The sequence below is a fragment of the Opisthocomus hoazin genome, chromosome 2 (assembly GCF_030867145.1).
Source record: "Opisthocomus hoazin isolate bOpiHoa1 chromosome 2, bOpiHoa1.hap1, whole genome shotgun sequence".
Taxonomy (NCBI): domain Eukaryota; kingdom Metazoa; phylum Chordata; class Aves; order Opisthocomiformes; family Opisthocomidae; genus Opisthocomus; species Opisthocomus hoazin.
In genome coordinates, this window is record NC_134415.1 from 48,855,475 (window position 1) to 49,143,832 (window position 288,358).

General features: G+C 41.1%; 3 protein-coding genes across 7 annotated transcripts; 1 reads left to right on the plus strand and 2 right to left on the minus strand.

The window, feature by feature from the left end:
* Positions 1-34,934: 34,934 nt before the first annotated feature.
* On the minus strand, positions 34,935-191,271 carry LOC104334297 (kinesin-like protein KIF16B). 5 transcript variants are annotated; one of them, XM_075413512.1, is made up of 28 exons: positions 191,137-191,271; positions 173,040-173,109; positions 171,906-172,019; positions 167,463-167,579; positions 161,370-161,467; positions 160,751-160,860; positions 159,972-160,114; positions 158,458-158,626; positions 158,143-158,274; positions 155,684-155,859; positions 154,070-154,135; positions 149,783-149,842; positions 125,443-125,562; positions 124,823-124,874; positions 123,459-123,596; positions 118,451-118,533; positions 118,162-118,250; positions 111,030-111,062; positions 110,611-110,664; positions 107,666-109,021; positions 104,095-104,253; positions 103,175-103,280; positions 102,603-102,653; positions 93,926-94,048; positions 86,806-86,895; positions 76,651-76,764; positions 67,215-67,298; positions 34,935-47,857 (listed from the first exon to the last, which is right to left on the minus strand). In XM_075413512.1, exons 1-28 carry the CDS (start codon positions 191,181-191,183, stop codon positions 47,699-47,701), a joined length of 4,113 nt encoding a protein of 1,370 aa, XP_075269627.1. In that variant the 5' UTR covers positions 191,184-191,271; the 3' UTR covers positions 34,935-47,698. The 5 variants fall into 5 exon arrangements, with proteins under 5 accessions (XP_075269627.1, XP_075269628.1, XP_075269629.1 ...); XM_075413513.1 differs by lacking the exon at positions 111,030-111,062; XM_075413514.1 differs by lacking the exon at positions 76,651-76,764.
* LOC142360665 (uncharacterized) lies at positions 99,093-101,347 on the minus strand. Its single transcript, XM_075415199.1, is given in 4 exon segments — positions 99,093-100,107; positions 100,109-100,332; positions 100,335-100,770; positions 101,342-101,347. Coding segments are annotated over 4 exon segments (1,635 nt in total). The 3' UTR covers positions 99,093-99,138.
* Positions 191,272-215,532: 24,261 nt separating the features above from the next.
* Positions 215,533-224,209, plus strand: SNRPB2 (small nuclear ribonucleoprotein polypeptide B2). The gene is made up of 7 exons (XM_075413517.1): positions 215,533-215,599; positions 215,932-216,019; positions 217,810-217,982; positions 219,723-219,863; positions 220,975-221,028; positions 222,567-222,655; positions 223,170-224,209. The coding sequence occupies exons 2-7, from the start codon at positions 215,956-215,958 to the stop codon at positions 223,327-223,329; spliced, it is 681 nt and encodes a 226-aa protein (XP_075269632.1). The 5' UTR covers positions 215,533-215,599; positions 215,932-215,955; the 3' UTR covers positions 223,330-224,209.
* The last annotated feature ends 64,149 nt before the right edge of the window (positions 224,210-288,358 follow it).

The window sequence follows — 288,358 nt, forward strand, 5'->3', positions numbered from 1 at the left end:
TCTTGCCACCTCAAACTTCCAACGTAGCTTTGGGGTCCATGACAGGAGCCTCCCGCAGCCCTGCTCCCAAAATACAAACATCTGCAGATAGCTCAAAGCCAGAAAGAGCTAGCCGGCAAAGCTGATGCTCAGCCTCATCTGCCCATGGCACTGCTCGCACAGAGGCAAGGAGACTGGGGCTGCTTGCTTATCTTGCCACCTCAAACTTCAAAGGTAGCTTTAGGGGCCCGCGCCGGGCACATCCGGCAGCCCTGCTCCCAAAATGCGAAAGTCTGCAGGTAGTTCGTAGCCAGAAGGGTTCGGATGGAAGGTTTTTGGTCAGCCTCATCTGCCCATGGCACTGCTCGCACAGAGGCACAGAGACTGGGGCTGATTGCTTGTCTTGCCACCTCAAACTGCAAACGTAGCTTTGGGGGGTCCGTGCCGAAGAACTCCGGCAGCCCTGCTCCCAAAGTGTGAACGTCTGCAGATAGCTGTCAGCCAGAATGAGCTAGCCTGGAAAGCTGCTGCTCAGCCTCATCTGTCCATGGCACTGCTCGCACAGAGGCACAGAGACTGGGGCTGCTTGCTTCTCTTGCCACATCTAAATTCCAACGTAGCACTGGGGGTCCGTGCTTGGGCGCCTCTGGCAGCCCTGCTCCAAAACTGGAAACATCTGCAGAAAGCTCGCAGCCAGAAAGAGATTGCCTGCAAAGCTGTTGCTCAGCCTCATCTGCCCATGGCACTGCTCGCACAGAGGGACAGAGACTGAGTTTGCCTGCGTCTCTTGCCACCTCAAACTTCAAACGTATCTTTGGGGGTCCGTGCCGATCGTCTCCGGCAGCCCTGCTCCCAAAATGCGAATGTTTGCAGATAGCTCGCAGCCAGAAAGGGATTGCCTGCAAAGCTGTTGCTCAGCCTCATCTACCCATGGCACTGCTCGCACACGCACAGAGACTGGGGTTGCCTGCTTGTCTTACCATTTCAAACTTCGAACGTAGCTTTGGGGGGTCCATGCCGGGCTCCTCCGGCTGCCCTGCTCCCAAAATGCGAACGTCTGCAGATAGCTTGCATCCATAAAAGCTAGCCTGCAAAGCTGTTGCTCAGCCTCATCTACCCATGGCACTGTGCGCGCAGAGGCACAGAGACTGAGACAGCTTGCTTGTCTTGCCATCTGAAACTTCCAAAGTAGCCTTGGGGTCCGTGCTTGGGCGCCTCTGGCAGCCCTGCTCCAAAACTGCAAACATCTGCAGATAGATCGCAGGCAGAAAGAGCTAGCCTGCAAAGCTGTTGCTCAGCCTCATTTGCCCATGGCACTGCTCGCACAGAGGCACAGAGACTGGGGCTGATTGCTTGTCTTGCCACCTCAAACTTCAAAAGTAACTTTAAGATTTCGTGCTGAACGTCTCCGGCAGCCCTGCTCCCAAAATGCGAAACTCTGCAAAGAGCTCGCATCCATAAACCTAGCCTGAAAAGCTGTTGCTCAGCCTCATCTGCCCATGGTACTGCTCGCACAGAGGCAAAGAGACTGGGGCTGCTTGCTTGTCTTGCCTCCTCAAACTTCCAACGTAGCTTTGGCGGTCCGTGCCGAAGATCTCCGGCAGCCCTGCTCCCAAAATGCGAACGTCTGCAGAGAGCTCGCAGCCAGAAAGAGATAGCCTGTAAAGCTGTTGCTTAGCCTCATCTACCCATGGCACTGCTCGCACAGAGGCAGAGAGACTGGGACTGCTTGCTTGTCTTGCCACCTCAAACTTCCAACGTATCTTTCGGAGTCAGTACCGGGAGTCTCCGGCACTCTTGCTCCCAAAATACGAACGTCTGCAGATAGCTCGCATCCATAAAAGCTAGCCTGCAAAGCTGTTCCTCAGCCTCACCTGCCCATGGCACTGCTCGCACAGAGGCAAAAGAGACTGGGGTTGCTTGCTTCTCTTGCCACCTCAAACTGCAAACGTAGCTTTGGGGGTCCGTGCCGAAGAACTCCGGCAGCCCTGCTCCCAAAGTGTGAACGTCTGCAGATAGATCGCAGCCAGAATGAGCTAGCCTGGAAAGCTGCTGCTCAGCCTCATCTGTCCATGGCACTGCTCGCACAGAGGCACAGAGACTGGGGCTGCTTGCTTCTCTTGCCACATCTAAATTCCAACGTAGCACTGGGGGTCCATGACGGGCACCTCCAGCAGCCCTGCTCCCAAAATGCGAATGTCTGAAGATAGCTTGCAGCCAGAAAGAGATTGCCTGCAAAGCTGTTGCTCAGCCTCATCTGCCCATGGCACTGCGCGCGCAGAGGCACAGAGACTGGGACTGCTTGCTTATCTTGCCATCTCAAACTTCAAACGTAGCTTTAGGGGCCCGTGCCGGGCACATCCGGCAGCCCTGCTCCCAAAATGCGAACGTTTGCAGATAGCTCGCAGCCAGAAAGAGCTAGCCTGCAAAGCTGTTGCTCAGCCTCATCTGCCCATGGCACTGCTCGCACAGAGGCACAGAGACTGGGGCTGATTGCTTGTCTTGCCACCTCAAACTTCAAAAGTAACTTTAAGAGTTCGTGCTGAACGTCTGCGGCAGCCCTGCTCCCAAAATGCGAAACTCTGCAAAGAGCTCGCATCCATAAACCTAGCCTGAAAAGCTGTTGCTCAGCCTCATCTGCCCATGGTACTGCTCGCACAGAGGCAAAGAGACTGGGGCTGCTTGATTGTCTTGCCACCTCAAACTTCCAACGTATCTTTCGGAGTCAGTACCGGGAGTCTCCGGCAGTCTTGCTCCCAAAATGCGAACGTCTGCAGATAGCTCGCATCCATAAAAGCTAGCCTGCAAAGCTGTTGCTCAGCCTCATCTGCCCATGGTACTGCTTGAACAGAGGCAAAGAGACTAGGGTTGCTTGCTTGTCTTGTTACCTCAAACTTCAAACGTAGCTTTGGTGTCCGTGCCGAACGTCTCCTGCAGCCCTGCTCCCAAAATGCGAACGTCTGCAGATAGCTCGCATTCATAAAAGCTAGCCTGCCAAGCTGTTGCTCAGCCTCATCTACCCATGGCACTGCTCGCACAGAGGCACAGAGACTGAGTTTGCCTGCTTCTCTTGCCACCTCAAACTTCCTACGTATCTTTGGGGGTCCGTGCCGCTCGTCTCCGGCAGCCCTCCTCCCAAAATGCGAATGTCTGCAGATAGCTCGCAGCCAGAAAGAGATTGCCTGCAATGCTATTGCTCAGCCTCATCTGCCCATGGTACTGCTCGCACAGAGGCACAGAGACTGGGGCTGCTTCCTTGTCTTGCCTCCTCAAGCTTCAAACGTAGCTTTGGCGGTCCGTGCCGAAGATCTCCAGCAGCCCTGCTCACAAAGTGCGAACGTCTGCAGAGAGCTCGCATCCATAAAAGCTAGCCTGCAAAGCTGTTGCTCAGCCTCATCTGCCGATGGCACTGCGCGCGCAGAGGCACAGAGACTGGGTCTGCTTGCTTGTCTTGCCATTTCAAACTTCAAACGTAGCTTTCGGTGTCCATGCCGGGCGCCTCCGCAGCCCTGCTCCGAAATTGAGAACGTCTGCAGATAGCTCACAGCCAGAAAGAGCTAGCTGGCAAAGCTGTTGCTCAGCCTCATCTGCCCATCGCACTGCTTGCACAGAGGCACAGAGACTGAGGCTGCTTGCTTGTCTTGTCATCTCAAACTTACAACGTATCTTTGGCGGTCCGTGCCGAAGATCTTCGGCAGCCCTGCTCCCAAAGTGCGAACGTCTGCAGATAGCTCGCAGCCAGAAAGAGCTAGCCTGGAAAGCTCCTGCTCAGCCTCATCTGCCCATGGCACTGCTCGTACAGAGGCACAGAGACTGGGGTTGCCTGCTTGTCTTGCCACCTCAAACTTCCAACGTAGCTTTGGGGTCCATGACAGGAGCCTCCCGCAGCCCTGCTCCCAAAATACAAACATCTGCAGATAGCTCAAAGCCAGAAAGAGCTAGCCGGCAAAGCTGATGCTCAGCCTCATCTGCCCATGGCACTGCTCGCACAGAGGCAAGGAGACTGGGGCTGCTTGCTTATCTTGCCACCTCAAACTTCAAAGGTAGCTTTAGGGGCCCGCGCCGGGCACATCCGGCAGCCCTGCTCCCAAAATGCGAAAGTCTGCAGGTAGTTCGTAGCCAGAAGGGTTCGGATGGAAGGTTTTTGGTCAGCCTCATCTGCCCATGGCACTGCTCGCACAGAGGCACAGAGACTGGGGCTGATTGCTTGTCTTGCCACCTCAAACTGCAAACGTAGCTTTGGGGGGTCCGTGCCGAAGAACTCCGGCAGCCCTGCTCCCAAAGTGTGAACGTCTGCAGATAGCTGTCAGCCAGAATGAGCTAGCCTGGAAAGCTGCTGCTCAGCCTCATCTGTCCATGGCACTGCTCGCACAGAGGCACAGAGACTGGGGCTGCTTGCTTCTCTTGCCACATCTAAATTCCAACGTAGCACTGGGGGTCCGTGCTTGGGCGCCTCTGGCAGCCCTGCTCCAAAACTGGAAACATCTGCAGAAAGCTCGCAGCCAGAAAGAGATTGCCTGCAAAGCTGTTGCTCAGCCTCATCTGCCCATGGCACTGCTCGCACAGAGGGACAGAGACTGAGTTTGCCTGCGTCTCTTGCCACCTCAAACTTCAAACGTATCTTTGGGGGTCCGTGCCGATCGTCTCCGGCAGCCCTGCTCCCAAAATGCGAATGTTTGCAGATAGCTCGCAGCCAGAAAGGGATTGCCTGCAAAGCTGTTGCTCAGCCTCATCTACCCATGGCACTGCTCGCACACGCACAGAGACTGGGGTTGCCTGCTTGTCTTACCATTTCAAACTTCGAACGTAGCTTTGGGGGGTCCATGCCGGGCTCCTCCGGCTGCCCTGCTCCCAAAATGCGAACGTCTGCAGATAGCTTGCATCCATAAAAGCTAGCCTGCAAAGCTGTTGCTCAGCCTCATCTACCCATGGCACTGTGCGCGCAGAGGCACAGAGACTGAGACAGCTTGCTTGTCTTGCCATCTGAAACTTCCAAAGTAGCCTTGGGGTCCGTGCTTGGGCGCCTCTGGCAGCCCTGCTCCAAAACTGCAAACATCTGCAGATAGATCGCAGGCAGAAAGAGCTAGCCTGCAAAGCTGTTGCTCAGCCTCATTTGCCCATGGCACTGCTCGCACAGAGGCACAGAGACTGGGGCTGATTGCTTGTCTTGCCACCTCAAACTTCAAAAGTAACTTTAAGATTTCGTGCTGAACGTCTCCGGCAGCCCTGCTCCCAAAATGCGAAACTCTGCAAAGAGCTCGCATCCATAAACCTAGCCTGAAAAGCTGTTGCTCAGCCTCATCTGCCCATGGTACTGCTCGCACAGAGGCAAAGAGACTGGGGCTGCTTGCTTGTCTTGCCTCCTCAAACTTCCAACGTAGCTTTGGCGGTCCGTGCCGAAGATCTCCGGCAGCCCTGCTCCCAAAATGCGAACGTCTGCAGAGAGCTCGCAGCCAGAAAGAGATAGCCTGTAAAGCTGTTGCTTAGCCTCATCTACCCATGGCACTGCTCGCACAGAGGCAGAGAGACTGGGACTGCTTGCTTGTCTTGCCACCTCAAACTTCCAACGTATCTTTCGGAGTCAGTACCGGGAGTCTCCGGCACTCTTGCTCCCAAAATACGAACGTCTGCAGATAGCTCGCATCCATAAAAGCTAGCCTGCAAAGCTGTTCCTCAGCCTCATCTGCCCATGGTACTGCTCGCACAGGCACAGAGACTGGGGCTGCTTGCTTGTCTTGCTATTTCAATGTTCAAATTTAGCTTTCGGGGTCCATGCCAGGCGCCTCCGGCAGCCCTGCTCCAAAAATGCGAACGTCTGCAGATAGCTCGCAGCCAGAAAGATCAAGCCTGCAAAGCTGCTGCTCAGCCTCACCTGCCCATGGCACTGCTCGCACAGAGGCAAAAGACACTGGGGCTGCTTGCTTGTCTTGCCACCTCAAACTTCCAACATAGCTTCGGGGTCCATGACAGGCGCCTCCGGCAGCCCTGCTCCCAAAATACAAACGTCTGTAGCTAGCTCACAGCCAGAAAGAGCTAGCTGGCAAAGCTGTTCCTCAGCCTCATCTGCCCATGGCACTGCTCGCACAGAGGCACAGAGACTGGGGCTGCTTGCTTGTCTTGCCACCTCAAACTTCCAACGTAGCTTTGGCGGTCCGTGCCAAAGACCTCTGTCAGCCCTGCTCCCAAAATGCAAACGTCTGCAGATAGGTCGCAGCCAGAAAGAGCTGGCCTGCAAAGCTGTTGCTCAGCCTCATCTGCCCATTGCACTGCTTGCACAGAGGCACAGAGACTGAGTTTGCCTACTTCTCTTGCCACCTCAAACTTCAAACGTATCTTTGGGGGTCCGTGCCGCTCGTCTGCGGCAGCCCTGCTCCCAAAATGCGAATGTCTGCAGATAGCTCGCAGCCAGAAAGGGATTGCCTGCAAAGCTGTTGCTCAGCCTCATCTACCCATGGCACTGCTCGCACAGGCACAGAGACTGGGGTTGCCTGCTTGTCTTGCCATTTCAAAGTTCAAACGTAGCTTTGGGGGGTCCATGCCGGGCTCCTCCGGCTGCCCTGCTCCCAAAATGCGAACGTCTGCAGATAAATCGCATCCATAAAAGCTAGCCTGCAAAGCTGTTGCTTAGCCTCATCTGCCCATGGCACTGCTCGCACAGAGGCACAGAGACTGGGGCTGATTGCTTGTCTTGCCACCTCAAACTTCCAGCGTAGCTTTGGGGTCCATGACAGGCGCCTCCAGCAGCCCTCCTGCCAAAATGCAATCGTCTGCAGATAGGTCGCAGCCAGAAAGAGCAAGCCTGCAAAGCTGTTGCTCAGCCTCATCTGCCCATGGTACTGCTCGCACAGAGGCAAAGAGACTGGGGCTGCTTGCTTGTCTTGCCTCCTCAAGCTTCAAAAGTAGCTTTGGCGGTCCGTGCCGAAGATCTCCGGCAGCCCTGCTCCCAAAATGCGAACGTCTGCAGATAGCTCGCATGCATAAAAGCTATCCTGAAAAGCTGTTGCTCAGCCTCATCTACCCATGGCACTGCTCGCACAGGCACAGAGACTGGGTTTGCCTGCTTGTCTTGCCATTTCAAACTTCAAACTTAGCTTTCGGGGTCCATGCCGGGCGCCTCCGGCAGCCCTGCTCCCAAAATGCGAACGTCTGCAGATAGATCGCAGCCAGAAAGGAAAGAGCTAGCCTGCAAAGCTGTTGCTCAGCCTCATCTGCCCATGGCACTGCTCGCACAGAGGCAAAAGAGAATGGGGCTGCTTGCTTGTCTTGCCACCTCAAACTTCATACGTATCTTGAGGGGTCCGTGCCGATCGTCTCCGGCAGCCCTGCTCCCAAAATGCGAATGTCTGCAGATAGCTCGCAGCCAGAAAGAGCTAGCCTGCAAAGCTGTTGCTCAGCCTCATCTACCCATGGCACTGCTCGCACAGGCACAGAGACTGGGGTTGCCTGCTTGTCTTGCCATTTCAAACGTCAAACGTAGCTTTGGGGGGTCCATGCTGGGCTCCTCCGGCTGCCCTGCTCCCAAAATGCGAACGTCTGCAGATAGCTCGCATCCATAAAAGCTAGCCTGCAAAGCTGTTGATCAGCCTCATCTGCCCATGGCACTGCTCGCACAGAGGCACAGAGACTGGGACTGCTTGCTTATCTTGCCATCTCAAACTTCAAACGTAGCTTTAGGGGCCCGTGCCGGGCACATCCGGCAGCCCTGCTCCCAAAATGCGAACGTTTGCAGATAGCTCGCAGCCAGAAAGAGCTAGCCTGCAAAGCTGTTGCTCAGCCTCATCTGCCCATGGCACTGCGCGCGCAGAGGCATAGAGACTGGGGCTGCTTGCTTGTCTTGCCATCTCAAACTTCCAACGTAGCCTTTGGGTCCGTGCTTGGGCGCCTCTGGCAGCCCTGCTCTAAAACTGCAAACATCTGCAGATAGATCGCAGGCAGAAAGAGCTAGCCTGCAAAGCTGTTGCTTAGCCTCATCTGCTCATGGCACTGCTCGCACAGAGGCACAGAGACTGGGGCTGCTTGCTTATCTTTACATCTCAAACTTCAAAAGTAACTCTAAGAGTTCGTGCCGAACGTCTCCGGCAGCCCTGCTCCCAAAATGCGAACGTCTGCAAAGAGCTCGCATCCATAAACCTAGCCTGAAAAGCTGTTGCTCAGCCTCATCTGCCCATGGTACTGCTCGCACAGAGGCAAAGAGACTGGGGCTGCTTGCTTGTCTTGCCACCTCAAACTTCCAACGTATCTTTCGGTGTCAGTACCGGGAGTCTCCGGCAGTCTTGCTCCCAAAATGCGAACGTCTGCAGATAGCTCGCATCCATAAAAGCTATCCTGCAAAGCTGTTGCTCAGCCTCATCTACCCATGGCACTGCTCGCACAGGCACAGAGACTGGGGTTGCCTGCTTGTCTTGCCATTTCAAACTTCAAACGAAGCTTTAAGGGGTCCATGCCGGGCGCCTCCGGCAGCCCTGCTCCCAAAATGCGAACGTCTGCAGATAGCTCGCATCCATAAAAGCTAGCCTGCAAAGCTGTTGCTCAGCCTCATCTGCCCATGGCACTGCTCGCACAGGCACAGAGACTGGGGTTGCCTGCTTGTCTTGCCATTTCAAACTTCAAACGTAGCTTTCGGGGTCCATGCCGGGCGCCTCCGGCAGCCCTGCTCCCAAAATGCGAACGTCTGCAGATAGCTCGCAGCCAGAAAGAGCTAGCCTGCAAAGCTGCTGCTCAGCCTCACCTGCCCATGGCACTGCTCGCACAGAGGCAAAAGAGACTGGGGCTGCTTGCTTGTCTTGCCACCTCAAACTTCCAACGTAGCTTCGGGGTCCATGACAGGCGCCTCCGGCAGCCCTGCTCCCAAAATACAAACGTCTGCAGATAGCTCACAGCCAGAAAGAGCTAGCTGGCAAAGCTATTGCTCAGCCTCATCTGCCCATGGCACTGCTCGCACAGAGGCACAGAGACTGGGGCTGCTTGCTTATCTTGCCACCTCAAACTTCCAAGGTATCTTTGGCCGTCCGTGCCGAAGATCTCCGGCAGCCCTGCTCCCAAAATGCGAACGTCTGCAGATAGCTCGCAGCCAGAAAGAGCTAGCCTGCAAAGCTGTTCCTCAGCCTCATCTGCCCATGGCACTGCTCGCACAGAGGCACAGAGACTGGGGCTGCTTGCTTGTCTTGCCACCTCAAACTTCAAACGTATTTTTGGGGCGTCCGTGCCGAACGTCTCCGGCAGCCCTGGTCCCAAAATGCGAATGTCTGCAGATAGCTCGCAGCCAGAAAGAGCTAGCCTGCAAAGCTGTTGCTCAGCCTCACCTGCCCATGGCACTGCTCGCACAGAGGCAAAAGACACTGGGGCTGCTTGCTTGTCTTGCCACCTCAAACTTCCAACATAGCTTCGGGGTCCATGACAGGCGCCTCCGGCAGCCCTGCTCCCAAAATACAAACGTCTGCAGATAGCTCACAGCCTGAAAAAGCTAGCCCGCAAAGCTGATGCTCAGCCTCATCTGCCCATGGCACTGCTCGCACAGAGGCACAGAGACTGGGGCTGATTGTGTTGCCACCTCAAACTTCAAAAGTAACTTTAAGAGTACGTGCTGAACGTCTGCGGCAGCCCTGCTCCCAAAATGCGAAACTCTGCAAAGAGCTCACATCCATAAAGCTAGCCTGAAAAGCTGTTGCTCAGCCTCATCTGCCCATGGCACTGCTCGCACAGAGTCAAAAGAGCCTGGGGCTGCTTGCTTGTCTTGCCACCTCAAAATTCCAACTTGTCTTTCGGAGTCAGTACCGGGAGTCTCCGGCAGTCTTGCTCCCAAAATGCGAACGTCTGCAGATAGCTCGCATCCATAAAAGCTACCCTGAAAAGCTGTTGCTCAGCCTCATCTGCCCATGGTACTGCTCGAACAGAGGCAAAGAGACTAGGGTTGCTTGCTTGTCTTGCCACCTCAAACTTCAAACGTAGCTTTGGTGTCCGTGCCGCTCGTCTCCGGCAGCACACCTCCCAAAATGCGAAAGTCTGCAGATAGCTCGCAGCCAGAAAAGCTATCCTGCAAAGCTGTTGCTCAGCCTCATCTACCCATGGCACTGCTCGCACACAGGCACAGAGACTGGGGTTGCCTGCTTGTCTTGCCACCTCAAACTTCAAAATTAACTTTAAGAGTTCATGCCGAACGTCTCCGGCAGCCCTGCTCCAAAACTGCAAACATCTGCAGATAGATCGCAGGCAGAAAGAGCTAGCCAGGAAAGCTGTTGCTCAGCCTCATCTGCCCATGGTACTGCTCGCACAGAGGCACAGAGACTGGGGCTGCTTGCTTGTCTTGCCACCTCAAACTTGCAACGTAGCTTTGGCGGTCCGTGCCGAAGATCTCCGGCAGCCCTGCTCCCAAAATGCGAATGTCTGCAGATAGCTCGCATCCAGAAAGAGCTAGCCTGCAAAGCTGTTGCTCAGCCTCATCTGCCCATGGCAGTGCTCGCAGAGAGGCACAGAGACTGGGGCTGCTTGCTTGTCTTGCCACCTCAAAATTCCAACGTAAGTTTGGGGGTCCGTGCCTGATGCATTACGCAGTCCTGCACCATTGCTGCCACAGCACGTAAACATCCCGACCATCCTTTATTCGTGTTGTCAAGTTGTTTAGAGAAGTATCTTACTGGTTGGTTCCAGGATCTCATCTTTCTCAAGTCCATATTTTAAACGCCTTATACCAATACTACAAGCAGAACAACACTTTTAAAAATCCTCTTCAGATTTCCCTTTCTTTAAAACCATCACCATAGCTTTTTGTGGATTTATCCCACGCTGCTTCTGCCACTCCGGATGATTTCTCATTGTGAAAAACAGAGCTGCATATATTATGTCATTTACCTTCCCAGTGTTTCAGAATACATCCCAAAGTTGTACCCCGTGGGATGGGCTTTTTACTCGGAAATGTGCCCATCTCCCAAATGACCAGTGGTTGTGATTGTGCACTATCACAGGCACTAGTCAGAGGGACCCCAGCCCTTGTTGGAGCTCCCTCTGGGATTCCAGCCCCCTGCCGGAGATCCAGACCTTGGAGACTTCAACCCCCTCCCCTCCCCCCCCCACGCTGAAGACTTCCCCCTTGGGCCCCGCTCCACTGGCTTTCACCGAGCAGAGACTTTCCAACTGAGATACCTTTTTAGCCCAACCCTGCGTGGCTTTTGCCACACCTTACGAGCAGGCTTCAGTGGGACTCTAACCCACCTCCTACCAGGAGCTCCATTACTTGCTAAAAGTATGCCTTAATTAAATTCCAGGGGACGGACTTGGAATCTTTTGGTCCAGGGATCAGCGGTTCTCCTCGAGAATCCCTCGATGCCGGCTGGAGCTCTCATGATCCCATGGATCCGTCCGTATTCACAAGCGGGGTCGCATCTGGGTCGCCAGAAACTGTCACCGAAAATCTGGGAATAAAACCTCGTAACACCAATGTAGTGTTAAAAGGCAGGCATTCCTTATTGCAGCGCTGGATGCACGGGCGATAATTCCACCAAACGTGCATACCTCATACCTTTTCCACGCAGTTTATACAGATCAAAAACATACATCTTTATTTTATTCATGCATAGTCAGTACTATTCTCTTTGGTGATTGGTGTTAACTTTTCTCGCTTCTTACGTACATTGTTGCACAGACTCAGTTACCCTCTTCCATTGCTCTTTTTTGAGTAGGTGGTATTACTTGAGTAGGGGGGGGTCTGTGGGTCGGTGGTCATGATCTCCCCTGCCGGAATTACCTTTTACCTACTAGGCTCGCAAGCTTGGCAAAACTGGTCGGTTTCTTCAGTCCGTTTCACAGAACCACACTCCATCATTTCTCTTGACAAAAACACAATTACCTACTATTGTTAGCATTAATGGTTACCTAGAGACTAGGCCCTCTGTTCCCAGACCTAATATCCAGGTGGGTCAGGCTGTACCAGGAACACAGCAGCACTGTTCATGTTTATGGTCAACTGATTCTATCACCCTGGTTACATTTCTCCCCCTTTGGAAGTTTTGACATAACCATTTTTTCTCTACTTCCATCCTAAATTACATTATATTTTAGTTACGCACTGATTCAATACTCTACTGTCAATAATAAGTCTATAACAATTCAATGATCCGCTATCCACTATATGGTGGTGGGAGCGTCGTGACCGAATCACTAAAATCTTGTCTATTGGTTACTGCCTGAATAATCATTCGATTGAAAGCTGTTTTGTTGGCGAGTTCCTTTTTTAAACAATAATAAATAATATCACTAAAAATACGATTAACAAATGTAGCCCAGTGCTAATTAAGGATTTTACCCAGGAACTTAGATTCCACCCAAATCCACTGAAAATTTGGTCAAGCCAATTGTCTTCCAGAGTTCTTGGGAAGTATATTAACTGTTCTGCTTGTACTGACAGCCGATCTTTACTTCTTGTTTTCACTTTTAATACTTTAAACAATGCTCCCATCATCATCAGTCTCCAGGTCAGAATTCATTTTTTTCGCTTTTTACAATGATAGCCCCCCCTTTCAGACATATTTTAAGATCAGTTTTGCAGTCTCTGGATCTCTATTGATCATTCTCCATGAAGGGGCTTTCTTCACGTGAGTATAGTGTATCCACAGTTCCACTCCTTCTACTTTGATAGCAGTGTAAGTTGTTAACGGTACCTGGAAAGTTCCCTTCCACTTCTCCTGCAGTGGCTCAGAGTTCCAAGTCTTTATAGACACGAAACCACCTGGTTGATATTGATGCACAGGTGTAGCCAAAGCAAGCGATCTGGGCAGCACGACGTATTTTCGGAGTGCTTCGAGGGTTTCCCCTAAAGAAATCAAATACATTTTAAAATCTGTTTCCCCTGCTACTCTTATGTCCCCTGGGACCAGAGGAGTTTGGTACGGTCTGCCATACAAGATTTTGTATGGACTTACACCATATTTAGATCTTGGTTGAATTCCGATTCTCAGAAGTGCTAAGGGTAAAGCCTGTGGTCATTTTAAAGATACTTCTTGACAAATCTTACTTATTTGTCTTTTCAATGTTTGGTTCATCCTTTCAATTTTCCCACTTGATTGCGGCCTCCAGGGGGTATGTAAATCCTAATTTATTCTTAAAATTTTACTTACTTGTTGAACTATTTCTGCTACAAAATGTGGTCCCCTATCAGAAGACACGCCTATTGGTACTCCAAACCTTGGTATTATTTTTTTTTAACAATATTTTAACCACTTCTCTTGCTTTGTTGGTGTGAAAAGGAAAGGCCTCCGGCCATCCAGAAAATGTACCAATTAATACTAATAAATACTTAAATTCATTTTGCCTGGGCAATTCAGAAAAATCAACCTGCCAATAGTCTCCTGGGGAATTGCTTTGTTTCTTAACTCCTAAGGGTGCCTTTTTCCGATTTAAGGGATTCTTTTTGAGACAAATTGGACGCTTGGCCACTATCGATTTAATTATTTCTGTCAGTCCTACACACATTACAGATGATTTTAAACTCGAGACTATAGCATCTACACCCCAATGTGTCTGAGCATGCTTTTCTTTTGTAAATTTTAACATAACTTGCAGGGTTACTATTGCCTGCTTTTCTGGTGTTACCCAACACCCTTCTGTATTTTGTGATGCTTTTAATTGTTCTGCCAATTGTTCATCCAATTTACTATATTTTGGTTTCAGATTCGGGACTTTTATCTGTTTTACTGGTACTAGTGCAAGGATACCTTGTTCCGCAGCCTCCTTTGCCGTTTTGTCCGCCAATTGGTTACCCATGTTTACAGCTGTCTGACCAAATTGATGAGCCTTACAATGCATTACCGCCACTTCTTTCGGCTTCTGCACCTCTTCTAGGAGCTGGAGGATTTCTTTATGTTTTATCGATGATCCTTGGGCTGAGAGCAGTCCTCTTTCTTTCCAGATGGCTCCATGAGCATGAATCACGCCAAATGCATATTTGGAATCAGTTCCTATATTTACCCTCTTTCCTTCTGCCATTCGCAAGGCTTGCTTCAACGCCACCAAGTTCTGCTTTCTGTGCCGAGGTATTTGCAGGCAGCGTTCCTGACTCCAGTACCTCGGTGGTGGTGACAACAGCATATCCGGCCGTTCGTCTTCCTTCTTTCACAAAGCTGCTCCCATCCGTAAATAACTCCAAATCAGGATTTTTTTTCCAGAGGTTCATCTTTCAGGTCCGATCTGCTGGAATAGACTTGTTCAACAGTTAGCAGGCAGTCATGTTTTAGACTTTCTGTCGGATTTGCCGTCGACAGAAACATTGCTGGATTTACAATAGTTGTGGTTTTGAATTCCACCTCGTCTTGCTCCAGCAAGACAACTTGATATTTCAGTATGCTGCTGGGGGATAACCAATGACCCTCCCTTTTGTTCTAAACCAGTTACCACCATGTGTGTGGTACATACACCACTATCTTTTGGACCATAGTCAAGTTTTTAGCTTCCTGAATCAGCAATACCATTGCTGCCACAGCACGTAAACATCCCGACCATCCTTTATTCGTGTTGTTTAGAGAAGTATCTTACTGGTTGCTTCCAGGATCTCAGATGTTGTGCCAGCATTCCAAGGGCCAGATGTTGTCTCTCATGTATAAACAGCTCAAAAGGTTTGGTTAGATCAGGTAGACCCAAGGCGGGGGGGTCATCATCAATGCCTTTTGAAGTTCAACAGTGTTCCCTTTTCCTGGCTCTGTTTTTTTTCATATTTCTAATTATTTTGCCAACTGATTCCCAAATATTGTGGGGTTATTTTTGAATCCTTGTGGAAGTACAGTCCATGTTAGTTGCATCTTTCGTCCTGTAGCAGGGCTCTCCCATTCAAAAGCAAATATGCTTTGATTTTGTATATCCAGAGGTATGCAAAAGAAAGCATCCTTTCAATCTAGAACAGTAAACCATTTATGTTTCTCTTATGTATCTCTTTCAAAGATGTCAGTAAAGTATAGGGATTGGCTACTACTGGGTGTATATCTTGAACTATCTGATTTATAGCTCTTAAACCCTGGACTAGTCGATATTCTTTTCCTCCAGATTTCCTTACCAGTAATATAGGAGTGTTATATATTGACTCGCATTCTACCAAAAGTCTATATTCCAAAAATTTCATGATTAACCCCTTCAATCCTTTTCAAGCCTCCCACTTCATAGGATATTGTTTTTGTTTTACGGGTTTGCTTTGTTTTACACGCTGTGCAAGGGACATAGCAACATTGTTCATGTTTATGGTCAACTGATTCTATTTCCCTGGTTACAGGTTGGTCTAAGTATTAAGTATTTATACGACCATACGTATAATCATAATCCAAAACAGAAGTCCCTTCCAACCTCATCCCTTCTGCAAGTCTGTCGCTATCACAGGATTTCTCCTACTGCTGTGTCCCCCAGCGCATCCTCACTATCCCTAAGGCTGGTACGCCATGAGCTCTTTTAGTGCAGACAGTAACTGTGTTCCGTGGAGGAGGAAGGCCACGATTGAAGGGCACACTGCATTTTTGCTTTTAAACTTAGGTAGGGACCTTGCCCTGTAGCTGTGTAAATCACAATCTCAAAAACAAAACCCAGGGAATTGCCAGGACAAATGAGGCCAGTGGCTCATTCCAGATTTTAAAGAAGGTGACCTTATGAACTCAATTAAGCAATTCCATTGGGCATGTTATGCTTTGACTTTGGAGGCAACATCAGAAGGTGTCTCTGGGATTGCAGGAAATCTCTCCTGGCAGCCAGGAGATCTGTGCAGCCCCACGATTTCCTTGTTTAAGAGCAGGTACAACTGGATGGAAAGGTGGTTGTAGCTCCACTGGGTCGCGGAGGATGTGCCTGCTCAAAAAGCATATTCTTGCTGCCTACCTAAGCCTGCCCTGGGATGGCACTGAGGTCCCTAATTAAGCCAATGCTGTGCTCAGCAAGCAGGCGCAGTGCCATGCCAGCAGATGAGCACAGTCAAGCCCCGCTGCAGCCCTGGGGGCTCCTGCCCACCAGCGGGTAGCATCAGCCTGGGGTTAGGAAGATTTTATGTCCCTGCTCCAGCTTGGAGCTCAATTGCACTGGGAAAAAAAGCAAGAAACCCAAACGCAGCCTGGGACAGTGATGGTCTGGCTGTAGGGCAAGAGACAGTTTGTTCTGTGCCAGTCCCCCTGGGGCTGGTTGCAAGTATGAGGATGCACTGCAGTCACCAAAGGACACGTCTGGACGTGAAGTCCTCCAGTCACAGAAGCATTTAAATAAAACTGAACCAACAGCTGAGGATTGCTGTCCAGAGGTGTATGTATCTTACCTTGGCTTGTGAGGAGGAGTACTGGGATGATGTTTTGTCCACTCCTTGCTCTTTGTCATACCCTGGACCTATGCTGGCACATGAATTCCCAGCAAATGCACTGAAGAAGTAGGAAACATTTGGTGCTGCAATTGAAAGGAGAAACTTCAAAACCTACATCTTGGTGAAGCCCATCTGATGATGCCTCCTTGCTCTCCGATTAACCCACAGCCTTGGAATGGCAGCTTCATCTCACCCATCTTTCACTTGCTTGTTTTTCTACTTGTTTTGCTTTTCCCCCACTCTCTTCCCTCCATTTAAACTGTTCACACTGTTTTAAAGCTAGCATCAGAGAACAGACTGTAATTTAATATTTAAGTAGAAAAAAGCCATTTTGAAACAAACAAAAAAATTTTACAGTGAAAAAATTCCACTTTTCCTCATCCCCACTACTTGCCAATTGCATAATGAACGTGAATATTTTCAGTGTTCCTGAAAATATTCCTGCTTCTCCTCATAAAGTCCCTCTGGGGAAAAAAAAGAAACACAAATCTGTCTGCTTGCATTGCTTATTTTAACATCATCTCTTTTGCATTTGTAGCATTACCGACCACAGTGCTTGACACACAGCAGCAGCGTTACACCACAGCTGGGGTCTGCCCCAGGCACACCTGGCGACAGCCCAGACAAGTACAGATCAAACCTAAAAGGCCAGATTGGTCCAGAACAGCTAAAACCCCAAAAGAAAACTGCAAAACAGCTAAATCTCCAAGGACACATTTATTTTCTCTTTGCCTGCCTCCTCCCAACACTTTTGCACATGCCTTGGGCCCCAGGGTGGGCTTTCGCGGGAGCTTGGGGCATGTTTCAGCACATGGATGCTCCTTCCTCATGCAGCTGAAACCTTCTTCCTATATTCATTTTCCCCACTGCTAGTAGCTTTTTTTTAATTTAAACAAATGCTCAGTTACACATTCCAATGACAAACAATGATTCATGAGCAACAGATGCCGGCTCTAACAGAGCAGCATTACTTGCTGCACACTTTCAGGTGCCAAAATAACCTTTATTAACCATCTCTACAGAGGCCTCAAGAGCTTAAAGGTAGGTTTAACTGCTGGCACAACAAGAAACAACAAAAAAAAGCCAGTGAAGGTGTCATTAATAAAACATTTACAAAATACTTGTCAAAGCTTAACTTCCCCCCAATGCAGAAAATATTAGAGGAGGGTCATGGATTTGTTTGGGGTTTTTTTTCATTTTGATTTGTTTGGATTTAAAGACTGTTATTATAATACTCAAGATACTTTTAAATCAATACAAAATGCTTTGGTGCTTTTTATTTATTTATTTTAAGGCAATTTCGAAGGTATAATGAAAGGTTTTAACCTTATTTCAGAGATGTAATTAAAAAAATCTCAGCTTCTAAGAAGGTCAATATGGCTTGCTAAGCAAAATTGATTTTTGGAATATTACTGATGCCCATAGAGATTTTTTTTTAAGACAACTTCCATCCCTTCAAGAACTGTGTCAGATTAATTTGATTGGTAAATACCCACTCTAAACTTGTACAGTATTTACAGGTGCCTCATCACAAGTTACTGGAAAATTATTCAAAATGTTGAAGCAAGTCCAAGGACAACATAACAAATTTTCTTTTACATCACATTTTGAACTAGACATTTGTTTGTGAGGGTTATATTAGGGGACAGGAAGTCCCTGAAGTGGAAACTCAGTCCTATTGAACTTCAAGGAACTCTGAACATTGATTTTCACAGGACAAGGATTTTAGCTCTACTTTTTAAATCGGGCTCTTTACCAAACTGGGGGTCTCTTGTCTGCAAATTGGAGCTGATATTATGTTGTCTTGTATAGCATTACTGCACTTAATGAATGCTTAGCAAGCATTTTGAAAGCTCTAAATGAAAGGGTCAGCGTGTTTTAATTAATCATCGTTGTATCGCCCACAGAGAATACCAGGCTTGGAGGGGGGAACCACTGTTATGGATATAGGTGTCTGGTAAGTCTACCCCACTGATTTCAGTTTTCCTCAGAGGGCAAAAAACTGGGGATTAGTTTTCTACGGGGTGCAGGGATGAGCTCACAGCTGGTGCGCAGGGCTCACTCAAAAGCACTGCTCGGATATAATTCAAACACATTTAAGTTAGGCCTAGTTCAGTCTGTGGGTGGGAACAGAGGGTCTGACTTGACTAAGCCCCGCTTTACAACCAGAAACTGCAGTTTTCCAGCGGTAAGGTGACCCTGCCAATAAAGGAGCCTGCCTATTGCGTCTCCCCGTCAGTCCTTTCATTTTAAGGCTCATTTAAACGATTCCACATAATTATTCCACAGAAAACACAGTCACTGCTGTACCTTTGAGGGAAAGGAGAGATGAAAGCTTTGTTCCCACCGAGGTGAGGGATTTCCAACAGCAGAGCAGCCCTCACGCAATGGGAACACCTTGTTCGCAGCTTTCATTAAAGAACAAAGCATGGCTTTCATCCCCTTCAGTGATCCCGTTCCAATGGATAACGGATCGGAAACGGTTGTATTTACTCGTGGTAAATAACACATACAGCTGCAATGACCCTAAAATAACCATCTGCCCCAAAGGACACAGCCTTCAAGAATGCTGCCTGAGAGATACAGCCCAGCTGCTGTACAGGAGCATCACCCCCCTGGTTTCTGGGGACAAATCTGCTTTCAGCTCTCTTTGCATGACCAAGGATTTCCAAGGATACTCTATTAGCTCAAGTAGACACAAAGGGATTCATTCCAGTGACACATCTAGGTAAATTTATGGCCATAACCCCCATTTCACAAAGGTGTTAAAGAGCACTGAATCAGGCTAAAAAGCTATTCTTGCAGCTATATACAGCAAATAAGGTGCCAATTGTTGCTCCAATTTTCCAGCTGAACATAGCCGCTTTGTTGGGTTTCAGTGAAGCTATGCTGATTTTTCTTTTTACATTATTTTTTTCAGTGCACAAGTGATAATTGCTCCAAAGACAACTCCCAGCATGCTTGAAAACATTTGGGTTTTGTCCTGCAAATATCTCCCGGTTGCTACGTCTGGTGCAGGAAACTGTTCTTTGCCTGAAAGAGGCTTGCAGGAGAGAAGTGAGCTCAGGCACAGATGTGCACATGGGTCCTCTCTTCTGGGCTCCACCGGGATGTCCCATGATGGGGACAACTAGAGTCCATGGAGGTGTGGACTTGAACAGAGTTTTCCCAAAGGAGCACCCGATGGGGGGGTTACTCCCAGGCTGTTGGGCATCTGCTTACACTCTCACCCTTCCAAACATGTTTGCTTTGGAAGCTCCCATGCCCAGGGGGCTGCCTGTCCTCCCTTTGCACTCTAAAGCTGCAGAGCACCCAGGGTCTCACTCACAGACCCTGAGGGATCCTGTGTCACGCTGAGCATGGTCACGAGCCACCTGTGATGGACCTACCTGCACACGAGCAGTGGGGAAGCAGCCATGTGGGATGGGTTTGCAAAAGATGCTATTCCTGCAAGAAACAAGTAACAGTATTTACTGCCAAGAAAGAAATGAAAACATTGCTTGAGCTGTAGAGATGAGACTGCGGGACTGCCCCAGGGTCAGTGAACCTTTGTGGCTGTGCAGCTGCATGCCATCCCTATCCTACATGCAGCCTTGACTCAAGGCCTGGGGCAGAGTTTGAGTGAGGCATTTCAGAATCAAAAAGCATCCCCTCTTTCCAGCCAAACTCTGGCAAATATTAGAGAAGCATCAGAGATGTTGCTTTGATGCAACTTGAAACCACTAATAGCTGTGTGCTCTTTGAGATTCATGAGGGGCAGATTAAGTGCATCAAAACCAAAAAAAAAACATAGTCCACACTGTGTAACTCCCTGTCATTCCCACAATAAATTGGAAATAATTTATATTCCACTTATACATGCATGAAGATGTAAACTGTAGCTTGTTATCTGGCATTTCAGCCTGCTGCACAAGCAGCTGTCAATTTGAATCAGAGAATCTCCACGAAGTGCCAGGCAGGAATTTTGGGCAAAAACCACCGATATCTGGTTTTAGATCATAGAGAGCAAAAAACATTGTCACAGTTTGTACGATGCTACTTTCTGTTCATAAAAGGTGAACATTTTTGACTGCCCTAAATATTAAGTCTCAACCAGAGGAATGCACAAAGGACTGTCATGGTTTAGCCCCAGCCAGTAACAAAGAACCGCGTGGTCGCTCTCTCACTCCTCCCCCCCCCCCCCCGATGGGATGTGGAGGAGAATCTATAGGAAAATGCAATATTTGTGGGCTGGGATAAAAACAGTTAAACAGAAGAGCAAATGGAGAAGAAAGTAACAAGAATACTGATAAAAAGGTACGTATATACAGAGCGCAATTGTTCTCACCGCCTGATGCACTGCTTACCACCCAATGCTCAGCTTGCTCCCGAGTAGCAAATCACCCTGCTCCAGCCAGCTCACCCACTTAAATATCAAGCATGACACCACATGGTATCAAATATCCCATTTGATCGGCTGGTTTGGCTCAGCCCAACCAACTTCTTGTGAAAATTAACCCTATCCCAGCCGAATCCAGGACATGGCTGTGAGAAGTAGCACTGCATCAGACAAATGTTTTGCATGTCACCCTAAGATATGTACAACTACCTTTCACTGCTGCATATGTTCCAGATCTTGTTTTCCCCAAAAAGTGCCCAGGTGCCATAAAATTATAATCTGAACCACTCCAGCTAACAGATAGCGGATAACAGAAAAGGGCTTTGGGAGCAAAGCCAAGTGCTGTGTGATGTGATGGGGGTAAAAATGGTGTCTGCAGCATTTGGGTTACCTGCACCTGTCCCCCTTTGAGACTGGATGGAGTAGCTCCGGGAAGAGAAGAAAATAGGACCAGCACACAGGACTGACAGCAGGGAAAGCAGGACTTCTATGGGGCAAGCCTGGTCCTAGGTTGATCTGGTAATTACGCTGGTCTTTTATTCTAGCTGTTCAGCCTTTCATTCCTATTAAGGAAAGAGTTTCCTGTCAAACAGTTTGCAGCACTTTTTTCTCCTCTCTTTTTGATAAATGACTTCAAAGAAAACTTAATCTTTCAAAAGACAGTTCATTCCCTAACCAAGCATTTGTCTCTCATCAGTAACACCAAAAACATATCAAGACAAATTACCCGTATGCAGATGCCTGGCAATAGCATCTGTTCTTCCTAAATCCCCAGGACAAATCCAGTTAACTGCAGCATGAAGTATGAGAGATGACATCTAAGCCCCTTCCTTACTTGCAGCAAGGAGCAGAGATATCTGTTCTCTTTCAACAATTTTCCATCTGCTCCCTTTGATCACAGACAGAAGACACAGAGAGAAATACATAGTGGAGATGAACTGTAAGTTACATCCTTGCATGAGGCTTCACTTACAAATGCGGAAAAAAAGGAGGAAAAAAAAAAAAGGGGTGGTTGCACACCAGAGGTAGAGTTCGGAGCGGCAAGCAGATGCCGTGGCAGAGTGCAGGGATGCGGACCAGCCCGGGTGCTCGATGGTTTGGTGCTGGAGGAGGGAAGAACTTGGGTGGTTTGAGTTTTCCCTTGCCTCAGTTTTGCTTTATAGTGGGCAGGGTCTGCTCTTGCCTTAGATACCAGATTGGGAGAATAAATGAAGCTCAATCCATGCATAAGGTATCAGAATTTTTGTAGGTCACAGGCTACGTAAGAAACCCCACCGTCACTTAATTTTGCTGCATAATTGATTTGAGTGAGACGTTTCATACAACCAGAAACTAGCCCTTTGTGTTTGAGACTTCAACAAACATCATGAAAAATATTCACCAGAACTGGGAGCCTGATGCTTTCATGCAAAGGCTCCCGTCCAGTGCCTCCCAGACGGCAATTTCCAGGCCATTACTCAACAAAGGCGAAGGGAGAAGCCGCTGCCCAGCCACAACCGGTGTTTGGCGTTTCTCCAGCAAGATAAGCGCTCAGCCGCACAGAGGCGCTTTCTGCAGCTCCTGACCCTCAGGTGGTCCCTCGCATACCTTGTACTGGCCAGAAGAGGCCACCCTCGGCATTACTAACATACCCCAAACAGCCAGCCCCGCTTGCTGCATCAGGACAACGTGTTTGCCTTGCTGTCACGAAGCTGAGTGCTATGCACGGGTAGCGGGTCCTGGATTGTCAAGGAAACATGCTGTCATCAGCCTGCAAATCCTTCCTAACAACACTTTTATATCCAAAGCCAAGTTTTCTTTTAGCACCAAGAACAAACCCCCCTCCCAGTCACCCTTCCCCACTGCAGAAACCAAAGTTCAGTGAAAATGGCCATGAGATACAACTATAAAACAGAGGAAACAACACAAAGGAGTATGTTTAAGCAACACAATAGTCGGTGAATACTCTCTAATTATGCCGACAAAGGAGACAAAAAGCACATACCAGCTGACACTTGGCTGCATCTCCACTGTGCTAACTGGCTGCAATTAATGAGACAGTGGCACTGAAGCTAGAAAGAAACCAAGCCAGAAAAAACCTCAGTGATTAATTAAAAATTAGGAGTGATCCAGAAGAAAATCTCCCCCCACTCCTTCCACTCTACAGCCAGCCTCGGAAAAGCTTGCCAGGAGAACTGCAGGAGAAATCTGAACAGATATCAAGCCCCAAAATTCTAAGTGATGCTTCAAAACTGGCCAAAGAACTTGCAGGCTGTCCATCAACCACATGTAAATCATAAAACCCAGTGGCAGGTGGTCAGTGATGGCCAAAAAATGAATAGCACATCTGCGTTGTTAACATCATCGAAGAAAACTTGCATAGATTTATGCTCTGCTAGTGTTCATAAGGTGTTGCAAAGCAGAAAGAGTAGATACTACCTTTGATGAGCCATGAGCTGGAGTAGGGTGGGACCTGCGCTGAGAGTAGGAAGGATCCATAAAGGAGAAGTGGCAAAAACCAGCACAGCTTCCTGGCTTCAGCAAAATCCTTGTCCTGCGAGAAGCAAACCCTTGGCCAGGGGCTAGGATACAGAGGGGAATGAGCAGCCTTAGCTCAGCTCTGGTCCCTATCTGGTCCTTTACTGAATCAAATCCAAGAAGAACCATAAACCAGAAAGGAAGGTAACAGAAACGGGATTGAACTGCCACACAAATTGTCTCAAAAAAAAATATCAGGGTATGATCCAAGGCTCAGCAGTCAGTGGTCATCTTTTCACTGTTTCTAATGGCCTCTGGATCTGATCAATGTGTACCATATCTTATCCATTACTTGACAACATCGACAGCTATAGAAAAGCCAAGAGAAATCCATTAGCTTTAGATGACAATAGGGCAATAATGCTCACTGACTTCACAGCTGTTGTGGAGACTAGTAGTATTTTCAGAGCACTAAAAGACATAAATCAGGTTTTAACTGCAAAGTACTGATAGTAAAAATACTCAGACATCAGAAATTATTTGCCCTTGCATTACTCTAACCTATTTCACCTCAAACATTAACATCGCAATCTCCCTAGTATGTCAGATTCATACAGGAGTCATATGTGTCAATGTATATGTATAAAAATATACATATTACAAAAAACCTAAAATCCTAGCCAACTAGTCAAAGCTTTTTTGTATTAAAAGACAATGGCTTGATTTCCTCCTCAATTTGCACTAGCACAAAAGCAGTTACTAATGTGGGTGCACTTACTGAGTGAGCCCTGACTGCATATTGAGCGTATCTCATTGCCTGTCCTAGGATACCCATGTCACACAAATTTAGGTGTGTGTGTGCGTGCCTGGGGGCAGAAAGGCTTCCATATGGGAGCAAAGCTAAACAATGGTTTTGTCTCCTGCCTCTCTTTTCTCTTTCACAGCCTTGGCACCACCAAGTCTTACAGCTCTGTGCTCTGCCCCGTATCAGGCTTGGGAAGATGCAGAAGAGCAGTTTGGGGTGCAGCAAGTACACAAGAAAGGTGACCCTTTTCTGGGTCACTTGAGCTCATGCAGCTGTTGCCATGCACAAAGAGGCTCTGCAAGGAGGATATACGCTGTATGCATTGGCTGATGTACACCTCAGATAGGTAAAACTAAAGGGTCACTAAGGCAAGCATTAAAGTGCCTGCCACCTGCAGTAAGATGCCCTGCGAACTTTTACCAATGGGAGATCTCCAGGCTGGTGGGGCAGCAGATCTGGATTATGACACTACTGACTCACTTGACCTGTCAGCCTGTGGTGCAAGAGCTCCAGTTGCCATGAAAATGATGGACCAGCATCTTTTTTCCACATACTTGGGATGGGAAAAAAGCAAATTCTGATGTTAGTGTTCATTTTCTTCATAAGTGAGTCAAAATTCATCCCCTGTATGGTTTGACTATGCAGTCCACTTTCACCCAGTACATGACATTTCAGCTTACCCCACCTATTTTATTAACAAAATTAGGATAAAGATTAATACAATCTTAAGAAGACTTTCTGCCATAAACTTAATTTGCTGTCTGTGTCACTCATGGGAAATCAAGGACTGAAATCATGAATGAAGTTCACAGGAGTTCCTGAATGAAAAAAAGTCTTGAGAGAACAGAGTTTCTGTGCTGGGGTGCATTTAGGTGTTAATTCAGTCAAATGCATAATTTGAACTGTGCTAACCCACTCACTTGGTGATAATCAACATCATGTTAGATTGCTTTGACCCATCACCGCTGCTCAGGATTTGGAGAATGATGGATTCCAGTCCTGGCATTTTGCCACATCAAATAAAATGAAAAAGCAATTTATACAGCCTCTTGGAAGAAAATGACAGCACTCAATGGAAATGTGCTCAAGAAATAATTTAATTTAGGTGTGAAGAGCTTCACACATCTCTCCTGGGTAAATCAGTCAATGAAGTTTCCATCCCATCCCTTAGATGGGTTAGACTATTTTAAACTTGCTTTTAAAAACCCTTACAGAGCAGGCCAGTAGATAAGGTCAAAGATATTAATAAAGATGGTTAAAACAACACAACACCTAAAAAAATGTGAGGTACCATCAGCCTGGGGTACATCCAGAGGGAACCTGTACCAGAGACCAACTGAGATTTCCAAAAAGCCAAAGAGGTGCTGTTGATGCACGGGATTTGGAGGTGTGCTCCTTCACTAGCCCCAGGATCTGCTCCCTTTTTGCTGACTCTCTACTGGACACCACTTCATGCTTTTGTAGCCTTCATCAGCTTGGTGCAGCACTGTCTCAATAACCATGGGATCTGGAAGCAAACACGCACAACAGGCATATGGGGAACAGGCCAGAGTTCCATAAGAAGGAACCTAAATCCAAGGTGAAGCAATGACTATAGATATTATATTCATACATGATGCAAAGATATTGCTATCAGCTGCAGGCTTTTATATACTGAAGCACTTCTGGTCAGCACATGAACAGTGGCCAACTCTGAACAGGAGAAAGGACAAAAACACATGGGGCAAAACAACAACAGACATCATTAACATCACTTTCTTCAGGGTCAGAGCAGTAGAATAAAAATAAAATATATTTTGTTTGTATTTAGGTCCCCATCCACCATTCCTACTTCCTTTTGCTGGCCCCTCCAATATGAATGCTGCCTTTCCTCAGTGTGAAGTTCAGTATAATACCTGTATCCTTACAAGGACCAGTGTCTTAACAGGGCAGAGGAAAAAAGCATCCCAGCAAAGCCCATTTGTGATTACTGTTGCCAGAGGAGGCCCATGTAAAATGCTTGCCCAGCTAATAAATCTTTCCCTGCAACAAAATGCTTCGAGAGTGCAGAAGCAAAACAGCAATTTGACCCTGTCAAGGTCTTCTGTAGCAGTAGGAGACAGTAAAACATGAGGTGCTACCTTGTTCTTCACCTCTCCCCGTCACCTCTGTCTGTGAATGCAGACTCTGCATCTTCCCTGGTTTGTCAGGATGTCAAGCCAAAGATACGGTGTGCCTGGGCAGGATGAATAATTAACGGTAAGTGCTTAGTGCAAACATTTCCATGCAGCTCTTGCATTTGCCATTAATCAGTCAGCTCCCTGATCTCTAATTGCCATGTTGGCTGGGGTTTTCCTTCTTTGTATAAATGCAAGCCTGACGTCCCTCTGGTCCCTGCTTGTTGTGTTTTTACAACTGGAATCAAAAGAATCCCAATCTGCTTAGTGCAGATGAACTTAAGACAAGACAAGGACGCAGCAAGGTTAGCTACTGTCAGCTTATGTGTGAAGGTGGGCAAGAAGAATGTTTTAGGGGAAAAAAAGAGGGATGTTATCCAAACAGATTCAGGAAAATACGAGAAACGGGAGGAGTAGACAAAATAAGAAAGCACTTGTTAAAGTGAGGGAACAGTGGTAATACCACCAAGGTACCATGAGTGCCTAGGAAAGCAGACTCCCCTAGCTAAAAATGCCCTTTGGAGAATGAGAAAACCAGGAAGGACATGTAAATCCTCTGCTGCAGAAGAATACTTGGGAAATTTGAGCATATACTACCCAGTGATAAACATCCCTCAGCATGGAGTGAATTAACTGAGGAGCTCGCTGCACCCAGTTGCTTAATTAACCAAACTCTGAAAAAGCTACTTAGGGTGGAAAACAGAGCAGAGCAGCCTAAACACAACAGTAACTGACAAAACATCTTGCTATGAGAGAGGGGACACCAAATGCTACAGGTCATTGCTGGGCCGCCTCCACCTTGTGCTGGAAGGCAGCAGGACTGGCAGGTGAAAAGGGGAAGGTGTTTGGGTGCTTTCCACCCAGCATGCTGCACTGCCAGAGCCTTGAAGCAGAAAAGCTTGCACATGGTTTTGAAAGCGAGCAAGTGATAAAAGGCTTTCCACAGCACTCTATGTGATCAGAGCCTGAACTAGAGCGAGGTAAGTCTAGAGACTGATGATTAACGTTGCCTTGGGATGAGACAGGTCAATAGGAAAAGGTCTGAAAGCACCTTCCCACACCTCTGCCAGCACAAATGGGCTCTTCTCCTCCTCTCACTCAGCCTCCAGCAACTTCCGGGTCTTCCAGTTGTATGTTGAAGACAGCCTTTGCTCTGTCGACCCTTGGCAAGGGCCAAAGGTTAAGCAGTTCCTCTGGCTGGTCCGTGCCACACTGGAAAACCCAAACATAGTAAAGAAATAGGACTTGAAGCCTCATAGCAAGCAGAAGTTCATGTCCCCTGTGTGAATTTCACAGCCATTTTCTGACTGAATCAAATTGCAGTGTAGTTTGGTTAAGTAATTAATTTCTTCACATACACACAAAATAAGAAAGAAAACGCTACTGATATCCTGGGTTTAAGGAGGCTCGAGGTATTTGCCTGTTCTCCACCCCGCTGGTTGGTGTTCAATGCTTCAGCCATGAGTTCGGCTACCCCCATGCACCAGGGAAGTGTTACTGTCTCACAAACACAATTTTCTCCTATTTATATTCTTAGGAACAACCTAGAATTCTAAAAAGACCATTTGCTAAGTGTCCAGAGGGACAACAGGCGCCTGCCTAGATGTCTGCAGCATTCCTCAAAGACTCTGGTAATTTCCCGAGAGAGAGTGACTAAACACATCCAGCCTTTCATCTGCAGCCTCCAGTTAAATTTCTTTCAACACGTAAACTTGGGAAAGCAGCCTGTAGTCTTATCTTCCTTGTTTTTCAACAGCAGGTTCAGCTAAGCAGTGGAGCAAGGCCATCTTTCAGAAGTACCTGTCCTAAATCAAGAACTTGGCTTCAAAACCTCCAAATTTCTGCAAGGCAGGAGATTTTGACCATCTTGGCTTCTGAATTGGGTCAACTTCTTGAAGATTCATCTTCAGCTTCCAGGCTACCTGCACTGAATGCTGCTGTCTCTCTAAGGGGTAACAAGGACAAGATTTGGGTCAAACCCTTAAGCTCCTAACTGAAAGTCATATAGGAGCCCACAATAAACTCCTGGAGATCATCTCCAATTTTTAAAGAAAAACCTTACAGGCTAATTAAGCCTCTCCTCCTGAGCTCTCTGATTTCTGATTTTTATCAGTCCCCATGTTGGATTCCTCACTGTACATGTTAATGGTCTTGTAGTGAAAGTGTGGTTAATTCTCAACACTAATTCCAGAGAATTATTTTTGAGTTAAACATACACCCTACAATAATGAGATGATCTAAAAATTTTTTTTTTTTAAGACAAAGCACTCCAAAGAAAGCCTAGCTGACGGGGGAAAATATAAATGTCTTATTGGTTCCCGACGCTGGCAGCCTGAATGCTGCTGTAGTGATTTACAGTCCTGCTGTACGGAGCAAGGACACAGTTACATCCCCGGAGGTGCGTAACGCCGACAGCACAGACATTAAAAAAGTCTGAGCATTTTATCAACTTCTGAACTTCATCTGTTCACTGATCTCATCCTTTCATCTCATCCCATTCATTCACCAGGGGGACAACTCCAGCCTTCAAGACTCTCCTGCTCCAAATTTTCCCACAGCCATGCTGCAATCTCTGCTGTTTTTCTAACCTGATTCGGTTAGTGATATTATTCACTTCAGATGTGTGGGCAAATCGTAGCTTAATCTCAGCAGATAAAAGGAGGTTTGCCCAGTTCCTGCCATCTCTGCCTTGTGCTTTTATCCAGGAGGAGTTTCAGAGAAGAGCAGAGAGGCAGTAACCGGAGTGCTCTCCCAAGTTGATTTTGCAGACTGCTGCAGTCTGCAATAAGACATTTATATTTTCCCCTGTCAGCTAGGCTTTCTTTGGAGTGCTTTTTCTTAAAAAAAAAATTCTTAGATCATGTCATTATTGTAGGATGTATGTTTAACTCAAAAATAATTCTCTGGAATTAGTGTTGAGAATTAACCACACTTTCACTAGAAGACCATTAACATGTACAGTGAGGAATCCAGCATGGAGACTGATAAAAATCAGAAATCAGAGAAATTTGCTTTACTTATGCTCAAACTTGCATTAAATATCACCCCTTCCCCCCAGGCCTATCCTGTGCTTGGTTTGGCAGGTGGGTTTGGGGAGCAAGTGCATCCAATTACAGCCGTGACTCACATTGAGTTGTGTAAGGAACCGCCTTGCACTCCTGCAAAACCTTGTATGCAACTCTCTTTGGATGCAGTTATGAATGAATTTACATTTACATGGTGGAGTACATGTACAGTCACACACACATGAACCAAGCCCTAGGAACATAAGTAATATATTCACACATGCACGTTTTGCTTTATTTTTCAAATGGATGTTCTCATAAATCAGTTTCATTTTTCCATATGCTCTGAGGTGGGTTGATTCTAAGCATAATGCTAAATCCTGACAAACATACTTCATACTTCTCAAACACATGCTCAAAGCATTGCTACATAAATCCCCTGGCAGCTCCCCCAGTGCCTTTATCTGGAACACTTGAAGGACACGTGGAGACAAGGGGGTTTGCTTAACAGACGTAGTATCAATAAGGAAGATAGATATGGACTGCAAATCAGAGGCTTTATCAATACAAAGGTGGATCATAGCATTAAATGGGAAGAACTAGAAAACCTTGAGGAGCTGGGAAAAAATGAAGTGGAACAAAGCTTAATATTGCAGAGAGAGGGTCATGCACTTGGGAATTACTGAAACATTTACTCTGTTGGGGGTGTACAAGGTGAGTGTGTGTTGGGAGGGTGGTAACGCAAAGCCAGAGAGCTCTGCTGAATCACCATCAGCTCATGGCTCTTCAGGAGGGAAACTCCCTCGTAAATGGCAGTAGGAAAAAACATTTACAGTGGAGCCAGAGATGCCAATATCAGTGTACAAGCAATTGGTGCTACATTTACCATACATCAGTGAGATTTCTGGGGTGTATTGCTTAGCTCTTACTGCTGCCGTGAGCCTGTCTGGCCTATAAATTATCTCTCAGTGGAAAATTATGCCTGTTATTTCTGAGCAAGTGGGGAAAGGAGAGCTACATGATGAGATGCTAAGAGAGTCTGGAGAGGGGATTAGCTGAGAGGTTGGGTTTGCTCACTTCCAAGCCTTCCTTGGCCAGCTAACTTATGATGACCACCCCACCCTCCCCTAATAAGTTTTTATCAAAATGCGAACATGGAAGCTCTCATTAGAGTTTACACAGAAGGAGACAGAGGGAAAAAAAAAAAAAAGAGGAGGGGGTTGTGCAATTTGATTTAGTTCAGCCTAATCAAGACAAGAGGTGAGCTCTGGGTGCTTCCAAACAAAATGTTGTGAGGTACAGGGAAGGTGCTGCCAATCCATACTTAACACGTAGGCTTTCATCAACACCAACTGCTTTTGCAGTCGCTGGTCCTTTAAGTGTCCTTTGACTGTGGAGCCCACCCCTCACCTCCACACAAAGTTCATGGCCAAGACACAGACAGCCCTGTGTCCTACACCACCATCTACCACCAGAATTTCCCCAAATTTCTCTTGTACATACATTTACCTCAAAGCAGCTTGGCATTACTCAAGCAAAGATAATTTTAAAAAGTTAGCAGAAGAAAGCTGGGCACTCTGGTTTGCTCCCGAGAAGGGTATATTCTCGAAGACCTGTGAGCTAATTCACCTGGAGAATACGTGGAGCTACTCTGCTTTGCTGCAGAAACATGGCTTCCTGGGGGATCTCCTTGCTAGGTTTTCTTAGTATCATCTCTTGGCTGTCTGTTCTTTTCTGTGCACATGTCCTTCTCCAGATCAACTTTCAGGCAGGTGAAGTCCCCAGCCAGATAATTTTGTGGTGAAATCACGGGATATTGCAGGCTTCTATAGATCCCAGTGAAAGCAATGTGTGTGTACAGCCCATCACTCATGGAAAAGTCAGACAGAATTAAGACAAATCACCACAGAAAAATGAGACCGAATTAGCCAAAATTCACACTGACAATCTTTTGTAAGTATATCACAAGAGACAGAGTTTCACATCTGAAGTTACATATCTGAAGGGTAGTATATAAATGCTACAGGTTTTTTAAGTCAGCCTTTCAAGCAGTATAAATTGGCAACTCAGCCCAAATATTAATCATGAGATAAACGTTAAGTCAACCTGAGTTCTTTTTGTTGGGTTTATGAGCCTGCAGGGTCATATTTGTGATGATTTTTCTTTAGTCATCAGGAGTAAACAAAAAAATAAAATGCTTTTTTTCATGAAACCTGATATTTGCACAGAACTGAGGAATTCCCAGTTCTAGGGTGTTCTGTAACCCCCAATACCATGAGAGATGCAGCAGGAGCTCACAACACTGAAACCGCGACAAGGCTGCGTCTCCACTCATGGGCAGAGCCCTCTCGCCTTGGACTGCTTCTTTCAGAAATGCTCTTCTGCATGATCTCACACTGTTCCCTTTGAACACTCACTAGTCAACCTTAGGTTTTTGTGGTATACTATGATAACCAAATACAGTGATTTTTTTGTTCTGCCCAGAAAGCAGCTTTTTAACAGGAGCATAATAAATTATTTATAATATATTACAAAGCAAATTCATTGTTAGAAACATGCTCAAACATACAGAAAAGGAACTCTTTGAGCATAGCCAATGTTGCTATGAATCATCCTTCTCTCCCACCATTTAATTACTCCAGGATTAGGAGTGCATAAGCAATATTCTACACTTCTATTAATAAAAACATCCATTATTATTCTTTAAGTGGAGGAGTGGAGCACCTGTAGGCCTTCTGCAGCTAAGCCCTTTATGCCTACACCCAGGCTTAAGAAAAATATGCCCTCAAACACCTTTCGATGGTGACAGATTTGACTGCTTTATGGTCTAACCATAAAGCAACTTTGAAACACTATACATTTTCAAAAAAATTAAGTCCTGCAGGAAACTGGCTTTGGGCATATTTGAGTAATAAGGGTGAACACGTCTTGCTGAGAAACAGCACTTTGAAGTTGCTCCCAACTGGATAATGAACACTTAAAAGAACAAACGAGTTAAGCCAAGTAAAATACATGGGTGTGCCCACAGCACCCTTCATCTCAGGAGCACGCTGGCTTAACAAGACTATTTCAAACAGGAGGACGCATCTCCATGCAAAGGAACGCTTACATACCAGATCTGCACAGCACCTGACTGTTGACAGTGCTCAAAAAAGCCCATGTCAGCTTGCAGTCAAAATGCTGCACTGCCTGACAAACTCAATGCCAGATGGATGACATGCATCAGATACGTAGACCCAGGTTAGTAGATGCATCGTGTTTGGGTAGGAAAAAGGCACCTAAAGACTCACGTCACCCTCGTGGGTGCTACATGGGAAGTATCATGACATCTGGTACCTAAGCACATTCCTAATGGAAGAAAGGTTTAGCCCAAGCCTTTTTCCTGTCCCTTAAAACCAAGACATGCTTTTCCAGGTGGTGCTGCAGAGCAGCAAACAGGCACATTCTCCAGTCCCTGCTTTAATCCCTCTGTTAATTCTCATCTCCCTTGCAATGCTGTCACCAATGTGATAACTGACGTTGCATCCTTGTTCCAGGTGCCTGAATGATGGCAGTGCTGGGGAGGCTTCTAGACTTCTCCTTCCACCACACAGATAGGACAAATCCCTAGCTCATTCACCTCAGGGCAATCAGGGAAGGGATTTCAACTTGGGAAAGTCTCCCTGAGTTACACAGCCCCTGATGGGGCAATTTATGTGGCACCCTGAATAGACAGTTAACTAATTACACTGGAGAAAAGACAGACAGTGCTTAGACATGGGGCTTTTCCTTTTTAAAATCAAGGGGATTGCACCAAAAAAAAAAAAAAAAAAAAGAAATGGTAAAAATGAGTAATGCCTGCTAAGTCTCTGTGAGCCGTGTGGAGTGTCAATCTGCTCAAAGGTAGGAAGGATCTGCAGAGGGATTTGGACAGGATGGATCAATGGGCTGAGGCCAGTTGTATGAGGTTCAACAAGGCCTTGCCTGTCTTGAACCTCAGGACATTCCTCTCTGCCCTGTTCTCCAGCCTCTCCAACTCCCTCTCAACAGTGACACAACCACTCGGCCATTCCTACACCTTCTGCATCATCTGCCTACTGGCTGAGGGGCCACTCTGACCCGCTGCCCACATCATCGATCAGGAAGATGAACAGTCATGGCCCCATGGATACGACTCCTGGCCTACATCACTTGACTCCAACTGGACTTTGCGCCACTCATCACAAGCCTCTGGGCCCAGACATTCAGCCATATTGCAGTCCACTTGCGCAGCCCACACTTTCTCAGCTTCTCTAGGACCATCCCATGGCAGACAGTGACAAAGGGTCCAAAAGCCACTGCTCTCCCGTTGTCCAACACCCAGTCACTTGACACAGATGAAATGGAGGGCACTGAAGCATCATATCTCCTTTGTAAATTCACCCCAAAAACTCCCCATGACTTTCTTGGCCTTCACTTGGCAGTGCTTTTGGGACCACTTCCTCCATCACCTCTCCAGGGGACAAGCTGAGGCTCACCAGCCTCTACTTTCCCACAGCTTCCTTCCTCATGTTCTTCAAGACAGGAGGGCTATGAGCTCTCTTCCAGACATCAGCAACCGGTCCCAGGAAACATGACCTTGACAAGAGAACGGACAGTGAGCTCCCAAGGACATCAGCCAGCTCCCTCAGCATTCGCAGCTACAAGCCATCAAGGCCCAATAGACTTGTGTACATCCAGATGCACAGCACTCCTTCCTGCCTCCCTTCGTCCTCCTCAACAATGGGGACAACTCACAAGCCAAACACCTTACAAAACACTCACCTTGCCTGAAGTGGGACAGGGCCTCTCATTCATCAACATTTCAGAATGCACCAACTGCCATCAGGACCGCGGCTCTGCAGCCACGTGCAGCATGATTGCCCCCAACTCTCCTTGGCATGCTCCAAATCCTCTTTCTTCCTGTCAGATGCTGTGCAGAGAAGTGGTCTGGCCACTCGGTACTCACCTCAAGCACAGGCCACCAAGGTCCCTGGCTCACCAGCCTCGTCTGCCTCCTGTTCACACTCCCACTCTGCCTCTCGCCACTCTCACGTACTCTCCAGAAACTCACCTGCCCTTGCCGGCTGCCCCTTATACAATCATAGAGTTATTTAGGTGGGAAAAGACTCTTCATATCATCGGCTCCAGTCGGTAAGCTAGCACTGACAAGTCCACCACGAAACCATGTGCCTGTAGCTCCATGGGATAGGACAAGGAGTATTGCTTTTAAACTAAAAGGGCATAGATTTAGACTGGATATAAGGAGGAAACTTTTTACAATGATGAACGGGAAACACTGGATCAGGTTGCCCAGAGAGGTGGTAGATGTCCCATCCCTGGAAACATTCAAGGTCAGGATGGATGGGGCTCAGAGCAACCTGCTATAGTGGTAGATGTCCCTGCCCATTGCAGGAAGGCTGGACTAGATGACCTTTCAAGGTCCCTTCCAACCCAAACTATACTAAGGCCAAGTGCTGGGTCCTGTACTTGGGTCACAACAACCCCACACAATGCTACTACTTGGGGAGGAGTGGCTGGAAAGCTGCCCAGCAGAAAAGGACCTGTTGTTCGACAGCCAGCTAAACATGAGCCAGTACTGTGCCTAGGTGGCCTAGAAGGCCAACGGCATCCTGGCTTGTATCAGGAATCGTGTGGCCACCAGGAGTAGGGAAGTGATTGTCCCCCGTGTCCCGTCCTGCTCGGCGGCAATAGAGGAAGGTCATCTTTTTAATTGTCTGCCTGGTACTGAGAGTCATAACAATGACCAAGAGGCTTGACTAAAAACCAAGCTTTACTTGCAATGGCAGTGGAATTACAAAAGATGACAACTCTGTAACTTTATAACATCACTTTTAGTGTAGGGGGGTTGGAAACGGTATTGACTTGGCAAAATGTTTCAACAACACAATGTCTGATTTCACAAAACCACAGAATATAGCAGGTTAACAAACTTATAACAACATTACCCTTATGTGCTGAGAAAGCCAAAGAAAGAGCAAGAGCAGAAATAAGAGAAAAGATATCACCACCCTTGGATCCAGCGGCAGTCTCTGAGCTGGTGATTGAGGTCCTCCAGCAGCGGGTGCACACCTGGTGGTCTGGGTCTTCTGGTGGTGGGCGTGCGCCTGCTGGTCAGGATGTTCTGGTGGTGGGTGCACACAGCAAGGGGCTGGCCCCCTCTCCTTTAATACCCTTAGAGTGCACATCTCATAGTTTCCCAAAAGTTCTCGAAAATGAGTCAGTGGGCATAGGAGGGGGGGTGCGGAGGGAAGGGTCTCAGTGATCTCACATTCCTCCCCCAAAGGCGAGTGCTCAACTTTCTTGCCTACATGACATAGGTGAGTTTCACAAGCTGGCACCCTGCCTCCACAGGGTTTCACTAGATCTTCCACACTCCCTTATGAAGACGAGGAAGTTCCCAAAGCAAAATGCCTGTTTTAGAAGTTTGATTAATTTGAGCATCTTTATCAGTTTCTCTCAAGGCGGATGTTTGAGACAACTGCCCACTCCAGCCCAGGGATGTTTGTAACAACTATCCACCCTAGCCTGGGGCTGTACATCCTGTACTCGGCAGTGGTACCTCAAGTACTGTGTTCAGTTTTGGGCTCCTCAACTACAAGAAGGACATGGAGTTGCTGGAGTGTGTCCAGAGAAGGACAATGAGGCTGGTGAAGGGTCTAGAGAACAAGTCTTACGAGGAGCAGCTGAGGGAACCGGGATTGTTTAGTCTGGAGAAGAGGAGGCTGAGGGGGGACCTTATTGCTCTCTACAACTACCTGAAAGGAGGTTGTAGTGAGGTGGGTGTTGGTTTCTTCTCCCAGGTAACTAGCAATAGGATGAGAGGCAATGGCCTCAAGTTGCGTCAGGGGAAGTTTAGATTGGGTATTAGGAAAAATTTCTTCACTGAAAGAGTGGTCAAGCATTGGAACCAGCTGCCCAGGGAAGTGGTGGAGTCACCATCCCTGGAGGTGTTCAATGTGTAGACATGGCACTTCAGGACAGGGTTTAGTAGGCAGGGTGGTGTTGGGTTGATGGTTGGACTTGGGGATCTTAAAGGTTTTTTCCAACCTTAATGATTCTATGATTCTATTTCTAAATTCCATGCGAGAGTGTGCCCAGAAAAGCACCACACTGAACTTGGAACAACGGAGAAGACGCAGAAGCCCATAACATCCATTTTTTAGCTCTGGACATTACTGTGAGACTGTGAGCAGCAGCAGGGGTGGTATAAGGAGATGGCATAATGCTTGTTTGCACAGCTTTTATTGCTAATTGACATTTCTGCAGAGGTCCCCAGACAGTCACAGGCAGTGCTGGTTGGCCAGGCCATTGAAAGCAGTGTAATACTGCATTCTGTGTGGTACCCAAATGGGGGCCATATTTCTGACAGAGACTCCAGCAAAGAAGTAATGGATGTAAGCATGCCTAAATGTGCTAAATCTGAGCAAAGGCACTTATAGCCAATCTTTGTTCAAACAATATGATTGTCTTACAAATTGCATACTTCCTTTAACTTCCACATTTATTGTGAGGTAAGCTAATTCCCTCACGGACCATCAAAGCATCTCATTTAAGACATATCAACACATACAAAGGAAATCTTTCCTTTCAACCAGCAAGCACAGCTTTAGAAGCTCACTAAAAGCTTTTTCTTGTTTTGTTATCCTCTGTATTTAGCTCATCCATTTAGAGAACTGACAAGGTGTGAAGACAAACTTTGCAATCACAGATGAATGTTGCTAATGATTTCCCTTTCAACTGCTTGCTCAGCTTTACCTGTTGCTGACAAAAGGTGTCATCTCCACTCAGATTAATTACACTGACATTAACTGCTGGCATAGACCAAGGCTGACTATGTGTAACGTTATTTCAACACATTACATCTAACAAGCTTTAAGTAGAGCTTGCTGTACCAGGATGGCACATGGTTCTTTCAGTTAGATACAGAATTGCTGACCCTGTTTATTCACAACCAAATAATCCTTTTAGTGTGACTCAAACCATGATGGTCTGGTTTTCAAAACTTCTCTCTCATTACTTCTTCTTCCTTTATGTCTGCTTTTCCTCCTCCCCATCATGTTACATCATAGCATGTTTTCCCCAGCTTTATTAGGTGACTTGTGGCAGTCTACTTCCCAGCTAAGCGCCCTGCAGGAGCAACACTCTGCTCTGCTGAAATTGTATCTCCTAAAATACACCACTTTCAGGATTGTATTTCCCCACAGCAAATACCTCAGACTCCACTAAACATCGTAGCGGTGCTGACTTCAACTGAGCCTCAGCAGCAGGCACAGGTAGAGGATCTGAGCCAGCCTCGACAGTCATGTTAAAGATTTTGCTGATGCAATGAGGACAACAACCACATCCAGCTTCCACAGGCTCCAAGCAAATTCGTGTACACTCTGCTGGCTGCAGCCTTCAGCTGACACACATAAGCCTTAGGGAGGATGAGCTGGCACCATGCCAATATGGAGGTGACCACAATCTGGTCTCCAATTTTTCCTAACACTGGAGTTGGGGTTAGCACTAGCTGCACCATCAGTAAATTTTTACTTGGTTCAGCACTTGCTTAATTAGCTATGAAAGAATACGACAAGTGGAGATCAGAAATCTAAGAGAACCTGTACCTCAAACATTTCACTCTATCCATAGCCAAATTCGACACTGCAGTGATGTTGCAAGAGTTCATTTGCCACCAGCCTGAGGGAGTGCACCAAGCCAAAGCCCTACAGGAGATACTCCCCTTTCCCAGCGAGGCTCAATCCAGAGGTCAGAGGAGCGGAGACAACCTGCTTTCCTCGCCTCCAGCTGCACTCTGCTTTGAGAGGCACAGCACCATGAAGCCTGGCCAACGCTCTTTACAGGCTAAACCAGCAGTCCTGAGCCTAACAGCAGTGCTCACGAAGGGATTTAAAAGGACTTTGTCCACTACAGCTGAGCTTGATTCTTGGTAAGACAAAACCAGGTTCATGGCAGGTACAATATCTTGCAAACACGGAGCTTGAAAACATAAATGATTTCTCAGGCAGACACAGGGCAAGACATGGGGATTAGACCAAATAACTTAGCATTTTTTCTTCTCATCTTTTGCTATCTTAATGAGTCACTTACTTGCAGTGTCAAAAATATGGCTGGCCTCTGTCAGACACACTGCAGTGACCTTGCCTCTGGCCACATACCAGCCAGCCTCACCAGCTGAGCAGGACGCAACCATACAGCTGCTCTGCAGAGCTCCAGACTCCAAACACAACCATGAGATGCTCTCACTTGTGGTTCTGAGCAAAACCCGTCCACACACATCTCCTCCAGGGACCAGTCCCAGAGACTAATAAACCAAAGAGCCAAGCCTACCATCTTTATGTAGGGCTTACTAAGGCAAAGGTCTCTTACATACTGTATGTGCTGAAAGGTCTGGGGTGTCTCTCAAGTACAACCCACTTCCAGCTCCCAGAAGAAGACATCCATGGGGCTGAAGGAAGCTGGCAGAATCTGCTCTGCACCGACCATGATCCCACGTGAGCTTCTCCCCTTGGGCTACCACCAGGAGCCCAAAAAACCCAAACCCCACAACACTGAACCCAGCATAACTCTACTGCTTCATGATGTCCACGAAGCCCCATTATGAAGAGTTTTGTCAATATGCTGGTAAGCAGCAAGAAGCTTAAATCAGTTCATTTCATACATATTTAAGTACCACGATCCACATTATCAAGCTCAGGCTCAAAATATTTGTAATGGCACAATTAGCCTCAGGCACATTATCTCACTAGAATCAGCAACTGTATGTATTTATTTACAAATGATGCAGAGGAGAATTAAATGTTGCTGTCACTGTTGCCAGGGGAACACTCTACTTCTAAATTTTTAATTTTTTAATTTAAAATGTTGTATTCTAAGCAGGGATATTCATTAAAATTGTATGAGGAAAAGGGGGAAAAAAATCCCTGGTGTAACTACCTATGGTGGAATTGATGTACACTGTGATTACAGAAGGTTACAGACAGAAAAGATGCAGCTTTCATGCGAGAACACTGTTATGAACGTTTCTGCACATTACTTATGACTACTGCTGCTTAAGAAGGAGAAAACAATTCATTCTGCATATGTAACTCCTTGGCAAAAATTGTAGGTTGGAATGTAACATTTAACTTGTGTACTGCAATTTTTATGTAAATACTAGGATCATCACCATAAAAATGGTTGCTCAGTAGAGACAGATTTATAATGATATAAATGGTAATTTGTGTAGTTGAATTTAATAACTAATATCCTAATTTAGTATTTTCATAGAATTGGTGGTACTGGGAACATGCTCTCCTTGAGCAAATATCATCTAAAGCCTCCGCAGTAGAGAGGGACTATCAGATCTGTTGGGACAATTGCTACAGTATCTTGTCAAGGCATTTCTGTAGAAGGAAAACCAGGAGACAGTAGGAGGAAAACAGAGTATTTTCAATAGCAAAAGGTGAGACTGCCAGTCTCCAGCCTTATGGACCTTAGAATTACTTGTAATCAGTATTTCACCAAGGAAGAAACCATGCATGTAAATCTTTTTTTGAGCCCACTCCAAAAACCTGAATGCCTGAAGATTTACAATCCTTTGCAAATTCAAACTTACTCCCCCAGTCTCTACCCTCCCTCGTCCATCTCCGTGTTACATCACAGTCACATTTTGATTTTTAAACTACTGTGTGATTTGTGTGGCCAGAAAGTGATGCTGCGTTCCCAGTCCATACCCAAGCGGCGTCGGGCATGAGCCAAATAACCATGTGCAGCTGGGAGCTGGGGATCCTGGGGATGCCCATACCGTTGGGGTCCTCCTCCTCTCACTCCCACCCCACACACCACGGGGAAGGAGCATTTGGTGACGAAGTCAGATGGAAAGATCATTTTATTGCTCCCTGGCCCATTTGTGCTACCTGAGCTAATGGCTGGCAAGGAGGGGCTCTCCAGTGTACCCCGTGCGTCTGCAGAAATCCTGGCTTTGATTTCTCAAACATGCAAGCCACCTGTCAACAGCTCCAGTGCTGGAAGCAGGGCAGCAGGATGCCTTGGAGCCCTTCTCCGCTCTCGTGTCCTGGTGTGGCCCTCTCAAGTGTCCACGTGTCCTTACCAAGAACAGCGCCTATGTTTGTCCCAGCAGTCCCACATAAATGCAGTCATGTGGCTGGAACTGGTTGTTGGGAGGGAAACATGCCTGGAGCTGGGAGATCTGCAGGACAGCTCAGCCAAAGCCAACAGCCCTCCCACAGGCAGCCACTTCTGACCAGTGTGCCCAGTCTGCTCCAGCCCCTATGGGTGCCACGGGTACCACACACCCCATCCCAACGCAGAGGCATTGAGATTGGAAACCTGGACAAATTTTTTATAATTAACAGTTGGTTTTGTCATGAGCCCATTAACATAGGATGCACCTCTCTAATTACTGCTGGTTTCCACTCCCAGGCCCTTTATTCATTTTTCAGCTGTGAAGTTACTTTGGTTTCTCCCAAGTCTATCCCTGAATAAAAGACCTAGTAACACCAGTTCCTGGACATTTTTGTGGCAAGGTTAGTAAGTCACAGCACTAGCTGCGATTCTGCAGATTAAAGCTGAGGACATTAAATAGTGGCTAACAGGTTAATCCCTTAGTGTCAATAGGTTCCCAGCTTCAACGACTTCCATTTCATAGAGTTGGAAAATCCTTGATGTTTTGCACCAAGGGGTTAATTTGAAAAGCGATGAGAGTTCAGTTTCAGTTACAAGCTTAGGTTTAATAATAAGGGAATGAAAAATTTAGGTTACCTGGAGACCAACCAGACTGTAAAATTGTCCCTGAAGGCGCATTTCTATGTGAAGGTGAAAGCCAGGGGGTTTAAACTTCATAAAGCTGGAGGAACAGAGAGGAAATGCGAAATGAAATGGGTACTTCAGCTTGCTTGTTTTCTGTCCTCCCACATCCCTGACAGTATCTAAGGGGACAGTAAACAAACCATACCAAGGGAGTGAAAAAGGATTAACAAAACATGTGCATTTAATCTTCAAAACAACTGCAACATGATTTACTTTAAAAAGGGCTTGGGCAAAGGAACTAGAGGAACTCAACGTCATTGGAAACCCACAGAGAAGCCACAGAACAGCTCCTGCGCCACGACTTGTGGGAAGTTGTAGGAAGTAATCAGTGAGTGCTGAGCTTCACCAGGATTATGCAGCTGGAAAGGGAAAGCAGCAGCTCAAATGAATACTGTTGAATCTGGGGATGTGGTATTAGATCTAGCTCTCGAGGTGCCCAAGTGGCATCAGCACCCTTTTTTTGTCCCTTTCTACCACCACTAGTTTCCTGCGTTTTGAATGGGCACCTACCACAGACGGGAAGTTTCCACCTGAACAGGGAATATTGGCCAAAGTGCAGTCAAATCACAGGCTCACAGAATAAATTAGTTATTGTAAGTTCAGCAGAGCACTCTGGGAAGCCTGAATAACAACAGCCCAACCACTCCTACCCGGATAATAAATTGCTCAACCCAAGGTCCTATTGTGACTGATTTTCCAGGATATCACCTAGGCAGTCTCACTCACCAGCCTTGTCAAATTCTTGCTGGAAAGATATTACAACAGCCTTCATAACAGTATAGTGAATATTATTATATGCCTTTTGTCCTGCAAGGTGCAGGATGCCAGATGGGTGTTAATAAAGTAGCCAAACTTGCCCTGTAAAATCTCATCCTGTATGCAAAGGCCAGACTACTCAGACTTTCAAATGCCACACTTAATTTAGTTCACAGAACAAAATACATCTTGCAAATACACCCTAACAGAGTCCCAGTTAAGACTGGGAAGCCCGCAGCATTTCTCACTGCCACACTAAAACCTTGCTCCATCACTACAAGAGAATGGGGGAAGTGAAATCCTCTTGCATATGAGATGAGCTGTGCTGAACGATGCTCTCATTCGCTGACGGGCTTGCTGAGTAGACAATGCTATGCAAGTGTTATTGTTACCACAGATTAAGAAAATTGTGATATATGTATTTTCAGAACAAGCACTTGGAGTTTTTTGTTTAATTTTCTTGCAATTTTTTTGGCATACTTGGATTCTCCAGTGCTTTGTCTAGTAACACCCAGCGCTATTCGCACAACAGATAAAGTGAAAGTCTGGCATATAATTAAGATATTAAGAGGTAACTTCATCTGGAGACATAAATCTGAGCACCTGTTTATGAAAGCAAGTGCCAGAATCAATATGTTTAGGCAGCTTGGAAGCTTGTCCAAGAGTCCCATTTCACACACTGCTGAGCAACCTTTTTGTGTTGGGAGTAAAGAGGGCATCTGCCATACCTCCTGGAAGTGCCTGCTTCCCAGAACTACCAATTTCTTTTATGCACATTGCACTAATGAACACTCCCAAGCTCAAAACTGGACAGATTTGAGTACAGGGCAAACTGAGATATGGATCTAATTGCTCACACAGTCTTATGCTAATTTATCAGAGGGCTGTATTGCCCCTACATTGTCCCAGCGCTCTTCCCCTGTTGCTCGGATACTACAATTATGAGAATTAGGTACTGTTATGGATGGAAGTATGTCACGGCTTGTTTTTTCAGTAGCAGTATGTTACTTTGTCTTGTGTTGAACTCTGTGAGATCAACAGGTGATTCGATACACAGATGGTTTCAATTTCCACAGAACAATTCTTGAAGCTGTCATTATTAGTATGCTCATCTGCACCATGATAAGAAATCATTTATAACCCATGCATCTCCTAGCATCCATGTTCGGGAATAAGAGACAACTGTGACGTAGAAGTCCTGAAAACACACTGAGATTTCCCAGATCACACAATAATAATAATCATCATCATAATCTTCCTCCTCCATTTTTGAGATTCTGATCTCTGATGTAATTCACAATACCAAAAAGCAAGAATGTTGATTTTTGCAGAATGTGACTAAAACCTAGTTTCAGTTGGTGATCTCCAGTCCATATTTTAAGGAAACAGAAAACCAGATGACTAGAAAGGCAACAACTGTCTCAATGTAACATTAAAACAGATTAATGTGGAGAAAATACACTGCTGGACAAGGATAGAGACAAAACGCAGTCTCCCGCAAAAATGTTCTGAGCTAAACAAGGAGGTACCATTCAGTAGAAGTCTCCCTCTCCTGAAACACATTGTTTGAAGAAAGGCTCATGTCAAATGTTAATTACAATGGAAAATCATATAGGAATGATCACAGAAAAGTACAATAATACCCCAAAAAGCTGTAGCACGCGAGACCTTTGAAGGCTCAGAAGTTCAAAATATGTAAAAAGATCAAAAACGTGTTCCACTTGGCTAGATCAGAAAATGATAACAACCTCTTTTCATATAATCAATGGTTTTCTTTTTCTTCAGCTCTTCTCAGCACATTCTTCTAAATCGTCCGTAAAACAAGAAAACAGAAAGGAAATAATTAAAAACTTACGAAGAACAAAAACAAGCTATTTGGACAAAAATTACGAGAAGACAGAAGAAGCTATGAAAAGAAACTGAGAAGGACTTCGAAAAAGTCTGCAGACTTTTTTCTTAGACCTCTTTCTTTTTCTAAAACCAATTTCCTAAAAACAACAAAAATGCTGCCAAAACTCTGTGTGAGGGCACAAGCTGTGCTATGGGGAGCTGATACTTCAGCTATCAGCATAACATTGGAGAAAACTGTCAGTGTTTATAAAGAAAATAAAATCATAAAGAAGAAAATAGAAACAGGGCTTCCCATGTTGCTGCTAGTATTTTTTTGCTGAGACACAAGGCTAAAGCCTGTAGTCCAAAATCTTGCCTCCATTTTATCAAACATTAATATGGACTCTTAATAAGCCTTCCCCACACATCCTCTCATTTAAAAATTGTTTTAAAACTCAATCTCAAGAAGACAAAAGAACAGTGTCTTTTGTGATTTGGTATTCCTGTCCAGTTGGACAAGCCCTTTTACTGATTTAACCGCTGCAGGCAGCATGGTATCATGGAAGTTTACAAACTTCCCACAAAGTGAGGTCACAGCTCACTTTCCCTACCTGGTTTGGTTTTGGGTTTCTTTTCTGATCAACATTGTTATTGTTTTGACAAAAGTGCATCCACAATAGCATTCTGGTCTGGAACCAAATATAACAAAACGCTGTCTTAAAATAATAAAACAATTAAAAAAAAGTGGCAGGATCCAGTATATCAAAATTCACTTCACAGGTCTGCCACAAAAATATATCCAGACTTCAACCCTTTAACTGGGCCTATAAAACTCCATAGACCTGAACTGCTCAGGGAGACTTTCCTGTGAAAGAACATCTTCTACTTCCCCGTGAGAAGGTTGGAAGCCAACAAATTTTTGCTCTTCAGCATATCAAACGTATTATTTTTTTCCCCCCAGGATATAATGAAATAGAGAAAACAAACCCAGGGGTGGACGTAAGAATTGTGTTGTTAAAAATAATTCATTTCTTCCAATTCTGAGGTTTCAGTGAAAAGATAAAGCAGCAAGCCAGCAGCATATAAAATGTCAAGCTTTATCACAGTCTAGTACAAATGCATTTCTTCTTCTCATATACAGGATGGGTTGCATGGACAGTAAATGGGAAATTCTACAGTAGCTTTTAAAGGACTACCGATTAAATTGGAAAGACTGGGTCTGATTGTCTGGAGCAACACATTTAGTGCCCCATGGTTTGGGGTTTTTTTGGTGGTTTTTTTTGTTTGTTTTGTTTTGGTTTTTTTTCAGTTTTACACATTTCAGATACTCGTTTTATCTGCAACAACTGCAAAAGCTTGAAGTAACTAGCTAAGCTCTACCCAGGTATTCTTCCCTCCCCCTCACATCTTCAGGGTAATTCTGAAGACTCTCATCTCTAACACCATCTCTAACAGCAGCAGCTGAGCATCAGGTTTAGGACTGACCCTGCAGGCAATCGGGGCTCCTCTACCTCCTTCCTACGAGAATCAGCATATTCAGAAGAAAAGCACATCCATTTAAAGGAGTGAAGGGTCAAGACCAATGAGAAGGTTTTACCCAAAGGTTTTTTGCATCTTGATCAAGTTGTCATGCCGATAAAACAGCCCAGTACCATCTCCAGTGTGCCTTTTGGCCATTTTTGTGCATCCCTACTGATGAGAACTTGCTGTAGGTTGAGCAAGGGTTTGAGCCAAGTGGTCTGGTCACTTAAATGGAGGCACAACTTCAGTTACATAAGTAAGAACTATAGCCCCAGTACAATAAAGCACTTAAATACACAATTCTCTTGAAATGTAAACAGTCCTGATACAGAAGTTAAGCTTTCACTTAAGAACTTCGATGATGCGAAGCCCACAAGACCAATTACAGAGGCACTTTGGAAAAAACTGTGCAAGCCCAGGAAATGACTTTCACAATGTTTTTGGAAGTACCAATATCTTGAAAATAAAATTCATGGAGAATTTTAGAGCCTGAGGATATATTTACAGAAATGCAGTTTCAACATCTTGAAAATGGCTAACAATTTCGACCTGCATCTCAGCTTCTACTGAAAACTTCTTACGAAGTCTGAGTTTAAAGACTGTAGGTTATAAAAAGTCCTCATATTTTTACTGATGAAATTATTAAAAGATGCCTCAGTCTAGCCTGAGCTTGTAGTCACTGATTAAACTCTGGGTACCACTGAAGGACAGAGAAGCTGGTAGCCTGAGTTTGTTGTCCTAATTGAAAGCTTACACTTGTATTTCTCTAGCTTTTAACTTGCTGACATTTTAAATGGAGTGATTAATCAGTCTTTACTTTGTTATTTGCAATGGACACATTTAATGCTGCAGGCCAGATAAACTAGCCAACATAAATTAGCCACCTTATTGGCAGGTTTATATCACTAGAGCACCTGGTCCTCCCTGAATTAATTTGCACTGCAGACAGGAACCAGTGCCTTGGAAACCAGTGGTATCTTTAAATTCATGTGAAAAATACAAATATTCATATTTTTTACTCAACTCTCTGTCTAGTTGTGTTTTTCTTAAACTGGTTCTCTTAATCCAAAGTAACACAAAGCATAGGACTTACCTCTAGCATTCCAGCACGCTCAACCCTTCTTGCAGACTAGCATTTGCCATGCAGCATGACCAAGTTTTGCTTATCAGGCTCTGTGTTGCTTACCATGGGAAAGCACTTGGTACCACTGGGTTTTTTTCAGGTAGGAAATCTGCAGAAACTGGGCTTGTGCTGCAGATAAGGCAGCTTGTCATTTCCTAGCTTGCCAGGTTCTTTCATAGGAGTGGCACACAGGAAATAGTCCTCTACAGTTATATAAAATTCATTTTTCAAAACTCTTAAGCATTAATTCTTTATCATATTACATTGCAATGAGGCAGGAGGTGGAGCAGGCCAAGAGAGGAGAGACAGAAAGGACTTCTGGTTTTGAAGTGAGATTGAGGGTCAAAGGTCCCAGGTCACTACGAAAACCAGCAATACCATGCCCATTTTCTCCCTCTGAAGCATTCATCATATGGGTTACAACAGTAAATACAGCCAAGTGAAGTTACCAATCTTCCATTAACGCGTGCAGCAACATCGAACTCCAGTTACTCTGCTCACTGTAGGAACCCAGCAAGCACTCAACCTCCACTTTCTAGGAAGCATGGGCAAAGCGAAAAGAGCAGGGTGAAGCAGGAAGAGAGGATACGGCCTCCTGGTCGGGGGATGACAACGCAAAGACAGGGCCCAGGAGAGATCGCGGAAGTACAATACAGGCACAGGGTATAGTAAGGATCATGAGGTCAGGTGTCTGTCAGTGATGAAGCACAGGTGAAGTTAGCATTCCAGTACAGATGTACACAAGGGAGACTGGGAACAGCTAGGACATGGTGCAAAACCAGTTTTGGAATCAACAGGTTGGATTGGAATGCTTAGCTTAAAAACCTGGCTCCCATTTTAAAGTATTGCTTCCTCTGTTTCTTAATTGAAAGTGAGTGATTCGTTCTGCTTCAAAACAACCAAGCATGGAAGACTTATACAGGTTTAAATTATATTCTTTCTGCTGCATATATTTTTGTAAACATTCAAGTCACTCAGGCTCTTTAATTCTTCTTCTGAAAACTGTACAATTATACAGTCAAATAGTTAAAATGTATGTCTGGGAGGGAAAAAAGAAACAACAGTGGAGTATGAGCATTACCTTAAATATCACAGTATGCTATAAGCAAACAAAGAAGGAAGTGTTCTTTAAGGATCAGCTTGGACAGGAACCAAAAGGCTGCTCAGAAACCCTCTGTCAGCATGACACACAGCCACAGTAAACACGCACCACCAGAACAAATTGTCTGAGCAAATGTGAAGGAAGAAGTCCCACTAGGAGCAGCTCCAAACACAGCGTAAGAGTCAGTATTGCACAGTATTAACAGAGCAACTTACACAAAAATGTCTGTATACCCCATGCCGGAAAATGCAGGCACTAATAAGAGAGCTGGTAAAGGACACAGGCTAGCATTGGGGTGTAGCTGTCTTTAACTGGAGTTGTTTTGATGCAACTTTCCAGGTATGGAGGAAGATACCTTTTTTCCTTCCCATCATTCCTCTCACTCTGCAAATGTGAAGGCACCACTATGTGCTCCTCCAGCAGAAGGGTCCTGGCCCAAAAGTTAGCTTGTCCCATGGCTGCTATAGTCAAAAACACCTTTCCTGAAGAAGGGTGAGAATTCGCAGATAGTGTGTTTTGACAGAGTTAGCCTCACTTTATCAACGTGCAGCGGAGATGACGGAGATTTCAGCATTGCAGAGAAAAAGCTCCTGAGGTATTTCTGTGGAACAAAATGCAAAATGTCATTAAGGTTTACTTGATCAAATTGATTACAACCACTTTGAAGAATTAAATGAACAGTGGTATTTAAAAAAAAAAAGAAACAAGATCTCCACAGACTTTGAAAAGTCATCAGCATTTAAATCCATCCATAAAACATGTCTACTGAAATGTCTGTATTAAGCTCAGGAAAAGCAGAAAATAAGTACTTTCCACTTTATTCTCCTGCCAAACTTAGTAACTGTTTTATTCTGTGCTTGTATGATGTTTTTTGTACACACATTCTGTTAATTCTGTAGTCACATAACGCTTTCTGCTAATCATGACCTGCTAACACTCCTGTCTAGCACTACCAAACACTATAGCAGGTGCAAACCTCAAATCCATTGCGCAGCAAGTTCACTACATATGGACACAAGAGGCCTTCAGATATCTTTCCCTCAAGCCTCCACAACTCTTGCACCGAAGAGGATTTGTTTTGATCAAGGCCATCTGCACAAAGATTGCATGACTTCCATATTATCTCAGAACCTACCAGCATCTTTACACTGAGCTGCCCTCTAAATTTCATGGTTTTTAGGTCTTACACATAAGAAATACTCCCCTTCCCAAAAGTTAATATTCACGAACTGCTGTGTGACTTGCATCCATTTGTACCTAGAGAAACTGTGACATGTGCATGAACACAAAGTTAGTTTTCACAAACCTGATGGGGTTTCCTTCACATATGGGTTGAATTATTACAATCATTTAGCATGATTTAATAAGTTATATTTGTAACTTTTAAATGAAACACAGTAGGTAAAACATTGATCAGACAGGTGCTAAAAAACATACCCATTGTCACCCACATAGTTATAAGGCAAATTTCATATAGAGCACAGGGATAAACTCATTTGCTCTACTCAAGAAACTATTCACTAATCTTGGATGCAGAAGGAAATATATCTGCAAGACAGAACAGTACAACCTCCTACGAAGACCACAAGTTATTTGAATGCAGCAGCTTTTCGGTCATGGAAGTGGTTCCATGTTCAGGAAACAATCCTAATTATTCACTCTCTTCTCAAGGTTAATTCCTCCATACTATAACAACCTGTTACCTATTTAAGTGCCTTGGAAACCAGTGGTATTAGTATCATAGAAAGCAGGATAACAATAAACAACAAAAAAAAGCAGCTGGTAGATAAACTATTCTCTTGGCAGGACTGGAGGATTTTCTTTTTTATTCAGAGGTTGTATTAATGCTCATGAAAAAAAATTTCATTAGAAAAATGCCTTTAATATTAATTCCAACAGCCTAAGAGGTAATTTAAAGTGAGTTTCATAGTAGAAAATCAAATGTAAAACACGGCATTCTGTTAGAGTTTTAGCACTGTGCTGAAAAGTAACTGCAATAATTCCAGTTTATGGTTACCGCAGGCTCAAAGGTACCCAAATACCTCACCAGAGACATCACAAGACCTATTGTGTTCACTTTGGTAGGTATGGCCAGATAATTGACTGTCATGCCTTTCCTGTACAGCCATTATTCATTGTTTTGGCATGATAGCTCTAATCGCAGAGCAAAAAAATCCCTCTGCTATAAGCGTATACTTCTCTGACAGGGAAACACTAAGAACAGCAGGTATACTTATTTTCCCAGATCTGCACACAGCAGTTGCTCAGTGAATATCAGACTCTTTGAACATGAAAAAGATCCTTGGGAAAAAGGCAACAAGAAGTCCCTACCAGATTATGATGGAATTCATTTTGTATGAAGGTTTCCAGCCATATGGCTTGGCATTATGTGCTCTTCAACAACCACCTCTGAGCAAATCGGCTCTCTTATAAACCCCATATCTGCATTTGCCCTTGTTTGCAATACTGGTACGTTAGCACAGCACAGAGCTGATGTGCCCTTGACACAAAGATGCTGTTGCTTCAATGAAATTAAGGCTGCTCTGCCCAGATATGCTGGCTAGGAGTTAAGTCTCTTAGTGAACGAAAAAGCAATTGATGTCTGAAATGTTTGCTCACACCACAAACATTTGTCTCAGTTAAAGAGCTGTAGCTGGGCAATAAGGGAGAAGGTTGCTCTGTCCTGTTGGCTGCAATGTGGACGATGAAGTGGAAGAAAGCAGTAGGAGAAAAGGAAGAATGCTCCTTAATGGTATGTGGAAAGATGCTTCCCAAATTCAGATGGGACAGAGAGAGGATGAAGGTTACAGCAAGCTGGGAGAGGGGCAGGAGAACATCAACACAAAGCACCAGAGATGACAAAAAGAAAACTTCCTTAGAGATCCAGAAGGGACTCAGCATGGAGTTTGTTGCAACCCAGGAAGCCACTGCAAGCTGCTGGAGCGGGAGCAAGACTAGATGAAAGGATCTCCTCTGTCAGGACTTGGTGGGCAGGAGGAGAGTTGTTTTCAAAGCTTTTGTATTAAATCCATTTCCAGCAGCAGATATTACTTTTCTCTACTTCCAGAATAATGCTATTTGTGCTGAGTTAAAACTTGGTGGGAAGCACTCTGGTATCTTTTGATGTGCTCCCTTAAAAAATTTCTTAGCAGACACTGGCAAGTTCAGGGTGCCTTCACAGAAACATGTCCAAATATTATACACATCAGTGCTGTGACTTCCTACCAGCATTTCACCAATAGCATCTAAATCATTGTCCTGAGCACACAAAGCACTACATTACAGCAATCCAACTTTTGCTAGGTTTGCGTTATTGGCTTAGAAAGAAAAAACCTAGGTAACCGCTACAAATATTCCAAAAGGCTTGTTTTTATTACTCATTTTCGTTTGTTAGCCTTTCAAAGCTCTAGCCATTTGTTCTGGATTATTTTATCTGGTAATCAGTGTTCTTCCAAATGCACTTCGTCTTCTTTCACTAATAGTGTTCAACCTGCTACGTTGCTGGTTTTCTGGAAAATATCCTGATTATAAATCTGTAAGTGTTTCAATGTGAGGGTACAGGACCCCGGCACTATAACACGGATGTAAAATGGGTAACTTACACACTGCTCGTGTTGGTCACTCAGTCTAAGCACACTTTCAGGAACACTAGCTTAAAGAATAGAAATACTCATCATGTACAAAACTCTTAAAGATTAAAAGCTATGTTAAAAAAAAAATCCAAAACAGCAAAAGCAGTGGTTTTGCCTTCTTGGCACACATTACAACCTTCATGGCCTTTAACTTAAAATTTATGACAGGTGTACCTGCAAGTTTTAACTTTGTATTCCAAGCATTTTCAAATGAAACAAGACTGGAGAAAGGGTTGTGAGGTCCAAAGATTTTGCTTTACTCACTAGTTTTCCCTCCCTTTAATTATGTGAATAGCATAATGGCAATCATTTTAAAAGCTTATTAAAAATAATTTTAATAGGGTTCACCTTTTTAGCAGTAGGCCAGTGTTCATCTTGTGTTCAATCCATCAGTACAACAAAGACATTCTAATGATTTTTGCACTACTTTGTGATGTGGGGACCTCACAATTTTATACATTTTAATATAAATCCATAACTTAGAGATATTAAAGTTATTACAATCAAATAGATTTATAGAATTTGAAAGTGTTCTTACCATCCTTTTAATTGTGGCATATTAAAGAGGAATTCAGTTCAATGACATTGTTCTCATAATCCACTACAAACAGCGACAGCCTCACAGACCAATAGCAGAGCTTAGCAAAAACTGGATTTTTCATTAAACTTTGGTGCATTTAAAAGCTCATAAACTGTGGTACTTCCAGAAAGCAAAGAAAAACTTTGAGCTTTCTCTCTCCTGCTTTTTCTAGCAACTTCCTCAAAAACGCCAGCATTTTATACTCTTTAAAAATACCACTTTACAATTAGCATTATAAATATCAAATTATAATATTTGACAGAGCTGAAAGCACCACAAACTTTAATAAGATAAACCTTACAAGGCTTTGGGGATTTTTGAAACAATACTCCCCTTTCAACACCTACACATCCATGTGACAGCCGAAAGCTTTACCACAAGGTCACAGAAGGTGATCGGTGGCAGAGGCAGGACTAATGCTCACCTAACTTCTAGCATTGGCTCCTTTCTCCCTTTAATATAGATGCTAGTTTCTCTTAGCACCAATCACACAGTTATTCTGTTGACTAGTATTGAATGCTGCAAACTTTAAATCAAATCTTGATTTGAATTATTCATAGAGCAAAACATATGCAGATTTCAACAGCTGTTTTCTATAGGATAGGATTACAAAAAAAAGACAGATTGAAGCATATTCCCTGACTCTGAAAAACCACATCATGCTGCAATTAGATATTTGCAAAGTAAGATCATCCCAAGGAAGACTCTAGCCCAAAACAAGCAGACAGAAATATGTTTCGTTTCCAATCTGTGATCACAAAAGTAAGGATCTGCTTAGAAGACAATGCATGCAAAGCCTCTGCTGTAATGCAGAAATGGGAGTGTCTCTCCTGCCTTTGTTTCCTAGAAATAAATTGTTGGGCAATGCAAAGGAAAATGAGCATTTAAGCATCCTTTCCCAAATTAACCAACTTTCTTGATTTTGAATCTTTCCATTGGTGTCTTGAAGAGGAAAAAAAAACACTTTCAGGGTGGTTTTTCAAGTACCAAACATTACAGAAACACCGGCTATTATCACTAACTAGAGTCTGTACTACAGAAAACACTTTGCTCAAATGGCACTGAGAGGACATGGTGTCCCACAAAGACTTCAGGCTGGCAAAGGGCCCTGTCTGGGGTGATGCTATATACAGAATCCAAGAAAAATAGGATTCAAACTTCTTATTGGATCTGCCTTTTCCTTCCATGGCTTGTTTTCTTTCTTACTGGCAAAAGTCAGAGGGAACTAACATGCTGTACAAGGAGGTAAGCTGGGGTTACAGCCTGTGATACCACTAGCAGAGCGCAGAATACAAGAACCCTTAGGAAAAGGGCTACAAGCTAAGCCAGCTGTGACTCATCTGGGGCATACACCACATCTCAAATGCCACACAGGACTGGATTATCTGAGTCAGGTGTGGAGGACAAGGAAAGCCACTAGCCAGAATATTTCTTTACGAACCAATTTCCAAGGCATCAGTTTCTCTCATGCCAAATACCTCAACATTACATAGCAATGGGCATTCAAGCTGTCCAAACCACAGTGCTTTATCCAAGCAGTGGTCGCAGCAGGCTCCTCCCGTGGTCTGCAAGGATAGCTTGACCCTCCAGGTCACGATCTGATTCACCACAGTTAAGCTTCTGCCCTGTGTCTGCCACTCAAACCATCTCGCCTTCTCTTAGGGACCACCTGAGGCTAACTGGCTAATGTGGAATGAGTAATTGCCAGCACAATGCTCTGATAGCTCTCTAAAAGCAGTTTCAGATCCATTTCTGGATCCGCTAAAATATGAGCAAGCAGGGAAAGAACTGGCAGATAGCAAGAAAATACAAGGCAGCATTGCATTGGAGTATGGCAGTTCAGAAGGATGAGGGACCATATACAGACTAATGTGTATGACTAACTACCATTAGTAATGACTAATATCTTCACCTCCAGACATGCAAGGTTCACATCAACTCTCCACTCATCAGACAGAATTAGCTCAGAAACATTTTGCTTCTTCTGTGAGGTTTTCATGTTCTTGGTGTTTTGGATTTTTTTTAATATAAATAAAACATTAGGCTTCAATTCTTTTCCCCAACACCTCAACATACATTGCAAGATATCATAAAGCAGTTCTGAGTAAAATATGTGAGCAGGACAGCATGTGACATTCAATATCTCAAGTGATATTTCAGGGCCTTGAGGAAGTACCTAATGTCACCTCTGGATCCATATACATTTATCTCCTGCACACACCCTTAGGTCATTATGTGCTGCTGTGATTTCACAGCAACAAGAAAAAGACTTACCGCCTGGGAGACTACCTGGTGCATGAAGGATCTTGTTTCTGTGAAAAATTTGGAGAGAAAGCTTCTAAACTATGACATTATCACCTGGGCTGATATCTTTTGCAGAAAGGCCAGGTTTTCCTTAACCAATGAGTGGTCCATCTGTCAAATCCATGTCCTTCCAATTTAGAGACACGGACATCATGCGGGACAGTGTCGAATGCCTTGCACAAGTCCAGGCAGATGATGTCATTTGCCCGCCCTTTGTCCACCAATGCTGTAACCCCATCATAGAAGGATACCAAGTTGGTCAGGTACGATTTGCCCTTGGTGAAGCCATGTTGGCTGTCCCCAATCACCTCTTTGTTATCCATGTGCCTTAGTATGGTTTCAACGAGGATCTGCTCCATCATCTTGCCAGGCACAGAGGTGAGGCTGACTGGCTTGTAGTTCCCCGGATCTTCCTTTTCTCCCTTTTTAAAAATGGGGTGATGCTGTCCCTTCTCCAGTCTGTGGGGACTTCCCTAGATCGCCATGACCTCTCAAACATGATGGAGAGTAGTTTGGCAATTTCGTCCGCCAGTTCCCTCAGGACCCACAGATGCATCTCATCAGGCCCCATGGACTTGTGCACCTTCAGATTCCTGAGGCAGTCTCAAACCTGGTCTTCTCCTACAGTGGGCAGTTCTTCATTCTCCCAGTCCCTGCCTTTGCCTTCTGGAACTTGGGTGGTGTGGTTAGAGCACTTGCTGTTGAAGACTGAGGTAAAAAAGTCGTTAAGCACCCCAGCTTCCTCCACATCCCAGGTAACCAGGTCTCCAGCTTCCTTCTGGAGAGGACCCACATTTTCCTTAGTCTGCCTTCTATCACTGACATACCTATAGAAGGCTTTCTTGTTCCCTTTGACATCCCTGGCCAGGTTTAATTCTCTGACGGCTTTAGCTTTCCTAACTTGCTCCCTGGCTACTCGGACGATTTCTCTGTATTCCTCCCGAGCTACCTGTCCTTGTTTCCATCCTCTGTAGGCCTCCTTTTTCTGCTTGAGCTTGGCCAGGAGCTCCTTGTTCATCCATGTAGGCCTCCTGGCATTTCTGCCTGACTTCCTCTTGGTCGGGATGCATCGCTCCTGAGCTTGGAGGAGGTGATCCTTGAATACTGACCAGCTTTCCTGGGCCCCTCCTCCCTCTAGGGGTTTATCCCATGGTACTCTACCAAGCAGATCCCTGAGGAGGCCAAAGTCTGCTCTCCTGAAGTCCAGGGTAGCGAGCTTGCTGCACACCCTCCTCGCTGCCCTAAGGATCTTAAACGCCACCATTTCGTGGTTACTGCAGCCAAGACTGCCCTTGACTTTCACATTCCCCACCAGCCGCTCCTTGTTGGTGAGAACAAGGTCCAGCATCGCACCTCTCCTCGTGGGCTCCTCTATCACTTGGAGGAGGAAGCTGTCCTCAACGGGAACCTCCTGGCTTGCCTGTGCCCTGCTGTGTTGTCCCTCCAACAGATGTTGGGGTGGTTGAAGTCCCCCATAGGGACCAGGGCTTTTGAACGTGAGGCTGCTCCTGTCTGCCTATAGATGGCCTCATCTGCTCGCTCGTCATGGTCTGGTGGCCTGTAGCAGACTCCCACTGTAATGTTGCCAAGTCCCTGCCCTGCCTTTAATCTTGATCCATAAGCTGTCTATGGGCTCCTCATCCATTCCCAGGCGGAGCTCCATGCACTCCAGCTGATCTTTGACATAGAGGGTGACACCTCCTCCTCGTCTCCCCTGCCTGTCTTTCCTAAAGAGTCTGTATCCTCCCATCCCAATACTCCAGTCACAGGAGCTGTCCCACCATGTCTCCATGATGCCGATGATATCAGAGCCCCACAGATGTGCGCACATCTCTAGCTCCTCTTGTTTATTCCTCATACTACGTGTATTTGCTTCAAGGCATTTGAGCTGAGCCCCCAGTGAAGCTGCATCGTTGCTGCCGCACAGCTCCCTGTTCCGTACCATTACTGACTCAGCAAAGTGAAGGTCCTCGCTAGCACACCATCCGCTAGCAGCTGAGTTGCCACCCCTAGGCTTTTCACTAGCTAGCCTGGTTTTATCCCCTTCCCCCTTCAAATCTAGTTTAAAGCCCTATCTATGAGCCCTGCTAACTCCTGAGATAGGAACCTCTTCCCCTTTTGCGACAGGACAGGCTGGAGAGGTGGGCCTGTGTGAACCACATGAAGTTCAACAAGGTCAAGTGCAAGGTCCTGCACGTGGGTCAGGGTAATCCCAAACACAAGTACAGGCTGAGCAGAGAGTGGTTCGAGAGCAGCCCTGAGGAGGAGGACTTGGGGGTACTGGTGGATGAGGAGCTCAACATGAGTCAGCAATGTGTACTTGCAGCCCAGAAAGCCAACCGTATCCTGGGCTGCATCAAGAGAAGCATGGCCAGCAGGTTGAGGGAGGTGATTCTGCTCCTTTACTCCTCTCTCGTGAGACCCCACCTAGAGTGCTGCATCCAGCTCTGGAGCCTCCAACATAAGAAGGACATGGATGTGTTGGAGCGGGTCTAGAGGAGCGCCACCAAGATGATCAGAGGGCTGGAGTACCTCTCCTATGAGGACAGGCTAAGAGAGTTGGGGCTGTTCAGCCTGGAGAACAGAAGGCTCCGGGGTGAGCTTACAGCAGCCTTCCAGTATCTGAAAGGGCCTACAGGAAGGATGGAGAGGGGCTTTTCACAAGAGTGTGTAGTGATAGGACAAGGGGGAATGGCTCTAAACTAAATGAGGACAGATTTAGATTAGATATCAGGAAGAAATTCTTCACCATGAGGGTGGTGAAACACTGGCACAGGTTGCCCAGAGAAGCTGTGGCTGCCCCCTCCCTGGAAGTGTTCAAGGCCAGGTTGGATGGAGCTCTGAGCAACGTGGTCTAGTGGAAGATGTCCCTGCTCATGGCAGGGGGGTTGGAACCAGATGATCTTTAAGGTCCCTTCCAACCCTTACCATTCTATGATTCTATGATCCTCATAAAGGATTGACTCGTTTTAATCAAAGCCTTCCGGTTCACTTTGATTAGGCCTAATAAGAAGCACGGTTGTTTACAGATAACACTTATTAGTCACTGGGAAAAAAAAAGTTAAATAAATCAATAAATAAATCAACAACTTCCCAATCAGCATCATTTCACCCTGTGTTTGTATGTCTTTTAACTCTACATTCAACTCCACCCCATACATCAATTTGTCCACCCAAACCAAATTCTACATACAGATTCTATATATAATTCTACAGCCATGCACATCACGAGCTCTCCTGAAGCACACCTCTGTTAAAGTTCCAGCTGTCTTAGTGACAGAATTTGCCTGCAGGAATGGAGGCAAGCAAATGGAGAAAAGCAAACCTGGCACTGCAGCAACCAGCACTGCTGGGGATGCAGCAGTTAGGCACGCCTTCAGGGAGAACTGTGCATTTGCTGCAGAGCCAGCTGCCTGTGCAGTGGACTGACAACATTTCCAAAGAAACCAGTAATTATGGGTTTCCCTTAGCACAAACAGTACAATTATGAAAAATTATGCTAGGGTTTGTTTTTTTTTAAATATACTAGCAAATACATTGTATATTTGACTGTGATACACATATGTAAACTCTTCAGTTATTAGACCAAACTTGTTTGCTAAGGAGCTAGATAGGAGGACATGAGATTGAAAGCTGCTACCAAAAATGTAACGTAGCTCCTTTGTTTGTGAACAGATTTACTCATATGGATCCCAAATGTTAATACGGCTATAAATGCTGGGTCTATAAAAATAGAAATTTACTGTGATAGCAAAGAACTTTGCTTTTGTTGGAGCTACAAAACTGAACTATAGAGACCTGTGTTCTTGCCACTGCAGTGGCACTAAGACTGCAACAGTCTGTGTTTGTGATGGACTTAAAGCAGAGAGAGAAGCAGCAATACCATACACACCACTCCTTTGGGCACGTTCAGAGGTACCTAAATCACTCTGGAACGAAGCTGGTAAGAATCAAGCTATTGAAGCAGCTAAATTCCATCAAAAAAACAGGACTTACATTTTTAGCCCCTTGGGAAACTCTTCCCTATGGTTTTTAGGCATAGCGTAATGCAGATTCCTTGAATCAGGGTTAGTTTCCTCCACAGCTATACAGGTGAAAGCAGATTTTACCACTACAGTCTCCAGAAGTGTTTGAGTACCACTAAAATATAATTTTACCTAGGGTGGTACTGAAATTTACTTGAATTTATACACCTTTTTTGAATTTTCGTAATGTAGAAGCTTTCTGAGAGATGCCAGTTATGATTCAAGGTGAAACTGCTCTCCTAGGTTTTAAAAATCCAAACTATTCATTATAGCTATTTAGAGCATTTTTCTGTGCAAGTCTAATGGTGTGAGCACATTATGTTGAATTACTATTACGCCATATCGATTGAATTAACTTCTGAAGTCCGTCTACATCCCAAATTACAATCTTATTCTGCCTGAAATTCATTTAAAATCTACAGGACTTCATATTTCTTACAATGCCTGCATGTTAAAAGCTTATATTCATTGGCTTTAAGTAGCTCCAATGAAAACTGAATTGTAGGCTGGCAGGAAGGAAAAAAAAAAAGGCAGCAAGGGCTATGATTTACAAGTGCTCTACCAGTGTGAGTTTTCTTTTGGAAGTGAACAAACATACTAAAAAAGATCAAATCAGACCTGACTAGTGAAAGAAACCAATATTTTCTCCAGAGCACAAGTCAAAACAAGTCCTGTCACAATCTATTCCAGAAAGAACAACAGCAGGATTGAAATTACCACGCATCCCTGGGCCAGCATGTCATCTGCTGGAGTGGCTTGGCAAACAGCTGCCAACGTATTTGACACGCATCACCCTCTACTTCCTTTCGTGAAATCAGATGCTGCAGAATGACTGATATGCTTGCTTTGAAAAGGGACAGCACTGAGTTCAACTCAGATTCCTTGGTTGACCGTTCCCTTTATTCATCTGCTCACATCTGAATGTGGAGAGCCATCACTGGAGACCAATAAAGGTACACAACTTCAAAACTTGATTTGTAGGAGGTTGTTGGGAAATTTATTCTGAACTGACAGCAAAACACATTAGGATGTGGAGCTAAACTGGCGTTCAAACTACATGCTCTCTCACATATTCTGAACTTACTAAATCATGATAAACATACGTCCTTATTTTCTGATACTCTGAAATCTCTAAAAAGGAAAGAAAAAAAAGGCCTCTGAATTGCACATTCTATGTAATTCTTCAGTTTTAATGGAGATAAACATTTTATCACAAAAGATCCAGTTTTTGAGGTAGGGATCTGAAGTTATACACTGTCATAGTTTAATCTTGCAGCTGGCAATTAGGCAGTAGACAGCCCCTTGCTCACCTCTCCCCTTCCCCCCCAGCAGGATGGGGAGCAGAAAAGCATAAAAGAGGAAACTCATGGGTCAAGATAAAGGCAGTTTGATAAGACAATAAAGGGAATACTAATACTACTACTAATAATGATAATAACAATGATAACAACATATATGCAAAACAAACTATATACAGTACTTTTTTTTACCACCAATAACTGATCCACAGCCAGTCTCTGAGCAGTGATCATGGGATGTGAAACTCACTAATTTTTGAGAATTTCACAAAACTTTGCAAAAAAAAAACAAACCCACCTCGAAAAGTTCGAACTCCCAGAAAAGAGAGGATTCAAATTCCCGGAAAACCGAAAAGCCAATAGCTGCCCCCCCCCCCCCCCCCCCCCCCCATCAATCCCCATTCATAAACTCTGCATGACATCTATGATATAGAATATATCTGTTGGCCAGCTTGGCTAGCTATCTGGCTATGCTCTCTCCCAGCTTCTGCACACTTGCTCATTAGCTGAATATCAGAAACTGGAAAAAGTCCTTGATTTCATAGCAACAACTAAAACCACCAGTGTTATCAACATTCTTCTCTTACTAAATACGAAACACAGCAAGTTCTGGGAAGAAAAATAACGTTGTTCCAGCTGAAACCAGGACAACACCTACAGAAACACCAAAATTATTCTAATGGGGTATATATATTATATAAAGTTACCTCTAGCAAACTCTGCAAAGAGGGTTTCAGACCTGATCTCGAATAAGGCACTGAGTTTGAACAAATGAGACCAAAAGGCTGCTTACGCGCACTGTTCCTTTTGCATTCTGTAGCCTCTTGGATCAGAGCTTAAAATTAAGTCATCCAGAAAACAACTCCGGTCTTTCACTCCTTCTAAATGCTCATGTTTATCTTCTATTACTATTACAAGACTAACATCTTGCATTTGCTCTGAGGCTGGTTGAGAGTCTATGGTACTTAATCAAAGTAACATTTTATCGGTATGGGATCAACCGCTGACGTAGGAAAAGACCTAATTTCCACTTATTTGTATCTAGTGACTGTAATCACTAAGTACAATTAATTTTATTTATTGACTTTTTGAAGCCAACAGGGCCTCACATGAGAAGCAGCACAACCCAAAAAAAGATTAAATGCTTCACTGCTGAGAGCTGCTACAACTCCTCTTTGAGGGCCTCCGTTTCAAAGAAGAAAAGCCAGGTGTCTTGGGCAGCACCATCCCACTGAAGGATGAGAACCTGACATGTGAAATTGCTCTCAGATGCATAACTGCTAACTGTCTTACTGTCTGCAGGCGAAGTGAGACTTTAGTGTTGTTGCTGAAAAGTAATTATTTTTGTTTTTAAATTTTTTAAACAGTTACTAGAGGTTATGAAAGGCACTTGGTGCAGACTGACTATACCTAATCTAGAAAATGATCTGTGACATGGACTTCACATAATTGATTTTCACAATATGGCCCAAGCACACACACTCTTATCTTGTCTTTGTGGATGTGTCTATGCTGTTTCTTTCTGTACTCCCTTTGCATTCCTATACCTCAAGTGGGAAATTAAAACCATCACTCCAAGATGCTACATTCTGTAGTTCAGACTATGAGTATGAAACAATCTTCTCCAGGATTATCACACACTGACATTTGTAGCGGTTTGCTTTTGCACTAGCAGTCATATCTGGCGTGCATTCATATCACAAAAGGCAAAGCTTCCTTCTATCTTTCAATGATTATCAAATGTATTCTGAATGCTTTCTGAAGTCCATCTCACTGAGATGCTTCTAAGAACAGTATTTACAACTGCACTGTCAGAGGCAAACATTCAGTCTGCAAGAGCCAGGCTGGTGAGCAGCTGGCTTTAAAGCTCTTAAAAAGCTTTGGTATTAGGGATGTTGTTGTAAGCTGATACTGGAGTCTAAATACTTTCCTTTTAACAATCACTTTGAACCAATACATCATCAGTAACTTTGAAAGGTCTTTGTGACTGGCATCAGAGTCAGAAAAAATCAAACAGAAACAGTAACTCTGACCCCACTTTACAAGGTTTTTTTGTTATAGAAACATCAATTCACCTGTAACTAGCATGAAGCAGGTTGTCTCAGTTAAACATATTAAAGGATGGGGCTGTGAAACAAAGGCTGGTGGGATGTATTAATGAAGTTCATACTGAATATTCAGATGATGAATCAGCTAAAATCTCATTAAAATGTTTCTGCCCTCATGTCTTCACGAAATGAGATCTCAGACTCAAACACTCTGTTTGCCCAGATTTGTCAATAAATATTTTGAGGGTTTTTTTTCAGATGTTTCTTTTGCTGGTTGCCATCAAGTGTTAATTCTGAAACTAATAATGCATTTAAATAATGAGAATGAATTCAAGTTCAAGGAAAGGTGTTATTTCCATTATTTCACTTTTTCCTTAAGAACCAGATTCTTGAATCCATGAAACACCAGTAGAATCTCACTTTTAAAGGGGAAAGTTGGAGTGCCTAGTTTCAGAGCCCTATACCAAAAAGAGCCCCTAGAAATTATCAACGCTAAAGGAACTCCAGTGAGAATACACACTAAAACCAAAACAAAGCATTTGGCTTCCAAGTTAAAGAACCTTGAAATAAGCTTAATTTTGACTGTAGGTAACAGCAATATTTCAGTCAGTTCAGTGCTTACAATGCTTTCCCCAGCCAGTTCTAGAGATTCGAGTGCATAACTGAATTATGCAGTTCATACAAGATATATTTCTGCCTCTTGCATTAACACCTGTCATTGAAAACCTCATCAGACAACATCAGGACGTGAGGAGGTTAAGCACAATTGCATTATTAATTTTAAATAAATTGAGCTTGTCTATCTTTTAAAGAGGTTCAAAGTACCATGAAAAAGAGAAGAGCAGAGACAAAGCCAGGAAGATGTATGTGCTCCTACACATCTTGACATAGGCAACTACCTGTTGGGATTTTGTCAGCCTAGCAGTTGTTTTTTTTCCTAAGCACGTTGGTGACAGCAGGAGCAGAAAGTAGCCTAGTGGGTCCGTGGCTGCCAGGCTTCTGACCAAGGAGTCAAGAAGCACAATTCAATCTGCTATGGCAGCCTAGAGAGTTACTCCTGCCACATTTTTCTGGCTGCACAATGGGAAAATGTGGCTAATAATAATCTTCATTATTGTAACAAAGCATAAGTCTAAGAGAAGAAGAAAAATAATAAGGGGAATGATACCATACAGTAATGCAGTATCCAAAGAAGCTGGGATTTCAGGAGAACTTTTTACTGTCATCTACAGATCTAGCAACTCACCAAGGAATACCAAAAGATATTCTGCAGTTAAAACAAGAATAGATACATTCACTGAATCATGTACCTCTTGGGACCTGCATTTCCCTTGCAAAGTTTTTGCTTAAAAAATAAAAAAAGGAATATACATCAATCTGATTTCATTTTAAAAAAAGGACTCCACACCCTTATCAACTGATTTCTAATTGCATGAAAGGATAGATACACACTAACTTCTATTCATTAACTTTAATCCAAAGAATTCTTGGCTGTTTCATTCAATGGGGATTTAATCAAGCAAGGTTGGCTCTGAAGTGAAATTACAGTCTTTAGAATGAGGAAGAATTAATTTAGAGTTTTGCCTTGCAACAGGTCCCTGATGAAATACTAAATTAATAGATTGCAATAGGGCATTTCAGATAGGTAATTTTAAATACGATTTAGATGTTTTCTCTTAAGATGTATACACAAAGCCTTTGTGTAAACTTGCTTGTTATTTTCCAGACCTCTATGGAAATGTAAGATATTGGTCAAAATACTTTATATCATACCAACAAACACCAAAGCAAAAGTGTTTACATTGCAATTGTGTATCACACTAGAGATCAAAGACTTTTCCTCAGGTTCATCTCACACAAAAATAGTACACATAACGTGCTTTCCTACCAACAAGGCATTGTTAAGCTTTTGATCATTAAGCATTTGTACCAGCTAGGATAAAAAGGATAAATAAAGGAACTTAATATTTACATAAACTTTGCATTTATTGTAACTTTCAATCACAGTCCTCAGAATTAGGGGCTCTGGAGTCTTTTACTCAAATAATTTCATCTCACTTATGACACCTTACAGCCAGCCTCCCAGATTCTACTTGCCTTGAAAGGCAATCACCTTTGAGGTGGATTGAGAACTGGCTGAATGGCAGAACTCAGAGGGGTGTCACCAGTGGCGCTGAGTCTAGTTGGAGGCTGGTAACTAGTGGTGTCCCCCAGGGGTCAGTACTGGGCCCAGTCTTGTTTAACTTCTTCATCAATGACCTGGATGAAGAGTTAGAATGTACCCTCAGAAAGTTTGCTGATGACACCAAACTGGGAGGAGTGGTAGATACACCAGAAGGCTGTGCTGCCATTCTGCATGACCTGGACAGGCTGGAAAGCTGGGCAGAGAGGAACCTGATGAGGTTCAACATGGGCAAGTGCAGGGTCCTGCACCTGGGCAGGAACAACTCCATGCATCAGTACAGGCTTGGGGCTGACCTGCTGGAGAGCAGTTCTGTGGAGAGGGACCTGGGTGTCCTGGGGGATGACAGGGTAACCTAGAGCCAGCAGCGTGCCCTGGCTGCCAAGAAGGCCAATGGGATCCTGGGGTGCATTAAGAAGAGTGTGGCCAGCAGGTCAAGGGAGGTAATCCTTCCCCTCTGCACTGCCCTAGTGAGGCCTCATCTGGAGTACTGTGTCCAGTTCTGGGCTCCCCAGTTCAAGAAAGATGAGGAGCTACTGGAGAGAGTCCAGCGGAGGGCTACGAAGATGATGAGGGGGCTGGAGCATCTCTCCTACGAGGAAAGGCTGAGGGAGCTGGGCTTGTTCAGCCTGAGGAAGAGAAGGCTGAGAGGGGACCTAATATATGCTTACAAATATCTGAAGGGTGGGTGTCAGGAGGATGGGGCCAAACTCTTTTCAATGCTGCCCAGCGACAGGACAAGGGGCAATGGGCACAAACTGAAGCAGAGGAAGTTCCATCTGAACATGAGGAAGAACTTCTTCCCTCTGAGGGTGATGGAGCACTGGAACAGGCTGCCCAGGGAGGTTGTGGAGAGGTTCCTTCCAACCCCTACCATTCTGTGATTCTGTGTGATTCTGTACCACAAACCCTGCTGCTGTCCTCAGCACTTCTGCTGTGGCAAGAATCTGAGAAGTGATGCATAGGAAAAACCAAACTCATCCTAAATTGTCCCGCGAAGCATGTTTTGGACAAATCTTTTTATAACTAGGCACAAGGAGAATTTCCCTGACTAAAGCCAAAGTGAGTCAATTAAAATAACAGTTTAGATATCTGCGCTAGAACCAGCCCTCTGATTGTTGTATGTTTAGTTAATTGGAAGCATAGTTTTGCTCCCACTATGACTCCCAGTCTATCTGCTTTATTTTCCCAGATCAGACTGTGAGCTTGCAACTTAGTTTTGATGTAAAGAAAAGAGTCTGCAAGGCCATTTCAGTACCCAGCTGCTAATTCCAGGAAATACTCTAATCAGGCTGTTTGACTGAAATGATGGCTTAAGTTGTCTTTTCCCTCACACAGGTATACACTGGAGTTTAAATGATAATTTCTTATGTACATACTTGAAAAAGAAAAAAAATGTAAATTAAAAAAAAAGAAACTGCTGTTGCTCAGAGATGACCTGTGAAAAGCACTGGACTAGCCAAAGCTGTACTACTCCAGTCCAAAAAGTTAAGGAAAAACAATGTGAAGTCACAGCCTATTCAGGAAATATAAATACCTAATGTAAAAACTGGAAGAGCAGAGTAATTTCTTTGTCATCTACCACCAAGACGACAGCTGTAACAATGATCTTACAATACAGAGTATTTGTTCAGAACACTTATAAGACTAAGATCTGTCAGGCTGTCATCTATTTTTAGTCAATAAAGTCAGCTCAGACACTGGATAAGAATACTTATTTTTGTTGGCCTAGAAGTTGTGCTTCGCTTTTTCTAAAAATGCTGTATTAGCTCATTAGCTTTTGACTAACCATGTGAAACAATCAAACAAGCTTTTATATCACACTGCAGCTATAACATCACCTAGGAGGCTTGAAAGAGCTCGCAAAGTGTTTTCAGCAAACCAAGGTGCAGGATCAGGTATGAGAACCAACAGAATAAAAGCCATGTTTCTGCTTGTTATCAAGGTCTAATGCCTTCACCTTTTACCTGATTAAATTTCCATGCAAGAAACGCTCTATGTTCAAAAGGCCAAGAAACCAAGTCCTTAACAGAGGCAATCCCTCCATTTACCACTTTCAGATTAGTCCACTGAAGTGGGCTCAAGGTTCATACCAGACTGAAAACCATGAGTCAGTAACATCCAATATTTTAAACAGAATTGGTGCCTGTGCCATCTTCCACTCTCGCACCTTCTCTGCCTGCCAAATACTTTCCCAGTATAATTCAGCACGTGCTTTCAGCCTTCAAAGCATTACATGACTTTGGAAACCATCACTACTCAGGTGGTTTCTCCCACTCTTCACTAAGTAGGCTGCAGCTATGTTAGCTGAAACTCTCCAGCCATTGGTAAAGCCAGAGCAAACTGCTGCAACACATATAATGAAAAGAAAATCTCATTATTAGAGATATAGAGATAAGGGGGTTCTGACCAGCCTGTTGCATCAAATTCCTCATGGCAAGGATGGTAACATTTGCTTCGCTCCTTGTCCTCTTTATCTAACTTTCCCTTAGCCATGGAGGATCTTCAGTTTCTCCAACACTGAGTGATTTGTCAGGATTACTGAGTGGCACAGCCAAGTGTACTATTTGGCACGGGGCAAAACCTATTAATGTGAACAGTGGTCATATACTATTATTAGGTTTCCAAAATATACAGGTAGTAAGTTTTAATGACTTAAATTTGCTAAAATAGATACAACTTAATTTTCAGCTAAAAACTGGCTATATAAAGAGCTGTAAGTACCATACGGCTATGATCAAAGCATCACTATACACAGCAGTTTTAACACGTAGAAACCTAACAGTAAAACCTGTTGGCAAATCAATGAAAGGTCAGAAAGTTTAAGGGATAAAATTTCTTACTGGAACAAAAACATGCAAATTGAGTACTACACTGGAATGTGGCCATACCTTTACGCCCTCTATAGAGGACATGAAACAAAAAAAAAGAGAATATATTTCATGCTACATGTAAGACAGCCTCACATCAAAAGTCAGTGGGAGGATGTTTTGTTTGTAGATCAAAGAAAAAGTGAAGTATGTAGAAAAAATTCAAAACATGCAAGAAAAATTCCAGTTGGAAGCAATCTACTTTTATATTAATTTCTCTAAAGCTCTACTTAATGCCACTTTAGCTCTACAAAGAACATAATTCTTAGTGACTTGCATGATCAAGTAATCTCCATGTGACCACAATATAGTTACAGGGTGTATAGTTTAATCTTTGTTCACACCTTTTCTTCTTTCCCAAAACCCCACCTCCTGCCCCTGGGCAGCAATAACACATGCATTAACACAGAAATATAAAGACCTAATGTGTCATAAGAGTCAAAATTATGCCATCCACACAGCACTGCAGAAAAAGCAAAAAACACCAAACACTTACAAACTCAGTAACCTTGTCCTCAATAAACTTCATTTTTAACAGTAATTCAAAGAAAAAAACACACTAAGAAAGGTGGGTTGCAAAATACAGCTCAAAAATGTCTAAACATTGCCTTCCTTCTGTCACGAGATATTTGGATATAATAACTACGATAAAACAGTAAATCTTCAGCTAACAAACTGCATTTAAAGTAGCAATTTTTTTTCAATCTTGTCCTGTACAGAGACCGCCTGTCTACAGTGAACACTCACCCACAACCCTGCCTCCTTTAACAAATGTACCTCCTAGGAATATCTTTAAAGAGATGCTTCTTTTCCTAGACTAGGATTAATTTTTTTTTTAAGGCATGTTTCATTACTTTGCAATCTATTGCTGCCATCTCCTGTGTTAAATGAGGCAGCAAGTAACCTCATAGTTACATGCAGGCTATTTAACTTTGACATATGGGAATGCTTTCTGTTGGTCAAGCAGAGAGTATTGCACCTAAATACACTGCAGAAGCATGTTCAAAAGTTGGCATTACCTCTAAGTGACTCCGTCGTTCTGCAATCACTCGTTCATCCTTGTTTCCAAAGAGTTTCTTTGGAGGGAATTCTAAAGTGGCAAGCTGGAAGACATTAAAGCATGAATCGGCATCAGAAGTGACAAGCTCAAACGAGAAATTCTTTTTAAACTACGAAGCAACTGGGAAGGAGAAAATGCCAAATATTCACGAGCTACACTATATGCTATTAGCAAATACCACATTACACATTTCTACTAACATTATTACGATCTGGTCTGTAGTACTGCTAAGATAACAATGCATTTTGTCATAAATGAGTGACAGAAAGCAAATTTAGGAATTAGCCACCATTTGCCCACACAAAGATTACAAATTTGCAAACTGAATTTGATGTCATAACACCTACTAAGAAGTAAGAAAGTTCTCTTCATGAATTCTGTGTATCTTAAAAGATTGCATCCACTCTCTAAGAACTGTGGTCTCCAACTGTACTGTCATGTAATTTTTTTGCCTTTTCTTATGTTGTGTCATAAATGTCAGATTATTGGATCTAAGAACTATCACTGAAGTTACGCTGTGGAAGATGGCACTGCTGGACTTCAGCTGACACCTGAGCAGAACCTGAGGGATCTTTCATTGTGCCTTTAACCACGACATCTTCCTTCACAGGATGTGCAGGCTAAGAGTATGCACCTTCACTGTGACTGCAGCTAAGACGGGAAGTAGGACTTCTGGAGCTGTAACTCAACTGTAGCTCAATCACATTCAAATGTGTGTCCACACTGGAAACTGATAGCTTTAATTTCTGAAGAGAATCCACATGAACAGGCATAATCCCATTTATCACACTGAAAATAAAAACAAGGCAGCAGCACAACTCCTAAAACCAACTATTCTGATCTGTCCTTCTAGAAGTTCTTCCACAGAGGCGCTCAAAGCTATCTTCTCATATCTTTTTCATCATGTAGGAACTGTAGCAAGCCACACTGGTAAGGGAGAGAGCGAGGGAACTGTCTCCCTTTCTTATAGGCCAACAAATGAAATGGTTGAATAAATTCCAGCCAGCTATATCTGGAAAACACACAAAAGACTCCAGAGCTGGTAACAAGTACCAATGAACTTGGGCTGCTAAGCCACTGCTGCTGGGAACCACGCACAAAAAAGCAAGTCCTCTCCACATAGTTTGTGCCTGCATTTGAAGTCACATCAAAAACAATTTTTTCCTCGCTCTCGCTGTACGAGACGGAAATATGCAACCTCACATGGCTATTGCTACAGCTGTTTTGCAGACGAAAGCCCTGTGTAAAAATGCCTCCTACATGAATCCCCCTGGCCATTTAATGATATTGAAATAATAAACAAGATGCATCATTTTCTAGTATATCAGCACATATAGGACTATAGAGAATTTATGGCTGGTACAAGGAGCAGAAATATACTGAATTAAATGAGGAACTTCATTATTAACATTGAATGTAAGCATCTTTAAAATACGGAGGAATTCTGTAATGCAAGTAATTTATTCCCATTCTCTGGTTCAATTCCAACTTGGATAATTTTAAAGAAATGCCTAGACATCTTCAAATGAGCGATATAAAGTGACATGGGGCACCAGAGGAGATGGAAGAGATGTCTCCTCTACATCAGTCTCACCAGCATGCCCTGTTTATATTCCTCAAATTTCTCCAACCATATTCTTCTCAGTGTGCCTGCTTCTTCATGTTGGCAGGACAAGCAATACACAACCAAACACCATCCTATAATTATGTCCTTGGGACTTACTATCACTGCATTACTCGCTCCTTAACCTATACAGGATTACACGTGCTAGTATTTTCAAGGACTTCAAAATCTCACCCCTGCATAAATTATGTTTTATTAAATAGTACTGCATCACGTAACTGCCAGAAACAAGCAAGGTAAAACAACTACCACCATAATCCCCTCCTGGCTCTAGCCAGATTGTTTTTATATCTATTTGCTAATAAATATTTTCATTACGGAATTCTAAAATAGTGTCTGTTAAGAAACAGTTTGCACAAAAAAAAGAAACACCCTACTGCTACACCCTCAGACATACTGTAGAGTCAAAGCAAAGTATTAAGTTAAAATCAGGCATGATTTCTTTATCTAATTAAGTTTGATTTTAACAGGCATTTGGTGACCGATTCTACAAAACTTTGGGATGGGCAAGTTGTTTTCCCAATATATTAGCTTTCTGGATACATTTTAGAAGAAAAACTGTTGCATTTTCTAAAGTTTTGCTAAACTCATTCAAATCAAAGTAGCTACTCACATAGTTTTAACATTTATTAACTCCCAACTCACTACGATACATAAATCTTTGAAACCAAGCCAATGAAAGTTCATTATTACAGTCATTAATTTGACATGCAAGAGAAAGGCTTCAGCCAGTAAACTTGGCTCTGAAATGTTTAGAATCACAACATATACATAAATCAATATCATAATTTCACTGCTGGTCAAGACCTGGATCTGAATATAACACTTTGGACTTAGAGAGCTATATGTAATAAAAACCTCCATCCAGATCAGAACGCAAACGTGCCAAGCTATACTTGGCGCATGTATATAACACTACTTAAGTCTGTAATACACATACATATGTACAGAATATACCTATACATACATATACAGAACTTGGAAGGATTTTGCATCCTGCACAGGGTAGATTACAAAGGACTGGTCATCTACTGCAGTCATCATCTCTATGGGGCTGTCAGCAGAAGGTGCACAACCTTGGGCCTGCTGGAACATTTATGTGTCCCACTCTTTCCCAAGGGTCCTCTGGCTCCTCTTTTAGTCAAATGACTGGCAGATGTTCACCTCACATAAAAAATGGACACCATTTCTGTCACACAACAGATGACCAACAGATGACAGAAAAACCTCCAGCCACAGATTTCATCATCACTTCAGCAGCTCTGGGAAACCCTGAATTACTCCAGTGCGTCCTACTCCACTACATGGCAAGTGTCCAATCTCCACCAAAATGAAAAAAACAGACATTCAAAACTCTCCAGGCTTGAGTTTCAGGCTGTCCAAACACTTAATGCAGACATGACAAGTTTTCACCCAGTTCGCAGCTTGAAAATTATCTTTGCAACACGACAACCATTCATGCAGCAATGTAAATTATGCAGTCCTCTACGTGACTGTGTAATTTCACTGTAATAGAAAGCTGGTCCCCTGTAGTATATTTATATAAAAATACAATATTAGTATATTTATCAGAGGTAATGTCCATATATATGTATACACCACTCATCTCCGTCACTGACTTACAAAGTTACACCGTTAGTGTGGAGAAAAGTATGGTGATGCAAGAGTTACACAAATACGCAGAGTGACGAGAAAATGTCCTCATCTCACCATAATTTTGTTTTATAAAAAAAGAAAAGAAAGAGCACAACACAAATATACTGAAGTAATGATAAATGTTACAATAATTGCCTACAAAGATCCTCTGTTCTGATGTACCATTTGACACACAGACTCTGAATGTAATTTTGTGCAATTCAGAAAACCAAGGATTCAAGGGAATTTTGGGTTTATTTACTTACTCATCTAAGCCAAATTGCAATAGCAAATATTTCAATGAATTCAAATTTTGTTATTAGTAGTGTTAGAATGTCTTTAAGAAACTGCACAGTAATTTCAGATGAGACTACCACTGCTATAGGTTAATGCATGCAGCACAACATGTGACTGAGCCGCATTTGTTCTGTGACTTAAACATGTAAGAGATCTGCAGGTGCAGATTTTGCATCAAGATGTTTGCCTTGGCTCAAACACTGTAAGAGAATTTCACAGTATCCAGATTCAGGTGTATAAACTACTCTTTTAGAATTAAATGGGCATGTACCCTCTAGCTCAAATGAATTCTTCAAGGGTCACACACTGTCTACAAGATGAACATTTTGCGGTAATGCAAGGCATAACAGCAGGACTCTACCGGTAGCAAGGTAAAATATTCTACTTTCCTGAAATTTCTAAAGTACATCCCTTCTCTCCCTGTCCCCCTTGCTGTGGTGGCAGTGAAAGCGTTTCACAGCTGGTCTTTTTCAGTGAGGATGCTTTGTCATTTTTAGGGTTACTGATGAGGTGATACGTTTTCTGTCAGGGGAAATTAGGAGGCACAGTCCCCCGCCTGAAAGGAAGAGTGAGATCAGATCGCATGATTTCCTGAGAAGCTTCTGCATGCAGTGTGCAAGATTTCTAATTTTTATTTTGGCTGCTAAAGTATTTCCCTACTATATGTAATTATAGCATTGCTGCAATACAAATTCCATTATATACATATAAGTGTGCACACGCATACATACACACACTACAGGCAAGGCTGGGACTACTCTTCGACCAAAAATGCAAAGCCAGATAATATTTTAAAATAGTACGGAGACACTTCAAGACTGCATATCTGTAATCCTAAAGTCTTTTAAGCATTAAACTTTTTACAGCCAATGATGTTTATCCTATCTGGCAATCGTTGCTAGGCAGTAGCAGTCTTAGGGAGAGGCAAACAGTCATTTGCAATTTACTCTCTAATTTCTTTATAATAAATGCTGTGTTTTATTTCTGGGTCTTGTATTACTTGGGGTTATTTGTCTGTGTCTCAGCAACCTTATCTGTAAGAAATGATACTTACCTACCATAACACAGTATTTGTGAGATTAGTATGATCAAGTTTAGACCATACTAGGTCCAGTCCTCAAGGGGAAGGTGCTTCATATCTAACAAGCATTATTCCAGTAAATTTTAAACAGCTTAATGGATTCCTATACTTCTCTCACATTTCAGCCAGTAGATTGGTTTTAACAAGGTTATCAGCAGGCGTTGAATGCTGGTTAGAGTAGATGGCAGAATAGTAAGTGACCCTTTTTTTAGTCGCCTGTTTTATCTTATACACAACTCTTTGACCTTAAGATTCACCTAATTCTGGAAACAGCATACACCTAACATCATCTATATGGAAGCACTCTCTTTTAAAGTGAAACTGTACAACTTCACAGGCTTCAGCTACTGAGCCCCAGAAAGAGATGCAAATTTGGATACTGGCCTTTTGGAAGCCACGAGAGTGCAAATGAAGGCTCCAATACCACAAAAGGTTCTGCCTGGGACAGGGTGCACTCTCATTTCAGGACCTTTAGAAAATGAAGCTGTCAACATTTGAAGGGTGTCCTTTAATTTCTATTATATTCAGCTGGAGACTCTTCACTGGTATTAATTGAAGTCTGCTAGGGACCTGCTGGATTTAATTAATTTCAGGGGTTTTATAGTACAGTGGAACATAACATGTTTGTAAAAAGTTTTGTACCGTACTTTGCAGATGATATTTCAATATATAGCGGACCAAAGTAAATACCACATAATACAGTCATGTAGGCTTGTCACTTCTGAAGCATGAAATTGTTCGAAGTGTTATGCACCCCAGACATTAAAAAAGTGCCGTTTTCCAACATGAAGCAAAAATCTACAGGACAAACATCTCATTATTTCTGGTGGGTAAAATCTGTTTTAGTGCCTACAATATGGTAAAGGTTTTGGTTTTTTTTAAGAAGAAAAACAGTGCAGACGATGGAGGCTGAGTCATCTTTAATATTTCATCCCAAATTCTCTTTGTACTTCAACGGTTTGATATATTTAAATGGGGGGAAAAGGGGAAAAAAGAAAATTAAGGAAATGCTAACTATTAAATTAAAAAGTCAGTCTTCTTTAACTCTAATGTTACTTCTACAACTCTGAAGTTTCTCATTTTTCAAAGTGCATGTCTGACTTTTGATCCTTTGTACCAGAAATCTGTCACAGATGAGAAAAATTAAAAACAAGGAAGTGGCACAGTTTTGCAGCCAGTGTGGCTTCACCTGACTTCATTTTGCAGAGCAATGAAAGAAAAAACTGTCCTACTTTTAGTTTTTGAAGTTCAAACGAAGTAACTTAAGCCTCAACTTCTCAAGATGTACTAAGACTCCCAGACTCTTAAGAAATTGGACAAAAGCTGTGTTCTTCACTAGGAACTTGCACTAAATATCTAAGGATTTGACAACAAAGTAAAAAAAAAAAAAAAAGGCTTAACTTCTGTATTTTCACAAGTATTGTGTCTGAAATAAACCACCTGTTCTACACATTTTCATAAGAGAGCCTTAGGCAAATGGGCAAAAGTTAACAGTTAATGAACAGATTAAAGGCTACTTTATAAATTCTGAAAAAAAAAGTCAGATATCAAAAACAAACCATTTGAACATATGCTATCCACTAAAAAAGAAAACAAAGAAGTAATTTAAAAACCACCTAAGTCATGTTTTCAGGTAATACAGCTTAAACTATTTAAAGTTCAAATGATGCTTTCCCAAATATGAGTGAATAATACTCTAAATTTAGTCTCCTTTAAAAAAAAAAAAAATTCTGTAGTCCTCCATCCTGTAAACCCTACAGTGCTTCCCTGATTTGTATGCTATAGGTAAGTGATGCCCCCAGAGGACAGGAAAATTAAAGACAATATTTTCCATTATCAACTAACTGAGAAGAGGGAATAGCCAGGGGATTATTTTCTGGATATTCAGTTTGTCACCTATTTTTCCTCTTCTGTTTCTAATATTGTCTCTCTACTTTTTCTCCATCTCTTCCAATATGTCCTTCCTCACTTTCCAGCTTGCCTCTCTTTTATTGCTATGCTGTCCCCTCACTGTGACCTACCTAGTTCTTTTTCTTACTCCACTGTCCATTTGCCATATCAAATTTCCTGTTCCCACACCATCTTCCCTATTATCTGTCAGAAGAGGAGAGGGATTTGATATTCTCAGAGGCAGGATATCTTAGCAACTAAGGATCAGCTGAAGCTCTGAGATGAACCCATGTCAACCTTCCAACGTAGTGAACTCCTTGGAGAAGACTGAACCGCATTCAAACAGCAACAAAAGCCACAATTTATTATAACCAACAAACAAGGATAATTAATCTCTAAACCAAAGAAAACTCAAGTGACCAGGAAACAGAACTGGAAAAAGGTGGTACGCACAGGGTCCCTGCAGAGGAGTCCTGAGTCCCCACAGAAGATGCCAGACACCAGCCTAACACAACCAGTCCTTCACTGGCTTAGAGGGAAACACACTCTGCTCCAGCCCCTCTGCTCCCCAGGTGTTTCTGAGACCCGAGGAGCTGTTCTAGGCTCATCACTGTGTCTCTCAGCTCCTCTATCAGAGCTGACGGCTTCCAGCTTTCTCTTCTTGGCCCTCCCTGCTGCCGCAGGCTGCAGCATCTGGATCTCACTCAAACACGAACAAAGAAACAAGCATCTCCCTCCTTCCTTGAGGGAGTCTACTCTGAAAAATTCCAAATACATCACTCAGCAAATATCTCCTTTCTGACAAATACAAGAGATGTCATATAGCAGAGTGATGTATGGGAGTTCATTTTTCAGGGGGGTTGGAGGGGGCTGGATTCTGGTCTCTCCACAACCTGTTTCCTATTCCTTTACAGCACAACCTTTTCTCAGAGAGGAAGATGTTTTGCCCCATGTACGTGAGAATACTCTTTTCTTCCTGCTCTCCATCCTTTTTGCTCTGTGCCAAAGGTTTAGCTACCCACAGAAGCGGGTTAACCTTTGCATTTCTGGCTGGCAGGAGCAACTCCCCGTTTGTGTGTTGCTTTTTGCCTGGTCCCTAGTGCAGGCAGCCTGGTGAGCCAGGTCTACTTTCTCTGCTCCAGAAAACACCCCATTGAGGCCAAAGTGTAGAAGAGACCCTGCTAGGGTCAACCTGCCAGGCAAACAATTCTGCAGCTTCCCCACTGTACTCAGACCAGCTACAATATATAACATATAAATAGGTACTTCCTCTACATCATACCCCAGCAATGCTGGCACTAAGCTATGCCAAGAAACATAAGCTCTTGCATCTCCTCCCACACATACATGCAGATCTGTTGTAAGTCCCCCTCCAAGTCCGAATGCTGTGACTAACCCCCAGAGATCATCTTCAGTTGGATTCACCAATACATCAGCATCTTCTCAGGATGCACAAGTTCTCACAGCTCTGCTGTTTCTAGTCCTGGTAACTCTCTTCCAGTTTTTAAGACTGTGGTGGGTTGACCCTGGCTGGACACCAGGTGCCCATCAAAGCCACTCTATAACTCCCCCTCCTAAACTGGACAGGGGAGAGAAAACTGAAGGCTCATGGGTCAAGATAAGGACAGGGAGATCACTCAGCAATTACCATCATGGGCAAAACCAAGGAAAGAGGGACAAAAATTTTCTCAAATGGCAAAGAAAATACATTAAATTCTCTGTGCAGGCTGTAGAAAGGCAGAATAAGATGGTGCAGAAATAGTATACACCAACCCAAAGGATATAATTATCTCACATGTAAACCAGTCAAAACCAAATAAAAAAATAAACATTATTTTCAGATGTATGTAATCTAAATGATATTTTCAAAAAGTTAAGCATGCAAATATTGTAACATACCATATCCTTGCAACCTTGATTTTTCTTCCTAGTTCATCTATCCCTTGCCCCAAGATAGAAGTCTTTGGGGGATAAATACCAGTACCATATGGCAGACCACGGTCTAACACAAGGGTACAAGTTTAACACATACTCAGTACCTTTTTAACCCATGATCTGCAAACTAAATATTAATTTTTTTCGTGTAGTCTGAGGTCATGGTGCTTGGCTATTTCTTTAAAGAAATGGCAGCAACTGCTGGGTTTGCAAGGTCATACCTTCAAAGCTCAATGCATTAATCAATCTTCATCAATGTGTGGCCCAAATCCCACTTCTTAAAAAAAAAAAAAAAAAAGAAAAAAGGAATTTTCTGATGCTCTATACAGGGTTTATTTTCCTTTCAAAAATGATTTGCGATTTGATTCATTATCCTCCTATTGGGATTTCTAGCAAGGTTAAGGAAGTGTCACTGTAATAGTACAGCGCAGGACACACAGCAGACCATCTTCATTGTGGCTGTGTACAGCCTTGCCCCACTCCGCATCGCATTCCTGCCAATGCCATGTTGGCTATCAGGACACATCGACTTTTCACCAAGAAATCACAATACCATTTGACTTAAGCAACAGAAATAAGTTCAGAGAGGAGAATTCGCCATAGCAGCTTTATCAGCTCTTCACAAAAAAAGATCTGCTTGTTGCATATGAGCTCATCTCAGTGACATCTGGCAGCATTTATGAAACATCCCCATCTTATGTGGCCAACTGACGCCACAAATTTGTCACCCTTGCCTTGCGTGTGAGGATCGTTCCCGTCCCTTCACGGATGTTGAGAGCCGGCACTTAGCGTTGGCTCGATCTGCCAATTCCAACAGGCCTTTCAGCGCCGTGTTTTCTGACACTGATACAGTGGAACCCATGCTGCAGATGTTCATGCCCCCCCCAGCGTGCCACAGATCCGCTCCTGCCTTTATCGGGCAGCCCGGCTTACCTCGCCAGCTGGCAGTCCCGTGCCCTTTTTTTCTGGCTGCGATAATAAATCCGTAGGGTCACCGCAATGCCGGGTCTCAACATCCGTGAAGGGACGGGAACGATCCTCACACGCCTTAGTAAGATACACAGTCAGATACTTTTATTCCCCCACTTCTGCGGTTATATACATTTTTCATATCTGTACACACGATTACGCTTACATCGGATAGGCTACAGACATAAATCACACACTGTTCACACGCCCCACATTCCCTTATGATTAGTAACTATGCACTAATGCCAATAGCAACAGACTGCCTCCACGTCCTTGAACACATCTTGTTTTTGCTAACCCACATCATGTACACTCTCAGAACTTTCTCAATTGCTATTCTTAGCTGTCCTTTCCAGGGCCCTGTTGAGTTATGCTGTTTTACTCAAACGGCCTAGTCGTGCTAATTCTCAAGCTACATCGACCCCAACAGGCTCTGCAGTGGGACAGACAATTCTCTTCTAAGATGGAGCCTTCTGTATGTTCTGTGTCGCAGAGTCAGATGGTAAAAGACCCTTCCAGATTTATTTTTTGAATGTATTTACATTACAGCAGTCAAGAATATATCCTGAGAGTCTTAAAAGGAAGATCTCATTCTTTGTACAGAAGGATCTTCATTCTTCTTACAGGAAGATTTCATTGTGAATACAAAACCGAAGGCTTTTAGAAACTCATTTAGAAATTATACTATCAGCTGCACAGGTCTAAGAAATTTGTTTTCTTACTTTCTTCTAAAGTCAACCCATTTTTAATTAAGAAACACAATATTATATGCACTACATTGAGTCTGAAAGTTCATTAGCAGGAACATGATAAACTAGTATTTCTAAAAGACCCGTAGACAAAAAGTGTCTGATGTAGATTGTAACAATGATAACCATAAGATTGGGGGGGAGGGGTTGGTTTTGGTTTTTTTAAAGCAAATTCCCCGTTTAACAACCTAACATATTAAAAAGGGGGATATTTACAACAGAACACTGCAGTTACAATTAGTGGCTCTTGAAATTTCACTAGTAATGGGCCTCTCTTGAATGAGAGACCTGACTGTCACCTCACCTTGTCAGCTGATCCACGACTGTCAACAGAAGTGGTTACTATCACCATTCTGGCCCTGCTCAGGTACTGCTGGACTGTGCCCTAGCCACCGAGATCCCCACTGCAACCTGTGCTGTAGCCACCCCTAGCTCCCAGCTTGTATTCTCTTGTTGAACAAGTCCAAACTTGCTGCTCCCTGGCAGCTGTGTAGGATCCTCAAGTAGGAAGTTCAGGGCAGGAAACTCACCTTGGATGCTTTGAAATGCTATGTGAAGGCATTGATCTCTCTGTAGTGAACACAAATGGGGCCTACAGAGACAAGGAACCATGCTTCAACTTCACCTTTACACCCCAACAACTGTTGTCAAACACAGAGGCAGAAAACTTTTTCGAGAGCTTTTCTTTCTTGCAGACTACACCAGTCTTCTCTGAATGGGGCCTCCATCAGTTAACAGTCATCTGTATCTCTGAGAATCATAGAATCATAGAATGGTAAGGGTTGTAAGGGACCTTAAAGATCATCTGGTTCCAATCCCCTGCCATGAGCAGGGACATCTTCCACTAGACATGTTGCTCAGAGCTCCATCCAACCTGGCTTTGAACACTTCCAGGGAGGAGGCATTCACAGCTTCTCTTGAAGGAAGGGGTTAAAAGGGATTTTAATACAAGTGACACTACCTAATAGTTGCTGTGCATTTAAAAAACTGATAGTGCTTATCTATTGTCTAAATTAACTGAAGCAGAGAGTCTTGCACCTCCATACAAAGGGGTTAGTTCCTGATAGGGGCTGGGGGTCGCCTAGAACCGGTCAAGACCGACCCTGCTGTATGGATGGGAGCCAGGAGAGAACTGAGTTTGCGCAGAAACAAAGGTCAATCAGCGGACACCGTGATGAAGAGGAGGGGCCTTCATCTTGGGACCCCCGACGACCACCACTAGGAGGCACTGCGCAAGTGCAACTGGGAGGAGTATATGGAAATTATTTCTCGGAACTGATTTTGATATGCAATGAGGATAGATGCATATGTATAGGTGTATTGGGAAATCTAATGCATATGTAATATTTGATTGTATAAATTGAAGAGTTGCTGCTCGGCATGCACGACTTTGGTGGGACTACCCCCCGTGCTGCCCGGCGCCGAATAAACATATCTACTTTACAGTCTTACAGATTGTGGAGTCTGCTGTCCGCACGTCACTCTGGGCAACCTGTGCCAGTGTTTCACCACCCTCATGGTGAAGAATTTCTTCCTAATGTCTAATCTAAATCTGCCCTCATTTAGTTTAGAGCCATTCCCCCTTGTCCTATCACTACACACCCTCGTGAAAAGCCCCTCTCCATCCTTCCTGTAGGCCCCTTCAGATACTGGAAGGCTGCTGTAAGCTCACCCCGGAGCCTACTCTTCTCCAGGCTGAACAGCCCCAACTCTCTTAGCCTGTCCTCATAGGAGAGGTACTCCAGCCCTCTGATCACCTTGGTGGTGCTCCTCTAGACCCGCTCCAACACATCCATGTCCTTCTTATGTTGGAGGCTCCAGAGCACTCTAGGTGGGGTCTCACGAGAGAGGAGTAAAGGGGAAGAATCACCTCCCTCAACCTGCTGGCCATGCTTCTCTTGATGCAGCCCAGGATACGGTTGGCTTTCTGGGCTGCAAGTACACATTGCCGACTCATGTTGAGCTCCTCATCCACCAGTACCCCCAAGTCCTTCTCCTCAGGGCTGCTCTCGAACCACTCTCTGCTCAGCCTGTATTTGTGTTTGGGGTTACCCCGACTACCCCGACCCACGTGCAGGACCTTGCACTTGACCTTGTTGAACTTCATGCGGTTCATGCAGGCCCACCTCTCCAGCCTGTCAAGGTCCCTCTGAATGGCATCCCTTCCCTCCAGCGTGTCAACCAGATCACACAGCTTGGTGTTGTCGGCAAACTTACTGAGGGTGCACTCAGTCCCACTGTCCATAGCAACACGGCACAGGCTGGTGCGGAGTAGATAAAATTCACTGCAATATCTGATGAAATTGGGCTCCGGGGTAGTTCTGATAATGAGAAACGAGATGGGCCGGCCCCGTCAGAGCAGAGCACCGTCTCGGGTGTGGTGGAGCGCTGTGGCCATGCCTCCCGCCATGAGCATGGATGTGCTGCTCGTCTCCTCGTGGCTGGTTAACAAAGCTGGTCAGCCCATGCTGCTAAACTGGATGCCACCATCAATCGAGGCACGGTTTGTCTTTCCCCGCTCCCCCCCCCCCCCCCCGCCCCCCTTTGCTAAGCAAAACCTTTTTCATCCATGTCTAGGGATCAGGCCTTACAAGAATCACGCTTTAGCCACAAGTCAGGTCAAACAAAGTGACTGTGGTATTATTAATTCGTTGTAGCAAGCCCTCTGCTTATTGCCGGTAAAGCACAGAAAAGTGGTCATTGCACTGTGGCTGGTGTAACTTCATGTCCTTGTCATTGGCTTTGAGAGAAGAGCAGTGAAGGATGGATCTCAACCCCATATAGAAAATAAGTGACTCATTCACTTAATATAGCAATGTCAAAACAAACAGCTGAATATTCATACTGTACTGCAACAAGCCAAATGCCAGGTCCTGCACTTGGGTCACAACAACCCCATGCAACGCTACAGGCTTGGGGAAAGAGTGGCTGGAAAGCTGCCCTGCAGAAAAGGACCTGGGGGTGCTGGTCAAGAACCAGCTGAACATGAGCCAACAGTGTGCCCAGGTGGCCAAGAAGGCCAACGGCATCCTGGCTTGTGTCAGGAATAGTGTGGCCAGCAGGAGTAGAGAAGTGATTGTGCCCCAGTACTCGGCACTGGTGAGGACGCACCTTGAATACTGTGTTCAGTTTTGGGCCCTTCAACTACAAGAAAGACATTGAGTTCCTGGAGTGTGTCCAGGGAAGAGTAACGAGGCTGGTGAGGGGTCTAGAGAACAAGTCCTGTGATGAATGGCTGAAGGAACTGGGGCTGTTTAGTCTGGACAAGAGGAGGCTGAGGGGGGACCTTATTGCTTTCTACAACTGTCTGAAAGGAGGTTGTAGTGAGGCAGGTGTTGGTCTCTTCTCCCAACTAACTAGCAATAGGACGAGAGACAATGGCCTCAAGTTGCATCAGGGGAGGTTTGGTTTGGATTGGATATGGGGAAAAATTTCTTTCCTGAAAGAGTGGTCAGATGTTGGAAACAGGCTGCCCAGGGAGGTGGTGGAGGCACCATCCCTGGAGGTGTTCAAAAAACATATAGATATGACATTTCGGGATATGGTTTAGTAGGCATGGTGGTGTTGGGTTGATGGTTGGACTTGATGATCTTAGAGGCCTTTTCCAACCTATGATTCTATGATCTGCAACCTGTATTTCCCTGTTCATTCTCCCAGTGGTTCCAAAGTGAGGACAACCCTGTAATATCCCGCTCAAAAACTGTCATGTGAAGATCAAAAGAAGCTTAGTATAATCCTCCAGATCAGGCAGTGCATGAAGTTTATCATAATAGTCTCACATCTGTAGATCTGTTAGTAATACCATCTATACGCATAAGCAAAAAACGCAACAGGCAACATAGTTGGAACCAGACAGTTTTTGGTACTATGCTATTTGTTCAAAATTAGCCTGCATATTTTCACAAAAACTAGAGTTACAGCTGCGTCATCACATCTTAAATCAACTGACACCGAAGGATTCTACTTGAAAAGTCTACTTAATCCAGCAGCATACGCTTCACCAACACAGTGAGAACAAGTTGCTCTTCACAAAATCCTTAGAAGACAATGAGACTGTCAACAACAGCTAATGATTAATGGAGCACAAGTGCTCCAAAGCAAGACAATTATTAAGAAAACAAGAGAAACAACAAAAACTCCAATCCTCCCCTCTACCTTTCACTAAGCAAGAGACACAGAGTTGCAGCCTAAGGTGTTCCCCAAGCCTACAGACACTCAGGAGCAGCTACGAAACAGCTGAATTTCAGTGAGCTCCTAAACCTCAAGTTACATTGTCCAGGAATCATTCTTCTCAGAGACATTCCTTTCTCACAGATAGCTGTTATCCATCTAAAACTATTTTACTGATCAAACAACATGAACTATTCAGCTCTCTGAAAATGCTTTTTTTTTTTCAAATTCTACACTACTAACATATAAGACTTATGCACAGAACAGTCAATGAAATGTGATATTTGATGTCTGCCTGTCAATTAATTTTGTCTCATACTGAATCTATCAGAACACCTATAAAGCTAATGGTATTTTCCCAGAGAACCATTTGGAAACTCACAGGTTTCATTAGCTACTCAGGACAGACCAAAAAAAAAAACATATCTCATCATTGACCAAAACACAAGAGGAAGGAAGTTAAAGGAGGAGAGACAGAAACTGCATTTTTGTGGAATTGCCTGAACCAAGCCAAGAAAATTTTCTGCACAAATCTAACCCACCAGACAACAATAACCAGTAATGAATCCCAAAACCAGGCTTTCACAAGGCTCTTGTGCATTCAGATTCAGTTTTACAATAATAAATTCACACACTGAACTCATTTTCCTACTAGAAATACCTTGGGAATTGCGTATTATGCTGGAAGCAAATACGCCAGGGAGTTTTCTGTATCTCAGGTGCTCTAGTCCTAGCTAGCAATTATGAAATCAGAGGGATCACATGGAATAAATATTTACCCTAATCAAACTTGCACTGAGCTACATGATACGGTTACAAGTGATGTTTTTCACACTTTACTTATGGGAACAAATTCTCCTATTTATTTGTAGACTGAGGTGCTGAATAAAGTCCTAAAATATCTCTTAAAAATATCAGCAGCCAAAAGTCTCGTGCTGCAGAACGAAAGGCCAGATGAAGCATTGAAGGATCTACCTCTTAAATCACTTATGTAGCTAGTGGCAAGCTAAAGCTGATATGGTAGTACTACGTATATAAACCTGCAGGCTTTCAGAATACTCTGAACATAATAAAATTAGAAATGTGAGCTGGAAACATGTATGTAGCAAAATGTCCTTCCTGTGTATATACTTCCTGGCTGTTATAGGTGACAAGAACATGAACTTTAAAATTATCTATACCATAATTTACTGTAATTTGTACTAAATAAAGGTGAAGGCTATAATCACATCTATGTAATACTATTGTAACATTTATACACAGAATGGCTGAATGGCAGGATTCAGAGGGATGTCATCAGTGGCAGAGTCTAGCTGGAGGCCTGTAGCTACCAGTGTTCCCCAAGGGGTCAGTACTCGGCCCAGTCTTGTTCAAATTCTTCATCAATGACCTGGATGAAGGGATGGAGTGTACCCACAGCAAGTTTGCTGATAACACAAAAGTGGGAGGAGTGGTGGATACACCAGAAGGCTGTGCTGCCATTCTGTGGCACCTGGACAGGCTGGAGAGCTGGGCACAGAGGAACCTGATGAAATTCAACAAGGGCAAGTGCAGGGTCCTGCACCTGGGGAGGAACAACCCCATACACTAGTACAGGCTCGGGACTGACCTGCTAGAGAGCAGTTCTGTGGAGAGGGACCTGGGTGTCCTGGGGGATGACAAGGTGACCATGAGCCAGCAGTGTGCCTTGGCTGCCAAGAAGGCCAATGGGATCCTGGGGTGCATTAAGAAGAGTGCGGCCAGCAGGTCAAGGGAGGTTCTCCTTTCCCCCCACTCTGCCCTGGTGGGGCCCCATCTGGAGTACTGCGTCCAGTACTGGGCTCCCCACTTCAAGAAAGATGAGGAGCTACTGGAGAGAGTCCAGAGGAGGGCTACGAGGATGATCAGGGGACTGGAGCATCACTCCTACGAGGAAAGGCTGAGGGAGCTGGGCTTGTTTAGCCTAGAGAAGGCTGAGAAGGCATCTTCTAAATGCCTATAAATACCTTAAGGGTGGGTGTCAAGAGGATGGGGCCAGACTCTTTTCAGTGGTGCCCAGCGACATGACAAGAGGGCAATGGGCATAGGAAGTTCCACATGAACATGAGGCAGACCTTCTTCACTCTGAGGGTGATGGAGCGCTGGAACAGGTTGCCCAGGGAGGCTGTGGATTCTCCTTCTCTAGAGATATTCAAAACCCGCCTGGACGAGGTTCTGTGCAGCCTGCTCTAGGTGACCATGCTGTGGCATAGGGGTTGGACTAGATCTGCAGAGGTCCCTTCCAACTCGTACCATTCTGTTATTCTGTGAAATATGTACCCTAAAAATTACTGCTTTATTTTTCTTTCAATATTTATGGAAAGATACATTACTAAGGCTAGCAAAGTTCTAGGCTAGAAAGCAAAAATTAAGGACTGCCATTACTTTAGGATTTGTATTTCAAAAACTATTTCTTAAATGCTTTTCTTATACTTAATATACTTTTTATACTTTTTTTATACTATTTTATAATATAATTCCCAGAGGTATTATTTTAATATATATCATGGCATTCAGTATCTACAAGCACATCAATGTTGCAAACAATTTTCATTTTAATCTGTGCCTAAATATACAGTTTCATAAAAAAAAAGCTGTTAGGCTGTTTATGCATTCTTGGTGTTTGTCTGAGGTGGTTCTATTAAATTTGTTACTCCTATTAGGTTTTTCCATTGTATAAAGCCAAAACTATAGTACATATTTGTGATTATTTGAAAAAAAAAAAAACCCACATCCAAACTTGCTAGTTAATATCCAGAAACATCCTTCTAGTCCAGGCAGAACACATCAACAAGTTCATTTCTTCCCGGGATCAAATCTTCAAATACAGAAATAAATCTTAAATATTGTCATAGACTATGGTCACTAAGGGTCATGGATTTCCTAGAGGCTGAAAGAACCTGAATTAAGAATCCATATACAGACAAACCTAAACTTTCTAAAATAATGAGATAGCATTTGTAGCAAGATTTGTACTATCATCTTCATTACTATATGCTACACCCTGCTCTCTAAAGTACACGTAACCTATGAGTTTAAATTGCTTCTGGTCATGACAGTTTCTGAACACCAATCTTAACAATCATTGGACTTGTGAACAGACTGGGACTTCAGTCACCACAGGACCAAGGCTTTGGCATGAGCATTGCAGATTTCGGAACTAGCTAATTTTAAACACAGTCTTAAAAGTTAGAAATAGAATCATAGGTTGTAGAAGACCTCTAAGATCACCAAGTCCAATTGTCAACCCAACAACACCATGCCTACTAAACTATGTCCCAAAGTGCCACATCTACACGTTTTTTGAACACCTCCAGGGATGGTGACTCCACCACCTCCCTGGGCAGCCTGTTCCAATGTCTGACCACTCTTTCAGGAAAGAAATTTTTGCTAATATCCAATATAAACTTCCCCTGACACAACTTGAGGCCATTGTCTCTTGTCCTATCGCTAGTTAGCTGGGAGAAGAGACGAACACCTGCCTCACTACAACCTCCTTTCAGGTAGTTGTAGAGAACAACTACTTTGTTACAGTTACTGACAGCTACAGTGCTGTGAAAATTAACCCTATCCCAGCCAAACACAGACTCCAAGATGAAGAAAACCATGTACCTTCTCTCTGGGCTGGGATTTTTTCCTCAGTTGTATGCTCTTGGATGGTGGACTTTATTTCGACCTTGTAACACCACTCCTATATTATAACAGTTCTTCAAAACAAACAAACGACAAAAAAAAACCCCACTCCCTCCTATAACACCAAAAAGCCTGAATTTGTGCTGTGAATCACAAATGCTTGATTCAGAAAGGTGACATTAACATGCTGCAGCACACGAGACATTTTACTAGTGGCTTGAACAACATCAGATTCCTCCTGAATCTGATTAGTACATACAAGAAAGAAGTTGATCTCCCTCTGACATAACTGTAAAAGCCAAATTGTTCCTCCATGTATTGCCAGGACCAATAACAGACTCTGAAAATGACTACTCAAACACATTTTCCTAAGTGGGGAAGAGCAGTCTGCAGAGGTATTCAGGTGGCCTTTTTCAACCGGATAACTGCCTAGATGTTTTTTTCAAGAATTAGATGCAATCAGGATATTGTTGACAGACTACAAGTCTAACATCCAAGAGGAAATAGCAATTCATTCAAATCAAAAATACGATACTTACATTCATTTGAAAGTAATTTTTTAAAAAGCATTTGTGGAAAGAGAAGATATCAACTTTTGAGTCAAAACTCATTTTTACCTTTAAAAATTTTCCTGACAATCAGAAAAGATGACTTAATTTTTTTTTGTTAGTTTTTTTCTGTTTTTTTTTTTAAACTTTCCTGAGATATTTGGTACATGGTAGTTTCAATTTCTGGGTTTCATACTGTTTTGGAACGGGAATGATCTTAAGTCCCAGAATCTCCACAAAACACAGATCTACGTACTTTACTCTTTAAAACTCAAGGTCATTCTATGCTCAATTCATTTTTAGCTTAAAGAATATGTCAATGAAGACCATATTTTTGCATCCCTTTCTTGAACATATTAAGGTTTTTTAATATATTGCCCAGGCTTCTTTACTTGTGCTAACTCTCAAAGCGGGAGCCGTTCTATTGCTTGAATGATTTATCTCTTCTAATATCCAAAGGGACACATAGAAAGGAAATAAAATGTTAACAATTAAAAGTTAGATGTAGAAACCAAGAACTCTAATTCTACAAACACTCACTCCAATGAACTAAAGCTCTGTCAAGCACAGCTCCTCATATCCTGAATGTCCAGAGTCTCCAAGCCGGTCAGAAAGATCAATTTTCCATTTTGCAGAAACCTGGAAGTCACTATTACAAAAGAGTATCTGTGGAACAATGCTGCTCTTTTAAATGAGGAGTTGTCAGGATGACATGATCCGACTTTAAGTATCTTGCAATGAACAAAACAGCAGCCTCCCGGGAACAACATCAGTCAGCAGTAAAGGGAATTAATGGTAACACACGGAGTCACAGTTTCACTACAACATCCATCCTGCATCTAGCAGTCTTGGAGCTTTAAACTGCTGCAGGGCTTGCCAATCTTACTAGAAGCATACGGCTGAGAGGAATATTAGTTTTGAGTAAAAATCTGTCAAAAAAAAAATATTTTCAAGTCTCTACCTCCACTCTTTTCTGCAAAAGAAATTTTACCAAAACTTACCTCTGGATACTTCAGTTTTAAAGTTTTATGCATTTCTCGAAAACGACTGTACCGCCTGAATACTGTCCATGTCTCATCCAGGACTGTTATCTACATCAGACAACACAAAAAGAAGAAACAGAAGTAAAACCACACAATTCACAACACTAAAAACCATGAAGTGTGCAAGGTTAGCAGATTAAAATGGGCAATTCTTAGTTCCCTTAAATGCATAAGCTTTTACAGGTTTGCATAACTTTTCTTTCAGTGACAGAACTGTATTTAATAAGGAGCACAGATTGCAAAGCAAAACAACCTGAACACATTTATTTCGTCTTCCAGAGTGGTTTAACAAGGCTGTAAACACATTAAAATACCCAAAATAATTCCTTGGTGCAGCTATGCAGCTCTCAGCATTACAATCAGTGGATGCTCTATTAATGAATGAATACCACCCAGCACAAGTGTATTGTAGCCTCTCTGTACACTCATAGAAACGTATATTCTCATATACACACACATATACGTAGATACACACAATTAATAAATACACATTTCTCAGATGCACAGAGTTCATTACCACATAGAATGAGATTCCATTTTGTAGGGTAAAAAATTATACATGCCAGCTTTCAGTAGAAGATATTATTTTAAAACACTCTTGGTCTGTGTCATCAATATGTTGATGAACATTCAATTTACACAGAAAGTTTCATTAAAATCAACAGAATTACTCCTGTGAATAAAGTGCATAGCAACAGGAGTGAAGGGGGAGGGCAAGTCAAACTTACCATCAGTTATTCACAAAATCCTCACTGGAACTGAGAAAACAACAAAAACTTCTGGGAAAGAAAATTTTTCACTGTCTGAAATTAGGTGAAAGAAATTTGTAAGTGGGTCATAAAAACGCTGTGACTGGTGCCTTTGACTCCACAACAAAGTCTTTCTGTAGCTCTGGTGATCCAAGGCTACCAAGAAGCAATGCTGCAGGGAGAGGTGAGCATTTTTCTACATTGACTGCCAGAGCTGGAGAAAGCCAACTGGCACTGCCTAAACCTGAAAAGACTGTTTCTTTTTCATGTAACAGGCCTAATATCTGATATTACCTCCACCTGGCTATGATTTTATACACGAAGATCAAAAAAAAGCATTTTCATAAAACACATTTCACAAAGACACAGGTTTTTTTAATCTTAAGCGACTCCTAAAATCAACAAGTAGTTCCTTTGCTACTGAGCAGATCTGAAAGTTACGGAGCTGAAGAAAGTTGCATGGAACAGGATAACTGAGTAGGAAAAAAAGAAACCAGAGCAACAAAGCCAGAAGAAATCAGCATCCAAGCACCGTTGCTGACAACTGCTACCTCATGCTCGCAACAAAATCACCTCTGGTCCACAGTTCCCGTTCCCTGCTGCCTTTGCTGCTATATAAGGAACAAGGAAATTGGGGAAGTGTCGTAGAAACCAAAAATTGTTGTGTGTCTTATGACATCAGGAACCAGGTTTTGGGTTTCAGGTTTATTTTTTTACTATTTTTACCTCTATTTTAAGTAAAAGATAAAACTAAACAAAAACAGCATTCTCAAAACATTTCACAGATATTAAAATATAGGTTCTTATAGCACATCTCCACAATGCAAATGCATTATTTCTGATAAAATTAATCTTTCATGTCATCAATAAGCTTGACTGCTACTAGGATGCCTGCATGATGGACTATATTTCCTGAACGTATTGTTAACAATGTCTCAAACTTTACAAATCAGATGAGTGGATTTAACATGCATAGGCACTTTTAACTAAAAAAAGTAACAATTCAGGAATATGCATGTTAAACTGATCTTGGTTAACCAATTATAAATTTTGTTCTGAATAATTGCTTTAAAGGCCTTTGTGATTTCAATGTTCAAGTAAACATTAGAGTGCAATGGATAATCATAAAACAAAGATGTTACTCATTACTGCTTTTCTTAAATTCTGTATTTTGATATTTCCAAGTTGTGAAATTTTGCCGTGATAATTTCATTTGTACATGATCTTTACTCAGAAATGCCCTCTTTTTCCCCTAGGGTTTTCACAGCAGCATGCCTTTAGGGGAGCAATCTACCACACAGCATCCAGGACACTTCCAGCTACACAGGCTGGGGAAGAGCATCTATGTCAGCTTGCCAATCGTGTTGTTAGCTGTACATCTGACAGCTGTCTAGGTGATACAAGGTGGTACCAAACTTACCCAAATCAAATTGCCCATAGCCAGTTATTTATTAGCTTTCTTCTACAAAGTTTCATAAACAACTTGTTAGAGACAGTCAGGAGGGAAAACAGAAAAACCATGTATCTCTGCTGCCTAAGAACTGAAGGGTTTTCTCTAGAGCGTGCCCTGGTGGTTTGGCTTGACCTGACTCAGTCCCTATCATCATCTCCATTTTCTTTCCTAATTCTTGTAACGAGACTAGCAGGTAAATACACTGTAAAATTTTATTGTTGTTACTGCTGATATAATTGGAAAATTAATTTCAAAGCTAAACAAAATCTTAACTGGTCCCTAAAACTCACTAATAATGTTATTAGAATCAACAGGAGAATTACAGCACACCTGGCATAGCAATAGCATTTCCACAATAGGGCCTTTTACTTCTACAGCTGATCCAACCAGTTTGGGCTGGGATTCTTTTCCCGCATTTGAAAAGGCTGTATGACACACCACAGAGGCTCTGTATGCAAAGGATGGACACATATGCAGATCTTTTGAACAGCAGCAAGTAAATTGGAACAGCCCTTTACTTATTACTTGTAATTTGCTAATATAGTAGTTAAACTATTTTCTTAACCAAAAAAAAAAAGGTTGAGTAAGTATGTAAGACAGATTTTTATAATATTCCTATCCGGGCACTTATGTGATCCTAGATTTGCCTCAAATTGTGACTTTTTTTTAATTCAAGCATACCATTTCCTACGTAAAACTTATAAAATTGAAAGCAGATATTACAGCCCTGTCTCCTTAACTCTTCTGTGTGATGATTGACAGAAAATAGCCTAACAGACATTGTCATCCTATTTCACTGTAAATCATGTCACAGAATTTTGTCACAGAATTTGTTCCCCTTCTGCCCCATAGAAACAGAAGTAAAACCAGGGGCGGGGCACAGGGGCAAGGTAAGAAATATTCCACCTGATTCTGAAGTAATCAAAAAGAACAGCACATGCCCACCTTACTTACCTGGGCTGGTTAAACTGCCTACAGTAATTGTGAAAAATCGTATTTCTCCAAACATACCTTGTTGAAACTATTGCTCACACTGTCAATGAATACAGCATCTGAAAAGCTAAAACTTGCAAGATATTAAGGGATTTATGCAGACGTACTTATTGAAACCTTTTTTTATTAATTATTGAGGGTATTAAACCAATAGAGTTGGGGGAAGATTGGGCTTTTCTTTTTCCTGATTTAGTTAGATATGGGGCATACATCATTTTGTTTAAGAACTATGTATCAATGAATGAGCACTGCTTCTGCTTTACTTCAATGCTGCAATAGTTCGCTGAACTCAGAAAGAAATGTTGACTAGAAACATGGATATTTTGAGCAGACCCATCACAGCATTTGGCTGAACAGAACTGTGACCAGACCTGCAGAAAAGCACTGCTTTGGAGTGCATCTGCCTGGATCTTCTCCTACAGAGAAGTCACCAAAGATGACTGTGAGGCTTTGAAACACAAGCAAAAGCCAGTTTTGAAAGAATATCAAACAGGATAAATAAAATGAGAGAATTCAGAACAACAAGGGAAAGTTCATTAAAAATGAGAAGGCTTATCGCAAACTTTCCCTCTTGTCAGAGGATCCCCTCGTGCAGGGCTGTGCCTGATTCCAGGCTTTGCTTCGATTACGTGCTCTTGGGAGACCCTGCGTGCCTTTATGAGAGCTGGAGTTCCCCCTTCCCTACTGTTTTGCTGCTCCTTCTGCCATCCATAGGTACTGTCTGCAACCACAGGCGCTGTCTGTAAAAGACACCAAGTCTCTTATGGATGCAAAAGCTCTTCCTAGACGCTTTTTCTAGTGCAGCCTTGTCTGAATATTCTGTGTATCACACATGAAAGGAAGAGGAGAATACAAGAATAGTTTCCTGGAATTCAGCACTAACACAAATATGTTTAGACCTGATTAAATTACTCCTGTTTCATCCTGTCTTTAAAGACAACACATAAAACTGTCACTCATATGGAAGGTTTTTTGGAAATGTATGTATTCATACTGAATACTTCGTAGCACACCAGCACAAACAGCTCTGTGACATCTCTTGCTGCAAAAGGAGAAGTCGATATTTAACTCTAATTAAAGTATGATTCTGTTTCTATTTTGAACTCTCTCCAATTGGTTCTCATGGGCATCACTCAACATCTTAAAGTAGGATCTCTACCCAGTGGAAGAACTTAAGTAGACAGATCTTAAGCTGGCCCATTCCCAAAGGTTATATATTTCTAGATGGACAAGATGCTGAAACTGCACTAAAAGAAAATATTTTTGGATGGTATGTTAGAGTTGAAAAACTTATGAACTGGCTGTGATGCTGCCAAGAAAAGTGGAATTCCCTCTCTCTCTTTTAGCATAAAAAGGAAATAACCTTTACTACTGTATGTCACAATAAGAATTCAGGTATTTGTCACACACAGAAATTAATCATATTTCTTCCTCTATACAGGAATATGCCAGGATTTAACTACAAACACAATGACTAGAAACATCTGCTGAAGAAAATACTTCTGAGATACATAGGATTCAAAGGTTTGGGGACTGTCTTGCAATTCAACTCAATCATCCCTTGTCCCTTTGTCAGATTTCAAAGTGCTACATGCAGATAGGTCAGCTACTCATTTTTCCAAGAGTAAGAGGAACCTTGGTGAAGAAAGCTTATCTGGGAACTAGCAAAAGAAATGAGATTAACGCCTCAGCCCTTCCCCAAGGCTGACACATATTCTAATACGAGATCATCTGAAAATAATCTTGAGCAAAGTAAGGTAAGACTGAAATACGGAATTATTTCAACATCATGACCCATCAAGAAGGGATGATATAAACAGATATACATTCTCTCCTTCCTGCCCTGTCTTCCTACTTTCCTGATTTTTAAGGCAAAAAAAATCACTACAGCATGTACTCTGATTTCCCATAGAATAAAAGTAACAGCAGCTGAAGATTAATACAGACCAAAGTAGAGCTGGGAGCTCTGCAGGGGAAAGGTTTAAAATAGAAAAGTTTGTGGAAGGTTGTGGATTGTAGCTTGGAGCCAAATCCTGACCACAGCAAAAGCAGCCCACTGTGACATACAGAGACATGGAAGCAAAGGAAAAAGCATAAACAGTTGATTGATTTGTGTAAGTGAATGACTGTAAGAAATATCCCAAGGACTACCAAACTAAGTTCCATAGGAGCTTCAATAGAAATATTTAGTGCTCTAAGGAAGACGACAGCAAGGAAATACAATTATTAAAGTGATAGCCCATTTCCTACTCCACATATCATCCATTTCTTTTCTTCGAACTTCATCAAAACAGCTATTTAAGCAGCATTTTCTTTCAGAGGCAGCCTAGAAATGGCACAGGAGAAACAGAGAAAAGATAGTGCTGGAAACTACGCCAGAAGAGAATAGCCATTCCACATACGCTGCTTTTCACCAGAGCACCCTGTTCTTTCCTGGTTACAAATCCCACCCCCTTCCAAGATTTTTCTTCCATTACATTTCTTCCCAGGTAAGTCCAAGCCTTCCCACACATACTCTAACTGTCCCTTCATCTCGCAGCTGCTTATATGGCTTTTAGCGAGAGAGGGAGAATACTTCGAAAAGAAATCCACCAACTTGCTAAAAAGAGAAAATACCTTTTTACTATATTTACCTTCACTAATCATTACCCAGCTGAGCAAATCCCGTGTGCTGATAATAGTTGGCAGCTAGAAAAGTCCTTGGGGAAGTTTTGTATGTGCTTCCTCTTCTCTCAGCATCTCTATGGCTCTGGGCTTTTGCTGGCCCTGGGACATTCGAAGTTTAAAAGGAAAAAGGAAGTATTCCATCCACAAATCTTGCAATATGTTTTAAGATAAAAATTTAATTAGCTGAAACAGAGCTAAGATTGCCCATCTTAATAAAAGCCTTTGTAAAAGAGAATGTGAGCATAGTTCAAAAATGGTCCTACATACTGTGAGGTCAGGTCACTCCTCCAACTTAACACCAGCTAACAAAGCATCTGGCTGTACATTCAGTGAAGAAGACTGCCAATTCTGTCTCTGATGCCACGTACATCAGCTATGCTACACATCCACATGCACTGAGAGCACTTTTCCAATCAGACTTCACATCTTCCTTTGAAAAAACACTGGCTTAGTACCACAAAACATAATGAATATGCATTTTTTCCCCAGCATTTCTGCACAGATCAACTGAGGAAGCCACTAGAATGGAAAGGAAGCAGATAACAGTCTGGAGAAGAGAGATCTTGGAAAAGCAGGGTGGGAAGAATCAGAACAAAGAGAGCCCACTAGAAATCAAGCCTTTGTTGTTGATAAGTGCAAAATACTTTAATTATGTTTTCATTAATACAGGTAAATATTTTTAATCTAATCATTTTCTACATTTGACACTCAACTCAATACAGAGCTTTCCTATAACCAATATGTGTTTAATCCTTATCACTGCAATGCTTTCAAACTGAATTACTTTATATTGTATCTGGAACTGCTCACCACAAGAGTTTGATCACCTTCATAAAACTGTTCCACTTGGAAAATACCTGTCTTTGTAGTGTCCTGTATTGTGCATGCCTTCAAGGCCACTTCAACAACAGAAATAAACAGAATCAAAAATTGCACTTAGTGGAACAAAATCTACATTTCACTGGGGTTAGTAAGGCGATTTCTGAAATCTGCAAATTCTCAGGTGCACTTCCAGATGCTCTTTCCATCTTTGCTAACTGTGTTGCAGTCACAGTGAACACCAACAGCTGGTTACAGCAAACTAGGAACTATTTGGTTTTAAGCAAAAGGCATTTTTCTATTATTATTGCTACCATGATGCTACTGCTGCACAGATGCAAGCAATGTATGTACAGAGACCCCAAACATTAAGGAGAAGCAACTCAAAAGCACTTACCTTTATTTCAAACTCATAGTGTTCATCCTTTCCCTGCCCACACAGGACATAGCGTGGAATACTAATTTTAATTGGGTCCTTTAGGTCATCTGGATTTGCTCCCAGAGAATGACAGACCATCCGCTTTCATGTGCATACCAAATAGGGAGAACAAAGGAAAACCAAAATCACTACATAAGGAAAAAAGAGAAGAACTTCACTAAAAATGAGAAAATGTTCTTGGCCAGGAAAGCAGGGAAAGAGAACATAGACAAAGCAGAAATTATTTTAAAAATGAAGGAATTATTGAAAACAAAGTGCACATCCTTTTATAAGCAAGCCGTATCATTTTGTCATGCATGAAAAAATTTATGTGAAATGTGTTAAAAAATACTGCTTATTCTTTGAAAAGGCATTTTCATCTCAGATAACAAAAACAGGAGAAAGCAGAAGAGCTTCTAAATAAATATAAGAATCAAGCCTTCACAGCCAGCCATATTTTTTGTATGTCTTTATATAAACAAACCTGGTTACAATATCACGCAAAGCTGCAGGGGATCAAGGCAATTCAGAAATTGCCTAGGTCTTAGACTTTTAAATACAAACTGATGTTATAATTAAGAAAGTATAGATAAATATATCTGACAGTAATCCACTGTCAGAACGGTTTCCCACTATTTTCTTTAAATCATATCTATTAACAGAAAACTGAACTATGATAAATTTTTATGGTCTTGACAAAAAAGTCTAAGAAGGTATTTTTAATCAGGGCACATTCCTCTGACTAACAGCCAGAGGGAATCTGTAACTCTGAAGTTATGTCAAAAATAAAACATTTTTGCAACTGAAAGGATTAATCATTTGCCATGAGTGTGTCCAAAACCAGCATATGTATTTACAATAAATAAGTACAGAAACTGCCTTTTAGAAATCCTCCACTTTTTAGTTCAATGTATTTGATCTGAAAAGCTTAAAGAACTTGTACTTTAAAAAAAAAAACACAGCACTATAACAAATATAAGTTAACCATAACAAAAAAGATTGAAAAACTATCACTTTAAAGTTATTACCATGTTATATATTTGTATTTAGTGATACTATCAATCACATATACAGATACTGTATTCTCAACATTCATTTTCAATCCCTTAGCAACTACCATGAGACATGTTGCCTGGTCAAAATTCTTCACTCTTGACCAACACTATCCCCACACGTGAATGTGTCTGGCACTTCCACTCACTGACACTTGGTCTCTTTGTAGCAGCTCTCAGTGACTCTCAGTACACATGATACCGTGTAGAAGCAGGAGAAGAGTTTGAAACTCATTCCTAAATGTCTCTCTGAATGCTATTTGTTACAAGACGGCTTTTTGGCATCCTCACCCAGCTATCAAGAAGGGGAGGCTGTTATTTTGTTACTAGTCAATCATAAATGCCAGTGTCATTTCCCTTAATGTTAGTGCTTACACTAGTGAAAAAGAAAATACAAAGAAAGTGAATTTTAGTTCCAATTAACTGACTTTATCTAGATGTTTTCCACAAACCTCTTTTTTTTTAGTGAAAATACAAAAAAAGTTTGCATTGGAATGAAAAAATACTTTTAGTGACTTTTGTTTACACAACAAGTATTTTCTCCTCTCCATTTTGCCCTTCTTTCATTTCTCCTCAAGTTACTGACTTTTCATCTAAAACTCCTTTCTGAAGTGTAGAAACGTGAGCAATTCTTTCCTTGGGGCAAAAAGGAGTTAATTGCCTTGACAACAATATCATCTATTTTAAAAAAACAATAAAACCATAAAGTCACTCAAAGTCACCTCTTCCAACACATAATTTATTGGCAGTCATTTTCAGGGAACTATTACAAACAGCTAATAGTCAGAGAGGAAAATAATCTCAAACACAAAGCACTGTGAAAAACACACCCTAATACATTAAATAACGCTTTGATAGTCATAAACATTGATCACTATGTTGTGTTTCATTTACAGTAAAAGAAAAGATACTGCTGTGAAGTCATTTTTTTCATGAAAGTTCAGAATATTCATTGAGTTAGATTTGAAAACAAACACACAAGACGAAAACCATGTTACATGGAATACAACACACAAACATTTAACACTTTGGGCTATATCATTTGCAGAAATTACTGTCATTTAACAGTGTTAATTAAGACAGTCCTCCCAGATAGTGCCACTTCATGTTAACTTTCGACAAGGTTCAGAACAAATACCTTACTGATGTCAGTGAGGGAGCCACTCTTGAAGTGGACTGACACAAACTTACACTCCAACTCATAACTACTGTCCACTTTATGTTCTGTGAGATATTTGTGTATACATTTTTTGTTAACAACGAAAACCATACCTCAAAATAATGTGACACATTCTGCTTATCTTCGGATTTCCTTAAAGTAGCAGAAGGTTTTGTTATGATAAAAACCCCCTTAATTCTCTGTCCAAACAAGCATTCATCCTTGCAGACACAACTTCCCCATCCAAGTTATTTCTTTAAAATCCCAGGTGAATTATGTTCTCCTGTCTTAACATATGGTAAGAACAAATGGGAAATGTTCTTATACTAGTAGAGAGACTGAAGTCTAACTCTGTCTAGTAGAAGACTGCACCTCTACTGGCAGTATACTTCCAGAATTTAGAATTTAGAATTTCAGATCAGATACCACTGGTTTTTCTGCCAAAGACCATCCTCCTCAAACAAGGCAGATGGCACATTCAAGCAACAGGATTCAGAGGTATTCAGCTCCCTTTCCAAGGGAAGAAACAAAAGATGGGAGACAACAGCTTATTTATTATTTGAACATCTGACAGGGTTAACAGCTAAAGAATAACCTTGTACTAAGCTACAGGGAAGAATCAAGTAATGAAAGAATACTAATGTCCAATAGTTTCATTCTTTCTTGGAATGTAACATTAAAGAGATTGTCAGAGATGCAATCTCACAGCATCAACAAACCCATCAGTAAGAAAGTAGAAGAGGAAAGTCAAGTCAGGCACATTACATGAAGAGAAGTCTAGAGTTAAACTTACTCCATCTTTCAGGCCGTATCCCCAGTTGCTAACTAACCATTTAACTGCATGAGAAGCACGTATGCAGATCACAAACCTCAAAACGTTTGTCTTGCCATAGGTACAGTAGTATGACCAACAGTTGAAATGCTGTTTACAGCACAACCAACATCTGTTTACACCCTTTAATCAGGTTCATTTTCACATCACATTTTCCTTAAACACTCACATCAAGGGAATTTAAAGACTTATTCTATTGTGGAGGAGCATAAGTTAACTATCTGGCCAAAATAAATAGGAATGACTTAAAGCCATTGTCCTGGTTTTGGTTAAAACAGAATTGATTCTCTTTTAGTGAATCTTCCTTACATCTAAGTTCTCCCAAGTCACTGCATTTGTCTGAAGCTGACTGCATATTTTACAGACAGTGTCCACTCCAAAGCGGGTAACACCTAATGTTTATAGTTTTAATGAGCTAATTGTAGGAATGGAATGCAGAAAAAGGCCCATGGTTATAATTATTACTATAGTGGGTCACTGACAGACCTTTTAGGTCCCACAAGTGAGGAGTCGTAACGGGTGGCACTTGCAGGGAGGGGTGGACAGAACAGGTGACCCGATGTTGACACAGAAGGTACTCCATGCCATGCACGTCATACTCAGTTTAAAGCTGGGGGATCACAAGGGTCTCGCTCTCTTCATCCATGGCCAGCTGCTGAAGAGGACCTTGTGCCTTGTCCTGCCTGCGATCCTGATCCAGATTCCGATCCATGCATTCCTGAATCCAATTCCCATCTACCACTGAGGCCAGTCTGGGACTTCCTAGTGCTGCCTAGCAGCCGCTGGCGGGATGCCAGCACCCAGCACCCAACTCCGGGGAAACTCCATACCGGTTTTGAATATTTTTTTTTCTTTCTCTTATTTATATTATTAGTATTACTACTATTGTTAGTAAAGCTGTTTTAATATTAAATTTGTAAGTCTCTCTCCCTTTTCCTCCTTTTTTCCCTTCTCCTGGTGGGAGGCAGGGGGGTTAACAGAGAGCATCTGCTGCTCTGTTTATTGCCACCCTGCTCTAAATGGCGACAGCCATGCATTGCTTTGCTGCAAGAAAAGGAGAGGAGGCAGAAATCTAAAAAAGCGTTGGATGTTCTCTGCATTTTTATTGTTCTGTTTCACTGCTTCCACGTAGCCTTGGCTCTAGGCAAAGTGGGCAAACTCAAGGCAAAAGAGATATGGCAAATTAAATTCCTGGTAATTCAATCAACAAGCCTAGAATAAGCCAAACACAACTCCTTTTGCACTTGTGACAAACTTTCATGCAAGACTCAACAATCCTCAAGGCAAAACTCCAAAGCCAATAGGAACTGTCAATCCTATTCTTCCCAAAATTTTAAGTATAAAAGCTATAAACATTCATACTATTAAGAGCATGCAGTGAATGTACCATAGCAACCTAAATGTATCTTACAGTTCAGACAAAACAAAAAAAAAAAAAATCCAGATATTTTGAAATGCTGAGATCGATTTGAAATATTGAGATCGATGGCATGAAACAGATGAGACGCATGAAACACAAAGACCCTCAGTAAGATTAAGAAAGAAGAAATCAAGGAGGAATGGAGAAGACATTAATGAAGACAGTTGGGAGATGGAAAGAGCCAGAAACAACAGCCAAAATGGAAATCAGAAGACACAGCTTTAATTACAGTCTTGATCCACCTACTACGTAAGGTATAAACATTTCATTTCCTTACTTTCCCAGGAAAATTTATGTATAGCATATTACAGACCCACAAAAAGCAAGCATTCAAGTAGTAATGATTTTTGCCAACATGCATATACACATTCGGCTCAAAGGACTCTCCTGCCTATTGATTTAAAAAAAAAAAAAGGATTTTCTCAATATTCATTAGCCTCTTATTTCAAATATATCTAAACGTATTTGGGTTTCAACACCTAGTCAGATGCATAATTAGCCAAATGGCTTCTTCACTTGAACTGAATGTTAATTTCCAGATTTCTGAATGGATATGCAAACTGCTTTGAAGAATTGATGGGATGACTGTCAGTTGAGTATTTATTTCTTTTTCACAGCATTTAGAAAAACCAGTTCCTGAATCAGATCCAGCCTTGCTCCTTCTAGAAAACACAAGCTCAATTTTTGTGAAATTCTCTTTGTCTGGCAAAACTACACATCGGATATCATTCAAACTGTACAACTGAAGGCTGTCAAATTGTGATCGCTGGCATGAAGCACCCACAAAGTTAGATGCAGGATAAAAGACATTATTTTCCCATCAGCTGTTTTAGAAATCAAAATATTCATTACAACATGGCAAATTCTTTGAGTGAAGTGTTTGTTATAGGTAAATATTGTGAGTAAACCATCTTCAGTAGAACACAGAAGACTAATGCTCTGTCCAGCAAAGCCAACTTGAATCTCCTTTATTGTGATGACGGGAACCTCATGAAACATTGCCAAGGAACTCTGGCAGATGTCTTGTTCGACTGATGAAACAACAACATACAGAACGGAGCTGAACAAAAGCAAGCAAGCAGGTTCTGGATCAGGTTTTTTGCAACTTCCAACAGCGAGCCAATATATACCTTTCAACTCCTCCATTCTAATACAAATTTGAGGTAAGGCACAGGTTAAAAATTCAAGGACTTTTTCCAGAGAACAGACCTGAAGTTTCAAAAAGACATCAGGAAAATGCACAAATTTCTGTTTTAACACAAGACTGTTTTCCATCTCTTCATTGTTACCACAGCAGGCAACTCCTTCAGAGGGCTTTCTTGCACAGGCATCGGAGATTTCTGTGCTTACGCACATCATGGTAGCCTCTTGCACAAGGCATTCAGGCTGAATGACATTTTCAGTATGAGCTTTAGGGTTATCAGTAGAGTGGGACATGTCTTGATTCATATCTGACTTGAACATACTTACTTGTAAGTTTTTTATAAATGACAGCTTTTTTATTAACAATACCGCTTGTGCGCATCTCTCGCTTCTGCCACACAGACTTCCCAACTCCTTCATTTCTTTAGAAACCACCATACTGTTGAGCAGCTGACTACTGGTATCTTTGCAAAGGCAGGAAAGTTTACCAAAAAGATATCCCAAACCATAGGCGTGCTCTGGGTTCACACCAAAACGAGAAGCTATTGACTTCAAAAGATATCAAATCAGAGGGTTTTTCTGTTGGAAGCTGAGAATTACCAGACTGGTCTTCAATTGCCAGGTGCACTGTCTTAAATGGCCTGTTTTCTGTACAAGTTATTATTTCAGAATGCACATGAGACTGAGAAAAGAGATGGCATGATATGCTGTTAAAGCCAGCCTCCTCATTAGCACCCATTAAGGATCCTGCAGGAGACAGCTGTTTCAAGTGGAAACAGATTCAGTTCTTGAGCTGTCACAATTTGGAGAAGTAATCACTTTACTGTCAAAATGACTGAAATTTTCAACCTGGCAGAGCGGATAAGCCACATTATTCAAGTCCTGGTTTTGTAAAGAAGTAGATAAAACATTCTGATAAGGAGCATTCTTAGTCTTTAAAGTATTAGTATTTTTAGAGTGAATTAAACTACTTCCAATGTCACAATGACAAGCACAGCTCTCCTGTTCTGAATTACTCCTTTCATTCTCAAATGCGTTCTCTGATGTAAAAGCGGAGGAGATTCTTTCAGAACTGGAAAATAAATTCCACATCTCCGTATATTCCTTTTGTCTTTTATGGTCTCTTATTCCTGCATTTTCTCCACACAAGTCAGAAGCAAAAGTGTCATCTTTAGACATAAATGGAAAGCCGTAACATGGCTGCCACTGCTGACTTTTCTGTTAAAAATTTCAAAAGAAGAAAATAGAAATGTCTTTTAAAAAAAATCTTCTGATTTTAACATTTATTAAATTGAGGATTGATTTTTATTAGCTTTGTACAATCATTCAAAATTGGTACAAACACTGTACAATCTCTCAAAATTAGAGAGAGAAAATCCAATAGAAGTGATTGAGGTCTGATTCGGGAATGGTTGATCTTCCCAGACCACCACTGCTTTTCCTTTGTACAGTACCCATCTCACTTGGTTTATATTTGCTTTACTCAAAAACCACAGGAAAGTCAAAGGGTGATGCAGAAATTTATAAGCCCTTTATTATTTTTCCACACATGCACAATAAGTAATCCTATACTATCCAAGATAGCGTAAAATGTCCAACCGTTTAAAAACAACAGTGTAAAAGTCCACAAAAGTCCAAATTAGAGGTGTTGCAGCCCTCCTACTATTAAGGTTTAAATCCATAAAGATATTCAGTATTTACTCACCAAGACAAGCAATTAACCATGGTTCAAGCAAAAGTTAAGCAACAAAATACAGGGGGAGGGGTCTACACCTCAGTTTAAAAATACTTGCATGAACCCTTCAGTACATAGGCAAATTTGCCTGATGCTACTTGCTAATATTATAGATACCCTCACAATAGTGAGTTCATTGTGAGTCAAAAAATTGGAAGTAGTATTCTGAACTTCATAGAATCATAGAAAGCTTTGGGTCGGAAGGGACCCCTAGAGGTCATCTAGTCCAACCCCCCTGCAGCGAGCAGGGACATCGCTAACTAGATCAGGTAGCTCAGAGCCCTGTCCAACCCGGTCTTGAATGTTTCCAGGGATGGGGCCTCCATTACCTCTCTGGGCAACCCGTTCCAGTGTTTCACAACCCTCACTGTAAAGAATTTCCTCCTTATATCTAGCCTAAACCTACCCTGTTTTAGTTTAAAACCATTGCCCCTCGTCCTGTCACTGTTGTTTCTACTAAAAAGATTGTCCCCATCTTTCCTATAGGCTCCCTTTAAGTACTGAAAGGCTGCAATCGGGTCTCCCCGCAGCCTTCTCTTCTCCAGGCTGAACAAGCCCAACTCTCTCAGCCTGTCCTCATAGGAGAGGTGCTCCAGCCCTCGGATCATTTTTATAGCCCTCCTTTGGACCCGCTCCAACAGTTCCATGTCCTTCTTGTGCTGAGGGCTCCAGAGCTGAACGCAGTACTCCAGGTGAGGTCTCACCAGAGCAGAGTAGAGGGGCAGAATCACCTCTCTCGACCTGCTGGCCACGCTTCTCTTGATGCAGCCCAGGACACGGTTGGCCCTCTGGGCTGCCAGCGCACATTGCCAGCTCATGTCCAGCCTTTCGTCTATCAGTACCCCCAAGTCCCTCTCAGCAGGGCTGCTCTCGATCCTTTCATCCCCCAGCCTGTATTGATACCGGGGATTACCCCGACCCAGGTGTAGGACCTTGCACTTGGCCTTGTTGAACCTCATGAGGTTCACACAGGCCCAACTCTCCATCTTGTCCAGGTAAATTAGACAATCTCTCCTCATTAAATGCTTTTATGCTCTAAAAATCAGGAAAAAGACAGTGTTCCAAATTAAGAACTATGACAGAACATTGAAGAAGCATCCACAAAAACACCACACCTTTCAAATAAGGAAAAAGCTATGTGCAATCTGAAAAAACCACTTCAATTCCAGCTGGCAAAATACATTGCTGTCTCAATTAGCCATTAATCTTGCTGTGAATACAAAATTCTAATTATGCAGCTAAACATTAAGAAATTTAGTTACAGGGCATGCCATAATTTGAGACAACCATTTCATTCTGAGAAATTATGACTTACCTCATACTTCAGCTTGCGTTGAACAGTGCCATTATTAAGCTTCCCATTATCCTAAGAACAAAAAAGGTACACGTGATTGTTACAAGGATGCCTTTCCTGTATAAGTTCATTTAAAAGTATTTATAGGAAGAGACGTTATTTTGATTATCCAAAAATAACTATTTTCTTATTGGTATTTCTTAAACCATTGGCTTAGAAGTCAACAAACCCAGCCTCTGGGTAAACTAGATCACCAGTTTTTAAATGACTATTTGTTTGCAAGTATAAACAACTACTGCTCTGGGTGGAATTTTATCAATGTCTTTTACAGACATAAAATGAAGATTTTTTTTATCTGCAAGCTTCCTATTGCCATTTACACACTCTTCCCTGAAAACAAATCGAGTACAATATAAAACAGCCACTGTGAAAAAAAGATAAGCAAAATCTAAAATGATATCCCTGATATACTGTTTACTTTTTTCGGAATTAAGAAAACATAGGAAAACATGAAAATTATTGAACAACAAAACTAAACCAGGGGTTATACATCATGCACTGAAGTTCAGCATTTCCTACGCATCTCTGCTCACCTTTAAACTTTCTGTAGACCAGGACAGGCTAACATCATTATCCTCAGCTTTATGATGAATATTCTGGAGCCTTCTCTGCACTTCTTGTTCAATAAAGGCACTTATCCTTCAAGATATGGAAAAGTTTTTAAAAAAATATACTCTTAGATAAAAATCAAGACGGGCTAAAGGGCTCTTTGAAACACTTATGGACACTAAGTACTGTACAACTCTTACTTAGCAGACTTCATGTTAGACCAGTTTTATCCTCTTTAAGGAACATGGACTTTTGAGCAAGTGTTCATTTAACAGGCAAAGGTGAACAATTTGTTATCACAACTAGACAACTTAATGGACCACAGGTTAAGCCACTGCTATGCATACAGCTCTACATACAAGTGGCACTGAGGATAAGAGATGAAGAAGAAACAGAAGGCTCGGGTTGCATCTTAAATTTACTTAATGGTTTTGCAATATCAGCAACTCGGGCTAACAAAGGTTTGGTTTTCAAACACAAGGAATATTCTTAAGAGTTGATACTAACAACTGCATGTATAAGTGTAAAAAGGACAGAGAGGAAACAGATTTTTAAAGGCTTAAAAAAGCCTTAAGACAATTTCATTTACTTCATTGCTTTAAGTGTATACAAAGTAATACCATATAGACAAGTAACTGGAACCACAAAAATAATTTAAGTATATTTACGCCTACAATTTCACAAAACTCCATTCTAAAACAAACTGCACAGGAGCAACAGATTACCCTGGTGGTTATTTACAGTAAAATACAGCAAATTGATCTTATTTCCAGACTAGTCTTTAAGTAAAATTACAGTATTTAATTAGAATCCAACTATGGCAGAATGAGCTTTCAAAATATTTCTGTTCTATAGCTATGGTTTGCATTCCTATCAAAGTACTGCAGAAATGCAGGTTACCTACCTATCATCAACTAGTGGAGCAGTGGGTGGCTGTGGCTTTGCTGGGCTGGTAGGGGAAGTGGTATGGGAGAGTCTCTCTTCTAATGTTCCATGATTTCCTTTCTGACCACCATCACCCTTGTATATTTTTTGCTTCAGCTGCTGAATTTCCTGATCCAGGCTATAAATAAAACGTAACTTGTTTTGTCTGTTTTAGAGTACCATTGATTCCCATCATTCTTATAAGTAGCACTGTACTTGCATACACATATGTAACATCATAGGTATTAAAATTTATGAAGATACAAAAATCCTAATTGTTCTTTAAGTATATTTAGATATGAAAATAGAGACAGCTCAAAACCACATTACAACAGCAGTATTAAGTTAAATAAAACAACTTCAGTAACTTCCAATGCCAAAGTTATCTAACTCAGCACATAAATATTAATTCATGAGACTTAGCCTATCTATTAGAGCACCTGAACAAACTTTTGTCATTACAGAACTCTATCAATGACCTCAGATATTAGCTTCAAATCTGAATTAAATGAATAAAAATGGGGTGGGAAAAATTAAAAACTCAAAATACAGCACCAATCCAAAAAGAACAAAGACAACCTAAAACAATGATGTGGCAAAACATACAAGAAAATCTTTAAATTATGTACTATACACAAAAATCTTATTTCTCAGTTATTCCTTCTGTCTGTATATGTATTTTTGAAAATTTGCTTACAAAATATCTAGCACACACCTAACAAATCATCTTTATAAATGGAAACCCCCCACTTTCTTTAACAAATAAATTTCATACCAACCAGATTTATGTACAGAATAGAACACATAAACTGAATACCGTATTTTTGACTGAAAATGCCTGAGGCACCTAGTATAAAATAAGAAGCACTTATTGCAATATTTATTACTTGGTCAAATTAAACTATAACAAAGTAATCTGCAGAACACATTTTTCACTTGTAATGTAGCTGAGATTAGATTAGTAACACAGTAATCATCTTTCTCATTTCCATTACAACTGTTGTCCCTAAAAGCAGTTGTTTTTCTGGAGGTTACTTGAAAATTAAAGAATAAAAGAAAAGAAGTTCCTGCAAAAGAAGGGGAAACTATACAAAGTTAGGATTCTACCACTTATTCTACAATTGCATATATCTAAATTGAAGTACAATGCTACAACTACTTTATTACATCCTGGAGGTTAAAAGAGAAAACTAAATAGATGACAAATGCTGAGGATTAGGCTGGAGTAAACCAGGCTGAATTATGACTGCATTTTTAGAGTACTTTTCACAGCACTGCCAGAAGCCATCTGTTTCTTTGATATTACCAGCAAAACAATCTTCCATCCTGAGGCAAAGCATGGGAGATGGCTGATGGACACCGGAAAGTGTTTGCATTTATGGAAAGCCAATTTAACCACAAAGATCAGAATTATATTAAAGGAACACAGCTTATATATTGATTTGTAAACGTCCTGCTATCAAAAGATATCACTTCCAATAGCTATAAGTTTATCCAGCTGTGTGATGCATCCACCAGTAAGTACACTAAACTGCACCTTGCCACTTGTGAGTGATACATCCCATTGTCTCAAAGACGACTGTAAAGATGCTTTGTGTTCATTCTATTGCCACAAACCTCTGCCAGTAAAGACAGAACATGTATGCATTATTCTAGGATAAGTTAAATTCAAATTATCATTTTTGGAGCCATCCCTGTGGGTGAAAGAATTTGAGCTAACATATTATTTAAACTGGAAAAATAATTTTATCCAGTTATGATGGACTTATGCTCATAGAGCATTTCAAACGAATACTGCATTTAAACATTTTTCAGATTGTTAACACTGATCTGAACCACAGCACATCATCGTGTAATGGTATCTAGCTAAACAATAAGAAACATGTACAATTCATATGCTTACTATAGCACCCAAGACATTGCGTATTGTGAAGCATAAACTCCAACACAAGAGCAATGAGTAGCCTGAAACATTTAACACACTATCACATATCTTCTTCTACTTCAACATTCATAAAAACACTCTGAATTGTTCAGGCCCCTGGGCAACTCACTGAAATTCAGACTTCAAAGTTTTATTTAGTTTGTGCAAGAGGAATTCTAAGTAAACAAGTAAAAAAATCAAGTAAAAAAAGGAGACCTTTCCATTTCCTTGGTATCTTTTCGAAACCTCAGTCTTTCAGCTGACAACACATTTTTTCACTTATCACATAACCCAGCAATCTCTTTAGGGCTAAGTAAGCTGTCTATTTTTGTGGAACCTCCAGTTGCCTTTAGTCAAGCGAGATGCTTAGTGTAGAAAATGAGATTTTATGTTCAAGACAATCATGGAAAATAATATCTATAACAAAATTATAAATCAGTATTGAAAATGTTTAATTAAAATCCACACAATGTGGCTCTAAATGTTGAAAAAGTGACCTCTAAATAAGGCATAGAAAAGAACTATTCTCTTCTGGTAATGGTTTAAAAGGAAAAAGATACAGAAGAGCTCTTCAATTTGGCTATAGGCATGTTTCTTTTTTTAGGTGGTTTTTCTAATGAAGCATCTGTTTGAAGGGCTTACGAAAGAAGAGTCAGATAGTGGAATACTAAAAACGAAATGACAAATGCTACCTCAGGAAAACACACGTTTCTCTAATAATGAAAAGTTTTAAAACTCTAGTATTAGGAAATCACACAATACATTTTCATATGGCAATTCTGCCATTTTCCATTCTGCACGGATTAAATGCATTAATCCCAGTGGATTTTTACTCAGGCCAAAACCAAAATATTTCTTCCTCTTCCTCCACAAAGGAAGACTGTTCCTTACCTGAACCATTTTTCTCTGAGCCTCCCATACTTAGCCTGAATGCTAGGCTACAGTACCAGGTATCATGTTTATAACTGATTACATTGCTTCTGTACCTAAAAGAGTTTGTCATCAGATATGGCTGTATTAAAGCCTCTGTATACTTTGAAACAAGCTTAAAAACCACTACGAAATTTTACATGGATATTTGGCTAATCTATTTTATTAAGCCCTGAAACCAATAATAAAAAATTAAACATTACACCTGTTTACTTTGAATACTTTTGAGTGTTCCACACATCATCAGTTGAGACACACAGTTGGCAGTGTACTGTAATTATCAGTCTCCAAATCTTGAACAAACATCTAGCTTGTTATTGATAAAGAAACAAAATGTTATACATTAACATTTTAAGAGAAAAAAAGTTGTTAGGTGGTACATGTTTTTGTAAGGGCAGAACATAAAGTTGGCTGAGCTTTCTAAATAGGTAAAACAATTTATTTAAGTACTGTGATGGCCACTACAAATACGATACTGCTGAGGATGGGATAAGTATTCGAACACAACAAGAATTAATGAGCAAGCAAGAATCCTTTAAAAAGCAATACAGAGTCTCAATTCCGGGTAAACTACTTGAAACTCATTAAGAAACTCCAACACTGGGACACAAAACAAGTCACTCTCAACATCTAAAGTATAAAATGATTCAACTTTTGTGGATAGGTTCTAACAAATAGAAGCTACCACAACACTTACCGTTCCCGGTCTTGTTCAAGGGCTTTCTGCTCAGCTTCTAGACTAGCCTGCAGACCTGCTTGCTCGCTGCAGCTGTTATTCAAGTTAGCAAGTTTCTGTTTCTGCTCTTCAATTTCAAAGTCTATCGTCGAACGACGCTGCAAAGCAGAGTGCCTCCTTTCTAACTTAGCAACAGCTTGCTCCAGTGCCTCTCTCTGCTGTTTTTCCCTTGATTCAAGGATTTCTTTTTCCTTTTTCCGAACCTTTTCTTCCTGACGAGCTACATTGGCTGTGAATTCAAAGGTTTCTTGAAGCTGCTGCAGCTGATTTGTGCTAGCTCTATACTGGGCAAGCTGCTCTTCTTTTTCTTCTATTTCTTTCTCTATTTGATAGAGAGTATTATCTAACCCTAACAAGCCCCTGTCAAGGACTTCAGAAGCTCTTTGTTTTTCTTCCAGCAGAGCTGGCAAATGATTACTTTTCAGGTACTCAAGCTGGCGTACTTTAGATTGGAGCCTGTACTCCACTGGCTTTATCTGGTCAACTTCTTCAGCCTTTAGTACAGCATCCACAAAGTTTTCATCATCTCTCTTGAGATTTAAATGTTCTTCACACGCAAATTTTAAGTGTTCCAAAGCTCTTTTTTCATCTGCTATTTCCTTTTCTAGGTGATCCATTTGTTGAACTAAATCTTTTTCCAAAATAGTCACCTGCTCCAGTTGTTTTCTTTTAAACTCTACAAAATCATGCTGTGCTTTTTCTAACTCTTCACAGTTTTCATCACCTTCAGATCGGGCTTCCTTGACTTTCAAAAGAGATTCTCTAATATCTTCAAGATCTCTTTTCTCTTCTTCAACTCTTTGTACATCCCCTCGCTTCAGGAGCTCTATCATGACCTGTTTCTCTCGAAGCTGTTCTTCTAGATGAGAAACCAGTATCACCTGCTCCCTTTCTTGTTCTTCAAGTCTCTTTTTTTCTGATTCCAACTTAATATACTGTTCATCTTTTTCCTTTTTAAGTTTTTCTAGTTCACGGAAAATCTGCATTTTCTCTGCTTTTTCATTATGATTAAGTTCTTGTAATCGCTGCAACTCCTCTTTGACTCGGGCAAAAATTTCTTCCTGCTGCTTTTTTTTTTGAAGCTCTATCTCCTGTTGTTCCCGTAGCCTCTCTTCTTCAAATTTTTCTTTTTCAGCCAGCAAATCTTTCAACCTGCTCTCAATGTGAACACTTCTCCGTTTCAGACTCTCTTCCTGTTTTCGAATTTGCAGCTGTACTATCTCTGTCTCTTTGCGCTGTGACTCTACTTCTCGCTGCATTCTAACAAGTTCTGCTTTGTCAGATCTTTGTTTTTCTTCCATCTCTTCTATTTGTTTCCTATAGTAAAACATTTACATGCAATATTTCAAACTTTTTTTTCCCCAAGAGACAACATCTCCCTTAAGAAATTAAAAAGGTTTGGACAAGGATTTTGCAGTATATGTAACAGTTTCTTTTTTAATAGTTTTGTTTTGCCACAGGTTAACATCTTACATTGCTTGGAAGTGACTCAATGTGACACAAATGGTAAAGAGATTCACATAGTCTACTTCAACACAAAAAGCTGTGGATACATGAAGTTATGGAAGCCATGTTATATAGTACTTATGTTAATAGAAAATCAGACTGTATTAATTCTGTCAAATCAAATAAATATACTGATAGAACACATCCATGCACACAGTGAAGTGTAAATATATATTTTTTTTTTACATATACGTACATTCTCATATACACTAACTTGTATAAAAGGACTTGATTAGAAATTTGCCTCACCAAATTCAAGCCAACAGATGAATTAAAAAAATGTCTTCTCTTACGTGAACCCAACTGAATTATTGACAAACAGGATTATAAGATTAGGCATAGATGTATTTGAGAGAGAAATTACTTTAAGACACATTGTTATGTCCTGTGCAATCTTTCTTTTAAAGGTTCTAGTGGATTCTAAATGAAGACAAAAGGTTACAAGTCAGACTTCAAGGTTACCATTATCCCCATAATACAATCACCTGAATACAGGTAGAGACCACCTGCAAGTCAGTTGGTTATTTTGTGAGAAGTTGAAGTCAGAGAAATTAAAGCGCAAGCAAAGCAACTTCAGCATAATCTGATTTCAAATCTTATCAACATATAAATATCAGTGATTCTGTTGCATCATTTTCTGAGTAACATCTTCTAATGCTTCAGAGGTTCAGGGTCTTCCTGAGTTTACTTAACTTAGTTCAACTATATAAACAGCTCTTTCAAAATGGAGCAAGCAGTCTAAAGCAAAGATGGCAGAAAGTGTCTTTCAGGTTATGAATCTAACCAACACTGGGACCTGCAACAAGGCAAAAGCTACTACTTCTAAAATCTTTGCAGGTATGATGAGCTAGAACAGTCAGCTCAGTTTGCCAGCTGACAACACCACTTTGTTTTGTACTTCAGACAGATTTCAAAATAATGTTTTGATAAGCAAGACTGATATCCCCATACCATCACTACAGTTTTATTTAAGAGAAAGAGTTTATAATGTGAGTTTCTCCAATCAAGATTCAATACAAAGGCAAGAAAACCATAAAAAAAGAACTGAATAAAGAATGTAATTTGCCATCTTTTAAAATAATACCATGAAAATTAAGAGCAAAAGTAATATATTACATTTGTATAATCTACCCTCCTCGTACCTTTCTGTTTAGTATTTTCTTTGCTAAAGATCCCAGTTAACTATAATTCAGCTTGTATATCTGTTACCAATCAATAAGAATGAACAGTTCAAGAAAAAACCCGAAATCTTCATAGCAGGCAAAACAAAGTAAAATTATTTATATCAGGATCCTCTGCTTGCTGAGCAACACCATGATTCCAAACTAACGATTTAAATGAGTCTACTACATGTATATGTATACACACACATACACATAAAGACCAGAGAATAATGTTACCTTTTACTTTCTAATTTTTCAAGTTCCTCTCGTTGTTGTCTCTCAAATTCTAGCCTGATGTAAACAAAAAAAAAAAAAAAAAAACACACAGTAAAAAGGTTATTATTTCCTGAATATCACAAAAAATAGGAAGACATAATGCAACTCAAGTGTCTTTTTAGAAGATTATAACAATGGTACAAATAAAAAGTTTTATAAAACTATTCTCTACAATAACAGAAATTATTTCCTTCATCAGAGTTACAAATTAGATATCAAACTGTCTGACATGAAGACGAACAGAAAGGTAAATGCATTGGGGGTGGGAGGAGCTATTTAAAAAGTAAAGTTAAACAAGACAGATAAATCATTAACACAGCCTCTTCAAGTCAACTACATGTGGACACAGAAATCAATACATAGAAACTGAATTTCTCTACCTTAGACAGATCGGTCCTTTTACAGGGAAAAGACTGCCATGCGAGGCAGGGGGAAACAGAGGATCAATTAAGAAAGGAATTGATAGAAAAAGATATATTAGCGGTACAGAACATTTTAAAGTCAACAACAGTTTGTTTTACTAGAGGTTAAATTGGTTAGATTCATAGAACATTCATATTACTATTCAAAAGTAAAATTTAAATAATTGTTCTTTCTAAACATGTTTTTCAAATGCCAATGATAGTTAACCAATGCTCATCATCGTACAGTTTATTCATTTGGCCACTTCTGAGAAGGGAAAGAGATATGAAACTATGCTATGGTATGCTTGTAATTGTTCTTCCTTTCTCTCCCAAGGAAACAAAAAAAAAAAACCAAAAAACCCAAAAAACCCACCCACACCCAACATTACTATGATGTAACAAATGCAACTGAAAAAAATCTCAAACTCCTGGAAACATTCAAGCACAGAACAAAACTCAAACTCGTTTTTCTAAAATATTTTGAGTATTTAGTTCAATAAGGTTCTGAATAATTATGGGCGAATATGTTATGTCGTTTTTAATATCAGCTCTTTAATTTACAGTTCTATGGGACTTCTTTTAATTCCCTTTGAAAGTCCTATGTTTTTTAAGGAAGTTCTTCAAAATAAAGTTTTTATAGGCTTTTTTAAAGCATAAAGAACCTATATATGGACTGAAATATTCAACCAAATACACAAACACACAGTTATTTCAGGCCTGCTACAGCTTAATGAGTTTGCAGGTTAGTGAGATAGCTCACAAACACTGAAAAAACGCAAGACTGCACAACCAGTTAACTTCAAGTATGTGAGGAACTGCAGTTTAATATGTCACAACCACAATTATATAAACAGTTTTTTTAAAAATACAGTACATTTAATATTTCTTTCTGAAATCATACAAATGCCTATGACAAAAAGGAATTGCCCTTGGAAATGTGCAAAAAAAAAAAACCTCAACAATAATCTAATGTTTTTCAAGTAGTTTAAATGAACTTTGATTCCTACAGGCTCAACAAGCATCTTCCTAACTGCTGCAATACTGGAGGAAGACAAGTTTAACAAATTCCACTTTTCCCCATTTCTCACAAATTCATTTTAAAAAATACCTTCTACAATGCCTAAGAGATTAGCAAATGTAGACTTTAATACAGAACTCCAGACATCTGGAGCATTCATGCTAATGTCTTACCAAGACCCCTTCACATTTCCATTAAGACTATGTCTATAATGGGCACTATCTCAACATTAAAGCACAACAAAAGATGACAATAATTTAGTATTTTTAATTTTATCATAATTTCTGTAGCAGCAATGCAAAATCCATTAAGCTATGAAAAGAGAACAAAAAGCATTTTCAAAGCATCTTCAGCAATCAAAAGATTAATTTAATGGTTACCATGTATTTCCCCCCATCACCACCTTTTTTTTAAGCTATACCTCAAAAGCCCTTGTTTTGGCTATGGTCTACCTCTGGAATTCACAGCTGTTAGTTATCACTTCTTACCTTATGGCTTGGCTGACAAATGCCACTACATTCATCATTACTACAGGCCAAAATAATATAGACCCTGAGGAATACAGCTTTGGTCCGTGGAAATGCAGATGTCCATTGGGCACTGTCAGATGTAGACCATCTTTGCTTGGACAGCTGGCAAAGACAACTTACAAGTATTCCCATGCTTGTTAAGCCATAAAGAAGTAAAACATTTCAGGATCAGCTAACAACATGCAAAATCCAGAGCAAAATCTTTGGATATTTTGACTGTCCTATAAAACACATAATTTGCCAAACATTTTATACACATAAAAATGGTAACTAGCTTTTGCTTGAGATCTGATACAAGGAAAATGAGCCATTATAGCAAATCAGTCTAATTAAAAAAAAAAAAAAACAGGTTAGTGGTAAAAACTCTGTGATTTTCTCTTTGATGAAGTGTCCCTAATACCTTTAACAGTGGTGTCACGTCAATCAGTTTTGCCTTACACTGAAATGAAGGTGGTGGTGCTCAAAAGGTTATTCAGGTAGGAGGAAGGAACTATGCAGAAGTGGTTCTTTTTTCAGTGAAAACAGCGATTGCCCAAAGACAAATATGGATCATCATCAACTCATCAATCATCAGCTTCCAAACACTACATCTAGCTGTTTTAAAAATGCAAATTTAATGCATTTTAGAAAAGTAAAGAATACTCCTGTGAACAGACAGGTTAACTCAGCCTGGTGTTTTGCTGCTACGTAGATTCAGTGGTGCCTACAAAGGTCTAAGCTCCACTGAAGGCTCTCCTACTATGGGGTTATTCACAGTGCCTCTACTCTCTATCAACACTACAGCCTTTATTTCTGCAGGAGAAATAACGATGCCTGTCTTCCTTAGCTGGCTGCCAATTTTCTCAATATATTTAGGAATTCACCACTTTTGAGACCATTACCTCAGCAGTATTTGCTTCAAACTAGCTATGAGTTCAAAGTTATTTCAGGACAGGAGAGAATCTTTTCCACATAACTTCTACTCCCCTTATTATTGTGAGCACTACTGTGAGTAGAAAAAAAACATTAGCTTGAAATTAAAAAGAAAGAAATAAGATATTAACAACTAGAATCCACTCATCCTTCTCTTGTAGATCTACCTCAAAGGAACTTCATCCAATCAGTGCTGCATTAAATAGTCACCATTTTCCTGGAAAACATGGCATATCTAGTGATAAGAGCAGTGTAGATAAGCTGCAGAGAAAGGAATTCAGTTCTGCTAGCACAGTACTACAACAGCTTCATTGACACAGCACAGAAGTGCTATCTGGTACTACATCTATTAGGAAGGACTGAGTAGTGGCAGGACTACAAAGATGTTACAATGCCACTCAGGAGCCCAATTTCTGAGGTTAATTTTACAAAAACAAAACAAAAACCCCCACCCTAAATCCATGACGACCAAGGTTTCTCATGAGTGGTTTTAGAGCTACAGTAAAATGTAACTTACAAAAGGCCCAACAATGAAATCTTCAGCACAAATCTGTGTGCAAAACTATTTTATCCAAAGCTTCTTATCTGAAGCAGTGCTGCATGGCACTAGGTTAAAGACAACGACTGGGAACATGCAGATCAAAGAATTCTGCATGTTAAGCCAAAATTTTATGCAACTATCTCCACATATGGGAAATCAACCACCAGACAAAATACACACACAAAGACCACCCATCTGAAAGCACAATTAAAGATAACAATGATTTTCACATGGGAAAGATACGGATATATTAAGCAAGTTCCATCATTTATCTGCTTTCACAGCAACTGAAGGTAATACCCCCACAGGCTCTTCTCCCGTTGATTGCTAAAGATGCTAAACCTTAGAAGCTATTTATGGCAACCTACAGAAGCTGCAAATTTAGCTGCCAGTCTTTAGTTTATCAGTGCTGAAACTAGAAGAAAAGGTGGTCCTGAAAGTGCTAAATTAACAATATACAGAATGTTCGTCAGCTACAAAAGTCACACCAAAAAAAAAAACCAAAATCACCACAACAAAAAAACAGAGGGCCAGCTACTGAATCTAGATCTACACTGCCGTTGGGCAGTACACCATTATGTCACAAGAAACAGACACTACAACCTATTGTAATAAAGGGTCATACCAAAGGACCATGTCCTACATTGTTCCTGGTGGGGGGCGGAAGTCCAAGCCAAATTTAGCATAGAATATTCTTTTCCATCTGTACTTTTCCAGGAAGCAAGATGCTCGCCCCCACCTAACATCTCGGGCACGATTACCCTGCGTTTGACACCCAGAAATCATAGAATCATTAAGGTTGGAGAAGACCTCTAAGATCATCAAGTCCAATTGTCAACCCAACACCACCATGTCCCAAAGTGTCTCATTGACACGTTTTTTGAACACCTCCAGAGATGGTGACTCCACCACCTCCCTGGGCAGCCTGTTCCAATGTCTGACCACTCTTTCAGGAAAGAAATTTTTCCTAATATCCAGTGTAAACCTCCCCTGACACAACTTGAGGCCATTGTCTCTCATCCTATCACTAGTTAGTTGGGAGAAGAGACCAACATCCGCCTCACTACACTGTCCTTTCAGGTAGCTTTAGAGAGCAATAAGCTCTTCCCTCAGCCTCCTCTTCTCCAGACTAAACAGCCCCAGCTTCCTCAGCCACTCCTCATAAGACTTGTTCTCTAGACCCCTCACCAGCCTCATTGCTCTTCTCTGGACATGCTCCAGCAACTCAATGTGCTTCTTGTAGTGAGGGGCCCAAAACTGAACACAGTACTTGAGGTGTGGCCTCACCAGTGCCAAGAACAGGGACACAATCACTTCTCTACTCTTGCTGACCACACTAATTCTGAAACAAGCCAGGATGCTGTTGGCCTTCCTGGCCACGTGGGCACACTGCTGGCTCATGTTCAGCCAGCTGTCAACCAGCACCCCAAGGTCCTTTTCCACCAGGCAGCTTTCCAGCCACTCCTCCCCAAGCCTGTGGCGTTGCATGGGGCTGTCTGTTGTGACCCAAGTGCAGGACCCGGCATTTGGCCTTGTTAAACCTCATACAATTGACCTCAGCCCATTGATCCATCCTGTCCAGATCCCTCTGCAGAGCCTTCCTACCCTCATGCAGATCGACACTCCCACCCAACTTGGTGTCATCTGCAAGCTTACTGAGGGAGCACTCAATCCCTTCATCCAGATCATTGATAAAGGTATTAAACAAGACTAGCCCCAAAACTGAACCCTGGGGAACACCACTCGTGACCAGCCACCTGCTGGATTTAACTTCATTCACCACCACTCTCTGTGCTTGATGCATCCATAAAGATGCATCAATTATGGAAGAAGTTTTCTTCTACTGATTTGTAAGACCAGGGCTCAGTTAAACTGCAGCTCAAACTTCAGAGCCTACCTTCTCTTTGCAGCAGTCATAAAAGCAGTGAAAACAGTCATATCTGAGGGGGTTTAAGGGTTTTTGTTTGGATTAGGGTTTTTTGGTTGGTTGATTTTTTTTTTTAAATCACTAATCTATTAGGACACACTGCATCCTCTGCACTGCATGTGCAATGTGTATTATTAGGTATGGCATCTATTGTTTTAAACATAGCTAAAGTATCTAACAATATGGCTTAGAGATTACATTATAAATATGCAAACATGAGCTTCCTTGCTTAGAAACACATATGTACATAACAGCGACTATGAACAACCTCAGATAGGTTTTATTGCTCACAAACAAGTGACGGTCGTGCAGACCTGCATTCCTCCTGTAATGTGAGCCATAAGCATAATCCTGTCTTGTGTTTACAAAGTAAGCAGAACCAAATATATATTCCTGCAAGCCAGTTCACAAAGATTATTTGAATGCAGACTAGCAGGAGAATATCAATAGTTAACCCTTGGCTCATAGTTTATAGTCTAATAAAAAACAGGCATGAAAGTGTTCAGGAATATGAAGATTATTGCATCTAATCTTATCCTCAATTTCAACAGCAACAGCACTTTCACAATCACATGCAAGAAAGGAAAATAAAAATTACAAGAAGAGTTACATGGTAGTGCTTCTACTAGTTGCTGCATATATCGGTAACTGTCCTATTCTATGCTGACTGCGAAGTCAAGGCCAGTACTGTGCAGTGTAATGCAATTATTCATAACAGTACCCTAATAGAGTAACGTTATTAGTCTGGGAAATGCCCATGGTAGCTGATCAATAACCAGAGGTAACAAAAAACAGCAAGGAACTTTCCCCAGCCCTCAGAAAATATAGTACCAGGAACTGTCAGTATAAGTTTTTAGGTCAAACTATCTGAAAAGCTAAAGAAATCGAAAACTATACCGACACGTCTTTGACCTTCTCTTTCACCTCTGAAAAAAGATGTAATTTATGAGCAACTTGCTCACTATCTTGCAAACTCTGTAGGTAGTTCAGCAGTAAAAGAGGGATGGCCACACCTGAAGCAGTGTTATTACACATATTCACCGTAAGACATGGTTTAAACTGAAGTTATTATTACCTGTCTTTATTATTATTATTACCTGTCTATTACCAAATCTTCCCAAGTTGAAAGGGATAAAGAGCAAGCCCACAGTAAAACTCAAGAATAAAGCTGCACTATCCAAGTCTGTAATTCAATTTATGGCAAATTTTTCAAAAGCACATAGGTGGTTAAAGTGCCTCATCTCACACCCAATTCAAAACACAGATACTAGCCATTAAAAAAAAAAAAAATATAACAAAACACCATCAATCCTCTGTATGTCACTTTAGAAAACACTGGTAAAAACATTTCAAAAAGCTTCTCTACAATAAGCGGTCTATGCCATTCTAACTGTATAATAAAACTGTTTTCCACATCCAAACTTGGCCACCTACTAGGAGGTACATAGGTGAGAGCAAAGCACATTCATCTCCCAGCCTTTATATGCTTGTATTAGTATTATACAAACTCAAGAAATCTTAGTTTTCAGTTTATAATGCATTTTTCTCAGGAAAAAGTCGTTAACTTGTAATTCTAAAGAAAGTATAAACAAATAATATGCCTTGGCATTATTGTCGTGAACTGCCTTGGTTAGAATGCAGATGCTGTCTCCTGTTGGTACTACAACTTTCTTTGTGTTAGATCTACCAGTGCGGCTGTTCACTGGTGCAGTTACACTTCTTGCATTTGAGTAGAGAAATCCTAGGTAAAAGCAAGTTTTCATAGAATCATAGGGTGGAAAAGACCTCTAAGACCATCAAGTCCAACCATCCACCCAACACCACCATTCCTACTAAACCATATCCTGAAGCGTCACATCTACACGTTTTTCAAACACCTCTAGGGATGGTGACTCAACCATCTCCCTGGGCAGCCTATTTCAATGTCTGACCACTACTTTTAAGTAGGATAGAAAGCTCCTCTGTGTCCCTTCACCCCATTTTCTAGCATGGACTAGTTCAAATAACATTTCTGAAAAGTTCTGGCTTCATTCAGAAGCCCATTATTTAACAAGCCTAACCCGTGAACAAAATATTTTCTGTTACTGCCATTTGGAACATTCAAACCACTAAAATGAAGAATGGTTGAAGACTGAAGAATGGTTGAACAATTTGAACAACTGCTCTTAGAATATACTCACCCTGGATTATAAAGCATAACTGCTGACAGGTTCTCACAAGATTTTGAAAGATCTGTCATAGACAAGCTGAAGGAAGACAGCAGTCCACTCTAACAACAGACCATAAATAAACGTATTAGACAAACACTGATATTCTTACAAATTCTTACTTCATTTCACTTGATGAAATGTTAACTAGAGCATGTGAAGCAAATCAAAAAAACAGTATTCTACAACAATCAAGGTATGTCTATACTAGCAAGAAAATTGTGAAAAGGTTTAAATTCACCAAACATTGATTTAATCTCACCTTTCTTTTCTCCCTTAACTTAGCAGCTTCTTTGGGGTGATTAAAGCGAAACATATTAGTTCTTCCAAGTAATATAACAGCACCTGATGAGAAAAACACACATCATTCACTGACAACATACTGTACCTGCAAATGCCAAGTAATTTTTCAAACACGCAATGTGTAAACAAAGACTTCCATTAAGCAAGAACAAAATGAAAATGCATTTTGACAATTCAAGTGTATAACAATGCATCATCACAGCTACGTTAACTGATGTATACAGTTTATTCCTTCCTCTTCCTACCTAAAAAAAAAAACAAAACAAAAAACCCACCACACACACATATTCATGTACAAGAAAGACAATCACGTTCATGTAGTTCAGTTAAACAATAAATATAGGTAGAGGAAGCAGTTGTCCTATACATCCTTCAACAGTACTACTTTAGATGCCACCAGTAGGTACTAGATACAAGGGGAATGTCCATAATTGTGACTAAGAAGGAACTCATCCATCCGCTACTGATTGCAGTCACGTTTGAATCCACCTACACTGAAAGTTCCAGATTCCCCTAACTTGTATTCTCACTTACCTTTTACTTCTCTGTGTGGATCAACACTGAAGTTTATCATCACTCAAAGTGGGATTATTACACTTTCATACCCAATACCTATTATCTGAGGGAAGAACCTAGAATAATTCATATGCTCAATGCACATCCATTATTGTATTTAATCAGTTAAGGTACAGGTCACAAATAATGACATTCTGGGCAATTCTTATATTTTAAATGGCATTAAGATTAATACTTTCCTACTAAGAAGTACATTGTCAGTGATGCCTCACTACTGTCGTAACATGGAAGTCAAGTTCCTGCACATGGGTTTGGGTAATCCCAAACACAAGTACAGGCTGAGCAGAGAGTGGTTCGAGAGCAGCCCTAAGGAGAAGGACTTGGGGGTACTGGTGGATGAGAAGCTCAACATGAGTCAGCAATGTGCACTTGCAGCCCAGAAAGCCAACCGTATCCTGGGCCGCATCAAGAGAAGCATGGCCAGCAGGTTGAGGGAGGTGATTCTGCCCCTTTACTCCACTCTCGTGAGACCCCACCTGGGGTACTGCATCCAGCTCTGGGGCCTCCAACATAAGAAGGACATGGATGTGTTGGAGCGGGTCTAGAGGAGCACCACAAAGGTGATCAGAGGGCTGGAGTACCTCTCCTATGAGGACAGGCTGAGAGAGTTGGGGCTGTTCAGCCTGGAGAACAGAAGGCTCCGGGGTGAGCTTACAGCAGCCTTCCAGTACCTGAAGGGGGCCTACAGGAAGGATGGAGAGGGACTTTTCATAAGCGTGTGTAGTGATAGGACAAGGGGGAATGGCTCTAAACTAAAAGAGGGCAGATTTAGATTAGATATCAGGAAGAAATTCTTCACCATGAGGGTGGTGAAACACTGGCACAGGTTGCCCAGAGAAGCTGTGGCCGCCCCCTCCCTGGAAGTGTTCAAGGCCAGGTTGGACGGAGCTCTGAGCAACGTGGTCTAGTGGAAGATGTCTCTGCTCATGGCAGGGGGGCTGGAACTAGATGATCTTTAAGGTCCCTTCCAACCCTTACCACTCTATGATTCCAAGTTCACCACCACAGAATTAAGCATTTATCTCTCAGTATGAGGTATTTTTAACAAGGACTCCATTACATCCACAGCATGAAAAAACTGCACTTAGACTGTTAACTACAAACAAATTTTTACCATCTGAAAATGAAATGCTGTCCTTAATAAGAATTGCTCCTCTTAAAAACTAGCTTATTTAGCAATATCTACCCAATTAAGGTCATCCAGTCCTGGCAAATGAAGAGCAAAAGCACTGTAGTCATGACATCACTTCGTGCTGTCTACACAACACCTCAATTTTGGACCACATGAACAGTTTATCTCAATTTAATCTGAAAATTATCTTTCATAAATCTGCACATAGGTTTGTACTGCGAAGTCATTTTGATACCACCTCTTATTCATATGACGACTTTTCCTTTGAGAAGTGTGCTGGGCACACTTTTTATGTCAGCATATTCGAAGGGATCCCTGATGGTCACGACTGCTGTAGTGAAAGGGCTAAACTGTTTTAGTCTACCACTGCTTCACAAGCTTACAGTTGTCCCAAAGATTTATCTGTTCCACTCTCACTGACTGCCTGGAAGGGGATTTTGTGACAATGAGGATTTCTATGAAATTCCTTCAGTTACTTTCAAATGAAGATAAAAATAATTAATTGTAAACATTTTGACCACTTTACTAGGTGGAAGCAACTTAAATAACTAAAATTTCATAATGAATACAGCTAGAGATATGTGTTCCCAGCTTCATTAATTTAAAAGAAATCAGGAGAGGCTTAACAGCAAGCACATGACAGTCAGACCCAGATGACAGATCATATGAACAACTCCTAGGTTTCTCTTTTCATACTTCTCTGAATCCTATGACCATTTTTGTATTATTCTATTTTTAAAGAAAAACTTGATAACCTTAATTCCCACTTGACAGAACCTAGATGAGCACCAACATCAAAGCCTCTTTAGGAAAAAACGCCTGGACAAAACCGTACAGTCAAATAATTCCTAAGCACTAGGTTCAATTCTCCATTGTTGTACAATGCAGCTCTCCATCAGAATGTAGGTATGCAAAGTGCAGCGTAAATGTCATCATGGAAACATAAATGGATTTACTATGGAATTTGCTTTCCATTTCCATAAGCAACAATTCTAATTCTCCGTGAATGTTAGATGGCAAAGAAAAAATGGTTTGTCAAATACTTTCATAGTACTAAGAACAACAACAACAGCAGCTAAGTAAAAATGTCATAATAATTTGGCGAGCTCTGATCTTGCAATTTAACTGGTTGACTCCAACACATAAATGGCCAGAGAACATAGTGGGGCCGGGGAGGGGAGGGGAATGTATAGATATGCCCAAGAATGCCCGTTGAATGTCATCAAGCATCTCTGACCCACAGAGCAATATTTTGGAACTATGCAGACAAATGTATCTATAATTAAGATCTTGCCAACTTTTAAAAAGTCACTTTGTTATTTTTAAGGGCTTTTTTTATTAATGAACTATAAAAAACAAGCAGTAGGAGCTTAGGTTAAGTACAGAACAGTTGACAGTTTGGCCTAAAAAACTGGTTTAAATTGAGGATAAATTTAAAGTAAAGGACAAACTTTAATTGTGAATATTAATTCAGTTACCTCTAGAAATCCTAACCATATGTTCTTAAGAATAAAAAATAATGTAGCAAGTTACATTTACACAAAAAGGCCACATTAGCCAGAATTCACAAATGCTGGAAGTAATCTGTAGAAGGGAGAGGTAATTAATTACTATGCCTCGTTTCAAAAAAAAAAAAAACAAACAACTTCATGACAGTCTAAAAACTTCACACATTTTCAAATTAACAGTTATTAATGGTGAACGGAAACATGCGTTACCTAAAGTGGATATTTAAGGAGGCTGGCACTTCATGCTGTGAGACTAAATGCTAACACAGCTGGGATACATGGATTGTGCACAAGTCGCTAAACTAGTTCTTTCATCCGTTTTGCCCATCTGATGTCATAGCTGCCACCTTTCTCAGACTCAGTCTGGTTACACAGTCTACAGGTCAGCTTATGCAGCTTTTTCACAACTTAGTAACTAAAAGCAACCCTTGACCTCTTCTTCTGAGTTGCAAATATCTTTAGACAGAAATCTGGGAGGAAAGAAGTCATGTTTCCACTCTTCACAGTACAAAAATCAAGTTGTTACACATGTCTGGCACAGGAAAACAGCATTCAAACTCCTCCTTTCTTCTGAGGCACATCAATCCTTTTTATGGCTTTGAAATGCAATAGGATAAAGTTAATATGAGTCATTGCAACTCAGTTCTTATTGTTTATGGTGTTATTTGCCATTAATGTCAATGTTTCTGTTGCTAACAATTTATCGATGGGATTTACTCAAACCTAAGACAACGGGGGCTGGGCTTTCTTTTTTTCCCCCCAGTATCTGTAACAGAAACCAGTACATACGCCTCTCATTTTGCATGAAGAAATAGACACTACAAAATCAGCATCCCCTCCCTATATCAAAACTCTTTACTTTCTGAAAGCAGACTTCTGAGGCACTTGTTTGAGTTCAGAAAAGACACAAGACTTTCCTTGTTCAACACCGCATTCTTCTCTGTTAGAATAAGCTTACTCTGAAAACTTCTTTCCAGGAATGTAAAGTGATATTGGTTTTCAGCAGCTGAGTCACAACCTCACTGCTAAACAGCTCTTCAGCTCATTGCTAACTGGAAAGATACTCTGGGTGCTCCTGGAAGGTAAAATATCCCAAACCTCTGTTGCAGCACTCACCTTCAAACTTACTCTTTCGCCAGGCCTTTCCAGGCCAAGACAATACACCTTTCTTGCCAGCTGCCCTGGTTGGTTTTTCATTTTCAGATTTTAAAGCTCTTATATTAAAATTGTAATTCTCTAATCTTCATAGGGGTCATCCTCTCCATTTTTGTCATTTCCCTATAGCTGTAGTGAAGAAATACTCCAGCTGAATCTCCCTCCTATACAAGAGGATTTGGCAACAGTGTGCTAAATAGGACTGGCCTGAAGTTCAGGGAGGGGAGCATCTCTGACATTATTTTCATCCTATGAAGACTAACATTCTTTTTCTCAATATTACAGCAACCTAAGCAACCTGGCATGGAGTTCACTTTACGTATAACATTGAATGAAATCAAAGGGTTACTATCAATTCATACTCAATATTATGAAGTGGCTTAAATTAGTAAAGAATTCTGTTTTCAACACATGGCAATTCTTTGACAGAACACAAACTCAGTGGCTCTCCTGATGGTTCTGGGCTGTAGTTGAGAAGACATGGAATTAAAATTAACTGAACAATAACCCCTTTATACAGACACAGATTTTTCCAGTGCTGTCACCAGAAAGAAACAAAGACATTGTCTCAAAAATGACATAACACTAGGTAATACCTTGGTTTAGGTGTGTGGCCTCTGTAATTTGAATACCATTCACAGAACACTGTGCTCCATTCAGTGGTATTAGATTCACAGTACCATTAAGATTTTCAAAGATGCAATGCTCACTTTCCAAATCCAGGCCATGAAGAACTAAATACAAAGAAATAAAATAAAATAATGCAATTAATCTCCTAACAACTAATAAGATTAGCATGCTGATTTTAATTTCTTAAGGACATATTGCACTAAATATTTTCTCTTTATTCTGGACAATTTTTTTTCCTTCTTTGATCACATCCTGCATGCCTTAAATGTCGACATTGTTATTTTTTTTTTTTTTGTAGTGGAAAGAGAAGTGTGTCGGGTTGCTTTGGTTTTTGGTGTAATGTTGTTTCCCTCCCATGTTTTAGCACAAGACTAGTAAATGCTTCTTTCCTTCTGACAGCAAACAGGAAAGTAAAATTTGCATATTTGTAGAGACTGTGTTTTTGACTGGTTTCTGGGAAATAATGAAGGCTTCCCTACCTTAAAGCAACCATGCTTTAATCTGAAAAGACAGGATATTATCTGTGATTGTAGATTAACAAGGATGGCTGAAATAAGGTTCTTGTGTTCTACTGTATTCAGGCTTTTTATCAATCAGTTATGCTGTTTTCTATCTCTTCTTCAACTAATGTATGATTATCTCTACCGGTATTGTTTAATATCGCAAAGCAACACAAGTTCACTAGTTTCACAAAGTTCATACAGAAATTTTAATCCAGGCATCTTTTGACCCACAAAAAATATGCCAAACCAAATTATTTGATTTTCAGTCTCTCACCTGAGAATTAGAGGATGCAGTTTATTTAACGAAACTGCACCTTCAAGCAACATATGTGACAGGGTGGTCCAAGACTAGCAGTCAGTTGCTTTGATAAGAAGTAAGAAAATCAGTAGAAGAAGCCTATCTACTTTCTACCAACTTCCAGAATTTTCTTCAACTCAAATTTAAAGTCCAAAGACTGCTTTAGGTATAACAATATAACAATACTGTCATTACAGCAAGGTTAAGAGAATGACTGCTTAGTAATTGTGACAGGTGCTGCATGAAAAAGGATGGTATTTTTACACAGCACTATTTCAAGAGAAGCAAGAAATAAATTAGTAACAAGTACATGAATAAATTTTAAGCCCACAAGATATTCTAGAATGAGTCATGCTCCTCAAAGCAAATCCCACGTAATTCAGCTCTCAAATTTTCTAAAAATTAAAATATGCAAGAACATACCGACAAGTACCTGAAAAAGGGAATTAAGCTTTGTTCACATATTGAGATATCAGAAGCAGGAAAAACAACTGAAGAAAGAACGTAAAAAAATTGCCAAATTCCATACCAATATCCTGTTCTGTCACAGCATCTTCTCTGCCAACATATGTTTGGCCCTCCTAATTAAGAGAGAAACATGCATTATTTTCATTTGAAATCTCCCTTCCTCCCCCATGAAGATACAATTTATCCTTCTACTTTCACAGAGTAACCTGAACAAAATATATGTTTAAACATACATGAAAAATTGAGGTAGCATTTTTAGAATGCTTTCACAGTAATTGTTGTATAATATTATTAGCAAATTCAAGTTTCGACTGTCCTGTGTAGAATCATCTTTGTAGTTCTGAGGCAATTAATCCAGAATTGTTTTTTTAAGTCAAACTTTACAGTGAGATGAATGATAAACCAATATACATGGGTAGGAATATTAAACACCTATCTCTGGTTAAACCAGCTGACCCTCAGAATAAACCTAAACAGTAAATTAACAGATATTTGAATTGAACCAGTTGCAAACTCTTAAGAGCTTTTCTTACTATAGCAGAGAAACTTACTGAGCTTTTCTTACTATAGTGGAGAAACGTAATGAGTGCTATATTTAGACAGCAAATTAATACCACAATCTATCTACTGAAAAAAATCATGAGGCATATAAAAGCTATAGAAACACAGATGTGTATTTACCTTCAAGTGGTACAAGATGATGCCAGTGCTGAGAAGATCATCATCAATGCCAATCAGATGAGGCAGTTCAGAATCTAACACAACACCTATCCCTTCTTTCCTCAGAGCCAAGGTTTGTTCCTGTAAAGGACAAAAGTCTGTTTATTAGGATATGCAAGAAATACCACTCTTCCTTCTCTAAAACACATGTAATATAACTTACTCTCTGTAATATGACCAAAACAGCGCGGGTTGGGTTTTTTTGTTTTGTTGGGGGATTTTTAGGGTTTTTTGGGGGAGAGACGTTGGTTGATTTGTGGCTTTTTGGGGGCTTTGTTGAGGTTTTTTTGGTTGGTTGGTTTGGTTTTGTTTTTTTTGTTGTTGTCAATGTTGTTTTGTTTTACACATTTTAAATGTGACTTCTATATTTTCATTAAGCGTTCCAAGCATGCCATTCGGAAAATGTGTGAAGGTGTTACTTGAAAGAAACCAGACAAACAGGTGAATCATACCAGATAAGGAAGATTGATCAAGATCATAACAAAACAAAGTTGTCTAAAAGCAAGCTTCATACCGCCTTGCATAATGGCAAGAATTTAAAACTCCTCAGAATTCAGTACGGCTAAGGAATAGAAAACCGAAAACTCTTTGGCTTTCTTCCAAATAAAGTGAAAATTTGATAAGCCTAAGCAGTTAAAACATCATCCAATGTAAGGTAAGCATTGACAATAATAAATAAATGTAAGAAATATTTGCAGCACATAATTTCTATTCTTCCAAATTCCTTTGGGCAACATTGTCTAGCCACCTATAGGATGAAGCATCATTCAGCAGGACTACAAGTGGGGACTTCAACTTTGGATAAAATATCATGTGATCTAGTATGGATCAGGCAGTCTATGCAATAAATAAGAAATTAATTATGGCTTTGAAGTAAGTTTTAGTATTTATAAAGTTTATTTTTCAAGTTGCAACAAAATCCTATTAGCTTCTAGGCCTGGAATATAACAGCAACAGAGACTGTCAATGTGTATACTCATTACTTTACAAAATGAACATGTTTTTCTACCTAAAACAGCTAAGCCCTCACAAGCCAAGGAGGACTGACAGCCCAGGAAGGAGAGGCAATATCAACAAGCATCACTTCTGTGTATTGTAAGGCATACACTTATCTCCTGGTGCTAGTACATATGGAAAACAAATTTTCTGACAGCAGCGTGACTACTCCTTTTCCAAGTCATCAGCATGCCTCCTCCAGAGCCAGCCAACACACTACACTGTTTGTAAGAAGAAAACAGATAGATTCCTACATGTATTTTGCCACATACAGCAACTTGACAAATCTGAAAGAAGAACATAGATGCAATATCTCGTTTCCCTGCACAGTACAAAACGTCATCAATATTGATATTGTTTAAAAAATTCTAAAGTATGGATACAACTGGGAAAGATGAGATGACACAATGTACAAAAGACACTCCAAAACAAAACCAGGAAATCCCACTCCTCTCATGCATGAATTAAGAAGTTCTCCAGCATTCAGAAAAAAAGAAAAGAGCTGTGATTCATGTTGCCCTGTAGCTCTCTGACATTCACACTGCACCCAGCTATTGCTTGATATTATAAAAGTCACCTCATCAAACCAAAAAATACAGCTTAAATCATTCTTTGAGTGAAAAAGTAATTTCATTCAAAAATACCTACCACATGTTAAATATTTATTGACTAGCATCTGATGCTATACATAATTTATAATGTTCCCATATGATGAGGTTGAAGACTTAAATCACTGAGGACTGGTGGCCAACTACATAACTGCTGGCACCTTCGGCCCAATGGAACTGATAAAATATTAAGAGCTGACCATTTTTTCGCCAGCATAACAAAGCATTTGCCAACATCCCTGATTGAGGAAAAAACAGATAGCCTAGAAGGCAAAGAAATTACCACTGGGTGAGAAAACTCTCTCAAAAATAATTAAGAATAAAGAAAAAAAAATTATTCATTTTCCAGTCTTTTAATATTTAACACATTTTTACTCTATTCAGAAAGAAAGCATGTATAATTGTGATTTAAAGTAGATGTGTTGCTTATTTATTCAGATCTAAAATTAAAGAACACAAATTAATTGAGTTGCTACACCCTTATTTTGTAAATGGTTACCATTCTCACACAGAATGCATCCTGTTGATGGAAGCATTATAATAAATGCAGCAGACAGAAGCTGAGATTAACTACAAATATTTCTTTTCTTTAATACTTGTTGTAAATTAGCTTTCATTTTCAGACACAATTTACTAAAAATCCTGAATCTTAATCAGGTATCTGGAGTAACTGCAAAACTTCAGTCATTTGGCTTAAAATTGAATTCCAGATTCAAACACTTCTGCAAGGAATCCTCCAAAAGTCAAACTGCCCTAAATGGAAATCACAGAAACCCCATCGACACTAGATCTTTATTACTCTGTTCTCCCACAGTTTGAAAAAGAGAAGAAAAAGGCCAGAAAGAAGTAGCCAAATCGCTCCTCTTTCATCCTCGACAGCATAGGAAGGCCGTTTCTAAAGGAGTACAGACCTCTTTTGAAATAAATTTAAGGTCTGCAAGCTATTATAAGGCAGGGAAGTGATTAGGTTTAATCCATTAGTTGATTCACTTTCATTTCTGCAACACAGTTTTAAAAAGCAGTGAATACAGAAGTCAAATGACAAAAGCAGGAAAGGTCACTGTGCCCATCAAAAAAATACTAACTCAAAAATTTTATGAAAACCTCAAGGTACAGTTTAAGAAAGCTGAATGTACCACAGGCGTCTTAGCTTGAATTATTCTTGAACAGAAAATTGTACGCATATTTAAGATGTGTTCATAAACTGTGGAAAATAAAGTAAGCCAAGTATTATCCACAAAGGAGCACTTCAGTTAACATAAATGGCTACTGTGTGTGGAAAAAAATAAAAAAAGGGTTACCTCTCTAGGAGCTGCCAGATCAAATGGACTCATCTGAAGAGTAGAAACTCTGAACTGAGTCAGTACATAAGAAAACACTTATTTGAGTCAAAATTAAAGTAAGGGTATCATATGATATATTTAAATGATGGTCTCTTTGAATTCAGCTCTGACTCAGCAGTCAGAAATACCATTATATAGTAAATTCATTAACTCTTCTGTGAGAGAGACAAGAGCTATTGTGAAATCTCATCCCTTCTGCACTTATGTACCACTTTTGCTATATTAACTGATACAGAGCCATTTCCAAGTTTGCAGTTAAGATATGTTCTGGTAGTTTAGGAACAAAATCTTTGCGTACTTACTTGAGCCATAGACATAACCCTCATCATATACAACTGCCCTTGACAAAGAACACCTCTAAGACACATAGGATTTCTTTAAATGTTATTTCTTTAAATGCATACACAAAAAAAGGAATCGCACAAGTTCGCTTTCTTAACCAACAGCATATTGCATTAAATTAAAAAAGAAAATAAGCCCAAAAGACATTTCTAACATTCCTTGATCAACCTACCAGTAAAGTGAAGCATATGCTGCTACTGGCTTAGCACATATTAAAAGAGCACACATAATTAGAACATTGCTCTTTCAATGAACAAAACCTCTTGGGGGAGTTTAATTTCTGTTACCCTTTCCAGTGCAAAAACTCATTTCTTTTATTTAAATATTGAACAGCTAGCTGTTGGCACACAGTCCTGAGAATACACTGTGCAGACTCTTTCAGTAAAACACAACATTATGCTGGCTAAGTAAATTGTCCAGATGTCTATACTTAAATTATGCAAAAATGTGTAACACCAAATTAAAGAAATTATGGGTAAAAATGTGCAACAGCAAAAATCTTTGCATTAATATTTAACCAGACTACACTAGACCAGATTCTTACGCTAACAGGTACTTCGGGTGCATTTGACTTCATTGAAAATATGCTATTTTATTCTGAGTTCACAAAAATGTCTGAAGATACTCAGTGGCCCAACACTAACATTAAGCTGTCTAGAAAATAAACAGATGTAAACTGTACACAAGGGAAGTCCTTAACTCTTAATTGATTCTCCTCCAGTTGCGCATTCAGTACGCTTTGCACTCCCTTTAAATCACTGGAAACAAATGTTTCGTACCTACCAAAAAAAACAAAACAAAACACCAAACACAACAAACTCCGTATCGCTCAGAATTCAAAGGCATCTGAAAACAGAGAGAGTAAGAAATATAGATGAAGTAGCCTCAGCTGGTCATGCCATAATCCAGGTGGGTGAAGAACCCAGGACTTCATACATTGAAGTCAGAAATTTATACATTATCAATCCCAGAATGGCAAAAGACTAGGTGAGGTGACTTAAAATTATAGTTCCATCGCAGAGGTTTTGGACAAATCCAGGAAGCTGAGGGCTGTACTACTGAATTAAAATTAAAAAGAGATACGGCTATACCAGGTCAACCCAGTTCATGTATGTGTGCTTTAAGAGGGCTACACTGTTTGTGTTTTCAGTTAACCCTTTCAAAGAAAGAGAAAATGAGACATAACTGTAGGGCAGGACCGTGACGAATGTGGGGGGAATTCCCAAACACACAGTACTCGTTATTTCTTATATGAGGGAGTAGAAAAGAAATTTTTCCAGCTGGAGTTTAAAACTAAAAGGCAACTCCTTTTTGAATTGAAGGGCACTGCGGACATCAATAATTTACATAGATCTAAGAAATGAACTGGAGACACAGTAAGAAAATGAAAGTACCTGTGGACAAATGCACAGGGTACCCATCTGTGGTTCCACAACACCAAGAACTGCAGACACAGAAAGCAAGGGAAGTTTTTTGGGGAACAATTGCTATCTGCTTGCCCTGTTTTATATTCCAAAAAACAAGTACTGTTGAACAAACCCTACATCACCTACAGAGGTATTTAATCTGAGTCAGTATAATCTTTAACAAACAGTACAAAGGACGAGAATATTTGAAGTATTAAATAAAACTAGAATTCCTAGTGTCTCAATATAAATTACCAGTTAAACATACCTTGGAGAGGTGTGTTGTCAATAAAAAATCTCAGCCTCTTCTGACTCCTGCTAATTTTTGACTTGAAAGGAATTCTTACAGCAATGAATTCTTGGGTTACTATGCATACAAATCAACATAAGAAAAAACTTCTCATTCTCATTTATACCTTATTCTGATACAACAAAGTCTTTTTATTTCATGTTCTGAGGCAGCAAGAAAGTTCTTGCTACTTTAAACTCAAATATACAGTATGAAAAAGTTACCTAACGATTCACTATGCAGATTTTTCTGCTTTTGGTGAATCACCCTTCAAGAGATCTGTGCAAAGAAGCAGCAAACATGGAAACAGCACTTCTGACTCAAGAGAAACATCTCCTTTCCTGGACACCTCGCTAACTTCTCAATTTGCAAAGCCTTTCATAATTCTTGACATTTTCAAGAAAACAAGAGGACAAATTCTTTGGGGGACTGTTTTTGTTGCCTGTCTTTATCTAGTTCTTCCTTTTTCTTCTTAGTTTCTACAAGGTCTAGCACAACTCTACAGCCACTGTGTTTTCATTCAGACCATATCTGATGGTCTAGATGACTGGAGGTGGATTGAGAACGGGCTGAATGGCAGAGCTCAGAGGGTTGTCATCAGTGGCACAGAGTCTAGCTGGAGGCCTGTAAATAGTGGTGTTCCCCAAGGGGTCAGTACTCGGCCCAGTCTTGTTCAACTAATTCATCAACGATCTGGATGAAAGGACATCAGGGGGGGTTGGACTAGACGACCCGCAGAGGTCCCTTCCAACCCCTACCATTCTGTGATTCTGTGATATCCGCTTTAATAACATGAAACTTTCTGATTTTTTGCATAAACAAAGTGCAGCAATGTTACCAGTGTTATGTACATTCATTCCTTTGTATTTTAATAACAACGTGCACTGCATGCCTTAACTGAAAAGAAGTAATGACATTTAATTTGCATTAGATAATAAAAACCTGTGTAGATCCACTCACAGTCCTGCCAACTATAGAATCTAAACTATGACTTCGCGGCATAAATAATTTTTCATTTAGAATTTGTCAAACTGAAAATCCTTTCTGCATTTAGCTGCAGGTTGTCATCACACTATAGAGCCAAACAAATTAAATTATAGATCAGTAAGGTTTTATAGAATAAAATCCAGGAATATTTCCCAGATCTTCTTTACTCTGAGGGTGACGGAGCACTGGAACAGGTTTGCCCAGGGAGGCTGTGGATTTTCCTTCTCTGGAGATATTCAAGACCCACCTGGACAAGGTCTTATGCAGCCTGCTGTAGGCGACCCTGCTTCGGCAGGGGGGTTGGACTAGATGACCCACAGAGATACCTTCCAACTCCTAACATTCTGTGATTCTATAATAGTTTAGCTGAATTAATTACTAGAGCTTCCATCACACAACTGAAGTACACAAGCTTAATGATTCTGCAAGCTTCTATATTAATAAATTGCTTTGAGACCCAAACTAAACTATCCAATAATCAGGAACTCATTATCAGGAACTCAACAAAATGTTATCTTCTTATAGCATGCATCATCCATGCTTTCCACAGAAGTCTAATTTATCTTTAGAGTTGCAAAATTTTTCAGATATGTCACTGGGATATACGATGCTTTTATTATTCCCATATCACTCTCCATACAGTGGTACATTTACACATTTATCTACATTAATCAAATACTCTCAATGAAATATGAAAGCTTCTAGGTTAAATGAAAAAATACTGTTTATTATCATGTTTCCTCCCCTTCTTTTTGAACAGGGAATACTTTGCCTACTTACCTAAGACAGACGATCCTCCAGCATGCAATCCCCTTCTTATGTAAGCTTTAAAAATGTTGTTAGCAACTACACTAAATTCCATGTGGTGTTGGTGAACAATAACTGTCCTTCATGGAAATGCTTCTCTAACTTTGGTCTTGGACTTCAACTTGCATGCAACTCTGCATGACTCATGTAATTGCTAAAGCCTCAAATCTGATGCACAACCAGCAAAGCATTTCTATTGCGTGTTTTCTGATGTTCAAGCAAATGCTTGCAAAACAGCAACCTGTTACTAAGTCAAAAGCCTACTAAAGAGCTCTGACAAAAGCCAGTCTTGGCAGCCAGCTATGCAACAAGACCACCACCCTTGCACAGAACAGCTGCAGACCATGGCCCAGTTCCATCTCTACATTATTTCTTTTTCTCCTTCTAAAGACAAACTTTCTAACTGTTATCTTTCACTCAGAGCTTATTGCCATTATTTGGGTGGTATAGTCCTAATGTTTGGAGAGGTTTTTAATGGATTAAAAATAGCAGAATTTAAGAATAATACACTGCAGACAGGCTTCTGTTTCTGTTTACAGAAATTATCTGAATAATTCTAGATATTATTCTTCTCAAAGAAAACTACTACATATACACATGGACGACTACTCTGAATTTTCAACTGCACTGCATGCTAATAATTACAAAGACGACACAGCCAACTATTACTGTTGCACTCACAATATTAAGAGGCAAGCATACTAAAAATTTAGTCAAGTTGTCAGTAAACCCTACAAAACACAAGAAAGCTTACTTGATTAGCTCTGTTATTCCAGCAAAATTTCAGGAATTTTACCTCTGCTAAAAACGTTTCTCCTACCTGAGGGGAAAGAACTCAAAGTGACCTCCTATGTTACCAAGTGCATTTTCCAAATACCATAATAAGTCATACCATAATACAGATTACATATATATATAGATTACACTAAGGCTCTCATCCATTATATAATGTAAAGTGTTTTCAAGTATTTGGTCTATACTTACTAACAGTCAATTCATACTTCTGTATTTATCATCACTATTGACATTCAGCTGAAATAATTATTTTCCTTTCCCAGCATTTATTCATTGATATTGTTACTGACAGCAACTGTATTCACTCTCCTTACTGTAGTTATATCAGGCCAAACTCCAAGCATCTCCTTTCACATGACCAGGCTTGACATACTGTGGTGTTTAACACATCCTCTCTCAAGGTCATCTTCCTTGATTGTGATGACTTACATGCCATGTTCCCAGTGCATATGCAATTTTGCCAGCACCATGTGCAACAGCACCCTTATTTTCCAGGCACTGCACAAAACACCAATCTGATCCTTCCAAGATTTCATTTTTTTCATGTGGGTGTACTATCTCATGACAGTAAGGTCTCATGCTATCCTCCTCCCCTTCCATAGTGTATTAAGTTCTTCTTAGTCTCGATGCTTTTGCACTGCAAACTATTTACCATCAATCACCCTTCTATTATTCTAATCCTTAGCGTCATCCTGTCCCCTGTGAGATGTTCTGCTAGACAAATTATGTCTCCCAGCTTTAACATCACCAAACTTCACCAGTTAACACACCTGAAGAAACTGATAAACATGATCAAGCCCTAAAACGAGCTGCAACACCACCTCCAAAAAAAACTCACTACTATCAACTTCCCTCCCTTCCCAGTACCACTGCTTCCATCACATCCTCTGTATAACCATTTTTATTTTATTTACATTCTAACCTCAACACTGTCTAATTAAGGAAAAAGTTTCTTATGTGTCCCATGGTCAAATGCTTTACCGACACCCACAGAGACAAGAACCAGTCCTACAGCTATCTCTAGCAGTCATCACTGACAGAACCAAATCCAGAACATATTGAGCAGACAAACCAGGAACAGCTAGCTCTAGAAATGACCATTATGAATATTAATTAAATAGGAAATGACTATTTCAAACCCAACAGTTTTACAGGGAAGCATATAAACAAATATAAGCCATTTAGGAGACAATATTAGTCAAGGTTTTGAGTCCCTTCACAAATTACTTCAGCATAATGAACATACATCAGAGTAGCAGTTCTGAATCTAACATTTGCATTTAACTTTAAATGTTTAGTTCCACTAGGTAGTACTTCAGCTGACGGTTTTTCTTTCATTTTGTGTTGAGAATGGAGTTTTTAATGACTTTTCTAGTAATTCACAAAGGTATAATCACCTTAATTTTTTTCCCCAGAAATAATGTGCTAGTTCTTACTAGGTCAGTGACAGCAAATAAGAGTTGTCACTCAGGTGAAGTTCTTAATGCAAATTAAAGGACTATTAAAAGGTCAGAAATCACAAGAAATATATTCCCTTTGATCTCAAGACAAACATTTCAAGATGCTACAAAAAGACAGAATAAAGTGCCCTTTAAAAACTATCAGTTTGATTTTTTGTACCCAATGCATAAAATAATGACAATAGCAACTGGTTCTACATCATGAAGTGACAATGATTGTTGATCCTCTTTTGTAAAGCTGGTGAGCTCAGCTGGGAAAACAAGACGACTCTTAGCAACTACACATATTATTCCTTAATTCAAATTCCAATGAAGTAAATCCTATCTAAACACAAATTCTATCATTATCAGTATACAAGATATACATATGTATGTATAAATATAAATAAAAATGGTACATATATACAGTATACTGACAATTGACTTGAATTCTGTAAACAGCAGCATTTACAGTACAACTCGTGAAAGCCGGGAGAAGAAACACAGGAAATGCCCATGCTCTTTAATCACATTTAATGAAACTACAGTTGATTTCACAATTTTAACAATGAAATAAAAATGAACAAGTCATTGTAATTTGCAATAGCCCAATATAATCATTATATGCTTTAAAGAACAGCATTAGGGGATGCTACATGCTTGAACTGTAACTGTAATAGAAGGATCTCAATATTAAATAAAGACAACAATGAATCACATCTGTAGATTCCAAATAAGATGAAAGCATCCTTAAACAAACCAAAGTGCAGTTCAAAGAGGATAAGCACACATAAAATAGGGAGAAAGGGCAAGATGACAGAGGTATCATTCCCAAAATATACTAATAGTACCTATTTCTCATGAGTATCAAAGGGATGTGTCCTTTAAAAATTAGTTCAATAACAACCTATACTGTAAAACCTATAATATGGCATCAGTCCCTGACACCAAGGCCAAAAGAAATATATCTAATGAAAAAAAAACGTAAATTATACTTCACAGCCAAAACATACATTCCAAATACTGACTGAAGGGTAAAGTTCCCATCACATTTTTGATAAGTTTAAGTAAAATTGAATGGCAAAAATCAGAAGGGAGGGAATCTCTCGCTATCTATATAAGACAGACTACAGTACATTATGGCATTCTTGGTAGACAGTAGTTTTGCCAGATTTGAATATTTTTAAAATTTAGAGTCAATTTAGCCAGTGAAAGTAAACTAGCACAGCTCTGCCAACTACTACCAGTAGTACACTAGCACAGCTTTGCCAACTACAGAAAATAATGCTTCCTATAAAGATAAAAAACCTGTTGTATATTTAGGGAGAAAATGCAAAGCAATCTAGCCGAACCTCAAGAAGCTATCACTGACCTTCGCAATTTGCTGACTGATATGAATCCTAATTTGGAAAACTGTCATCATTTTTGCATTCTCAGACAAACCTCCAGGGGACTCCTTTTTGCCAGCTAATACAAAATAATAAAAAAGTCATGCTCACCAAAGGAGGTATGACATTTGATATATTCACATATGGTAAAAAAATCAGGCAAGTTTTTCTTCTTCAGTGGCAAAGCTTGAAATTATTTTTATAACTCTACTGATATTTAAAAACAGTAGTGCACAAATGCTGCGTACCATAGTAGCCCTGCCTCTCACCTGAATTCTCAGTGACTCCTGGCAGCTACTACTGCACGTCAGAACTATAGATCTAGTGGAGGCAATTCATCCCACTGGGTAAATGAACTAAAAATCCCTCTCTGCAGATATTTACTTGTCAGTTATTAGAAGCCGTTGAAAACTGAATCGCAGAACGGTAGGGGTTGGAATGGACCTCTGTGGGTCATCTAGCCCAACCCCCCTGCCGAAGCAGGGTCACCTACAGCAGGCTGCACAGGACCTCATCCAGGCAGGTCTTGAATATCTCCAGAGAAGGAGACTCCACAACCTACCTGGGCAGCCTGTTCCAGTGCTCTGTCACCCTCAGAGTGAAGAAGTTCTTCCTCATGTTCAGATGGAACTTCCTCTGCTTCAGTTTGTGCCCATTGCCCCTTGTCCTGTCGCTGGGCACCACTGAAAAGAGTCTAGCCCCATCCTCCTGACACCCACCCTTGAGGTATTTGTAAGCATATATTAGGTCCCCTCTCAGCCTTCTCTTCTTCAGGCTAAACAAGCCCAGCTCCCTCAGCCTCTCCTCGTAGGAGAGATGCTCCAGTCCCCTCATCATCCTCGTAGCCCTCCGCTGGACTCTCTCCAGTAGCTCCTCATCTTTCTTGAAGTGGGGAGCCCAGAACTGGATGCAGTACTCCAGATGGGGCCTCACCAGGGCAGAGTAGAGGGGGTGGATAACCTCCCTCGACCTGCTGGCCATACACCTCTTGATGCACCCCAGGATCCCATTGGCCTTCTTGGCAATCAGGGCACACTGCTGGCTCGTGGTTAGCCTGTCGTCCACCAGGACACCCAGGTCTCTCTCTGCAGGCTGAGTATCACCAACCACAACAGATGTAGGGCAACTCCACTCTTGCAATGCTAAGCGTTTGAGGCAGACCAGACACAGAAAGCTTCATATTTTCAGAAGTTAAACAAGACCTTATAATTGGTCAAATTTTAGCTATTTCAATAAAAAGCAGACTTCATGTTTGAAATATTCATTTAAATGTTTCATTAACATAAACTGTCAGGAGTACCTTAAAACATCTTTTAAACCAGGAGTATGTGACATTGAAGTCAGCTTGAATTTAACATGTACAATGTCCTTTCTTAATGAAAACCAGCTGACAGGTGGATTAAGACCAAAAAGATTACTGGAAAACAGAGCATATGACCTATGAATACTACTTGTTGAGTTCAGAACAAACTTCAATACTGCTTTACCAAAAGCAATCTATGGCATTAAACATTCAAATATGTTCTTTTAAAAAAGAGAAAACGTTCAGATTTCCTACCTAGAGCAGCTTATACTTGGACAAAATTACAGAGATTTAAACAAAAAAACAAATATAACCAAATTCTTGCCCAGGCATATTCCAATTAAGTGTTTTAATGAGTGTCTTAAATTCAGCTAATCAATTTCAGTCTTAAGAGACTGGCAACTTTAAAGGAAAATGGCCAAAAGAATATTCCTCATGTGCAAACCCTCTCAGAATTCCCTGGGTAAGGGATACAATAAGTTACTATTTCCCTGGATTAAAGGAATCTTTAACCTTTAATGAAACCTCCTGCCTTCTTCCATGCTCCCTGTGTATGACCTTAACTCTGAAACCAATCACGGTCCATCAGACCACTGCCTCCTTCCCTCCACATCTCAGATCTCCACGTTGGAGTTTGCAGCTACCTCTCCACTGACTGAAATCAAAGAAAGAAATAAAGACCATGACGTGATCACATAATCAAAGACTGTGTAAACAGATGTAAAATGGCAGTGGGATTACCATAATTCAGCTGAGCATTTTAAGCATATACATTTCAGCTGCCCCAAAGTGTGACTTTGTATTTGTCACATTACCAGTTGCATTTCTCAATGGAAAAAGCTTTCCTTGCAAACATTAAATAACTTGATATATGCAACCAAAAAGATAATGGATCTGTGCATTCCTATAGGGGACAACTAACAACTCAAATGAACACCAGAGAAACGAAACTATAAGCTCCTCTTCTCTAACACAGGTAATTCCTGGTTATGTGATAGTCATTCTTGCCCGAGTATAAGATTTCTTGTTTTCCCCAAAATTCAGAGTGTCCCTGCAGCACGTAATCAGTAACTAAATGTATACTCCAGAGCAACTGCCATATCAATATTCCAAACTCTGGTTTTCTCTGAGTTTCCATTAAAGAGCTGTCACCACAGAAGCTGCAGAAGCACAAATGACAGGTGGATCCCACGGGAGGGAAGAAAAAAAAAGAAAGAAAAATAAACACAAACACACACCACACAACAACAGAGGACAAGTCATTCCTTCATGCAAAACATAATCCTGAATTCATTACCCTGATTTTTTAAAAAAGCTTCTGGACAGCTTATCTTGTTCCTCAGAACAATCAAGGTTCCCATGATGACTAGGATATGGAATTCTGAGCCATTTCTCTTGACCAGAAATTCTTCTCCAAAACAAACATCTCCACATTCAACTAAAAAAACAGGAAAGACCAGTCATTGCTTTTTCTGAAGATTCAAATACAGTACTTTCTTGAGTCATGTCAGCACTGTTCTTGGCCTACCAGCACCTTGTCAAACCCTCATGCTGACCATGCCACTATCCAATCGCAATCATCAGTCTGATACTATAGCCTGAGCTGAGGAATGGAAATGAAACAGGACGGTTAGAAGCTTCTAAACAGAGGTAATAAACCAATTTCACTCCTTATGGCATGAGACTGCTTCTTCACATAATTAAGGTCTGAACACCTTTGGACTGCTACAAAATATAGTAAGTTGAAACACTGTTCTTTATGTTTTGAAATGTAGCCCATCTCCAAGTTTGTTTCCTTATGCTGTGTGAACACAGCCACAAAACGAGAACACAAGGGTAAATGAAAAACAGTTGAAACCAAAAATAAACTTGCAACCTCTGACCAGCAAAGACTGGGAGAAGCACTCATGCAGGAAGATAATTTTAACAGAAATTTGCCATATAGAAAATCCAAGAATTGAATCAAATACATTCAGAAAAATCCTTCAGCAACAGTTTGTCCAGATGCTGCAAACCAGACTTCTAAAGAGATTACACATAAATATTTAACAAAAAACTCTACAGAAGTCGACATTTTGAAGATGAGTAAGTCCTTAACTAGTCTGTTGTGCATTAGTTGGTCGTAATTATGTGTTCTGGATTTACCTAAGGGTAAAAACTCCAGACACAGAAGCAGTGATATTCATGGATGAACTATTACTAGGTCAGAAGCTGCCCGAAATCACAAATCTTTTGCTGAAAAAACTCCTGCAAAACAATAACACTTCTGTCACACAGAAAGAAGTTGTGCTGGGGAGTAGAAAAAACTAACTACTCCAAAGCATTGTCTAAACCCTCTGTTTTTAAGGTATTCATACAGCCAAATACAACCAAAAACAAATGGGAATTAGGCACCTAAAATACTTTCAAGTGCTAACTGATGTTTCAGTACTGTCCTGGGTTTGGCCAGGACAGGGTTAATTTTCACCAGGAGCCAGGAGGGGACACAGCCGGGCGGGCTGACCCAACCTGGCCAAACAGAGCAGGGTATTCCATACCATGTGCTGTCATGTCGAGTTTTGGCTGGGGAGAGCTGGGCGGCGGGAAGGCAGTCGCGGCTCAGGAGCGTGCGGCAGCGGGTGGTTAGAGTTGCTCTCTGCGTTCTGCTATTTTGTTTTTTGTATTCTCCTTATCTGTATCGTTGTTGTTACTGTTCCCTTTGTTTGCTGTTCTGTTAAACTGCCCTTATCCTGACCCACCAGTTTTTGCCTGTTTTCTTTCTATTCTCCTCCTCATGCCAGCGGGGGGGAGGGGCGGCAGAGCAGCCGCGTGGCCCTTCTGTTGTCAGCCGCAGCCAAACTATAACAAGTACCTAAAATAGGGACAACCTGAAACACTAGCACATTACCCTCCAACTAATAAAACTGAACCTGTACACTCTTTATCAAGACTATTGGACAAGTCAATCACTGCTGACAAGATTTTTTTATTTCCTTCCAGGAAGACTGGAGTGGAAAGAGAAGGACATTAAGTTATACTAGACTGTCAGGGCTGAGTATTCTCTACACTATATGTCCCAACAACATCCTCGTATTCAGAGGGGAAAAATATCTAAGTGTACCAGCAGAAAAATATTCTGCATAATAAAGCAATCTTGCTATGGACCAACTGAAAAAACCTGCAACAGTGTCAGAAAAACTACTTGGAAACAACACAGATACATTTATGGATCTTTTAGTGTTTGCATTGATGGGTTAAACTATCCAGACTATACACTGAAGAGATGGAACAGACACACTCCCTACTTTTAAATGCTGTCTGCCTGCCTTCCAGGAGGCAATGCATTTCATCAACAGTTTTCCAGACAACTAGCATATACACAGCCATCCTGCCAATATTAGTAAACACTGGAAATGTATGCCAGGAAATATTAGTAATGCCAGCATTACGAAAGTTCTTGATACAATGGTTTAGAATGTAAAAAGATTTCTCAAAGCATAATATTACTCACAGAACTAAAAGAGGAACAAAGAAATTCCACTGCAAAGCAAGAGAAAATATTTACTGTCAACATGACTGCATGAGTAAGAACAACAAAAGGTAGGAGAGGAGAAAAAAGGTTTCAAAAGATTGTAACATGTGGTTTGGGCTTACTAGCAACAATTCCTTAAAAGATGAAGGGAGAAGCATAGCTGAGTATTTAGCTTGTTATGTTTTGGTTGGGATCTAGTTACATACACACCCTTCTTGCTCTGCAGGCTGGTTCCCTTACATACTTATCACAAAGAGATCTGCCCAGACACAATACTGAGCAGCAGTTGAAAGAAATTCAGTTGTGTCTAATTGTGATTGACAAGACAATTCCAGGGTTTAAAAAAAAAAAAAAAAAATCTGTTCCAAGAAAATAACTTTGAAATATTTGAGATTCCCATTAAAATGACAGCCTACCATAAACTAGGAGAAGCTGTTTTGTTCCAATTGTACCAGTGAAGCTGCTCCTCTCCTTAGTGGGTGCCCGTTAAACAAGCTTTTTTGTATTCTGTAAAGCTGCATATACAATATCAAATTTCCGTCCTATGTTATATTATGTTCAGCTTGACGCAGATATGGTTTCTGGAAAAACAACATAAATTTTCAGTCACCTGCCACAAAAGTAGTAGGTGCTCTTTGGGAGACAAGGGGAAGAGAGAAGGAAATACTGAACACACCATCAGTGAGGAAGTGTATGCTTTATAATCTGTGGACATGCCAAAGCTATGTTTCATACTATCCTATGGCTTCAATGAAATGCTTCTGAAAATTAAAAATATGCTTCTCCTTTATAATCAACAAATTAGTTATTTACATAATCATTTATGAAAGGGGATATTGATTCCCTCATGCATACGTTAGATAAGGCACAAATTCCTACTATGTCTTCTCCTTCTAGTTGATGATCCTGCTGACCATCCTGCTGGCTGCCACAGCCAGTTTCAGTACAAACAAAAAGTTTAGTACAATTAAGACACTTTCGTCCTCCGAGAGGAAGAAACTTCTACTATCAGATTTTTCCCTGTCTCCTAAAGCATTAGATCACACCACCCTCATCAATCAAGAAAAGCCATTAAAGAGTCTGCAACAACCAAGATCAGAAAACCCTAGCTTCATTGTGAATAGCTTGCTGTAAAAGTGCAGGTGCTCCGACAGCAGCCCACACATACCTCTCTGAAATGAACGTCAATTAAAAAGGAGATGCAGAATGCCGAGCTGCTCAAACGAGGAACTGCTAAGATAGTTAAGCTAAAATGATGGAAAATTAATGATGCTATTCCCTTAAAGAATGAGGGAATTACAGGAGCAGTTCTTCATCTCCTAAGATCAGCTTACCTTTTCCATTTTATATTGTCCCTCTTTTCCCCTCAAAACTAATTGCCACGTGCTCACTAGTGACACACAGCTGTCTATTAGTACACTAAAACCCTATTCTTGTAGTGGCACCCCAAAGCACCACTATAATTAACATGCTGGAAGCACTTCCATTGGAAGTGTTGGCAGATTTTTCTGGGTAATTTTTCTGTAAATTTGACCTTTGTTCCTGGAATTACAAGGACAAACTGAACAGGTTGCAGTGGCTTCTCCTTGACATTTTAGACCTTGAATAGACAGAACTACTACTGAGATCTGAGAAAAATTCCCTGAAAAGAACTGTAGAATTTGGCTAATTGTAAGTAGAGATGCCTGTTTGGCTGCTGAAGCTTTCTGGACAATAGCTGCAAAATCCTGTTTTCCAGTGGCTTATAACTTAAACCATCAAAACTGCCTTTTTCCATGATTAAGCATCTGCTGCAGGGTGGTTTCTGCCCCCATCAGCTTGGGTTTAAGGGAAAACCACGCTTCTGTTTCAAGAAGAGGCACACAGAGCGTTTTGCTATGTCTGAAATGGGGCAGGCTTCACCTCTTCACAGCTTCCTACATGTGACCACACTAAGTGTACATTAGTCTCAAAGGAAAAATAAGTCTACGCATTTCAGCACTGACATTCAGGGCAGAGAACAAGACTTGTCGCCATTAGTGATCCTTCCTAGCAGGAGGTACTATACCTTCCGGCTAAGAGACAGCAACTCTGCCCTCAATTCATGCTGCTATCTAAAAAGGGAAAGGGCCTGGCTGGAACAGAGAGAAATAGGCTATCTTCATTCATCCTCTTCTCCCATATGCATCACAATAGAGTCTTTAATTACATGATCATATATTTTCTACAGGACTTGTGAATAATTCATTCCATAGACTGTGCTCTGGGAATGAATCAAGAGAATGCAGTGAACTACACTATTATCCACAGGACTCCTACCTCATTTGTTGCTAAAGCTGGATGATGAATGAGTCATGGAACTGTAGAGGAAAAAAAAAAAAAACAACTAGTTTTATAGCCAATACATTTATTAATTCTAAAAGCTGTTTCATTTTTTGTGTGTTTCTTGGGGGATGGGAGAATTAAAAAGTGTTCCACTCATCTGGAGTTCTGTTTCATTTATTATTTACCTAGAAATTCATCTCCACTTCTGTGGAGATGAATCTAAAGTAATAGATTCCTTTAAATCTATTAGTCCCTTCCTTGGGGCCAAAATGTAACCCTCGCTACTGAAACAAATTGTAGAAAGGAGTAGGACTATGCTTACTAGTAAGCAACAACTACCAAGGAGAATAAACAGACTTCAGGACTAGCAATGCAACAGCGAAGTCTTTTGCAGAGAAAAATGCATCATGCTCTTGTCCGTCACAGCCCAGCTACTGAGGTACAGAGTGAATGAACCTGAAGAGACACTTGGCAGTCAGAAACAGGACCTCCCCCTTCTTTTTTTCAGGAATACAGCCTGATTGCAACAGCAGCAGATTTGTGCTGCTGACTGTGTTTGAGACCTCTCTCAGTGGATTTCATTAAAATTCATTATCATCTCTGTAGCTGGGAAGAACAACAAGCACATCACTCCAGCAGCACTGCTACCGCAGTACGGCTGTATGAATCAAGGCAACTCTCAGTTGCCAATTAAGACATTAAATCAGGTATACAACAGTACCATGTACGCAAAGCTATCAGAATCATGCAATAATAAACTCCTAAATACACTAAAACCACCAGCAGAATAAAATGCTTCTAGTATTTCATATCCAACACACATTGCCATCAGAAACAGTTCCTTTGTGAGGGACTCAAGATAAATTTATGTTTTTCATCTAAAATGTTGATGTTGGAATGCTTCTTCACCCTCCCATAGCAAAGTCCAACATGGAATTTACATTCTGTCTTTTCTCCTTCTCACTACTTCTCTGCTTCTCTGCTGATCCTTTAGAAGAAACAGCTTTCAGGGTATAGTTGTTGTTCCTTTTTTTTTTTTCCTACAGGCTAAATCAGGAGCTTCCACTGCTTTCAATTCAGCTCCCCTTCCTGCCACAAGAAAATTAATAGAAAAACAGACCAAATGCCCAGGAGGAACTGCTGAACAAGTGGCATCTGAGCTGTAGAAAGGATTTCAAAAGCAACTCGCTCTCTCTGACTCCCTCTCATTTGAAAACCGCCTACAAGCCCTAGGGATGGATTAAAGCTAAGTGTGGCCTGGATAATCTACAAACACAGGGCCCCAGTTTTAAGTGGGACAGCAGCGAAATACTTGGGAGTATGGTTATTCTAGAAACTGGAGGGCCTCTTCTGGAATGCATAGCCTGGATGAACCAAACTGTTCAACCCTGCCTTAATCCGTGGCTGGTGAGCTCAGAAACAGCGGCCCCCGACCATACTTCTCTGATGGTCCAGGTGGTTTCAAGTGGGAAAAACTGATTAAAACTGAAATAAAAAACAATATGTAGCATTAGGCATTTGATTGCGACCTTCTAGCACAAACTGAAAGTTAGAAGTGGTCAGACCACCACAGAGGCATCATAAGCAGCTAAAGAGGCTGCAAGAGAGAAGGGAGGTTTCTTAATAAGATGAACACAGCTGGTAGAGACAGACTTGAAATCAGACAACTATTTCTTTTGAAATCCACTTCTGACTGCTGCACTCAGCATTCCCCAGGTGGCTGAGACCCTTTCAATAGTGCTTCTATTAGGAAACAAGCTACAGTAGATCAGTAGCACCAGTTCCAAATTTAGTATTTTTAATTCCTCTGACAACAGCAAACCAATGCTGAGAGTGCATAAAGCACTGAAAAAAATCACTGGTGAGTGAAGAGCAATGAGAGCTGCTCTCCTGAATAAAAAGTAATGTGTATCTCAGGACAACTACACAACCCCTTTAAAAGTTTCTGTTTGTTTCCTTGAATAGAAAATTCTCTCTGCTGTGTTTTCTCTCTTCTCAGTCTGCATTGACCTAGGCATACTTACCAGACTGAAGCAAGGGGGATGATCAGTTAAGGTAATAATCATAATTTAATAATGGCATCTGTTCAGTAATACAGTATGAAAAAACAATGTCTATTTAAGGTAAAACAAGTCACATTTGGATGACCTCTGTCCAAACTCAAATTCCAAAGCAGAAATCTGTGTGCTGGCCAACAGTATAAAGATCCTGGGATGTAAACACATTCATTTTATTTTCATGACCAAAACAAAAAAACGGAGGCAGCGAGAGATATAATGCTATGCTTTCACATCCCAGCTGCTGAACCAACCCCCAAAGAACAAAAATTCCATCTGTAGAGGCTTTGGAGGAGGGAAGCTATGTAACACTTAGTAATGACAATTTATCCCAACTTTAAATCTCACAACCAGAATAGATGATTTTATAGACTACAACCACTGCGAGTAACTGCTACGCTTGCAAAATAAATAAACAATGCACAAGGCCAGGTATAAAGAAACAAACCCTAACAAAACCAAGAGCTAAACTAGGTATTAATTGTCATCACTCAGGAGGCCAGTTGTGGGTAAATACTGTACCAGGATTGAGAACAGTAAACATTCCCTTGTTGCCAGACAACTTTCTCAAAAGAAGATGGAAAAAATAACTTATTAAAATATGATGTACTGAAGTTCAATTATAAATCTACAGAAGTGATTAATGAGGAGAAAAATGTTAAAAGAAACAGTTGTAAATGGAAACTGCATATCATTGCTACTGGCTTTTCAACTGCAAGATCCATTAAAAGAGAAAGCAAATAGCAGAAGTAGCCTGGTGAAAGATCTATACATCCAAGAGCCTGTTTGCTTTCTCAGTGATATCACCTAGTCAAATAAAAGATACTATCTCTCCCAGAAACTGTTCTTTTACATCCCTAAAATATCAGAGATATAACGAAGTTAAGAAAATAAATACTGTTTAAAGGCTTAGGTAATTTGTTAAACATTCTAGATATACAGTAACCTGAAAAAGAGAGTTGAAAAATGTACTGACAAATAACTGCAATAATTTTACTGTAAATAATGACTTTACATTGCATCCCACCTGTGAACTGTTGTTCAGAAGCACTTCTGTCAAAACAATGACTCAGGTTCTTTGGGACTTGCTCCTAAACCAATGGTTTGGCATTCTCACAAACTTATTTTAGTAGATTAAACAGCAATGACAGTCAAGATACGGCACATCATTTTGCCTTAAAATATCTGAATTAAATATGAATTAAGCATGCAGAAAAATCTGATTTTTGCATCTGCAGTGACATCTAGTGCAAGAAAACAAAACCACATTTAAACAGGTTTCTAGAGAAGCTATTATCATTTATTGTGTGATTTCTGACTGAGACAGATGAGAACAATTCACATCAGCACTTTTAAAACTTTCTTAGTATCTTGTCTTCTGCACAACATTCACAAGCCAGCTGAAGGGAATCCTATTAAGCATAATATGTTAATAAGAGACTATTTAATTCAAATGTGCATTTTTGCTCTCCATATGAATTCAGTTTGATAAATATACGTATATTACGTAATTGTTGGAGGGCAAACAATTGTTGAAAAAGCAAACGTCCCTAGGAACAGAGCTGTGATTCTATTTATTCTACCAAATTTTCTAAAAGAAAACAAATTCAGCAGTAGCATCTGACCTAAATTACTTCTGCCAGCTCCACGGATATGCTATCCTATTTTAATTTTGCAGTCATTTTTAAGCCTCTTCCTTAAAAAGTCAAGATGACACAGTTTGTAGAAAGGAAACAGAAACTGGAAGCACACAATGAGTGTTGTCTAATACAGATGACAAATACAAGTCACTAAATATCAAATGAACTTTGTTCCAATGAAAAAGTACAGATTTAAGTCTCCCATTAAAAGTACAGTTATGCTTCTAACACAGCCAACAACAGACATTCTAACCAAAATGCAACACCAACACGTCTAACTAGCAACACTTTAACAAAAATGACTCACTGAAATGTGAAAAATCTTTAGAAACAAGTGTTATTCCTGCCAAACACACAAATAAACACATCTGCCAAAGCTGAAAATGTACAGTTTAAATACAGTATCATGCATATATCGTTCTATATATAAATGCACACCATTCCTGTAACTCTCTTTTTTCATTCAACCTGTAAGCACAACCATTTTAGGACCTGTGTTTCAAAGGCGTGTGTCCAGAAGTCTGAAGAAGTCACAGGTACTTTTTAAAGGCAGGATCAAAGCCTACATTGGTGTCTCTTGTAAAAACTTTGTAACATGCAACTTTCCAATACCCAACTTAACCAATGGTAAAATAACGAACATGATACAAATATCAACCTATGGTTTATTGTTCATCACAAATTTATATATATAAAACATATACATATATAAACACAAAACCCAAGCTATTCATTAGTAATCTAGGACAACTACATTACACATCAGGTTCCTAATGTTCTAGCAATCTTACTATGGAATAGGCACAAAACCCGCACGATTTTATTGGTTGCCGAAGGCACTGAACAGGGAAGTGTCACAACTACAGATTTTTGGACAAGAAGTGCATGCCATGACTAATGAACTACTACCATTACTTGTGATGTGGTAAGTGCTTTTAAGAAGTTCTGTAGTTTGTCCTTCAGGAACCCAAGAGCTTGCACAGCTGCACAGCTTCTGTACTCTGCAGCCATCAAAGGTGGATTTAGTAGACACAAGAATTTTATGTGAAAGTAGCAGGTGTTAACTGTGTGCAGTTTTCACCGGAGGACTGAGTATGTTAAAACAACGACATGACAGAATGAAGAAAACAAATGTTCTTTGGAGGGTAAAGTACTGAGGTAGAACACAAAGCAAGTGAGAAGAGAGAAAGCAGTCAAGCAAGTCAAGGTTAATAGGAAGTAATAAAATAGTATAAAACAGGAAAATGGTGATGTATGCCCAGCCTTACAGGCAGAAGAACCGAAATAAAAGTGTATAAATACTATTCAGCAACTATGGTTTAAAAATTATCTGGAAATGCAAATAAATGTAGACCAATGAAGTGTTTTTAAGTCTTTTATATTTAGCTATTTATCAAATGCAGCTTTCCCTTGTTAATACGAATTGTTCAGTTCACTCCTCGTCCAATTCTGTAATTTCTGTGGAAGAATCCATGCATTTCCAATACTAAACTTTAAAGACTTCCCATATGCTACATCATGTTCACATTCACAATTGACCAAAATTCACAAATTCTCCACATGACAAAGAACTCCCCAATCCAGACCTGAGTAAACAGAGGATTAATAAAGTTCTATGTACATCTAGATGCTTCAAAGTAACAAAATAATACAGAAATAATGTAAAATTGGACACAAAACATCTCTGAAGAACATGCAAATAGCAATTTTCAGTTCAGCATCTGGACAAACGTTAAACAGTCCATTCTGTCATGCCATCTGCTAGGCAGTTACCAACCCTGCTCTATTCTCTATGCTATTTCTGCTTTTTTTATAAGCATGAAACCATCCAAATTATTTGGAAGTCAGATAAAAGACACAGTGATGAACTTAAAAAAAAAAATGGAAACAAAAAGTGATACATAGCAAAAATCAACTACAAAAATCAAGTTTCAGATCAGTGATACAGAGAATTAAAAAATTACTTCTAAATGCTCGCTTGAATTGCTCTCTAAACAAGTTTATGTTCAGCATATACAGCAAGTCACGAAAGCTTAAGCATTGTTTTCAAAATTTTTATTTAACAGAATATTTAAAAAAATTGGCAAAAAAATGTTAATCTATGTTATGGAAAAGAAATTGCAGAAATTACTACCCCACGTGTGTGCATGCACACAGGTGTGCTTGTATGTGTATATGGAATCATAAAGTAGCCTTCAAAATATCATCTTAATCATGAGCCAAATGCCAGCATGAAATGTTACCAGTACAACTGAACAGCAGGAAAGCACAGACACATGCAGAGAACACAAAAGCCTCAGTCTACATCATGCAAAAAACACAGCATGGAAAATCACCAAGCTGCCCCCTTCTATCTGTACTAAATCTACAAAACACAAGAGCGCACTGCGTGGATTTAACTGCTCCTGAAGTAGCGTGAAGTCATACAAAGTGCACAATGCAAGCCAGCTTATATGAACCAGCTGCAAAAATCCCTGTGCTTGGGAATCCAGAGCATACTTGGGTCAGAAGCATTTGTTTGGTGTGATGAAGATCTACTGGAGGAGATTTAACTGCAGAAATCGCACTGAATGTCATTTTTCAAGTTCACAAGCAATTTCTGACCAAAACGTGAATCTGCAGGCCAATGCAAGATCTATCCACTATGCACCACATTCATTGAGATACCTAATGTAACAAAGAATGTGATTATTCATAGGTCATCTTGATACAACACAAACACCAAGGGCATGAGGGATCCACTTGTGCTTGTCCCAGTTTTTTTTCACTTGCAACTCAGAAAAACATGCAGTATTTGAAAGATTTGCAAGACATAAGCTGTTTTGCACTGATGACACTATGGTGAAAAAAAGAAAGAGTTGTAGTCATTTTTAATTATTTAACATCCTATTAAAAAAAACCCAACTTTGCCTGAATATTTACTATTAAAACCTCTCAAAAACCAATTCTTTGGAATAAGCCAAAATAAGACGTAGAAAATTTTGTGTTATTAAAAAAAGGTGACTCAGAACAGGAATTTTTTTTGAAAAAAAAAAAAAAATCTTAAGGCTAGTTCAAATGCCAAGTTGAAAATTTGTTTTCCTTACTTTCAGAATATCCTGAGTTTCATTCCACTTGTTTGTCCACTCTTTGGTTAGTTCTTGTACCTACAAAACAAAACAAATATTGGAAATAATCATATCTCTTCTGAAGTCCTTGATAAGGCATTCCCAGAGAAGTACTAAGCATTTGTGCAATTCTTTGTGAAGTTTAATACTTAAACATCTAGAAGACCGCTGTTGCTCCCACAGTAAATGGTCATACCTACAATTTCTCTCTCTCGAAAAGGAAAATCACAAAATTCTTATTTATAGTACAAAATGAAACGAAGGACAGGGATAGTCACTTAAAATAATGGCAGGGATTTTCAAAGAAATGGAATAATCCCATTAAGTGCTTCATCAGTTCTACAAAGTCTGCTGCCACAGGTTGATCCCTCAGCTGTAACAAGACGACAGCTCCTTTCCTACAGCGCAGGTAGGCATGTCTACCTAGACTTCAGCAAGGCTTTCAACACAGCTTCCCATAACATCCTCCCAGGGAAGCTCAGGAAGTGTGGGCTGGATGAGCGGTCAGTGTGGTGGATTGAGAACTGGTTGAATGGCAGAACTCAGAGGGGTGTTATCAGCGGCGCTGAGTCTAGTTGGAGGCCGGTAACTAGTGGTGTTCCCCAGGGGTCAGTACTTGGCCCAGTCTTGTTTAACTTCTTCATCAATGACCTGGATGAAGAGTTAGAATGTACCCTCAGAAAGCTTGCTGATGACACCAAACTGGGAGGTGTGGCAGATACACCAGAAGGCTGTGCTGCCATTCTGCATGACCTGGACAGGCTGGAGAGTTGGGTGCAGAGGAACCTGATGAAGTTCAATAAGGGCAAGTGCAGGTTCCTGCTCCTGTGGAGGAATAACCCAATGCACCAGTACAGGCTTGGGGTGGACCTGCTGGAGAGCAGCTCTGTGGAGAGGGACCTGGGTGTCCTGGTGGACGACAGGTTCACTGTGAGCCAGCAGTGTGCCCTGGCTGCCAAGAAGGCCAATGGCATTCTGGGATGCATTAGGAGGAGTGTGGCCAGTAGGTCAAGGGAGTTTCTCCTTCCCCCGACTCTGACCTGGTGAGGCCCCATCTGGAGTACTGCATCCAGTTCTGGGCTCCCCACTTCAAGAAAGATGAGGAGCTACTGGAGAGAGTCCAGTGGAGGGCTACGAGGATGACCAGGGGGCTGGAGCATCTCTCCTACGAGGAAAGGCTGAGGGAGCTGGGCTTGTTTAGCCTGAGGAAGAGAAGGCTGAGAGGGGACCTTAGAAATGCCTATAAATATCTCAAGGGTGGGTGTCAAGAGGATGGGGCCAAACTCTTTTCAGTGGTGCCCAGTGACAGGACAAGGGGCAATGGGCACAAACCGAAGCAGAGGAAGTTCCGTCTGAACATGAGGAAGAACTTCTTCACTCTGAGGGTGATGGAGCACTGGAACAGGCTGCCCAGGGAGGTTGTGGAGTCTCCTTCTCTGGAGATATTCAAGACCCACCTGGACAAGGTCCTGTGCAACCTGCTGTAGGCGACCCTGCTTCGGCAGGGGGGTTGGACTAGATGACACACATAGGTCCCTTCCAACCCCTACCATTCTGTGATTCTGTGATGTTGAGGCTAAAATACCCTCCAGAGAATGGCATGCAGAGGAAGAAGCAGACAGGCAGTCTTCAGGAGAGAATCAGAGCAAAGTTTGCTGCACCTTAGAAATCACACACTTGGTTGAAATCCGCAAATTAGTAAGAAGCTACTTGCAAAGGCATTACAGACAACGAGAGCACTGGGTATGAACACTTAGGTTTTGTCCCACTTGTCCTACTCATCTAGTTGTCCATATCATAAGTTAACTTTCATAGCCTCCACATCAGAAAAGGCTCTTTTCATTTCAGAGTCTTTCAGACTCTTTAGACGGCACTGCACAGAGGGTGCTTCAGGCAGATCCACCTCAAAGCTCTGGATGACTTGCAATCATAACCACATTAAATAGAATATATATACACACACACACTTTCATTTTTTAAATCATCAGATTTTTGTGCAGGAATTAAATACACATTTTTTAAAAACATACACAATCTTCTATTATTTGAATTCACTTCAACTGCAGAAAGCTGAAAAAAGAAACATCACAAAAAAACCCAGCTGCATCCCTGTATTACTTTACATATAAAATCACTGTACAAAAAAAATAAAAGGTCAGCAGTGCAGTTCCTCCAAACATCTTCATGTTTGCTACCTGCAGCCTACTGTCCCAGCAGACCAGCTGCAAATTAATCAATGGGAACCAAAGAAGCTTCTCTCAGCTCTACCTGTACCTCAAGCTTTCAACAGAGAAAAGTAAATACATCTTCCAATGCGTCATATCAGTCCTAGTGCTGCTAATCAGAATGTTAAAACAAGAAATCACTGAAAAGATTAAAGAAAAACACAGAGAAGGTCCATAAGAAGTCTATTCACCATACCAGAATAATTTCTATTCTTCAGAAATCATTTAAACATTGTTCTCATACAAGGACAAATCAACCCATTACAGAAAGCTACCATATATTTGTCCAATGATTTAAATACAGTGATAAAGTCTTTAGATCTGTATAAACAAATTAATCACTGCACTCGCTCAATTCTTAAAAAAAACTATAACCACTGCAATATCTACTCAGAATTTTCAGTAATTATGTCTCTTGTAATTACCATGAATAGTAATCACATAACCTTCTAATGAGGCTAATAAAAGATAGTCAAATATGCTCAATATACTCCCCATAAGAGAGGCCAATGCTTCTGAGCAGGACAAGCAGTGATTACTGTCAGAGCATAAGATACTCTAATTGGCATGTAGTCAGCAGTTTGTATTACTCAGCTACTCTTAGATAAAAACTTTACGTTTGTGCACAAAAATAACAGCATACTACACATACTAACAATATTATCATTCATCTCTGATTCAGCTAAAAAAAATTTTAAAATCTAATGAATACGAAAAAAAATAATTTGCAACTGAAGACTCATACTAACGTTATGCAGGTCCTACTTTAATTATTGAATACAACACAGTAAGGATTCTTGCATATATTATAGAGTTACAAAATGTGTTCCTAGCAGAAATTTGGCTTACGGAGAAGCCTGGAGTCTACTTTGCAGATATGGTCTACATAATACACATATTTCATCCATTTTTGATGTGAAGTTTATTTTTAAAGTATCATTTAATTGAAAAGTATTTCAAAATGTTTTTAAACTGGTATTACCAATGGGAATCCTGAAAAGTTCAGACAGATGCTGTACCAATTACTTAGGTCAAAACAGGATTCTCAAAGCAATGCATTCATTCTCTAACTGTAAAGGTCTAAGCAGCACCAGTGTAAACCTTACAATTTAAACCAGCTAAGAAGCCCCTATTTTTTAACAGCATCGTATCTACATTTGATTGGCATCTTGTTGACAATGTTCAGAACTAAAAATCTATTGCCATGTAGCTGAATGATTCCAAATACTTTCCTTTTCCAAAGTCTGAGTAATACTATTTTTTTAAAACAGTTTGCAGTAGCTTTAAAAACAGGCAAGTATATAGAAAAGAATTAATATAGAATGATAGAATAAAGAGTGAAAGATTGCAAATTAGAGAAATGAGAGTATCATTACAACTATATTCTTTCAGACCCTACAAGTATACCTAAATGGTCTGCAAGCATTTCCCAGCCTCCACACTGGGCTGGATTATTAAAACAACTTGGTGTGAGGCACACTATGAAGTACATCTAGATCTTAGACCCTCCCCAAAAAGGACAGCTAATTAGGTACTGAACATATTTGTACATACCAGATTTAAAGACTGAAATTTTCTTAAAATCTACCCCACAACATGTTATTAATTACGTGAAAACATAGAGAGCTGACGATTTTCCCCATAAATCTTTTACTGTATTCTCTACACACCAAATGCTTTGTTACTGTGATTACTGGTTACTAATTAGTCTGATTTAGTGGGTTTTCCATCTTTATTTACAAACATACTTTTTTAGTAAGGCAAGCTGGCCTGGGAACAAATACTTTCATTAAATAGAACTGCTATATAAACACTTAAGATACACTTTGCTCTTCGTTATAATGTTATCTCGCATAACACAAATTCACGCATAGGGTTTTTTTTTAAAAAAAAAAGGCACCAAGCTTTTTTTTCCAAGGTGGGAGAAAATTTAGTTGTGTATCAAAAAAAAAATCCTGAAAATTAACAACACTCTTGCATCCAGATCCCCCCTCCTTTCCTTTTTTTGGTTTAAAAAACGTTTTATGAAATTATAACTCACCCTTGCTTCATTCTGCTGAAGCTTTTCTTCCATACTTAAAGCTGTTGGAGAATCCAAAAGCGCGATCTAAAATCATAAAAAGTAACCTCATCAATTTTAAAAAAGGAAGAAAAAATAGTAACAATTTCCAGTGGATTCAAATGGAAGAAGTGAAATTGTTCAACTTTTATGATTATTTAGCAAGAGGCATTTTAAACTCCAATATACATCATTTTAGTTTGAAATACTGTAAACAGAGTAACCAAAATCTTGTCAAAGCAGATATTTCAAATACAGACCATTGGTTTGAGAGTACTATTTTCATTCACTAAGTATACACATGGTCACACTCATGCAGACATTGAAACAAGACATAAGTTTGTAACAGGTAATTCCTGATACATCTATTTTTATACTTCTGTTAAACATGAAAATTTATCATGCATCAATATTTAACCATTTTGCTATAATACATATGTATACCGCTTACCTTTAACAAATATATACTAAAGTAAGTGGCCTTCGAAAAGGAAAACTACTACACAACACGCACAAGTAATACTTGTTATGTGACCTACACTGAATCCAGCACTATATTTTGCTAACCAGTATCTTCAGTGATCTACAGTATTCTGGGAATATAAAGGGAAACCACAAAAGAAATTACACAGGGATTCATATTCTGTAGCATAAACGTAACACCACCTGCTGTCTTAGCAACCATCACAAATTCAATTAAGTTAGGCAAGTTCTCTATTGTCTCCCACACATCCTACAACTAAACGAGCTTTATTTTGTGATATCTCCACTCTTTTACAGCTTGGAACTGGCATTTCACACTGCACAGCCCATCTAAAATACAAACAGATAGTTCTAGAAATAAATCAGAATTTCAGATACTTCCAAATTCTATTTGGTCAAATACGAAATATAGCAGTCCCAAGTGATATCATTTAGAAGAGACAACTGGCCTGAGCCAATTGCCTATTCTTTATTGTTAGCTTGGTTTCACCATCCTGGAAATAGAAGAGAAATTAAGCCTAACTGCAAATCTTCATAGTGGCCAATACTGATAGGAGAACAAGAAAGAATTGTGCAAAACGGAAGTATAACATGACACATGTTTTCTTACACCACTACTGAAGATACTTGTACATATTTAGCATGTTACATGCTTTCTAATGAACTGTGCAGCCAAACACAAATAAAATGTATTTTTCAAACTCATCCATACCCCTACATTTTTATATTTATGCATCTTAAACACTTTATACCTTCTACTTCTTTTAAGATACTAAAGTACCTCTTCAGTCTATCAGGCTAGACCCAGGAAACATGTTGCTTCTCACTCTCCTGATGCTGTGGTGACTACCTGTTCCACAGCACACTGCAATCAAGCTTTGATTATATTAAGAGAAAGCAAAAAGCTTTAGGATGACAAATTTTCCCCCCTTCTGTTAAAAGAGGTACTCCACTGTCCGTATGGAAACTGATTCAACCAGAAAATATTCATTCATAGCCTTGTAGAACTTGTTTACTCAAATCAATATAATGAAAGATAATTATCTCATTACATTCTAGAAATAGATGTTATAACTCAAGGAAAATTACACACAAATTTCAGGTAAAGCTAACCTGGTTCCCTTGAGCAAGCAGGGCTTTTAATCGGGCTATTTCAGCTCTCAGCTCACGGATCAGTTTGACATTAGGATCCTCATTAATAGTAGGCTTGTTGATGATGTTTTTGGCTCTATTTGCATAGCGAAGTGTACTTAAAGTTTCTCCATAATTTACATCAGCAGGTGAAATAGCTAAGGAGATGAAATCAGAAACTGTTTATCTAGCACCATATGTTTCATTTGGTAAAGTTAATTTATATTTTAAAAGTCAGATGAACTTAACGTGGATGAGGAGACAGAAACATGCGATTAACCAGTATGGCTATAATTTGTTTCAATTCTTCACCCAGCTCCACTGCTTTCACGTCACTATAACTTTGCTTAAGTAAACACTGTATTAGAATAATGTTAGAATAATCAGGTCCAACAATCAAGCATTGTAAAGAAATCTTGTTATCAAATCTATTTAACATTTACATTTCTCTGGTAAGCATAAATGTCCTGTATGAACACTTTACAGGCTTTCTTGCAAATTTTTTATATGAACAGCAGGTAAAAATGGCGAGTATTCTGTAAGTATCAACGAGATCATTGAACAGAAAAGTCACTTTAAGTAAAAACACAGTAGGTTCAGTCCAAGATTTGAAGATAAATTAAACACCACTCAAGCAAAAGCAGACATGAAAACCAAGAGAAGAGCTTCTATGATTTACAAACTTAGCTGTTCTGCTGAGCTGCAGACATCTGGCAGCATGCAGAACTGTTACTTATCTGATGCATGAAGAGAAACCAGTATTATATTTACAGGCAACTTTACCAGGAAAAACATTGGAGTTTCAATGAAAGTTTTAATGCTATCCTTCATATAATTTTCCTAACAACATACAAGATGTTCTGAATTAAAAAGACAATTACTGCTTCCAAATAAATGAGCAAAAACACAGAAGAAAACACCATGCAGAAATTATGAGGGGCCAGAAATCTTAATAATCAAACTGAACAAGGGACCCAGAGAATAAGACAGTGAAAACACCTGTAAAAATAATTAAGTAAACAAAATAGTCTGCCCTTCTTCATTCTCTCCACAATAATAAAAATTCCTTTTGTGGTAAAGACTCCTTGAATTAGAGGAGATGCACTTGGCAATGGACTATACTTCCCCTACCTCCCACTAACACTTCCCTAATTTATCTGCTGTTTCCTCTCCACTGTTCAATTATCCTCTTTCTGGAACTGTTACAATATGTTTTGACAAATCAGAATTGGATGTATTTTTGTAAGAGACCTTCCCTACAGTTTGAGATGATCTTCCTGTTTTTTTTGTGTTTAGTTACAGAAAAGGCAGGCCCAACATATCTGAACAGCTCGTCAGGTTCTGTTACGCAATTCAGCCACATTACCAGCAGAGTTACTGCTGGAGAAAAGATCAGCCATCAGGGCTTTACCAAGTAGAAGCATCATTAACAGATGAGGAAATAGCTGAAAAAGCAGCTGTGCACTGTAATCATTAGTATAGGCAGTGAAAGCTCGATGTGTTTCTAAAACTTTTCTTCCCAATTCCTCTGTCAAAAAACCCCCAAGTTACTCAACCATGTAACTGAAAGAAAGCATCAAGAAGATGCCAGCACAGTGTCACTTAAACAGCCAGAAAAACAAAGCAAAGTCCGGTCCAAGATCCTCTTTTAGTACTAGTATGAGGAAAGAAAGTGGCATGGATTCCAAAAACATCCCCTAAAGCATGCAAGTGAGGAACTGCTGTCCAGAGAAATTGATTATAGCAAAGTGACTGAAGAACCAGAATTTCATCCAATACATTTTATTCCTTCAATTCTGCTCTCCTACCATTCCCAACAGAGGACTGCATTGGTTAGACTCTATTTCATTTAAGCAAGAAAGAGCAAGAAAAATTTCAGAGCTGCTCTTCTCTTCACATCTTACTTCTCAAACATCCAAAATCCTTCCCTCCCCTTAAACATGCTCCCAGCTTCACTTGGGGTTTTTTGGGAACGGAACTCCCGTTCCAATTTGTTGAAAAACCTGCAATACATATGCCATATGTAGGTTTTTAAACCAACCAATCCTTACAGAGCTTCCTACGAGTAAAAAGGAAACTGTAAGAAAAGTTTGCAAAATGACTGATCATAAATAAATTTAGACAAAAAGTTAAAATGCTGTGTGCATTCAAAAAGTAGGTTAAATAAAAATGACAGTCTTACCCACTGAATCTCAAAAATAGACCAGGTTATTTCTGCTACTAATGCAACAAAAACAACACATAGTTCTGCAGCTGGAAGAGATGTTCAGCAGAGTGTAGGTAAAGGCAGAGCATTACTAGAAAACTCAGAAAGAAAGAAATCATCAGTACATGTAAACAATGTTCTGCCTTAACAAAGCATCTGGAATCTCATTATTTACAGCCACTTCTATTAAGCATGAACGGTTCTGGACGCAAAAAAGTAATTTTAGAACACTTACTGGCAATCATTATAGTTTTAGAGTTTCCTCCTAGGCTATCTTTTAACAGCCAAGTCAATACGGAGTCCCTGTAAGGCACAAATACTTGTTTCTTCTTTGAAAGAGGATTTGTTGCATCCTGAGATAAATCAGCTGTGATGTGGAGGTAGAAAAAAAAAATAGCAATTACATATTTTTATTCATTTTCAAAAATGGTATGTGTTAGGCCACTATTTGTGTAAGCAAAAATGAACAGAAGTGTAAGCAAATAAGCAGAAAGGTATTTAATGATTTTTAAAAACCCAAAACAGACAAGCACAGAAAACAGAGACTTACCTAAGGCAGAAATGACATTTCCCAGGGTAACTAGAGATTTGTTAATATTCCCTCCTTCCTTCAATCTAACTCCTGTGGCACCAGTAGCATCTGCTCTCTCACTTCCAGCAAGATCTACCAAGTGTATCTTGCTAACAGTCTCACAAGGCATTTCAGAATCAAATTTGGCCTACAGAAAAAAATACAAATAAAAGTGTGTTAAGTTACCAAATTCTGAAATTTTACTGAATCCAACTTAGCGGTCTTTTTGATGTCATGACTGAATTTAACTTGTTTACAATAGTAGAGCTTCAGAAACAGGTGTATTAGAGATGCCACAAAAAGGCATTTGATCATTAATTGCTGCATAACTCCCATGCAAGTATTTACTTCTTTAAATTACAGTGCTTTCAGCTTTCTAGCCATTTATGCACATGCACTGACTAATGCAAATTGGTATTTACATTATGCACAGTGAATATGTGCTGCATTAATTTTATTAGGCTCTCAACATTTAAAGCTATAGCATACATAGACACATTTACACTCAATTTCTTCCCCTGCCTGCAAGTTCAAGTAGCAATTGCAATTTTATTCTATGATTTTAACTGATGTTTTCTCCCAATTTTTACCTTAATTCACATGTCAACTCAGATTGCCCTGTTTCAAACTTCCTTCTACTTTTGCAGTACAACAGTAGAGCAAAAACCTTTTGCTACCTGTCTCTCATCCTCTTCTGAAAGTTTTGTGATGAGCAATTCATCATTGGTGAACAGCTGCAAGGGATTCTGTGTGTGTGTGTGTGTGTTTGGGGAGAGACACGCAAAGTTCTGTCAGTATAGTGAACCATCTCTATGCTACCTTCTGTTCATCTAGCAGGTTATCTGTGGACTGTTTAAAAAGCCCCCAAAAAACAATGATGAAGAGCAGGGATCATTACAAAAGGAGTTTACCACATACAAACAAAAAAATCACTATGCTCTGAGAAAACATGTTACACCTCTCCGTTATTCCATCAGTAAATCAAGGAATATATACAGGTTTCCAACAGTAACAGATGAAGAGTCAGCAAGAAAAAACTGAGAAAACACTTCTACACTCTACGATTTGGGCCATGGAGACAGGTTTTTCTGTAAACTTTGGATAACATCAGAGCATAAAAGTTAGCCCATCTTCAGCTCTGGCTGAAGTGTCACACAACATGCTCCTTATCCACTCCTGTCGCAGCGGCATCATGAAACACACCAGCACTGATCACTGTTATTCAGCCTGAACTCCCAACAATTATCTCCTCAAAAATCCGTTAAATATGATTTTAAGTAATCGCATTACACTGTAAATTTTCAAGATTATAATCACTGATAAACATGTTTGTAATTCTCAAAACAGTATTTTCACGCTTCTAACTTTCCCTATCACAAGACAACAACATAGTCATTATCTACCCATACATACTTATTTCATAACCTTATTTTTTAATTATCATATGATTTATAGAATATAAACACATACTAAGATGGCGGGGGGGGTGTTACCTGAGTGAAGTTGATCGTGAAAATGGCATGCGACCTGCTACTGACATCATTCATTCCAGTTGCAGCCGTCGTTCTGTTTATATTTCCTGCGTCCATAAGTTCCTCTACATCAGTATAATTCTGCACTAAATGTTTAGACAAATCTAAAGAAAAGCAGTATTACAGTATGCTCACACATGCACTTGATTTTCTTCTTACAAAAAGATTCAAATTACCCTCACTACTGCAAAGTATTGCTACAATCAGTGTTTATTGTCATACTTGTTTAGCACTTGTTTAGCATTTACAGAAAGGAACGAGGCCTCCTGTGAACAACAGAGAATTTTAGACATTTACAGTAAAATAAGAATAAAAAATGCAATCTTACTAAAGTATTTAGTACAATAACAGAAGCATAATCCCTCAAGAGACATGAAACTTCCCTGCCAGAGGGCAGATTAAGACAATTAGATCCTAATAGGTTCTTTCCGACTAAACATTAAAGATTCATAAATTACAGTCAACAAATTCTTAAAACCAACTGCATCTCTCAACATAATTTAAAAATGTGTTATAAATTTACAGATAAAAACTGTATAATAATCTTAGAATTGGGAAAGCAAGTGGGGATACAAAATGAGAGGCTCTTCTCCTTTAATGCTTTTATACCAAAAGGAAAGCACTGTATCCATCATCATTTATATTTTAAAATATAAAAATGCCCTGTGCAATTAGACATGACATTTTAGAATATATAACGGTAATAAAATATCAGCGCAAAACACTGAAAGTGTTTTTACCCTCAACATACGGCCCTTCTTTTGGATGTTCTCGTATTCGTAAATTATTAGTTTTTGATGACTTCCGTCTGAGAAGATCTCTCACACGTTCATTATAGATTTCCAGATAACTGAAAGAAAAAGATTAGAAAACCACTGACTGATTCAAGAGTTTTTAAAAAAAGGAAAGCCACTTTAACACTGTATTTGAAAGCAAGATGCCTCAAGAAGCAAATGGATCCAATGCTGGCTTCAGATAGTAATGACTACAGCATACTTATATCGTAAAGATAAATAGCCAAAATAGAGAGAAGTAAGTAGAAAGGAAGCAGACATTAGCAAGGATCAAGATCTGCTAATGTCAGCCTGAAATAAAAGGTAAAAATAAGGAAGATGATGTCCAGCAGCAAGGCCATTTTCATTACCATTTAAATAAAGCAAAATGCACAGCTGTTGGACTGATGTCAGAAGTATTGTGCATTTTGACTACAACTGCCAAGAAAAATCAATTATAGGACTGAGGCCAAGAATGCTAAGTTGTTTGAAAAACACAAGCTTTTCTCAGAAATAAAGTGAAATGGGGTGGTTGTAACTGAAATAAGTTTGATAACCAGCAAACTATTAACACGCCAAGACCTACCTGACTTCTGTTCGAAAGGATGCCTCATTCCGCTTTGTTTTTTCACTTATTTTGCTGAACAATCCTTCACAAATTCTAGGTATTAAACCTGCATCACCCTGCAATAAAAACAATTCTTATTTCCAAGGCTAAATATACATGCACAATATATTTTGAAAATTAAAACCCAGGATCACTACTTGAGAGTTCCAACATCCAGAGAAAGGGGAAAAAAAAAATTCAAAGCTTCTCAGCAAATACTCTCTCGTCCTTTATTTAACTGCAGTCACCTAGCCACTTTGACCCTCACGGGTGTGTTGGAACATATATACGAGCTCAAAATCTTTGCTATTGGGACACATTTTGCCTCTCTCTTTTAGCTAGAACAATCTCCACTGTTTAAGGAATAAACTTGCTCCTCAGAGCAACACAGAATCATACAATCATAGAATCATAGAAAGCTTTGGGTCGGAAGGGACCCCTAGAGGTCATCTAGTCCAACCCCCCTGCAGCGAGCAGGGACACTGCTAACTAGATCAGGTTGCTCAGAGCCCTGTCCAACCTGGTCTTGAATGTTTCCAGGGATGGGGCCTCCACTGCCTCTCTGGGCAACCCGTTCCAGTGTTTCACAACCCTCACTGTAAAGAATTTCTTCCTTATATCCAGCCTAAACCTACCCTGTTTTAGTTTAAAACCATTACCCCTCGTCCTGTCACTGTTGTTTCTACTAAAAAGATTGTCCCCATCTTTCCTATAGGCTCCCTTTAAGTACTGAAAGGCTGCAATCGGGTCTCCCCGCAGCCTTCTCTTCTCCAGGCTGAACAAGCCCAACTCTCTCAGCCTGTCCTCATAGGAGAGGTGCTCCAGCCCTCGGATCATTTTTATAGCCCTCCTTTGGACCCGCTCCAACAGTTCCATGTCCTTCTTGTGCTGAGGGCTCCAGAGCCGAATGCAGTACTCCAGGTGAGGTCTCACCAGAGCAGAGTAGAGGGGCAGAATCACCTCTCTCGACCTGCTGGCCACGCTTCTCTTGATGCAGCCCAGGACACGGTTGGCCCTCTGGGCTGCCAGCGCACATTGCCAGCTCATGTCCAGCCTTTCGTCTATCAGTACCCCCAAGTCCCTCTCAGCAGGGCTGCTCTCGATCCTTTCACGCCCCAGCCTGTATTGATACCGGGGATTACCCCGACCCAGGTGTAGGACCTTGCACTTGGCCTTGCTGAACCTCATGAGGTTCACACAGGCCCACCTCTCCAGCTTGTCCAGGTCCCTCTGGATGGCATCCCGTCCTTCTGGTGTATCAACCATACCACTCAGCTTGGTGTCATCTGCAAACTTGCTGAGGGTACACTCGATGTCGCGGTTCATGTCATTGATAAATATATTGAACAGCACCAGTCCCAGTACGGACCCCTGAGGGACTCCACTTTAGTGGACCTACTTTATCTCGATACTGTCTTTCCTCAACTACTTCTATCTCATTTCACTATGGACTTGACAACATCTGCAGAGAATGGGACAAAAGCCATATATATGCATCCATGAGCCATTCTCATTCAAACCCCCAAAACGCAGCTCACAGTCCTTCCTGTCATGAAAGATGCAGCAGGTCCTCTGGATAAATTAGCATGCAATAACAAAATTAAAACTACATTCACTGTATCCCACAATGCAGCCAAATTAAATTTGGTACTTAACTTCTGAATGCTCGACTCTGCAGTTAAAGAGCTTTTATGCATAAAGTGCTTGGTTGGTTTAATAAAGCAAACTGAAAAAACACATTCCGTCTCATAGATCCCTACACACTACTTGGTTTACTAGCAGGACTACAACTACCCATTACATGGTCCTTGACACTTCAGCTAACACAGCAGCCAGCAGCAGTAGGATGTCATCTTCCCGGTTAAGCAGGCACTTGAGAATTGAGCCCCATCCTAGTAACGCTGCTGCTCCACCACCGATGTCAAACACGCATCAGACTGAGGCAGCAGCTAACGCTGCTGAGATATCCAGAGACTTAGCATGCAGCTCTCCTCTTCCCTTTGCTCCAGGAAGATCCCTTTCTAGCCAAGCAGCAAGGAAGTAAGTCAAAGCCAGGGATTTCCCCAGCAGCAGTGAGGAGCAGGAGCATACCATGCAGCTCCAGCCTCAGCTGACAAGGGGATGCTTGCTCGCAGCTGCCCCATTCCCACAGAGTCTGATTAGGCAGATAATCAACTACCTGCTGACTACACCTCCTCTTCACCGCTTCAGGAAGACAGCAGTTCTCAGAGCTGAAACGAGCGAACGTGGCTCCAGGGAACAAAGGGAGAGGACATATACATACAGACGAGTTTTGGGCTCAGAGCTCCAAACTCATAAGTAGCTTACAAAACAGTCTGTCAGCTACAATTTGCCTCCAGTCCAAAAACGCATAGGAGATTTGATGCGATAAACTAGTTCTAATTCTATGCACCACTGATGCAAGAAATGTAGTTGCTTAGAGCTAGCAGCCTTGTAATTAAGCAGGAGGCAACTCAGGACAAACCAGACTAAACATCCAACATGAGCATAGCCCAGGCACTCAAGCAAGTTTGCCTGGTGCGATTCTACAGATACCTGGCAGCAGGAAAACACTAAGACAGTGGACTACTCTGCACCAGACTCCAGCAGGGCAAGTGCTCCACAGGCAAAGATTTCTCTTCTACTCGGACCTCCACATAAAATCTGATCCTTTTTGCTCAAGCCCAGAATCACAGAATGGTAGGGGTTGGAAGGGACCTGTGTGGGTCATCTAGTCCAACCCTCCTGCTGAAGCAGGGTCACCTACAGCAGGCTGCACAGGACCTTGTCCAGGCGGGTCTTGAATATCTCCAGAGAAGGAGACTCCACAACCTCCCTGGGCAGCCTGTTCCAGTGCTCTGTCACCCTCAGAGGGAAGAAATTCTTCCTCACGTTCAGATGGAACTTCCTATGCTTCAGTTTGTGCCCATTGCCCCTTGTCCTGTCACTGGGCACCACTGAAAAGAGTCTGGCCCCATCCACCTGACACCCACCCTTAAGATATTTATAGGCATTTCTAAGGTCCCCTCTCAGCCTTCTCTTCCTCAGGCTAAACAAGCCCAGCTCCCTCAGCCATTCCTCACAGGAGAGATGCTCCAGTCCCCTCATCACCCTTGTATCCTTCCGCTGGACTCTCTCCAGTAGCTCCTCATCTTTCTTGAAGTGGGGAGCCCAGAACTGGATGCAGTTCTCCAGATGGGGCCTCACCAGGGCAGAGTAGAGGGGAAGGAGAACCTCCCTCGACCTACTCGCCACACTCCTCTTAATGCACCCCAGGATACCATTGGCCTTCTTGGCAACCAGGGCACACTGCTGGCTCATGGTTAACCTGTCATCCACTAGGACACCCAGGTCCCTCTCCGCAGAGCTGCTCTCCAGCAGGTCCACCCCAAGCCTGTACTGGTGCATGGGGTTGTTCCTTCCCAGGTGCACTCCAGTCTGCTCCTGTACTGGCCTCTTCTGTTCTCATTCTTCAGCTTCTCACTGCATTTTTCCCAGCAGTTCCAGGTGCCATCTCGGAGGTCCTCATCTTCTTTTCTTTGCCCAGATATAATTCTTAATTCACCACCCAGTCTCTTTTTTTCTTTTCTAATCATAGTCTGTCCTTCCATTTTGCCCTTTTTTAGCTTCTTCATACTCTTAATCACAGCCTCTCTGTCCTTCTTAAACCAGGTTTCGTTCTTTGAAATAATAATCTATTCTCTTCTTCTACCATACCTGGCCCTTCACCTGACTGCACCTTGGTTCAAAAAAACCAAAAAAATCCCAAAACCCTGGATAAAGGGACAAACTTGCAATTTAATCAGGCTTTTTTTGAGACAGTTGCCTTTGGTAACAGAGGAGCAACCTTTCTCTATATGTATCAATCTCCACTCCAGATAGAGTTTCCAGGTTGAATATTGGAATTTCCCGTACACTTTTTCCTTTGTTACTCTTTTTTTTTTTTTATTTAACACAGGAAGAGGAAAAAGGAGCACTCTTCTTTCGCCTCATGCTTGGAAACATCTGAACAATTTTAATTAAAGCTTAAGGAAAAAAAACCATGAAAGATCCCTCACAAAGTTTTAGGCCAGTCATTAGTATCTTACATAATTTAGCATTTGCAAGGAAATTCTTAAAATAGGAAATATTAGCTCTAATTGAGTAACTTCAACCACAGCAATATAGTGATGAGGAAGGAAGAACACACAGATCCCAGCATTTTCCATCAATATAATATACATCTTACAGAATGCACTGTCTTTATCAGAAACTGCATTTAAAAATTTCCTCCCTTTTCACTCCCTACAGCTCCAGGGCAGAATCAACTATAAACTTGGCAGGTTTTTTTCTGGGTTACAGAGTTTCCAGTCATGGAAATCTGTAGAACCAAACCAGGTACTTCACTCCAGAGCTGAATTTTCTCATTAACAGCCTGTTTTCCTTCTTGATACCTAACCTGAGAACACCTTACTGCAATTTAAATGTACTGTTTCTTACCCATCTATCTTGGACACAGGGAACAAATTATTCTCTTCCTTTCTGCAGCAGCCATTCCTGCCTTGGAAGACTTTTGTTCCTTCACAGTCTTCCTTTCTCTGCCTACAGAAGTCTGACTTCCCTGTTAGATCATATTTTATAGATCCCTGATCATTTCAGTATCTCTGCTCTAACTGGTCTGCATATTTCTTTAAATGATTGCTGCACACAATATTGCAGAAGCAGCCTTCAACAGCCAAGAACAGCCGATACTGAAAGCAAAACAAGAATAGAATTCATACTTTTTAAGGAGAAGTAAGGAAAAAAGAAAATTTAATTCCAATTCAGGTTTTCTTATAGCACTGTAGTCTGACAGGGCCATCAATTTTCAAGCATTTAACTTGGCGGCTGAGTATATTTTATACTCACTCTGTGAGTATAAAAGCCAGATTGAAGTATTTATGCATCATGGCAAGAAGATTAGACCTTTATTATTGAATAGTGTCAAACAAACTTCAGCACCTATTCATTTGCAAAATATCTTGATGATTACGGTCACTATATATAGTGAGGCAATCTCATAAAAATGTCACTTTCATAAATTTCTGAAATACAAATCCACATCTAGGTCGCAAGATCTTTTCTGGTTACAAAAGTCTACGCTGCGCACCATATTGAAGTTAAATACAAAGCTACTTATTCCCTGACAACTGAAAGCAAAAGATTTACAGCTAATTTACTGTCCTAAGCTAAAGGAAGTCCAAAGTGGCCAATCTTACTACATTTCAAAAGAGTGATCTAAGGAAAGACAAGTGGCAATATTCCCCTTTTCAATTCTGCGGGGAGAAGACATGCTGTATTTTTTTTCCCCAAGGATTATAGGACAATGAAACCTGTAGAGGCTGCCTTGCAAACAGGCATTGTCAGTTGGCCCTTTCCCAACAGTTTAGTGGGTTCTTTCTGTCCTTGGGCAGTGACAGAAACAATTGCAGGAAACTACTTCTGTCCTCCACTCATGAACAGCCAAATGCCCCTCCTACCAGGCTTCCCTCTTCCAGGGTCTTCACTGTAGTGCTCAACAGGACTTAATCCTTAATTTATTCTATCATTTCATAATGGTTTGCTGAAATTTACATTTAGTGACTCTCATCCTCAGTTTCTACTCCTCACTTGATAGCCTTCGCTAAACAGGGGTGAAGGAGCTATTATAATCTTCTGACCCTTCAAAAGGGGTCTAAAAAACAGACAGCTCTTCAGACAGAGCTCATCATTCGTGTTATCAAAATCAGTATCTTCTTTTTTGTCTCAAGATGGACATAGAAAATCACTGGTAACATTTGAAGTTTTTGGTTTTGTTACTGAAGAAAAACTTTTGCTTTTTATCCAACGTAACAGAGTATCACTTAAAGACACTTCTTCCCACTGTAAATATCTACCTATAAAAGAAACAGCTTCTAAAACCTCCGATTACTGCTAGAAGATATGATACATGAAGAGTCAGTGGCATACAGACAGGATCAGCAATAATAATTCCATAAAAACATGCTCTTGCAATAACATAATTTCAATGCATTGCTACAGAATAAAAATGCACATTTGCAAAATACAACATACCGCATTTCCCATCATGGTGTAGGACTTCCCAGATCCAGTCTGTCCATATGCAAACACACAAGCATTATATCCTTCAAAAGCAGATTTAAGCACATCTGTACCAAGATTTTTGAAAACCTAAATACAAAGAAAGTTTTCTCAGACAACTGAAGCTTCGGGGAAAAAAAGCTGTAATCAGTTATCAGTCCAGCATGGCAAATATTAAACAATAAACTACCACAATATAAGCTACTGGTATCAACCAATGATATTTACTATAGGACAGGAAATTAGTACTTCAAATAAAATACTAAAGTGTACTGCTGTATTTAGTTTATAGCACTGAATAGTATATTTTCCACTTCCTTTTCTGTCAGAGATCTACTTGATGTGCAGAAGTACAAAAAAATGCTCCCTTCTTTCTATGGCTCCAATTTCTTTTAGCTAATCTCAAATACTTCCTTCACTACTTCTCATCATTAATACCTCCTCACTTTTGCATCTCTGTCAACACTGTATGTTCTGCAAACCCCCAGCCTCTTCTCAAAAGGAAATGTTTCAGTGGTCCTGTCAGTTTCTTGGTTTGTGTTTTTGGAGGGTTTTGTTTGTTTGGTTTGGTTTTTTTGCTTTAACCAAGTGTAAGAAAATGGCCCATTATTTTCTCCATATTTCCTCTCTAACGGGCTTTCACATACCATTACTTTTTAGGCTGGCAAACCTGGAAACATGTTTTCTATATGGTAAACTACCCTCTTTCAGCTAGCCCCTTCTCTCTTGCCCTCAACATTTAGAAACTAGTAACAATCCCTCCTCCACGCGCATAATATGGGAGTCTGTTCTCACCCAGCTCTCACCAGATGCCTGCACCATCTTCGTCTGCAATACCGGCTCCAGTATCCCTCTCAGATTCCTGACCTTTCATTATCATTACCCCCCCATTTCCATCCACACACCCACTGGGCAAGTAACACTTCATGCAGAATTTATCTAAATTAAAACATTAATCTGGGTCTCTCAATTCAGACATGATTTTAAAAAATTTCATAGATGCTTCACATAATTTGGCTACTAGTCTGCAGTATATGTTAGTCCGTAGTGTATGTGATTTAAATTAACCAAGGTGTACAAGTTATTATTAACAGCAAATGGCACACACACAGTGTAATCACGCTACTCCTCTCTGGAGGAGTGTTGGGTCATTTCTTTAATCATTAATGCTCAGCTGCAAGTATACCTTTGGAATACTTAACCTGACCTTCTCTTGAGCAAAAGATTTACAATGCTGTAATCAGTTACACTTATCAAAGAGGAAGAGTATAAAGATCAGCAAAAAGACAATTTCCCTTTCATATATCATTTGAAAAGAAGCATCTCAGTTGAATTCTCCCTTCTGAGTAACTGTTCCTTTACTTTCTTTCCCTCTCTTTTCCCTTTCCCTGTGTGCAAGTTTTCCTCACCATCTGGACCAAGTCTTTACACACTACTGTTTTGACTGCACTTTTCCTTTTAAAAATTCATATATATCTTGCAAAGTGATTTGAGGTAGTACACAGGGCAGTTACAGTCGGTGTCTGAACACAGAGGCTTAACACACACGTTAGAAGTCATCGTTAGGATGGGACTTTGTCAGAACCAAATGACTGGGACACTGCTTTACCACAAAAGGGCAGTAAACTCATCAAAATTCTACTTGTTTCTCTTCCATGAATATAAACTAAGTAGCTTGATGGTAAGTTGCCACTCCTGCTCTAATTTTTGAATACTAAAGCATATTTTGCATCTACAAGGCATATTAATGGGGCACGCAGTATTAGACAGACTTCCATTTATTATTTTTCGGCCTTTCAAAAGGAAAAATATAACAATCATGAACAAAGTGCACTAGGCAACTGCATTCCCAACAATCAAGATCAGTTTTGTTCCATGGCAAGATGAATGTGAAAGACATCCTTCTTCTATGCCACTGGTGCAGTGAACTGGAAGTTCTGCAGCAACTTGATAAAAGCTTAACTACAAAGTCTTCCAAGTAAATATGAAATGAATAACACAAGTGAAACAATAGCTTGTGCAGCATTTGTTTAGAAATCGCACTCCCATAGTTTGAAAACTCCTTTTCTTTTCAATGTGCTGTGCACACTGTAATTAAAACAACACTTGACACAAATATTTTTGTGTTTGAGCAAGAGAAGTTAGCTTTCTTGCCAGTAAGGATGAAGGAAGCAGTCTGCGGTTGTGGGGCATACTGTAATAGCAGAATATTGAAGATGGACATCTAAGCCATGTTTCAGATTTATTGTTAGCATCCTATTACTATGAACCATAAAGCTCACACCTCAAGGCTGCTGCAGAAAATTCCTATATGGGCATTTTTGTTGATTTTTTTTTTTCTCCCCACCCGTAAGCTCCTGACACAGGTAAGTTATACTGATCTTACCTCAACCTGAGTTTTAAGTAAGGAAAAACTTAAAATAAGAAAAACTTAATTTATCATTTATATGTGGAAATTGGACATCAACACAGGATACAACTTGGATATCCGTTTACATTCATTCATGTTTCCTTTGCAAGTGTCTGTTTTAACAAGAATTAACTTTGTTATTTCACAGCACATGCTGATTCTGGAAAAAAAAAACTGCACTGTAACAGCAACAGCCTAACACCACAATGGACTGTCTTCCTGGTATTCTTCTAATGAGTTCTTGTCTACCGTAGCTTTCCAGAAGTATCTGAAGTCAGGTAAGAAAACAGCTACATAAAGGATCCAAGAATTAAATATCCATAAACCTAAGCCACAATTAGTGCTTATGAAGAATTTCTGTAACTACTTTTGTAGTAGATTTTGAAGACTTTTACAAAAACACATTGATACATCATTAATACTGTTTTATGGAGATGTTCTTATCTGTATCAGGAAGAACTGAGAACAATGTACTCAGTCATCACTGAGAATTATATGTATTTTCATGAAACTAAGTAATATTAAACTGAGACTCTAATAGATTTATATGAGCAAACTTAAGACAATCATTTGCCACGTCTGCAGAACCACAACCAAAAATCTCAAGCTTCGGTTAGAATTGGAGCAGAACAATACATGATCAAAGTTGCTTCAAACAAAATAAATAAATAATCATCTGCATACTCAACTTCAACAATTTGCTAAAGTTTTAGTAAAGCCATATGGCCTGAACCACCTGCTTAAAAACATCCACTAGAAACTAAGGTTCAAATTATTGCCCTCAAATACACTACCTCTTGAATTTGCAACAGTGCTAAAGTAATTACGGTGTTTCTACAGCAACGCCCAAATAAACATATAATTCTTGCTATTTCAGAGAATATAGCAAAAAATGTGTTACTTCAAAGAACATCACCAAAAAAAGCAATCCAGAAAGTTTAAGGACATACATGATCAAAAGTTTGGACTAAACACTAGCTAACTCAGTGAAATAAAGAAAAAAGCTTTCAGAAAAAAAAGAGGACCTACTGCTTACACAGATGGCTAAACAGAAATTTCAAGTATAAATTCCCTATCAAATAATTACAGTCATTATATATAATGGCAAAGCTTGTCCTTGTCATAAATACTTCAAATTGGCTTCAACTTACTGTTTCTTATTATTAGTTTTAATTCTGAGGCTTTTTAGAATTAGCCATATCAGTATCCCTGATTATGAGGGTTACAGAATAGATGAGGTACATACCAAAAAGATACTTCTCCAACTGGATTACAGGGTATTTGGCAAACCCTTGCATTATTTGAAGGGGAAAAACATACTCTCACTCTGAGCTTATGGCATCCCAAGTCCCACAAAACCAAAAGAGAAGACAGCAATCACAAAACACCTGAATTTTACTTAAGAAATTTATTTGGGAATGTGGAATAGCAAAAAGGTTCAATGTTCACATGAAATGTGAGGTCAGGGAGGGTCTGTCTGTGCATCTAAATAATGCCTGTAGCTCTGAGTCTGATTTCCTGTTCTGAGCATGCAGGAAGAAAGGCAGTTTTGTCCTTTCCTAAGCTGAATACTCCAGGGAGGGGAAGGAATAATCTTCTTCAATGTGTACCAAGACTTTTGGAGAGAAAACCCCCACTTCAACCACATAAGAAGAATGTTTCTGTGTAAGTGAATTAAAGATATATGCTTGCTTCTCAAAAGTGATTTTTTTTTCAAAAAAGCTTTTCAAAAAGAAATTTAGTGCTCAGAATAGTTTGCTAACTTGATCTTACAAGACAAATCAGATAAGAGAACTAGAAAGAAAGCATTTAGCCACCTGCATTAGAAAACACAGCACATAATATTAGATATTTAAAAAAAAAAAAAAAAATCACATTCTCAGGTACCTAGGGAATTTCTAAATTACACAAGAAGCACTTTCACTGGAAAGTGGTTTCAAAGAATGCTTTCAAGCCAAATAAAAGGGAAAGGAAAAAAATCAATTATTAACATCCAGAAATCCTACCATTTCTTGGCAAACAAAGTTGGGACTTTTACTGTCTGCTGAGAAATAGGAAAAATCATAGGTAAATGTCTTAGTTCTTTCTCGCCCTGTGTCTCCAGTACCACCCTCTGGTACCTATTAAAAAAAAAAAAAAAAAAAGACACACAGCTGGTACAATACATACTGATGAAGTAATTAAAAACATTTTACCATTTTACAACAAATAATCAGAATGCAAGATTAACATAAGGCTATTCACTTTTAGAAATTTATAACAACAGGTTGGCCTATTGTTCCAACAACAATGAAGAAAACAGCAACAGATATACCCTTCAGCAAGGATTGTCAGGTTACAAGACAGCACAGCAGCAATTATTTGGATTTTAGCTTATTGCTCCTAACACTGCACCACATTTTTGTCACAATACTTACACTCACTTAAATCAGTCCTGTATATGAAATTCAGATTATAATAAGGGATTATCCTACACATATAATTAATAGGAGGCAAAGAGACTTCTGCACTGCGAACAGCATTTCAATGTGGAGTCGTAAATAAAACGGTGTTACCTACCTGGTACCTAAGGCTATCATCAGGCTCAAGACATGACAGTTAGCACTATACTTCAGCAATACTCACCGCTATCTGAATCCATCTAAACAAACTACATACTGAAATTCCTTTTCATGTATTTTTCATTGGAAACCATCCTGCAAAAACCTATTTGCTGTGCAAGATTTCTCTTGCTGAGATAAATGTTAAAAAACATCATGAAAATACTATAGCAAGTGATGGGTACTTTGAGTTTCGCTCATTTTCATGGGAATGCCTGAACACTTCTACAGATGAAGCAAAGGTTTAATAGCTACCAGACATTTACCTCTCTTCTATTGTTGGCCTTCATCTTCCAGCTAAGTAATGACCAGAGAGATAAACCTTAGAAAAACCTATGAGATACAGTCTGTAGTGGCTTTCAGAAAACCACAGTGCAGCAAGTTAACACTTTAACCTGTTTCCCCTAAGGACTAATTCAACACTGTATTTTAAAAAACTAAGGGCTGTTCTCCACAGTGCAGTGAGCACCACTGTTTTGTCCAATCATATGCTGGAAGCTGTTCAGTTAGGACTTCCTCTTTTAAACTGTGTTTACTCACCTTTAAGTTTGTGATTGTCGTTTTGTTTTCCTCCATTGAAATAATAAACTTTGCATTAAGGTCTTTCTCCCTGAAAGAAAAATGAGACCAGAGTATACTAAATAAAACATATCATAATAATCCACAGTCATGTTTCCACTCACTAGGTTGCTTGCCAAGTCAATTATCAAGTGAATTAATTTTTATTTCATTTTTTAATTGTTGGGAACAATATTTGTTTATTGCTATGGGATATATTTGCAGTACTTGGGCTTGCCTCCAAATCCCTTCATCCAGAAACAGAGCAGCAGCTTGGGGAAACCTGCTTCAGAAGTTTGACTCTGCAAGTCAGCTAAGTGGTTTGTTCTTAATTTGAAGTACTCTGATTCAAAGCCCAGTAAAGTCAATTACATGGCTCTCAGGAACTGCAAAACAGAATGTTACAAGATAAGCCCCAGCCTCTTACCACCATCCTAGTAGCAGCAATTCCCATTTACCCATATAGCCTAGCTAACAGGGACTAAATATTTAAACCATAAAACCTCAGTATTTCAAAACTCTCTTACAAATGAGGTACACAACGTAATTTTTGAGCTGTGATGCATGGCAGTGCAGGATAGACTCTTGCTACCAAGGGAGTGTTACAAAGGTTTGTTCCTTCTCAGAGCACGATTCCAGGAAGAAAAAAAGTCCAGTTCTGCAGCAATGTTTTCATGCACCCACATCTATTTCACATCAGTTGTTTCTGACTGTTTTCAAAGCTATCATAAAAAATTGTTAGCTTAGTATCTAAAACCAGCATGTATCAATCTGCTTGCTAGAGATGGGATGTCATTGTAGTTAGTTGCAAGGATAATACAGGCTGCTCTTGAATGACAACCTTGACTGCAACATCTCCTGTGTTATTAAAAACACGCACATGAAAAGAGCAGCCAGAAGACGATGACTGCTATATACACCATACAAAACCTCGGTCTTCAAATGCTAACAGACACGCCTGTTCCAAAACCATCTGCTAAGTCACCTGAAAAACTGGTGTGCTCGACTGGTGTAAAGAAGGCTTTAAAGCAATGAAGTTCTGCATTATCATATTGCACGGTATCTCAGTAATTACTGCATATCCTCTTGCACCAACCAAAAATGAAAGAAAGAAACTTCTTCCTACTAACAGGAGACCCATGTTCAGATTTCAGTGCAACATTTTCTTCTCCATGGTGCACTGGATCACCCAGCTCTGTTCCTCAGCTGACCACGCAGCTATCCTCTATTCAGATTCAGTTTTCCAGCAGAATCATAGAACGTTAAGGTTGGAAAAAACCTCTAAGATCATCAGATTAAACTGTCAACTCAACAACACCACGCCTGCTAAACCATGTCACAAAGTGCCACATTTACACGTTTTTTGAACGCCAGGGATGGTGACTCAGCCAACTCTCTGGGCAGCCTATTCCAATGTCTGACCACTCATGCAGTAAAGAAATTTTTCAGACAGAAAAGTTTTTCAGAGTGCTCCCTCAGTAAGCTTGCAGATGACACCAAGTTGGGTGGGAGTGTCATTCTGCTCGAGGGTAGGAAGGCTCTGCAGAGGGATCTGGACAGGATGGATCGATGGGCCGAGGCCAGCTGTATGAGCTTCAACAAGGCCAAATGCCAGGTCCTGCACTTGGGTCACAACCACCCCATGCAATGCTACAGGCTTGGGGAGGAGCGGCTGGAAAGCTGCCTGGTGGAAAAGGACCCCTGGGTGTTGGTCAACAGCCGGCTGGACAGGAGCTAGCAGTGTTGCCCAGGTGGCCAGGAAGGCCAACAGCATCCTGGCTTGTATCAGGAATAGTGTGGCCAGCAGGAGCAGGGAGGTGATTGCGCCCCTGTCCTTGGCACTGGTGAGGCCACACCTCAAGTACTGTGTTCAGTTTTGGGCTCCTCACTACAAGAAAGACATTGAGTTGCTGGAGCGTCTCCAGAGAAGAGCAACGATGCTGGTGAGGGGTCTAGAGAACAAGTCCTATGAGGAATGGCTGAGGGAGCTAGGGCTGTTTAGTCTGGAGAAGAGGAGGCTGAGGGCGGACCTTACTGCTCTCTACAACTACCTGAAAGGTGGTTGTAGTGAGGCAGGTGTCGGTCTCTTCTCCCAACTAACTTGCGATAGGACAAGAGGCAATGGCCTCAAGTTGTGTCAGGGGTTGTTGGGCGGATGAGTGGACTTGATGATCTTAGAGGTCTTTTCCAACCTATGATTCTATGATTCTCCTGGATTATGGGAGGTTTATTCTGCTCTCTTTCGCTATCTTCCAACACTGGGGGCTGACTACCCTGGGAATAACCTATCTCACTACTAAAGATTGAGGCAAAGAAGGCATTAAGTACCTCAGCCTTTTCCTCATCCTTGGTGGCAATACTGCCCCCCACATCCAGTAATGAATGGAGAGTCTCCTTTGCCCTCTTTTTGTTGTTCATGTATTTGTAAAAACATATTTTGTCCCTTACAACAGTGGCCAACCTGAGTTCTACTTGGGCTTTTGCCTTTCTAATTTCCTCTCTGCACGACCTAACGAGACCCCTGTACTCCTCTTGAGTTGCCAAATTCTAAACTTTGAAATTCTAAAGAAAAGCAAAACCCATTTTTAAAACTGCATTAATAAATAAAGACTAGACAAATAAAAGTGCTTATTTAAATATCAACACATTAAGTTATTTTCCAAGCTAATAAAATATATAATTGAAATAATTACAGCATTAATTATACAACTGAATTAGATGTGCCATAGAAAAACGTTAGAGGCATGCCCTAAGAGATGCCTCTTAGTCATTTCCATGTCATGCGTAGTAGCTTTTACTCGGTCTACACTTCAGAGGCTGAAATACTAAAATACAGCTATGGGTAACAAACAGGGAAACGTAGAAAAAGTTTCCAGTGGTATTTTTTAGTAGGAAATAGATTTTTGACATCACAGTAATGCAGCCTGGATGGCTACCATTTATCCTGCTTCCTCAACAGTCTCTACCTGTCTGTAACTATTTGCTCAGCGAAGGTGTAATAAGTAGTGTGGCCCAATTAAATGGCCTATCTTACTATGAAAATTTGTTTCAAATAGAATTTCTAGCCTGTCTCCTCTAGGAAGTCTGGAAGGACTCTAGGCAGAAGTTTGTGCCACAATTATTGCTTTTTTTGTCTGGATTTCTTCATGCTTGAGGCATATGAGGGTAAATAACAAAATATGTTGGTGCTTTCTTTCTCAGACCTAGCCAGATCTCCATGTTACAAAACCTAAAATTACTCAATAATGGAAAACTGATACAAAATGTTCAAAGTCTAACACGCATATATGAACTACACAAAAATCTGAAAAGCCTACAGTCATTAATTTTTGTGATAGCACTGATAATAGTAGTACTAAACATTATTAAAGAATGCAGATTTCAAAGTAAAAAAAGGCCTTGTAAAGCACTAGTTAATAAAAAAACCTCATAAATAGAATTTTGCATTTTTGTAGGGAAAGGGACAGGACAATTGGAAACAGGAATACTATGATCAGAATCAATAAGCCAACCCAAGAGCAGTGAAAAGAATTAACTGGAATCAAATGCTAAAGCTTCATTTTGATATGAGTCAGCCAAGTATAATTTATTGTACACATAAAGCGTTTGAGAAGATCCCATAACAACAACTACTTGCATGACACCAGTTACTTCCAGGCACTCATTTAATGCAGTTCAGCAGGGGCTTAGTCCCTTTCTAAAAGTTTTGATTGCAAGTTCCACCTTAATAAAAGGTTCAGGCTGTAAATGGCTGCATTGCGTACCCTTCCGAGAACCTTTCGGGCTAGGAGAACCCTACTGCAACCAGCTGCTCCTCCAGCATCCATAGGAACCATCAGCCCTACCTAAGCACAGAGACAAGTCCCAGCCACTACCCAAAGACGCTGCCCCTGCAAACTCCATCCCCTTCACTGCAAAGCAACATAAAGGGGCTAGCTGCCAAAACTAGTTCACAATTAATGCTTTAATGATTTAAGAAAGCTGGCTTCCCTCCAAGCCCAATCTGCTCACACAGTAGCTTTTAGCTGCTGTTTCACACACCACATGGAGTTCCAGCATCACCAGGGAAAGAAACTTACAACCCATGATCCCGTGGCCCCTAACCAAACCACAAAGCAAGCAAGCAAGTTTCTTGGCACAGACACCAGGAAATACATCAGCCTAGTGCTGTTATTAACCCTCTGCTATTGCTAAATTCAGCTAGTCATCTAGCAATTAATGGCAAGGACAACAGGTGAAAGAAAAAAAAAAAGGAAAATAATCAGAATTGTCACTTTATTTTAAATGTAAACAATAGCAATATTAGTACTGAGATACACTTAAAAACTAGTACACTTGCCTTGTAATGGGATAACTTGATAAAAGGCTTACTTGGGAAAAGTTTTACTAATTTCTCTTCATCACAAGGGGCACATGGATTATGAAGACTCGCCCCAAAGTGAAGATTATTCAGCAGCCATATTAAAACACAGCAGCTTCACGGAAGAAGCTCCAACGTAAATATCTCTATGCCAAGCTTCCTTCTTTCCTTCCCTTATACCCTGTTGCTTATTTTCAGGGCAAAGACCAGAGCAGTTTTTGCACCTCCATGGGCGTCTAGTCAAAATCATACTACAGGCAGCCAAATGTTAGCAGTATCTACAGATTTCACGGCAACTTTCAGTGACCCCTGTTCATTATCTCACTTCCTGTGTCCTCCACAAGACTTTCTGAAGAACCTCCCATAGAGAGCAGGCAGAACAGCATGGAAGAGCACTGTTACCTCAAATATAAATCAACGAGGGAAGCTTTAGAAAAATTCCTATTACAGACTTGCAAAATGTGTTTGGTCTTTTTCCAAGTTCATCTTTAAGTTCCTTCCTTTAAGGTCCTTCAATGGAAAGTTCAGTTATTTAAACAGTGGCTTTTACTAATCCATTCTGTATTATTCATACGCTACAGCATTTATTATAGGTTAATGCATTAGAAAACCATGATATTATGCTTTCCATTAAATTGATACTATGGGAATCAGTTGTGATTACCATAATACCTGTCAGACATGACTCTGAGAAGAGAACAGAAAGAACAAGACTCTTTTCATCTGGAGGTTAGGAAGGGAAAACCAAAAAGGACAGGACAGAGAGCACAATTAGTTTTCCCAATTAGTGTTTCAAAAGACTACTTCAGCAAACCTCCAAAGCGGCATAGACAAGGACACAGGCACTACCTGAACTGCCTGTGGAGCACCTCTGTTTCAAACTAGAAAGAGGGTCTCTAAAATATACTCTTGGAAATTCACTTAACTGGAGACATCTAATGGAACATCTATTGGAAATGGATTATGCTGAATAGCAGATGGGTGATTTCATTTTTCAACTACGCAAAAACATAGTCTGAGTACTGACAAAAGCAACTCAACCATGCTCAACAGCTTTGCTCTTCAGCAAAGTGCCTGTCACTTCTTACGTTCACTTTTTAGGCACAACATCACAGGTTGCTTGTTTTATCACTCTGCTTGTTCACTACCCAGGTGTATTTCTGGGATCACAGAGTGAAAACATGAGGGTTGCTGGATGACGAGGAGAATTCAAGGTAGTTTTAACTGAAAAAAAAAAGCACAAAGTGTGTCACAGAAAGAACCTGGCTTTTTCTTGTAGCTTGGTAACATGCCAACTGTACATTTGCCCTGATGTCACATTGAATTACACAGACCAAGAGCGCTCTCCTTTGTTCGAGTAACTCTTAAAAGGGGAACATGCAATTCAATGTATGTTTTAAAAAGTCAAACAAAAACCCACCTACACAAGAAATTCTTTGCTATTTTCTGTAACTACAGGAAAAGGAAAATTGGTGCAATTTGAAATACCACACAATTTCTCTTTCCTATCCATGGGTTTTTGTTTGGGTTTGTGTTTTTCTTTTTTTAACTTTTTCAATACTCATCGAATCATCTTGTAGAAAATATGTTTTTTTAAAATGTGATTCCTTACCTAGGTGCAGTTAAAAACATAAATCTCATGGTCTGTATATAAAACATCTTCATCACCCTTTGGGTTAAAGTAATTTTTTCCATAAACACCAGTAACAAGTAGTTTCAATCTATTGTTGGCTGAGACTTAGAGAACAAGTCAAGCAATCTGATTTAATCACAAAATTCTGGGAATCCACTGTGGCTTGAGTGACTGGTACTACATGATTACACTGTATAAAAATCACAGTTGTCTCCATAGCAGGCCAATAACCCAGCATATCCTGAGCTCAAAGTGACCTCATGCTGTTGACTGATACGGCTACAAGCCCATAATTAAATGACTGATGCCATGTTTACATTAATATAGTCTAAAAGTTAACAACTACAGTAGTATAGCAAGCAGCACAACTGCCATCGTATGCCCTTCAGACTCAATTTGAGAGGAGGTTCCTAGGTGGATCCTGATAGCTGGTAAGGGCTGCAGCCTCCCCCTCATTTAGGAGAGCTCTGCAGACCCTTTTACAGCTGCCCATTTTCTCTGAACAACACATCTTCATCATCTTTGAGACCTCTACCAAGCTGTAAAATCTGGCTGACATTGGCAAACAGATTCAAAAGCTGCTAGATGAGACCAGACTGGCTGACAGACAAGCTGTGCCATCTCTCAAGTTTCACCTCAAAAAGCCAGGCAAGAAAACAGCAGAAAAAATTCCCAGTGACTGAAGTTAAAAGAAACAGCTTCCTATAGATCTGACTGCGATTATGTCTCAGTAAGAGAAAGTAACTGTGCACCTACTTAGTACTTTAAAAGACAGTTTTGTCATAAAGCACATTTTGTGTGGGCATAAGATTTTCTGTGATCAATGTAATCTTAACAATTAACTAGTGCAGACTTACAACGATATCCACGTTCCCTTTTGTGATACTGGTTTTATAAGCAGCATTCGCAAAATTTGCGAATGGTTAAATGAGAGGGTTCTGCTCCAAATGCAGGGTCCTGCACCTGGGGAGGAACAACCCCATGCACCAGTACAGGCTTGGGGTGGACCTGCTGGAGAGCAGCTCTGTGGAGAGGGACCTGGGTGTCCTGGTGGACGACAGGTTAACCATGAGCCAGCAGCGTGCCCTGGCTGCCAAAAAGGCCAATGGGATCCTGGGGTGCATTAAGAAGAGTGTGGCCAGCAGGTCGAGGGAGGTTCTCCTTCCCCCCACTCTGCCCTGGTGAGGTCCCATCTGGAGTACTGCATCCAGTTCTGGGCTCCCCAGTTCAAGAAAGATGAGGAGCTACTGGAGAGAGTCCAGTGGAGGGCTACGAGGATGATGAGGGGACTGGAGCATCTCTCCTACGAGGAGAGGCTGAGGGAGCTGGGCTTGTTTAGCCTGAGGAAGAGAAGGCTGAGAGGGGACCTAATATATGCTTATAAATATCTCAAGGGCGGGTGTCAGGAGGATGGGGTCAAGCTCTTTTCAGTGGTGCCCAGTGACAGGACAAGGGGCAATGGGCACAAACTGAAGCATAGGAAGTTCCATCTGAACGTGAGGAAGAATTTCTTCCCTCTGAGGGTGATGGAGCACTGGAACAGGCTGCCCAGGGAGGTTGTGGAGTCTCCTTCTCTGGAGATATTCAAGACCTGCCCGGACAAGGTCCTCTACAGCCTACTGTAGGTGACCCTGCTTCGGCAGGAGGGTTGGACTAGATGACCCACACAGGTCCCTTCCAACCCCTACCATTCTGTGATACTCCTAGAACTTTCTTCACAGTGCAGCTGAATCCAGAATAATAAACCCAGTTTCACAGAATGCAGAACCAGGGGAAATCTTGTACATCTCATGAAACAGAAATATTCCCTAAGTTTATCTACCAGTACACACACATCAGTTCTTGTATGATGGACAACCTAGACTAAATGCTTTTAGCCGTAAGAATAAATTTTACCAACAATACTGAAAGGCAGTAGCTTAATCTAAAGCAGTAAGGCTCTCCCAGAAAATGTGTTCCAGGTGTCCTTGTGTTGCTTTCTGTCAAATGATATCTAGCTTTTTTGGGGAAACTATGCACGTTTATGGTAACGTCTACAGACTGGCAACTACGTTAAATCAAGTACCTGACCTGCTTTTTAGATTTGTGGTTTTAATGGCATTATAGGCAGACTTCACCTCCCCAAAACTCCGATCAGGCCTAGCAGCTAGCCATATATGCAAATTTTTAAACCATCAGCAACAGCTAGCATTCAAAAAAAGAAAAAACTAACTGTATCCACGTATGCCATGGTCAACAATCACATTTCTCCTTTGCCTGCATAGATGGAGTGTCAAACCAGGCTCAGTAATGGTGTTACCAGTAGGAACTAGTCCTGCATACCTAGGTTATAAGATATCCACGCGCGAAAACCTTCTTACACGTTTCTGATGTCAGCCTTTAAGAAAACATAGCAAATGCCCATCTTTGGACAAAGCAACGTAAAATATAACCTCAGACACAACCAAGTTGATCTGAATGACATTCAGGAATTTTCTTGTAACTATGATGACACTACGAAGTTTCTCTAGGACTCTTGGATTTTAGTCTGCACGATATTTTGCTTTCAATATTTTGTTTCTCCTGATCTGTTCTTTTACTCTTGCTATCTTAAGTCATAAAGACTGTATTGACTTAAACTCTTGTATACAGCAAAACGCAATTCAAAGAAATCACATTGTTTCCCTGCAGTGCCCTTGTTTTTTGGGGCAGGAGGTCCTCAAATTAGAAATTCAGAAAATTCAAAAAAAAAATTGTGCCTGACCTCACAGATCTACTAGCCTCTTCATGTAATCCATAAGGCTGTTCTTCTGTCGTTCTTTTCCTCTTCTGAGACACATACAAGCAACATGGACTGAACAACAAATTACTTCAGTCATCTACATACAAATATCTTTCACTTGTGAAAGCATACAAAAAGCCAATGGGTGTACTCCGGGTTTCTGTATCTCGCTATTGCTTTGTATTCACAAGATAAACTCTTTGGAGAAGAGTCTTCATAAAGCCAATAATTGAAGTGTCTGAGTCTTCAACAACTAGAACTTCAGCATGCCAGCAATTAAGATGCCAAGTGCCACATACACCCTCTCTCTGCCAGATAACTATGAAAATCCCTCTCTCAGTAAATAACCCTGGCTTTGTATTTATAGCTACTGCAAAATAGAGGACTTTGCTCTTCAATTCAGTCAGCTGTTCTTACCAACAATACCTGCCTTTCAGATACTCAGACTTCTGAAAGCCTTCAGGTCCAAGAGCTCAGCTATGTTAAAACTGCTGAGTGCTAATCCCATTTATTTCAAAACTGGTCCTAATTTCAAATCAATAAAGCCTGAGAAACCAACGGACTCACCTTTCTCTCACATCGTTTCATCCGAAAAGCTGCAATACAGAGACTCATTAACTTGTTCTCTGCTGGTCTCGGGGAACTATCAACAAAAAGCAGTTTAGATGTATTTTACTGTTCATCAATTTAGGGCTATTACATGTGTAGGTAACCTGCTAATGTGTTCAATAATGCTGAAATACATGAATTAGGAAACACTATTCTAAAAGTAGATTTTTAAATTCAAAATGCTTAAGATTGTACAGTTTGGGGGATTAGAAATTGTACATGAGGTCAGTTTAATTAGGTTGCCCCACACATGCTCACGCTGCTGCTGTGCTCTGGCCCTGCTGGCACTGGAAGGTCTTTGTTCGTCGGTGCTAGAGAGGGGGACAGAGGAAACAAGGTAGTGACAAATCCCACAGGCTTGAGAAACTTTTGAAGCATTTGCATTAAAGCACTAAAAAGGGCAGAAAAATAAGCACATGTAAACAGAGGCTAAATGTGGGTTTCCCAATCTTTGATGGTTTACACAAGATTAACTGTGCCATTAACTTTTCCGTTAATGAGAACCCAGTATTTTGCTGAAACTCCTCAGAGCTCGTTTTGCAGCAGTCAAATCTGCTCCAGTTTTGCTGCTCACCGACACAAAGATAAAGTTCTACACTTGGGACTCTCCCTCCCTGCTACATCTTGCTTGATACATGAAAATGGCAAGATCCTGTTTTAAAGACTGCATATACCATTTATTCCCTCTTCTATGTATAAAGCTGCAAACACCACTGCAGAGGAAGCTGGTGGTACAACAGCAAGCACAGGAGCTACTTAGAAGTCACCCAGATCTAGTCTCACCTTCCCATTCAAGCACAAATGTTTCCTGTCATGACCTTTTTCAAAGGAATTAGCTCTTCCCAACTGCCTGGGCTTTCATTCCCCTCGGCAGACTCTTCCACAACCTGCACCATCTCATTAGCAGTAATTCCTTAGATGCTGTTCAAGCTGACCCATTATTAGCTTCATTCCATTACTACCAAGATATTACGAAGGAGCCATAACTAAATATTTAATTCCCCTTTTTAACAGTTAAGCCCTGCAAATATCTCTAGATTTGCATATCCTAATCTATTCTGGTAGTCATGACACACAGAGTAGACATGTAGCTCAGTATTTTTTTAATTGATGATTCCCACCATTTTCATTTATCTTTTCCAACATAATTCATATAATGAAGTTCCAGAAACAGGACCTTATGAGATATTGACCCAGGGGCTTGCTGGGGCAAGCACCAGTCACGGCTTCAGTGTTTGGCTCTGCAATATATTTGCAAACAAGAAGCGTACAGTGATTGTAGCACACTCCTAAGTTCAAATTCATCACTTCCAAGAGGAAAAACTTCAAAGATTAACCACAGTGGAAAAGGGCATAGAAATCAGAAGAAAACAAGCCACTGCTGTTCAAAGACTGCATACTTCAGCACAGGTGAGAAACTCTAGAGAAACAAACCACCAGAGAGTGTTGGCATTCTCTACTGCTCACACCCCTAAGCCTCAGCTTGTTTCAGCACCGCTGACATTTGCTATTGTGGCAAAGCCTAAGGAGAGTCCAGCAAGTTTTTCTAGAATATCCTGACCTGTGGCATCCAAATTCCTAGCCAACTATCATCCTTGGCGTTGGCTTCTCTATTTGGCTTTAAACTCAAATTTTAGCAAAGTCCATGCTCTCATTTAGACCCCACCCCTTAACACAGACATCCAATACTGCGTTTTACCACCCCTTCGGAAAACACAGCCACACCATTCAAGATTTAAACTCTTCAGGAGAGCAACTATTCTGCTTTACATTTGCAAAGTTCTCTTTATAATACTGAGTAAAATAACTTTGGCATGTCTTCCCCCACCTCATGGCTGCTGCTTCTTCCATTCCTACATAACCATGTCTGAACGCTTTATCTACTATTTACTACCCTTATGCAAAAAAAAAAAAAATTAAGACTTGAAAAATCAACCATCTCCCATGCTACTATCCTACTTATAAGACTTCTGTCACCTCTTTCTTATTCTTGCCACTGACAATCAAGACTTTTCTGTAAGCCCACTACGCTCTTCTCTATTTTTTTTTCCAGTTCTTATAAGTTTGAGTCACCACTCTGCTGTAAGCAAGCTGTCATTTCTACTTCATTTGTTTCAACAGCAAGTTCTCCAGCCTTTCCTCAATTTTCAAGCAAACTGCTTGCAGTTTGTAACACAACTTACAACATCCCTTTCCCAAATATATGATCCATGTAGATACCATTCAAAGAAGCCTCACTATACATAGCACCTATGTTTCCTAGCAAACACTGGTAGGTTAGTTGCACCTTCATTCCAGAACTACAGATGGTAATAACAGCCATAAACTACCATCACTGAGACTTTTACCATCTTTAAGGGCATTTTCACAAAATTAAAAATGTTAATGTCTCAATTTATTGTTGGTGCTCAAAGAACACACGTTCTCGCCACACTTACCAGGCAGGGCCCTCCCTAGCACTGATCAGATACCATCAAAACCAGGGACCAACAGCCCCTTCAGTGCAGGCACACCTGTGTGTCCTACCCACCCCTCCCTTTTCCTCTCTCTCAAAGTCCTACACCTTAAACACACAGCCATACAACGATTTCTCAGTTTCACCTATTGGGAAATACAGATCAGATTCTATACTTCTTTCTCACAGTTGAACAAATACTAGATTTTTGTGCTCTCTCATGTCTGGCAGCCCCACTATGCAGAGCTGCCAAGGCCAAATGAATGAAGTAACCCACTGGTCTTAACACTACTCGAGAGCCTGGCCATACTCACTGGGCATTGTCAAGCCATTGGCAACCATAACCCATCTGTTAAGCACAGCTTCACTCAGGTCAGGTAAAAGGTAGTGATTATTAAGGAAAGATGACGTGTACGTTGGCATGCTGATGCTCGCTCCTTTGGCCCTCTCTGTAGTAGAGGACCTGTCCTGAGAAGGTGTGCATAACTGCATTGTAAAATAAAACTCTTCCTACTGGTTCACTCCTTTTCAAGAGGTGTGAGATAATAAATAGAAAATAAAGCCATTTCTTAATGTACCTTACAAAAATAAAATCACTGAATTTCAGACTTCCAAGTTCTCTCAGTATCAACTTTACATGATCCAACGGCTCAAATCAGAGCCTACACCTTTATGCACTGGTTCAAAGCTGACAACAGAAGCAGCACGCCGATAAAGGTCCTTTATACATATATATATGCATAGCTTACTTCCAGGGAGAGAGTTTACCTACTCTGAACACTTTGCCAAAGGGAAAAATTTGCTGGAGGTCATTAAACGGGTTCAAGGTTTTGGACACAAAATATGGCAAGCTTAAAGATTCACATTCAGAACAGTTACTTTATCTTGCCAACTCAGCATCAAAGTAGATTTTCATTGGATTTAGACTCACCCACAGATAGAAGCAAGCGGGAGGTGCACGGACGCCAGGCACTCCAGAGCCTCACCTATCCTGACAGATCTTTCAATTCCTTTTTCTAATAGAGAAACCATACATGATTTGTATGGTTTCAAATCACAAGCGCAAGTATTAAAATGGAAGTTCAAAGAGTTAACATAAGAAATAGCAAACTCGGATTGCCGATACATGACTTATCCTCATCAGTACTGTAGTTTAGAAAGTGACAGTAACACAACACCTGGCCATATTTAAGCTTCGAGTTATGTTTCTGCTATCACTCTGGAGCCTCTTCAGAACAATGACCAACAATCAGAGCTCAGAAGCAGATGTAGTAAAAATTTCACCATGCATTTCAGAGACAAATAGAGTATTTAACTATGCGTGTGCTTGCTTGTAATCACTCCATCTTTTCTCACTCTGATTGTGTTACACTGATGTTATACACATTTTGTCAAAACATTATCATGAAATTGAAAAACACTATCATGAAAATTAAAATTATACTCTGTAACCTTTATTTTAGACACGGTAATTCATCACAAGGCATCAATTCATTCCCCGCTTCCCTGCATTGGAAATTCTGTAATATATTCTCCATATATTTCTTTTGCTTCTCTTCTCAATCCTAAAAAGCATGGATAGATAATTATAACTTTCATGCTTCCAGTAAGCTCCTACCTAAATCACTTCTAAACACTCAGAATCGAAATTAAGATTTCAGCTGGCTCTTCGCTGTTTACTTGTTTGTCTCTTTTTGCTAGTACAAAAACACTCTAGTCACATGTTCCATATAAAATAAGTAGTTTCATTTTACATCTCTGCCCTTTGCATTGCTATACAAATTTGAGCTGTTGAAAACTCTGTTATTGCTACTAAGGCTTGGATTGTACAAGCAGTTATTTTTAAAGATAACATAACGTTGGTCCTAAACTTGCCCAAGGTCCTCTGACTCCAGTTCTGCACACAGAGGAGTTACTTAGACTTAGAAGTGTAACTGAGAGGTATGATAATGTAAAATCAAGAGGGCCAGCCTTATGTCTAATGAATAATCATGTAGAATGTATTTGTGGATTAAAGTATGGACACTGGCTTGGCTTTTAATCTAAACAAATCCCAGAGTCACACAAAAGCCTTCTCTGAGCAGTAAGACATATTTTCTCTGTCTCCCCACTACCAAACACAAAAGCTGTTAATCCCCACGCGGTAATTGTGAACGACCATACAATCACATAAAGCACTACAGCCAGTGACGTGCATTTCTGCCATCCCCATCAGTCACTTCTGTTTGAACAGCCAATCTAAGGAGTGTGTGCATGCAGGGTTAAAAATTTATCATTTAAGAACTAAACCAAACTGGAATTTCTACTAGATTATATTGGAAATAAAAACAGAGCTGTGGGAAAACCTATATAGCTTATTCAAATAAACATTTAAAAGCACCGAGAGCACTGGACAAGCACAGGGAACTGCAATGTAAACCCACATTCTGCTGTCAGCTGTATCTTCTGCGGGTAAGGACAGAATATGACCCTCGTTTAATTTTTTCAACCAGTTCAATACAATAATTAGCTTACGCAAATGCAAGCAACAGATGAAAAAGGTTAAAAATCAGAAAAAAGCTTGTTTTCCTTTATTACTTCATAAATTAAAAGCCAAACAGAGCTCTCCGGTGTCAGAAATTGAGTGGCATAAGAATTGGTGATAGTATCTGAAAGAATCAAGTTGATATTTCCTTTATTAAATATCAAAACATTTTTTTCTTATTTAGCATACTTTATATGGTTTTATTTATCTGACAAAAAAAAAAGTATAAAAGTGGTTTTCCTGAACACTAACTGAATTCTAGTTTTCATGCAGACAAAACATGACGTAAAATGGAAGTAAGAAAAGATTACCCCCTCATTCTTCTTAAAAGACTCTGAACAGACAAACATAAAGCGATGTATTTATTTGAACTGTGCAGATGCAGTGCATAATACAAAAGAGAGAGCCAGAATTAGGTTAGGCTTAACAGGATCCCAAATATCTCACACTATGCAGAAGACAGTGACTAGTAACCAGTAACCCAAAAAGTCATCTGTTTAGTAAATAAACAGAAAAGCCGACAAGCTTCTCTATAACCCAATTATTTTGCCCAGGAAACGGCCATTCTGATGAACAATGGGAACTTGATGAGAAACTGCATTTTGTGGGACCTGACAGGGGATTCTCCAGTCAAGTCCTCCAAATTATAAGACAATAAATTAATGCTTCTAGTTACTGTTTTGGAAAATTAACCTTAGAAATAACGGTGACCAAAACCACTAACTTGCCAGAGCAATATACATCTACCACCCAACCTCATCTCCCTGCAGATTTCTATTTGATGAGAAAACCTAGTCTTCTGCCAGCTGGCAGGCTGTTAGCAACTTTATAGAAACATTAAAATATAAGTACAGACTGAAAGGCTATCATTGCAATTCAGTATTGAATGAGGGAAATCAAAGGACAGATGAAGACTCATCAGGTAACTGAACTTTCTAAGCTCATGCTCACAACTGTTTTCAAACTAGTAACTGTAAAGCCATTAGAGGTAATTTCTATTATGTTATCCAGAGATATAGTTAAAAACATCTAAAGTAACCTCTCTGTAACACAATTTGGGATGTTAACTGCTTTAAGAAGAATGGTGTCAAGGACTTTGACAGCAACACTGAAATGAACAAATTTCTTCCAGGTCAAGTCAGAGAACAAGAAAACTTAAAAAAAAAAAGTCACATCAGAAGAGGCAAAAAAAAAAAGAAAGACACTAATGTTTGTCACCTATGCAATGGAACAGCAAGTAATCCTTAGGCAATAACCCCCTCCCTGTCACATGATTCATTCCAAGATCCACGTTCATGACTTATTACACGATTAGCAGTGCTATGACACCACACAGTGCAACTGCTCCTTAATGCAGGAGTCTTACCAACAACCATTCATTAACTCTGCCTTCTCTAGTTAAAAATGACTCATGCCATAAGCTGCATTATATGATTAAGCTTTGAACAAACCAAAGCAAAAATCCAGAGAGACGCACAGAATTAAGTTTAACTCTATACAGTATTATGTTACAGATTTTGAAAGTAAGTGCCACAGAATGAATACCCAATTGGAAAGTTCCTTTGAACAGGCAGAAAGGCCCCTGCTTTGTAAAACACTGCACGACCCATAAAGGGGAAGGGATGACAGCCAAGAGAAGACACATACAGGGAAAACCAATATAAGCAAAATATGATTACTGCTGCCGGCTTATGGGTCACAATATCATCACTATTGCAACAGGAAAAGCTATGGGATCCTCTGAGGTTTAGGATCTCAGTTTTAGAACATATATAGCACATGAACCCAGCACTGACTGAAGGACCGGAGCACCACCGACGTCAGCACTGTTCCTGGGCTGCAGTACTGGGTGCCACGGCGAACACTAACGCTGCCTATGGAAAAATCAAGACTTAGAAGCAACATCCCATGACACTGAATCTGGAGCTTCCTGATAATGTTTTATAAACATCAAGCACCATCCCAGAAACAGCAAGGTTTTAACAGCTTGAACTGGAAAGCTCCTCACAGTTCGTGTCTTTCCATAGTCAGACACTTAGTAGTTTTCAGAATAAGTTTATTCACAGCCTATTCGTTGCCACTCAGAACACAGTGTCAAAGATGATATTCATCACACCTTGCCTCTGCCTGTCCTGCTCTTAGGGTCTTTCTTTTCTATCATACCACAATCTTCATCATCTTCTTTCACACCATCATCTTCATCATGCTCTGATATAGCCACATCCAAGTTATTCTCCTATGCATATCCTAGACACGAGGTCCAGAGTCATTGCCTGTAATACTCTTTTGCCACAATACTGGCAAACTTCTACTCACACTTTATCAGTTGGTGTTTGCACTGTCTAGCACAATTACCAGCCCTTTTTCCCTTCTGCCATATGCTTTGCATTTCCCTCTCTCTTCTGTCTCTTAGCAGATCATGGTTCTAGTCTGCAAACAAAATTTCTCCATGCTACCAAAAAACTACAAATAACAAGTTTTATCAACACTTTAAAGATCTATGCTACCTGTTGTCAGAGATTATGGAAGGAAGTGTATATATAGAATACTTTTAAAAATTTGTAAGAACCATATGTTAAACTCAGGGGAAAGGGAGGGGAAGCAGGAGAATCTAACAAGATTATTTATCAACCCTGACTTCTAAACACTCAGCTCCACCAAACTACCTAAACTTCTTGAAACCAATCTGCAATATTTTCCCCTTCCAACCTTTGTCAACGTTATTTTCATAAGGTTTGTTTTTACCCCACTGAAAATGGCAAGATAGAATGACTTTCAGAATTTGGCAGATTATTTTTTTTAAATACCTGAATCAGATCGTGAAAGGAAGGTTGGGAGCCTGACTGGCTGCCTATGCTTTTAAAACACTTTTCTTTTTAACCAACTACATTGTTCCAGAATAAGGAAATCAGTAAGAGCACTGCCAGTAGAATCTGATCATTTTCTACATGTGGTTCTTTAACTGTATCATTAAAAATTAGCTCTATCATGCATATAATGCACTTCTTTCACCAAAGAAAACAGTGTTTATTTCTTTGATACATCTGAGGAAGTGGGTGATAAACTCTTGTCAATACAGTAAACAGGGCAGACTGCCTCTTCTCTACTTCGATCTTAAGCAGCCAACTAGTAACTTTTACCATAGGAGCTGCTCCACAAAGGCTGGTGTTACAAATAAACTAGATAACGACCTCTCCCTTTTCAAGGAGGTAGCAGGGCTTGCAGTTTCTAGATGAAGTAACTTTCACGTTTTAAAAGCCTGGATGTAAACCCCTCGCAGGCCCTTGCCTCTCAGTGGTTTCCTATCTTCACCAGAGTAAACTTCTCCTCACCATAACACGATTAGACAAACCCACGCTTAAGACCACGACATACCGAACTTTCTCCACCGTAGGCCCCGCGCCTCCCAGCACAACGGGGGAGCACCTTCCCAGCCCGCCGGGGAGCCCAGGCCAGGCGCGGCGCGGCGCACCCAGCAGCTCCTCCTGCCGCGCAGAGCCGCTCAGCCGAGCACCGAGAAAGCCCTGACCTCCGCGACCGAGCCACCCCCCAGCCTCTCCCGCGGCAATGGCTGTTACTGCCTCCGCAGGTGGGACGCGGAGCTTCGTGCACCCCCTGCGTGGGCTCCGCGACTGGCGGCGGCTCTGGAGCTGCACCCTTGCACCCAGGGCTGCGCAGACCCTCAGGAGCGTGGCGCGGGAAAGGCCGGGGCGGCCCTGCCAACGGGCCGTACTCACCTGCGGTTCATGGGCCGCAGTCGCACGGCCACCTTCACCGAAGCCATAGCTTATCCCCACCGAGCCGCTCCGGCCTGCACCTGATCCAGCCGCGGGCCCGCCCCGGCCTCGCCTCGCCTCGCCTCGCCCCGCCCGGGCCGGGCCGGGCCGGCCTGGCCCTCGCCGCCGGCCCGCCTCCCGCTCGCCCGTCCGCTCGCCCGCCGGGGCCAGAGGAGGCCGCCCCCCGGCCTAGGCCATGTCGCTATGGCAACCCCCGCCCGCCCCCACGTAGCGGCCTTCCCCAGCGGCCGGCTATGGGGGCAGCGCAGGGACAAACAATGTTGCAAAGCGTTGCTCCTCCCGGCCGCGGCGGTGCGGGGGAGGAGGAAGAAGAAGAAGAAGAAGGAGAAGAAGAAGAAGAAGAGGAGGAGGAGGAGGAAGGAGGATGGCGGGGGGCCTTGTAGAGGAGGGTACAGGGTAGTGACAGGCATGAGTGGGTGGGGGCTTCTCCACAGCGCCGTCCCCCCGAGGTATGTATTGACAGATCTATAGCTATTTGGGGGTGTATATACCTATACATACATATATATGCATATGTAAACCTACACACCCCTATAAATACATATTCCCCATTATATATAGGGAGATAGCGAGTTGTAGATAGGGGTGTCTATATGTACACACACGTCTATATTTACCCCTGTATGCAACCCATATATATCTCTCTCTATGTATATACACACACCAGTTTATATATACACCTATATATACACCTATATATGGGGGATAGATAAGTCTATAGAGATATATGGAGATATATATATATGTCCATAGATACCGATATAGCTACATATCTTTTTTGTCCTTGGTTATCTATATGTACATATGTACATACGTGTTTAAAAGAAGGTATTAAAACAAAGCTGCGTGTGCAATCGCTGTTGCATTTGGCCAGACAGCCACTGGTGAGGTACCACAGGGCTGGGGACAGGGCCTGAACACACACCCCACCACATCGCACTGCCCAGAAGGCTGGGCTTAGCAAAGCACAGACGCAGATAACACCGTCTCAGTGAAGGAAGGAAAAGCGTTTCCAGGAGATGGAAATGGTTAAGCAGTAGGCATCACAGACAAATAATAATATGTATGTATGTAACATGATAAATCTGGAGGGTTTTTTTACTGCTTATAATAGGGCCACAGCAGCTCTCCCAATAGGTATCTGCATGGACTCTGTCCTTCACGTTTAAGATGATGATGATTGTGGTCACCTTGGAGAAAAGCAGAAGAAAAGAAGAGTAAATTGAAATATACATTAAGGTGTGGTGTATGGTGGAGAGCCCCACACCCTTATCTGCATCTGCAGAAACGCAGCCTGGGCATCTGGAGGTTGCAAGGCCAGGCAGCGGGGATGAGACCCCATCCCAGGGCATGCATCCTGCACAAGAAGCTGGAGACCTCATGCCGTGTTTAGGTAATGAAAAACCCTAATGAGGCCTCAGAAATGGCTGCAGTGCCTGTGGCATGGGAGGGGATAACCGCTCTACCGGCACAGGCCAGGCACGTTCTGGGGAGCAGCTGGCCACAGGAGGACATCTGAATTGTAAGGAGTAACTGTGAGGAAGGCAACATAGAAAAGCAGGACAAGTAATATTATCATAAATAATAAATATTTTTGTTTGTTTGGAGTTGTCAGTGCCTGGAAACTACACCCAGGATGGAGACACCATTTAAAATCCTGTACAAACATAGTTGCATTCAAGTCATTAGGTGTTACTAGCTTAACAATCCAAAAAAAAACAGTTGCCGGGACACAGAAGAGGATCACAGACCCAAATACCTCGTCTTTAGCAGTGACTCCTACTGACAACTTGTCATCTCCAAAAAGGGAAAGGAAGGAGGAAGGGGAGGTGGCAGTAAAAACATCAGCTGATGACCAATTAGCATTGGTGGCAACTGGGATCACATAGATGAATGAGATGACCTAGGAAAATGAGGAGAGCAGAGGAGGGAAAGTGAGACACAGAAGGACCCTGTGTTTACACCCCAGAGGTGCAGAGAAAGCACTAGGAGGGTTAGAGAAATACAGATAGGACAGAAGAGATTTGGACTATGACTGACTGCTGGAGGTGGTCAAAGGGGATGGGGTGGAAGCCCACCAGACATGGAAACACAACTGAAAACCAGAGCAAAAAAGAGATGCCACAGGGTGGAAAAAGGAGAGGATGAAGAAAGAAGCCAGAAAAGTGATGTCCCCAGCACTGCATCAGATCAACTGAAAGATGAGGTGACATTTGAAGGGAGAGGTCAGGTCCAAGGGGTGGTTTTATAGCAAAAGAGAAACTATTACATGTTCAATCTGCTCGAGAAAGAGAAGAGGAGGGATCAGAACAAGAGGGGTCTGGGGCAAAGGGTTAGAAAGTCACTGGTACAGCAACTTGGAAGAAGGGAGCAAGAAATATAGGGCTGGTAATAGAAAAGAAGGAAGAAGGAACAATATACACAGAGAGACAGAGAAGAGCTCATGGTTAGAGAGCCGGGAGGCTTTCAAGAGCCAGACAGGACCTCTGGCCTGAGAGTCAGAGATTAAAAACAGTTTTGAAGGTTTGGAGGTAGAAAAGAAAGTAATGGATTGATAACATGGATTTTTCCTGAGGTTTTCAGCAATGTGAGAGGACTAGCATGGGATAAAGATGCAAGGAAGGAGCTGGAGTTTGTGGTGGTGAGACAAGCTCCAAGGGTAAGAGAAAAGAGTCTGGAGAAATTTCGGCACCAGTGTCAGAGTATCGCGGACCGGAGGTCACAGGAGCACTAAAAAAGGGAAAGGGATCAACTGTGCTATGCCAGAGAGGTGTTACAGTGGGAGAGAAAGAACTGGGGCATTGGGAAATCACAGAAGGAGCAATATTTGCTTAAAGATCAGCCAAGGACCAGGTGACCCTGGTGAGTGCAGGAGCTGACACACTGCAGCAGCCAAACGTGCCGAACCCCCACCAAGGCATCAGGCAAATCAATTAAAGCATATTCAAAGCTTTAAAGAGGATCTGGGAGATGTGCGCCAAGCTGACAGGGAATAGCACAAACACATGAGAAAGATAAGAGTAAGCTAAAAAGTATGTAAGAAAAAAACCAGACATGTACACGCATGCATAATGGGATGAAAGAATAAACAGCAGTGGTAAAAAATACAATAAAATATAACAATTTTCAGCACCAGTTAGGGGTCCTAGAAAAGCCAAGCAATATGTAGCCTGATTTGTAGAGCATCTACTAATTCCTCTCAGAAAGTCATGCTTCCCCTCTCTCTGATGAGCAAAGCTATTGAAGAAACACATCTGGTTCAGTAAGTACGTCTCTGCATGCTGTGTTTTGAGACATCCAGCCATTGGGGTGATGAGCTTTTTCACCCGCACAGATCCTCCCATGAAATGGAAAACACTTTTCCACTTCTGTAGCAAGTGCCCATTGCAGATGGGAGCTAGACCAGCTAACGCACCCACAGCAGGCCCAGGATGAAGCAGCAAAACATCCCCAGGCTCTCCCATCCTCGTGCAATTCTCGGTGTCTTGCTGTTTCAGAAATCTCTTTCCTTCACTGGGTCAGGACATGAATGCTGCAGGCCATGGAGAGTCAAGCCAGACCTGGTTTTGTCCAGGAAAACGGATGAACCCTTGTCCGTGGGCTGTAATCGGCATCGAGTGCCTGGGTGGTTACGGCATGATGCAGCAGCAGGGTCAGAAGGGCTGGCTCCACTTGCGTTATAATTCAATACAACACTGTCCTGGGTTTGGCCAGGACAGGGTTAATTTTCACCGGACTCCAGGAAGGGGCACAGCCGGGGGGTGGGGGCTGACCCCACCTGGCCAAACAGAGCCCGGTATTCCATACCATGTGCCGTCATGCTGGGTTCCGGTGGGGGGGGGCGGCGCGGCGGGAACGCACTCGCGGCTTGGGGGGGGCGCAGCGTCGGTCCTGTTTCGGGAGAGCGGCTGTCTGGGTCGTTACGGTTCGTTGTTGTGTTTTCTCCTTATTTGTATCGTTGTTGTTCCTGTTTCCCTCTGTTTGCTGTTCTGTTAAACTGCCCTTATCCCGACCCACCAGTTTCTGCCTCTTTCTTTTCATTCTCCTCCGCACGCCGGCGGGGGGAGGGGCGGCCGCGTGGCGCTTTTGTTGCTGGCGGCAGCCGAAACCTAAACAAACACAAATTATAGCCAAGGAAGTGGGATAAATTAGTCGGCTCAGTAAAACTAAGCAGGACTTAGTTAACTATTGCTCAAGTTAGACACACTCAGCATCAGCACTATTTGCTCGGCTTTAACAAACATCCATAGGCAGCACAGTTTTCCTGCTGTGACCCAATTCTATCTCAGTGTACCTCTGTCTTCTTCCTCTTGGTTCAGCAATGAGTTAATATCAGCAACAAGTTAATATTTTACTTGTTAATATTTATCGGTTCAGTCTGCCACATTAAATTATTACACACCACGTGTAACATCTCCTGCAATTTCAGTAAGGAACAAGTATGTTTTACAAGGGAAGGACCCAGGAGGAAGGCTGCTTTCTTAGGGCTGCGTCCCGTACTTAAGCTGCTCAGTGGATATTTCAAGGATTGAGGCTATAGGACAGTCACTCTGTTCTTAGCCTGGCTTCTACAAAACTCAACAGAAAGGGATATTACTGAGACTTCTATACATAGGTCACAGTTTGTAGACATCAATCCAAAAAAGGCAAATACAAAGGTATGTAAATATACATATCCACTAAGCACCTCTATCTCCTTTCCTTAAAAATCTGGTGGAAAATACAGCTGTCAGTTTCTAAATACTAAATATTTGAACTCAGAAACACCTGGCAAAACTTGCAAACCCAAATCCAAACCAAACCCAAATAACATGCATTCCCAAATACTCCTTTACTCCTGTAGTATAAGTGTCTTTCATAAATGCATGGTTCAGATACAGTTAATGAAGCATTTCTAAGGTTCTTCCTTGCATTATCACAAAGAGCCTTTCTGCTACCCTTCACTCAGAGTTGGGAAAGCCAGTTCCACCTGTGGTAGAAGTGATCCTCAAATTTAGAAGTAGGATCTCTGGAGCTTCTGCAAGTCTCCAGCCTGCTGGCAAGGAGACAAGCAGCACTCCACATGACTGACTCCCAACCACCATCTTCTGCACTTCCTTCTTGCTCCTAACTGACCTCTTGCAATGGACCTGCTCGTTCAGAAATGCCTTCAGGCACATACTGTTTTTTCCTGGGGTTGCAAAACAGATCCCAAGCCCAGGAGATGACAGGCTGGACCTTCCTAATAACGAGCAGTGCAAAGTCTTTCATGGAGGCCCTTATGATGCCCACTTCCCCATGACCATGAACGTTGCCTTTCCTTGCGTTCATATGCAAATAGCCTGGAAGGGCAGGAATTAACGACTCCGCCAATGGTTACATCTTACCTGCTATCATCTTCTTTTCCCATCACAGTCTGAAACATGTTCCTGAGAAGCAGACAGCAACCAGGACTTCTACCTCAGCGCGCTGAGATACTCTTCCAGTTGGCAGATGATGGAGGGGATAGATGGACAGGCATTTCCTCATGCTGCAGGACTCGCCATTGGGCTGGAGCTCCTCATCAGCCTCAGTTCAATTTGCCAATTAGCAAATCGCTGATAAAGAGATTAAGAGGGTCCTCTGTGCCCAATATTTGGGAGAAGGTATTATCTTGTCACGGATCGATCCATCAAGAAAGTTTTCCTTCTCTCCATACCTGGAAATCCTTTGGGGAAAACTCTTGCTCAGCATTGTCCTCCAGCCTGCTTCTGTGAGGCTTTTCACACCTGACATGCCATGCAGAGTCAGATGTCACTTCTGCTGTCCCTGCCGAGACATGGTGTGAACTCCTTTCTCTCAGCTAGGGGAATTGTCCTCCTCAGGCTGCTCTGATTCTCCAATCTGTCAAAATCATGACGAATAAACAGCATTGCCCATTCCCAGTAGCACACAAACATGGTCCTTTAAATCCATCCACACAGCTGGCTTTCCTGAGCTCATTCCCAGGCCAACATTCAGGTCTACCCACTTTGCACAAAACACGTCTATACATCTCCGGTTTGAACTCACACTTGTATTCAGATGGAGGAGCTTGCTGTGGATGACTTGTCAAGGGGACGAGTGCCCCTCTGCTAGCCCCAGCGAGTGCCAGGCCTTCACTACAGCTTCCCAGTGGAAGGTCCAAAGGAGCCACCTGATGGCTGAAAAAGAAAGGATTTCACTTCATTGAACAAGGAGAATTATCCCATTTCCAGCAGGTCTCAGCATGCAGTTTCAAGTAAATAAGCATCAAGTTGTCAGCTTAAAATTCTGCTTGGGAGCTGTGTGGTTTTAATGAGCTACCACTGGTGCTGGGTTTTTGTATTTCCTCCTTTGCTCTTTCCTGCAGTTGCCTTTTTCTTTTTAATGAAATGCCATGGACATGGAGCCAGTCCACCTCCCAGGGTGCTGCCGGAAGCTCAGGGTGGGAGTAAGGAATTTGGAGCAGCCCGGGAGGGTCACCTGGAGCTGGCACTTACAGAAGAAATGGCAGCACTTTGTAATGGTGACAATATAAACCAGAATGTGACCATTCCTCCCTTGCTTAGCAGAGGGACCATCAGCAGCTCATCTGGCAGCTGGATGTCATGGTCTGTGAGCACTGCCCATCTTTCCAGGTGCATCCTTTCCTGGCAAGCCCTGTGCTCATCACAAACATTTGGAGGCTGTATCATGAGAGGTTGGTACAGGAGAAGGTGGAAGCAGAGCCTGTTTCCAGTGCAGACAGCACAAATGCAGGGATCCTCCAAATTCCTGGCCAGAGGATATAGGGACGTGGCTTGTTGGGTTGAAGGGTGTCCTCACACAGACCTTCGTTTGAGCCATGAGGGAGGGTGCAAAGAGTTTACAGCCATACTGGCTCTCACATTGGGATGGGGAAGCAGACATAGCTCCTTGCCCCACCATGAAGGGACTTGAGAAGCCAATGCAGTGGCAGGATGGGGAAACACTGAAGTCCACACTGAAAGTTTCCTGTGGTCTGCTGGACCACACAAAACAAACAGTTTACAAACAGCCTTTGAGTTTGATCATCTAGGGGAATTAATCAAGCAAAGAGTCAAACCACTGGGTGGACATCATAATTTTCAAATAGTTGTATTACGCTTGATCCAGAACTGAACCAGAACAGCTTCAGCCAAAGCTTAGTTAGAACTGAACCACAAAGTCACTGGCCTGACTCTTTGCTGCTTTGATCTACTGCTAATTGCTTAATTAATTCTTCTGTGAGCTGATTTTCCTTTTGCTGTGCTTTCCACCTCCATTTAGTTTCAAAGCATTTTAAACATACTTCATGTGGGAATAAGCAAATAAGGCATACAACAATAGAGAAACAAATGTACTGCTTATATTTGTAAATATATTCTGTAAAGAGATTACTTTCTCCTTTAACACAAAATTGTCACCTCAAACTCTAACTGTGAAAACACAGCCACTTAACTTCTATTTTAAAATATTAAATGGGAGATGGCTTTTGCCCAGTAGAAGTTTGCCCTACACAGAAATTTTTCACATTACGAAGAGCACTCATAAATTTCCTAGAGTATGCTCCAGAATTTTAAACATGTTGTTGGCTTCTTTGAAATTAGTTTGGATTTGTCCCCTCTCCTGCTTCACTTTCAGTTAAGGAGCCTAACAAGGAAAAGTATGGTACAGAGAAGTGGAAATGAAGAATAAGTAGTTGTAGTTGACTTTTAATTTCTGCACAGTTGGAAGGAGAAATTAGGTTGTTTATTGTTCAACTCATCATTTTTCCCAACCATCCAAGAACGTAACAATTTGTTGTTTCTTTATTAAATACAATAATTAGATGTTCTGATCATTTTTTCTTACTGAGTTCTTATTATTTACAATCCATGGATGGTGGCGGCCTCTGAGTTCTCTCATTTGCTCTGTTTTCTGGTGTATCATTCAATTAACACAGAGGCAATCTGTTATGTCCAAAAGGTAATATGGCAAGACTCGATAAGAAAGCAAGCCATGGAAAGATCTAACTTTTAATGAATTATCACCATGCCACGTCTGGAGATGTTCTCTCAGCAGCACCATGGGATTTATACAACACATCAACATGTCACTGCTTGGGATCAGGAACACCCATATATTTTGAGGCTATGTCAGGGCCAAGTTTTTGGGTATGCCAGTGTAGTTTTATCCATGAGGCCAAGGAAATTCCTTGCATATAACACTGCCATTTACTCCTGGCTTTTTAAAACACAGGCTGTGCATCCCCCCTTGGTCCTCATTCTGGGACCCATTTTATCCCCTTTACTGGCATTAAAGATGGAGGAAGTTTGGGGCTGTAAAGTCTCTTCCAGCAAAGTCTCTTCCAGACTTTCCAGTCAGATATGAGCAACTCCCTGTTGCCATCTCACATCTCCAGCCACGCCACACCTCAATAAGCCATAGTGCTGGAGAGACCAAAGAGTTTGGCAGCGAGAAACACTTCTTTACTCTGCATCCACAAAAAAAAAACAGATGTTGCTGATTCCGACATCCTCGTCCTTACCAAGCAAGAGATAAAGGCTGTGAAGAGCATCTGTCTGGCATGTTAAACCCAGAAGCTCAGCTATGGTTGCTGTCAGGCTATCTAGGTTTTAAGGCAGGAACATGTCCTTCAGGTATCCACCTTGGAGGACAACAGGCTGCAGAGCAAGGCCATGAGTTGCATGAAAGAAATTAAAAAGCATGAGAAGCTTTCCCAGAGGCCATAGAAGGTTTGGTTGATGGCATATGGGAAAGGAATAATAATCAAGTTTACTTTTTGTATTTCCAATGTTATTTCTGTTTCTTCTTGTGGCAGAAAGTCCCTTTTCCTTTGCCTAGAGAGATTCATGGTGGGAATTAATGAGCGATTTATACTGTGAGTTTAGGATACCTGATAATGAATGACCACTTGGGGCCGGACACTGGAAGGTCGTGGGCACAAAAAAGTATCGCTGCATGTGTTTTACACTCAGCTTGTTCCCTGATCTTTAGCAGTTAGTGGATTTCCAATGGAAATGAAGGTTAATGTTATGGCCAAGCTCAGAATAAAATAAGAACAACCTGGGAAAATATAAATTGATGCAAAGCCAAAGGTAAAACACTGAATATCATTGAGAAATCTTGTGCAGACTTCAGTGCAATTTGATCAACATCTACAAGGAAAAGCAGACAATTATATTATTTGAATAATGTTCCCTAAGAAAACGCTTAGTAATTTGGATAAGCCAAATTCAGAGAGAAAAAAAGCGATTACTCTGAGTTAGTACAGAGCACGTTTATGTCCTAATACACTGCTTCTACATGAAGTCTTGTTGTATTGAATGGTAAGACTAGTACTAGTGGAAAAATAGACTGGAGTACAGGTCAGCCTTCTCAATAAGATAAAGTTTTATCTGTAATTCCCAGGGAAAGAGACTGTGTAAGTCTGCGCTGCTGAATATGATAATATACATAAAAAAACTATTTTAGGAGGTACCTGAAAGGCTGCACACACATCTTCAAAGGATCTACAGATTCCCCTTGACTGGAATGAAATATTTAGGCAGTCTGGAAAGCCATTTTCCTGATACCTGCTCATGAAGATAAACATAACCTTCTTTCTAACTAGGCTAGTAAGCCAAGTCTACCACCCAGCCTGCCAGCACGTCCCGCTGAGAATTTCAAGGGGCAAAAGAGATGGCAAAAAAAGAAACAGCAAACAGAAGTAAGGTTGCAATGAGAAATTGCTGCCTGGGGCTGCGGAGGGTGAGCGGGCTCCTGCTGAAGAAAGGAGCCCGTAGGAAGCATTGGTTCCAGGAGAAGAACTGACTGAAGAATACAAGCTGTGTTTCTGCATGGGGTGGACAAGGGAGGATTCAGCCCATCAGGGAAACATCATGAGAAGCCCACTGCTAACATCCATCCCTACAGTTCCTGCCCATTACCTGGACTGATTCCACTTTTATTGGCCACAAGATAAGCTTCATTGTTGGCTTCAAATGCCGGTTTTGCCTGAATAAGAAGTAAGAACTACAGGACTCGGCCTCTTTTAAAAGGCGGCTGGATGGGTAGAGTTGGTGTGCTCTCCAAGATCACCATCAGTGTTGCTCCAGCTGCAGAGCAGCCTCGACAAAGAGGGCATCCCTGTATAGCGTGCTAGGGTACCAAGCCCATGAAACACACTCTCAAACATGGCCCTTAGCAGGCTGCTTTAGATGCCTCTCTTCATTCACTGATGCAAAACATATTGTCCATGAGCAGAAAAGGAGATGTTCAGAGAAGGTCACTGAACTGATGACCCAGAAAAAACAAATTTGGGCAGTGGTGTATATTTAAAGAAGCATTTTTGGGAGAATTAACAAGAAACTAAACACCATCCAAAAGACTTTTTAATAGAAGTTACTAGTGTTACCTGGTCCTAATTCCTTTTAGAAATAACACTTACTAATAAGAAAGTACTCTTTTATTATTAAGTAATCTTGCAACTTGCAACATTATTTCTTTTCTAATAATATCTGCAAAGGGCATTAGGCAATGCTCAGCTGCAATTTACGCTCAAATCAAGCCAAGCAAAGTCTTTTAATAAAACTAGAGCTTGTCATCTTACTTCATTGTATTTCTTCAATGAGATAAAATTGGATTAGGTTCACACAAACCAGAACAAGAAAAACAGGTTTTATGTGTCAGTAACTGCATACAGAGGATGAATTTAACACGAATAAAAAGTATGCATGTCCAAAACAAACGTATAAGCTATTCTCCCTCTAGTGGCCACTGCTTCTCCTTAAAAAAAAAAAAAACAAAACAAAACAAAAAAAAAAACCCAAACAACCAAATCCTCCTGCCATGGAGACAAATCATACCATGCTGGAAAAGAAGGAAGCGTGAGGAAGACCTGAAACTGCTTTTCATTTCAAGTGCCTACTTTTCTGCTTAGCAATGTCTCACTAGAAGATCTAATGTTACTGGTTAAAGGCAGCACACTGAGATCTTGCACATCCTCCTGCAAGAGCTACAGTGAGAATCATCTGTTTTAAAACCACAGTTTAAATTATTTAATTGGAGAGGGGCCAGCTGCCTTTCAGTTGCTGAATTACTTGATCCAGCAAAAAAGCACAAAACCCATTCTAATCTGCAATATGGTTACATGAAAAAGTTGCTTCTCTTTGCTAGAATTCAAAATAGAAGGAAAACTAAGATGCAAGTGCATTTGTGCTAAGTATTTCAATTGATATGGTCTCCTATATTTGATATGAGGTATAACCAGTATTACAATTATTTAGAGTAATATCACTTTCTTACTGGCAAAAAGTTGTGCATATAAACACATAGAACACTAATACAGTATTTCACCAATACTTGACTGGATTAAAAAAACTGACAGCATTTATGTTGGCTATGAGAAGCATCGTTGCTGCTATAATGATGTGGGCATATTTAGAAAATTTACATGGGATATTGTTGGACACGTACTTTCAGATGGTAAGCATTGCTGGAAAGAATCTATGTTGCCCCCCTTGCCTTGGGATAAATACAGTAATACTATTATTGGCAATAAAAATTTATATTACTATATAAAATGTCTGGAGTATCCACTCAGTCAAGCCAAAAAGCCCATGTTAGCAGATATGCTGCGGTGTAGCTCCTTCCATGCCAGGAACTTGCAGCCTTAATAGGGAAGACAGATGAAAGAGGATAGGGAAAAGAAGGGAAAGGAGATGAACGGCGTCACACAAGAAGCCAATGAGCACATAAGAACAGAGGTTTTATGAACCCCATTATTTTATTATGCTTATAGCCCAACACCTGCGTCACACGGACCTGATCAAAAGGCACAGCCAGAGCTCAGTGTATGTTGTGTTAGTAAAGCAAGGTATAGCCCCCTGAATCTCCCCATCTAATCCTTCCACTGCTTAAAAAGAAGCAAAATACTAAAATATAATGTTGTGCATGCGTTTTATCTCGTATACCTGTGATGCCGTGAAAAGCCGGAATTGAAGACTCAATAGTCGGCAGACTATTAAGCAGGTATTCTTTATTGCGGCGCCGGGCACACAGGGGATCTCTCCTCCAAACGTGTGCACCGAAGAGACACAGTTACTAGGTATTTATGCTATGTTAACATACATATGAATTACATTTCCAAGAAATGTTTATCATAGTAATGGCTTTTCCGAGAATTCATTAATATATGGTAATGTCCGTCACACATGTTTGTTTGGCGTCTCTCGGCGGGGGTCTTCAGATTATCCTGCAGCCTCCTTATCTCTGTAGTTTGCATACCTGTTCTCCCAAGGCCCAGGCGCCTAAAGGGATTATTCAGGAGTCCCTTGTTTTGCAACCGTCCGAATTATTCACAAAGATCCAAGACTTGTTTCTGACCACCTGAAGTGATAACATCCCCCCACATGTTACATTTGTTACATTTACAGTTATCACCTGCCCAGTGTGGCATGCTACAGAGAAATAGGCCCTCCCTCTAAATAAAACCCAACCTGCTCATGTATGAAATTGCATCTAGTAAATCAGTGAAGTACTGAAATTCAAGTCAGTGCAATTTTAAGGTGTATTTACCATTCAAAGGCTGAAATGAAACACCTCATAACAGTGTTTAGTTAGAAGATATGTTGCTAATCCCATATGGAAAAGCAGCGGTAATCAGTGTATTCCTGCATGCTGATAGCAAAGGAGAAGAAGCCTTGGACAGTGAAGGTTCTTGCAGGCTAAATACAGATCACAGTTTTCAGCCGTTATGTTTGTAATGTAGCCCTAAATCATCTGTCAACTAGCAGAGTCCCAAAAGATGTCCCTTTGACTAAGGATAGATTGCTTGGTCACCCCATCATGGACATCTTCCAGGTGTCCACCTAAGACCAAGCCAGGGCAAGGTCAGCGTTCACCTCACTGAGGAAAGGCATCTTCCGAAACACAGGGCAGTAGGCACTTGCTGTTAGAGAGAAGCAGCGATATCTGTTAGAGTTGTTTCAGAGGGCTGTAGGTCTTCCAGGGAACCACCTCACTTCTCACTTTCTCCCCAAATCTGCTTAGATGATGCCTCCAACACAAAGGCAAACACAGTGCTCTTCTGTGCTGCTTTGTCCTCCCTCAGAAGCTCCCCTCCGATGAATGAGCTCTGCCTCTTTAATCTCCTCATTTTCATGTTCCATTTAAACAATGTTCCATTTAAATGCATTTAAACAAACTATTCTGAAGGAGTGGTAAAAACCAAAGAAGCAGAATCATAAAGCTTTACAAGATTTAATTACTGTTACTAGGAACTGATGCTAATCACTTGAAAGGCAGCAGGACAACATAAAGGGCCCTGTACAGGACAAACCTTTAAAAAGCTCTTTAAAAAGCTCTACCATTTTATGAATGCACAAATACGAACCTTATGTCTTTCCCACTGAGCAAACACTAGAAAATATTGCATGCAAGAAACAAAAAAAACCCATTCTCAAATTTATGTAAAATACTGACCACTACCTCCCCACCCCTGGGACTTACCAAAGGTTTTGTCTTAATTCTGTTCACAGGGAAGCCTATCTAGAAAAGCCCCATCTTGATTTATCAGGTTCTTTCTTTGCGTTTTGCAGTAAAAGTATTAGCGTCTTAACTAACAACAACACTCAGCGGTCCCTGATTCTTGCAGATGCAAGTCCTCTTAGTTATATTCGCTTTACCCAAAAATCAAACAGCACAAACACTTCAAATGAGTATAATATCCCATAAAACGATATTCTGTGGGGTAGAGGAGGTTTTTCAGAGCTCTAACATGATGCTGTTCTTGGCTTAAGCTTTTCTAACATTCCAAATTTCTACAAAACCATTAGCCAAATGACACTCCAAAATTTCTGCCAGCCTGTGCAGGCATTCATGTTTGCAAATGACAGAGATCTCATGTCTGCAAAGCATGGGATTAACGCCACCACTCTGTATCCCTATCATCAAGCTGGCATCCTTATACTTTTGTTACTGTTTCCTGGCAACAAAGTGCCAAGGTGCTTTCAAGAACGCTAACAATCCATATTCATCCTGCCGGCAGACCTTTCTTGAGAGCCCTGGTGAAATGAATGAGTGGATGAGTGGTATCTGCTCCTGCAGTATCAGACTCAAACACAAAATCAGTTATTTCTTCTGCACAGGGGAAGCATTATTAATGTGATCTTATCTAAAAATGACTTCTATTTTTCTTTCTAGGCATTTATTTTTGAAGTCAGACCATATTATGTCACCTCAAAATATAACAATCCCATTTCTGTTAATTTTGCGTAGAAAAAACCTGATTTTATCAGGAGGTTTGGTTTTGTCAGTTGGGCAGTTTGACGGTTGTTTGTTTTTCTTTCCCCACTTTACAGGATCAATATGTGGTAATGTGACAAATCTAATACTGGGCATATATATTTATATTTTTAAAAGGAAAATAATTAGCATTCTGATTTTAAGCAGAGAGATTGTTTCATTAATACCAAGACTAAAAGACAAAGAGCCACATCATGAGAATGTGAGTCTTTCTCCTATGATAACTGTAAATGTAACAAATGTAACATGTGGGGGATGTTATCACTTCAGGTGGTCAGAAACAAGTCTTGGTTCTTTGTGAATAATTCCTACGGTTGCAAGACAAGGGACTCCTGAATAAACCCTTTAGGCGCCTGGGCCTTGGGAGAACAGGTATGCAAACTACAGAGATAAGGAGGCTGCAGGATAATCTGAAGACCCCCGCCGAGAGACGCCAAACAAACATGTGTGACGGACATTACCATATATTAATGAATTCTCGGAAAAGCCATTACTATGATAAACATTTCTTGGAAATGTAATTAATATGTATGTTAACATAGCATAAATACCTAGTAACTGTGTCTCTTCGGTGCACACGTTTGGAGGAGAGATCCCCCGTGTGCCCGGCACCGCAATAAAGAATACCTGCTTAATAGTCTGCCGACTATTGAGTCTTCAATTCCGGCTTTTCACGGCATCACCTGTTTGAGTGATATTACTCTTGAGCCTTCTCAGCACAAAACTAAGGCAGAAGTAACTAAGGGCAGAAAAGCAGCTGGAGATGCTTTTTGTATCTTATATCACTGTGAATGCACAAGGAGAGAGGATTGTTCCCTCCAAGAGGAAGTTCTCCTCAAAGTCCGAGCAAGCAAGAGGTGAGAAAGGTAATGCAGAAAGAGCAAGTCTCACAAGTGTTTTTAAATAAAAAAATATTTAAACTTCTTTTCCCGGGCTCCCTATAGTTAGCCACTGTTTTGGAGGCTCTGAACTGAACCAAAATCTATACAGCCAGTATGGGAAGAAAGGGAAGGGGCAGGATCCTCCTATACCAGTGCAATGTTACTCCAGGGGGCTGCACACCATGCTCCTGCCTCTCTACTGTTCTAGGAACTTTGCTGTCCACCAGAAGCTTTTCTGAGCTGCACTTGTCATATGAAATGGTACCCACTAGCAAGCATCTTTTTCGGTCTAGAGGAAACCTGGACTGGTTAAAACAACTCAAACAAATAACCGAAAATACTTCTGTTGAATTAAGATTAGGATAGGTTTTGAAGTATATGGAAAGAGAAAGGAAAAAACTATTATTCCTTGTTCTTGTTACTGAGATCTTCCACCACTATTGTGAGACCAGGAGGCTTCTCTCTTTCATTTCCATTATGTTGGTTACATTAGATTATGCAGGGTATCTGCAGTCCTCTGGCCCCAGACGAACAGCTTATTTGGCCATCACTCCTTGCAACCTCCCTCCCCAGCCCTGGGGAGGCTTTAGTTAATGTTGCAGTGCTCATTTAACAAACGAATGGACACTTAGGCACTGTGCCATCCTTCTCCAAGGGCTTGCTCATGCTGAAATGCTATCAGCTTCACAGCATACAGAAAATATATATTGCATGGTCTTAGCATCAAGAAAAAAAAAACTTTATTGACAAATAATCAATCAACAGGTTGGTACTGATGCTGCCAATATTATTAATACTTTAATGTCCTACGGAAAAATTTGACTTGAAAAGATCTGAGCATATCCTGGAACAGTTAATTTTCTGCGCTTTTCCTTCTGACAGCTGGCTCTGGCTTGAAGTTAGGGCAAAGAAACCTTTTGGATCATTAACATTGCTCTATGACCATCTGCATAGCAAGTTTTTTTCCCCCCAGTGATTGTTTTCTTCGATAAAACTGTCCAGGTAGTGAGGAAGTGAGTAATGTCTTTCAATCACACTTTGCAGTTCTAAAGGGTTAGCTGCCCGTTTCTGTAATATACAACTCTGGCTGTGTTAGCCTAAAATGAGTTTAAGACGGATTCCCTGAAGAAACTGTTCATGACATATAATCTGGCTGCTGAACAGTATTTCTTAGACAGCATCCCCAGCTGACTCACTCAAAGGCTGTGGCTGTTGAATAAAGTCAGCACAGGAACATTCCCTGTGTATAAGCAGATGTCCCACAAAAAAACCCAACCAACCAACCAAACATTTTTGATAGATTCACTGAAGAAAGGAAAGACAATCCCTGACATATGAGCTGTGACACAATCCACGGCTGCAGTCATTTATACATGCGTGTAGTCTCAGTATGCAGAGGCAAGACGTGACACCATTATGGCCACGATGGACTGGGGAAAGTCACACAGAGTGCAGACGTGAGTGCTGAGCACTGAGGAGCAATATTCATCCTCTCCTAGTTGATAGATCCACTTAGGCTAAAGGACAGGCTACTCCCTCCCCAGGGTGCGGATTTCTCACTTCAAGTATTGCTTGAAATTGAGAGTTCACAGTTTGCTGAAGTCCAAAGGGGCAATGACAGTCTCAAGCATTCTTTGCCGCTTAGCTAGAAAGAACAGGTATGGATGCAGCACAATAAAGTCCAAATGCAACCAATTAGCTGACTCTCCCTCAGACATGTTTTGGATGCCAGTTCCTACTCACAGTCCCCTTCTTTTCAGAAGACTAGAGGCCGATTTGCCAGAGCTGAGAAGCTGAAGGCTGTCCCTCGCAGGGCTGCTTGCAGATCAGCAGCTGGTGCTTGGATGGAGACTGAGGCAGAGGGAGTCTTCACTGGGAACACCCAAATCCAGTATAGGAGAACAGGATCAGAAATAGGTTTGGGCCTTTGTTTGATACAAATAATATTGCATAGGACAGAATACAGAAATTTTGTCTCTCTCATAGAAAATGCATTTTTAACAATCAAATTTCAATTTGTCATTACTTGTGAATGGTTAACATTGCTTTATTCCTAATGCAGTGTTAGGAAGGACTAAATATTCACAGTGACTGATGGATTAGTTAAAACCTAGACAAAAAAACCCCAAACTCCAAAATATTTTGAAATCAGCAAACAGAAAGAGACTACACCTACTCTACATTGTTTAGCTGAGATTTTATATAATGCGGGAAAGTTAGTATTATATTTCCAACACTTTATTGCAGGTTTGGGAGAGTGGAATCTGGAAGGCAGCACTGTATTTGAAGGCAACGCTACCCAACAGGTGCATCTTCACTGACAAACTCGTATAAATTGGCTCTGCTCTGCTGGTCCTGGCCCAAGCTCTCAGATGGAGGAGAGGCAAGATCCCTTTCCTCATGTGCTTTACAGCTGTACTTCTCCATGCATTCTTAGATGGTTTCAATACCTACCTGAAACAAGCAGGGGAGGGAAGAGCAGTGAAATGCTGCCATCCAAGTACCTGACATCACCAGTCATTTTGTAGACATCATCCTTCTGTGCTTTTGTCACCTTGATGTAGTTGCTACAAGAGCTCGCATAATTACCATCAGAGACAAGTGTCTTCCTGTGCTGGAAATCACACTTTCAGCAGTGATGTAGACTTACCTTCCGATAGCAACTGCAAGACCACATTTTCACATTTATCTGAAAAAGACTGACCTCAAAGTAATGAAGTTGTATCAGTTGGATGGGATTCTCCAGGACAAACTATCACTTCACACAGTATTGAGGAGGCAGAGACTTCATAGTTCTTCTGTCTTGCAAGAAAAGAACAAAACACCTCTTTCAATAAACATTTCAGTGCTTGAAAACATTGAAGTATTATATCCATTTTGTGAAGAACAAAAACCTTTTATAAAAATTTAATATCATTTATAAAATATTCTTAAATGAAAGGTTTTTTGTCACTATAGTTTTGTCTTGAAAAAATATGACAAATTGTATGTGAAATAATTGTCTTTCAGGCTGCAAACAGGAAATATTTGATTTAGGATGTTGACTGCTTAACATTGTATAGCCTTACTTTGTAACCAAAAGTGTGGTGGAAAGGATTGTCTTAATCCACCTATGCATTTAATTTTAAGCCAGCAGATTCATATGTTCATATATTCAAGCACCTGTTCTCATTTCACTTTTTGGAGGTGGGAAATTTATTCATTCAGAGGTAAGATCTCATCTCATGGAGCTGAGATTTACTTTTACATTACTGAATGCAAGATGGTGTAAACCATAGTCAGAACAGTCTTTTAGAAAGCAAATGCATGCAGAGCTGCTCCACGGTGGAATTCTGACAGAGGAGATAGAAGCCGCGTTTGATACTGCGCTTGACCAACGCTATTTGTTGATATAGAGAGTTTTTTAAGGGGATGGCACAGGAGAACTCTAACACTTAGAAGTGGCTCTACCACACTGAGGCTAAATGAGAAATAAGCACCAAAAGGCTGACTGCCAGCACAACTGCAAACATGAGGCAGCACAAGACATGCAGTCTATTCCACAGCCAGCCAAGATTTAGGAGCACTAAAAGAATTTACAGCCAACTCAAGTCTACCAGATATAGTAAATTTACAGCCAACTCAAGTACCAGAGATTGTATGATTTACCATCAGTTCCCCAGTGTCTGCTGTGACTGAGAACTAAACGATTTAAACCAATAAATGTTTGAAGGAATGAGACAATCAAAATAACTCACAAGCTTGATTAGTATGCATAGGGGGATCTGGCAGAGGTTCGACAGAAGCCCAGGCAGAACTTGTCAGAGGGGCTTACTGCTGCTGTTTGCCCAAACTGCAGTAATTATTAACCATATGACTAGTAATAAGCTTATTTATGGCTTCATAGCCTGATGCTAGCATGGGTCTTAGCAATTTCAAGGCTGAGCTGGCTTGAGAAAGAAGCATTTGGAAACCTAAGAGCTTCTTTATAGGATCTTGTTGTTCATGGAGACCCACACTTGATGCTGAGCTGTCATTAAGCACTGTGGAAACCCTCAGCTGGGCAGACCTGTCTCCTCAGGCAGGACTGGTGTAACCAGCTCTCTGCTTTCAAGGTCCTCCTCCTGAACAAACCTGTCTCTGTTTCCCCTGTGAATCTATGTTTTCAAGGGCAGGTTTGCCCTTACATCCAGGACATACTTTATTCCCTCCCCATCTGGGGAGGGGGTTCCTCAGCTCCACAGTGGTGCCACCAGCTATTTGAGACCACCACGCCCACCCACTGCTCTGACTTCCAGCCCAGCAATGCTGCTTAAAGCAGGCTGAGCTTCCCACCCACATCTTTGCCATTGTTTATCTGGGCTGTTACACACATTACCTCCAGCCTCTTATTTCCTACCTGCTTCGAGTTCAGAGATTCAGCTAATGTTGCCAGCACACATCTCCACCTTCAGCAGTCCCTCAGGTGTCTGCAGTTTGCATCAGGGCCTCTAGCCCACCCTGGGCTAGAGGGAGGTGGTCTGTTATTGGCTTCAAAAAGCCCTGATATTAATTGAAAGTTTTAGGTATTAATAGAGCAGTGATAGTTGTCATCATCTGGTGAGCCCTAAAATTGAAGAAACCCAGCTGAGATGAGTTCAGTAGTGAACTCAGATGGTTTCTGTTCAACAAGTTTGTTGTGTGACCTGTGGTGTTCTCCTCCAAGTTCTATTGATTTTTTAATTTACATTTTTTTCCTAGCATGCTTGATAAAACATAAAGATGAAATATACTAATTTCACAGTTTATGCTGGATAAAACTAATGAACTATGAGTGTCAAGTACCTAAAATTTAATTCTGGTTCATTTAACAATAGTATTTTTTTTTTAAAGAATGCAACTGTTTTCCGTTGCCATAAACTAGAAGCATGGCCAAAGAAATAAAGTGTTGTGCTGTTTTTTCCTGTGGACTTGGTAAGGGAGAAAGGTGAATTGGTCAAGAGAACAAGCAAACAGTTGTATTCATCACAATGGAATAACTGTCTTCTGAAACAGTAGTAACAAATAATTGGCTGTGATGCTGTACCCTTCCCTTGGTTGGTGAAGCTCCCTTGACTAAATTACATCGTCCACCTGAAAGGTGTCAGGCAGTGTATTTAATAAGCATAAACTGACAATAATAAATGCCAGACAAATGTATGGAGGTTCTTTTCTTTTAGATCAAGTAGTCATACACTCAAGCATCTTTTTAGTGATTATGAAACAGCCTTATTACAGCAACTGCAGTACATTTTTTCCCTTCTCTAGGGTGTTTTTGTTTGCCTCGCACTACCACTGGGTGTTTCATTGTCCGCCAAAGAGGGTCAGCTGGGTCCTCTTCCTGAGCGGTTAGTTAATTCAGGTGGTTCAAATGATGTTTTTCAAAGTGCTTTGCCACCCATTTGTCAATACTCAGTTTCTCCTGGCATTACTTTGCCCATTCACTTTGCTTTGTTAGTTTGCAGAGATCATGTATCCTGAGCCTGCAAACAATGATCTGTAAATCACTGCAGCCTCCTCAGCTCCTCCTGGCATTTTACGCTGGTGGATGACAAACCATCAGTACAACCACCCAGCAACCACGGGTTTATAGGATGCAATTCCTTCTCTTTTGCACCTTCCAATTGTTCACCCTTCAAAGAACCTTTTCTTTCTTAAATGTGAGGTTTCATGTATATTGACTTTGCAAGTGCTCCCAGCACCAGTTTGTACTTACTAGGGAATTTCCATATTTCCTGTCATTTTGTTCATTGTCTTTGTCCATGCTCTAATGTTTAGTGATATGGTATATTATTGTAGTCCTTGACACAGCAGAGCACATCAGTCAAAGGGTAGAACCAAAACACTGAAGACCAATCCAGCCGTATCACAAAGCAGTGACACTCATGTTTCTTTCTAGCATGTGATTTTGATTACACACACACAGAGATTACATGAAAATATTTCCATACTGATAAATTACAGTAAATTTACTTACCCCACAGTCTTCATACAGGAGGATAACAACTGTGAAAAGTGTGAAGCACCATTATGTTCGTGTGGACCAAATCAAAGCTGTAAGGACTGCACAATGTTGTGAAGCTTCTGATGCCGTGAAAAGCCGGAATTGAAGACTCAATAGTCGGCAGACTATTAAGCAGGTATTCTTTATTGCGGCGCCGGGCACACGGGGGATCTCTCCTCCAAACGTGTGCACCGAAGAGACACAGTTACTAGGTATTTATGCTATGTTAACATACATATTAATTACATTTCCAAGAAATGTTTATCATAGTAATGGCTTTTCCGAGAATTCATTAATATATGGTAATGTCCGTCACACATGTTTGTTTGGCGTCTCTCGGCGGGGGTCTTCAGATTATCCTGCAGCCTCCTTATCTCTGTAGTTTGCATACCTGTTCTCCCAAGGCCCAGGCGCCTAAAGGGATTATTCAGGAGTCCCTTGTTTTGCAACCGTTCGAATTATTCACAAAGAACCAAGACTTGTTTCTGACCACCTGAAGTGATAACATCCCCCACATGTTACATTTGTTACATTTACAGTTATCACTTCCATTACGTGCAGCTCTTGGTTATCATCCTGTTTTAGTTCAGAGAATTGGACTGAATTTAGAAGAAGACAAAGGAAAAAAATGACTTGAAGCAATAATAACGAAATGCTAGGCTTCCTTGGCCTTGAGCGAAAGCCAGGAAAGGGGAACAGCAGTGGCTACAAAGATATTTCCAAGAACCCTGTGGTCTCTGCTTTGCTTCTTCAATACTGTTAAACAATCTCTGACAAAGCAGCTACCTGTTCAAGCTTAAAGGCTATATTGGTGATGAATTATAATTGCTAACTAAGTTGCTATGGTCATTCTTGCTAAGAAACTTGAAATAATTTTTACAATACTTTAAGCTTTCAGGGACTCTTAAATTATCGTTTTAGTGAATATGACAGCACTGTATCTCTCTGGGGATTAAGAAAACAAAAGTAATCCAAATAAACCTTGTGGAGGACTGGGGGTGGGGTGGATCGTGTGGAGGGAGGGGGTGTGTGTGCTGGAAGCCAACCTGAGTAATGAATGCCACTTCTATTGAACTGGTGGGCAGACTGTGAAATCCCACCTGAGGAGCAGGGAAGACATAGCTTTTCTGCTTTGTGAATTAAAATTCTGCAAGAATACATCAGCTGTGATTAACGTGACTGTGAGCAAGTATGAGTGTGGCATGCTGTACTTAAGTATTATAGAAGCCATGAATTCTTCTTTACTTCCTGTCAGGTTGAGCTTTTGTGTGTGTGTGTTTTCTTTAGAGTGTTTTATCTATGAACAGTTTAAGGACTTTATTTTAAAAATCGCTTATAATATGTCAATATTTTTGATTCTGTGACACAAATTCCCTTAGCTAGGTTGATTCAGTAACATATAAGCAGTCTGGAACATTGTTACTGAACTATGGAGTCACATGGACTGTACTGCTGACCACCACATAAAATAGTAGTCAGCCTTTTTGAAAAATAGTGGTTTAATGTATTGTTCATGCTTGCATTTCAAAGTTATGTTTTATCTTAACAACCACTTCTAAGACAATAAACAAAAAAATAGAAAGGACCCTAAAATTTGACCAGAAATGCTGCCCATTATTTGAATTCGTGGCATATATGTATCGCATATGGCATTGTACTGGCACAGCACTTCCCATAGCATGCAATGCTAGAAACAACTGAAGAACGCACGGTTCTCTTCCACTTTTTTGAGTAAAAAACATCTCAAAAAACAGCTTGTTTTTTTTTAATATTCAACTCACTTCAATCTATGTTGTTCCTTATAGGATTCCTAAATAACAGTTTGACTCAAGCAAACTCTAGAAATCTAGAAGTAATGTTGGTTTTTTTTTCTGAAAATGTAACTGAACTAACAATCTTCTCCCTCATACTCCCATCCCTTTACAAAGAGATGACCTATCCAAAGACAATTTACAGTTTAAGCAAGAACTATCATTTTTTTTCCCCAGTAACTTTTTTGATACGCAACCAGGTTAAACCTTTGCAACTTTATGAGGAAAGGCTGAGGGAGCTGGGCTTGTTCAGCCTGGAGAAGGCTCAGAGGGGATCTTAGAAATACTTCTAAATATCTCAAGAGTGGGTGTCAGGAGGATGGGGCCAGACTCTTTTCAGTGGTGCCCAGCGACAGGACAAGGGGCAACGGGCACAAACTGAAGCAGAGGATGACTGGAACAGGCTGCCCAGGGAGGTTGTAGAGTCTCTCACTCTGGAGATATTCAGAACCTGCCTGGACAAGGTCCTCTGCAGCCTACTGTAGGTGACCCTGCTTCGGCAGGAGGGTTGGACTAGATGACCCACAGAGGTCCCTTCCAACCCCTACCATTCTGTGAACTTAAAACTGTTTCTGAGTAAGTATGCATAATTATTCCAAGAACTCAAAGGCTGAAACCTCAATCTCTTCTGTTTATTTATCCTGAGCTACCACTATCACAGAGGTTTTTACAGTACCTTGAAGAAATAACATGCTCAGATACTTTGCCTTTTCAATATTGAAACTAAAACGATGTTAGCTAATGAATGTCTATAGGCATTTTTATGTTGCTGCTTCTCTCCATTCTCCATAAGTTGCTATTATCAGGTGTTAACTGTGAAGACACAAAAAAATCATAGCTAACTTTAAGGCTCTATTGGCACAGTGCAGAGCTAAAGCCTGGGGCAGGAAATCCCCATTATCGGTCGGTTTCAAGCCTCTCCGTTTTCCGCGGAGCTCCAGCGACGACCCTCTCTCAGGCCCAGCGCTGATCCAAGCACAGACCAAGACCCCCAAGGCGGTTCTGAGGGCTGCACCAGACCGCGGGGCGGGCATCCCTTTCCACCCTCTGTAGAGAAGTGGGGAGAAGCACCCGACAGGACCCATTAGGGCGCCGGGCGGGCCTGCAACCTCTGCAGTGAGGACCGAGAACAAGTAACAGACACAGCTTGCTAACCCGCGTTATTTAAATCGAGCTGCTTGTCGAACGGCTTTATGAGTCCCTTCCCCTCTGAGCTCGCTACCCTTAGAGGATGAGCACCAGCCGACTGCATAGCCAGACCTTGACGAGCCCAACCAACATGACGCCAGCAGACCAATACGTGCGCCTGCCATTGCGCGGGCACCGCTCGGCATCGACGCGCCGGCGCTCGGCACATCGATTGCTGCGGGAGCGGTTGTGCCGCCTGCGCTGCGACATCGCGCGAACGGGGTGGGAGGGGCTAGTCGCTGTCTCGGTGGAGAGTGGTGAGCTGGGTTGCAGCATGGGGCTCGGGCCCGGCCGGGCCGAGGGAGGAGGGATGGCGGGCGGCCTCGGGGCCGCCTCCCGGGATTGCCCGTCCCGCTATGCTTGGGTCTCGCCCGCGCAGGGAGGACAGGAGCGGGGCCGGCCGGCCGGCCAGTCGGCGGGCGTATGGCCCCCAGGCGCCCGCCCCAGGTGCCGCCCCCAGGTCCTGTGGCGGGGGGAGCGGCGCCGGCCGGCGGGCCGGAGTGTGCCGGTGCTGGCAGCTCCCTCTCTGGGGGGTCGGAGCGCACCTGGGCCGCCGCTAACGGGGCTCCCGCGTGTGCTCTGCCCATAGGCAAGTCCGCAGCCGCCTTGGAGGATGGACATCAGGCCAAACCACACCATCTACATCAACAACATCAATGACAAGATTAAGAAAGAAGGTATTGGCGCTTGTCACTTGCCTGTAGGAAGCTGATGCTTTTGCGTCGAGCTGGCTTCCACACCTGGTCGTGCACTCACACACCGTGCTTGGTGTCTTGGCTGTGACATGGGCTCGGTGCTCTCGGGGCTCTGCAGTGCTCAGCAAGAGGCTGCTTGTGATGAAGCAGCAGCGAAAGTCAACAAATGCAGCACAATGTTAAAGTCTTTTCGTAAACCAGGAACCGTACTTCTAAGGAAGCTGCTGTGTTTCTGTAACTAACTACAAAAGTTAGGTTTGCTCGTCAGTGAGTAGCTGTAATGGTAGGAGTAATGAGAATATCCAATGGATGCCGAGAGGCACGTTGGCATACATACCGGTGGTCAGCAGTCCCCTCTCACTGAAATGTGGGATCATCTGTGCACTCATTTCTTTTAGTGCCATGCGAAAGCAGTGAGCGTGGCATGAGCTTGGCTGCGTTGCGCTGCCTTGTTAGACACACTGCCTTGCAGGCACTGCAGCCCTCTCTAGAGGATTTCTAGCTCCTCGCAGTGTACTGAAAAAAAAAAGTCACTTGCCTTTATCTGGCTGCACATTCAGTGTCTGCATAGAACAATTCAGTTAGTACTTGTGCTCAGCTTGTAATCTAAAGTAACAAAGGTAATTTATTTGTTGTTTGTGAACTGAATGGCTGGATCAGACTAGCACTGCTTAAATGTTCTGTCAGGTTGCTTCAGAGAGAGATCTGAAAATGGAAACAGCTTTGCTGGGAAATGATTTATTAACATGTCAAGATAGTTTTACGGAGTAAATTTAACTTGGGGCTTTGTTTAGAGCATGTTAAGTGTCTTGTAAACTAGTAAGTCACCATTATGAAATTGCATGGTTATGATTTTTAAATGTAGGATTTCAAATTACCTGTAAAGCTTACAAATGTGATTTATTTTTTTAAATACAGTTTCTGAAGTTATATTTAAGGGAAGTGTTTTGATAAGAACACTTTTTAAAAAGATGTAGTGCTGCAGCTGCTCAAGAGCGGCTGGAGAAAGTGAAAGTGGGTTGGTATTACCAAGTCTCAGCAGCAATAAACAAGAGGCAGTGCTCTTATGTAGCAGAAATATTACGAATGTAAGATTTGCGAGTTAGACTAATTACACAATATAGAGGATTTATTTAGCTTGATTAGATAAGATTAAGGTTTAATTTGGCATGTAGTCAGGTGATTTTAAATAATGAAAATAAATCCATTGCAGTTGTAAGGTACAGTGTGATTATACAAAAACATATTCGGATCGAGAATATGAAAAAATATTTCATGTGCATGAGAGAATTGATTAAACAGTTACAAACAAAATTTGCAAATTTAATTAGCCTTTAAGCAGTTACTACTTTGCTGTATTGTTTTAAGTCATACCACTTTACTATTGCATATTACAGTATGGATTTTCTGATCAGTGTTTGATGGCTGTTGTACATCATACTTGACAGGGTATGTGTATATATATGTATATGAAAAAAAGGTATATACATACCCTTGTGTAATTTTTACTCTTTTAGAATGGTAGGATGGATGGCGGTACAGCTTTTTCACTAGCTGAATACTTGAGATGTGAAATCAAGCGGTACACACCAACTTCTAAAAACTGGACAAATAAACTTGTACTCATGCAACAGTTTTGACTAAACTCATGTAATATATCACTGTGTGAGCTAAAGCTGGCAAAAAACATTGTCCCTGCAGGACAGCAAACTCTATAAAAGTGATTGTTTGCATGTAGCATGTTATAATCTACATTTTTGTATTGTCAACAGAACTGAAGAGGTCCCTGTATGCATTATTCTCACAATTTGGTCATGTTGTCGACATTGTGGCTTTAAAGACTATGAAGATGAGAGGACAGGCTTTTGTGATATTTAAAGAACTTGGATCGTCTACCAATGCTTTAAGACAGCTGCAAGGCTTTCCATTTTATGGGAAACCAATGGTAAGTTACTTTGTTCACGCTTTTTTTTTTTTTTAAAAAAAAGAAGAAATGCCATGGTACAATACAGAGTTTTGGTACTTGGACCTTGTGAATTAACTGTCATGTATGCTTGTAAGTGTACTGTTACTCAGCCGTGTCACGTCTTAATGAATATATGTTTTTATGCAAGCTAGAGGGATGCCAGAGAGACTGTAGTTAAAAGACACACAGAGGTCGAACTTAGCATTTAGGTTTCCTAAGTGATGGCTGTATGTTTTTTCTGTGCTGGATTAAAGATTTTAGGATCCTGAATACTTCCATCTTACTCATCATGTCTTCTGTTGAACTGATTAAATTAATTCTGTAACTTTATTAAAATCAGGGGCTTTCAGTTAATTTATCTAGAGTTACCTCAATTACTATTATATGATGCTTCCTTTTTGAAGTGACAGTGAGTAGAGTGAAGATCTCCGCAGTTTTACTTTGCAGAAATCAACAGATGTGACTAGCGATTTATTTTTTTTTAGTTGATGTCTGGTTCTGCTTGTGCATGCACCAAACCAAATAACTAAATTTCAGGGTAACTTCAGTGAAGCAAATACACTGCTGGTTGATAGAAGGTGATTTAATACTGTACTTGATAATGTGCAGAATAGCACAACAATTGATGCGTTGTTGCCTGCTTGGATAATTAGGCATCTCTCAATTCTGCAACAATTTGTGAGGTGTAACAATACATGCAAATAACACACTTGACTTCAGTAATGGATGGATATATTAATACTGGCTTTGAGCATTAAGGAGAGCACAAGCAGTTCTTGTGTTGCTGAGCCACGAGCTTTTTTTGTTAACGCTTTCAGATTCTCTAATGAAATTCTTAGGAATTGTGCAAGCTCAGTTCAGTCGTTTACCCTTAAAGGGTTTTGTGCTCAGTAAAACTCAGTAGGAAATAAAAAGATCAAGGCTTCATAAGCTTTGAAGTGTTCTTCCCTTTTTGAATATTGCCTGCAGCATGCATACTCTTAACTAAGCACTAAAGAAAAGCGTGAAAAAAACTTCAACTGCTGTGTAATTTTGTATTTAAGTGGTCTCTGACAGTAAAAGCAATAGGATTGTGTGCATATATGATGTTGCACACTTGTATGCTCTTAGCTGAATCTGCCTTCCTGCCTGACTCGTGTATGGGGCAGACTTTGTCAGAAAAACAGCACCATTGTCCTGCTGACATGATTTATGCAGTCTGGTTTGGATTAAAGCTGGTACTTGCGTTTCTATTTCAGATGTCCGAGTTTTGCTGAGCTCAGTTTTCTGCAGAGATCTGAGAAATCCCTGTAAAATTTTAACTGTCCTTAGAATGGGGTTAAGAAAAACCTTCTCATTTTTTTTAATAAGAGCTAGTGCCAGTTTTTCAAATGTTGTTATGTAGCTTTGTACATCTTTTACCTTGACAGATGTTAAAAAGATGCTGTTAGGTATCTATTCCAGTTTCAATTTCCAGTGAGTTAAAAATTCCAATTTCAGTGAGTTAAAATTAGTAATTTCTATCTTAGTTTTTTTTAGAGTTCCATAGTTGTGTTCAGAATCAATTACGAGGATTAGATACTTTGTAAGCATACCTACAGTTCATAACAATATTTTCAATATAAGAAGTTCCTGTGAAAAATGCGTAAATACGCAGTAGAACACAGTTAATGAAAGTGGTGCAAAATGTTCAGTATTATTAACTCCAAAATCCACTCCTTTTTTTTTCCTTTTAAAAAGCGTATTCAGTATGCAAAAACAGACTCTGATATAATCTCTAAAATGCGTGGTACTTTTGCTGATAAGGAAAAAAGGAAGGAAAAGAAGAAGGCCAAGTCTCTGGAGCAGTCAGCAAATGCAGCAAATAAAAAGGTTATCCAGGTAAGTTGCTTCTGTGTTGAAAAAAGGAAAAACAATCACAAAAGCTATTTTAATTTTTTATTTTTTTTTTAGGAATAAGTACTGTCTTTTGATACTTCTCTGTTCCCTAAACTGTGGTCTATTGATATCTAGTGCTCTTGAGCACTCACTAGAAGGTGAAGGAGAGGGAGCTGATTACATAGTCCTTGCTGTTCCTTTCCCTCCCCACCCCCCCTTTCCTATTACCAGATGAAAACGAACATTTTGGGCAAAGGTACAATAAACGAAAGTACAAACTAAACTCTTCCTGAAAAAAAGGAGAGGTGTGTGCTTATCTTTAATGCCAGCTTCAAGTGCTCAACCAGCTTTTCAGTGTTTTAGTGCCCTATTTGCTCTGTAAGCACTGAAGAATGGTAAATGGGAACAAGATAATTCATTGATAGGTAGGTGAAAAGGGGGTGGCTTGAAACATATCTCCACTAAGGGATGGCCTGCCCTAAACTAACAACATTTAGTAATTTATGTACTGAACTATAGCAGAAAACATCAAGGCACAGGGTTTCAATATTGTGTTACTTAATTACACTTACTGCTGAGGCACACACTGGTATCAAGGAGAGGTAAGAGTGTTCATAGAAAGCAATGTTTTCTAGGTAGAATATTTATATTTCTCAGGATTTATTAAAAAAATCAATCATTACATACAAATCTCTTGGGAATAAATAATTGTTACTAGCTATAATGATTATAGCTTTAGTTATCCTTGCGAAACCGTAGTCTTCAGCAGAAACATCTATTTTTCTCCTATTAGGTAAGTCCTGTCTAGGGCTTTATTTTCAAAACTACTTCCTTCCTGTCTATTCAACTAAATTTTCTAAAGTGGAGAAATAGTGATTTGGCCATTAGTCACATCAGATACTACTGATGTTTTTTCCTTGATTGCCTGGTTTTGCAGTTCAGTGAAATTCATGTGGTTTGTGTTCCCCTTTGGGAGAACAACAAAGGTCCCTTGGATTATATCTTAAAAAAAAACCCTTAAGATACTTCTTGAGTTGTACAGAAACATGGTGATGTGTGCTTATATATTTCTAACAGAAAACCTCTGTGAAACTATTTTGTACTTACTTACTAGGGAGCAACACAAAATTCAGCCAGTGCCCCAGGGACTGCAGCACAGAATCAGCAGGTAATGTTTTTCTGCCTTTGTGACTAGAAGCGCTAATGTTTAAAATTATTCTGTATGAATAATAGTTTGTTACGCATGGAAACTTGAGGATCTGTTTTACAGCTTTCTTTTTGTTTTGTGAGACATTTGTCTAACAGCTGAATCACAGTAAACAGACAAAAGAAATCACACATTTACTTTATCTGGTTGATATGAAATGAAAATCTACAGTTGCTTAATATTATACAGAAAACTGCACTATTAACAAATCCCACTTGATTCTTAAATTTGGACTGTGCTTAGTATCAGTTGAAGGATTCTTAAAAGTTTTTTACATAGTTAATAAATTCACTTCAACTTGTCTTCCTTCTCCTTTTCTATTACTAGAACAAAACTACACAGGGTGCCAGAATATCTGCCTAAAAGCTTCCCTTCAGGAGTTTGGGGGTCCTCTGCTCGCTTCTTCTTTTTTATCATAAGTGTCTTATTTTCCAAAGGATTGTGTGGGGATGTAGCAACAACTCCCTACACTTCATGTGTTTTAGAAGTGGAGGTAGTAAAGAGCCAGGATTTGCAGGAGGGCAAATACTATAGAAGACTATCTTTGCCTGCCCTGCATTTCTTAAGTGGTATCGTTGAGAATCACATACACCATGCATGGGGGAAAATTTCTTGCTTCGAGTCTGGGTTTTCTTTCAGGTATCATTTGTAGCAAGGCACAATGTGTGTATGTCATTTTGCATCAAAGCACAACACTGAGTATTTAGGTATTTGTTTGAACTTTAGAAGTTTATTTTCTAATGGCACTGCCTGGAATATTTCCATCAGCTGAAGGAAATTGTTCTGCTGAGACATGAACTTGCTTGGCACCATTATTAGGACGTTTGAAGTTGTGATGTCCGATTTATTTTTACAATTTCCTTGATGACTTAGGAACGTTCTAGCCTTTCAGTCAAGTGTCATCAAAGTGACTACTCAGCCTTGTGGGTTGCTACAAATTCATATTGGCAGGCAAATCCATTAGATAAAAGACTCTGAAGTTTAAAATCTAATGGGTTTCTAATTAATAAATTTGAGTAGAACACTGTAGTAAAATGACAAGTGTTTTGTAGCATTTAGTTGCCCAAAGATACTCAGTATTTCAGTACTACTGCAGATGAACAGGGTTTTTATCTTGGCGTCCAACTGCTCTTCCAGAAGTATGTGAGTCTTTTGTAGGTTCTTCCACACAGGTGTCTGGCACAGCCGGTGCACAGGCACCTGGATCCCACCCCTGGCAGTGCTGAGAGTACTGCAGTATCAGCTGATGAGTTGTCCAGTTTAAATATGACATCTAAGGCCATATGTTACTGTGATTTTTGTGGAAATAAGAGCCTCTCCAAATTAATATATCAGTGTCAGAGGGGACGGTAAAAGAACCAAGGGGCTTTGTCTGCATATTGAATGAAGCAGTGCTATGAGCAAAACTAGATATGGGAGTCTTGGTTCAAATCATCATGAAGACAGAGGAACAGGTAGCTGTATATACTCTTCTAAGCTTGGATCTTCTGTTGTTGCAGGTGCCTGATAACCCACCAAACTATATCCTTTTCCTTAATAACTTGCCTGAGGAAACAAATGAGATGATGCTCTCCATGTTATTCAATCAGTAAGTTTTGAACAGAAAGGACTTCTTCTTTGAACTCTTTTGTTACCTGTATGCTTTTTCTCAGTTGGCAACCTGACTTTTTAAAAATAAGAGATTCTTCTGAAGGTATTTCAGTTCTTTGTCTTACTGCAAGATTACAGATGTCGGTTCTGATAACTTTGTGCAGAAAGCAAATCTGATTTTTTTTTTGTAGCTAGTTTTGATTGTCTGAGTTATCTACTATGAATATGCACTGGATTTAAGCTGGTGACTGTAATATTGAAGATTTTACAACAGCAAGAGCAGTTTTAAAACTACCTTCAGTTGCTTCCATATGTGCGCAAGAGTGATTAATTGATTCCACATAATGATCCTTAATTGAGGCTTGGTTCTAAGGACTGGACATGTAAATCCCTTCAATTTAAGTCTTTCATTGTAGTAACTATTATACTAGTAGATGCTTATGATAATGTCTTATGGCTACTGTATGATCAAACTAGGAAAGATTACCTGACCCTTTCACCTTACTTTAAAGGTTTCCTGGATTCAAAGAAGTACGCTTAGTGCCTGGGCGCCATGACATTGCATTTGTGGAGTTTGAAAATGAGAATCAAGCAGGAACTGCTCGAGATGCTCTCCAGGGATTCAAGATTACTCCATCTCATGCCATGAAAATCACTTACGCAAAGAAATAATCAGATGCTCCTGTAAAGGACTTCTGTGGGTTTGGTTTTTTTAATATTATGATACTTTGATCAGCTAGCATGTTTGCTGTTCTATGCAGAAAACTTGAGACTTGTGTAAAATTGCCACAATGGCCAGGACAGATGTAGGATTTCCGTGGGTCTACTGAATGGTAATTTTTTGTGTTGAGATACTAATTTTTATAAAAATAAATCCAGTTTATGCTGTTTTCAAGCCGTGTTTTCCTTGAATCTGTCTTATTATTGATCTGTTAGACTTGCAGGGCTTCTTCAGTATATTGGTTTAACTACTTTTAAGGTGACGCTCATTTCTCAGAATTGAGTGCTGGAAAAATAGCTTTCCAGAGCAAAAAGCATGAGCAGGAGTGCTAAATGTCAGCATATTCAGAATAAATGCAACACCCAATCTTCAGCCTCATTATAAAGGGGACAGTTGCTTTTCAGCAAGAATAATTTTGTCACCTGAGGAAAACAAATTATCATTAGTGGAGGTTTTTTCCCAGGTATGGGTAGAAATTAATTACAGTTTGACAGCATTGATATTCAGCTTGATTTTGTCTTTATAGTGATGGCTGCTAGTAGAAGCAGGTCCACAGAAGAAACATGAAAGTTTATCTGTTGTCTTCTCTTCTGTTCTTTCCAGCCCTATTAGCAGTGATTTTAATAAATGGTTTAGGAAGAGCTTTCTAGCTCTTTACAAATACAGTGCAGATGAGCCTGATGGTCTGCTTTTAGGCAGGTTTTTCCAAAATACAGGTCCTAATGCTTCTGGGTTTATTGGGTTGTTTGGGTTTTTGTTTTGTGTTTTTCCCATTTGTCAAAAACCTTTATGGGTCTTGTGTGATATTAAATACACAGTGAAGTAATCGGATGTCGGTTGTGACTTGTAACTGTTCTAAATATTTGCGTGCAAAAATCACTTCAGAGGCTAAAGTGTTTTGTTCAGGTGAGGGAGGACCTAGAAAGATATTTTAGGTTAAGAGACTAATGAAATTTACTTAAAATATTATTATATTTTTGGTGAATCTTGCAGTAGGTGTTGCATAGTGTTGGCTAGGAGGATTGCAACCAGACCCTTGAAGATTGATGTTTGAGAGGAAGTGGTCACACAGCGCTTGTCATGTTGCACTGTTCCTTGCTTCTTGAACACTTTGTGAGGCCTGTAGCTGCCTTTTCAGACAAAGAAGTAATGGGGTAGAGTTAGCATAATTTCCTTTAGGTGTTGGAAACTACAAGGAAGAATGTTTTGCACTGTAGCTACATTGCAAGTGCTGAAGTGTTGCTTTGGAAACCGGCAATTTTGTCAATGAGGGCAGGAGAGAAGGCCATAGCCTTTGCTCTATGACCATGGCTCTATGCAGTGGCTTCCTGTGTGGTGTGGGGTTGGCTGTAGCTGCAGAGCAACTTTTTCCCCCAGTTTGTTCTGAAACAATTGAGATATGACTTTAAACTGTTCTTTGGACAAAGTGCTGCACCTTCAGGGAAGCATGATTGCTTTTTATAAAGTCTTGGGATACTCTCGTTCTGGCATGTCCACTCAATTTCTGACAAAATGCTATGTTTCAGTGCATCTATAAGCATAAAAACTAGCTACGTAAACCACCTTTTTTGCACAAGACCTGAAAAATCTGTCACTTTTTGCTCCCAGAGTACATTGCAAGATAATGACCCTTCCAGTGTCATCTCAATTACTGTCGTATTTCCACTCATGTATTTCTTCATTCTTTTCAGTGATTTTTTTTTTTGTGATTTCACAAGTATTCTAATACTTGCAAGTGAAAATTGTTTCAATGTGCTTGTAAGAGAGCAAAAGTGACTGTTGTTCCATCATGAACGTTATGTTCCTGCATGCAGTCATAATTTTATAGGTATTAATTATGCTGTCCTTGCATCCCACTAGTCTGTACATAAGACTATCATTGCATAGCACTGCTCTTCACCTGTGTTCACTTAGAAGTGTTCATGTGGAGCTGTTTGCAAAAGAGGTTAGACACTCCGTATGGGAGGTTGGAGGATGGAGTAATGGGCTGGAAGATTAGAGGAGAATGTGGTGAAGTCAGCTGTAATATGACAGTGATGCTAGAAATTGCAAGATGCTCTTTCTTTTAAAGAGTGTGGGATTTTTGATGACGGGTGACAGCTTCCTCTGTTCTGCTTGTGGTCTGTAAGCTAGTACAGCCAGCAGCTATTCAGGCCTCCTCGTGAATCCAGAAGCACTGGTTCTCTGGAGTGTCATTTTGGGAACTTCCAGATTTGCTCTTGGTCACTTTTAAGGATTGATCCAGACCAGCTTTCTGTAGCCCGATAACTGTGATGTGAATCGCTTACAGTGCAGTAACTCCGGTGCTTTTTCCTTTTGTGCATTTGTGCGCATCTATTTTAATTAAAATACTCGCTACAAGTCCTGCCTCATGTATGCTATGACAAGATTTGGGTAATTTAGATGAATTCTAGATGTCCTCTGCAAGGCGTAGAGAGGACCTTTTAAGTCAGCCTGTGGTACTGTATCACCATCAAGCTTGCTGATGACACAAAACTGGGAGGAGTGGCTGGTACACCACAAGGCTGTGCTGCCATTCAGCAAGACCTGGACAGGCTGGAGAGTTGGGCGCAGAGGAACCTGATGAAATTCAACAAGGGCAAGTGCAAGGTCCTGCACCTGGGAAGGAACAACCCCATGCACTAGTACAGGCTCGGGACTGACCTGCTGGAGAGCAGCTCTGTGGAGAGGGACCTGGGTGTCCTGGGGGATGACAAGGTGACCATGAGCCAGCAGTGTGCCCTGGTTGCCCAGAAGGCTAATGGGATCCTGGGGTGCATGAAGAAGAGTGTGGCCAGCAGGTCGAGGGAGGTTCTCCTCCCCCTCTACTCTGCCCTGGTGAGGCCCCATCTGGAGTACTGCGTCCAGTACTGGCTCCCCCCAGCAAAGGGCAGGCAGCCAGCCTTCCTCCGCCGCCTCCTCCTCACCCGGCCCCCCCAGCCCCGCCCCCGGCGTGTCCGCCCGGCCCGGCCCAGGAGCGGCACGGCGAGAACCGTTTTCCTTACATTCAAGCCCGTGGTTGGAAAAAGCGTGTACAGTTCAGATACTGCAGTAGAATTCCTTGTGGACAAACAGCTGGATTTTATTATCCTTCTATGTTTCAGATGACCTTTCTAGATGACGTTGTTCACTCTTTGCTGAAAGGTGAAAATACTGGCATCACGACTGAAGAGTTGTGCCCTCTATTTAACTTGGTGAAAGGGGACTCAGATTTGTAATCTTCCTGGAGATTGACGCCAGCATCAAAAACTGTCTTGCAGAAAGTTTCGGATAAAATTGTAACTGCCTTTGCCTCCAGAATCAATGTCAAGTTACCAATAGATTTGTATATAATTTATGCTTTTTTCCAGCCCTATGCTCTTTTAGTTCAGTGGTGTGTCAGCGTGCAGGAGTTGAAGACTCTGGAATGGATCTTTTTGTCTCATATGCCCATGAAAACATTAACAAATGTAGACATGATAGTGTCCTTGATCGCACAAGGTTGGAATCGTTGTCAGCAATTGACAGGACGTGATACTGATGCTATTTACCTGCCGCTGGCTAAAGGTGACTTTGTGGTGTTAAATAGGGAATCCTTACCACTACAAGCTGCTCTAGCTGGTTATTTAAATGAGATACGTTATACCCTTCCACAACATAAGCTGTTACATTCCCTCTCTCAAATTCCGTTGCAGCCAAAGAACCAATGTGTTCCTGCTCCTATTAAAGGAGCATGAACAGTGTTTCTGGATGCATCAGGGAAAACACAAAGCTCTGGTTGTGTGGAAGCAAACAGATTCATCAGACTGGCAATCATCTATTTTAATCGTTGAAGGATCCACACAAATTGCTGAACTATCAGCGGCCTTGCACGGCTTTGAATTGTTTTTGACTGAACCACTCAATGTTGTCGCAGATTCTGCATATGTTGTGGGTATTGTTCAACGCATTGAAGATGCAATGATAAAAGAGGTCAGTAACAAACAACTTTTTTCTTTGCTATTGAAATTAGCCACACTACTTAAAAACCGTGTACATTTATATTTTATAATGCATATATGGTCACATACTACTCTACCAGGACCAATAACTGAAGAAAACGCTGTAGCAGACAAATTGACAATGGCAGCAGTACTGCTACGCAGTTTTGAGCAAGCCCGATTATCTCACGACTTCTTTCATCAAAATGCCTCTTCCTTGAGTAAACAATTTGCTTTGTCCCGAGGGCAAGCTGCAGAAATTGTCCATGCATGCCCTGATTGTCAACGTATTACACCCGTATCATCGTATACAGGAGTGAACCCTCGTGGTTTACAAGCTAATGAGTTGTGGCAAAGTGATGTTACACACATATCAACATTTGGTCGACTGCGTTATGTACATGTTAGTGAGGATACTTTCTCAGGGTTTCTGGTAGCCACTGCACATACGGGAGAAAAGGCACATGATGTGAAACGCCACTGGCTAAGATGTTTTGCCATTATGGATGTTCCAAAAACAATTAAAACTGATAATGGATAATGGTCCTGCTTATGTTTCGCGGATAATTTCTATCTTCCTATAAGACTGGGGTATACAACATGTTACAGGTATACCGCATTCTCCTACTGGACAAGCCATTGTTGAATGTGTCCATGGGACCCTCAAAGCTATGTTACATAAACAAAAAAAAAGGGGAATCCTATGGGCAGTGTTACCCCACAGGAACAGTTAGACAAAGCATTATATGTACTTAATTTTTTAAATCGTTCTGATTATCAGTGATTTACAACAGCAGCTGACTGCCAATTCGTAATGGTACCTCCATTTGTGGCTCGACCAAGAGTATGGTGTAAAGAATTTGGGGAATCGCAATGGATAGGTCCCATAGAACTAATAACATGGGGAAGGGGGTATGTGTGTGTTCTTCTCTCAGCCGGCCCTCGATGGTTACCAGCAAAATAAGTGAAACCATATCATGAGCTGAAAGAATGCAACACAGAATCCAATGCCAAAGATGACCACGCTCGCACTCAAGGAGCAACCTCCGACGTGGACGCGGAAGAGATCCACTCCGGATGATCCTATTACATGGGGAAAACTGAAAAAAATTACAGCAAAACACAAGTACTATGATGGCTGCAGTTGGGTGCACTACCCACACCAATTAATACATTTTTAGCATATTTGGCAATTATCTCCTGCAACAGCTCTTTCTATAACAAAGCAACCTTGAAGGACATGGTATACGTGATCTTAGAACTGAGTTTGTGCAGAAGCAAAGGTCAACCAGCAGACACCATGAGGAAAAGTACAAACCTTCATCTGAGGGCCCCCGACAACCGCTCAGAGATGTCAACAGACATGTGTGAAGGATATTAATATATGCTAATCAGTTCTAAGAAAAAACACGAAAAAAAGGAAAAAAAAGAAAATGAAAAAAAAAAAAAGAATGATGAGCATTTCTCGGAAATGTAATAAATATGTATGTTAATGTAGTATAAATACCTGGTAATTATGTCTTTTCGGCATGCACATTTGGGCGTAGCTATCCCCTGTGCATCCAGCACTGCAATAAAGAATGCCTGCTTTCTAAAACTCCAAAATTAAGTTTTAGAGAGTGTATTATTTTGCCGCTTTCCGGTAACAGATTTTGGCACCCCAGATGGGACCCTGCTCTTGAACATCAACGGATCCGAGTGATCGCAGGACCTCCAGCTGGCACCGAGGGATTGTCAGGGAGAACTTCCGATCCTCAGACCGAACAGTTCTGAGCAAGGACCATTAATAAGGTAAAGGCATTCTTCCAGTATTATTTCCTGTTGCCTGCCCGTCAGTCACAGCAAAAGCTTCACAGCATTGGGCTACATCCCCAGGGAAAAGGGCAAGTACGCTCCCTGAAACAGAACTGAAAAGAAAGTACCCTTCCTGAAAGAGAATTGAAGAATAAGTCTCCTTCCTGAAACCAAGGCTTGGGAGTTTGTTTGTTAAATGTTGTATACAGTTGTGATTATAATTATGCATTGTTAGTAAGAGTGATAATTATTGTAAGTCCCTGTCTGTTTGTAAGTCTCTATGTATTTGTAATATTCGGATGTATGTTGAAAATTCAGTGTGCCTGTGCATGTGCAGTTGAGACTATAACTGTGTGGTTTTGTGTGTTTGTTGTCATAGTGTTTGTATTTCTGTGATGTGATGGATTTATTTGGTTTCTGTGACCTAACGGATTTGTCTGGATTAAGTAACTGCTTTAGCGCCTTCCGGTTTGGTAAGTTCTGCAGGTATTGATTATTTATGATTTTTGACTTTAGACTGCTGTATTTGTATTTATCGGGGCTGGATTTTATAATCTAATGATTCAAGATCTAAAGAAGATTGAAGCCAAGGTACTTGCTGCTCTGGCGGTGAACCCATTGTTCCAAAACAAAAAAGGGGGAGTTGTGAGAAACAGTATAGCTTGAGACAGAACAGCACTGTCTCATGACCCTGAATGATCACCGCATCCTGTTCCTCTCTTTGCTGTTCCCAGGTGATAAGCTGTTTTCGCACATCCAGATGCAAAACATCCTGGAAAACAGCAACCGTGAACTGGCATCCACAAAGCCACAAATCCAAAGCTGATTGGTTTTAGTAACTATTGTATTAGTATATAAGGTATTCACTTGAGCAATAAAAGGATTCTGATCGAGCACAGACTGGGGTCCGTGCGATCATTCACCACAATGGACAACTGCAGGAAGGCTTAAAACATTTAAATAATACAGTTGCTGACTGAAATGTTAATACAGAATAACTTTGGGAAAGGATTCGGTTTTGTGAGTGGATCCTGAGGTCTTCCTTCCATCTGTGGCTCCTCTCGTGGGGTGGAATGTCGCCCTGACACCTCCCCATTGGCCTGGCATGTTTGTCCAGGTATGTGCCTCTTCCGTAAAAGATGGGTATCACTGGATCTGGCATGTATTCGGCAAGTGCTGCAGCACAGAAAAAAGACACTTTTGTGTCGTGGATTAATGTGTCCTCTTGTAACTGGATTTTTTATGGACAAGGTTTCCAGCAAGAAGCTGTGTGCTGATGACAACTGTGTAAGTAATTTTGTTGTAATTTGAGAACATAGTCTCAAAAATGACTGCAGAGTTTGGATGCTGCAGTGTGAGGGATAACTACTCTGCTTATTTAGCTCTGTTATATTTGTGTTGGTTTGTCAACTTTAAAAGCAGAGTGGGAGAGTTTATTTGGAATGTCATATGCAATTTTACTGCAAAAAAGGTTTTGTAAAAGACATTTTTCACTCAAGTGAAAGTGTAGAGAGAAGGATTGTAACTTCCACTATGATGAAATGGTACATTCTTAAGCCGTTACTTTTCTTACTGGAGAACAGAAAAATGAGCAATTGTTTCAGGCTTTATTGATTTCAGGATAACCTACTTTTGTCTGTGGAAATAGTTTTACAGGTGTGCATACACACACGCATATTTATATTTCTCTCTATAATAAAGTACATATGTATTTAAATTTGTCCGTCTCGTTCTTTTTTTTTTCTTGGCACCATTTCCCTTGCCACAGCAGAAGAGGATTATAATGCTCCAGACTGCAGATTAATTAATATAAAAAAAGGACAGTTGATTTATGTTCACTCAAAACTTGTGAAAGAAAAAGAGTCAGAATTCTGGCCTGGAAGTGTAAGAGGAGATTCTTGTGTATATGAGCAAACCAGAAGTAGATTAACACACATTTCTGACCAGAAATGGATGCTAATGGTGAGCTATTGTGGGTTTTAAAGCAGAAACTTAGCTTTTGAAGTGAATGTTTAAACTTAAACTGATTGAGGAGTCTTGAGGGTTTTAAACTTTTTTTTGTAGTGAAATAACTATATGGTAATTATGAACTGAAGCTTAACGGGAGGGCTCAACAGTTCTTTTCTGTGGCTGCTTGCTGAAACTATGGAGGAGGAAGCTTTTATCACAATTGGTCATAAACCCCTTAAATTTAAGGGAAGCGAAGATAAATATTAGCTGCATTTATAAAAAATTTCCAGATGAACTATAGGCAGTACTGATTTACTCCAAAAAAGTATGCCTGTATCAGAACTTGTGTTAATGGTTTGTTTCGTGTGCCAGCTAATTTGAAACGAGGAAATCTACAACCAGAATCAGAAACACTATTAGAACTGCTTTTGATGAAATTATGAACTAGATCAAACAAGATGAGGACTGTTTTAAGGTCCCTAATTGTATATCTCCTTGCTTGAAGTTTTATCAAGAACAGTATGAAGATCATATGGAGACAGCTGGTTATTTCCATAGCAGCTTAGTCTCAGAACGACATGTCTGTCAAGAAGCAAATAAGACTGTTCCTGCAACGGTAAGGAATTTGCAAAAGCCCAGATGGCTACGTAATTATACTTGGCTGTGTAATGCTAATTTGCTGTAAAAACAAATCATAATTGTGACAGTTGATTGTAGCATATCACAGATGCTTAGTGATCCAATCTTTGGGCCTTTATTTAGGTAAATAGCCTTAATGAAATCCTAACATACGCTCTGATATTGCAGACATTAGAAACACTGCACGAAGGGCTTGATCCTATTAGAGTTCTATTGATTTGAGTAGTAGTCCTTCAAGGCCACGTAAGTTTTACCCAAACCAGTTGCAGTACATGGCAAGAAGCTTTCTTTTTCAGAGTCTGGATGTTGTGCTGTGTACTTTAGTAACACGTGCAAGCACACTTTCTGTTAATTGTATATATAGATGGACATTGTCATAGAGAACTTCTGATTTACTCTCTTCTTTTTATGAGAAAGCAAGCATGCTTTCAAAGTTTTATTGATACGTTTATCAAAAAGCTGAATTAAAACACTATTGGAAATACGTTAGTGTTCTGTAAGTAGGCTGTATTTCTGAAAGGGTGATTGTCCCTGATTATATACAGTAGTGTCTCATACACCAGACAACTCACAATTTTACTGAAGAGCTGAAGCACTTTACAGAAGCATGGAAGAGGAGGGTCCTTTCTCAGAGGATGGTATGGTTTGGCTTACAACTAAGCTTACTGCTAGCTTATTTCTAGCCTTGAAACAAATGGAGTGGTAGGTTTCCAGTAATTATCAATATTGTATATTTACCTATATGCTGTTTTGAAGTGTATGGCAAAATACAACTAGTGTGTCAATCTTGAAATCATATATAGACACTTTAATCCTAGGTCCAGATTATTAGATGGTTTTCATTCACACAGAGGAAATAAGTGAAAAGAAGAATTTTGTTTCATGTTAATAGTCGCTAGGATTTGCATTATAATGTGTCAGACAAGCTTTATTTCAGGAAATGTAAAACTCGGATAAGTGATTGCTTTACTTGACATCACATTATGTTATTCTGAATTTGGCCTAGATGCCTTGCAGCAATTAATTAGTTACACAACATGAAAGAACAACTAAAATACATTTCTAAGCTCTATTCTCAACAATATGCCTGCCAGTCTGCTGCATGGCAAGCTGAATTGGAAGCAGAGGTAGATTAAAGCAGTGGTTTAGCCTGCAGGCTGATTCGGGGTCCAGAATGGGCTGTTGTCAGGCTGCAATGCAGAACTTTAATTGTAAAGTAATGTTCTTTCACAAAACTAGTGACACAGACTTTCACAGTCATTTCACCCTCACTTCACATTCTCACTATGCAGGAACTTTACAACAAAGAAGAAGGGCGGTACAAATAGTGCTTTTCCTTATTCTGCTGCTCTCAATCATATGTTGCAAATGTGTCCTTAAGGATCTGACTCTTTCTAAATTAACATTTAAAACAGTCTACAGCCCATCTTGACCCAATATGTCCTGGGTTCAGCTGACATAGGGTTAATTTTTCAGAAGAAGTCAGGAGGGTACACAGTCGGGATGGCTGACTCAAACTGGCTAAACAAACCAGGCATTTGATACCGTGTGAGGTCATGCTGTGTTCTGAGTGGGGGAGCTGGCCGGGGGAGGTTGATCATTGCTGGGGAGCGCACTGACCATCAGGCAGTGAGAGACCTGCTCTGCATATTTCCTTTTTTTTTAATATTCTTCTTATCAGTATTATTGTTGCTACTGTTCGCTTCCTTTGCTGTCCTGTTAAACTGCCCTTATCCGGAGGGATTTTTTTTTATCCTGACCCACAAGTTTTGCCTTTTTCTTCCGATTCTTCTCCCCACCCCACCGGGGGGGAGGGGCAATAGAATGGCTGCATGGTCCTTTGTTGCTGGCCGGGGCCAAACCATGACAATGGGCATGCTGCTTGCTCCAGAAATATCCCTTAAAGGCGCTGTTTTATACAGAGCTAGCGTTGCACACCGCCATAGATACTTCTAATGCCACAGCCTTCCATCTGCAAGTCAGTAGCTGGTATTTGCTCGCAGCTCTGTAACCTTCCGCCCAAGCCACTCACAATGTTTTTGGCTCGGTCTCCTGGCTTTGCAGCTGTAAAGCTGAATACTGGTGTTATAATTTCTCTTGGGAAGGGGTTGCCATTAGTGTGGAAACCATCTTCTCCACCCACTCATTCTCCTGCCCCTCAGCTCCAGGGGGAGTTTCATCTCTATGAGCAGACCTGATGATGCCCAAAGCTTAATGGTTAGCCAGTGTGTGGCACCTGCCACTGATCAGAGCACTGGGTGCCACGCAAAAATGGCATTTCATGGAGGAAAAACTGATGGGGAACTTGACAGGGAAAAGTATTGGGGGAGCGCACCTGCTGCACTGGAGAGAAGCCTGAAAGAGGACATTAGCCTTGGGGCTTCTGTGTCTCATGACTCTCCTTTTATTTTTTATTTTTTTTTCCCCACTGTTGAAGTCAATGTATGCCATCAGGTAATGGCAAAGTAAACGTTTCTGCCTGTGAACTTCTCTCAGCATCCTTTTGTGCAGCGCTGGGTAATCCATGCCTGTTAGTTGCTGTTTGCACAATAAATCTCAGGAGAACCTTTTTTTCCCCAGTGCTGCTACTTCTGAACCATTGAATCACACTGAATACAATAGACTTAACACAATAGACTGTGTACTACAAAGCAGTGTTGGACTGCCTGCCTTCCCTTGATCACTTAAAATTGGCCTTTTGCTGGCTAAGATGAGAGCACTTTCATTACCGGTAAGCATCTGCTCTGAAACAACTCCTTGTCTGCTGCTTCCAGTGGATAGCTGTAATGTGGTACACTGGTCTGATGTAAATGTTGTACAGTTTGAGCACCACAGTGTGATAATTCCTCGCAGCAGAATCAAGATCAACATAGCCATATAAGATAAAAGCAGAAAGTTAGATAAAAGCAATACGCTGTGGAAGTCTATCCCATGCTGGAAGTTTTCAAGCAAAATACTGGCATTTATTTTCTAGTCATGTTTTTCTGTAGCAAGTGTATCGCATAGCCTCAGTCTGTTTAAGGCATCCTTTTCGTGTGTGATTAGAAACTGTTTCAGGATCAAGGGTTACTTGGATTTATTAGTCATATGTATGGAGGTAGGAAGACAAAACGAAAAAGGGAGATACAGGAATAATTTGAAATGAGGAGAGAAGGTGGTATTGCCTAATTCACTTTAAAATTTATGGCAGGAATAACTCCCAGCTATGCAAAAGGAGTCAAAACACAAAGGACCTTTTTCTTTTCCAGAATTCTGTGAAGTTAGTTTATTCATAGAGAACTTACTCTGAGTATGTTACAGTGTATTCAGTGTTTGCATCTACTTATGCTTTTGGGGGGTGATAAAAGGAATGTTAATCCTTCAGTAATCTCAAAACAACTTTCCTTTTAACTCTCTGTTTCAGGACGTAGATTTCTTCTGTGAATAGTGCTGAAAGCAGTCAGGTAATCTCTTGGCTGCTAACGTGGAAAGCTGACAGAAAGAAACCTGGACACGCTCCCTGAACACACAGCCCTTCCTGTAATAGATGTTTGTGAAACAAGTAATCTTTCTTCAAAACAAGAAAGTTTTCATTTAAAGGGGGTGATTTGGGATGGTGAAGTAGTCCCACACAGGATTAGTTCTTTAGAAATTTTTTACCTGCGTATATTTTGTTACTTGTTAATAAAGCTAACAGCCTTTGAACTGCTGTAAATCTGTGGGGTATAAATATGCTCATGTATGGGATTAGATGTGCAATCCTGACCTGCATTTTTGTGACATAATCTTATACCATGTATTAGATATTAAAAAAAAACTTCCTTGGGTGAGCCATCTGTGACTCACGGGAATAAATAATTTTTGTTGCAAGAGATATCCAACAACTGAGAAATCATGAGTAAGTAAATACATGCTTTAGCAGTGTGTGGAAAAGAGTATCCCACCCATCGTGTGTGCTGGTATGGGGCATGTTCAAGCTAAAACCGTGGCTCAGAGCCACAGGCTGAGATGGGAGGATGAGGTCAGGCTGGGGATGGTGCCTGCCCAGGGCCTCCCCCAGCCTGGTGGGAGGGCCGTGTCCTGTTGCTCCCCTGAGCGCTGGTACAGAGGATGTCTAGCCTCTGCTAACTATTCCAACGATAAGAATTGGAGGAGGTATCCAGCTGATCCCTCTCTGCCTCTTAACAGTTGTACTGCGAGCGCTGGGATGTCTGCTATGTCGTGGAGAGCCTCGTGCAGAACTGGGTGAAGCAGCAGAAAATCCGTTTAATTTTTTAAGAACTAGCACGTTTCTGAAGCCACAGCGTAGAGGCGAGTACTCATCTCAGAAACGAAGGCCTAAAGGCGGCTCCGAGTGCCCTCTTGAGTCAGCCTGACAGCGCGTGAAGCTGTGTCTCCCCCCCGGAGAGCGCCCCGCGCCTCAGCTCGCGGCGAACCTTCCAGAAGGGCGGGACGGACCGCCCGCCAGCGCGGCAGCCAATCGGAATCGTGCAGTCTCTGCCCCCTTGAGCCCCCAGTCCCCGGGATCGGGAAGGGGCGAGGTCCGCATGAGGCGTAATGGCGGCGAAGGAACCAGTCCTGGGGCGGCCGCCCGTGGCCAGCTCAGCCCTCCGCTGCCTCCACGCGGGAGCGGGGGGGGGGGGGGGGGGGGGGGCATATGCGTGGGGAGCCGTTGGACTGAGCCTCCTGCGCCCCTCACAGGGGGAGGTTGTGTCACGCGATGTTAAACATGCCAATGGCTGAAAGTGGTGGTGGTGTTTAGCCTCCGTGCTGTCAGTTTGGCCTCAGAAAGTGAATTCTTTAGGTAAAATTTCATGATACTGGGAAGGGTGAATAACACAACAGTTTTGGACTAGAAGCACTTGCATTTGTCAAAAACCTCTGGTAGGGTTACCTGTGAGAAAATGGTTACTTTTTAACCAACAAGGTGTAAATTTTGGCTGAATTGTTCCCACTCAGCACAGCTTTCCAAGAGGAGGTGTTTGCAATTGTACCTGTCCATTTTGGATAGGCCTGTTGCTCAATGGAAATGCCTCCTAGACCTAATGGGCATATGTCAAAAACAGCAAGTACCAGAAGAGTACGTGTAGCACTAGGTGTTTGCAAACAACACAAAAACTTTGTTAAATTGCGCTGTGGATAGCATGAATGAAAATTGTGAGGTGAGGTTTAGTGCTTCCTATTGGAAAACATGAGTTTTTCCTCAAATCATCATTTCAGATACTCGCTTATAATTATTTATGTATCCAGTTCTACATGGATGCATAAGAGGCAGATGTAGAAAGCTGTATATACATTTCTTGTTAGATACTGTTCTTTCCTCTTCCTTTACAGTGCAGTAGCTCCAGCCCAGGAGAGTTGGACTTTCTGTGGTATAATGTGACCAGTGTTTTCAGTCCTTGTAAAGAAAAGCTTGCTGACATAACTGGTTTCGGCTCCTGTTTGCTCTTTAACCAGCTTGTGTGAGCTATGGATGCTTCAGGACAGTAAAACAACAACTAAGGGGAGAATATTGTCAGTGAAGGATGCATATGACAGGGAGTAGGTATACATATTGTCATTTATGAATTTGCACAAAGGGCAATGTTTGGAGTATCAGTGAAGAACAGCCTGCTATGACTTCTTTGGCAGTTATAGCAAGTCTGGGGCCATTGTGGCAGAATGTGACCAGTATGCATTTATTTCTCTTTGCTTTTTCCCTGGCTGCTGTCAGAGGCCCTGTTCTGTGGTGATCTCTTCTGTGCAGAAGATAACTCGGCAGGCTTTCAAGGGGCGTCAAAGTCTGTCTTTCCTACTTGAAAGTCTAATTCTGAGGAAAGTAAGATAAGGGTTCACTTTGTGGAATTCATAAAGCATCTGGCTGTGTAGAAGCATTGTACTGGCAAAGCTACTTGTCTACTGAATTGAGTCTCTAATGTGCAACTGTTGGATGGTTTCCAATCTAATGAAGCTTCATAGCACCTTTCATCTGCAGAATGTCATAGGTACTTGTTTTATACATCCATGCTGTGTAAAACTGTCATCTCACAAGCATTGGTGACCAATGCTACAATCTGAACTCTGGTATGGTAGGCTAGATAAATATATAGCTTCACCATGTGACTTTTTGCAGGATCCTTTTTTTAGGTGTCCAAAGAATTGTGACTTCATTCGTTAGTTGCCATGGTCATGATACAATGAATGCAGCAATTTCTGATCTTTATGGCCTTTGCTTCTCTGAGGGCAATCTCTTCACTGTAAATGCTACACTGAGAAGGCATGCCAGGTAGATTCCCTTTGCAAGGGATGGTTTGTGTTCTCAGAAGAGTGGAGATGTTGCAGTCAGACATGGTCTTCTCACTCTAGAGAAGAGACACAATATGCCTCAATTGTCATTATTTTATTGCAAGTTCCACAATGTTTGATTAATTTAAAATCCCATTGCTGGGACTTGATTATTACTTGAGAATCTCTTGTTTTTAGAGGAAAGTCTAAGTTTCTACACTTTACCAATGTTGGGAAGTGTGACAACCTTAAGCTTAACAGCACTAGCACCAAAGGTAAACAAAATTATCCCAATGAAATCTGGGGGCAGTGGGAAAGGAAGAAATAGCAGGGGAGCACAGGACATCTGCAGACAACTTATGAGTGCTTGCAATTGACAGCACTATTAATGTGAAGTTGACAGTAAAAGATCAATAGTTTTGACGCAGAACACAGGTCTGCTTTCTGCATTTCACGTTCTTAGGTAAAGCTCGTTTCAGAGCAACACAGCTTCCTGTTCAGACGCCTAAGTGTTCATGCTGTAGCATACCTGGCTGAAATAAACAGGAACTGACTTTCAGGAGGAGAGAAGAATCAATATTATGCTAGCAGGAAGTGGAGGATGCTTTTGATTTTCTAGTTTCTTTCTTTCTGCCCTACAGTGATTATTGTCCTTGCAGTTTCTTTATAGTTTCACCGTTACTGTTATAGTAATATGTACACAATAACTTCCATGCAGTGTGTGCTATTTATATGACAAGAACTTATGGTCTGTTCCTGTTCGTTTTATCCCAGCATAGGGGAAATATATGCACAGCTTGTTGTGCATTTCAATTTTGCGTTTAAACAAGGCTGTTTAGGATGCTTGATGTGGCTTCAATCTGCACTCTTAACTTGAGATCCCATGGTATCTATTTGGCTGAAGTTAGCATTAAGTTTTCAACTTTAGGTGGGGATTCAGAAGCTTTTGAACTAAACTGTTGTGTATTTTTCAGCAAGGTTGACTTTGAAGAAGTGCAGTACTCCTAAATCATTACTTGAAGTAAAAAGCTTGTAATTAAGAAAGCCTTCTCGCGGCAATGGAATTTGATATGGTGTCTGGCAGTGGGAGCAGCGCTGTTCAGCGAGTGCAGGGTGACATTCAGCGGCTGGCTTCTGTCTGGCTGCAGGATGGACTCGGCTCGTTCGTAGCATCACAGGGACACCCCAGCTGGGAGGGCCATTGAAGGTCTCCTGCCCAAGGTAAGGTCACACTGAACCCACATCAGAGTGGTCACGGATTTGCCCGGTCTAGAAAACCTCCAGGGACCCTGGGTAACTTGTTCCTTAATTATTCTCATAGTGAAAATTACTTTCTTTATCTAGAACTTGTTTTTTTGCGTTGATGTCCATTGACCCTTTTCCTCCACAGAGCACCTCAATAAAGAGCCCAGATCCATCTTGTCAATAAACCCCTTGTAGTTACTGGGGGGAAGCTTTTGTGTCCCCCTGAAGCTGTTTCTTCTCCAGGCTGAACAAGTCCAGCTCCCACAGCTTCTCCTCTCAGAGCTGGTGGCCTCCTGCCATCTCAGCGTCTCTCTGCAGAACATGTTCAAATTACACAGCAGCAGGCCAGGTTTCTGAGTTTGACTTTTATGAAGGATTCACACATGCTTATCTAATTCTTATTTGTGATGGCACTAACATTTTACACTGGAGATTTTTTCCTGATTACATACGCTGCTGACAATAGACATGCCTCAGGGCTTATGAAAGATGACAAAGAGTTCACTTGGGGCTTTCCTGCAACGTGTTTCTTCCACAGAAAACGTGCTTTTGCCGCCACAACTTTGTCATGCCAGTGCACTCTGACAAGGGTCTCGCTGTGTGTTCCTGAAGTGCACTGGCCCTGTGGCACAGAGACAGGGCATGAGGTGCCTGTACCCACAGTGGGGTGCTGTTACCAGTGCGTCGGCTGACTCCATACAACAAAATCCAGTGACAGAAAACAGCAGGCAGATGGTAGGTGCCGAGTTCCTTTCCGCACACGGGCTGCAGCATGAGGGCTTTGGAGGAGGGGCAACAAGCTGCTGTGGTGCAGGACTAATGAACTAATTGCAGTCCTAACTGGGATCAAGGCGTGTGTGTGTGCATGCATGCATGCGTGCGTGTGTGTGTGTGTGTGTAGTGAACAAGAGCTGCTATAAAAATTACCACCTCTGCAGGAGGGGGGTAGTTGGGGGTTGCAGAGACAGACTGAGGGAAGGAGGCTAGGCTGGCAGGGCAGGTGCAGGATGATGTGTGGTGACTTCTTGTCTGAAATCTGGTGGCCTGTGTGCTCCTGTTCTCTGTCACCCAGAGTACTCTGTTTGAGCTGGTTGTTGCAAGAAGATGATATCTTTTGAATATGAATCTGAACCTCTCATGACCCTGAGATTTAGGAACCCTTGTTGTGGAGTAGCTGGGTAAGGAAAAGAATAACTGGAGAATATTACTGCTAACCTTGGGGCCTGAGTTGATTCTTAATAGTGCTTGCTATTAAACTAGACCTGATTTATGTCTATTTGCTGGAAATACCTGATTTAAGCTGCAAGATAGTTTGTCTTTCTTTCATTGTCTCTGGCAAAGAAGAGATGCTTTACCTTCTGTTGGCTGACACTGACCTGTCTGCAGAGTTTTCTCCCTTGCAGCCTCCCACCCCTGCTTGGTTTTCTTGAACTGTTGTAGGGTGGCCGTGTCAGCAGTCCTCAGAGGTGACTGATGGGTTTGTGGAATAAAAGGGCTTTCAGGTTTAGAAATGGCTGTTTTTTCAGGGGTAGGTGGAAAAAACTGCTTTGGAATGGATGGATCATGTTACATCAATACAAATCACAAGGAAACAATGTGAGGCTGATTGTTCTTCCTGCTCGGACTGAAATTACACTGTCAGCCCATGAAGAACAGGAGCTTGAAATATATAGTATTAGGTAAACGTGTATATATATATATGTGTATATATATATACGCACACATAATACTGGAGTTTCTCAGCATTGCTTAAACAAAGCTGTGAATGCCTCTGAAAAGAGCAAAATGCAAAAGAACACTTAGTCTTGAACAAGTACACAAACTGTAAAGCTTGTCTTACATGACAGTGCGGTGAGAATGCAGCTTAAAGACAGCTCTTCTGTCTGTTTTGTAATGCTTGTTTTCATATATGCTATGGCAAAGCACTGCCTATGGTCAGGCCCTCAAATAGTGGCAGTGGTGTTAAGATTTGTTACAAGGTTTTACCAAAGATTTTTTTTCAGGTGTGTGTGATTCCTGTGAAAGGAAACTGGGCTCCACTACTGTACTTTTGCCACAAGAGTGTGTAAAATTGCTTAAGGGGTGGACTAAGTTTGGGTGTGTCATACTCCACTATACTCGGGTGATTTTTTCCTACTGTATGGTATACCCTTTGAATAGCAGTGTGGAAGAAAAGAGCTGCTAATCCATCTGCTAGAGGCTGTGTTGGAGTATAGCCCACACTGGTCAGTATTCTGTTACGAATCTATCAGTTTCAGTAATGTTTTGTTGGCGGAAGGTTGCTCAAGTCCCAGGCAGACTTTCTGGAACCTGGAGGTGGAGAAATCCCTCTGCATGCATAGTAAGCTAGGGGGCTGCATACAGGAAAATCATATTTCTAATTAATGGTGATTGAAGCTCTGACTAACTGCATCCTACCTGTCCTCATTTCTGAAGGTTACTGGGCTAGTTATTGGTGACAGAAGGGGATGGTTCCTAGTTCTGGTGCCAAATAGAGAAATTCCTCAGTAAGAAAGTTTCACAGGAGAAAACCTACTTGTGAGTTCTAGTGGATTTTGAAAGTCTTTGTGTAGAGTGAAATGTGTATTAGCTCTTCCAATGAATGCCTTCTTGTAAGTGGTGTAACTGCCAATGAACACTTGTTTACTCTTCTGTTTGGAAACAGTGACTCAGCTTTGTGCAAACTAAGTTACAGCTAGCTTGATGCCTGGGTGGTTCTTTAGGCAGTCTCCAGCATGTTGAGCTACAAAGGGTAAAATTGCTAGCACTGGTCTGGTGTAGAGTCAGGCTAATTTAATATACTGTACAACATGTATTGACCATGATGCCAGCCAAAGCTTTAAACTTCCATGTATCTTCTTTGATATGCAAATAGCTCTATGCAATATTGTGTGCCTTGAAATCTCTAGAAGGAGATGTAGTAGAGAAATTATAAGCTGTCTGCTGTAAGGATATCTCTAAATATCCTCATCATTTTATATTACCCTTAAAAATAATAATTGCCAGTGATTCAAAGGCAAGGCATATAACTCATCTTGCTAGAATTAGTCTTTTAGCCTAGGTTTTGTGAGAGGTGACTGAATGTTAGAACCTGGGCTCAGTTTTCAGGGGGCCATGGGACATTTTGTTGCAAAGATATGATAGTAAATGTTTGAAATAATTCAGTCATGAGGGATACTTTATCCACCATGACCAAGGTCCGAGAAAAGCTTTCTGAGACTACTGCTGTAACTCAAAGCAAGAACAGTATTGTAAATGTAGGAGCATACTAAGAGGTAAAGTCCCCTGGCTCAAATGATACCAATGGCGCTGAAAGAACTGTGGACTAAAAGGAAGCAGTGAGACAATGGGTGGAGGATTGGGTTGAAGAGATGCTTGGAACCTCAAAACAGCTGAGAGTGGCAGATCTGATGTGGGAGGTGGCCCAAGCAGGGGGAACAAGGCACAGATGTTGCAGCTTGTGCATTCAAGAATGCAGCTGTCCTGTGTTAGATGACAGATGCATCCCCACGCTACCTGGATTGGAGGTGATGTCTCTGCATTTAGTAACTCTGATTCATCTTTCATAAGATTGCTTGGTTGCTTTATGAAGCTCATCCCAGTCACTGTAGCTTAATGTACTTGGCATGCCTGCCCCATTCTGCTTTCTGTGTTGCAAGGATACTTGGCACACACCAGACTTAGTTAACATTTACCCAGTGCAAAATCATGTTGTTCCAAGCTATGGATGTGGCTCTTGAAAGCTGCTTGGCCATGTGAGTCTGACATTGTACCTGGTGTAAATTAGCCCTGTCTTTCAGCTCAATAAATAGCTTTTGCAGTGCAGCACAGTGTTGTAGCTGTAATGCTCACATCTTGCTTCTAGCTAGCTCAAGGCTCTCTTCCTTATTCTGCTTTTCTGCAGTGTAGACAGACTTGTGGATCTTGCTGTTAAGTCGGAAGAAAAGGTCAAATTGTTGTGGCCCAAGTGTCATGCTTTTCAACAGGAAAAACTGCATGTACAGAAAAAGCCTTATGTTATTAAACCTAATCAATAGAAGGAAGACAGTAAAATTTCTGTCCCTAAGGCATTACCACCACCTCTTTCCCTGGGGGAGACAGGGTTTTCTGCCAGAACAAGTTCAATATGCTTTCACTAGTTTGTGGCTTGTTTGTACTGTAGAATTGTAAGCAGATGCTATGCGTTCTTACAGGTTTGAACTCCCACCTTTTGTTCCAGTTACAGAGCTCTGTTCAAAACACTGTGCTTGTTTTGTTTTAAGAGAGGAAAGTGCAGAAGGAAGGAGCTATTCAGGAATACTCGGAACAGCCATGGCAGAAAACTAATAATTCTGTGATTTAGGCTGTTAAGATGGGTCATCCTTTGCTATCTGCAGTATAAATGTATGTAAAGTGTATTTTGTAAAGTCATAGTATGCTGCTGAGCAAAATCTGTTTAGCGTGTGTTTTTATTTGTGTGGGTTGCACTTGAGCACTAGAAAAATACTGAGTTGTTTGGAAGATCATACAATTTCTGAGTAACTGTTGGTGTGTGGTAACACTTTCTGGATTTGCTTCAAATTGCTTGAATCTGACTAGTGAACATGGAGAGTCTTGCAGGCTAGCTCTGGAGCTTTCTCAGAATAGTGATGTTGCACTAGTATCTAGCTAATAGAGTTTACGGTGAGGAAAAAAGTGTGGTAGAAAAATGGTTATTTTGACTCTTTCTGCAAACATACGTGCTGATTGCTTCCCACTCTCTACCTATCAAATAAATACTACTGTAACTATGTTTGCACAAGGAGTGTGGATATGCTTCTTCATGTGTTCCTCGTGCTGTGAATTCTGCAGCTGTACTCTGTTCTGCCTTGAGCTGATTGTGGCACTTCAGCTCTAGCTGTGCTGAAACTTAAATCTGGTAGTAGCAAGGCCCCTGACTGCAGGGTGCAGGCAATGGCTTTCTCATTCTGTTCAAATTGGTAGCTGTTGATGGCTGGTTGTGTGTGAAGAGCAGCTGGTGTGATTGGGAAGACTGGCAGCATTTAAAGCATTTGTCTTTGTGGGGGGCACAGTGCAGTATGGATTAGATGACTCCATGATGTAATGGAGCTCATTGCTCTAATTCTCAGTTGATATTGCAAAGTAACTTAAAGCAACAGAGTTCTGGGTACTTAATGCATGACAGCATGGTCATCTCAGTGTGACAGTCATACAGTTGCCACTCATAAGCCAGCCTTGTTCGTTTCTTCATCCACTTGCAGATACAGCCTGGTTTGTTTTCTCTGAAGTTCTGAAGTTGGTTTCTTTGGTTTCTGCCCCTCCCTCCATTCAGGTAACTTTTTTAATAAATAAGATTAAGCTTGCAGTCATCCATTCCTATTCATAGCCTAGGGAACAAACAAGCAAAAATCACTGCCTGCTGGTTTTGCCACAGTCTTCTGGGGGGGTGGGAATCACGCCTCGCATCCACTCCTACAATGCGGTTGGCATGATGCACTCAGAACAAAAAACTATTGCTACTCTGTCTCTACTAAGAAAAAACATTAAAATTCAACCACTAACATGAATGGTGGTAACCCTAAATAGTTTTGCTAGCTTATGCTTTAAAGACTTTGAATTTGTACCCTTCTTATCATATTCGGCATCACCATCAAATTCCTTCTCCAATAATCTTAAAAAGTGATGTAAGTGAATGCCCTGTTGTACTAGTTTTTAAGAACATCTTGCATATTCTGAGATGTATAGGCAAGTAGAGGCTGTTGGCCTCTTGTCAGATCCCACAGCAGTTTCTTCACTGAAACACTGCTGAGAGTCACAGAATCATCCTCAGGCCCCTTACCATGCAAGGAACTGGTTTTCTTCAAGGTATAGCTTGTTCCACACATACCATGAACACTTTCGCTACTAACTCCTCCTTTGTCAGTATGGGTATCACTGGCATTACATAGGAATACAGTCTGCAGAACCTGTTGGGGTCGATGTAGTTTGAGAGTTAGCATGACTAGGCCACTTAAGCAAAACAGTTAGCATAGCTGGACAGGCCGCTGGAAAGGACAGCTAAGAATAAACATGATGTGGGTTAGCAAAAACAAGATGTGTTCAAGGACGTGGAGGCGGTCTGTTGCTATTAGCGTTAGTGCATAGTTACCAATCATAGGGAATGTGGGGTGCGTGAACAGCGCGTGATTTATGTCTGTAGCCTATCCAATTAAGCGTGATCGCGTATGCAGATATGAAAAATGTATATAACCAGGCAAGCAGACCAATAAATCGGGAATCGGCTGTGCATTGTATCAATGTGTGAGAGTCATTCCTGTCCTTTCACGGATGCTGAGACCCAGCATTGTGGTGACCCCGACATGATACCACAGCCGAAGAAGGCAGGGGACTGCCGACCGGCGAGGTAAGCTGGGCTGCCTGAGAGATGCAGGAGCGGATCCGCGGCACGCCAGGGGGGCGTCAGTATCGGCAGTATGGGTTCCACTGTATCAGTGTTGGAAAAGGCAGTGCAGAAAAGCCTGCCAGAATTGACGGATTGAGCCAATGTGAAGTTAACTGAAGGAATCAGTGTTGGAAAAGGCGGTGCAGAAAGCCTGCCGGAATTGGCGGATTGAGCCAACGTGAAGTTAACTGAAGGAGAGATATCAGGTCTGTTATTGTGGTACCGCCGACGAAAGCTGATAGCAACGACAGATCGGTTGTTCGAATTGGATGTGTGGCAGAGAATCGGGGACTCTGTGCAGGTCGGCAACAAAGAGGAGCGACAATTAGCTCCTGATTTTCGAGCTGTCAAAAGCATGATCAGCTGAAAGGAATGAAAGCTCAATTGAAAGATTTTACAGAGAATTTTGAAAGAACAGTCTTTCAGTTTAAAATCCTTGAGGAAATCATTACTTGGAAATCAGTGCATACAGTTTTAAATGCTCTAAAACTCGTAGAAACTATCTTAGAAGCGGCTGCTATTCCTCCACCGTTATCTCCAAAGCAAGGACAGAGCTGCAGTCTTTTGAAATTTAACCCTACATACGACGAAATTCCTAACCCAGCACGAGAAATGCGGGAGGTAAATCTGCCAGAACCTGACGATCCTTTAAATCCAGAGAAATGGGAAGTGGGGTGCAAAATCCGGCACCCCAAAAGTGTACAACAGGGTCCCTCTACAGCAATTGGCGTACTGACCTGAGATCAAAGCATGGTGAATTCCAGCATAAAACTGCACAGACACAGCACAGCCTGCAGCGCCAGCGACCACCACACCAGACAGGTCAGCAAACCTTACACCTGGTGGGGCACATGGCCTCCCCCTGGGCAACCGGAAGCGCGGTTCCCTGCCCCCCCCCAATCCCAGCGTGCCGGCCCGTCCCAGCCAGCCCAGAAGCGGCGCGGCAAGAACCATCTTCCTGACATTCAAGGACTTGGTTGGAAAAAGTGTGTATAATTCAATTACTGCAGTAGAATTCCTTCTATCCTTATCGCTGCAAACTGTTCTAGCTGATTATGATATTAATGTATGCTAATGAGTTCTCGAGAGTGCCTGCTTTCTGGGGCTCCGGAGTTAAGTTTTGGAGAGTGAATTATTTTGCTGCTTTCTGGTAATAGATTTTGGGTACCCAGGTAGGACGCTGCTCTTGAACATCAATGGTCTGAGGGATTGCAGGACCTCCAGCCGGCACTGAGGGATTCTTGGGGAGAACCTCTGATCCCTGGACCAAACAGTTCTGAGCATGGACCATTAATAAGACAAAGGCATTCTTCCAGTATTGTTTCTTGTTGCCTGCCTGCTAGTTGTAGTGAAAGCTTCACAGCAATGGGCTATATCCCTGGGGAGAAGTGAAAGTACCCTTCCTAAAACACAATTGAAAAGAGAGTACTCTTCCTGAAACTGAGGCTTGGGAATTTATCTGTTAAATGTTGAATGTTATTGTAAGTCCTTGTCGGTTCATAAGTCTTTGCATTGCAAAAAAAAAAAAAAAAAATCTATCTAAGTCTTTGTAACATTTGGATTTAAGTTGAAAACTTGGTGTGCTTGTGCATGTGCGGTCGTGACTATAAATGTGTGATTTTATGTGTTTGTTGTCATAGTGTTTGTATTTCTGTGTTCTGATGCATTTATTTGGTTTCTGTGATCTAATGGATTTGTCTGGACTAAGTAACTGCCTTTGCGTCTTTGGTTTGGTGAGATCTGCAGGTCTTGTATATAGTTAATGAGTTATACCCTTAGATACATTGATTTTAGCCTAGGTGATTAATATGAATACAGGTTATGGTATGCACTTCACATCTATATATCTTTTTATTAGCATTTGTGTTCTTCTGTTTGTTTTGAGTGTTGCACTGTAGCGGGCCTGTTACTGGACCATAAAGCCAATAGTGATGCTTAGGTTTGTCAATGTAGCACTTGCTTTAAATTCATTAAATAAAAAAGGGGGAGATGTAGAGGAAGCAGTGATTATATTGGTTCCGTGTATAATACGCATAACACAAAAGGTACCAGAGACAACTGTAAAAACATTTTTTGTGATGCAACTAACACAAATTGAGCAAATGTTTTTAAGGCAATGATAAGATAGCTTAGCTTTTTTTGAAAAGAAAAAGGAGGAGATGTTGGGGTCGATGTAGTTTGAGAGTTAGCATGACTAGGCCGCTTAAGCAAAACAGTTAGCATAGCTGGACAGGCCGCTGGAAAGGACAGCTAAGAATAAACATGATGTGGGTTAGCAAAAACAAGATGTGTTCAAGGACGTGGAGGCGGTCTGTTGCTATTAGCGTTAGTGCATAGTTACCAATCATAAGGGAATGTGGGGTGCGTGAACAGCGCGTGATTTATGTCTGTAGCCTATCCGAATAAGCGTGATCGTGTGTGCAGATATGAAAAATGTATATAACCAGGCAAGCAGACCAATAAATCGGGAATCGGCTGTGCATTGTATCAATGTGTGAGAGTCATTCCTGTCCCTGCATGGATGCTGAAACTCAGCAAGAACCTACAGGAATATAATCAGCTACGTTTTCTAACCCCAAATGTATCCTCAAATAGATTTAACTCTAGCTGCTGCAGGCACTTTCTCCAAACTAGAAGTGCCAAGATGGACATGTACACAAGCTGACCTCTTCCACTTTTCTCATAAACTACTGCAGGGAAGAGATTTGAAGTGATTGTTCCACCAAACAGAAAACTAAATGCCTTTGCAGAGCTGTATGCAAGCCCAAATGTTAGCAAGCTTTGACAGGTAGTGTCAGCCACTGCCTCTATTTTTGGGGAGAATGCTTTTGTTTTAATCATGCCAGGCACCTTTTTTAATAAATTGCTCTTTCTCTTGTTTCTGATCTTAGCTGGTGAAGGAGGAAGGACAATTTTTAAGGCAAAAGCTATTAATCCTTTAAGAGGAGGAAAAAAGTGTGCTTCATCCATTTTGAAATGGCCCTGTTTTCTATGTGTTAGCCAGCATGGCTGAACCAGGGGAGGTGCCTTAAATATGTGTTTTGTGGGCTCTGGTTTTTTATTTCTGTGGCTCTTTGTGGCAGTTGATGAATTTCTGCCTCACGCTGCTGCTGTAGGTGGCTGCAGAGGCTGTTCTAGTAAAACTTGTGTAAGCCTGCTTTTCTTTGAGTACCTGGACATATGAATGTTTTGGGTTTCCCACTGCCAGAAGCTACCTAGCTGCAAAGATAATGCTTCGTTTTGCTCAGATAAATGTAAGATGTCTCAGCCATGCTGCTTGCACTGTACCCTCTGCAGAGTAACACTGTGTAACAACTTTAGAAGTCACATTTGGATATCAGATCAGCTCTAATTAGAGTACCTGGATTGAGTACTTGCCTTGCACTCTAGGTGTCCTTGCTGTTAAAGTTTAGAGGCGTAAGTATCTTCCCTGGTGCAAATTAAGTTATGAGCCTTGTAGACTTACGGCAAGTGATAGTGCAATAACATTCATCATCTTATACTAAGGAATAAAAAGGGGAATCAAAATGTGAAATGATAATTGAAATTAACCAGACTATTGCTGCTGTAGGTATTTTTGTAAAGCCTACCCTTATTAGAGTTAAAATTTTAACATTAGCTAGACTAGGGTTAGAGAAACTAAGAAACGGGATTTTGAATAATGTGTTATTGTTTCATAAGAAGGATGTACCTGTCCAAAGTCGGACCAGAGAGTGATGAATTGTAAGAATAGCTAACGAGCTATGAAAAGCTGCTGAGATTGTCCCCTCGTTACCTGTTCGTTTTGTCAGGTGATTCCGGCAGGGGGAGATAGTGACCACCGACTCACGGACCACCTACCCCAGTTATACCCCAGACTCAAAAGATGAAGAAACTGAGCATGTGTACTAAATTACATGTTGGATGAAGAGACTTTGACCAATCATTTACTAGAATAACAATGCATATGTATTAGAAAGATGAATATGGTAATGTTAAGTGTATAAATGACTGTCAATTTGTGAATGAGGTGTGCTGTCTTGGGGCAGACATCCATATCTGTGCAAATATGCAATAAAATACCTCTGCTCTGTGTGTATATTGGCATATTGCACACAGGGTAAATGAACCCAAATTTTTGGGACAACAATCTTAGTTTGAGTAGCTGACTCAAAAGCTTTTGGAAAATGCTAGCAGCACACTGGTTTTGTTTTGTAAATCCAAGTGATGTTTTATTGACTAAATTGCACTGTTGAGGCACTCCCATTTTAAATTCTTCAGGAGCCAGAACTGATTATGTGAAGTCTTGAAACTACATTTTATGAATTTGAGGAAGTATGGCCCTAGTGTGGTGAAAGAGTTTGTGCCGCAACCTGTGGGTCACTTGGATTGTTGACTCATGGATTCCTGATTGCAAAGACTGTGAATCTGCAGATAGATGGCAACTGATCACATTTGGTCTTTATGTGTGTTAGACAAGGCCAGACCCACCACACCTAAATGTTATATCTGTTTTCATCATTCTTGCCATTCATCTGACATTCCTGTTTCAAAGATCTGTCAAAGGTTGGCAATGTTAAGGGTAACTGCGTATTTCCCAGGAGATGTGCTGGCAAGGGCTGCAATAGAAAGGCCTGCAGCAGCATCACAGAGCTACGTTGGCAATCTGAATCTCACAGTGATTTGTTGATACATGCAGCTTAAAATATCTCCCTGGAGGCTTCCCCATAACTTGCTTCCCGCTAGGCTTATATAGTGCCTAGATTCAGTAGAGTTTCATGGAGCTGAAGAGACAGTTTTCTCTGAGAAATTGGAATTGGCTGTTGCTGAAACCTTTTGAGACAATGTTTGAACTGAGATTTCAGAACAGAGACAAAATTTCTTCGGACACAACACCCTACTAGCAAAGTACTTTTGTTTGGTGTGGTTTTTTTTTTTTGATCCTTACAGTAGGCAGGCTGCTGAAGGTTCATGTTTACTTTACTTTAACCTGTGGGTGCTCAAGAAAGGCACTTTGCAGGCTATTTTAATGTTAATGGATCCATAACATCCATCTTAGCATCTGATCCACCAGTCTACTACTTGTAAAACTCAGTCTATTTCATTCTTGTGCAGGTCTGCCTCCTCCAGTGTGATGGGGGGGTGGGGTGGAGGTGCCCGGAGATCTTCAGTTTAAAGGAATTAGGCCTAGGGTATCTGCAATTTTCTTTTGTATTCTGTCTGTACTTGTGTGATTTTTTTTTTTTCCTTTTCAGCCTGCATCTTTCCATCAGTCTCAGCTACGGTATTGATTTCATTCAAGGAGATTAATTTGGGCTCTGCAATATTACAAACTGATAAGCTTCTTGGAGATGGAAAGATCTCTTAACAATCTTTCCATCAAATAACTGATAAAGAGGAAGGAAAGTCTGTTGGGTGATACAGCAAAATAATAGGTGGATCCTTTCGGGCACCCTCTTGTAAAACAATCAACTTGCCCATAACCAGCCCTGTGCAGCACCATTCCTGGCTCATCTAGGAGAGTGTGGGACTGACTAGGGTTAGATGTCTTTGAGCTGGGACCTCTTCACAACGTGGAAAGTAGGTGTTTAAACCTAAAACAACAGATGATAGAACTGGATATTGGCCTGATGGCTCGGTTTCTTCTGTAAAAGGGAATTAGGAGAGGGGAATGAAAACTACGAATGCTCCACATTGACTGGTCGGAGCAGCTGGAGATGCTGTTGGGCAGGGTGTAGGAGACCAGTACATTCTGATTAAGAGCTCTGGTCTTGTAAAGCTTGAGTGAAGCCTTAGATATTTGTTTTGTTTTTATTATCCTAAATGCATGGAATTTTTTTCACTGCTGTTCAGCTAGTCGAGACTCTCCTCTCTGCCTAGGTATCTAACTGAGATTAAAGAAACTGTTGTTAAGGGCTATTTGCATTTGATTTAGCAAAACAGAAAAAATATTGGAGGGTGAAAGCCAGCTGCTTTTTTGATAATATGCATCATCTTATTAAATCATTCTTTGTAATGGTCTGCGTTTGTTGTGTCATGTTTTTAGGCAGTACTTTTTCTTTTGATGAAGTTTGTATGTGAGAGTTAGTGATCATATATCAAAATCCTTTTCTACGTAATTTCTAGTTGTTTGAGATTCTGCATACACAAGCAACATTATTTTTGTTGCTGTTGTTGCATGTCAGTTAGATGGAAATTTTTTTGCCAAAGGGGTGGTCTATAGATGCTGGAGATCTAAAGTGAATGAGGAAAAATCGCTGACGTCAGTTTACAAATTGCTTGCATCCTGTTTCTAGAAAGCTCCAAATTAAAATTCAGTAAAGGATACCTTATACTTACAGATCTTCATATGCCCACTTAATCTGAGATTACGTTGTATTCAGATGAAAAAAAATAATCAGTATTTTAATGCATTATTGTATACCAGATACAATGAAAGAAAGAACTGTGTCTTTACCTGCCCTTCCTGTTTAAAATCAGTCAGGGTAATAGCAGATTATAAATGCTCATTTATCACCTGTAGGTGAAAAAAAGATTGCTTGCAAGAAAGAGGGCAATTATTAAGCCTGACTCAGGGGAAGATGCAGTGAAAGGGAAACAGAAGTAAGTTTGCTGGGTCAGAGAAATGCAAGGAAACAAAACTGAAGATAATAAAAGGAGACCAACAAAGGGAAAGAGAATAGTTTCTTCTGAATTAGCAGGTACCAAGAATTAAAAATAATGCGCTACAAAAGGACATCCTCCCTTTGCTTTTATTATTCATTAATAATTGTTTTGGTGTTTTTAAGGCTGGAGCTTGAAATTCCCAAACAGGCTTTAAAGTTGTGCTTTTCGAAGCACATAGTAATTGCATCTGGAGGAGTAGCACTGCACTTTAGTTCTGTAGAAAAACAGATTGATCTTGCTGTTGTCAAAGTCCTATGAATGCAGGCAGAGAAGACTATTTCTTTCATAGTAGTTCTAGGGTTGGCTGGTTTATTTGTAATCTAAATTATAATTTGGAGTAATGCATTATTGAGAGGGTTGTTTGTTTAAGAAGGTTGTTTTTTTATTTTACTTAGTACGAAATATTTAAAATTACATGAAGATAAATAATACTAAGATTTTGTTGATTGTATACTTCTCTTGCTTTTCTGAGAACACGTCGGCCAGATTATTGCAATGATTACTGACAATTGTGCTGTTGGACAGCCTGAGCTGCTTAAGCAGCCGAGGTGGGCCCTCTAGTGCTGGGTATGGCGAGGCGAGGGTGTTCTGCTCTTGCAAAGAATCGCTGCAGATAGAGGTGGCACTTCACGTCCCAGTTGTCACGGTGTGAAGTTACACTAGTCTCAAGCAGTGTAAGACTTCCAAGGCGTCTTTTGCCACACTAGTAGTGCCACAAAATGCAAATAAACTTTTAAGTAGGAATCGACAAAAAGTCCTAGATTTCTTTGGATTTATTAAAGCTTTTGAGTTCTTCAGACTCTTTTAACTGCCTGTAGCAGTATCCCCAAGCAGCATAACTCCCTCTTAATTAATTATTGTTGTTCTAGAATGCTGGACTTGTTGTCAAGGAAGAGCTTGTTTTGCTCAGTCTAGTTCATCACTTGTCAGTAGTGCACTAGATAGAAGAGGCCTTATAACAAACTCAAGTTCATGTCTACAGTGACTCAGCTGAAACACTGCAAGCTGCTGCTCTTCACTTTTGAAATACCTCAGCCATGTGCCCAGAAACCTTTGCTGAAAGGGAGTGTTTTGTATTGGACTTAATGTTCTACCAGTCATATGGGTTTAAAAACAGACAATGTCAACAGTTGTGAATAAAACTCCATAGACACTTGAAGGCAAAGGCAGTGTTGGCCTGTCTTGCTTTCTACACAAACAGTTCAAATGTTCTTTATGGGCAAAAATGTGAAACTGAGATGAGGTGAAACTAGCTGCTGCTTAGTTTTGAGATTTTTTTTTTTTTCCTGAGCTGCCACTTGCATGTAGTGGAAAAAAGGGCTCCTGCCTCCAGGGCTGTCAAGTCTTGTTAGAAGAATCGATGCCAAATATGTCAGCAATGTGGAGCTGAGTGGGTGGCTACTTGCTTTCCATCCAGTGCTGATGGGCCTTGACAGCTGGTACACTCTTACATAAACAAGCCTGACAATTGAAATATGCTCATTGATCTAGTTGGAAGAAATGCAGTGTGGCTCTTCTGAAGTTTAGGTTTGCTGAAGTCTGAAACAACAGTTTCCTTACATGAATTATTTTCCTGGAGAATGGGTCTGTACTCCCCCCTTCCTAAACAAGAGAGGCTGAAGCAGTAATTATGAGGCAGAGAATTCTTACTTGCCTGACAACCTGGCTAATGGGCCAGTTCTTTTTACTTCAGGATTGCTTTTATATCTGTTTTTCCTCCTCTCACCGAAGTAAGCACTCGTTTTTAAGGTGTAGGTGTGACTACAGAATTGAACTGAGCAGCTTTGTCTTACCTGTTCAACCAGCTGAACAGCAGGGAAGGGAGAAAGGGGAGGGGAGAGTTAATTTGTGAATGGTGCTTAAAATTGGGCATGATGTACAGTTTTCAGTTGATCAGGAAAAGACAAGATTTTGCTAGTGCTAGCAGACTTCAGGGGAGATGAAATTCCTTGTACCTGCTTTACAGCTGAAAATTGAGAGGGCAAAGCAAGACATGACAAAATGAAGGATGCACCACTTAAGTAGTTTGGGAATAGGACTGATCGCAGAGCCTAGGTCACCCAGTAAGTATAACATGTCTCATACAAATAGTTCCCCAAGGCTTCAAAAAATGGTTCTTCAAGGTTGTACTGTAGCTGCTTGAGACAAATTGCAGTCAGTGGAAATGCCAATTTTCTAGTGACTTCGCTTTCTCCGGAATGAAATCCAGAATCTCACTAGGAGATTTCTACTTGCATCTGCTCAGTGGACCTGAACACCTGGGAACATATAAGCAGTTCAACCAATATTAACCAAAAAGATGTCAGTGTGTCAAGAGCAGGAGGTACAATTTTTGAAAACAGGGGGACAAGGGAGCCAGTGGAGGGAATTCGATGGTAAGTGTAACTAGAAGTAAAAAAAAAAAAAAAAAGTGTGTTTTTTGTTTTGTTAGTTAAGGGAGGGACATGATTATTTGGAAGCTGAGTAGAGAAATAGCTGGATTTGTTTTTTGTGGTGGGGATGGAAAGTTGAAGTCTAGAGTGAAATGTTAAAGAAGACGAAGACTCAGTAACAATGGTGCATTGTATCTGGATTTATGATGAAGAGTGAATAAAGGTGTTAACAGGTAAGTCAAGACATTAGTGTTGGTCACACTGAGTCACAGGCTGTGAGGGGAAAAATGACTGAAAATAGAAGCGATCACTAGAGGATGGAAGCAGAGGAAATTATATTTGGACAGAGCTATCTGTATATCTGCAGTCTCTGTAGAAACAATAGCTTGTTATTGTGAAACAAATTGCACTGTATGGCCTAAATGAGTGAGTTTTAATTTATTTTTGCTATCATGGACAGATATTAGGGGGAACACATGAAGCCCTTTGAGAATTTGGAAGCATAGATGTCTGGGAGAATAGCCCTTGCTAGTTTGTGGAGATCCTCACTGTGTGTCACAGTGGCATGGCCTGGAGAAGAGGGAATTGAGCCCTGGTGCGATCTGTGAAGTGGGGAGGCTATTTGAACATGTTACCTATGTCAGAAAGGGATCTCAGTCTCCTTTCATTTGGAAGGTGAATGCTAATCAAGGATGACAGAAAGCTATGTTTTCTCACCATGAGAAGGTGACCACATCAAAGCATGGGGCTTATTGCAAAAATGCTTCTGTTACAAAGTAATCTCCATTTTTAGTTCAGTGGCCATGAAAATCTTCACAGAAACAAAACCATTCTCACTGTAAGAGAAACTGCGAGCTGTTGGTTTGATTTTATTAGACTTTGAACAACTAGCTTGGCCTTACTGCATTCATATAAATGTTAGAGTAAGGTCAGGCACTGTCCCAGTGGCAGAAGGAATTAAGCTATTTTTATTTCACAGTATTAAACTTAGTATTTTGGAGAAGAGACTGAGGCCTTCTGAAAGACAGATCAGCTATGTCTATTATCACTGAATGTGTTGTCTCCATACACTTTCCAATACAACCTAGTTCTGCATTACAGATATTAGTTTGCTGGTGCTTGGATGAGTTAAGGAAATAAATATCTTAAAACAGCACTGCCCAAAAGAGTGTGTCTCTTCAGCACAATGGTAGCCATATTCTTGGCCTTGCTCTTGAAGCCAAGCTCACTCTATTTGATGCTGATATCTTGCACCTTCTGACAGTGGCTGAAATTAGGAAGCGGAGATGCATAGTGTCCTGGTTTCAGTTGGGATAGAGTGAATTTTCCTCCCCGTAGCTGCTGTGCTTTGGATTTGCTATGAGAAGAATGCTGATAACACTGATGTTTTCAGTTGTTGCTATGAAATAAAGGACTTCTTTCAGTTTCCAGGGTTGGCTGGGGGGGCATTGCATCTGCTCTGCTTGTTTCTGTGAATTTGAATCCTCTCTTTTATGTGAGTTTGAACTTTTTTGGGAATATCGTGAAATTTGTGATTTCAGGGTTCCATGATCACTGCTTAGGGGCTGACTTGGTCGTCGGATGGTGAGAAAATTTGTACAGTATGTAGTTTGTTTTGCATATTCATTGTTATAATTATAATTATTATTAGTAGTATTATTAGTAGTATTAGTATTTCCTTTGTTGTCTTATGAAACTGTCTTTGTTGTAACCTGTGAGTTTTCCCTTTTGTCCTTTCTCCTTCCCATCCTGCTGGGGGGGAAGGGGAGGGGTGAGCAAGCGGCTGTCTAGTGCTTAGTTGCCAACTGCTGGGTTAGACTATGACACACAGAAAACGGGGAACAAGAAATGAATTTCTCTTGTACTTTGTTTGCCATCAGAGTAACTAGTGTTCCTGTGTCCATGGGAACATCCCTACAATCTTCTTTGTATAAAATAGAGCCATTGAGCACATACTGAATTTTGTCAGACTATTTTCTGGTACTAGTACATGCTAAACTTGCCTGCTAAACATGGGTACATGAATTACACACATGGAGAGCATGATGTTAGTGGGGTTCATATGTATATTATAGCTACTTTGTCATGTAAGTTTCTTCTGTTAGAAAGTGGCTTGTTTGCACAGCTAACTGATAAGTGCTGATTTGTGTATAACTGAAATGTATATCTGCTTTGAAAATATAGGCTTTAAAAGCGACATGAAAAATTATAGAGTACCTGACATGATTTTTTTTTCTATGGGTTGATTTAGAAAACTCAATTTGAAGTAGAAAAGCAGCTGTTATATATAGTTACACAATTCACTAGTATGCAGTGAACCTTCTTTCTAACTTCGGAGTTCATGTATATGGATTAGATCGTGGCAGATGACCTCATGTGCTAGCTCTTCTTCTCTACTTCATTATTGACAAATTGCAGCAGCTCGTGTCACTTGCAGATCCAAGAGTCAGAGTAGCTTTTGCTCAACAGAATTGCCAGCCCCTTACTTCTCCCTTGTCTCTTTGCCACTCATTACTGTTTAGGTAGATTGGCTTTTCACCCATGAATAGGTAATGTAATGTTCAGCACCATGTATGTATTTTAACCTTACTGGCAATTTGCTACATGCTAATTTAGAGTGAAGCCTTTTGTCCCATTTTGGTTTTCAAGGACCCTGGAGGTCTATTAAACTGTCTTTGTATTTGTGTGAATGCAGCTATTTGTGAAAGGTCAGGTGTACAAGGCTTTCCTGATTGATAGCATTTCAGGTGGGATGGGTTTTATTTAGAAGGGAAGAGAGAGAGGAATGGAACTTAAAAAGGAATCTTGAAATGCTGAGTTTACAACCATGTCTGTAGAACATTCATGTAGAACAAGAACATGTTGGATAGGTAAGCTGCTGTTATGATATATCCATACAAGTCATTACTGTAATGCATTAATGTACAGCCCAGATTACTGTTTTCTGACAGAAGGTATGCTCACCAAACAATGTAACATAAGTCAAGGCCATCTGTACAGATGGTCCTAACAACTGGTTATTTAGAGCAGGAGCTTTTCTACTTGTAAAAGCCACTTCCCTGACATAAGAGGCATTATTTGTTGTGATCTGAGAGAGACCAAAGAGAATAAAAAACCCAGTCAAATGAAAATAAAATTAACATGGTGCATATCTATAGAGCCTTATTTAAGATTGTCAGAATGCAGTATGACTTAAGTCTGAGTCAAAGGTGCTCCTTCCAGTACTGGTTGGGAATCTGCTGGTGGGGGAAGAAGAACAGTTCCTTCAAAGTCTTTGTAACTTAAATCTGACTGACTTCCAGTCTCACCTGGATGCAAGTAACAGTTTCAAAAGTTTTTGAAGACACACCCCCCAAAACCTGAACCTAGATGTTTAAGACTGCTGGACCGTGGGACTCCTGCCACAGTGTTTGGAAGAGACAGTTAAAGTCCTTGCTTTGCTTGCTTCAGGACTAAAACATGGGGGAAACAGTCTTGGTGATCATGCTGAATGCTGTTTTTATTCCCTCAGAGTTAAACCAGAGTTTCCATCTTGAATGTGAGAGGAGTCTTCACTGGAACTTGATAGTTTTTGAGGAAGGCTTAGTTTTGGGCTGAAAGAACATCGGAAAATTCCCAAACCCCAGAAGTGCTTTTGGCTGTATTTCAAGTGTGCCAAGAATACCAGGCTTTGGGTTTATGGTGTCACTGTACTCCACTGAGTTGACCCTAGTGTCTAGCAAAAAAATTGTTTATTCTGCAGAGCTTAACTGAAGGAGAAACCGAGCGTTGACAGGCTGCAGGACAGACAGGAAGCCACTGGGTGGCAGATGAGACTAAACCACGCAGCAGCTCAGCACGGGGCGTTGCTTGGTCTTTTGCTCACAACAGGTACAGTGAAAGAGATTAGACAAAATGTACCCAAGCTCCTTGCTGATATCTTCTAGTGGATTTGTCAGCAACTGGAAAAGCAGAGGGGAGGGAAAAGATTACTGTAGACCTAGTAACAGACCCAAATATTCTATGGTCCAGCTTGAATTGCTACACTAGAATTGCATTGAGAGTCAACATAATCTAATGCACAGTTATTGGGTGGGTTTTGAATAACATCCATGTCTAAAAGCAGCATATGCTTTTAACCATTGTCCCTTTGTTTTTTTCTGTTTGCTGTTTATCCAAAAAGTAAGTTCTTGCTACTTTAAAGAAGGTAAAATGGGAAAAAGACCTCTGATTAAGTTTTCAGTACACCAGAGAAGGGAAGAATAAATATCAGTGTCCCGTCACACTAGGTGGGCTCAGGGCAGATGGTCTTTTAGATAATCTGTTGCAGTACACAGGAGTCACAACAATGACTCAGGAGGGACAGGGAGGATTTCAACACCCTTTTTTGCTTGGTTAACCCTAGGGCAGGAGTCAGGATAGTGGTCCCTAAACCCTTGAAATAACCTTTATTTGCTTATCCAAAAGGTAGGTTACTTGCTACTTTAAAGAAAGTGGAAATGGGAAAAATATCTCTGATTAAGTTGTCAGTACACCAGAGAAGGGAAAAGTAAATATTGGTATTTTTCTTTAATAAGGTAGTAATATATTTCCATTTTCCTGTTGTGTGTGGGAGTCTGTTATATGCTGAACTCTACTGCCTCTCACCTCACTGTTGTATCTGTGACAAGGTTATGTTGGCACTTCAGGATTATAGCTTTAAAAAAAGTGAAAAAGTAAATTTTTCAAGTTGCAGTGGGGTTTATTCTGAGGGAACAGCTCTGCGTTCACCTCATGCTTAGCTTGCTAGATTGGTTTCAGTTAGATTTTCTTTGATTTATAGTTAGTGATATTTGTGCTGCAGTTGACTCTGCAGCTTGTTACTTGGAGTTTCTGTATTGGTCTAGTGCCAACAAATTTCCAGCTAGCAGCTCAGTTGCCTCCCATGAAGTGGGGAGATGAGGTGAGGTGTGTAGCTGCAGCCTTGTGGGAGACTTGGACGAGGGTCACACGTTGGTGGAGGAACAGCGTTATCCCCTCTGTATGCCATGGGGTGGACCAGAGCACCCAGCATGCCACTCTTGAGTTGTGTTAAAGCTGCCCCTTTAGCTTACAATGAACTTCTTCAGCATATCCTCTGTGAAAATTTACCTGTTAGTATAAAGAACCCCAGAGCACCATCTGGTAGGTAAGCAGCAGACAGCTTGTTACAATGTCAGTAATAAAGTCCAGTTATTCTCTTCCTAGTATCAATGGTTTCCTGCTATAGTGAGTAATACTGTTAATTGGCTAAAACTGAAGTGTGGGGACTATGTGGCTGGTTAACAACACCTGCCTGGAGACGTGAGGCTTTGCAGGTTTGGCAGGAATAACACCTTTGAGACCACACAGATCCTTTGATGACAGCATACAGAAATCAAATAGCTGGGGAAACACAGGCAGTGCTAGTCACTGAAAAAGGAGGGTGTTACAAAAGAATTGTTTGCTTTGTATCTTGATACTATTTCCAGTGTAACTTATTTTCTAAAGCAAACAAGTGGGGGACAGGGTCAATAAGCTTACGTTCTCCTGTGAAGATGGAGGCTGGGACATGCATACATTCTTCTTGTTCTGGAAGTGTATTGATGGATTGATGGCTGAGACTGTTCTCTGATCTAAAAGAGCATGGAAATCATTCACCTAGGGCCTGAATGCTCTGCCACGTGATTCCTTTCGTGTTTAGAGTAAAGCTTATCTGCCATGTGCTAACCCTTCTCTCTATGCTGCAAATTAAAGTAATTGGCAAACAAAAGCCAGCTTGTAGACTTTCAGCTGAAGCTGCAAAAGTACAAACAAAGAAACATCGAGACACTTTTTCTTTCTCGTTCAAACACTACAAACGTCATTGATCATTTTACAGAATTAATCTTGGAAGGTTAAAAAAACCCAAAACTAATAGCAGAAAGACTGTGAAAGAGTAGGCAGTGAAAAACCATTAGAGTGAATGTTAATGCAAGTACTCTGGTTGTCAAGCAAACAAGACACTTTGCTGTATCTTGGCTGAAGAATATTTCTGTAATACAGAGAAATGGAAGTGGGTCGTAGAGTAAATGTACTCTGAAGAGCCATTTCCTGGAAGCCATTTTCGTTTGTATCCTAGCCCCTCGTTAAACAAAGCATGGCTGCCCCTTCCTATGCTGTTGTGCTGGGACTTTCTGCTTTTGTTGTGAGCTACAGCAATGTGGGGTTCCTGTTGGGAGAGGAATCTTTCCAGGAAGGTGTAGACGCTAAAGAAAGCAAAGGGTTGCTGCTTTGGTTATGCAGAGTTTTGCTTGAAATAGCAGCCCAGAATGATTGATTGTGATTGCTCCTCCAGGGATGAGTTAGGTTCAGATTTGTCCAGGAGAACAACTCAGTGACTGTTTTTTCCCATTAGAAGTTGAGAGGTTTGTGGAAGGCTTTTTATGGTGGATCAAAATGTGACCGGTTGTTTAAAGGTACTTCTCTTTCACTGACTTGTTTTGCTTGCTTTACTGCATTATGGGCAGCTGTACCACTGTCTTTCATTTTCTATAATTTTTTACTTATTTTCTTTTAGTGCCTCTCATTCTTGGTTGCATTTGAAGGCTGTGATGCTCAGCCATGCTGAGATCCTTCATTATATCGCAAAGAGCAAATGCTGCAAAACTTATGGGATCCCTTTCCACCAGGAGCTGGCTAAATATTAAAGTGCCTTAAATGTGTTAGAGCTGCACTGTCTCTGTGTTGGTCAGAGCAGATTGTAGGAAACAGTCGAAGTGAACAGGGTGTGCTGACCCCATGTGCTGTTACACCCCTCTTGAATTCTCCTGTATTGTGCTGTGGAGATGGATCTCTCTGTGAAGGCCCTGTTATTTGGCTCATGACAGGGTGTCTCACGAGCCCCATAATCTAGGATAAATGGTATGATTCACAAATGTAAATCAATAATCATTGGGTCTAAAGATTTGGTTTCTTTCAAAATAGTGCGTGTTGCCATTTCCTCCAGTGCAAACAGTGCTGGTTAAGCTCTGAAAAAATGAGTGTGGAAAGAATACAGTATTGCTGCATTCTCAAGGAATAAAACATGTTCTTATGCAAGAACTGTTTTTATGCCTCAGCTGGGGTTGAACTTGTTTTTACAGGCCAGACTCTTACAAATGTCACAAATACAGAAATTTGTGCACAATTTCTATATAACTACGCAAATAACCTAATTACCAGTCCAGATTTTCCCACTTCCTTTTGGCATTAAAGACAGCTATGAAATACAACAATTTTTCAGTGAATAAAAGTCCTTATGATGTTTGTACTTGATATTGAGTCATGCAGTCAGGCAGTGGATAAGAAAGTTTGAGAGAAGGCGGCAAAACTGTTTCTCTACGTTGTCATCCATATCTTCATTGTATGAGTCACAACAAAAAACCTCATGAAACTGACTCCAGCTCTGCAGCAGGGGTCCTTCAGAAGGAATAAAGATGTAGAAAACAATCCTACCCCACCAAGTTGCAATCCAAATATTGCTGTAACTGTAAACATCACCTGGTCCCAGCTCACCTTTGGTCTCAAAGAGAAATGCAAAAGGAAATCTGTTTTTGTGTTCCTGTATTTTAGCCTAGTAAATGTGATGCCCATACTTGGATTTTGTAAAGCAAAACTGCAGTAGTCCCACTTAACACTGCCAGCTCTGAGATATTTGTTTTTCTTTCTTTCTGTACCATTCAGCTATTAAGGAGGTGCAAGGTTTCGCACTAGGTGGAGTCTTAACAGAAGGGTGGTCCTGTTTTGGATGCATATTTCCTGACACACCTGAAATTCTGGTGTAGATTCAGATTTCCTTCTCCCTGGTGTTTCTTGTGACCTAAAGCTTAAATAGGATGTTTGTTTTAGCATCTAAATTTTTAGAAATGTTAATTTCCCTTGGGCATTGTTTGTCTCCTGTCTAGATGGTAAACAGAAGCGTTAATGAAGTGTTAATGATTGCTCTAGTATTTAACTTGGCGATAAACAAATATCTCATTTTAAAATATATGCTTCCTTTCACTGGAGCAGGTGTGGGAGGGCTTGGAAAGGGGGTAAAAGGATAATACGCAGCCCTTACTGTATGGATTTTCATCTTGCAGGACAACTTGTTTTATACCTACTATACTTGATGCTACATGTTGCAGACACGTGTCGTCTGCAAATGTATGTGTGTGTCATGCCTGTAACTCATTACTAGCTTGTAGGAAATACTATCACAATGAGAGCTAACTTCTCTGAGTTGATGGCAGGTTTGTGCTGTTGAGGTGGAATACAGGGGATATTATGATAGCAGGATGAGGCACAGATGGGAAATGGGGGTAAAAACATAGTCTGGATTACTAAAATGAGGTTGCTTCAGAAAGCGCTGTCATCTTGTATGTTTGAATTAAGTTCACATTTGTCTGAATGTCACTTAGACTTGTACAGTGCTACATGAGAAAGGAACTGTAGGGGATTGTTACAAGAAGTCTTAAGGGGGAGGAGGAAGAGAAAACTATTCAGCATTTTCTACTATTGATTGTTAGTTTTAAAAAATGTATTTCTGTAGGAGAAATACTACAAGAAGACAGACTGTACAAATTAAATCTGTTGGTGACAAAGTTAAACAAACAAATTGTCATTGCAGAGAAGTACAGAAAAACACCTTTGCAAACAGTGATAAAGCTGGTCTTCCACTGAATGCAAATGGCAATTAGTTCAGAGGAGATTGTCTAATCTGGAGTCTGAGAGAGTGTGTGGAAGCATGTGGAAGCTGGCAGGTGGGTTTGAGTGACTGGGGAAGTGAGGATATTTGTCCTCCACTGCTGCTTTCATAGAAAGTATAACTTATTTTTTAGTAAAGTAATAATGAGTGTTGGAGCTCAGGGACCATGTAGGATCCTTCCATGGCATGATTTTATTCTATTGCTTTTTGTACTGTGATGCCCTCTTTAGAACACAATCGCTGCATGAGCTGCTTACTGCACCTGGCAGACCTCAATATAAATCTCGTAACATCAGGCAAAAACACCAATGAATTGGAGACCATGAGCGAGTCCTGCATCGGCTGCAAGTGGCTTGCTTTTTTAAAAAGCTCTGAGCTAATGTACAACGAAGTTAATCAAATACTACGATGGCAAATACATAAAACATTTTACAGGTTGGGGAGAAAACTGCCAACCGCATATTGGCACAAAGTTTCAAAGGGGTGAGTGACAGGGCATTTCAAACAAGGTGCATTAACAGAGTGGCAGGTGCGGTGATTTAAACTCATGTTGCTTTTCTTCCTATGAGCGTTTTCCCTGAAATATGTTGCTCTCTGTACCTGGCTGCATTAGGAATAGAAGCTGCTTAAACATGCCAGACTCCCAGTAATCCTCGGTTTAGCCTGAGATTCACGTGGCTAGATATGGGTTAACTGCTTGCCATTTAGTTGTCTGTCTCTGTGCTAGTCACCTGTAGCTGTCACCTTTTTGCTTTTTAGTGGATGAAGTCAAAGTAGTCTAGAGCACAAGTTTGTTCTGCCCATGTGTATGTTAATCCTTTTCATCACATGGGTCATGAGTTAAACTCCTCCAAGTAGGTTGTGTGCATCTCTACTGGCAGCAGGCAAGTGGCAGGTGATTTGCAGGTGTGGTGGCCTATGTCTGGATGTCTAAAGTTAGAATTTCTTGAGGGTCGTCACACTTCTCTTTTTAGCATGGCCAGACAAAGGGTAAAGATGTGAGCGATGTTTCTGCATTTTCTTAAACTCTACTTCTGGTAAAGTGTTTTAAACAACACAAAACATGTCATGGTTTAGTATGCAAGAATGAACAGCTCTTCAAAAAGCCGCGAATTTCTAAGGATAGATAAAAGACTCCTCTATAACTCAAGTTTCAGCCTTGGCACATATGGAGGTCATGCAACATCAGAAGGTAAATGAGTTGAAGATTTTCAGGTATATACTTGCAAGCTGGTGAGCAACAATTTGCTTAGAGATGCTGGTTTTCCATCGGAGGGTAATAGAGCAGAAATACAGAATGGGTAAATGTTTGCGTGAGGAAGGTAAACTTGTTTGTGATAAGCACTCATCATGTTGGATGACGAGGGCAGCTAGCATATGTCATAGAAAATATTATTTCTGGTGTCTCTGCAGTTTATGTATCTATCAGCGAAGTGTATCAGAGCCTTCATTCAGATACAGTAACTCTGTTTCACATTTCTTCATGCTGGAAAAATAGACCTTTTCCAGTGAACTAGAATGAACAGATGCAGTTGCAAACAGCTAGCAGATTTAGAAGCAAGTGAGCAGGAATCAGCTTGAGGGGCCTGTCTGAAGGGAGCCAGCTCTCCCTGGAGTTAGGAGCTGAGGAGGCTTTCCATGAAGAGATGGCAAACTACGCTGGAATGACATTTTTAGCCTTGAAGAAGGTCCCATTAAATTCGAGAAGTCTCTTCCGTTGCACTTTTTTTTAAAGAATCTGAACATCTTGTGCTTGTTGTGTTTGGCAGCCCAAGTGTCAATATATGTTTAGGGCATAACAATGGCCATTAAATATTCTTCGTAATCTCCAGAAGCTGTCTGATGTCTAAAAAGAAAGTAGTGGCTCTTCTGTCACCTGTTTGCAGAACTGGAGTGAATGGGAGACAATGATATATGGGAATAGGGCCATGTGAAAACGAGAGTCACAAATGAAAACATACATAGTCCCCACTCTTTCTCTCCAGCTCTGAAAGAGCTGATTGTTCCCACCCACCTGTTTGCAGAAGTTTTAAGCAGCTTCTGTAAAGGGGTGGGCTGCTGGATTAAAAACTGAAAACTACTGTTGTGGGCAAGTTGCTTCCAATGATGCAGGTTACCTGGCTTGTTATTTTACACAAGGTTTTACATATGGACCATTAAGAAACTTGTTAATTTACAGAAATCTATTTTTGATCTGCTTGAGACCATGCTGCGCTGTTATGCTGTTCTGTTTCTTGGAAATAAGATGTTATGAAGAATCAGTTACTCTTTAATAAAAAAAAGAAAACACACACAAACCCCCCTGACACTAAATAGGAAAAACAGACTGTGTGAAGTGTGGTGTGCAGCAACAAACTTCACAACTCACGGATAGTTATAAAGCCAGTATGTTTATTGTGCCGCCAGGTGCAAGGGGGATTGCTCCTCCTAGCTTGCACACCGAGTCACAAATTATGCATCTATTTATTACAAAGTTTATCTAAGTAGGCTGGATTATTAATATTAGTTCTGGGAATAGGTGTGATTATTATAATTATTTTTAGGAATTCATTTTCATACTCCGCCCCTCTTTAGTGCTTGAACAGTATCGTCTGGTGGTTGTCTGTGGGGATCTTCTGGATGAAGGCTCGTAGTCCTCCTCACTGTGTACTTTTACCTTTGGCTTAAAAATTCCTAAGTTTTCTGTGTTGGCTGAGTTCCAAACCGTAAAACCAGTTTCAGCTGGTTGCTTCAGGGTTGCTTCTTACAGACAATAAAGTTCTGGTTATCAGTCCTTATCAGTTTCTTTTCATTTGTCTCACAAGTAGTCTTTGTTAGCTACATTTGAGCTCACAGCAGTCTTTGTTAGCAAGGTTACAAAGAACAGAACTAAACTAAATGTCAGTGGTTAACTCTTACTTTAACATAGCTGCAAAGCTACACAACAAAATTAAACTAAAGCTATAACAAAATCTAACTAAATGTCCATTTCCCACATCAAGCAGAAGAGCAGAATGGACTTTAGAGCAGGTAGTTTGCTTCTGTGCTATTAAATACAGGTGGCTTGGGGAGTGGGTGGAAAAGGCATTGTTATTCAACCTGGGAGTCAAGGCTTTTCATATTGTCAAAGAAGAAGGTAGCTTAGAGCATGGGAATTGTAATCAGTGTGGAGTTACAATAGGAATCACAGAATAGCTGAGGTTGGAAGGCCTCTGGAGACGTAGTCCACCCACTTCCTTCAAAGCAAGGTCAAGTAGAGGGTTTTCAGGGCTGTGTCCAGTTGAGTATTGACTGTCTCCAAGGGTGGAGACTCCATAGCCTTACTGGGCAACCTGTTCCAGTGTTCTGTTACACTTACAGTAAAAAAAAAAAGAGGATTTTTCTTATATTTAATACATACATACAGAATTTCCTGTATTTCAGTTTGTGGCCATCTTGTCCTGCCACTGAGCACCACTGAGAAGAGTTTGACTTCCTCTTTACTAACAATGCATACGCTGCTGCACATGCACCCCCTCCCCCCTATTTATACACACTGGTCCCCCCAAGCTTTCGCTTTTCCAGGCTGAACAAGACCAACTTTCTAAACCTTTCCTCATGTGTGAGATGCTCCAAGCCCCTCATCTTTGTAGCTATTTGCTAGCCTTAGTCCAGTATATCCATGTGTCGGAACTAGACCCGGCACTCAAGATGTATTTCAATACCAACAAGTAGAGATGGGAAGGATCCACCTCCCTCAATCGCCTGTTGAGTCTAAAGATTAATATATGTGGGTGAACAAATGCTCTCCACACCACCAGCTTCCTGCCCCAACTTGGAGTGGTGCCTGAATGCTTTTTGGATCTGGGCAGCTATGAATGTCAGGTGAAGTGGATCTGTTTTTGCAACTTCCAGAAAGAGAGGGTTCAGGGTATCTCATGTCATCAAGTTTTTTTCTTACAGGCTGCTGACAACCTCCTTAGTGTGCTGGCTCTTGTGATGTACCTGGCCTTCCATGCATGTTGTATAGGCAGGGAACCTAACTGAGGGCTGAGTGCCCCTCTTTTGGGGCCTAGCCATTCCTGCACCCTTGTAGCGACAGGGACCCATCTTGGTTTGGCACCTTTCGAGAAGTGCAGTAGCCCTCTATATATCACAGAGTTATTTTGAAGGTGTGCTCATTAAATGAGCTCAGAAGAAAGAATAATATCTACCATGTAATTATATATTAGGTAGGGTAAAGGCCCAAATAAAGAGTACGAAACAAGTTCAACCAGACAACCACTGCAGCCCTTGCTGGGGCTGAGAATCTTCTAGTGAGTGAGAGCCCTTATAAATGATATCATGGTATTTGACTGGAGGTTAGTTATTGAAAGTGAAGAGGGGAAGAGAGGCTGATGAGCAATATTGTGCTCGCCATCAGTTAAAATCAGTCAGTAAAAATAGAGGAGAGTGCTATCTAATGGCAGCCTTAATTTATTTAAAAAATAGAAAAAGTGTGGAGTGTTTTATTTTTATTAATGAAAAGTCAAGGGAAAGTTATTCCTGCAGCAAGATCTAACATGAGCCTAGCTTAGCGCTGGTGTTTCATTTGCAGCCAAAAAGCCATTGTATGTCTTACGAGTAATTGAAGTGACACTAACAGTCCTTACCACTAAAAAAAAATCCTGCACAAATCTCTGGGGGAGACCATCTTAATGGTTTGGCATTAAATCTATACTGAGTCTAGCCCAGCTGCCCTGCTTTGACTTGTAGTTGTGGTTGATGTTAAGCTATTTAGCAGGGTTTTTACTGTCACTTTGTAGTTGATGTTACAAATCACTGATCCCATGGTATTTAATGCTGTCTGTAATGGTAGCTTGATCCAGGTATGATCTGTGAAGTCCAGATGATTTTCTTGAGTTTGCCCATACTCTCTTTAAAGCAAAGAACATTTTCCAAGCCAAAACTAGATGCAATTAGATCTCTTCTAGGAGTTACACCTCTCAGCATGACCAGTTACTGGTAGATCAGGACTTTACAAGCTCTTCAGAATGTAGAGGTTGGGTCTGCACCCAATTGCAAATACTGTCCGTTGTGGGGTGGTAAGGAGGGGAAAGGGGATGGGAGATGCTACCACTTCCTTTGAGTCATTATTGTAAGGCCCATGCAGCCCTTCTGAGAGCGCAATTTCCTTCATTTAGGAACAGAGCTCTGCTCCATTTCACTACAATCAGTCTAAAACAGAAAACATCCCTGTTATAAAATGTAATACGGCATTTTTTGAGTTGAGCTTTCCTATGGCATTTACAATTCAAGCAAACAGTTGTTTCCTTCCTAGTTACTTTCTGTAACTAGCTTTGCAGGCTGCAGTGAAGTGGTATTTTGTAAAAGGGTAACATCTTTGGGGGATGATAGCAGTTTTGTGCACTTAGCTTTGCAACAACATACAGAATTTGTTGTCTCCAGTAAATGAGTGGCAAAGTGAATGGGACACAAAAACAGCTAATCCCTTTCAGACTGTCCTGCACCCTCTTTTTCCAGTGCTCCTGAAGGATGATTCCTTGTAGTAAAGTTCAGTTCAAACATCTAACGCCTAAAGGTAGAAATTGTTGAATACATTGTTTTTGTCTGCGATGGCATACAAAATCATCTGTCTGTTAATCCAGGCAGAAGACTGTAGGCTGGCATATGGATAGTTTCAGTATGCAGCTTGACTTCCAAACATATGAGCAGAAACTTGTAACTAAATGTTTTCAGAGTTCTGCACTGTGTATTCAGCGAAGACTTGCATCTGGGCTCTGTGCTGTATTGGTTACCACAAGCTGTGGAAAGAAAGAATGATTTGGTCACTGATTGCACGTAGTAGTAAACCAGGCATTCCTGATAGTTCAGATTTGTATTGTGTAGAGCTGAAAAATCTTCTTATTGTCAGCTTCTATACTTCTGGACTTACAACATTTTTAAGGGGTCACAAATAGTTGAATTTAAATCCACAGGAAATCCAGGTCTTATATTTCTGCCTGGGATCTTGACCATGTTATTGCAAGATTGGTGAACATGCATGTATTTCATGTATCTATGCGTAATTTTTGCCTCCAGTTGCTAAGATATACCTTTGGGGAAACCCAAATACCCAAAATTCTATTCTCACCTATTTCGTTTTATCTAGTATCTATTAGTGACTCTTATTAGTACGGAAAATTTGTGACAGTGCTGTCATCACAGTGTCTTGAGCAAAGATGGGCCATTACTGCAGCAACAACAAATGTGTGAGCGTGTGATGAAGTATGCATATGAAATGAGCAGATGTTATGAAACTGGGGGAAAAAAACCACTGTGTTTATATAGGATTTCTCTGTCTATAACAGATCTGAGTAATGCCAGTCACTCATTCTGTCCTCACAAAGGTTACCATTTCCTTTGTTACACTGATTCAAATGTGAGCCTTTCCTGAAACATGTGTGAAATGATCAGGCTTAAAAAAAAACCGAAAAACAAAAAACAAACCACAAAACAAACCAAGCAAGTGTTCCTCCTCCTATTCTAAAGAAAATCTATTCAAAGACAGTTTTGACTCTTTTTTCGTTATGTATGTGCCATATAAATGCATGGAAAAAGAACTATCAGCTGATGTTGTTGATAATTTACAGCAGTTCCACTGCTGACAAAACAATTCATGTAACCTATGCCCTTGGTATCAATAAGGCTGCATTTAAAAATATCAAATGTAACCCCCCACACAACCCTTCCCCCCCAAAAAAAAAACACAACACAAAAAACAAACAAACAAAAAAACAAACCACAAAAACCACCCCCTAATAACCACTGTAGGCCAGCTGAAAATGTCTTTTCAGATAGGGAGATCTTTTGGATGTTTGGTATCCCTAGGATCTTCAGGTGAATGAAGTCTTTCCATGTAGGAAAGAAAGGATGAAGGGTTATTGTAGTTGGTTAAATGTAGGACAACGGATGTGGTCCTCTGACCTTGTGCTGGGACTAAAGTAGCTCTTAACAGTTTTAGATATCAGGAAACTATAGAAGCTCTTGCCTTTTACCTTGTCCTATTTTTGTCCCACGGTGAGGAGATTAGGCTGGAAGACTGAGTAGTGGGGACAAAAACTTCTAATATGGGATGTGTTGTTAGGATTGATTTTGTTTCATACAGATGCAGTAGCTTTGACTTTTGAGAGCACATGCTAGTGTAGAAACATATGAAGAAACAATGAAAACATGTCTGCATAGCTAATCTGACTTCAAGGTAATGCTTTATCTAATGATAGTGTGAATCTGAAGTTCTTGTCCTTTTGGAGGAGAGAGGAAAAAAAAACAGGTAGCCATTAGATACCCTTCCTTCTGATTTTTGTTTAGTTTTGTTTCATCTCACAATATAGTAGTATCGGGTTGCCTGTCATTTCTAGAAAAAGTGAAACTTTATTATGTGTCCTCTTTACATCTCTATGTATTTACTATAATTTTGGAACCTGAAGAAAAGTGAAAGTCCAAAGGAAATAGAGTTTATGTGTCTAACAGGCAATTTTCCGTCCCTTGTTTAACTTTAAATACTATAGATAAAATAATTTGGGATTTTTATTAGGAAAGGTACCAAACACAGAAAGAAACACAGAAACTGCATTCAGATAAAAGAACGAAGATCTTGGTGAAAGCTGCAAGCATTTTAGAGATGAGTTTTTTCTTGCATTGTGAAACAAAGGCACCTTCCTGTGAACAAAGCAGAGAAGGGTCAGGAAATTTGAGAGTAAATAAATCTTTGCAATGAACTTCCAAAGAGACTTGACAGTTTATCTTATTTTTGCCTTCATAAGTCTAGCATTGGTGGCCAAGAAGTCAATTAAGATTAAATCCTGGACTTAATATTCTAGTAGCTTTTACCAGTGGCTGTAGTGGAGTCAAGATTATAACAGTGTTCCTACAGAGCTTCTCTTAAAATGAGTTAAAATATATGGAGTGTGGTTTATCACTAAAATAATACACTATCAAGTCACTGGTTTGCCTAGTTATTGATAAGCACTTTACTGAAGCATCAGTGACTGTTGTACAGTTGATAGTGCTTTTTGTGGTTTCATGGAGGCTCTGAGTCATGTGGTGTCTTACTAAGAAGTCTACGCAGGAATCCCATTTTTCCAGAAGGTATTAATCTTAGTTGGTAGCTTGGGAGATCTCCGACTAAACAAAGGCATTGGAACACTTAACTGTAGTTACTATGTAGAATAAATCTTCATTGTCTGTAAACATAAAGCTTGATAAATTACCTATGTGGTGCCTTTTAAGAACAGATGTTGGAATTACATTAATACTTCTGAAATATGAAAGTCCTAACCAAGGAAATGCTGGAACTTTTCTCTGCTGTACAGACATGGTGCTTATTACAGAAGTACAAAACTACTTATCTTCAAAAGCCAGAAACAAGCTTCTTTAATCGGGGTTCTGATATATTTTGAACAACAGTTTTTCAGCATTTTAAGATTTGTAAAACTCTGAAAAATACCCATGTAACCTGTATGTGTTGTACCTTTAAAAACAACAGTGTTTACCTTCCTGAAGCTTCCCAGCTTTGCTGTTCCAGCATGCTCTGCACGTGGATGAGGAAGTGTAGGGAGCTATAGAGGGTATCTAGCGGCTTAAGTTTGGAACTCCAAGAGAAACCCATCCATTTATTTTGGCCAAAAAAGCCACCTGATGCCCCTGTTCAGTGCCCTGAATGCAATCTGGCCAGACAAAAGATTGAATTGATGCTCCTGAGTTGTTTGGTTGCCAAGTAAACTGGCAGTCTTTTTCAAGAACAGGAAGGTAATGTACCACAATTACAGACTTGGTCTTATTTTGGATTCTTACAGCTATTAATATCACATAGCCATAGCCAAGTGAAAAAACAATTAAATGTGCTGCTGTAGGTTTCTTTTACTGATTATATTCTCACTGTCACAAAAGCTGTCTCCTCCTTGATGATTTTTGTCTCATGCTTTCCTTTTTCCTTGTGGCTTCACTGAGACAAATTGGCACAATGCAAAAAGACCCTTTGGATGTGATCAGATTATTGTTTGGTGGAGATGAGTCTAACTCAGTAACACTGCAATTCTGTAGATGTAGCCTTGCTCTCCCAAGCTTCAAAGAGTGATGAAATTCAATGGCTTATAAAGAGAACTTTGATCTTGTTGTTTTGTTAAATTTGTGGCAATATGTCACAGAAAGAGCTAAAAGGGCTTGTCTTTGCTACTTCAAGAGAGATGTCATCGTTAGTCAAACGTTAGAGTCTGCTTTTGAGTTGAACTTTCAGCATTCTTTCTGTAAAAGAATTCCCCCAACACAGTAATTTCTATAAAAATGGCTAACTAGAAGTGTGGATTTTGTGTTTTCCAGATGCAGCATATTTGCGTACAGGAGTGAACTACAGAGTAATATAATTTAGTGATCATTACAGGGACACTTTTAGAAAGTTATGATGACATTCACCCTTTGAACTGGAAAGTCTGAACTTAAGTTTCAGTACCAGAAATTTCTGGTGTGGTATGATGAGAACAGACTCTCAAGAGGGTTACAATCAATCTGTAAGGAGCATGGTTTGGTTTTCTTGGCAATCAGTTTTTTGACTCCTATAGAATTTTGAGATATTTGTTGGATATGGCTTTTAGGCAAAACTGGAAATGCACAATATTCAAGTTGAGATCTCAGCTGAGGACAATGTAACTTATAAGAAATGAAGAAATGCTGGGTCAGAATCTGGTTATGGTCAGTATCAAAGATAGCTGAAAATAAAAACAACAAATTAACTCCGTGTGTGTTTCTATACATGGTCAACTGTAAGAGGGCCCTGGAACAGGAAATAAGGAGGAGGTTCAGTAGAAAGTACAGGTCTAGCTGCATTAGCATGAGTTGTTTACTGGAGCATTATGGAGGCAGGTGGATCAATGTAGCAATGAAGAAATAGCAGAACATTTCCTGGTAGCTTTTCATCATTTAGATTCATTTTTAGTAGATTGAAGTGTTCCTGACTTTTCTTCTATACACTGTGTGTAACTCAATGATGTATTTAGATCTTATGATACAAAATCTTTTTCTAGTGTGTCTAAGCTTTTACATCTTTTATCTGATGCATGTGCTGTGAGCTGGATATTACTGGTTTTGCATCTCTGGTTTATCTGGGGTTCAGCTAAAGTTCACTTACACCCTGAATGCTCTGAGTAGGGAGGCGCTGTTACAGGATGTTGGAAATCTCTGCTAAGGTTTTAAGACATGGGTGTTTTTCTGTAAATGGAGAGTGCTCATTGGCACCACTTTGCCAGCTGTAGATCATATTGCGATTAAAAGGATCCAGAAGGAGAAATTGGAAAGGAAATAAAGCTTAAGAACAAAACAACAACTAAAAGCACATAGGATTCCCTAGCAACAGGAATTTATGGAGGTTTTTCTAGTGTGACAGTGCTTTTACGAATTTGCCCAAAAACCAGAATCAGTGCTCTGCTTTCTGTTTGGGGGGCACAGGAAAGAAAAGTAAATGATTTCCTGTCCCTGAGCATGATAAGGAATAGAAAGCCAAGAGAGATGCTCTCTAGGCATCATTCAGACTTCTGCTTTTGGTTCTTCAAATGACCCTTTGGAAAAGTGTTCACCTCCTAATTATGTTGTATTATATATTGTCTTGTTTATTCTTGGTATTTTTTTCCTTGTCAGAATTTTGTCCTAAAACCTTACACTGAGGTTGGACTAACCAACCTGTCATGGTTGGATCATCCTCTCTTTCTGCCCACTCCTCAGAGACAGGTTCAAATATGTTCTTTACTCAGTGGTACAACCTTTTGCGTTGTGGGCATAAGATGAAATCCATCCTACTGGTTCTGAGAATTAATTTTCATTTCCCAAAATCAAAGAAAGTATTTAAGTTGTGTAAACTTGTTTCTGTATAATAACTTCAGTTTCCAAATACTTAATAGCCACTCAGTCCTCATTAATGTATTTCCCTTCATCCTTTTTTATGGCTAAGTGCTCACTTTGTGTTGTGGCTGTCCTTTGAGTGACTTTTTTTTCTCCAGTCTTCCCCCAGTGATGCAATGAGCCAACTAGAAACAAACAGCAAACTGCTGTGAGGCAACTGGAAATACTGAGTATTGAGCTCAGCCAAATACCTGCTCACTGGCTATAGCTAGTTGCTGGTGCTGAACTTGTGTTGTCCCACAGGTCCACTAACGTCAGTCTTGAAAACAGATGAGGGCTCGTGTCATCTTACAGAAATACCAGAGAAAAAAAGGTTTCCTAATGTTTGCAGGGTTTGGATTTCTGGTTCCAGGGTTTGTTTTATACTAGTGAGACTGATGTTTAGTGTAAGATACAAGTTTGGTTCAATCTCTAGGATAAAACTTATCTGTTTTCCTTGAGCAGTAGAAAAAGGCAGCTGAGTTTTCAGGAGTATATTTTAAGGCTTCGCTCATGGCCTTTTGTTTAGGTGCCTAGAGAGGAGCTGTGCTCTTCCAGTTGTATGTACATAGAAGTCCTTGGCATTCCTATGAGGCTCATCCACAAATCCTTCCATTGTAAATGGCAGTGCAATTGCAAGAGTTCAGGAAAAAAAAGTAATCAGAAGTTAAACCAGAGAGGTATAACTGATGTTTTTCCAACTCTGTGGCATTGCAAAAACACCTCCTTTTATAAATTGCCTTGGTACACACTGTACACATCTCCCTTGTGCTCTAGATATGAGGCAGCTTGTGCCTTCACTTTGTTAGCTGGCAGCACTGAATACTGACCTAAATTAAAACTTCATATGTATAGGGACAGTGCCACATTCAGCTTTAGTTCATGTGACTATGCAGGATAATGGGTTGCTACGGTAAAAATTGTGGTGATGGCAGGGCAAGTGACGTCAAGCTAATATAAGATGGTTTTAGCAAAATGAAGAAAATACACTGAGACAAATATTAGACAGATATTTTGGATGAATAATACTCTCTATTCTTAGTGAAAGGAAATACTGTTCTGCCTGCATTACTTCTCTTTCACCAGTGAATCCAAACCAGATGGGGCTCATGTAAACATCTGGTCATTTGTTCTGATCAGCGTGCTCAGAAAAATGGGTTCTAATTGACAGAGAAGCATTGTCATTTCATTTCATGAAGGCAATTTGTAAATTTCCTAAGATTAAGCTGAATCACAGATGCTCCTGTGAGTGAAAGAATAGTTTTTTAAAAGTTTTTTATAGAATCATCTTAGAATGGTCTGGGTTGGAAGGGACCTTAGAGATCACTTAGTTTAAACCCCCCTGCCATAGGCAGGGACACCTCCCACTAGACCAGATTGCTCCAAGCCCCATCCAACCTGGCCTTGAACACTGCTAGGGAGGGGGCAGCCACAACTTCTCCAGACAACTTGTTCCAGTGCCTCACCACCCTCATAGTAAAGAGTTTCTGCCTTTTATCTAGTCTAAATCTACCCTTTTTCAGTTTAAAGCCATTACCCCTCATCTTATCACTGCATGCCCTTGTAAAAAGTCCCTCTCTAGCCTTCTTGTAGGCCCCCTTTAGGTACTGGAAGGCTGCTATAAGGTCTCCCCAAAGTCTTCTCTTCTCCAAGCTGAACAGCCCCAACTCTCCTGGCCTTTCCTCACAGGAGAGTTGTTTCATCCCTCTGATTATTTTTGTGGCCCTTCTCTGGACCTGCTCCAACAGGTCTGTGTCTTTCCTGTGCTGAGGGCTCAGAGCTGGATGCAGTACTCCAGACGGAGTCCCACGAGAGCAGAGCAGAGGGGGAGAATCACTTCCCTTGACCTGCTGGCCATGCTTCTTTTGGTGGCTATGGATACTGTTGGCCTTCTGGGCTGTGAGTATACATTGCCAGGTCATGCTGAGCTTCTCACCAACCAGCACCCCCTAGTCTTTCTCCTCAGGGCTGCTTGCAATCCATTCCGCACCCAGCCTGTATTTGTGCTTGGGATTGCCCCAACCCATTTGCAGGACCTTGCACTTGGCCTTGTTGAACTTCACGAGGTTTGCACAGGCCCACCTCTCAAGCCTGTCCAGGTCCCTCTGGATGGCATCCCTTCCCTCTAAGCGTGTTGACTGCATTGCACAACTTGGTGTTGTCGGCAAACTTGCTGAGGGTGCACTCAATCCCACTGTCTGTGTCACCGACAAAGATGTTAAACAGCGCTGGTCTCAATACCAACCCCTGAGGAACATCACTCATCACTGGTCTCCACTTGGATATCGAGCTGTTGACTCCAACTCTTTGAGTGTAAGCATCCAGCCAATTCCTTATCTACCAAGTGGTCCATCCATCAAATCCACGTCTCTCCAATTTAGAGACAAGGATGTCATGCGGGACCATGTCAAATTTTTTGCTCAAGTCTAGGTAGGTGACACCAGTTGCTCTTCCCTTATCCACCAATGCTGTAACCCTGTGAGAGGAGGCCACCAAATTTGTCAGGCACCAGTTGCCCTTACTGAAGCCATGTTGACTGTTCACCAATCACCTCCTTATTTTCTTATGTGCCTTAGCATAGTTTCCAGGAGGTTCTGCTCCATGATCTTGCTGGGCACAGAGATGAGACTGACTGGCCTGTAGTGCCCCGGCTCTTCCTTTTTACCCTTTTTAAAAATGGGGGTTATTTTTCCCATTTTCCAGACAGTGGGAACTTCACTGGACTGCCATGACTTCTAAAACTTCATGGATTTTGTTATCCAACTTTCCTAAATCTCCTATTGCTTACTCTTTTGAGAAGTACAACGTAGAATGTCCATCGGTTTTCAAGATTTGTAGAAGTTAGTGAAGTCTAGTGGATTTACACTAGGCTTTCTTAGGCATTAAGCTGTAAAGAAGGGGCATATAGGTCCTATATCTGTTTTTTTCAAGTGAGCTGAGTTTTATTTTTAGTGTGGGATGTTTTGGTGCCTGATTGTTCACGTAGTAACAATTTTTAAAAGTGTCATACTATCCTAGATAGGTACCCTTCCCACTGCTTACTTCATCATGCTTAGAAACTAAAGTTTTGTGATTACTTTTTGGCTAATTTGTCTCATTCAATACAGTTGTGAGTAAATGGCAAGAGAGACACTACAGAAAATGAAAACAGTTACTATTTTTAATTCTGAGGAATGAAGATATTTGTATATGTTATTATCAAATAATCAAGTCACAACATAGAACTGCTTAGAAATACACTAAGTAATTGCTGAAGTACCTGTTGAGAGGGCACCTGACATTTGCTTGTGTTCTTTTGTATTTGAATTTGACTTAAAGTTTTTGCTTGCGGATGCTAAGCCATTTTCTGTAAAGAGGATGCTAAAATGTTCTTCCTGCCCTGGCAATGTCCAATTTACAAAGTAATAAATTAACAGTCATAAAGTGGTTATGTGGGCTGCAAAGTGGTAAATCTACTAGTTGTCTAAGGTGAGATTTCAGTATTTTTCCTATATTAAATACAGCACAAATACACACTACAAACATTGTATTTATCATGTGTAATAGTAGAGTTTTTGAAGGCTGTGTTTGTTACTTTTTGCTTTTAGGAAGACACTGTCTGTCAAAATATTAAGTTGACTTCTACTGTGACAGGGTGGGGCAGGAATCAATACTGATACAGCACCCACTGGAGAGAAACTACACATTGATGGCTGTCTAGGCCTCTGATTTTCGGAGTTTTATTCAGTGCCATAACTAAGCTGAATTACAGGGCTACATGTAGTCACAGCTATTCTCACTCCACCTTCAGAAATGCTGTGTGGCTACTTACTAAGAACAGCTGACAAGTGGACCAGTTTTCCGCTGTTTGGTATTTTCCTGTAGTCAATGCATATGCTGATTTTTCCCTTTCTTCTAGGAGCTCAGTGCTTACAATGCCACAGAATTCAGGTTTCACTGACATCTAGTTATGGTTTTATGAACCCTTCTCATATTGGTGTTATGTTTCTCTGTGTCCTACCAATAACATAAAATTGTGAGCCCAAACAGGGAAATAAATCTAGATAAGCTTATTGTCTTGGCTACCATGCTGTTGCTCAGCAGAAAATGGCTATGAAATTTGCTTAAGTCTATGAGAACAAGAGAAGCTTATTGGTGTAGATAAAATGGAGAAAGAGCAGTGTAGCATTAAAAGGATATTTATAATAATTGTCATTTACCTGTTAATCCCTTTTTTCTGCAGATAGCTACCCATAAGCTTAAAGTAAGATGTCCTTTTCTTCATTTTCTTTTTAAAAGGGTGAAAAAACCTTGCACTTTACAGTTTATTTACAGTCTGAACTGGTTTTCTGTCTTGTGAACTCAGACTATTGGGCTGACAGAAGTGACAGCAGGTTTCCGTTAACACTTGACCTTATGTCCTTCCATTCATCACATCTTATTGTTGGTGTCATTTTCATCCATAAGAAGTTGTTTTCAAAGCTTACTTTCAGCTTTTCTTCCTCTGGTTTCTGAAGTTTTTTTTTCCCAAATGGATTTTTCTCAACTCTACGTGCTGGTCACCGAAAATCCGTGAATAAAACCTTGTAACACCAATGTAGTGTTAAAAGGCAGGCATTCTTTATTACAGCACTGGATGCACGGGGGATAATTCCACCAAACGTGCATACCTCATACCTTTTCCACGCAGTTTATATAGATCAAAAATATACATATTTATTTTATTAATACATATTCACTGTTATTCTCTTTGGCGATTGGTGTAAACTTTTCTCGCTTCTTACGTAGATTGTTGTGCAGACTCAGTTACCCTCTTCCATTGTTCTTTTTTGAGTAGATGGTATTACTTGAGTAGGGGGTCTGTGAGTCGGTGGTCGCGATCTCCCCCTGCCAGAATTACCTTTTACCTACTAGGCTCGCAATCTTGGCAAACCTGGTCAGTTTCTTCAGTCCATTTCACAGAACCACACTCCATCATTTCTCTTGACAGAAACACAATTACCCACTATGGTTAGCGTTAATGGTTACCTAGAGACTAGACCCTCTGTTCCCAGACCTAATGTCCAGGTGGGTCGGGCTGTACCAGGAACATAGCAGCACTGTTCATGTTTATGGTCAACTGATTCTATCACCCTGGTTACAGAATGAATCTTTTAAATCCATGATATATAGATGGCTGCTGTGTTGCAGTATCGTTGAAGCACAAGAACACTGATGGTGTTGCAGTTTAACAACTTCTAGGAACAGATTGCTGATACTTCCTAGTGCCTGCCCCTTCTCTGATGCTATGCTTACCCTTCCATAACCTCTCTAGGTCCTAAGGTTGGTTCAGGCTAAGGTTAAGGGTTTACAGTGAGTTATAATTGTCCTACATCATCATCACTGGGAGAAACATGATGTATTTTTTAAATGTTTTCTGACAAGATTTTATACCTTGCTTTTTCTTGACTGTCTTGCATCTCCATATTACATCCAAATTTACTGTATGTATGGTGTGTATTTCATTTGTTGGATAACTGTTCTTTGTTTTCTGATACCCTCAAATGATTTTTACCCAGCTTCTGGCTTTGCATTTGTCTTTATCTGCCCATTGATGAGTTCTTTGTAGGCTTGGGTTTGCCAGTGTCAGCCATATCACTCCATGCCTGTACGCCTTGCACCTTGCACCAGTTCGTGTGGGTGATTTTGTTTGGTTTTTTTGTGTGTGATGGTGTGTTGTGTTTCCTTTTTTCTTTCTCTCTATTTTTTTTTTTTAAAGAAAGAGTCGTCTCTTTTGGGATGTTGTAAGATGTGTTCAGCTGAAGGGTGATGTGTGGCCTTTGCAGAGCAGCTGCTGGGATGAGCCAGCAAATCTTCTAGTGCCTGACCTTCCTAGTCCTCACTGCAAATGTTCCCAGTGAATGCCTGGAGCCCCTTCTGAGTCACTCCATGTGGAAGAGACCCTATACTCCTTGGAGAAATCCTGTGGCAGTTATTGCTGCAATGGAGATAGATAGCAAAAATCAGCTGGTACCATTGAGGGAAGTTGTAGTTTAAAAGTCTCCTTGGTCACTATGTAAAAAACCTGTATGGGCCGTAATACGCCAGAGGGCTGCTTTTTTAGTGCCTCTCTTCTGAGGTATTAAGAAATCAGAGTAGCCTACAAAGAAAACTGTAGAAAAATGCATGCTAAGGCACAAAATCTAGTGCTTTACTTGTGTTGCTATGATGGCAGCATTCAAAAAAATGAAAAAGCTGTATCTATATTCTTCCTGTCTCAAAACAAAAACATCCTCTCTTCCTCTAACTGTTGTCCCAAAACCTGGGGTTTGTTTACCTGGTGTGCAATATGCCAGTATACGTACAGAGCAGAGGTATTTTGCTGCATACTTGTGCAGATATGGTGTCTGTCCCAAGACAGCACACCAAGCTTCCACATCAACAGTTATTTATACACAGAGCATTAATATATTCAAGTTCCTAATACATATGCATTGTTAATCTATTAAATTATTGGTTAAAGTCTCTTCACACAGCAAGTAAATTAGTACGCATGCTTAGTTGTTCTTCAACTTCATCATGCGAGTTGGTGGTATAAATGGGGTAGGTGGTCCATGAGTCAGTGGTCGTGATCTCCCCCTGCCAGAATTAACTTTCCCCTAGTTACCTATTTCTTTTGGCAAGTGTAAGCATTTCTTCATGGTTTACTAGCTGGGCTAGTGATACGTCAGTTAAACTTCTGCTCTCGACAGCCATCTCCTGCTTATCAGATGAAGGCACATTGTTTAGATAAGATTAATTTCTTGTCTGGCTTTAAACCAGCAAGTGTAGCGCTATACAGTGGACATCTCTAGCAGCAGTGTCACAGGACAGCCTAGTTCGGATAACATAACTGGAACACCAAAAATATCTTCAGCAGAATTTTAACACAGCATTTAACAGGACTGAATTAGGGGACAATTGAGCTGTCAAACCAACTGATAGATGGCTTTTCTTCTACAAAGAAAGCAGTCAAATACAGAATATCGTGCCAGCTTCCAGCTATTGAAATATCATTGATATGATTTCTCTCTCCTGTCTTCCAGCCAGGCTGACAGATTAATTCCCCGGATGCGTGCATCCTGGGCCGCTGCCTTCAAAGTCTGAGAGGCTGGTTGGTGCCAGCTGGGGTTCAGTGCCCAGATGTGTAGGGACAAATATGGCTTTTTGATTCATGACCTGGTAGAGATTTCATAACTGCTGCAGAACCCAGGTCTGTGGGAGGGTATGTGTCCGCCAGCTTGCCCCTACACAATCAGCAGTGTCAGCTGCAGTTGCCCCAGGCACTGTTTGAAACCAGTCCAGCGCTCAGTGCACCTTGCCCTGTTCTTGTCTTGTAGGTTTACTACTGTCACAGCCTCCTCCTGCCCCATCTTCTCCACTTTCTTCCATTAGCTGCTCTTTTCCTACCCCTCATAATCACTGTCTTATTCTCAGCCTATTCCAGTCAATTGACTATTTATAATGTGGAGAAGAGAAACAACAAATTGAGAAGATATGAATAAGGGAATGAAAACTCAACGTTTTCTTGATCAGGATTTAGATGCGTTGTTGGAAATACAAGAAAGACTGTTAGTTGGACTATGTATTTATTTTATACAACCTTGTCTCTGTTGTGCTGAGATGAGTCAGTGGAAAAAACACAGGTTCTTTCTGCCCTCTAAAAACACTCCATGAAGCAAAGTTCCTTAAGGAAGCTTGGAAGTAAAGGTCTTTTTGGTTTATTTATTTTTCATCTTCCACAAGCTTATGTGCCTATGAAGTCAGAGACAGAGAAAGAGAGGAAAGCAAGAGAAGAAATAAGAGAAAAGTTATCACCACCCTTGGATCCAGCAGTGGTCTCTGCTGGGAGCTGGGGTCCTCCAGTGGTGGGTGTGCGCCAGGGGTCTTGCCCATTTTTCTTTTATAGCCTTCAGGTACCTGTTCTCATAGCTTCCCGAAAGTTCTCAAAATGAGTCAGTGAGTGTGTGTGTGTGGGAGGTCTTGGTGGTCTCACAACCTCCCCCCACAACGCTCACTGCCTTGCACAAGTGCTTAGCTTCCTTGCCTATGTGACATCTCTGAGGGAGAGAGGTGGGTTTCGCAAGCCTGCACCCTGCCTCCCCAGGGTTTTGCTGGTCTTCCACACTCCCTTATCAAGACAAGGAAGTTCCAAAAGCACAATGCCTGATTTAGGAGTTTGCTTAATTTGTGTGTCTTTGGATCGGTTTCTCAAGATGTATGTTTGTGACAATTGCCCACTCTGGCCTGGGGCTGCATACTAGGGCAAATAACGTAGTTCTAGATTGCATTTATTTAATATGACTTTTTAATTTTATTTTTTCCTTCTGTGATATTAAAAATAAACAAGTTTTAGTAAGGCAAACAGACTAGGTGAAGCTTGTATGATTTGGCAATGTATCAAGTGTGGCTGCTAGGGAATGGGACCCAAGACCTTCGTCAGTTGCTTTGAAAACTGTGTGTTTGCTTTCATAATGGAGCTGGAGTGTAGGCGAGTGCATGATGTAGGGAGCTAGCTTATCACTTTGCACAGAAAATGTTCTTAAGAAAACATGCTGATATCGGCACAATCATAATTAGTAATTATGGCATTTTCTGAAAGGGGGGAGGGGGAAGTAAAATGTAACTGAAAGGACTGCAATTTTTTTCCCTCCTGTAGAAAGCACTACCTCAGACCTAAGCTAGTAAGGAAGAGTAAGAGAAAATTAGCAGAAACAGGAATATGAAGTGAGTTGAGGCAACAGCTTTTTTTCAGCCCCCTAGGTTATTTTCAGTTCTAACGTGAAAAATGCTAGACCTTGGTCCATTGCTAACGTAAATAAATTTAGATCCTGTCCTGACTTTCTCTGTGGACTAAATCAAATTTTTACCATAGGAGAATCTGACCCAATATGAAAAATCTTGTGTTAGTATGACATTAGGAACTCTTGTGCCAGAGTCGTCAAACTTAATTCAGCAAAATGCAATGTGAATTTTTAATGTGGAAGTGGTTGAGGACACTACAAATTTGTAATTCAAGTAAGTGCAAAAAGTAAAGTTCTTTTCTGAAAATGCAAGTTCTCAGACTGGAAGTTGACATAGCAGGGTATGTACAGCTCTGGGAAGGTCTGTGCTGGGCATTGGAGAACAGTTCGTAAATATCAAATGAACAGGATAACGCAATGTACTGTTGCACCTGCACAGATTATTAATACCCTTCTTGCTGCTATTTCTTCCCTGTATTTCATATCCCATCTTACATGGCACTCTTATTTTGCAAATAGTTGTTTGTGGTTAAACTACATGTAAGCAGCTCTCTCTTACACTACACTGCAGAAATTGGAGGCAAATAGCAGTGAGTCTTCCTTGAACTTGGCACTTACAGACATTGCTCTGCTCTCTGTATACTTTTACTTAGTGACCTGTCACATCACAAGAAGTTTTGTAACAAGATACATCATCTCTGCCCATTCCTATCCTGTTCAGTTGATGCTCCTTAGTGAAGGAGTGCACTGTATGGTTCAAAGCTGCAGCTTTTTCCTGCGAACTGTTTGCAACTTACCTGTATATGAAAATCTCTGATATTCATACAAGATTTTTTTGTTGGGAAACCTGTGTGTGAATGGGAGGCAGTTGAGGGGAGTGTAGATTTTTGTTGTGGCAGATATGTGTTCTCTAGAAAAACTTCTTCCTGTTGAATACAAGCATTTAATTTCTCTGGGTAAGTGTCTTCAGAGGAATCTTCAATCTCAAAATGTAGTAATAAGGATAGATAGCATTATTTATGAAAAACTATTTTTGTCTGTTTTTCATTTCAATTTTAGATTGTACTGTAAAACTTTTGAAAGCAAAAGGTAGAACTGAGGAATCAAAAAAAGTTGAACATTATCTTCAATACAAGTCTGCATCTGCTCCATTTCACTTCTTTATTTCAGTGTAAATATAGATCAGACATTTTGTCCCTTTAGCCCTTAAGTGAGACCTCTTTAAACTTATTCATGCAACAATTATTCCTTTTATTTGGAAGTAAATGATAGAAAAAGTTCATCTTTATAGCATTCAAATTTCCATATATGGTGGTTCTTTTGCAAGTCTGAAGCTACAGGTCACTATGACACATCATGCAAATACTGTGTTATTCTTACTGAAATTAAGGAGCTATGAAATCTTTTTGACACTTTCCAGAATAGCTGCGGTTATGCTGTCTGAAAGATCAAATCTGGGTGGGAGCTGTAGTGCCATAAAATGAGTAGGAAGAAGTAAAATCACAGAGATTTTATGTTGTGGGGTTTTAATGATTTGCAAAAACTTTGACATCTAATATGCTGATATGGGAGTAGACATCCATTTTTCCAATCCCTGACAACACCTTTGTAGCTAATTGTAAAATTACAAAGCATTATCTTCCAGACAGATTATTATATACCAAAATCTGGTACCCTAGCTTTATGTCAGCTCAGGTACAGCTTGTGCTTGCAAGATGCATTGCTTTTATTTTGGAAGGCAAGTTCTTGAGACAAAGCAAATCTTCAGTGACCTGTGACTGTATGGATTAATGTAACCTCTGTAATCTCCTGTACTATGGTAAGGTGGAGCGAGCTTTTTTTATTGCTAGTCATTGGCTCTATCAGCTATTTCCTATAGAAATAACTGATATATTAACTTTTCCTTTCAGCTGTGCTTTGCTGTTTGTTATTTTGTTAGACTACGGGTTGTCTGTCTCGAGAAAATATTTATTACCATGTGTTTGTTTATATGTATAGGACAGACACCTCCCGTTCTTTCTCCCACAATACAGCATCAGTACTTAGAACTCAGCACTGCAAGACTGGAAATTCAGAGTCAAAGATGAATTCCCTGCAAACATGGCTGTGCCCCTACCAGGGGTGTTGCTGTATGCCACATGAGCTTTGCCAGACTTTGCCATTTTGTTGTGAGCGGGGGTATCCCCTAGAAGTGTGGCAGCAGCAGATGTCTGTATGGTGCTGCTGATCATGCTTGTAGCTGGATGCTGCATGATATTGCTTCATGCTGTGATATCAAAGTCACTGAAACAGGCTGAGCAGGGGTGTTACTGTGTTTTCAATCTACAGTCTACCACCTGCACACCCAGGCACTTTGCTTCCTTCAAAAATACTGACATTGAAAAAGTCTCAGTTATTCCTCATGTAACTAGTAATAAAGTCAGGAGAGTCAATGGGAGTTGGGGAGGGAGCAGACCATGAGGTACTTCTAATGGATGGAGGGTGAGAGTTTAGAGGTAGCAGAGCTATGGAGCAAAAGGGGCTCTGATATTAACTACTCTTATCTTGGCTTTGCTGCTGAGTTGCAGGCAATTTAAGAAATGCACTGCAAACTTTGCATAGTAAAACATGATAACTCTGGGTACAGTGACTAAAATGAATTCCTCTTTGGGGCATGCGTGCTCTTTATGTGGAAGTGAAGCATTCCTTTGTACAAATAATAAATTTGCAGAATGTTATGTAAAAGGCATCAGCTGAAATACTTAGCATTATTTCCATCAGTAGGTCTCAGTATACCTTGCAGAGGAGAGATGGACCAACTCGTTTCTTCTGCACACACTTAGGTTTTTGGAAACAGAGCAATGGTGTCATATTTGTAACTTGCAAAAGGCGTCATGACCAAGGAGCTACTCTGTGCATGTTGGACCCCAGGGCAGGGCTCTGTCCTCTTCCACCTGTCCACACACACCTCCATGTACAAACATGCACTATGTATGACAGCTTCAGATACTTTACATAGAAAAATGCTCCAGTGTCTGTTTTTATTTACCCTTTTGCATGGCTAGAACCCCCTACTAATGCAGGAAAAAAAGAATGAGAAATTAGGCACTAGTATGAGTGAACAAATAGTAAGTGGAAATATGCTCTGAGATTGTCAAAGCAATGATTGTATCTTGTCTTGACAGTGTTGTTATATCAGCGGAACCTTAGTGTGCATATTTAAACCATTGTGTTTTATTGTGATATCACATTTGATGTTGGAAATGCTCAGTTAAAATATCCCCATCCTCTAGAGCCCACTGAGGCTTTTGTCATCTGATTATTCATTGTGTATGGAAAATTCAGGCATGTCCCCAAAGGCCTCTCTGCCCTTCCATGTACGCTTGGAAATCTTGCAGATAGAAGGAAGGCAGAAAGCTGTGCATGCCTAAGTACTCCTTTTGTGAGCATACTGATGAGCTCAGGGAGAGCTGCATGCCTAGGATATGAAAACTCTTCAGATGAACGTTGCCATGGAAACCACCGCCTTTCCTCTATGTGTGCAGAAGTCTGTTGGACACTTACCTCTTGTGAAGTCAAGCTCATCTCTCAAATATGTGATGCAGAAATGCTTCAGAGGTCCCTGTGGCTGTGCCTGCAGGAAATAGGCACTGCCTGGATAGGGCTGCTTCCATCTCTGCAGCTGAGGAGCTGGCCTGTGGTTTGGTAGTCTAATCAATGTCTGCCTAAGCTCTCATAGTTTGTTGTGATAGAGAGGAAGTGTGGTGCCTTGTCAGGCCTACTCTGATCCCTGCTGAGGAAGAAAGCATGACTGAGCCTTTTGGGATGGGGAATCTATATCCTGTTCTCAATTATGGGCTCAAGTTCCCTTTTGCACCTTGATTTATCTGTCAAATAGCATAGATTTTTTTTTTTGTGCAAGCACCATAAGATCAAGCCAACAACATTTGTGATCCAAACCAATAAGAAACCCTTCATAAAAAGCTCTTTAAGTTAATCAAAGAATGGACACAAGACCTGAACTAGCTACATATATGCTGATAAAGAGGAATCTGATACCTCCTTCTCTGCCCCTGCAGCCAAGGAGGGTTTGCACAGCAGGATTGCTCCTCATAATGCAGGTGCTATCTTATTTGCCAAATAAATGCTAAAATTCGTACCCACTCTATGCAGATGTTTTAATTAATTTTTTTTGTCTTGCAGCTCTGGGACACAGGGTACATGGGGGGTGTGTGTAAGAAGGCACTGGAAGCTGATGTAAGGAGCCTGTGGGTGGATTGCCAGTCATAAACATCTGTCCTGGAGATGTCTGGGCCTTGGTACAGGGCAAGTCAGTGTGGCATAGAGCTGGGCAGAGAGGACCTGTGCCCCACCTCAGACAGGCAAGGAAGAGACAGGGACTTGAGTTCACATTGTGTCCCAGAGGACACATATGCTGATGTATAAGTGATTAATATTATACCTATAGCTTGTTGGTTAGATTTCCAGCTCCTATTTTGTTAATTTTGTAGGTGCTGGAAGGTGATTATGTATTTATGAACTAATGTCTGTTGGGTTCAGGCATGTAAATGTAATGAGAAGTCTCAATTCTTTTGGGGTTCATTTGTTCTACCTATGCAGTTCTATATACTGCCTTTGTATTTTGCTTTCCTGAATTTGTTTTTGAATTTTTTTAAATGATTGATCGTTTTTTCTTGTTGAGGTGTAAATCGTGTTCTTTCTTCTCCTGTTAATTAAGATGTCAAAGTGACCACATCAATATTTTTATCTATAAAGCTGGAATAGCACTTGCACCTTTCTGATGTTGTGTGACATGCCTCCTTTGTTTTAACCTGATGCAGGTTAAAAAAAATCAGACTGAAAACATGATTGAGTGTTGTGATCATGCTTTACTTTCTGTGTTTACTGAGCCTTCAGAGTTCCCTCTTTTAAAGACTTCTATTCTGTAGAGAAAATGAAAGCTGGGACTCTGAGAGAAGAACTGGACTCCAAGAGTTGGAATTCCAGCAGAAACTTTGGTTCTTGGATGCAGATTTTGTTACTGTACTGGGTCTACAAACCTTCACAACTTCTACAGAGAATCACTCCTTTTGGAATGTATTTCTTGGTCTCTGACCTGTGTTTATGAAATGGAGATCTCGTGCCTTTCTTTTGTCACACTAGAGGCAGTCAGTGGGTTAGCAGGATAAGGAAACGGATGTTTCTAATTACTGTTTGCTTCATGCTAAAGCTGCTTTCAGCTGTTGCTAATGCTACAGCAATAGTTTCAAACCATCCTTTTGGGTTTTTGTGACCTTGTGTGCTATCTTACTGCCTTCTGCAGTTAGTTTATTGCATTTAAAGAAACAGGGGAAACAAGAGACCGGAATCCATTGATTTTAAAGACTCGGATTGCTCTGGGAAAAAAGCAGAGCCGTTTGGTGACTGACATTTACAATAA

Bases quoted from the DNA above. Each gene is read 5' to 3' on its own strand.
- LOC104334297 (XM_075413512.1), bottom strand. From the start codon at position 191,183: ATGGCTTCGGTGAAGGTGGCCGTGCGACTGCGGCCCATGAACCGCAG. The intron at 172,020-173,039 runs GTGAGTAAACAC...TTTTTTTAATAG, and splicing joins CGACAATCACAAACTTAAAG to GTACCAGAGGGTGGTACTGG. The intron at 103,281-104,094 runs GTAGGTAACCTG...CATATCTTGAAG, and splicing joins GCTCCACTAGTTGATGATAG to GATAAGTGCCTTTATTGAAC.
- SNRPB2 (XM_075413517.1), top strand. From the start codon at position 215,956: ATGGACATCAGGCCAAACCACACCATCTACATCAACAACATCAATGAC. The intron at 216,020-217,809 runs GTATTGGCGCTT...TATTGTCAACAG, and splicing joins TGACAAGATTAAGAAAGAAG to AACTGAAGAGGTCCCTGTAT. The intron at 221,029-222,566 runs GTAATGTTTTTC...CTGTTGTTGCAG, and splicing joins CTGCAGCACAGAATCAGCAG to GTGCCTGATAACCCACCAAA.